Genomic DNA, 226,284 nt, shown 5'->3' on the forward strand with positions numbered 1-226,284 from the left:
ATCCCACTGTCCAGCACGGTGGCATCGGGATGAAACATCCCACCACCTGGCTCGGTGCTGGGGACATCCCGCCCACCACTGCTGACCACCGCGCCGGCCCTCGCCACGCACCGCCTTCCGAGTGACGGTTTTTCAGGAAGCCCAGCGGCCTTGGCGGGATGTATGTATCATTGGGTGGGGAGCTACAGGAAGCAGAGAATTTTTCTTTTCTTTTTTTTTTTTTTCTCCATTTGTGCCCGTTCAGACCCTTATTTAAAGACAGTTCCCATTTCCTAGCTTGGCTGATGATGAGGATGGAGGGAACCAACATATCGCCCAGCCTCAGCGCAGGCACAGCATGGGCCCTGGGCTGTGATGCTGACCTAAGGGCTTTGCTGAACGAGAAATATTTTGTTTATGAATTTAGGGCTTTTAAATGGGCAGCGTTAAATATATATATATATATATAAAACCCAACAAAAGAAACCAAACCCTGAAGGCAGCAGCAGGGCGGGCAAGGCTGCCACGGAAAGGCGCTCCAAGCACTCACGCGTGTTTGAGACACGGGGCTCCCACCGGCCACAGGGGCCGCTCCCCGGGCAGGCTCAGCGAACCGAGCCGAGCCGGGCCGGGCCGGGCCGCCCCCCGGAGAGTCCCGGATGTTGGAGCGGCCCCCGCTTGCTCCGTCCTTCGCTTCCATAAAAGGCCAAGGGGCCCGGCGGCGCGGGGCGCGTTTTTCCTTTAATTATTATCCCCCTCCTCCTCCTCCTCCTCCCCCTCCTCCCCCCCTCCCCCTCCTCCTCCCCTCCCCTCCCTCCTCTCCCCGCCCGCCCCTTCTCTCCCGCGGCGGCCCCGCAGGCAGCGGCTGGGGGCGGCGGGCAGCGCTGCACCCCCCGAGCCCGCCCCGCCGCGCCCCCAGCCCACCCCCCGGGCGCGGAGGCGGGCTGTGCCGCGCCGTGCCCAGCCGAGCCGAGCCGAGCCGTGCCGGCGGGCGGGCGCTGAGGCGCGGCTGGGGCGCAGGAGGCCGGGGCCATGGCGCTGGACGGGATCCGCATGCCGGACGGCTGCTACGCCGATGGGACGTGGGAGCTGAGCGTCCATGTCACCGACCTGGGCCGCGACGTCACCCTGCGGGTCACCGGGGAGATCCACATCGGCGGCGTCATGCTGCGCCTCGTCGAGAAGCTGGGTGAGTCCCCTGGCACCCCCCCATCCAGCCCAGCACCCTGCCCCAGCAGCCAGCACCCTGCCCCAGCACCCTGCCCCAGCACCCAGCACCCTGCCCCAGCACCCAGCCCCGGTGCTGTTCTCCAGCACCCTGCCCCAGCACCCAGCACCCTGCTCCAGCACCCCGGTACCCAGCACCCTGCCCCAGTGCGGTGCTCCAGCACCCAGCACCCTGCCCACCTTAGCACCCATCCCAGCACCCTTCCTGCCCCATGTCCCAGCACCATGCCGGTGCAGCCCCTGCCATAGCACCCCAGCCCAGCCCTAAGCTGCCCCTGTCCCCCGTGCGCCCTCCCAGCTGCCCCCAGAAGCCCCCAGTGCCATGGGTGGCAGGACCCCCACAGCCCCCACACTCCCAGCCAGCGCCCTGGGGCTGCGTTTCCCAACTGCCTCGGGCCAAACCAGCCAAACTTTCATACGCTGGGACCCTTTGCCAGCTGGTGGGGTTCAGCCCCCCCTCCGTCGGCCGCTTTGCCAGCAGGGTTTGATACAGAGCAGGGTTTGATACAGAGCTGTGAAACGTTTTCATTTACAGGGTGCTGGAGGGGGAGCGGGGCGGGTTTTTATGGGTATTCTCCAGTTTACAGAAAAAAAAATGAATTCTGAAGTTAAAGCTGGTTCAGCGCTGCTTTGGATGAGGAAAGCACCTCCAAGGGCCCTTCGCGAGCATGGGGTGATTAACGGGGTGGTGTGGGTCAGGATGGGGGGTTTGAGGCTGGGAACACCGTGGTGTCCGGTGGCTTTGGGTGCATACCTGGACAAAGAGCCCGTTTGTCTGGGACGCGTGGGAACGCACGGCCGAAGCCGCTGGGATGGCTTTGTGGCGGAGGAGCCAGCTTGGACGAGCTCCCTGCCAAAAGCGAGCGGCTGACCCGCCGGCCCTGGGGAGCTCAGCCCCGCCAACCCCCCCACCCCACCCCGGCTTTTTTTTATCAGCTCTTTTTATATCAGCTCGGGTGTGTTTACTCAACGGTATAGACTGGGCTGATGACTGTAACTGCTTAAATGAAATATTCATTGCAAGGGCCCCGCGCGTGCCTGCGGCTGTGGGAGTAGTGGACCTGTCAGCTGTGCCTGCAAGTCCCGGTTCAATGCAAAGCCCTCGTGTGGCTTTGAAAATACCATCTTCCACCATGCTTAGGTTTTGATTTATTAATTATCTGAAGTTACAGGAAGGAAGAGATGGATATAAATATGCTTGTTTCGAAAGGAAGCAAGTGCTCGCATCAAAGGGTCTCGTGCTGGAGATAGCCTTGACTCTCCAAAAATTTGTTTGGTTTGTGTTTGGTTTGGGTTTTTTTGTAATTTTTATGCTGGAGCTGCAGAAAGATCAGCTGAAGTTGAGGAGTCAGTGGCTAGGGGGAAAAAAAAAAAAGCTTTCTAGAAATTATAAAAAACCCAACCTGTTGATCACAAATGAATAAGCGACGCTCCCCTCAGTTCTGAGCTGAGCTGGGTGTTGGGGCCAGCAGATGCTGAAGCAGAGCTGGGGCCAGCTTGTGTGCAGAAAGCTGGGCGCATGCACAGGGACAGAGCCCAGCGAGGACCTAAATTAGCGCTTGATGTAATGCACAACACTCCCCCCCCGAAATGCGTTTGCCCGGATCCTCTCCACTTGTTAAATTAGGGATTGTATTAGAGGGAAGGAATGCAGTGGCTGCAGTGCTGGCCCCAGTGGAGGGAGTGGGATGCTGCTTCCCCGGGGGCTCAGCCCCTGTGCCCCCCTCCCTGGGATGGTTGAGACCTGCAGATATCTCCGGCTATTGCCTTCCCTTTCCCCTTGGCCTTTGTCACTGAGCCAAGCTATACGTATTTAGTTCCTTTTCATCTTCCTGCATGTCAGCTCTTCCAGCCTTCTCATTATTTTTATGGTTCTTCTTGGAGCTCCTGCCAGGCTATCGGGGTCAGGTTTAGCAGAGCAGGGTGGGCCAGGGCTTGCTTCTTACCCTTGTGTGCCTCCTCAATGCCCTCCTTCATCCAGCCTCTGCTGCTGCTTTGTCTCCAAATATATTAATTTTGCAATTTTTCCGTGTTGAAACCATTTCTCTGTGTTTTTAACCTGTCCCTCCCCATCGTTCCTCTGTCCCTGCTGGTGTTTTTTAACAACTCCCAGCATTACAAAAATTATTCATTTGCAAAGCGGATTTTTTGCTGACAGTTTTAAGGAAATTTCTTAAAAATCAAGTTTCCTTGCAGCTCTGAGATCTCCTATGGACTGCTCCACTTGCACATTGCAGGGGGAGGAAGGAAAGGGGGTTTGTGCCTTGGGCAGGGGGTTGCTGGCTCCATCATTTGGGACAAACCTCACATAGGCTTTGTGCTGCCAGAGGGCAGGGAAAGCAGATTTCTGTGGGCTGCCCAGAGTTTCACTGATATTTAAGGCATTGCTGTGAATTTGCAGCAAACTGGCCCTGCTCTGCTGGCAGGATGCTGGTAGAAGTTCTCCAACCATTAGTAAGCAGGGGGAAGAAATGCCTTCCCTTCTGCCAGCAGCAAGGAGAGCTTGGAAAAGGGAAAGTGTAGATTAACGTTAGTATTTTCTGATGCTCGTAGGAGAAAATGATCGCAGTAAATAGCCCTTTGCCTTGGAGAGGACTGGGGTGGCATGCTGAGAGCAAGAACACAAGAGAGTCTCTTACCTGCAGCCTTGCCATTAGGGATATCAGTAAATCTTGTCGATTCAGTTCTTGCCTGTGCAGAGTCGCTGCAATTGGCCTATTTGGGAATTGGCAATTAAAATCTGTCACTAATGCAGGCAGGGATTGGAAGAAACCCAAGGAGCAGATAGGGATTCTGGTTACTCAAGTGAATTGCAATGACCTGATCACTCCCCTGTTATTTATCACCCTGCTGGATTAAACCACTTGATTAATTAAACGTGCCCTGTGCTTGGCAGAGTCATCTCTGAAAAACAGGCAAAAAAACCTGCTGAGGTTTTAAGAGCAGTAGCATTTAGTTGGTCTGTGTGGGTTGGGGTCTGTACTGGAAACTCCTGGTGCTTACCCAGGGGTTTTTAGGAATTTTGCCACTATTGACTTACAAACAAAAAATGAGGCTTAAAATCACTGGGAGTAGAGGAAGGAAGGAAGTGAACGCAGGTTATTGTTGTTGTCAACTTTAGGCTGTTTTAAACACATGCAAGAAAAACCCCTGCTTTTTTGAAATGCACAAATGAAACGGAGCTTTGTAGGGTAAACATTAAATGCGGGATTGTGTTTGGGCAATGCTCTGTACGGTAGTCGGAATAAAATAATAGCTCACAGAATCAGGGAAGGGGGGGACAAATGTTGGTTGGCAGAGGAATGGCTTCAGACAGTTGACCTAAATGTGCACTGAGCAGACTCAAAAAGTCTGTGGATAGAAGTTTTGCAGTGGAAATGCAGATTTCTCCCTAGGTGTCTTCTACAGGCAGCATATGCGTGGCAGCCAGTTCCAGCAATGGCAGCTCGCTGGGAGCACTGGGTGGAGAAGTGAGCACCTTTAGGGGTTTGTACCTGAAGAAAACTGGGAAGTGAATGAAACCAACCCAGCTAGGTTTGCAATTACAGCAGTCCTTCTGGATCAGAAGGTGTTAGCACTTGCTGCATGGCCGAGCCAAGGCAGGAGGATGGCTCAGGTGCTGCCTGGTGGTGCGCTGGTGTCCCCATTTTATCAAGCCAGGACGGGCACACGAGCTGCACTGGGACTAAATGTCAAATCAAGCTCTCTGCCTTCAGAGAGAGCAGCTGATAATGCCAGGCACTGATGACATCTTCTGAGGCCTTGGGGTCTTCTGTGAATCACATCTTGGATAAGAGTTTGGGCAACGGGTTTGAACTCCATTGTTCCCCTTGGCAGCTCCTCCGCTATCTCCTTTCCATCATCTGGGAGAGGGCGGGATGTCTCCTGAGGACTGGCAGGGCAGTTGTCACATGCAAAGTGTTTTGATTTAGGTGACATAGCATATTGTAGCACATCAAGCTCTTTTCTTTTGCTGGTTTTAGCCTGCAAATGTGCCTGGGATTCACCTGAGGGGCTCTGTTCACCGTCGAATGGACTCTGCCTGTACTCTCTTGCCAATGACTGCAGCTGTACTAAGTGCAAGATCGATTGAAAATATTAGTGTTCTCCCTGTAAAATCTCTTTTTCTTAATGGACCCCTTAAAGGGTTATGAATAAAACACCAAGGAAGTGCAGCGTCATTGATTTCCCCGAGTTTGTGTTTGAGGTTTTGCAGTGCTTATAAATGCTCCAAGCCATCGTAAGACTAGCCGGGGAAATTCTTTGCCTTGAAACTGGAATGAACTCTTTGAAACAGCTTAAGGCTATGTAAGAGAAATGCAGCCCATTTCTATTGCAAACACAAGGCAGGATGAATCTGCAGTGCTGTCTTGCTGCTTTTGCTTTGGACTTCTGCAAGGAGACTTGCGTAGGGCCTCACTAGGTGACAATGTGTGCTTTGCTGTTAAGAGGAGGCAAGAGAAATGGTTGGAGGCTAAAGAGAAATAAAGGAAGGGTTTCATTGTAGGCACGCTTTCCAGAAATACTTATTTGAGCATCAGTGCTTGGTGCCTGGAGTATGGTTGAGGTATTTCTCCGGTCCATGCTGCCAGGATGACAGCTGAGCATCTTCATTTGCAAGATCTGCAGATGCTCATCTGGCTGTCAGTTGTCGGTTGAGATGAGAAGGATGTTTTGCATCAAAATCAGTGCTTGGTCCCTCTTTAGTATGGCTTTTCAAATACATGCCGTTCACAAGAGGACTCTGAGTGCCATTTAGTATGCTGGGATGCTTGCAAGAAGCTGTTTGTATTCCCTTCGAGGCTGGGTGGTGAGTGCTTGTCTCAAATAGTGTGATAAATGGTGGCTGTGGTTGCTGCTGAGGGCAGCTTGGGCTGCTGCAGTTTGGGCAGGCAAGAGTCCTCTGATGCTCTGCACTGACCCTGCTCCAGTTTTCCCTGGGAAACTCATCCCAGGTTTTTAAACAGCAAAACTTGCACAGCCGCCAGGAGGTGAGATGGTGAGCCCAGAGGCTGGAGAGGATCTGGCGTGGTGCTGAGCACAGAGTGCTCCTGCGCTAGAAACTGGCAGGTTTTTGGGCCGTTTTGAGGTGGAAGTGGTACCCAGGCAGCTGCTAGGCACTGCCTGTCAGGGATGCTCCCAGCAGAGATGCTCCCGTTTCAGCAGCATCTTCAAGGAGACCGATGGAACTGCTAACATGCCCTGCATTTACATATTGCCACTTGATTAATACCTTTGCTAGTGACCTGTGCAGAGTCTTTGTCCTCCGAATAACACATTTTGAATAATACTTAAGTAAGAATATGTAAGTGGCTGTTAATACAGATACTCTCTGGCTGTGCACATTGATCTGTGCAGGGCTGGCTCTTTACATCTAACAGGAAGCTTCTACGTAGGCTCACACCAAATTGCAGGATCGTGGCTCAGATAATGTCCTCTTTGTTAGCCTAAGTGGAATATTCAGCTGAACTGCCAATGACCAGAGGAATTTGGGGCGGCGGTAGGTAAAAGCCATACACAGGCAGCTCCAAGCTTCGATCACAGCAATTAGTACTTTTACCCACAGTGGTGATGACTCTTTGGAAAAAAAAAATATTTTTTTTTTATTCTTTCACTACAAACCATCTGCTTTGGCTCAAAAGAGTCCAGCTGATGACACAGGTCCCGGTCGGAGGGGGAAGAGAGTAGGGTGGGAGGCGGCGGTGCTGTTCCCGCGAATACCAGAGACTGGGTTTGTCATACCACAGACAGGAAATTGTTGGGTTTGCTGCTCCCACCCAGCCCAAATCAGTAGTTTCCTCTTCCAGCTCCCTCAGGTTTCGATTTGACATAAGGCGCGCGGGGAAGCCGGTGTGGGGAGCTGTGCTCATGTCACTCCGAGGGAGCTAAAATGAGAAATCACCATGTTCACACACTTCCCTTTTGTCTTTCTGTCTGTCTTTCTGTCTGTCTTTCTGTCTGTCTTTCTGTCTGTCTTTCTGTCTGTCTTTTTTCCCTGTAGCCATCCTTTCCTTTTCCCCACCCTTCACCATCAGGGCTTGCATTTTGCCCAGGTATCTGGCTGAGTATCTCTTAACCATATAAAGGCCCAAACAAATTGCAATCAAAATAAAATCATAGAATAGTTTAGGTTGGAAAAGGCCCTTATGATCATCAGGTCCAACCATTAACCTACCATGACCAAGCCCACCATTAAACCCTGTCCCCAGGTGCCCTATCTACACCTCTTTGAAACAGCTCTAAGATGGCACCTCCACTGCCTCCCTGGGCAGCCTGTGCCAGTGCTTGGCCACCCTTTCAGTGAAGATATTTTTCCTCATATCCAATCTAAACCTGCCCTAGCGCAACTTGAGGCCATTTCTTCATCTGTCGCTTGTCACCTGGGAGCAGAGACCAACCGCACCTCGCTACGCCCTCCTTTCAGGCAGCTGTAGGGAGCAATAAGGTCCCCCCTGAGCCCCTTCCCTCCAGGCTGACCCCCCCAGCTCCCTCAGCCGCCCCCATCAGCCTTGTGCCCCAGCCCCTGCCCGGCTCTGGACACGCTCCAGCCCCTCGGGGTCTGTCTGGTGCTGAGGGGCCCAACGCTGAGCCCAGGGCTCGAGGTGCAGCCCCCCCAGTGCCCAGGGCAGGGGGACGGTGGCTGCCCCGGCCCTGCTGGCCACACTGTTTGTGACACAAGCCAGGACGCTGTTGGCCTCCTTGGCCACCCGGGCACGGTGCTGGCTCATGCCCAGCCGGCCATCCCAGCCCCCCCAGGCCCTTTCCCCCCAGGCCTCTCCCAGCCCCCTGCCCCCAGCGCTGCCGGGGCTGGTGTGACCCACGGGCACGGGGCGGGTTGAGCCTCACACCACTGGCCTCAGCCCATGGATCCAGCCTGCCCCGACCCCTCTGCAGAGCCCCCTGCCCTCCGGCAGGTCAGCTGCGGGTGGTACCAGCCAGGCAGAGGCTGCGCTGCCATTCAGCGAGGCCTGGGCAGGCTGCGGAGCTGGGCAGGTTCAGTAAGGGCAGGTGTCAGGTCCTGTGCCTGGGGGGAACAGCCCTGCGCTGCCCTGCTGAGGCCGCACCTGGAGTGCGGTGTCCAGTGTGAGCTCCCCAGTTCCAGAGAGAGGGGGAACTGCTGGAGAGGGGCCAGCGGAGGCTACAAAGATGATGGGGGGACGGGAGCATCTCCCTGGTGAGGACAGGCGAGAGCTGGGGCTGTTGAGCCTGGAGAGAAGACTGAGAGGGGATCTCATCAATGCCTACAAATATCTTAGGGGCGAGCGCCAAGAGGACGGGGCCAGGCTCTTTCCAGCGGTGCCCAGCGCCAGGACAAGGGGCAACGGGCACACGCTGCAACACGGGGAGTTCCACCTGAATGTGAGGAAAAACGTCTTTACCGTGAGGGTGCCGGAGCGCTGGGCCGGGCCGCCCAGAGAGGCGGTGGGGTCTCCTTCTCTGGAGACATCCAAACCCGCCTGGGCTGTGCAGCCCGCTCTAGGAGACCCTGCTTGAGCAGGGGGTTGGGCTGGGTGAGCTCCAGAGGTCCCTTCCAGCCCCACCAGGCTGGGGTCCTGTAACACTCCTGGCAACTTGGTGTCCTCTGCAAACTTACTGAGGGTGCACTAGATCCCCTCATCCAGATCATTGATAAAGTCATTCAACAGGACTGGTCCCAGCACTGAGCCCTGGGGGACACCACTTGGGACCAGCCGCCAACTGAATTTAACTCCATTTACCACAACTCTCTGGGCTCAGCCATCAGCCAGGTTTTTGACTTTGCTTTACCAGAGGAGAGTGCATCCATCCAAGCCACGAGCAGCCAGTTTCTCCAGGAGAATGCTGTGGGAAACAGCTTCAAAGCCTTTACTGAAGTTCAGGTAGACAACATCCACAGCCTTTCCCTCACCCACTAAGAGGAACAGTTTAATACAGCTATACAGAAGCCAGACACTTCCCAGTGTTTCCTGGCAGGGATTTCTGAACCCTCTTTCTGTGCTGTTATGTGTGTGATGGTTGCATTTGTAGCAGGCACATTCCTCCTCTGGGTACCAGGGTAAAATCATGCCCCACCTCTGATTTTTTTTTTTAGTTTAGAAAAATGGCATTTAGTACTTGTCAATCTGCTGTGGGTTTATGAGCAGTTTCTTGCAACCCAGCTCTGGGACATTGTAAAGAGCAAACCAGGAGCCTAGATTTTAACCCTTGGTCTCTGATTATGGCAGGATTGTGGATAACCGCATGAAATTATGGATGTTGGGAGTGTTTACTGAGTTGGGAAAGAGAAGAGAGATTATTTGCACTGCAAACTTCAGTCATTTCAACATCACTGGTGATATCACCACTCCAAGGTCCTGGTTTGGGTGTTCAGGGGATTTTTTTTAATTTGTGTGTGTGTGTGGTGGTTTTTCTTACAGACAAGGAGAAGGAAGATGATATACAGTGCTTGAGGAGCTCTTGGCACAGACACACAGCCTAGCATCCAGCCCTGGGTGTGCTTGGGGGGGGAAAAGTCTTGTAGTGTTGAGGCATCTTAAAGGAGATGCATTTCTTTGTTCTCATTCTGAAATGTGAATTAACCATTAGCTTAAAAATGGGCAGAGAAACAAAACTGAGCAAAATTTCTTAGGCAGTGAGATTCAGTTGAGTGTTCTCAGTGGCTTTTATGGGTTTTCAGATGTTATAATTCGGAAAAATACTGAGAACCCCAAGTACTACAACTCTGCTCAAAGCCATTATTTCTCCATTCGGCAAGTAACTTAGTTGTCTTGCCCAGGTTTGCTTTTTGCATGTTGCTGTCGTTGTCCAGGCTGGAGCTTCCACCAGGTAGAACTGATGGGGCAGGGGAAGAAAAGTGCCCAGCAAACTAGAGGAAAGCTTTTTTCTTCTTCTTCTTTTTTTTTTTTTTTTTTTTTTTTGAGAGCTGTGCTTCTCTGCTTTTCTTGGGCTCAGCCATTTTCCAGTGAGGTTGCAGCAGCCCTGGGTGCAGCTCACACTCAGTGGCCATTGAAACATGAACCTTAATCTGGAGCTGTGTGCATGGCATGTCTGTGTGCCAGCATTCATCCCTCTCTTGCAGAGCAAGTGTGATCTTGGAGACCTCCAGTTTTTGGTAAAACGTGGCTGAATGTGGACAACAGGTTGAGAACAGCGTTGGGAGGGGATGCGCGCAGGCAAACAAGCACACCAGCAGTTGCATAAACCTTCCTCTTCATAATCTCAGCTGGTTTTTAGGTTGCAGAACAATTAGACAGCAACCAAAACCTCTTCTTGCCAATTAAACATTTAAAATCTCTTAACAGCTGATTATACATGTTTGTTTGGTGGTTGTTTTCTTTTTTATTTTTTTCTCCTCCTCCCTGCAGGCATATATACTTTTGGAAGGGTTAATTGCCAAAACTCCAAATTCAATTAGAAAGTCAGTGTTTTATGAAATTGCCTGGGAAGAGCTGTATTGCTGTCTTGCTGAGCTTCCCTTCCTTGCTGATAATACACAGAGCTTTGCTTGACATGATGTCTGGCTTGAGAGCTGTCTGCAGCAGAAATTGTCCTTGCCGCCATCCTTCATGTCCTGCCTGGTGGCTTTTGTGCCTGAGCTTGGTGTGTGATGGGTGAGGTGAACCCAAACTCAGGTTAAGAGGTGTGAAAGCCCTTCAAAAGCGTGTTGCGTGCATCAAGTGATTAAGAAAAATGGTGGGGTTTGTCCCATGGCATCTCCCCATGGCTCTGCAGAGGACCTATGGCAGAGAACAGCTGCTTCCCCCAAATCATGCTTTGCCCCAGGAGCTCACCCCAAAATGCATGCAAGGGAAGGCTGGTGGCATATGAAGTGCTTTTGGCTGCTGGTTGCTGCCACAGAGGGGTGAGACGCTTTTCGCTTATTCTCTGCCTGCGGGGATGCAATTTGGGCGAAACCGGGACGGTTTGGTGGATCCCACCGGGTCTGCAGGAGAGGGACCAGCACTGACTCACAGGTTTGGTGTGGGGTGCGGCTGCCCATGGTATCTTGACCCTGGCAGACCTTCCCAGGGGGCCGAGCTTTTATCAGAGTGATGATCATTAGGCTCCCTTGTGGAATTGCCTGGTGAGACTGAAGGTTCAGATGAGAGGTTGGGAATTCAAGTTGCCAGTCCTCCTTTATCTGCCTTATGTATCAATGTCCTCTGGCTCCGTTATTTGATATGATGTCTTTTTGGCATCCCCATCTTTTTGGACCAGCTCCCCTCTGTGTTGCAAGTTCAGTGGGGATGAGTCAGGATTGCAGGCTGCTGGTACCGTCACCCTGGGGCACTTTTCCTTTTTGGTGAGGGAAGTGTGATACATGGCGGGAGGGTGACGGAGCACCCAGGCTGGTAGTCAAGGCAGTTGAGTGCTCCCTGGAGAAGTGGTTTTCCTTCCTTCCTTCCTCTGCTGCTGTGTTTCTGTCTGATGCTTCCTATTTTGTGCTGGATGAATCATGGAAACCACAATCCTTAATTGAGTTTTCTCCGATTTCTCGTGATTCTATGGGAGGCAGGGAGCAGCCAGTGAAAGCCTCCTCTGGAGGGGTGCTTGATAAGTGAGGGGGAAACACTCAGCAGAATCAGGCTGTAAAGATCCTGTTTAAAAAAAAATAGAATTAAAAAAGCCCAATAATCCACCTTGCTCTCCTTTATTCCTTCCTATAGGAAAATGAGCAAGCCAAATTGCTCTGAGGTGCTGGTGCAAGGGTTTACATCAAGTCTGCACAGTCCTTGCAAAGACCTTCCTAAGCCAACTGATGCTTGTTAGTGTGGCCGTGTTGGGGAGCTAAGGTGGCCCCAGCTTTCAGCTCCTCTGGAGGGTTTTCTGATGTTTCAGCTGGGTTCAGCATCGCTGCAAAACAACTCTCCCTGCTCAGGGATTTAAACGGGGTTGGGTATGGCTGTGCTCACAAGTGAGCAGCTCAGAGAAACCCAGAGACCCCCTGCTGCAGTAGATGCTAAAAAGTAGAATAGGGTTTATCTTTTTTTTTTTTTAATTATGTATCTATATATAAGAAATTTATGCATAAAACTATAATAAAAGTATGCTAAGTACCACCAGGGCAAACACCATATGCTCAGTTCACAGCTTGTGGTACAGATTGCCAGTGCCTTTTGTATTTGTGGGATAGCATCAGAGCCGTAAAGCAAATTTAAAGGAGGTTTTGCTGTTCTTTCTGCAGGCGAGTGGCATCCATTCAGGGCAAAGGAGCTTGCTTGTGTGGCCAGCACGAGATAAATAATTTCAGCCCGGGGAGGAGGAGGTATTTATGTTTCAGTACTAGTAGTGCAAGTAGTAGATACTGCTCTGGCATCTTAATGAATTAAATTTCCAAGTGCTAGTTGAGTGATCCTATTAACACTGAAAAGAGCTTCCTTCCTAGAGTTGACTTTACAAAAAAAGTAACTTTCAGGCTTGTCGCGATTTGCTCTTCTCCCTGAAGCCGGCGTGCGGACCTGGCTCTGACAGAGGTGCTTGAAGGCTCAGTATCCCACGGGTGGATCAGCTCAAGTGCGGAGAAGCAAAGCCCGGTGGTGTCAGGAGCAGTATTTCGGGAGGGCATTTGGGTTTGAAGGACCAGCCTTATGCTTTTGATGCTCATTGATGCTGTGGGCTCATAAAATGTCCCTGCTCTGCACACGGGTTATAAAACAAACCAGTTGTAAAATTTCAGTGCCTCGTTGCTGGCCTGTGTAGGGGGTGAGCTCTTCAGGGCAGGGTGAGGGTTTTGAGCAACAAAAAGATTGACTGCTGCATTTTTTTGTCACTTTTTTGGTGCTTCAGTTACCATCCCTGCCCCATCGAGACATGGGCTTACCCTTGTAAACCTCACTTATAAATCAAATAAAAGGACACTTCATTTTCCAGCAGTGCAGTAGCATGTTCCCTCATTAACAGAAGACACTCCATAATTTTTCAGAGCTAGGACACATTGAACATCTGCATTCAGCATTGCGTCCTGATGTTCTCAGTGTCCTCCATAGGCTGCTTTGCTTTTTTTTCCTACCTCTTTTCGTTTTTTCATTGCTCTTGAATGACTCTCTGCAACTACATGGCATGCTTTGACGTCAGGATTTTGTGGCGGTGAACCATGAGCGTGTCCCTTGGCACGCCAGGACGAGAGGGAGGCCTCCTGCACTGGGTCACGCTCACAGGAATCACAGCATTGGGAACAAGGCTGCTTTTGTCCCTTTTTTTTAATTATTTTATTAATAAGTCAAACCTTTTCATGCAAGAAATGTTCTTAAATTTAAATTCCAGCACAGGTCCACCCTGTTTTGGACACCGCTGTGGGGGTGTGCAGATGTTTTCCTGAACGTGTTTTCTCCTGAAAACAAAGTAGGATAAAATAATGGTGATAGTTGCCATTGACAGATGTAAATAGAGGAGAATTTGAGGTACCACTTTATATTTACCCATGGATAAAAGCCCTTCTGCAGGTGGTTGCTGCAGATTGGCTGCTGTATACCATATTTTTCATAGCATGTGTCAAATATGTGTGGGGCATGCGATTAAAACCCCCTGTTAGGTATCATTAGTACCAAGAGCATCAGATTGTCGAAGCTACAGCTTTATTACAACAGTCGGATAATAATTTTATAGGATCTGTATCTCTGTGTTTCAAAGTATACTTTTTCAAGCATCATAACCAGAGGCTGGAATGATTTTTGTTCCATTTTGAACTTTGCTCTGTAATTAAATCCCTGTTGGGGGGTGGAGGGAAGGCTACTCTAGTACACACCATACCCCAAAAGACTTAAACCTGCACTAAAAAATAGATTCTGCCCCATGACAGCAGCTGTGTCACCCAGCAGAACACATCAGCATTTCTGTTGGGCTCAAGATAAATGAAAACAGCTCCGTTTTTAATGTTGGGGGTTTGTTTTTTTTTCCATAATTGTCCTGGAAGGAGTGGCCTTGGCATGTTTAAAGGAATCTGGGTTTAAAGAGGTCAGTATGAGGAGGCTATGTCCCATCCCTCCACGTAGAGAACACTGTGTTCAGCTGTATAGATACGTGTGTGTGTGTGTGTGTGTATACACACATAAAATATAAATATACAAACACACAGCTATGTGTATACATAAATATATATATTTTAAAATTTGGGTTTGGTTTTTTTGCCTTATTTTTGACCACAACGGTGTTAGCTCAAAATAAACTGGTCCACTCGCTGCATTGTAGGGTCGCAGGGCAGCTTGGGCACATCTCTCCCATCAAATCCCAATCCCGGCAGTGGCTGGGAGGGTGTTCCAAAAGCAAGCGGTGATCCTGCAGCCATCCCCAGGAAACCATGTGCGTCTGGATCCCTTCCACTGAGATGCAGAAGCTGATCCCTGCACCAGCATTTGTAGGTGGGGGAAGGAAACACAGCAGTATTTAATGGTTCTATCAGTAGTTTCTGAAAAGTAAATAATATTAATGACCATGAAAGCGGCTGCTGGCTGGAGCAGGACCTTAAGCAGTGCTTCTGGCTGTAAAATGCTTCTTTATTCTTGCCCTACCCTAGTGCCTCTGTCCTGCTCCATGCACTGGATTAGCCATTTTTGGGTACTTCTGAATGTTTCAGGAACATTTGCAATATTCTCTGATTTTTTTAGTGATGTGAAGATAATGCCTTCAGACCTTATTGACACATGCCACTTGATAATACGTGGAGAAGGAAAAAATGCCAAAGCAACCACATGGTTATGCGCAATTATTTTTTGTGGGGTTTTGTTTTGGGGGTTTTTTTCCCCTCTTTTTTTACTTGTAGTCTTAAATTGCTTTCCTTTTCAAGTTTTTAAATATTTCTGCCTTACTTTCAATGAACAGTGGCTGTGCAGTGCATCCTGAGGAGACAGGAGGGTGCAGCAGAGGGTGCATCCCCTCCCTTCGAGCTTGCCCAGGGCACACAAGGCACTCCCCAACTATTTATTGCTGGAGGTCTCTTTTCCTTTGAAGGAATTTTTCTTCCCCACCGATTCCCGATTCCCAAGAGGGGTGTGTAACCAGCCAACACCCAGCCTCTGGTTTGGAGAGCCCCTGGCCGCTCCTTGGGGCTTGCGAGTGCTGGATTAATGCGTTATCAGCAGGTATTTGAGCTTAAAGGTACTTTAAACACCCAGCTGCCTCTCGACCTGTCTGCTGCCTGCAGTCAGGGTTTTAAACAAGCTGTCCACATCTGTATTTTTTTCAATAAAACGTGTATTGCATATTCATTTAAAAAAATGCAACCCCCCTTTTTTTTTTCTTCCATCTTTTTTTTTTTTTTTCTTCCATCCTTATAAAAACTCTCGAGCCATTTCAGCCCATCTGCACCAAACTCACTAAAAAGCTGGAACATTGAGGTGTTTTTTGTTGGTAGGTTGCCAAGTACAAAAATCACTTTTTGCAAGAGGAAAGGCTTGGCTTCTGAGTTGCTTTCGGTCCTTGCACTGTATCTTACATATACAGCATTTATGTATATATGTCATACACACACACACACATACACACATAAATGCTGTATATGTAAGATACAGTGCAAGGACATATTTTTATATGCATATATTTTATGTGTGTATATAATTATGTATGTGTATATTTTATATGTGTATATACATTATGTAAGTGTGTATATATGTATATTTATATGCATAATGTATTTTTTACATATATGTATGTGTGGAGCAGTTTGAGGTATTGTGTGGCTGGCAAAAAGGCATTTTGCTACCTTGACTTCCCAAGCGTGACTAGACGAGAGCAGGACTAATCATCGTTAACGCCACCCCTGGTGCACAGTCACTGCTGGGGAAGAGCCAGGACTGGGGAGGGCTGCTGTGTAATTCTGCTCCTATAGAAAAACAACCAGTGGGATGGATGGGCTTTGGTTCTGCATGTTTTGTACCGGAGGAAGATGGTCCTTTCGGATTGCTCCCGTGGGAAGGCTGAAGATTTGAATCTATTGCTCTAAAAGCCATCACTTATGATTAAGAAATGAACTGAAACCTCTGCTGTGGCTGCATCCGCTGCCCCTCCTAAAGTGAAGAGAATTGTAGGGAAGCCAGCTTCAGCTGCAGATCTTTGTTTCTAAAACTCAAACAAAAATGCACATTGTAAACCAGACAGGCTTGCAGAAGTTCCCTATGTACCTACTGAAGCTTATGCAGGAGCTTTTTATAATCTGCCTTCAGTGTTAGGGTGGTGGAGGTATTCGTGGGCTCTTTGCTGTCCCGTGGATTTAATCAGGGATGTGTGTGTGAAAGGGCAACTGGTGCTACCCCAGGGTAGCCTTGCCCAGAGGTAGGGACCGCCAGTGCTGGAGTTTCCAGCTCTCCAAATATCAGCCTAGTGGAGTTTAACCGTGTGCTGGGGTGGGGAGGAAGAAGAGAGGTTTGTTTGGTCGTATCAGGGCTCTATTGTCCTGAGCGGTGCATGGAAGGAGAGCCCGTCTGCAATAGGGGATATCCCGAAATAACAAGGCAAATACAGTGTTTATGTAACGCTGGAGGCTTGTATACTACTGCTAGTGAGTCGTAAGCTTGCCCAGAGAGCCTGCCAAGTGACAGTAATGCTGCTGAAGAAAGGAGGTTCAATAGCTGCTGCAGAAAAGGAGCAGAAAAGGGACTTTAAAAAGCCACAGATCGGCAAAGGGAAAGTGTTTGGAGCAGCGGGCCTCTGGGATAAATGGGCCATCAGGCAGAGTGGGTGCGGCTGCCTCAAGGAAATTCAGCTTTCTTGCTGAAGTGGTAAGTGTGTGTGTGTGTATCTGTGCAAGAGCAGGCCCAGAATCAAAATACACTTTGTGTGCATCTCAATTAAGACTTACTTTCTGCTACTTTAATTCTAGATGTGAATTTAGTGGTAGCTGTGGGAATGAAAATCTGCAACTGTAATTAACGCTGGGCAAGCTGGTGTGATGTGACTGTGGCGAGGCACTGGCATGAATTCAAAGCTATGGATGTTTGAAGTTTAAAACACTTTATTGAGCAGCCCTTCACCTCGTCTCTCAATGTTCTGTCCTCGCAGAGGTCTCTGCAGCTGTCTGGATGATTTAAGATGCCTCTTGCATTTGCAGGACAGTCTGAACAGCTTTTCAAGGTGAACAGCGAGCTTGCTTCGTGGGTTTTGCTGTACAAAATGTCCTCGGCATCACCCGTCTGCCTGTCTGCCTCTTGGTGAGGTTTTGGGAGGCAAATGCAAAACCAAGTTCTTCCTCAGAAAAAAAAATAAAAATCACATCTGGGTTCCCCAGCCCTCCTGGGCTCCCAGCAGCTGAGGTTTCAGGTCAGGCTGTGTGTGGGGGTGGAGGAAGCGGGGAGCGAGGTTTATTTTTGATGCCGGGAAGGAAGCCCTGTGCTTCCCTTTCCCGTGGGTGCTGCTGTTGGGGTTGGGCTCCTGGAGCTCCCTGTCCCCAGCCCGTGCTCCAGCTGATGCTGACAGCTCCATCCTCCACGTCTCCTCAGCGTCACCTGGCAGGTTCCTTGCTTGGAAGCAGAACATCTGTGGCAATGCTTTGCTGTGACCCTAGCAGGTGTGTGCAGCTCGTTTCCAGGGATCCCTCTGTGCTTTCCTTTGCTCGAGATGACCATGGTGGGAAGATGCTTTTTTATTGTACTAAGGACATCTAAATCCTGGCGTTCCTCTTCCTGTGCTGTGCCATAGGCAGGAATCAGCCTGATTTAGACTAATATGGGTGGATGTTCCCATCCCACTGAACAAGCGTGTTTCTTTTGCTGTTTACTTTGATTGAGATGCTGATGAATGCTTGCCGGCTTTGACCATTTCTGCTTTGCCTAACAGCATCACTGTAAGGCTGGTGCACTTCATGGCTGGAAAGAGCAGCTCAGGGATGTGCAAGTTGCATTTCACAGCTCAGAGAAGCTTCTTGATCTGCAGACACCTCCACTGAGATTTGCAGCATGGCTTTGGACCTGTAGTAACCTTTTGAATTTGAGGTCTGGGATCTCTAAAATGAGCTTGCAGTGCTCGGTGACTTAACTGGGGTCTGATAAATAAGAAACAGCCAGTCCTGTGACTGACAGTAGTAAATCGGAAAAGACTGAGCTGAAATAATAAGCCTTGTCGTAAAGCTGTAACCCCGACAAATCAGTAACTTGTGAATTGGGACCCTGGTGAAGATTTAGAAACCTTTGATCAGATTTAACCAGGCAATTGGCATTCCCTGGCATGCAAGAATTGCTCTGAGCCCTGGGTTGCACCCACTGCCTTGCAAAGCACTGAAGGTTTCTTGTCAACATGTTAAACTCAACCCCACAAATCAGCTGCTAAACATTTGCCAAGTTCTTTTATATGTAACCACCCTGTGGGGCAGCCACGCCACAGACCTTTACCTTTCTGGCTATAGCCAGCATCTCACTTTTAATTCAAAGTGTTAATTGCTCTCTGGCCAGAAGACGATGCTGTGCATATTTGTGCCATGGCCTGAAAGGTTAATCTGCAGCGTAAACCCAAATCCCCTTCTGTTAGGCAAAAATGTTAGTGATTCAAAATGCCTTTTTCTTCCTCCCAAGACTTTCGGTGCCAATTTGTTCAGCTTTCAGTAGGGCAGAAGTTGGACTTCATTACTAGAGTCCATTGTAATGATTTCTCAGATTTTTTTGAGAGTAGCCAAGGCTTGTGCAAGTTTGCATGCTTTTCTATATTTGGTTTTGTTTAATTTGATTGTACAAAGCTGTTGAAAAGTCTAGCTGAACATTTCCACTTTCTGGCTGCGTGATTATGCCATTAGACCAGGAGTTCAAAGAAAAAAAAAAAGTTTCTGCTGGGTTTTCTCAGTAACCCGGAGCTTGAGATCCCATTTTCAGATAGGGACAGAAAAAAGTTCATTTGTCACACTGTTCTCATCTTTCTCATCTTGATTAAGTTCAGACGTGGCTCGTGGGGATAATCATGATGTTGGTTCTGGAGTACATTCCTCAATACCTTCAGCCTGTTTGATGGTGGGTCTCCTGGGGCTGTGCCCCCTGGACTCGGCTGTGTTTGCCCTTGGCTTTCTGGCTGGTGCCTTGGGATGCACGAGCATCGCTGCCGAGGGGTGGAGAAAGGAGCTGTTGTGATAAACGTCAGGTGGCAGTTTTAATTTGGGTGAAACTGATGTTTTATGGTAGGAATAGAGGATCACAAGAGGATCTGGAGCTGAAAACTGAATTATTGTATCACTGGTTTGCTTTCAAGCTTCTTTTTTATTATGAAAATTAAAATAATCTTCATACAAAGTCCATAAGCTCAAAACTTATTGGTAACTCTATCACTTGCAGTATCAAGTATAGAAATGTCCCTGCAGCTTGTCCTGCAGCCTCTTGAGGTCCTTGTGTGCTTGCCCAGATGACAATCTGCGGAAACTTTGGATTTTCATTTGAAATGAGAGCTTTGGCTGTCGGCATCGGTGCTGACACCCCCCCCCACAGACACCCCCTCCAGTCTGTATTTTTGGAGACAGAGGGTTTAGGCTAAACAGAGCTTTGCAAAATGTAGCTGCAACACCTGAACCATTCCCTTCCCCTGTCCTTTCCTTTCTCCTGTGTGGTAGGGGAACATTGCACAGTTAACACTGGCCAGTGGTTGTCAGAGTGGAAGATGCTCTGTGGGAATGCTAGGGGGCTGTGGGGAGAGCAGGGCAAGTATTAGCAAAAAATATTCCATGTATTGGGGAAAATACTGTGCGGTAGCTGTCTTTTGGAGTTACGACTGTGCTTTGGTTCCCCAAATGCTTCCCATTTTGGACATGACCTTCAAAGCCCCGATGGTTACACCCCTGCTGGAAGGAGACGTGGCTGTTGGGTTTTGCACTGGTTTTCCTTTGGGAAGTAACTTTCCATTTGATTTGGGAATCTTCCTGGGGTTTTTTCTAGATACTGAAAGACCTGGAGGAGACACAGTGTTTCTATTCTTCTTGCAAACCTCATTCTAGTTCTGCTTTCTGTGTGTGCTGAGGTGGCTGCACTTGTCTTTGTGTAGTGCAGGTGTCTGATATGGTGGGGAAGAGGAAACTCAAGAATTGAGAGTTAACCTGAAAATCTGTGCAAAATCCCTCCTGGTGAAGGTGTCAGGTCATTCATGACCCCCTTGGTTTCACACTCCAGCTTCATCACTGCCGGGCTGAGCGATCCATGTACACATTGTGTCTCATTCTTACTCCTCTTGGGTTCTTCCGTACTTTCCGAGGTGGCTTCTGGATGCTACTGAGTACAAGCAGTTATTTGTATCTGAAGAGGGCCGTCAGTGTTTTTGGATTGATAGTTGCTCTTCACTTAAATGCATTTCAACTTCAGCTTTTGTCTTTTGAAGGCTAATTCTGGTCCTAGTTTTAACTGGTAAAATGGTTTCTTTGTTCTAGATGTTAAGAAAGACTGGTCGGATCACGCGCTGTGGTGGGAAAAGAAGAAAACTTGGCTCCTTAAAACACACTGGACGTTGGACAAATACGGGATACAGGCTGATGCCAAGCTCCAGTTCACACCTCAGCACAAGCTGCTTCGCCTGCAGCTGCCCAACATGAAGTACGTCAAGGTGAAAGTCAACTTCTCAGACAGGGTCTTCAAGGCAGTTTCTGACATCTGCAAAACGTTCAGTAAGTAGCGAGTGCCGAAAGCCACCGGTGGGGAGGTTGTCGTTTGCTTTGGCTCCTGCCTCTGCTTCAGTGCACGTGCTGTCTCATAAACTTACTAAGTCGCGCGTATTTTCCAGCTTCAGACAGCCAACAGTCACTTGGGCACCAAGCAGCCTGGATGTCCGCTCTCTTTCCCTTGTGAACCTAACCTTTTATGTGCAGATACTTAAATAATGAGACCAATTGTACCGGAAACATAAGAAGAAATACATATTCTGTGCTGAATTCTGTTCTGCAGCAAGACTGTTCTCGGTTTTGTCTTAGGCGAGGCAGTAGCAGCCCTGCTTTATGTTAAAGCTGCTGGTGTTGGGTCGTAATTTTTTTCAGCAAATTTATGTGCTAGATGAAAAACAAACTCTGAAGTAGGAAAGCTGCCAGCTCCGTGGGTTCTTTCCAGTGGAAAATCATATTAGAGATTAAGTGATGATGCTTCACTGTAAAACTGTCTGGTGGAGGGAAGGAACCGAGTCTCCCTCTCTCCTCCTCAACTCCATGCTCCTTTCCCACATTGAGAAGAAGCCCCAGAAGAAAGAGTGGATCATTTTCTACCAGATACACAGGGCTTTTGTCAGGCTGCTGCTTTTGTGCATCACTTTTTACTCTCTTCACAAATTTCTCATTCCAAAACCCAGTGCTTCTTTCTCCACTCCCGAAAAAAAACCCACCCAGGAGATAACTCTGCTCCAAGGAACTCGGATAAGTGCTCAGCACAGGCTCCATACTGATATCCTTCCTGGTTGCTCACCTCCGAAAGGAGCCTGCAACCTGACCTCAGACATAGTAAATCTATTTCTGCTCTCAAAAAGCAGCAGCTAGGGTTACTCTTGGCTGACCCAGTTGTTTCGTGAGGCAGGAAGAGCTCAGCTGTACGTGCAGTGTTACGGTGTGGCCACCAGTGCATCTGTGGTTAGGTTGGTATATATAGCTGATTACGAATCTTTGCTATTTCTTTCCTGGGTCTTTTTAAAAATATAAATATTGGGCAATTTCTCCTTAAAATAGAAAAGGCTTAGCCAGCGTTATTTCTGAGTCGATTTTGCTTCCCTCCCCCCGGTCTCCCACTGCCATTTTTACTGTCATGCTAGACAAGAGAGGTCACAAGCATCTGCTTGGTTGCTGACGAATCTTTCTAGCAGTGAGTCATGTCAGGAAATTCTGATACAGTTAATCACATAACAAGAGATCTTTCACTGAGACCACTGAGCAATCAGAACCTTACATGGGCCTGAAGCAGCTATTTATTCAATTCCAGGTCCCTCAGTGTATTTATGAACAAACCAGCAGAATAATGCTAATATTTAAAGATGTGGAGGGGGAAAAAGCCGCTCGGATAGCTGCAGCCCAGCTGTGGTAGGGGCTCCCTGCAGCAGGCAGGCAGGACACATCTGTTGGAGATCGTTCTGACTTCCCTTCCATGGCATCCATACTGAAATAAATGTTCCCAGCTTTGGGGAAAGCAGGATTTTTGCTGGAAACTTCACTCTCCTGTTAGTGACTCTTACCAGCCCAAGCTGTTTGAGGACAGATGGAAAGTATGTGGCCGAATACAGCGATTAAATCTTGCTTAGCCCTTGTCTTTATGTTTACTGGGAGCCAGATGTTCAGCAGAGCTATGGGGAAGATGGCCACATCAGCTTTTTATTGGCTTGAGGGAAGGGGGGATCAGGATGCGGGGAGGCGGCAGTGCTGGAGCTGGAGGGGCTGGGATGCTCTTTCCTGGACCGCAGAGGTATTTGGACACCTATATTTTTATTTTTAATTTTTAGGTACATGTGAAAGATGTAATATCTAACATACCATATATATTAGATATAATATACAGATGTATATTTTCTATATCTTTAAATATGTGTTCAAATACTGCTTTTTTTTTTTTTTTTTTTTTTTAAATATATATAAAAAATATAGGTGTCCAAATGCCTCTGTGGTTCAGGGAGGAGCTTCACAGTGGAAAGAGATACATATGTGGTTTGGTGCTTGCCCCAGGAAGTTCTCAGTTCATGTGTATGTATGATCCAAAAGCTCCTCGGGGCAAACACCAACCCACTCCATGCACATGCCCATCACTGCCTGCCCTTTCTTCCTCTGCATGTGACCTTGGTGCTGTGCCATAGGTCAGACATGTCCTCAAGTGCGGGGTCCTGGTGCTGAGCATAGACGATGGAGGCAGGAGCTAATCTCGGCTGGGAGGTCACACGCTTGCTGGGCAAGAGGGGCTGCTGCTTTCTACCATGCAAAATCATCCCGAGGGTGTCATGCTGAATTTGCACAGGACATTTCATTCCTGGAAGGCATGGGAGATATCTGCCTGCACCTCGGTGCCTGTGGCAGCTTGCCAAAAATGAGAGCAGCTGTAGGATGGTGGGGTCATCCTGGCTTGGGGAGCTTGCATTTTCCTTTTTTTCCAACGTAACCCTTTCTCAGGGTCGTACAGACCGTGCTCTAATACTTTCCCAACCTACCTGTTTCCCTTTTCTGGTCCCATCCCCCCCCAGATTAGTGTTTAGGCTGCCCCATTTTTCTCCATTTATATTCCCCTGCCCTCTGCAGCATCTCTGCACAGGCTGGTGCAGAGAGCACTCGTAATGTGTATTAATCATGCTCATTGTCTCCCCAAGGAAAACTGAGTAGATATTTCAAGGCACAAGGGGAAAGAAGTAGTCCCTGCTCTAACAGCATAGTTTTGGTCTCTGCACATCCCCGGAGTTCTAAAGTTAGGGTCCAGTGTGGCCAACGTCCAGCCGACAAAACTGTGCTTGTGAGTTGCTCGTATTTTGGCTGTAAGTGTTTGCTGTCTTTGCCCCTGGAGCATTTAATTACACACTTCAGTAATTTTAGCGTATGGCATGATTAATGAGTAATTTAAGTAATTCCTCATGTTGCCGGGACTCTAGCTGGTTGCATTTATAAAATCCTCTATACACAGGCAGGAACACACTTGAGTGGATTATTTAGGGTTGTGCCTTATATTCCCTTTATATTGTACCCAGAGGTGTCACCATTGCAGCGTACAGTTGCTTTTTAAAGAAAAGTCTCTATTCTTGTGCAGAGTGAAGTTACTGCAAAGGGCAGCTCTCGACACCGGTCAGGCTGCGGCTCCCGGGGGGCAGCTCGGAGGTGGCTGTGGGAAGATGCTGGAGCCACTCGCACATCCCTCGCTTTCTTGGAGGTCGTGCGAAGCCGGAAAAAAACACAATCTCATTCCCAGTCCCTGGATTGCAGCCCCTCAGTTCCCACAGGCACATTCGGGAGGGTTAACAGCACGAGTTGACCCTGCCTGTGGTAGCACAGGCAGGAGTGGGCAGGAGGAGAAGAGCAGGGTGGTGGATGAGACGGGCAGCCCTCACCCGAAGGGTGGCCTGGAAGCCTGCCCGGGAGCAGCTGCTGGCAGGCAGTGAAGGCTTGAAGGGCCAGCTTTGATCTGCAACTAAAAACCAGAGAAAGAGAAAGTAAAACTTCACCTTTTTTTTTTTTTTTTTTTTTTTTGAGCAGCACGGGTTTGTGCTGCCTGCCTGCCTGACAGCAGGATGTGGAGGCTGGGATGGCGTGCCCCCCTCCTCTCGTCATCCCGCTGGGGAAATATTTCTGCCCAGCGGACAGTCCTGTCAAATACACAAATGCAGTTTGATGGGGCCGCAATCAACGCTTTACTGGTGTGGGTGGGAATATCTGCATTGCAAAGTGGGATTTGGGGAGACAGGAGATGTGGCTCCATTGCAGAGCTCCCACTAACCCATCATCCTACATGATAACAAACAGAAAAATCCTCTTTTCCTCCACGATGGCTTCGTTTGATTCCAGGACAGCAGACGCCTTGCTCATGCCCTTAAGCCGCTCCCTTAGAGCGATCACTTTTCTCCTGCTGCTGCCTGAATTTTTTTTCCATGTGTCCTGGGAGCAGTAGGGGACTCCAAGGAGGATCTGCTGCTGCTGTGTGGGCATGTGGGAGAGGAAAAGCAAACAACAAGATGTGAGTGTGATGGTTTTTTCCCATGCCTTGGCGTTTCCTGCTGCAGCGATGCTACTTCTCGTGTAGAAACAGTGTGTGTTGTGGAGCTGCAGGGAGAGGAGATGCTGTGATGGCATAAAAGGTTGCATCCTTCTCTTCTGGCTGTGAAGATTTGGGACCTGTGCTACCTTCCAGCCTGAGCAGAGGAGCAGGGTTTGTTCTGGATGATGCTGGTGGGAGCCGGGAGGGGGATGTGGTGCCAGAGCTGGGAGGAGGCAGCTCTGGGAGGAAGCACTCCAAAATTCATGACTACTCCCTCCCTTACCCACCCTGAGGCTGTGGAAGAGGAAGAAATTCCCTTCAGGTTTTTGCGGGTTTTATTTCCCCAGAGGCTGGTAGGGCATCACACCCAGCTCCTGCCTAGTAATCCTCAAAGAGCTTAATGTGAATTAATCACCTGTTTTGGAAAACAAAGGCTGCAGAGCATCCTGTGGTGAGCAGCAGCAGTTTCCATGCCCTATCCCCTCTTGCTCCAGTCCCCAGCTCTCCAGGAGGGAGGTGTGCCACGAAATGGGGACCCTTCTTGCATAAAGGCTGGTCCCATCCCAAGGAGCTTGTGGGGCCAGGGAAGGAGGTGTGGGGTGCGGAGAGTCCCACAAGGGTGATGGGCTGCTTCCCCTCACCTCTCCTGCCCCAAAATAATGAGGTGCCCATGACTGTGTGACTGATGGGAAGTGACAGTCAGTCTTCCTGCCTTCAGCCTTCAGCCACCCAACGCAACCCGAGATGAGATGATGGTGGCATTTGGGAGTGGCATGATGCAAGCCCAGCCCGAGGAAGGGGACACCATCCAGCAGTCTAGATGCCGAATATGACCCTACCTTTTTTTTTTCTTTATAAATGGTCTCTGCTCCAGTACAGAACGTCCTCTGACTTCTGAAGTATTTGTAATATTTCCACACCCAGTTGCCAAAAAAACTTCTATAAAAAGCCACTGGTGGTTTTTTTTCTTTCTTTTCTTTTATTTTTTTTCCCCCAAAACTGAAACCCTTTGGTAGTCTGAGATGTGCAGCATCCCCAGGGCTCTGCCAGTGCCTGTTAGCACACGGAGCCACAGCCCCGGCATGGTTGCTTTCCAGGAGGCAAAGCTGCCTGGAGTTACTCCTCACCATTGCAAACCTCTTCAAACCCTTCTTTCTTCCTTCACACCCCGCTGGTAAAGTAGCATTTTTCCTAAACTAATGGAGCTGAAATGGAGTCCTGGTAGATGCATGTGCGCATCTCAGACAGGTAGTTGGGAGTGACTCCAGCATCTCGTGGTACAGTTCAGTAACGTCGTGAAGATGCTTGGAGATGGCATTTACATACCGGTGTGGAGACAGATACAGTGAAATAGAGATGAAGGGTTTGCAGCCTTTTCCTGCCACAAGCAGAGAGGTTTGGCAGTAGCACAGCTATTTCTAAATATGTCTAGGGGATGGGTGTGGAAGGAAATCTTACCATTTAGAGTCGGCCAAATTGCAGTGTACTCAGCTTTTTAAATGGTGAGATCCAAGTGTACTGCTGCCAACTTCTTCATTTCGCTATTTTCCTCTTTTATTGCTTGCCTATATTCAGCCGCAGCTGTTGCGTAGGATCCAGATGAATACCAGAAACTGGTGTAAGGGAAATAATGAGATTTAATTGCAAAGTGTCTGAAATGGAAAAATACTCCCCTTATTCCCCCCTCCCCAACCCGGTCACTGTTCTGCCTGTCGAGTAGCGTCAGGTTGCATGTCACCGTGTGAGTCAGTGAATTTTTTCTTCCTTACTCTGCTGTTGACAGCGACCCTTTAAATAGACTTTCATCCTGAAGACATTAGGAGATGCTGACAAACCCAGTGCCACTGCCTGCCTTAAGATTATTCCGATTGCTCTTTATGGTCTGATGCAGAGGGTGTAAGTGTATTTTTTCTCTTGTTTGTGGTGCTTAATTTAATTGAGTTTAATTTGAGTTTAGCTGCAGTTCACATACTTCAGGGGCAAGGCTTGAAGTGCTGGCTATATTCTGAGAGGCATCCAGATAACTGGAGTCAGGATTTTGTCCTACTTGCAGAAAAAAAACATGCAAACATTCAGCATTTGCTGACTCTGTCTCTCCAATGGCCCTTTTTTTCATCCTTGCAATAATTCTCAGCTCCGTCACCACTGGCTGCTTCCTCCTATTCCTCCTCCTCTGGGTCCGTCCCAGACAGTGGTGCCTGGTTTCAGCTCTGGGTACCACTTGCACAGATGGGATTTGTCAGCTGATGCAAACCCCGCTGATTTCGGGTTTTGGGTGGTTTTGCACATCACTGCTCTGACAGCAAGTCAGCAAGTTAATAGGCACTTGGGTTTTCCACCCTGACGTAGGGAAGGCTCTGGCAAAACCCCTGCCAGGGTCAGCCCCAGTTTGGTCTGTGCTTGTGGCACGCGTTGGGCATCTCAGGAGGCTTTATGCGATGTCCTAGCTGTGTGGCCTGGGGCAGCAAGTGGGGAACTTAGCTTTTACCCAGATAAATACTTAAGCACCTGGGCAGCTGAAGAACCCATAATAAAATGTTCTGAATGTAGGCAGGTGTACAAACCTAGTAAACTGTGCGAAGGGGGTGAGGACCTGCTCCACCATCAGATACTGCCCAGTGTCCGGTACAAGCACAGTCTTATCTCCAGGCTCGTCTAAAGTTATGTAAGCCTTTTTTTTTTTTTTTTTTTTTTTTTGCCTCTGGTCTGTTTTGCGAAAATTTATCTCGAGTGAATTTATGTTGAAGATAAGTCACATATTCAGTTCTGTAAATTTACACTGTGAAACACGATCCATAGGATCACTTATTCCAAAGAAAAATACTTTTTTTTTTTTTTTTTTTTTTTAAAGTCTGAAATGGGAGGGAAATGGGACTTGAGGTCTCATTTTTCCAAGAATCATTGTAGTGGTGAGCAAAGGCTGTAAGTTTTATGAGTCATTGCTTCAAGACAGTGGTGATCCAGTGCAGAGGTATCCCACTTCAAAACACATTTCCTGATGGAGGGTAACTGGATCAGCATTAAAGAGAGGATTTCCCCTAAATGCTGTCGGCGTTACAAGTAAAATTACGGAGTTTTTATGGTTCAAGAGCTAACCAGGCAAACAAGCCCTCTAGCCTTTTAAGGGAGCCAGAAATTGGGTAGAAAATGGATGCTGAGAGAGCTTCTGTGGAGCATTAATTTCCTTGTCTACCAAAACTGTGAAACTAGTGTGATTTCCCATAATTTCAATTTTTGGGGAAGTCAGTACATGCTCAGAGAGCCCTTCCAGTCGATGTTGTATTGTGTATGTAGGTGATGCAAGAAAACTACAAATCTGATTTCTCATGGGAGTGAGTGCCCATCCCTTGGGGAACAAAAATCATCACTGTGCCCCCCTGACCCCTTGGTCTGCTGCTTGGCAGGATCTGGGGACTTTGCATCTTGGATTGGGACAAAGCAGCAAAATCACCCCTTCTTCCACACTGAGACACATGAATTTCAGTCCCATCTCTGACCGTGACTGCTTTCCCATCACAATACACCTTGGTGGTTAAAGGTGCAGCAGCTGCAAGATATACTTGGTGAATTTAGCGCAAAAGAGCGTAAATTGTGAATTTCACACCCTGTAAGGCAGGTGTGGTTTTTTTTAAAGCCAGTTTTCTGCATGTGGTTGGTGCAGTGCCCTGTGAAGAAAGGAGGGTTTCATCCCAGCTCTGCTGTTCTTCTCTGGATGGGAGATAAATGGGCACAGCTGGGCTGGGGGAGCTGGGCAGTGGCTGGATGAGAAATGAGGGATTACACGAGGGAAAAAAGGCCAAGGGTTTGCCTTCAGCAGGAGACAGCACAGGCACGAGTAGGCTCTTGCAGGCAAATGGAAAAGAAGATGGTGTAGAGAGTAAAATGGCTTCACCCAACAGTTGGAAAAATTTCTCTTGGAGGTTGAAAGCCACCTTCCTGGTCATGTTTTTAAAATGCCTCCCATGAAATGCATGTATGTGTGCTCCTCTCACCAAAGGGCATTTCCCTCACTTGATAAAATTATAGACTCACAGAACGGTTTGGGTGGGAAGGGACCTTTACAGGCCCTCTAGCCCAACCGCCCTGCAATGAGCAGGGACATCTGCAACTCCACCAGGTCACTCAGAGCCCTGTCCAACCTGGCCTGGAATGTTTCCAGGGATGGGGCATCTACCACCTCTCTGGGTTGCAAATCCCCTACATTTGATGAGGCCCTTCTGCTAGGACATGGACATGGAGCTCAGCAATGTTAGGGATCAGCTGCAGCTGGTTCAGCGTGGGCTAGAGGAGATGTCAAAATACAAATGGTTCCTGCTCAAATCCAGCTGAAAAATAGTTTTGGACCAGTTTTTGGTGGGCGCTCTCCCCTCTGTATGGAGGACGCCACATACTGTCACAGATGGTTTCTGCTGGTGGCTGTCACCAGCAATGCTGGAGATGCTCAGTAAGGGGCCAGATAGCTGGGTTTTCACACACTTGCATAATAAATAGAAATAAAATGCTAAAAGGATCATTTACAGTAAATTCTAGTAGACGTTGCCAGTGCCATCTGTCTTGTGTGTACAGACAAGGAGTCTCTTTTAAAGCAAACACAGCCCTGGCCAACGCCATCAGTTGAAGAGTCAACACATCAGCCTTGTTCAGATGGTCACTTCTCCTGGTCCACCCACATTTCACTGACCCTTTTTCCTTCAAAGTGACCTTTGGCAGGAGCAGCCTGGCTTCAGCTGGAAAATGTGGCTGGAATAATTTACAAAGGATTTTGAGTGGGAATTTGGGGCCCTGGGGAGATGTTTTACCCCAGGTGAACAACTCTAGCAAATGGGCTCCTCCAGGTACAGTGGGACTTTGTAAAAAGCCCAAACCTGTATAAAAGACTTTAGTTTTTTGCACCACTTGGATACTTTTGGATTCTTCTCTTCCTGTTATAGCCAGAAAACAGGGGCTGAGGCTCTGGAGCAGTTCCTTGTCCCGGTTTCCAATTAACTGGAGCCCTACCATCTGCAAGCCCTTCCATCCTGGGATAGGCTCTGCTTTAGTTACAGTAACTAAACACCATGTTTGCCAAGCCCAGCTCTATTCAAAACACTCTTTAAGACCCTTTGTATGCTTATTAAGCAGCAGCAAACATTTTTTTCATCAGTAGTTTACTGAAAGATTGAAATGTGCAAAGTTGCTTCTCACTTTTTCTCTAATTCTGGGGTGGGAGGTAAAAACCACTGTCGCTCTTCTGCTGCTTTTCTGCTCTCTGCTTTTTAGCATAGCCAGCTTTATTTTTAATTTCCCCTGCAGCCCTCAGTTGGCTTCAGTAGGTTTGCAAAGTCTCGGGAGACAAGGGTACATCCAGCAGACGGCTGTTTGGGAGAAATTTGCAGCTTAGCAATGGGAAACGTGCTCGGCTGCAGGGGAGTGGGGATGCTCTGGCATCGCAGGGATGCCACTGCCTTTGCCATGTCCCACAGCCATGCGCTGTTTTGAAGCAGCTGCCGAAAACTTGCCCGTATCCTTTGTAATCTGACGATAGCGTCATGAACGACTGAGAGACTATAAAAAGTCGCTTTGATATCAGATGGTCAAGCTTTGGGTAGTCTCCAACAGATTGCTTTCAGGAGCTGAGCTTGGCCCGGAGCCCTTCTCTTGGCCTCTCTGAATGATTTCAGCTGAGAGGCTGTATCAGTTGCTAATGCACCATAAATAAACATCAGAGTATAAACCTTGCTAGCAAAATACCAGGGGAACTCCTCATTTTAGGCTATGCTGCATGTTGTCCCTTGCGCATGCCCCTGGTTGGCCCAGCAGATTTTTTCTCCATGAGGTAAGCTGGCAGTGATAAATGGGAACGCGTAGAGCTGTCTGGATTCATACTGTAGGTATTTATTGCTAGAAATGGTCAAAACGTTGTGCAGTGAAACTAACTCTTGGTTAGTGGTGCAGAGGCGGGCTTTAAGTATGACGATGTGTATGTAGTAATGATAAATCAGTGTTAAATTCAAGTTTAAATTAAGTGAGGCTTATATATAAAAATAAGTAAAAAATACCAATATTAGATCAATAAATAGCTATAAATATATAAATAAAAATAAAGCTTAAATTAAAGCTGTGCCAGATGAAGGTTTGGAATGGGAGACCTGCGATATGGCAGATGGTTAAATCCATAAGTGCCCAACCTTTGGATTCGGGAATGCTGGGGCTGGCAGGATCTATCCCTGGCTGTCACCTAAAGTCAAATCCATCAAATGCGACGGGCACCGCAGGGGTGGTGCACAGGCTGTTATTTAAAATAGCAGAAAAAATAAAGGGAAAAGCACAGGTTATTTAAAATAGCATCACGGGGAGGCTGTCACTGTGTCCTCCCCGGGAGGGGACAGTCCGTGTGCCAACCCCATGATGCTCACTGTGTCTATAAACAGGGAGGTGAACCCGGGGATGTGACCTGTCAGGGAAGCCGTGCTTCAGCAATTTTTTTAAAAAAAAAACCCAAGTTTTGGAATGTACTGTTTGTAATGGCAGCCATCCCCTGACAAATGTGGGAAAGCACTTTGGGTTCATCGGCTCACAGTGTGTCCCTGGATGGGGCGAGTGGGGACCAGAGCCTGGCTGCCAGGGTGATGTTTCCCTGCTTGTTTACAGTAAGAAAAGGTGCTGGTGCGGGCAGGTGTGAGTTGGAGCGGTCACATCTGCCATGGGGATGTGTCCCCTTTGGTCACAAGTTGGGGACCAAATTCCAGCTTTAATTATAATCCCGCGCCTGGGAGCGTACAGCAAACTCCCACTGCTGCCAGTGTGGTGGTGAGATATGAGCCCTGTAACTTTTCCTTGTTAGAATAATGAGTTATTGTCTCGTTCAGCATTCCTCTCGGTGGGAAAAGTACAGCCTGGCTGCAGCGCAACCAGCTCCCTGTCCTCTGTCTCCTGACCTCCCTTGCAGCTACAGCTGCAGGCTTCGACGTGCAGCCGGGATGGGTCTGGGGGCTGCTTTCCTTAGGGCATCCCAGCAGCAAAGCTTTGCACATCTCCCTGCAGCTGAGCATTTTCAGGCAGTACATGCGAAAAACCAGAGCTGAACGTGGACGACCAGCTGCAGAGGAGAGCTCTGAAACTCTTCCTTCCAGGCTCAAGCATGACCCATAATCTCTTTTCCAACCCAAGCTGTACTTCAGAGCTGTCCGACCGCCTTCCGTCATTGCAATAGGATGGCTTTGTGCCCAGGTGAATGCTTTTCCAGGTCAGTTCCCACATATCGACGGAGGACAGTTTAGATGGAGAGGGTCTTTTGCTCCTCTCTTGGTTTTTGCAGGGCCGGCGAGGGACTCCTGACTCCCCTCCAGTTCCTCTGTGGTTTCAGTGGTATGACGGATGGTGGGCTCCACGTTCCCAGAAAGGTCCTTCCCGCTTAGAAGCGACTGCAGCAGGCAGGAGCAAACTCAGAGTACAGCCTTAGTGGGAAACGGCCCTAAAATTCTCTTTTTCATTAGCTCCCCATACTCCAGTGGCTTAAAACACAAACATGCTGTGATGCTCTTCATTTTAAGTAACATGGTTTTAAAGTTTTTCAGGCTGGTTCTGGGCAGGGAAATAGGAGAGATTTGCTGTGAAAAGGAAACACTTCGGCCAAGATCTCTTTAAAAAGTGGGTGCCTTAAATACAGGCTCTAAAATTTCCAGTCTTGGGCGTAAATAAATGGTTTAACTCTTGGATTGCTCCTATGGAAGTGAGAGTACCTGGCCTGTTGCCTAGGTGCCTAAATAGGGGGTTACATGCTGATTAATACATATAATTTTTTATATTAATATTTACGGTAATGGGTGGGAATGGTACTAGGCTCTGTCGCAGGTTCTGGCAGTGCTTATATTTGCATTTGAGTGGCTGTGCCTGGGCAGTTCTGCATTTTACCCAAATGCTGTGTTACCTCTCCAGCCAAGGACCATGTTTGTTTCTGACAGGCTTGCAGGGAAAATGTGCTCAACTTGATTTTTAACCACTGCAAAGCAGGAGTATCAGCCGAGGGAGATACTGCTCATTGCTGGATATTGTTTCTAATGGGAAGATATTCTTTTTTCCCCTTTTTTTCCATCCTGCCTTTATAAAAGTGGTCCATTTTCTCCCCAGACATCAGGCATCCAGAAGAGCTCTCCCTTTTGAGGAAACCCAGAGATCCATCAAAGAAAAAAAAGAAGAAGTTGGATGATCAATGTGAAGATGACGCCTTCGAGCTGGAGGGTCCGCTGATCACACCAGGGTCGGGTGAGCTGGGGCTTGCTTTGCGAGGATGAGCTTGCAAGAAAGGGGTTGGCAGGAGGCAAGCAGATAATAAAATGGGGGGGAAAATAACATAGCGGTGTTGGTCTGACCTAACTCCTTAAGGTCTGTGCAAGGAACGGACCCCAGATAAATCCCACGGATCATGCAGGGCTGCAGCACTCAGTCACGGTCACACAGATGCATGCCTGAAGCTGTCACGCATATGGGGGAGCAGAAGAATGCCAGACTTCATAAAATAAAACAGAAACCAAGTGTGACCACTTTAACACTCAGATTGTGTTACTGAAAGGTTTTCTTACCCTATTAAGAAAGGAGTTAAATGGAAAATCTTTCCTAATGTCAAATTCCAGGTTTGTTTTAGGCAGTACCACTGCTCTACTCCTTATAGCCCAGCAAAACCCATTGCATTAGTGTTTGCTTATGTTAAGGGTGTAGCTATAGATCCTAATGCTAAAAAAACCCTTTTATTGCTGGGAGGGTAGTTTACCAGTCTGGCTTACAGAACCAGAGCAGCATTGGTAAGAGAATTACTAACGGAGTAACATCACTAATGGAGTAACATTGCTGATGGAGTAACATCTCTTGCCCCAGGCAGCAAAGTGATACAGGGAGGTGTTTGCAAGCAGAGGGTTTTTTTGGCTCTGCTCCGTGGCTGCTGGAGGTCTGGTGTTTGAAGGCAAATGGCAGGAGTTTAAACCATAAAGTCGGCCAAGTGGGAGCACTTTAGCCCAAATGGACTTGTGGAGAAAGCCGCAGTGATGCACACTGCTGGGCAGGCAAGACGTGTCTGGCTGCCAGAGCTCTTGGGTTTAAATCCAGCGATAAGAAGGAAGCAGGGTAGATTTAATTAAAAAAAACCCAAACTTGGAATTTCATAAAGTTGTATTAATTGGTCTTAAATTAAATGAAGTACAAGTGAAGGTCATGCAGTGTGGTTAGTGCCACTTGTGACTCTGAGCTTGCAAGGTTTTGGCTGCGCAGGGCACGGGCGAGGGCGATGATGCCCTCGAGCTGCCGTGCCAGAGTGATGTGCACATGGGCTCTGCAGGGAGCCATCAGCACGGGTTCGTAGCAAGGGAAAAATAATTCTTCTTTTGCTCCGGTCTTGCTCTTTCTCCTCTTAGTTACTTGAAAATATTTCTGGACTAGTCCTCTCCCACTCCTGACTCAGGCAGTTTTCGCTGCATCAGGCAAGGCTCAATTTTCATTTTCATTTGGCATTTTCATCTTGAAAGTCCATAATTAACCTTCCCAAAAGTCAGCATTCACAGAGGGCATCTCCATTAGAGTAATAGGAAATACTTGGCCTGCTTCAAGGGAAATATATGCAAAAGATAGCTTTTTATTTTAATTAATTATTGGTCTTTCAGTGAGTAGCTTTGAACTATCTTGCTGGTTTTGCTTTCCTTGTGAATGAAAGTACTTTTGCTGCAGGTTTTAATTACTGCAGCTACCTGCCATGTTTAGGTGCCATTAGTTAAAGGTCATGGTTTTAATCTGAATAAGCTTTTTGTAGTGTTGTTCCAACATCAGTTTGTGTGCCGAATACTTCTGGAAAGTGAGTTAATATTTCAGGATCTGCTTATTTCAGTGCATGAAGATGTGATGGGCATGTTTTGTCACCGAGCTCCCTGTACCTGGCAATGAAACCATTTAAATCACTGTAGGCAGAGCTGTCAATACACCCACAGTACATGTTGCCCAACACTTTCCATTAGAAGACCTGTATTCACTTGTTTATAAGTTTGCCAAACTTACAGCTATTTCACCTGGAACTTTCCATGACATTGCCTGCCCTCAGGCATATTCTTTAAGGGAAGCTTCTTCTGAGATGTTTCAGATGTTTGGAGAAGGTCATGAGGAGAACATCCGAGGGGAAGCTTTGCTCCTCTGGAGTAGACACCTGAACGGAGGAATGTGGGGAGATGTCCATGGGAAAATCTGCCTGATTTGGGGCAAGAAGTGGGGTTTTCTTCTGATGGCCCAGTTAATGCTCAGCCCTGTCTGCTTGAGCCACATGAAGGTGGAGGCTGGCACACTGCAAGGGCAGATGGGGAGGAAGCAAGAGCATCTCTCGGGATGCAGGTTACGGATGGTGCTGGTGCTGTATTGCTGGTTCTTGTTAGACTGCTCTGTTCTAGCATTACAGTGGTCTGTGGGGAGAGCACGTTTCTGCCACCTTTATAATCATAGTATTGTAGAATATCTCAGGTTGGAAGGGACCATAAGGATCACCAAGTTCAACTCCCAAAGTATAAGTACCTGGTGTAAGTACCTGGCAAGTTGCCTCTGGCCTTCTCCTTGCAAGTGTGAAGCTTGAAGGTGGATATCTCCATCCCTTGACCATTTCTGCTGCTTTTTTGCTCATGCCTGGTTTGCTGGGTTTGTCCTGAAGGCAGGTACACACAGTGCTTACTGGTCCCCCAGGTCATTAATACAAACCGGGATGCTGGCAAAACTAGCATGAGCATTAAAAGCATCCTGGTGGTTTTCTTGTTCAATGGTGACGGATGGTTTTCAGTTGTATTTTCCATTCTGTCAGGCAGTTTAGAATCATGTTTCTGTATTAAGTTTCCTAACCCAGATGTTGGCTGTCATTGACATGCCACTGATTCAAACCATTCTTACTGCTCCTTGAGATACCCATTGCAAAAACTGACAGTTTGGAGAGGTTTTTCTGTTGGTTTGGTCTTAGACTTTTCCAGATGTCTTAGCTCAGCGTTCTATCATGTCTTGCTCACTCAGAGAGGAGGGATCATTTCGAGTGAGGAGGTGGAGGGTGGCCCGAGGTGGTTCAGGGCAGCAGCATGAGGTGGCACAGAAGACCTTGCTTGTGGCATCTCAACCCTGCCACATGCCGCCTTTGACACCCTCAGTAGTGTTTTTGGAGGTAGAGTGGAAGAGCATCGATTTGCACATCTGAGTAGGCTTGTGATTTTAAAAGGACACACATCTTTCCCAAAAAGCCAGTTCATTAGTGGTCCTTCTAGCTAGGTACTGGTGTGCAGATTTATGCCCAGCAAGTGATGCTGATATCCACATGCAGTGGAATTACTGACATTAGGATACAATCGTGGAACCTCCCTTATTTTGAAAATCTGGATTTTATATTCTTAACTTAAAAACCAATACTCCTGTGAGATGAATAGGGACTATTTAGCTCTCAGCTATTTTGGAGGATGAGGTACCAAGCTGGATCCGCTTTCTTCTCTTCAAATTTGTAATTTTAAGAAGGTTTTTTTTTGGTCTGCTTTGAGTCTGTATGAACTGTAAAGCTTTAAAAGGCCTGGGAGTAATGTGGGCTTTGGGATCAGTTTTGCACCAAATCGCACCACTTGCTCAGCATATTAATACCAAATTTGTTTGGCCGTCTCAGCAAGCTTTTCCATCCATGAAATGCCGTGTTTCCGTGCCCAGCTGTTTCTTGTAACGTGAATAAAATAACGTGGAGTCACTTTGGTTGCTTTGCCTGCCGAGTCCACCAGCGCTGCTGCACACACTCAGTTTGGGTGGTTAAACCTTACCTGTGCTATTCTGCCCTCTTCTGAAAATGCCCATTTTCGGCTTCTGTCCTTTCCTTCTCTCCAAGTGACTTTCTCTCGCCTTCTCACTTCCCTCCTTTCTTTCCCTCTCTATAGGCACCGATATTCTTTACATCGGCCCCGTCAAAGGTGAGCTCCACCTCAGTAGGACTTTTGCGCTCTGCCTCTGGTCTCTTTGGCTGCGCCCTTAGTTTATTTTCCTGCTCCTCTAAAACTTTTGACTTCCAAAATCTTTAAGCAACAGGTAATACCGGTAAGTTGGGGGCTGTTCATGTCCCAGGTGCCACAGAAACACAGGGGGAAGGAGTTTCCTGGCGTGGGAGAGCTGCGCCTTTTCCCATGAATTTGGGCTAGGATGAGTTTTCCATTAGTTTTGCTCTCGGAGAAGAGCCGAGAGAGAGGGACAGCTTTTCATGGGAAAACAAGCAGCACAGCGTTTTCCCATTGTGGAAAAAAAAATGGTAAAAAAAGGGAAGTTTTTTCATCTGCTGGCTTCAGGTTTGTGCCTCTGAGTTGGCTTGGTTGGGAGCAGGCAGGGCTTGGCCCTGAGCTAACTCCGAGCTTCTATTCCTCTTACCGGTAGGAAACATATATTCAAGCCCAGGACTGTATAGCAAAACGATGACACCGACCTATGACGCTCACGACGGCAGTCCCCTGTCACCCACTTCAGCCTGGTTTGGTGACAGTGCCTTGTCGGAGGGCAACCCGGGCATCCTGGCCGTGAGCCAGCCCGTCACCTCCCCAGAGTCCTTAGCAAAAATGTACAAGCCACAGGCACTGCTCGATAAAGCCAAAATCAACCAAGGGTGAGTTAAGGATTTTGTCTTCTGCTCTTTTCTTCCTTTTTTGTTTGGGGTTTTTTTTTTTTCCCCCAATATGTGGTTTTAAGTTGCATTCTTGAAAGCATCACAACTGCACCAGAGTTTTTTGTGTGTGTTATCCCATGTTGATAATTTACAGGTGGCTGGATTCGTCCCGATCTCTTATGGAGCAGGAGGTGAAAGAAAATGAGGCTTTGCTGCTCCGGTTCAAGTACTACAGCTTTTTTGACCTGAATCCAAAGGTACAGAGCTGTTGGTTTTTTACTTGCATCTTGCAGGCAAAGGCATTGAGCGAATGATGCCTTTATCTCTAATGTGCTTTTGTGTTGGTAAATCCTCCACTGCTTTGAAAATTGGTCATGCAGGCATCAAACCCAGGTTTACGTGCTCCCATGTACCAGTTCGCTAATGCTTAGGTATCACTAGAGGGTTGCTTAGAGCCACTCTGCTTCGGTGGCAGAGGCTTTTCAGTCTCAGATTGAAGTGTTGTGTTGAAATGAAACACGTAGTGGTGCGTCTTGAACTGAGCTCATACATTTTACAACCAGTCTGTGTTTTTGCACTGTGCTGTAGTATGACGCGATCAGGATCAACCAGCTGTACGAGCAGTCCAAATGGGCTATTCTGCTGGAGGAGATTGAGTGCACGGAGGAAGAAATGATGATGTTTGCGGCGCTGCAGGTAGGAGGCAGACCAAGACACTTACAGTTTTGGTTAAACTTGATTTTGTAGCTTTGCAGACCTCTCTGTTGATGAATGTTGATTAACACAATAAGGGAAAACTGCTGTAACTGGTCTTTGTCTTTGGTGGGAGCTTGGATTTCCCATGCTGGTAGAGGTCAGATCATTTCCCATCTCCTGATACTCACTTGAGCTTATTAGGTAATTTAAATATTTGCTGCTGATTACTTGTCATGAAAAGGAACTTGACCTTCTTTTACCAAACATGTTTATGTCTATCTTAACTTTTAGTTTTGCCCTTCTTAAAAATCCCCAGTAAGTACACTAGGTTACTGAACTATGTGTTTCTGGCACGCTGCCCCCCAGACAGCTGGTGGTAGTCTGTGGGTTTCCCAAAACTATTTATTTATCTGTTTTGTGAAATACTTGGTGTGATTTGGCATAAATACTACACCTGCTATTGACATCTGTAAGATGGATGGCAGGCCATTTGCTACGTGTGGTCTGGCATGCCTTGTTGCTGTAGGAGGCAGAAATATCCCCGTGAAGAGGAGGGCTGTCTGCTCCTAGAGCCCTTCCTAGGAAAAATAAGAGTGAAAACAGAAATATGAAGACTCTCCAAGTAGTCCAGAGTGGGTTGGATGTGGTCCTTTGTGTGAGATTTTATGGATGTTTTGGTTTTCTTGGGGTAAAAGATGCAATGGATCCTCCCAAATTGAGAGGAGTGGCTGATAACACCAGAGGGTCGTGCTGCCATCCAGAGGGACTTCGGCAGGCTGGAGAAATGGGCCAACACGAACCTCGTGGAGTTCAACAAGGGGAACTGCAAAGTCCTGGCCCTGGAGAGGAACAACCCCAGCACCAGTATATTCTGGGGGCCTCCCAGCTGGGAAGCAGCTTGGCAGAAAAGGACCTGGGGTTGCTGGTGAACACCAAGTTGAACATCAGCCAGCAAGGTGCCCCTGGAGGAAAGAAGGTTGAATGGTATCCTGGGCTGCACTGGGCAAAGCATTACCAGCAGGTCGAGGGAGGGGATCCTTCCCCTCTGCTCAGCACTGGTGGGGCCACACCTGGAGTGCTGCATCCAGTTCTGGGCTCCTCAGTGCAAGGGAGACAGGGACACACTGGAGAAAGGCCAGGGGAGGGCCACAAGGATGATGAAGGTCCTGAAGCACCTTGCCTATGTGGAAAGGCTGAGGGAGCTGGGACTGTTCAGCTTGGAGAAGACAGGGTTCAGGGGGATGTTACTAATGTATGTAAATGCCTGGTGGGAGGCTGGAAAGGAGCTGCAGCCAGGCTGTTCTCAGTGGTGCCCAGTGCCAGGACCAGAGGCAATGGGCACAAACTGAAACACAGGAGGTTCCCTCTGAACATCAGGAAACATTTTTTTACTGTGAGGGTGACCGAGCACTGGCATAGGTTGCCCAGAGAGGTTGTGGAGTCTCCATCCTTGGAGATACCCAAGGCAACTGGACGCTGTCCTGGACAACAGCTTTAGGTGACCCTGCTTGCACAGAGGGTAGGACCAGATGACTTGCAGAGGTCCCTTCCAACCTCAGCCAGTATGTGATGCTGTGAAAAGAGTTGCTCTGCCCCGTGAGGTCCAGAGCAGTCCTTCAGGGTTCGTACCACTGACTCCTTGGACTGAAAACAGCCAAGCTGGTCATTCCTGTCTCAACTGCGTGTAGGTCTCAGTGCTCGCTAACCTCTGCTCCCGCAGAGGATACGGCTCTGTTTTTCCACTCTCTGCTTCCCAAGCGTGGTGGCTGTGTTGTGATGAGCCCACAGCAGCCAGCAGATCACTGGAGCATCCTGGTGAAGTGCTGTGCTTTGCATTTCAGTACCACATCAATAAGCTGTCCATCATGTCCTCGGAAAACCACCTGAACAACAGCGACAAGGAGGTGGATGAGGTGGATGCTGCACTCTCGGATCTGGAAATTACTTTGGAAGGTGGCAAAACATCGACAATCCTGGTAAGGGCTGCAAGCGTGTAGTGGCAGGGCAGCTTGCACGTCCCCTCCCCACCTCACACAAGGCAGGAATAATCATCCCAAGCTGGGAGTTTTCCCAGGCATCCAACCTTTTTTATTTCCTTCCTCTCCCCTTGTTTCTGTTTCTGCTCTCACAGCATGAGGAAGTTCCACAACCCAGTGAAGCAACACAAAACATAGACCCCAATAATATTTTCTTTAAAATAGTATTTTTTAAAAATACCAAAAGGTAGTTTGGGTGGGAGGGAACCCCGGGCAGTGTCCAGCATGGGGCCAGCACCAAGCTGGAGCTCTGCTCTGAGCCCAGAACAGCATAAAACCTCTTTGAGCACATGGACGTATTGAACCGCAGGCTTCATTTAAGCTGTAAGACTGCCTTCTGTTTTTGGGGGGTTTGCAGTTAATTTAGCAGGGATTGCTCAGCCAGTCCTACATACCCAGCTCTGCGTTGTTGCAGAGGTCAAGTGCAATATTGCTTTTTTTCCTGCTGAGACCATAACACCAAATGGTGCTGGAGAAGTCCTGGAGGAGCCAGGATCTTACTGAACTCACCCTCCCCCCCGGCACCAAGCCACCTTCCTGGTGAGATAATGGGAACCTAAATTAAAATTAATTTTGACTCTGTTCTCGCTACTGACTTTCCAAAACATGGAGTTCTTCATGCTGAGGTTTCTCTTCCACTGTTTTTAATTCATGGCAAACTTTTACAGCACCTAAACAGCTGCTGTGATTTTCAGAAATAACTTATGCTTATGGAACCCTATTTTTATTAGACTGGATTTTAGCCTGGAGTGGGCTATGACTGAATTTCAGAGGATTTCAGGGGTTTTTTTCTGATATGCTGTTTTAACACTGGTTTTCCATCTTTAAAAATGTAAAGTCCAAGAACTAAGCTGCAGAAAAACCACAAGGTCCAGTCAGACTTGGCACAGCACAGCTTTTCCAGGCATTTTTCACATTTATACCATCTCTGAGTTTCATTTTAAGTTCTTTCAAACCCTAAAATCCCTGAAATTTTCCAGTCTTGCACTTCATGTAATTTTTTTAGGCGTTTATGAAGGGTCTTTTTGAAGTTAACATCCATACTTAGCCTGCTTTACTAGCATTAATAACGGCAGAAGTTTACAGTATTAACCAGGCGCCACAGGGAGAGCAGCACTGCTTTGGTGCGACAGAAACGATGACAAGCTTTTATCACCAAGGGATCTTTTATAATATCTTTGCAAAACCAGATTTGAAACACAGTACTAAGGAACAGTCCCTGCCAGATAGGAGTGAAGACAACAATGATTCATCAAAAAAACTCCATCCTTTTCCATAGGGGTTGCTAACACTAGCCATTTCCAGATGCATTCGAGTAATTGAATATGGATAATGGGCAATTACTGGATTGTTTGTTTAGATTCTGCATTTTTTTCCCCGTGGTATCTATAAACAGCATTGCTCATTGCAGACAGAAAGTAAACTGTCTTGCTACTGGAAGCTATTGAAGCAGTTTTTGCTTTTTCTGTCCTTCAAAAACCCTTCAATTCGAGCTCGCGGGTATTGCGAGTACCACCCTGTATATCTTCCTCATGCAGAGCATGAAGATAAACTCAATGTGAAAAACGCTGGGGGAGAAAAACCTTTCTAGACCGTCAGAAAGCCCTTCCCCAGTCCTGCAGGGAGGTGCAGAGCAGCATCTTTTCCTTTTGTTTGGAACATAACCTAATAACTAAGGGAGGAGAAAAATCCCTGTGTGAACACGAGCCGGTGTGACCGCCGGTGACCTCACGGGTGGGAATTGGCTCCGGCGGCAGCAGCAATTCCTGAAAGAAAAATAAAACCCTGTCCTCTGGTTTCCTAACAGCACTTCTGTGCCATAGATTTTTTTTCTTTGCTTGCTTCTCCCCTGAAGTGGATGAGGCTTTCTCAGAAGCATTTGCGTGACCCCTGAGCCCCAGTGTTGGCCGGTGAAGCTGCCACCAGCTTCCTGCCCCGTGCAGCATCGCTCCCCTCCTGGCCCCACCACCGGGCTCCGCTTGCTCGGGCTGGCGGGTCAACGGGATAATCTTTACTTTTCAGGGTGACATCACTTCCATCCCAGAGCTTGCCGACTACATTAAAGTCTTCAAGTAAGTGCTGATGAGAAGAGGTGCTTGTGAAACTGGTAATGTCTGTGAATAATTAATAGTCCTACCGCGTAATATCCTTTTTTTTTTTTTTTAATCCCCTGGCCTTAAGATCTTGCTGCGCACCTCTATGTTACCTTGTGTGAAAAGCCACCCAGCAGCAGCTGCGTAATACCACAGCTCAGCATCTGTGCTCTTTTACTATTAAAACATTTTCCTTCTTTATCCTGTAGCACAGTCACTAAGAATTTCACACTGTTCGAAATATTTGATACTGAAGTTGATTGGTTCTTAGATATAAAACCCAGGATGTTTTCCCACCATTGCTGCCCTAGCAGGTACGCATCCCTCCAGGAGAGCTTGCTGCATCCCGTAGCCAGCAGCATGTGCTGGGATATTTCTCTGACATGGTTAATGCTCAGGAGATAATCAAGCCATCCTAAAATTAGGACTGAAACTTAGAAACCTCGCTCAAATACTTCTGCTGGTTTGCAAGAGGCCAGATGAATTCTAAGCAGCCGGGATCCCAGTCTAACTGCCCTCTCCTTGCCAAAAGGAGCAGGTTAAGCTGACTCCGCTCCTCTTCCAGCTCACTCAGGATTTAGGTGTTTTTTTAATTTTGCTTGGACTTGGACAGTGTATGTGGAAACTGGGAACAGCAGCGTCTGGACTTTGAGTAACAGTTTGGCAGCCACAACGGTCTTTTGCAATTTATTGCCTGCTGCGGCAAGGGTTACGGTGAAAGTTCTGGAAACTGGAAATAATGAGATTTCACAGCATAGCTATAGGATATAGAAGAAAAGCTGTAGGCAGAGAAATAGCTCTGGAACAAGCCTTTATTTTATTGTTTGGTTCTGGAGCCAGAACCTAGCACTTCTGTTCTGAAAAACTCTCCCTCTCTGAAGGCTAATTAATAAGGTCTCCGTGTGGGTCTGGGCTTGCGGTCTGTCTTAACTGGGGCAGAGTTTCAGGGCTGCAGCTTGTGCCCTGCATCTGAGTGGGTATTTTTTCCCCCCTTGAACAAGCAAACAAACAAAAGACTTGCTCTTTCCTTTGATGTGCTTATTTGGCAGGACTTGGGGAGCTAATGGCTTGCAAATTGGAGCACCAGTTGGTGGGGCAGGAGATGGAGCAGCAAGAAGCTGCTGGTTCCTCACCTGGCGCAAGCCCCAAACCCTGGGGTTGGGATTTGAGGCCGTTCTGCCACGGCAGAGAAGCACAGAATTGCCATTTGTTCCTAAAATGGAGGGCCAGGAGGTATTTTAGTGCCAGAAGCCCAGTGTAAATGGCGCAGTTAGTATCTGGCTCAGCTTTGGACGTGCCTCTTGTCACACTTCGGTTGGGGAGGAGCTGCAATATATGTCCCAAGTATGCCGTATATGTAAGTCCTATATATATGTCCCTATAAGTGCTTGGTTTTGCTGTAGAGACTTGGGATGTTTCTCTCTCCCCTGCCAGCCAGGTTACCGCCTGTGCCAGCCAAAGTGCTGCACAGCACTTTGCAGTTTAAAGGAGCCCTCAAAAAAGCTCAGGACAGTAAAGATGTAGTAAAGCATCTTTAGTGAAGGATGGGGAAACCTGCATGTGTAGGATGACTTCGCTGTAGGTTGGTGACTTCTGTTGTGGGAGGCAGCTTTCAAAGGAGATTGTGGTTGTAAAGGTTGCACAGGGCACAACTGTGTGTGTCAGGGCTTTAGGAAGAGGAAAATCAGGAAAGGCAGGAGGAGGAGGCAGCAGATGTCCCAGCCTCAGATGCCCTTCAGGTGTGGGAACAGCGAGGTTCAGGCAGATGCTGTTTCTCCCCCACCTCCCGTTTCCTCCAGACCCATGCACCCAGAGCAGCCCCCAGCATGCTTTTGCTTGAAAGTGAAAGTGCAGAGTCTCCCAGACCAGCAACTGGGGCCATCACGTATTTGATTTCTATAGATGAGGGTTCAGCAGCTGTTTCTGGGATGGAGACGTGAGAAATGCATTGCAGTGAGAGGCTGCACAGCCTTCAAATAAGGTTTAGAAATTAGGGGGGATAAAGAAATTCGGAAACATGCAGCTCTACAAAGGTCCTGGGCTTGTGGTGGGCTAAGCGGGCTCAGGGTACCACCATGCCAGGTGGTCGCTTTGCTTTGCTGCGGGCTTGCAGGGCCGTCAGCTCTCCGCAGAGTCAAGCAAAATCCATGTTTTCCATAGAAAAGAACTGAACCTTTTCTGATGTGAAATGGAGTATTTAAGAAGAAAACAACAAGTGTATTCATGCATGTGCTTGACTGACAAGTCTTTTAGAAGTACCGCTTCCTTTCAGAGCTTGAGCAAAGTGGTTCCAGTTTAATGTGGCGAGCAAAGAGGCATATTTTGCAGCGGTTGATGGGCATGTGTATTTTTGTAATACAGTTCTCCAGCTCCTCCCACCTTGTCCCAAATTAGTGGGACCTCCATGGGACTGAAGAGTCCAGACTTGCAATTGTAGCTCAATTTCTTGACCCAACGTTGTAGCGAAGGGATGGTGAGTGGTGGCTGAGGTCCCAGGCAAGGACTATCCCAGGGGCAAGCAAAATCCAAGCTGCTGACACCAGATTTTCAAGGGTGAAACAAGTTTCCCGGTGCAGCAGCTTGGTTTAGGAGCTTAAACCAAATGTCATGTCCCTCAACCTGTCTGGCAGGCCCAAGAAGCTGACATTGAAAGGCTACAAGCCATATTGGTGCACCTTCAAAGATACCTCTATCTCCTGCTATAAAAGCAAAGAGGAATCCAACGGGACTCCTGCACACCAGATGAACCTGAGAGGTAAGTTAAGCGGAAGCCCTGTTGCATTTTATTCCAGTAGCAGGCTGCTTCTCTCGCATCTTGTTCTCCCACTACTTTTATCTTGGCGTGCTATCCTAGGGTTGGGTAAATAAGTTTAAAGGAGCAAGGATGAGGGGGTTTGATAGCATGGGATATACTTAGCCTTCTAGAAAGTGAGTATGGGATATGTGTGACCCCCAGGGGAAGTGCCACCAGCTCCCCAATAGTGTGGGGAGACAACTTGCCCTTCTGCTTTTTGTTGTGGCTGTCCAAAAGAACTGAACTAACTCCCTCAGCAGAGAATAAATTTGAGCTGGAGAGAACAGACCATTCTGTTCCTCCGCTGCTGTTAAATTTTTTTCCTCCTTTCCCCGGTGCTGGTTGTGAGCAGCCTCACTGAAGTGCTCCCTGTGAGCCTTGCACTGCTACGGTCGGTGGCTTTTCAGATGTCAAGTTAAACATTCCTGTTCCGGCAGCCACCAAACTGCAGAGAGCTCATTTTTTGCCCTGTGGAGGCAGGAGCAGATGTGATGCCAAGCGACCTCGAGCTGCAGTCAGAGCGAAGCCCGGCCCGCAGGACCTTTTTGGGAACTTTTGAAATATCTGCTGTGACAGCACGTTTAAAAATTCTTGGAGGCGGCATTGAAGCAGCGCCCCGGCTAACTTGGCTGTTCTGTTCATCACTCCCCAGTGTTTATACAACCACTTGTAGTTCTCTGCAGTTCTCTTAGTTCAACACCTAAAGTGGGATGCTCACACCTCGCCACTGATTGCAGCAGCTACGCACTCAGCCATAATAATGTGTAGGGGTTTCAGCACCTGTCTAGCCACCTTTTCCTACCCCTTCATGAAAATTTCAGGGACACAGGGTGTTTGCCAGCCATCAGGTCCATTCACGAGGCCACGCAGGAACTATGAGATGAATTCTGCGAGCACGTGTTAGCTTTGGCTTCATCGCTTTCAGATCAGGTCTTGCTTTTCCCCCCCTTTTTTCCTGTCTCTTGGAAAAAGAGACATCTGACACGGTTGTTCTCCCTGCTGTGTAGAGTGTTCATGCCATCAGAGATGTGGTGTGAAACTTTTGCAGCCCTGAGATGCCATCGGAGACCCTTTAGTTGGAGAGCGTTGCTTTTTCTTCTCTTCATTTTTTTTTTTTTTTTTTTGGTTTTTACCTCTTTTTTAAAGCATAGTTGTTCACAGCCTTGTTAAGCACTGGTTTTTACCTCTTTTTTAAAGCATAGTTGTTCACAGCCTTGTTAAGCACTGGCTCCCTCATTGCAGGCTGTGAAGTTACCCCTGATGTGAACATCTCTGGTCAGAAGTTTAACATCAAACTTCTGATTCCGGTGGCGGAGGGAATGAATGAAATCTGGCTTCGCTGCGATAACGTAAGTTTATTGGACTGGCCGTCTCTTTGCCCTTTGCCCACCATCAGCTCATGCTCGGATGTGCCGTGTAGCTGGTGTCGAGTAAAAAAAATGAGCAGATGCACTCACATGCGTCTCATCTCAACGTTCAGCATTGCATGTGAGCACATGTGCAAATTTGGAGGAGAAAACCAGCCCCTGCTTTTCCTTGGCTTTGTCCCATGGTCGTAGCCTACACGTTGGCTGGGATTCTGCCCATCTTTGTGTGTGCTCGAGTCTCCTGAGGATGGAAGGGAAATAAAGACTCCCTGGAGTTTTACTGGGGGGAGTAGATGGTAGTCCCACCGCTCTAATGGGCACGGGTCTGTGTTTTGGGGGGCAGGAGACGCAGTATGCCAGCTGGATGGCCGCCTGCCGCCTGGCCTCGAAGGGCAAGACGATGGCAGACAGCTCCTACGGCATGGAGGTGCAGAACATCCTCTCCTTCCTGAAAATGCAGCATTTGAACCCAGACCCGCAGGTGATCCCAGAACAAATCAACACTGACATTAATCCCGAGTGTCTGGTTTCTCCTCGCTACCTGAAGAAGTACAAGAACAAGCAGGTATGTGCTGGCCCACTCTCCCGGAGCGGTGTTGGTGTTGGTGTGGACCAGGCTGACCATACACCCCTTTCGGTGGTAGCCAGACTTTAACACTACATGTTTTGGATGTCGTCACTTAATTGAATGCACACGGTTACTAAAATGAGATGCCGACTGAAATACGTGGTTTCGATCCAGCACCTGGGGATGACACCCACGATCTTCATTATGCCACATGTTATGCGACGGTGCACGTACACAGCCTCGGCAGCGGGGAACCGTTTATTTTAAATGCATTTAAATTTTAGTTACGTTTATTTGAAATACATTTTGGGAATGTTTTTTCCCCCTGCTGATACCGAGTGATGGTGCAGCAAAGTATGGGTCAGCTGCCCCCATACCTCCCTGCACAGACGTAGCAGCAATGAGATGGAATCAGTCCCCGGTGCTGGGACTAAAACCCATTCCCTTGCACAGAGTCCGTGCAGAAATCCTCAGGATGAGCGGAGTTGCAGTTCCTTGCAGTGCTTTATCCAGACTTGGCTGTAATGCGGTTTGCATATTTCCCTCTTTGCTTTTCCACTACTTCCAAATGCCAGTCCTTGAAACATTGCTTCATTTTGAGTTGCTGTGACTTGTGCTTGAACTCCACACTACATTCGATCCGTGCATGACAGGGCTGAACTGTTCTGCGCTGGAAATGAATGCATGACTTTCTGAAAGACATTATATGTCAGGACAGCAGCAAAAATAAGTAAGGCATTGCTCTGTGGCCTTTTGGTGACTTAATCGTTCAGCTGTAGCTTCACAGCCTGGCTGGCTGTGGCTAGATACGATTTCTCCAAACCCAGAAGAAGGCTGCAAGTCAGAGAAGCAGGAAAAATATAACTTTTTATTGGCACAGCATGATGATTTCCTGGCAGTGGAGTTATATTTTATATAGCCCTTATTGTTCTTCTGAATAAGCCTTTATATCCACTTGGATGGAGGAAACGCTGCATAAATACACCATTTTAACATATATAATACCTTCTAGGCTTGAACTCAGTAAAATGGAGGCACCTGGAAAAATATTAGCTTGCAGAACTTGCTTATCGTGCAGGTATCCTCCTTATAAAAATAACCTCCGTCAAAGTGCAGGGACAGGCACGAGCCCGAGCCCCACTCCAAGCCATGATGCAAACGTCGTGTCCCCTGTAGACATCGGCTAAACAGCGGATTTAGGCTTTTCCTTTATGGCCAGAGCCAGAGCTTGCAGCAGCGGAGGATGTTTGCCGGCCGCACAAGTGCTGGCACAGCTGGGAGGGACGGAGGGATGGAGGCTGCGGGAATGTAAGGAATTCAGCCATGAGGGTCCCTTGGCGCCCCAGCACGGGGGAAGGAGGAGGAGGAGGAGGAAGAGGTCATGCAGCCTACAAATGGTGCCAAAATGGGCCTTGCCAGAGGATTTATAGAGGCGTTTGGTCCTATAGCAGCCCCCGATCTACCTGGGTGATGTTTGTCTCCACGTGCCCTTGCAGCAGCATAGGGTTGGCAGGTTGGGTTTGGGGAGCACCAAAAAAAACCTACCCAACACAAAGTAAGAATATTCACAGCTCTCCAGTGCATTGCTGGGGTTCAGCGGCAGAGCAGCATCCAGCCGGTTTGCAAGGACAGATGCGTCCCCAGGAAGCCCAGCTGATGCTGTGCTCCAGCCACTTGTAACCCCAAGCAGCATCCTCATCATTTCTCTGTATATCTCAGATAAAAGGAACTATTGAGCTAAACAGCCCATAGCGAGCTGCTGAGCTTCGCATTGAGCTTCCTCTGCAAGTAAGCGGGCTTGAGTTTGTGCAGAGGCATGGGGAGGAGCGTGAGGATGTGAATTCTCCCCTGAGCTGGCAGCTTCACCCTCCCCTTCATCCACCAGCAGGACTAAAACCATCTCAGGACCAAAACCATGTCTACACAGTGCCAGCCAGCCAGGACCGCGCCGGTGCTCAGGCAGGGCTGGCACGAGCGATGCATCTCTGCTCGCGTGTCCCCTCTCCATCCTGACATTCACTTTGGCTGCTTCTCCGCCTAAGAAATTGTGCATGTGGTTTTTTGCTTGAACTTTGGTTTGCAGTTAATTTACACTTTTTCTTTGCTTTATTGCCATATTTCTGATTGCTTTTTTTTCTTTCTGCCTCCTTTTCTTTTTTTTTTTTTTCGCCTTGCCATCTACAGCCAGGCTATGTAAGAGACTTGGTAAGTGACGGCAACAATAAAATTAAGATAAATTTAAGATAAAAATTAAAATAGTCTAGAACCCCTTTGGTTTGGAGAGCAGTAATGAAAAGACTAACAAAATCTATGCCCTTCCTGAGAAACTTGGGCCCTGTTTGGTTTTTATAATGGTCCCCCAGTGATTTATGCTGCAAAACTGGAAACCCTACACCAGAAATCTGCCCGGCCGTTCGCTCACAACCTGCATCTTAAACTAACCGAGCCTGAGCAGCTCTGCTTCCAGACAGCTCAGATCCATATATCTGGAGAGACGAACAAAAGCAGCACCACGTTTATCACCCGTGGTTGCAGGCTTTGAGCGGTCCTAGCTAAAATAAGATCTCAGGGTAGAAATTACCGATTATCTGTGCTGTTTGTAACCGTGCTGGCTCCCAAATGCCTCCCAAGTCATTACCCATTTGCGTGATAGTCGAGATGCCACTGATGAACCCCCTTGCCTAAAGCTGGTGTGTCTCGCCGCCCGCAGATCACAGCGCGCATCCTGGAAGCCCACCAGAACGTCGCTCAAATGAGTCTCATCGAGGCCAAGATGCGGTTTATTCAAGCCTGGCAGTCGCTGCCGGAGTTCGGCATCACGCATTTCATTGCAAGGTCTGTGGGTCTGCTGGGCAGAACAGGAGGAATGTCATGGATAAATACGTGGAGTACGTTAACTGTGCGGCGCATCCTTAGCTGTGGAACTTGAACTGAAATTAAAAGCATTAATTGCATTGACTTACAAAGCTGATTTTATGAGTTAACTCAGCTGCTGATTTTAACACATGTAGCTGTGTATTGCAGGTGTGCATTTATTAATCCCTCACCGTGTCACAGGTTCCAGGGGGGCAAGAAGGAGGAGCTGATCGGCATCGCCTACAACCGGCTGATACGGATGGACGCAAGCACAGGTGATGCCGTCAAAACCTGGCGGTTCAGCAACATGAAGCAGTGGAATGTGAACTGGGAGATTAAAATGGTGAGCCACTGGTTTACACCTCGGATGCTTCCCTCACTCCTGTGACATGAGACAGGCGCTCTCTCAGGGTTTTTTAAGTTGACTTTGAAAGTCGACCTTTAAAAAGTCAGGTTTTCACACCGCTGTTTTCTAAAGCGTGTCCCATTTGGCTGTGTTAATGTAATATATTTTCTCCGCCCTGCTCTTCCACCCTCCTTAGAGATCTAGTGGAGCTTGTCCTAACTGCTGGTGGAGCTGAGTATGACCCTTAAAAAGAAGAAAAAAAACCCTTGAATCTTTAAGCCAGTTACACACTTAATGCGTAACGATTTTCTCCGGTCTGTGAACACCCACTCAAAGGCAGCTAAATAAAATCAAACTTCAGAACTGATGCCCAAGCTTGATCCTAACCAGTGACATAAATGTACTGGGCCTTACCCATACTAAAATGCCTTTTATTTGCAGTACAGCTCAGACTTTCATGTCAGTAATGAAAAGCAACAGTAGACACTTCGCTAGGCTCCGAGATGGGCTTTTACCCGATCATTATATTTGGATGCACAAACTTTTTGTGCTCCTTTTCCGCAGAACACCTAATTAAAATTGCCAGGGATACATGGGGCTGTTCTCCTGCGGTTTGTGGCTCATTAAGAGTTGCTGGAGAAATTATTCAGCTTCCTCTCTGCCTCGGAGTCTTTGTTTCGACCCGGTTGTAAGCCCCGATATCCCAATTATTCAGCTCAGACGCGCTGCTGGGATTCCCCTTCCCTCCCACAGAGCTGTCAGTGATGGGGGCACAAAAAAATAGAGGGCATCAATAAAAGGTCAGTCTATCCAGTCACTCCAAAATGAGCTCTCCCAGCCCCCATAAAACATTTCTGTGGCCAAAATTCAACTTACAAGACCAGCATACACTCACAGGGAAAACTGGAAAGAAATCCCAGCCCTTGACAGGTCTGCACCCAGTCTCTGTTTCTCTTGAAGCAAAGGTGTCATCACATGCTCACTGCCAAGAGGTGCAAACACACTGGCTGATTATCTCTTGAGTCACAGGAGATTAAAAGGTATAATGATAATTTAAATAAATAAATAAAATAATAGAAAATTAAATAAAATTCATTTTAGGAGCCATAAAAGGTATTTCTGTATCTGAACACGTGAACAATAATCATTGCGTCATAGAATTACAGAATGTCTCAAGTTGGAAGGGAACCATGATGATCATCAAGGCCAAGTCATCATGGACATGGTGGATTTTGCTTAGGCAATGGAAGAGGCGTCTGGGTTAACAAAAGAAGCAGCAGGCAGAAGGGGAGCATGCGCGTCAGTGTAACTCCTTTGGGAAGGCACCGACAAGGCTGACCCCCATCTTTCTGCCTTCTAGGTGACGGTGGAGTTTGCAGACGATGTTCGGGTATCCTTCATTTGCACGGAGGTGGATTGCAAAGTGGTTCACGAGTTCATCGGCGGCTACATCTTCTTGTCGACACGAGCAAAAGATCAGAATGAAAGTTTAGATGAAGAGATGTTCTACAAACTGACCAGTGGTTGGGTCTGAGTCCCATGTACTGTCCACCAAGAGGAAACCCCATGGCCATATTAATATTTAACTTTAAAAAGCTGTTCTTTGAAATATGCTGCTTAATAAAGCTTGAAATGTATCTTTCTTTTTTTTTTTTTTATCATGAAAATTTTTGCATTACCAGACCAGTTAATCTGTGTGCACTAATGAGCACTTCTGTTAATTTGCTATAACAAGACCGTATCTGGGCCGGGTGATCGTGCTGCTGGCCTTTAGATACAGAATCTGATGGGCAGATCAGGATAAGATTTGACTGACTTAAAACCAGCCAATTTTCTAAGAGAACTCTAAGCCATCTTCTCGTAAAGCCATCCAGGGCTTAACCTATATGAAGTCTATTTATCATGTTTAATGCATGAGTGTTTTCTTTCTTTTTTTTGTGTTTTTTATCCTGTACATTTGACCTGTTTTGAAGTCGTCCTACCCGTAAGTAGATTTGCCATCTCTCCTTTCACACTACATGCACCAGGACTGCTAGAGGTGCCTGACATGACTTTGAAGATAGTTCCGTGTGGCCTTGAAGATGATCTTCTGTTAGTCTGTTACATCTTGGGTTTATTTGTTAACTTGCCTTTTGATAATCATTTATATTGCCTTTTTTTTAATTTTATTTTATTTTTACACCATATTGTATTATGACACTTTTAGTATTCACCAGCATAGTCACTGTTCTGCCTATGATATGCAAACTTTTTCATTACAATATGAAGTAAAGGTCTATGAAGTATAGGTTTTGTGTAACTAATGTAAAAAACACAAATTTTATAAAATTGTACAGTTTTTTTAACTAGCCTCACAAGCCAGCTGGAATATTGCATAGATCTGGTGTATCAGCATTAACTGTAGTATGCCTGTAAGGAGTATGGGGAATAACCAAGAAACAAAACAAAAAAAGCCCCAAACCCCCCAATTTCAGTCCATAAATTTTTATCTAAGTTAAATGGGATTTCAGAGCTGCGCCACAGCACCCTCGATAATGGATACCTGGGGCCAGGACCTCCCCGTTCGTTAAGACAGCACTGCGTTAACGCTGACGAGGAGGGATCTCCTGCCCTATCTAACACCAAGGAATAACCAGTGTTGTGTTCCTGTAGTCTGTGGTTTCAAGACTATGTACAAATACATTTTATTTTAAATAAAAGTCAAATCTTTTATTTAATATTCAGCTGCCGCTCCTGGTTTTTGTGGTTCAACTGTGATTCAGCAGGGCCATAAGCAAGTCCTATAGGATACAACCACCCCGTGTCAGCCCTGCGCTCCCTCCCACTGCCTTATCTCGAGCTTGCCGAAACAAAATGCCACCAAAAAGCAAAGCAAAGTACAAGGACTGAGGGGGGAGAGTCCAAGGCAGCAGCGCTGGCCCCACTCCCTGGCCAGGCAGGCAGTGGTGAGGCAGCCCAGGGATGCAGGGAAGGATGCTGCCTGGGGTACGTGCGGTCAGTACCCTGCATCACCTAATTTGAAGGCTGCTGATGGAGCGAGCACCGGGCTGTAAAACAGCCTCAGCACACTAGGCTCAATTACATTGGCAAGAGGAAAACGGATCTAATGGCAAGTCAGGCTTAAAACGCTGTATTTCCACCTCTTAGTTGGCAGTGAAAAGAAACTGGGTTGGCTGCCAGCCTGTCTGGAGGGCAGTGCTGCGGTGGGAGATGCTGACGGCGGCCCCACAGCTGCTACAGCACTGGTGAGGGCCCTCAACCCACGGAGCAGGGGCTTGGCAAGCGGCAGAGATGCTGCTGGGGGGGGAAGAGGGATGCTGCCCGGGCAGAGAAGCCAGTGAGGGATTCACCACCACGAGGGCTTGGTGCCTGAAAACACGCCGAGAGACAGGCCAGGGATGCTGCTTTGACCACATTTGGTCCAGTTCCCAGCTTCAGGTCATCCCATCCATCACAGCACAGCTGCAGCGGGGCTGGAGGGAGGTGAGGAAGGACAGGAAAGGGGTGCCAGCGCTGGGTGAGGATGGCTGCTCGCCTGCGCCTCTGGGTCTGGGGGAGACAGAGAGGGACAGGCAACAGCAATGCCTGCAGCATCTTCCCCAGGTGCAAGCTGAATTTGCTGCTCTGCAGATGGGTGCTTGGAGGAAATCATGCATTGCCCCATCGCTGCTGTATTTCTGTAGCAATCCTCTGATTTTTTGCGCCATGGGCTCTTGGATGGGTTGCACCCTTGCTCCATAAAAGCAATGGGAAGGGGTGGCCCAATGGTGCTGGGCCAGTCCTCCCACTCCTTGGTCCCATGGCAAGTGGGACTACAGCCAGGGCAGCGGTGTGCTCAGGATGTGCCAGGGATGCTCCCAACCCTGCCCCAAGCCCTCGGGCTTGTTCTTGTGGGTGCTGGCAGCTCCCAGCTGCCCGGCAAGCCCAGGCAGCCCCGAGAGGCACGCGAAGGGAGGAGTGGCATGCACGCTCCTGGCAGGCAGCACCGGGATTCTGGTTGGATGCAGGAGCGGGTGAGGCACAGCAATAAAAATGTGCCTGGCCTGGAACAGCACCGAAGCCGGGCGTGTGATGGGGATGGCTTGCTGAAAAATATTTACCTCCTGGTTTACAGCCTGAGGTTATGCAGGATGGGGAGGCGTAATGCGGAAAGGAACGGTGAAGGGAGAAGATGTGTGTGTCCCCTGGTCCATCCATCGCCAGCCACCTCCGCAGGGCTCCGCGATGCTGAAGTGGGCCCCAACTTTGCAGCTGGGGGAGGTGATAAGGCAGGAAACGCTGAGCAGAAAAGCAGAGGAGGTCAGGGAAGGGGCATGGGAAGGCAGAGGCTGCTTTCAACCGCAGACCTTCCCCACGCGGCTCCCCCGAGGATGGGAGCTGGGAGAAGCTGGGTGGGAAGCGGGCAGCAGTGCGGGTGCTTGCAGGAGGCTGGGGAGCAGCCAGGGGGTCACAGCGGGCTTTGAGGTGACCCAAAGGAGGCTATTGGGGTTACTAGGATGTCTTTTCTTTCTCTTTGGATGAAAAGATGCACGTGAAAATGAGCTGTGGGAGTGGAGGCGGGTGGGGGGGAAACTAAAAAACATATCTGTGGTTTACCTAAAGTCTGGAGAAACACCAGATAAAATACAGCACAGATGAGAACTGCTGCACGCTGAGGACAGACACGAGGGTGAGGAGGGAGCACGTCACAAGATGGCTTGGGGAGGGAGGCAGTGAGAGATGGAGCCCATGGGATGATCCACCCCAGGGACACACACCAGTGACAGCAAGCTGGCAAGAGGACAAGGAGGACCATAGCTGGTTGCTCTGCTGCTCCTCTGGTCATCAGACATGACCAGTGGGGTGATGCTGAGTCAGAATAGAAACCAGAACATGGTGGGTGCATAGGGCTTCCAGTAATGTGCTGGGGAGAGGTGTTGGAGACCCGGTGGGTTCAGGCTTGTTTGGGCGTTAAAGCCAACAACGGAGGATGAGGATGGTCTTGGCAAGCCAAGGCAATGCAAATCCAGTTCCCGCAGCAGCAGTGCTGAAGGGAGATGCGGAGGTTTATTCTGCTGATGCAGTGAAATATGGCTGTGGTTGACCCTTTTGAGTAAACAGAAAAGTAAACCAAATTTAAAACAAAAACAAAACCAAAGAGAAACCAGCCCGTGGGTGTCCACAGCCCCCTCGGGTGACTCAGTGTTGGAGAGGAAGAGCAGTAACTGTCTGGCATCCACAAACTGGTGGCTACCCTGGGGAAAAAAAAAAAATTATCACCAACTATTTCAATAAGCACATGATGGGGAGGGAGGTTCAGCGCCAACAGGACTGCTTAAACCCCAGTTTAACCAAAACAAGCGGCAGAAGTGCCTGAAGCCCTACAACAGCAAGCAGGTCCAGAGGGATGGATGCTCCTCCCTTGTTGACCCTTTCTAGGACCTGGGGGTGGGGCAGGGGGAGGAAAAAATAAATCATTTCAGTGAAAGGTACTGATGCAAACCAGCTGCCAGGGTGAAAAACCACTTCACTTAATGCACACGGGGGATTTGCATGCTGCCTGAGCAAGGTATCGGCTGGGGTGTCAGCTAGGATACGTGCAGCTTTTTAAACTCCAAGTAATTTAATACCACACAGATGGGCAAGTGACATAGTGGCTTCAAAGTAGGAATGGCAGAGTTTTGTATGGGGGAGAGATTTGCAGACCCGTGAAGATTTTTAAAACAAAGAAAAACAGAAGTATCTCCAAAACAGGGCTGCTGCCTGCTGCAAGGCGGGGGTGAGAGCTGCACATCCTGTATTCAGGGGCACATCCCACTGCCATGAATCAATGGAAAGAGGACATTTGGGGAAGCCATTGGGTTCTGGGGGCAGTAACACAAAAAGACCCCCAACCACTACAGAAGGATCTGGGTTATTGCCTACAACTGGGACACATGGGAGCACAGGGCTAGTTTCCCAAAGCCCCCCCATTCCTCCCACCATGGGATGGCCACCCCAGGCAGTGGGGCTTTGTTGCGGCGGGCAAGGGCTGAAGAAAGAGCCTCAAATTAATCTGTAGTAAAACCAAGCTGGATGAGTCATTTCAGTGTCTCAGCCCTGCAGGAAGCACATTGGGGACTTCCCAGCCTTCGGTCTGGGAAGGGGCTCCCGGATGGCCAGCACCAGCTCCCTGGGGCCAGCTGGGTGCAAAGGCATCTTCCCAAATTCCCAGTGTTCACACCACGGGGCGATGTGAGTGCCTTCCCTTGCCTCATCCAGCCCTTCCAAGCTCCTTGCTTGGTCGAGCATCAGAGGCTGGGAGCCCAGCAAGCCCAGCATCAGCAGCATCTGTCACCCTGAGCTGCCCTGTGTGTTGTGTGAGGCGGTGGAGAGGGGCCCTGGGCACCCTCGAATCTCAGGGGCCCTGGAGGTTCACCCAGCATTGAGCAGGGATGCAGAAAACCCAGACCAGGCGTCGCCACTGTCAGCAGGATCCAGCCCTGAGATGAAACCACATGCAGTTCTGAGCCGCCTGCTTCAGCCTGCCTGCCGAGAAACCCTCGCTTCCCGGGTGTATTAGCCCTTATCTCCGAGGCAGAAAAGGATGGTGAAGAGCCAAAGCCTTCAGCAACAGCACCAACTTGATAGCAGGAGAGGTTTCACCCTAATTAAATTCAGACTGATCAGTGACCACAGTTGCACGGATCAAAACCTTTCTGGAAACCAGTGGGGTTTTTATTTGTTTGTTTTAAGTATCATAAAAGCACTGTATGCTTTTATTTGTGGCACCAAGGCACTAAAGAGATAAAAGATCTATAAATATCTGCTGGATGTTATAGATTAAAAAAAAAAAAGTGCCTCCTCACTTACATCTTTTTCCCGTAATCACCAGTGCGATGAAGTCCAGGGAGCCCAGCCTCACACCTGCTCCTGTTTCGACTGGCATCCCAGCCTTTCCTTTGAAATCCCCTGCATCCCTCCAGCTGTCCGACATATTTCAGGCTTGAGTCTCCCCCTAGCAACTGCTCCTTTGGTTTTTCTTAATCTCTCCCGTCTGGTTTTCATAACTGCAGAACACAAATGGGGACTTTTCCCAGGGTGTTATCGAGGCTGTGGGTCTGCGACGCCCCAGGAATGCAAACCTGGAGCTTCCCCATGCAGGGAGCTGAAAACAGCCGTGCTGATGGGCAAGCGCAGGATGGGGAGGGAGAGGATGGGAAACACCAGGTTAAGAAGAATTTAAAAGCCCAACATGACAAATTCACCCTGAAAAAGCTGCCAGGGAGCTTACATCGGTTTGATCAGCATTTTATCTGATCTGTGTAAGAGGCTGCAGCATTTTCACTTCAGGGGGGTTTCTTTTTTTAGCTTGACAAGAAGCATCAAAATATTTTCCTAGAGCCCGAGTGACTTGGAAAGGCCAACCTCATATTTCACAATGACTTAAATATGCAAGAACCTGTCAGATAACGAAATCATTCAGAAAGTTTTCCCTTTGATCTGTGGTTAAGACAAAGACCTGGAAACAGAGCTCCCCTGTGCTGTCGGCTCCCGGTGAAGCCGCAGATCCCCGGCTGGTGGGAAGCCTCCGGCTGGAGAACTCCCATTACCACTCCTCTGAGAAAGCAGCAGTTTGAGCAAATAAAGCATTTGCTCTGGGGTTTTTGTTGGGGTTTTTTTTTAGCTTTTGGTCAGCAGCTGGTCAGCCCCTAATGAGCAAGCTGGGCTTTGATTTCCTGCCTAGGAAAGGGGGCATAAAAGGAATAAATGGGAGAGGATTTGGGTTAGAAATTTGACTCACACCAGCAATCCCACCTGGGAGCTGCTCCCCTTTGTCCCTTGCCTAGGGACATGTCCCAGAGGGAGGCACCAGATCGGCTCAGCGACAAGCGTAAGGGGAATTGCAGTGGTGCCCAGAGAAAGTGAAGCCCCCTGCCCCCAGCCTGCCCAGGGAAAGGCACCGCATGCCCAGGGCTGCCCTCCAAACCAGGCTCACACCGGCCGGGACTCGCGGGACCGTATGGCAGTGGCTCTGTTGTTCCCCTTGTGCAATTCCTTAATCCCGCGGCAGTGCCCCACTGCTGAGCTCAGGAGTTAGCTCTACCCCACTGCCATGTCCCTGCAGAATAAGCCCTTCTAAGTCCTACTCATGCCCTTCATTTCCAGCTGGCTCTATTGCCTGCTCGCCCAGGGCAGAAACCGGAGGGGCGAGCCCAGAAGCAGGGAGCCCGCAGCCAGCTCCCAGACACCCACATCAGCGCCCAGCCACCTCCCCACAGGGCTCCTCGCCTTGCACGCTCCTCTCAGGGCCTGGGCATCACAATGCCGAGCATCCCGAAGGCAATCCACAGCACCTTATCCCAACTAGGCAAGTATGGAGCTACCGGCAAGTCCCGGCTGAGCTCCCAACATCCAGCCCAGAAGCCAGAGGGGCGGCTCATCACAGCAGACAGAGAGGGGAGAGGATGAGGGGAGGGGAGGGGAGGAAGAGAAAGGAGTGGAAAAGGGAGGAGAGGAGTGGAGAGAGGAGGGGAGAGGAGAGGAAAGAGGGGAGAGGAGAGGAGAGGAGAGGAGAGGAGAGGAGAGGAGAGGAGAGGAGAGGAGAGGAGAGGAGAGGAGAGGAGAGGAGAGGAGAGGAGAGGAGAGGAGAGGAGAGGGGACAGGACAGGAATTAGGTGAGGAGTGGAGAGGTGAGGTGAGGAGATGAGAGGAGAGGGGAGGTGTTTTAGGATTTCAGCTCTCCTCAGTTAAGGCCTTCACCGAGTTTCAAGACTTCAGCGCTCCCCTGTTAGGGTGTTTGCGGGTTTCAGGAAGCGAGCTTACCTCAGTTAATGCCCTTGCCCACTTTTAGGGCTATCACGGAGTTTCAGGACTTAAACTTACCTCAGTTAGGGGCTGGGCTGCATTTAAGGGCCTTCACTGAATTTTAGGGGCTAAACTTACCTCAGTTAGAGCCTTACCCGGGTTTCAGAAAACTGAATTTCTCCTCCTAACCACCGTAATACTAAACACTGTAACTGCCCTAACCCTAAGTAACTTTAATGCCCTTACCCTAAGCATACTAACCGACCTAACCTTAATCAGCCTAACTTATAGAGGAAGCCTAACCCTAATCCTGACCCTAACCCTAGCCGGAGCCCTAGCCTTAAGCCTAGCCCTACCACTAACCTTACTGTGCATAACCGTCCTAATGCTAAACACTGCAAGCGCCCTAACCCAAGTAACTTCAATGCCCTTACCCTAAGTACACTACCCAACATAACCTTAATCAGCCTAACTTTAGGGGAAGCCTAACCCTGACCCTGACCCTGACCCTAGCCAAGCCCTACCACTAACCTTAGTCCCCCTAACCACCCCAACACTAAGCACTGTAAAGGCCCTAATCCTAAGTAACTTTAATGCCTTAGTATCCTAACTGCCCAAACCCCAAGTACCCTAACCCTAACCACCCTAACCATAAGTACCTTAATCGCCCTAACCACCCTAACTCTAAGCACTGTAACTACCTTAACCCTCTGTAACTTAAATGAACTAACCCTAAGTACCCTAACCACCCTAACCCTAACAACATTATTGTCTAGATGGTTCTCTCCTATCTTGCTTATTCTTGAGGCTCAGGACAAACCTCCCTGAGCCCACTGTCCATGTCAAGCAGCTCCTAATTAAAGACAAGGTCCTTTTCGTCAGGGGAAAAGTGCACACCCAATAAAGAATTGCTGAACAGACTGGTAGAATTCTCAGAAAAAAAGCAACCCCTACCTCTCAACATGAGAAGATGACTATCTTAATAAATAGATAATATTAATTAGGGCTCTTAATAAAAGCCCCTCCACTCTCCTACCTGTGTCATGCAATGCGTTCAAGGGGCTGTCTGGCTGTGTTTAGAGGTGGTGAAGGCCACCCTTGCCCCCACCCAAAGTAACTGTGTCTCTTGTCTCTCCCAGGTGGCAGGGATGGCCAGACCTCACCTGGGACACTTGGGAAAAATTGCGTTCCCCGTTTTCCTAATGGCTCTCAGCAGATTTAGGCAGGAGGGTAGAGTGCTGCTGTTTGCTGTTGGTGACCTTGGGAAAGTCATGTGTGTTTTGCTTTTACCCTGAGGAGGCAGCGAGGGTGAGGAGGGCTCTCAGGAATGGTAATCCTGGAAAGAAGCAGCCCAGAAAGTCTTGGAAAGCTGGGAGTTTGGGATGTGCCCAGGCTCAAGCAAAGCAGGATGAGGGGGGCCACTGCAACAGGTCTGAGACCAAACACCACCCAACAGATGTCCCTTCCTAGAGTTCAGGTCCTGGCCTGGCAATCAGACCAGCCTGTCCCCTCTGCCTGGCTCCCACCATGACGACAAACACCCCAAGATGCATACACACACACAGCCAAGCAAACACAGGGTAAAAACACCCTCAGCCAACTCAGATCCCAAGGTGTCCCCATTTCTGCCCATCCTGCCAGAGGGACTGAGCTGTCCCGAGGCCACCTCCAGCCCCTGTCTGTGCAGGTGGCTGTCTGGAGGGACCACATCTGAATCACATCATCTCACAGCTGAAAATCATGTGTCAGATGCTTTAAAGGACATGGCCTTATAGCCAAGGGGCTCCCCTTGCACTCAATGGCAAGCTGCTTGCTGCAGGGTGTGGGTGGCGGCCGGGGACGGCTGTTTTATCTCCTGAATGTTTTTTCCCCTTCCTATAAACAGGAGGAGCAGATGGGAACATGCCTGAGACCAACAGGGAAATGACAAGGGGGGGAGGGAAAGGGGTGCTAAAACTTCAAAAGCACTGAAGTGCTTCATCCTGGAAGAGACACTGAGAGCAGTGAATGTTGCTGGTGGGGGAACAAGCTGAGCACTGGGGAGAGCACTAGGCAAGCACTTCTAACATTTTTCCTTTATGCAAAGCTGCAAAAAAAAGAAAATACTTGCAATGACCTAAAAGATGAGCAGACTGATGCTCCCAGCCCTGCAGCAGCAGCACGTGGTGGAGACGAAGAGCCACACTGGCCCAAGAGTTGGCATGCCCCCGGGCACAGCACGGTGCAGAGTCCAGTTCCCCAACTGCTCCCCCAGTACCTGCAGCCAAACCCCACGCTGTTGCAGATGTCCACATGGCCTGGGAAGGAGTACATCTGGAATCCATGCCTTCCAAATTGTCCTTCAAGCCCTCTGTGGCCAAGTCAATCCCCGCCCCTTAATGGTGCTGTTAATTAATCCAGAGTTCAAAAATAGCCCTGCAGGATTTCCTGCCTCCCTTCCCTCCTCTCCCACCATGCCACAAGGTAAGGGGAAGGAGGAAAAGCTCATAAAGCAGAATTAAGGGGAGATGCTCCACGGAGCCCGTGGTATGACCCTGCATTATCACTTTCATTTCATTTGGACCGACCCTTGCCCTTTCCCTGCTCACACCCCCCCAAAGCACAACTCATCTTTCCCATCCCATGCATACGACATGCAGACACAAGCCCTCCAAGATACTCTGGGTTTCATTAAATTCAGGTCATTAAATTCCTGGGAAGCACCTGGGCAATGCAGATGCAGGCAGAGTGGCAGCAACCTCCTCGTCTGCCTGGCTGCAGGAGCAGGTCCAGACACAGAGCGAGCTGAAATCTGATGTGTAATAACTCCACCTAGAGGGAAAAGGAACGGCCGGGCAAGACAGACCACGGGCAACCGTGGCACAGCCTAGCTAGCCCATTCCCCACCCCCTGGGAGGGATCGCTGCTGGATATGGCTCTGCTGCATGTGGCCCTGTTGCACCAGAGCAGGTGCCACTCGCTGTGACGGTGGCACGATGCTCGGTCCCATGGGTGCATCAGCTACCATCAGTTCTCAGTGAGGCCGGCTTGGATCTGAAAGCCCAGATGTCTCTGTCCACCTCAACTGCCACTCACTGGTGTCACACATGAGATTTGTGGCCACATCATGGGTGACTCTCTGAGTCCTTCACTCAGGGCATTCCCCTCTCTTGGTATTTCATTGCTGACACCTGGAGTTTCACTGCTCTGTGGCACTTCCTAGGGCACGGAAATCTCTGTGGACAGGCCACACAGTTCAAAACCAGTGGGGAAATCAGCACAAACACATATCTTGTTACGATCCCCTTCCCAGTGTTCCAGTACACCCAGTGCTAAAATACCCCCCAAATCTGAGAGTTTGTTCTCCACAGCCATGTGCTCTGGCTTACTTTCATTTGCCTTTTTTTCAATAGCAGATCCATCTGCAGTTTGGTCAGAGATAAGAGCTGGGAAGTGCCTCCTGTCTCATCCAGACCTTCTGCCCTTCTCCAGCCAGGTCTGACTCCACCAAACCTGGGAGTCGGTTGGCCACAGAATCCCAGACTGGTGGAGGCTGAAAGGGACCACTGGAGCTCATCCAGTCCAACCCTCTGCTAAAGCAGGGTCTCCTGGAGCAGGTTGCACAGAATCATGTCCAGGCGGGTTTTGAATATCTCCAGAGGTCTCCCCCACCAGGTGCAATGGGAGGGGGTTCCTTCAGAGGGAAATTTGGGGCTGCTCTCCCCACTTGTGGCTGTATCTGGCTGAACCTCAGGGTTGTTCAGGGATGGAGGATGCAAATACACCCAAGTGTGGATGGATGGATGGACGCATAGACGGATGCATGGAAGGAAGGAAGGATGAAGTCAGGGTGAAGCCACTGGCACAAGCTGTGGTACCTTTTCCCAGCACTCATGAGCTGCCACCAGGTCTGGTTGGTGTCCAGCCAACCCAGAGTCCAGGAAGACCTGGGGGAATACCATCATCCTGGGCAGGGCAGGTGGGAGCACAGTGCAGGAGCAGCTGCTCTCAGCGTAGCCCATGCAGAGACCTTAGCAAACTACTAAAGTTTTCACTGCCTTGCTCATCCTCTCCAGGCATGAGCAGCCAGCAGTCACCACCCTGCAATTCTGAGAACCCCCCCCATGTTTTCTCCTCCCACCCTTCCCGGGCCCCCCTTTGCTGACCAGCTGCTCAGTCTCTTTCAGGCCTCGCTCACTTCAGCCCTGTTGCCCTTCCCACGGGACTCCTGCCCACACCATTCCGGCTCTGGGCAATGGAAGCAGCCACCGTTTTTTTTTCTTCTCCATAACCCTGGAAATTGGAGACCAAGGGAGCATCAGCTTCAGCATCTGTTTAACAACTGCCTCTTATCACTGCTCACACAGTGCAGCCCAAGCGGAAGATAAAGCATTTCCACCACAATGGATAAACAAAGATCAAGCCTGTCAAGCAGTTCACACAGCAATATTGTCCTGGGCCTGCTCAGCTGCCCAGATTCAGGATGTGCTTCTTCCCAAGAGCCATGCTCAGTTCCCCAGGCAGCCGGCTGCCGAGGGACATGCCAAGGCTCTTCTGGGACACTGCTGAGCCTTCGGCCGGGCTGGCCACATTGCTGCCATGCTCGGACTCATGTACAACCAGGGTGCGAGAGCTCCCTCCTGCCTATAGCTCCTCTCCAAAGCCCTTCCCACTGCTCATCCCACCAGGGTGGCAATTTCGTCTTCAGGTTTCAGATGATCTGACGGCGCAGGAGGGACACCCACCAATGCCCAAACCCTGGCTGCCCCACGGCTGCACTGGGGCCAGTTTTGTCCCTTAAATGTATTCCCCCAGCATCCATGGAAGCAGAGGACAAACAATCAGGGCTGCGGTTCCTTTGAGGAAGCTTCAGTCCTCAATTTAATTGAGCTTATAGAAATATAACCTTTGGGAAATAGACGACAGTCCTCCTTAACTGGCACACTGATGGGAGGTCAGGTGAGACAGAGCGTTTGCAGAGACAGTTGCTAGACAAATGCCATCTTGGCACCACCAGCTCGTATTTGGTGGAAGGGAGAAAAGTAAAAGCTGTTATTTACTCACTAATCCGTCCAGTGAAAATGGCTTATCAAATCCACAGTGCACTCATTTTTTACAGGAAGGCTAGGGAGATCCATCATCCAGAGTACTCTGGTTGCGCCTGATGAGAAAATGTCCTTTTACCTGCAGGGACTGTAAATCTCTGGAGTTACCTGCAATTCATGCACCCTCGTACCCGCTGCATGCAGACTCGGGACACTCTGGGATCAGAAGTACCATTTGGGTTGCATTCCCCATTTCTCAGCTCAAGGCCAGACCTGTGCTTAATCTGATCCCAACTCCAGGGGGGGAGCTGATTCTATTTTACTTCTCATAAAATAGCCACATCCAAAGGAGGGTGAGAGCAATAAGTAAGTTTCTTACTGAAGCTACTTTTTTGCACTTTTTTAAAGCCCCATCTTGGACTCTGAGCTGGGATATTTGAGTATTAATGAGGCGTAATGTTGTTAGCCTTAGGCGGGGATTTTCTCCATTTAAAAAAAAAAAAAAAGGTGTTTCTGGGCCATAGGGAGGAGAGACAAGAAAACCTGAAGACACTAAATATGTACTTTTTCCAGCCTCTGCAGACAGCAGGCTGGGGCTGCCTCTGCAAGGGGCAGCCTCTGCTTCCCTCTGGAAGCAATGGCTGGGGCAGAGGGCTGCAACACACCACAGGTGTCCTAACACTTCCCCTGCCCCTGCAGTTAGATTGTATCTGGCTTTGTGGCTAAAGATGGGATATTTATTTCCAGTGAGGAAGACATGGTCCAGATGCTCTTCTCCTTTCATAACTGCACTAACACTACAATAAACCCCAAAGAAATATCATTTCCCAGGTCCCAGGCAGCCATCTGGATGGTGGCAGAGCTTTGCCAAAGACTGCCAGGCTTCCTCTGTGACTTTATTAAGTTCAAGCAGGTATTTAGTTTCTCATTATCCACCCGTGGGCAACATTCGGGGAGACATGGCAGCATCTTTATTGCCTCTGGCAGAGAGATGGGGGTTAAGCGGCTGCCGAGCCCTCTGCAAAATCCAGGTGCCCAGAGCTGGTTTATGCAGCTCTTCCGCAGATATTTCCGCTGCTCGGGATTTACTGGTGGCTGGATACAGCCCAATCTACAAGAGGCAAAAAGAATCAGAGGCTGGTCCCAGGGTATACTGAGCCCCAAACATCTGTTTCCAAAACAGAATGTAAACAATTTTATTGTGGCAAGGATTTATTCATTCTTACTGCCTTGTGTCATACAGCCACAGGAGAGCCTTTTTCTCTCCTCATAAAGCAGGGTGTGTTTCAGACTCAAACATTTACATCAAGCAAGTGCTTCCTTTCCCATCTTTCTGACTGTCCCGCGGTCATGAATTTGCAATTTCCCTGCCTTGTGACTGTCTTGTTCCAGTGCTGGCAAATACAGAACAGCCAGAGGATATCACTTTGCTGGTTTGTTTGTTTTTTTTTTTTCCTCTGCAACAAAATACACCGCAGTGGAACCAGCAGAGGAGATGAACGCATCCATGACACAAATGGAAATGAGTTATTTCAACTTTCCCCTTGCTCTTCAGCAGCGAAATCCTGGCCTCGGAGGTACTGGGGAGATTTATCTGTTTGCTGCTGTGAATCCTCACCGGCCCTAATCGCTTGACCTGTACAAAGCCACCAGGTGGGACTTGGAGATGTCTCATGGATATGTGAGAGCTCAGCAGCAGCCACATGCCTTTTGCCAAGCTTTTGGCAAGAAGCAAAGCCTGTTTCATGCGCGGACTCTCAGGAGCCTTTGCAAAGTGGCTGAGCCCCGACCCAGTTTCCTCTTGCTGGGTACGCTAATCTAATCCTTCCTGGCTGGCCACCTCTTCTTTAAAAGCCCTTAAGAGCACCGCCACCTCCTTCCAATGTGGTTAAAATTAGAGAAAAAGCTTAAAACTTACCACATGGGAAGCGGGGTGGCTGAAAAACAGCTGGCCCCATTCTGCCCTGCCTGTGTGGTTGGCTCAGGTTTTGCCAGAGGGTTTTGAATGGGCCCTTGGGAGGGTGTAAAGAGCAAATCTTTGTGAGGGGTTAATCCTCTCATGACAGCAGCTCTTCTTCAAAGTATCTCTGGGTTCCTGAAATGGAAGAGGGTTTTGGAAGCACTGACAAGAGGCACTGTTCAGTTTAAGCCCCTCCATCAGGGCAGGTTTCTTAGCTCTCAGTTTGCAAATCCAGTTGCAGGCAGTATGTTCCCACCTCTGCTCACAGACTGGCAAATTCACCTTTCCTTGGGAAGGTTTTTCCATCCAGATCATTTCCCTGCTCTGGTTTAGACTCATGCTGCTACAAAATCCATGTGCAAAAAGGTTTCTGTCCTCAACCCAAGCCACAGTCAGTACCTGCAGTGGTTAATAGGACAGGACTAGTCTAAAGGGCTAAAAAACAGCCCTGCTGGGGCAAGGCAAGAGGTTTTACCAAACCAAAGGATTTTTTCCTCATTCTGCAATGTTATGCTGCAGCACAGTAGGGGCTCTGGCGGTCAGAAGTTGAGATACATGCACAGAGGATAGCGCCATTCAGCTATTAAATACCACGGGCCTGATGCATCTTCTGGGTCATTCCATTGTTGGATGGGAGGATGTATATGGATAAGTCTCGTCCAGAAAGACGTATTCCCCACACTGGTCCAGGACCTCGTCTCCGAGCCTCACTGGGGAGAGCTGGGCTGACACCATGTGGCCATGGCCTTGTTATGGCACGGGTTTTGTTTTTAAAAAGTCTTGACTTTTCAGTGATTTAGGTGAAACACAAAATCTATCTCACATCCATAAAATCTTTCAATCAGGAAAAGGCACTGCGGAGGGGAGTTAAGCTAAACTGCCACCTGCCATTTTTCACACAGTGGAAATGTGTCCACACTCCCAGTTTGTGGGTTGTTTGGGGTTTTTTTCTGCACAGAAGTGAGACATGATGTTCGTTTTTTGTAGCATGAATAGGACCTTCCCAGTCCTCTCAACCCTTCAAAATGAAGGAAACAGAGAAGGAATAGGAGGGAAAAGCTCACATCCAGTTTGTAGCTCTCCCTTGTAATAAAAGGTTAATAGTCACAGTGATTCACCCATGCAGCCCCCAGCCCTGTTTCTGCTGGACAAGCATCGCCCCCAGATTTTGGGTGTGCCTGAGCCCAGGGAGGTTGGTGTGTGTCATCTGGTCACTCTGGGCCTGAAGAAGTAAAAACTAAGTAATGTTGATTGTTTCCATGGCAACAGTGATTCATTCTGAGGGTAGAGTAACACGGGGAAGAAACATGGAAAATGAAAATCATGTCTCAGAAGCACATTGTAGATTTATCTTGTTCAGCAAGGCTTCCTGCTCCATGCTGCATGCACGCCTTGACCTCAGCTATTTATAAAACAGCCTCTTAAGATGATCTCAGAGTTGGTTGGGTTTTTTCATTGGAAAGGAAGAAAAACCCTCACTCATGCCCTCTGCCAGCCTTGGAGGCTGATCAAGGTCTTGCCCAAAGGGAGTGACGGAGCCTCCAAAAGCAATCCCCCAGAGATGAAAATTATCAAAGTGAGGGATGCTTTCGTTACTAAAGCTGCTCCCACCTGCAATTCCTCAGGAGAAAGGAACCTGTGTATAGTCCTTTCATCTGAGCCATCCCTCCACAGCTACCCATGGGCCCATCCGGAGCTGTGTCCAGCTCGGGGTTGGAGAGCAGCCCTCCAAAGGCACCGGGCAGCTTCCCAGAGGACCTCCGGAGGCCAAACCCCAGTGAAAACACCGGGAAAAGTATGCAGAGCAGCCAGCAAGGACAGCCTCCGAGCTGCCTGGCGTGTTGCTTCTGAAAACCATCACACAGACCCTCACTGACCTCACGTGGTCTGAGCATCAGTTTTACCTTTCCCCCAGAAGCAAATGCAGCAGTCAGTCAAAATAAACACCAGTTATCTCTACAGGGAAGGCAGCCAGCTGAAAAAAAAAAGGCCTGCCAAGCCCAGCAGACACACACCCCCTCCCCACACCACGCTGAGGAGCGGGACTCCCACCACCCACGGAAGGGAGGAATCCTGCCTGCACTGAGGGGCACTGCCTGTTCCCCTGCCACCCGCCTGGCTCCTGGGAGGGATGCCAGTGCAGGGAGCCGGAGGGATTTTCCTTCAGGCGTCAAAACGCTGTCAGCCGGGGCAAATCCCTCTGCCTGCGCGCTCCCCAGGTGGAGCGAGGCAGCCGGGCCTGGCGCCCGGTTGCTCTCGCTGCCCTCACCCTTCACCCCGCCGAGCCCATCGGGGCAGCCGCCACGGTGAAACGGCCGTTCAGGCAGAGGAGCAGCGGGAGGGGCGGCGGGCTCAGCGGGGCTGCCCGGGCCGCGCACAACCACACCCGCCATCTTGTCCCGCCTCCGCCGGCACGGCGCTACGCGCGCGCAGGGGCAGGGCCTCTCCCAGGGAGGGGGCGTGGCCGCACCCCCGCCGCCCAATCCGTGCGCGAGGGGGGGCTGTTCCCGAAGGTCGGAAGGCCGCGAAGCGGGGGCGGGGCCGGCGGTCGGTGATTGGCCGCGCGCTGGCGTGCGTGCGTGCCGGGCCACGCTCCCTTGCCACGTCCGTGCGGCGCCTGCGGTGGAGCCGGTGCGGGCGGCATTCGGCGCCGCGGCCTCGTGCACGGGTGAGTGCGAGCGGGACGGGGGCTGCGGAGGTGGCCCGGCTCCTCGGCGTCCCCCTCAGGAGTTGGGTGAGGGGCGGGCTAGCGGGGATGCCTCCGAGGGACTGGGAGGGACGTGCGCCTCCCCCCACGAGGGGCTGCGTGAAGGATGGGCCTGCGGGGCCCCTGCTGAGGGGGTGAGGGGACCCCCCTCCGCCCCCCCCCTAAGGAGAGGCTGGGTGTGAGGTCAGGGACGCTCTGCTCCCCGAGCGGCTGGGTGTGAGGTGAGGGACACCCACCCCACCCCCCCCGCCATCCCCCCGAGCGGCTGGGTGTGAGGTGAGAGGACAGCACCCCGGGGGTGAGCTAAGGGGACCCTCGAAGGGCTGTGTGTGGGTTCCCACACCTGAGGGGCTGCTGCAGCTGAGAGCTGTGGGGCCCTCCCTCGGGGCCCTGTGGAAACCCCCTCGGGGCGGGGACAGCTTCAGGTGGGGACCCCGCCGGGGGCAGTGCGGGGCTGGCTCTGTCGCCCCATTCCCCTACGGCTGGGGAGCCGGGTGAGGTCTGACCGAGCAGCCCCCGGGGAGGGTCTTCCTCAGGCAGGCAGCAGATTCCGGGAGGAGCAGGCATACCGTGCTCCTTCACCGCCGACTTCCCGGAGCGGGGGAGGGTGTCCCGTGCGCGCAGGCACGGCCCCGTCCCGATGCTGACACGGGTGGGGAGCCCGGGATGCTCCGGCGGGGAGCCTTGGGGTGTGCACCAGGGCCAGCACCCGGGCTTGGAGTAAGCTCAGCAGGCCAGGAGGGGGAACCGGCTACCTATCGAAATAGGCCGGAGCTACCCTTCCTGGCCATGCCTTCATCCCTTTTTCTTTAACTGACCAGTGCATTTCTGTGGAGTAAGTCATATTCCGAACTCTAGAAAATGTGTGAAGCTTCGAACTTCATCCTGCTCCAGCTGTGCTGGCTGTAGTTTGGAAAATAACTGTTTAGTTTGTCACTAACTGCTTGGAGAGCATCAAAAAACTTTTATTTCCTTCAACAGGGCTTTTCTAGTATTGTGTGTGCTCGGTATTCTGTAATTCTAAGGTGAAATTAAATTTATTTTATTCTGTACAGGACACTATTTGAATGTTATGAATGCTCATGAATTCTAGGAAGGCTTTGTAATGGGACAGGGTAACAGCAATATGACAATAATTGAGATCTAGGAACAGAGATACCAGATGTATTGCTGGAACCAGGGAGACATCAGTTTTGCTTAGCAGTGACATAATTAATATGCTCGTGATGGGCTTGCAGTCCTCTGCACATATCAGTGTGACCTGATCGCTAAAGCTCCAGACTGGGGCTCAGAAGAAACGGATTTTCACTTCTGACTCTGTTGTCTGTGGAAATGTTTTTCTTTGCACTTTTCCCACTGTTTTATTTTACAAATTCTCATCCCATATGAATTTTCATTGTTGTTTAATTGCTCTGACAGCAAATTCTTTTAGTTTTATATGCAAGATTGAGATAAGAATGGGGGTTTAAAGGCCAGTGGATAACAGCAGGTGGCATAACAAAAATTTTGTGGGCTTTTTTTGATTTTTTTTTAATAGTTTCGAAGCTATTATGCTGCAGTTATGCTGAGATGCTTCATAGCTAACATCCTCTGTACTTTCTCAGGACAGCTTAACAGGGCTGCAAGATGCCTTATTTTGAAAAGCATCCCGAATACATTTTTCTTGTTGATGTTCATTTGGCCTGTCCAATAGTGTGATTACCATATCTTTTCTGGTACAGCTAAACTTCTAAATAATACACAATTCCCAGCATCTCTTTAATCATTAACTGTCATCTTGGCAGTTCTGTTTTACCTGTTAATGGACAATGAGGTGCTGCACTATACAGCTGAGATGGTATTAGATTTTGTAAATACGTAGAGCAAATGTGACCTCATGAGAAACACAGCACGAGCTTTAAGCATGTGTGCAGGCTGTTGTATCATCTGTGTTTTCATCTGTGTGATGTAGTGCCTCTTGGCTGAGCCACCCAATATTTATGTGATGGGACCAGTTGAAAAAAGTGTACTATTCTGCCAGTTTTAAATGAAACATCAATGCAAATGATCTCCTCTGTGCTCAGTAAACAGTATGTAGGGAGGTTTCTAGAGAATGTGAGATGCTTTCCTTTTCTGAGGGCTATAGGGGTTAAGTATCCTGGTGAATGCCTTATCTGCTTGGTTTTTTCCAAGAGAAAAAAAACTTCCTTGATGAACCCAAGTGCCATAAGTGCTCCGTGTTGACTTTTAGATAACATGGGGGTGACCTTTGTTTAACCCCACAGCTTAGTCTGGAGAAGGTTGAGGAGCTTCAATTGCAGATAAAGTGAACAGCAGCGCATTCACCTGTCCCAGGAACGTCATGTGGCACGGCATAACCAGGGGACAGCATATTTAGAGATTAAAACAAGAGCAAACCAAAATGTTCCTTACACATGTGCTTTCTGTTCCAGAACACTTGTTGCAGCCATGATGCCTGTTGCAACAGTGATGCCTGATGACACACCGATGTTTGACCCAAATATTCTGCATGAACTTGACTGGAGTGAGAACACAGTGACGTTTTCTCCTGCTATTTCTCCTTTAGATCCAGGAGATGGCCTAGTTTTAAGACCGCTTTGCACAGCTGATTTAAATCGAGGTAGAATCAATCCTGTTTAATGATTGCCACAAGTGAAAGCTGGGTGCTGAACTAGATAATATGTATTTCTGTGTGATCTCTCAACAGATTAGGATTGCTGATTTTATCTGATTTGGGTTATTTTTATCAGTAAGGAATTTGAGTGCTTGGCACCATGGATTGGTGCTGTGTTTGGGGGACCCTCGAAACTGGTTTTACTGTTATGTCATATCTTCCAAGTGATCCACAGCTTCCTATTCACCACACCTTTAGAGAGGGAGTACAGTTGTTCATACTGTTCCCTTTTACATAAAAATAATGTGAACCAGCATATTATTCTTAGTGCATGAAGACTTCAGTTCTTTAATGTGGACAAAAAGATTGTTCTGAACATACAGTTTAATACCACATCATTTCAGGCTTATACTTTTCTTGCTTGAATGTATGCATCTTCTGTGCTTGAGCTGCAGTTTGCTGCTGAGGCAGTAGCTGATTCTTAAGCATTGCTCAAGGCAGGAGTTTGATTTTAAGATTACAGTCTAGTTCTAGAATATGCAGAGTGTAGGCTTTTATGTACCACTGAGCTGGATGGTGCTGTGGGGATGTTAACTCTCCCAACAGCCCTGTCGGGTTCTTCTGTGCTATTTGGAGCTAATTGTGTCTCTGTCCCTCACTGAGGGTTGTTTGGTGTCTCCCCCCCACACTTCTTTTATAACAGGCTTTTTTAAGGTTCTGGGTCAGCTGACTGAAACTGGAGTTGCAAGCCCAGAGCAGTTTATCAGTGAGTATATCATTATTTGTGGCATTTCCATAGAGGTTGCTGGGAGCCAGAGGACACTGAAACTGACAGCAAATCTACTTGGGTGCAAGGCTCCCAACTGCCTGATGCCAAAGGGGTTTATTAGCTCAGTTCCCCTGAGGCAGCCTTTGGCACTCAGCATTGTCGCAGCTATCCCAAAGGGTTTCTTGGCAGGGACAGGCCTAAATTGTAATACCTGCTTTGGAGACTGAGCTTTAGACACCTGGCAGAAGGGACTACTGGGTGATGGCTTGTTTGGGCTGACTTACTGCAGCACCAGTAGCGAGGCAGAGGCTTGCCTTTGATCGCAGCTCAGTGGTGTCCTGAGGTTGCTTCACTGGTTTGACTGAGACATAAGAAAACTTAAAGGAGATACTGACAACTTTGTCACAATGCCTATCTGCAGAGATGCTGGGGAAAGAGGGCTCTCTTGGCAGCTAAGGAAAAGGAATGTGTTTAATTTCTGCTTTTTGCTGGTTGTGACTCTGGGGCTTTCAGGCGCTGGGGTCTTGGGTGCATCTTCCTTGTGATCCTGAACCCTGCAGTGATCTGCAGTCAGAATCTGTTGCAAGTGTTAGACTTCATAGCAATTTAATCTGAGATTAACAGTGGCTGTTCCACTGTCTGTCTGCTCCCACAGAAACCTTTGAGCACATGAAGAGATCTGGAGATTACTACGTTACTGTTGTAGAAGACACAAATCTTGGGCAGATTGTTGCTACAGCAACACTGGTTATAGAACATAAGTTCACTCACTCCTGTGCAAAGGTATATTCTCTTGCTGCAGCTGTAAAGTGAGGAGAAAGACCCTGTCCCCTGACTCCATGTATGATATTTTTATGGTGTTACTGTGTGATGAAGTACCTTTGACATTTTAAAGGCTCTCCCATCCTTGCGTGCTCAGCTAAATAGTAAAAGGAAGCTTTGGCTTTTCTTAAAAAAGAGCAATTTTATGTCTGTTCCATTCTCCCTCACAGTGAGCTTTTGAACTAGTCAGACTTGGTTCTGACAGAGCAGATGGCTGAGGGTCTCGCTGCTGTGGAGTCCCAGCTAGATGTGTGAAAACGGGGAGCTAGAGACAAATCCCTTGGCAGGGAAAGTCTGTGGTGGGACTGCAGCTCCCACTTGCAAGGGGCATTACAAGCGTGTCAACTGCCAGAGGAGTTGTATCTGATTAGAAAGCAGAAAATCCAAGCGTGAAACGTGAAGCAGTAGGGAGACTAACACAACAGCTTTCTATTCGACTCACAGTTGCCTGTATTTTCACAGAGAGGAAGGATAGAAGATGTAGTAGTAAGCGGGGAGTGCAGAGGAAAGCAGCTTGGTAAACTGTAAGTATTTCACCACCTTTGCCATTCAACAGCAGGCAGGAAGCCCTTACTTACCTGGTCACTTCCTGTCCCCCCACCCTCCTGCGCTGATGGGTGCCAAAACACGCTGGCAAAGATCGCTCACCAGACCTATGGGACCAGGATTTTAGCTCTGCAGGGCGGATCTTCCCCAGCCAGACACATGAGAAGAATTTAGCCAGAAGGGATCACTAGCTGGCAGAGCACAAGCTGAGGTTGTTGTAACAGTGACCTAAAATTGTCTGCAAGACACTGGTGCTTACTTGCTATCGCAAGAAATAAGAACAGTCCTGTGTAGTAAGGGAAAAAAATGCAGAGTGCTGTAGAACTTCAGTATTGTAGGTCTGATAACTTAAGCTAGTTAAATGTTAATTGATGCAGCGTTCAGGGCTGTTTAACTGTTGGTTTTGTCTTTTGCAGATTAACGTCCACCCTTACGCTGCTAAGTAAGAGACTGAACTGTTACAAAATTACACTCGAGTGTCTGCCAAAAAATGTGGATTTCTATAAGAAGTTTGGCTATTCAGTATCTGAAGAAAACTACATGTTTCAACGGTTCTTTAATTAAGAACTTCCAGTTTTTTGTTTTGTTTTTTTTTTTAAAGACTCTTGGTGGAGGAGCTTGTGCTACAAACATTCTCTTCGTGGAAAATTTCTATAGTTTATTGCTACAAATATAATGATCCCTATAAATAATTAACATCAAATGTGTAAATCATTAAAAAAAATTACTGACATTTTAGAAGGGTCCTCTGGGTTAGCAAATAAGCGCTTAGAACTAATTTTTACTACTGTTCAGTCTAAGTGAAGCTTTTTTTTGGTCTGAGTTACAAAGGACTCTTGTTAAAGGCATGGTTTTTAACCAAAGGTATATATTTTTATCTCAGATTTTTTCTTGCATTGTATTTTTCTAAAGATTTGCGCTTCTTTTTCTTGATAGCCAAAGTACAGCTCATGGGATTGTTCTGCCATCCGTACTTTGTGGAAGGATGATGTAGCTTGGGTGGGGATGATGCTTCTCTTATGCAGAATTAGCGATACAGAATGGGCATTTGTTCTGTTCTTTCCATGGAACCTCACTGAAGTGCTGTTGCTGTTATTAGTGTGTCTAAAGTTTTATAGGCACTATTTTCCAAAACTGAATTTGTTACTGTTTGTGCAAGTAGGGGAGAACCCTAATGGTGTATGCTGAAGCTGATGTTCCAAATCTAAAAATGGATGTGTACTTCTCACAGCAGGGGTCCTGCACTTTAGCTGATAACTTAGTTTTCAGGATAATGACTTTTTTTTTTTTTCTGACAAAAAACCCAACAAACAAACTCAAACATGGTTTGCAACAGGGCAAAGATAACTGGGAAATGGGAATGTCTGGCAGAGGGTGCCCTGTCTCTAGTAGGGCTGGGGCTCTGGCTAGTACGTGATGGGAGTGTGGTTTGGGATTGGCAGTAGCCTGTTCAGCTTCACCCAGCGCACCTGGCCAGCAGGCTGTGGTTTTGCTGGTAATGGCTTATGCCTATGCCATAGCGAACCAGCAGGGAAATCCCCCGTCCTGTACTGAGGGATTGCTGCTTCTTTGGAGCATCCCTTTTGCTATAAGGTTGGATAAATAATTGTTAGCACTTTTGCCAGCAATGGCAAGCAAATAACATACAAAGCCCTAGTTTCAACAGTAGTGTTTTGTGCGAAGAGAGTGACAAATCCTACATCTATGAATAGGGCATTATAAATACATGGTTTGTACAGAACAGCCAGTCTTGTTTGTGAACAGTTGGGCCTTACAAAATGTTCGTTCATTGTGGTGTGGAGAGCTACTTTAAGCTGTGGTGGGGGTTCTATTTAATGTTCCTGATGGTACTCCACTCGATATAGTGTTTCTTTGGTGATGTCTGTTTTATTTATTGATTATTTTTAATAATAATAAAAAAAATCTTTAAGCTGAATAAATGAAGACTGCCAAATGTATCTAGTCTAGTTTTCACATTGCTGTGTTGTGCCTAGTGGCAGGTATCTACAGTGTGTACCTGTTGTCTTTCAGAACAGTACTGTCTGGCTACAAATACCTTCATTTTCCTTTCCCTAGACAAAAAAACCCAAACCACTTTTGGAGACTTGGTGTTGATTGTGGGCATCTTTGCCAGCATGACTTCACTGAAACAAGTGTTTTAAAGGACAGTCTTGGCTTGTGCTGGTGGCAGAGCCTTTGCCTGCAGGCATGAATGCCAGCCCAAGTACCTCTTCTCCAGCCAGAGGTGTGCATCTGAACAGCTGGATTGCTTACAGACACGGATGAGAACGCAGGGCCACAGAGAAGGCCAGAGCAGGGCACATGTCCTGGTGCTGGGTAAGAGGTTTCTAACCCATTTTATGCTCAGCAGGCCTGCAGGTAGGCCTGGCACCCTGTTTTCTCTTGAGGGAAAGCAGATGTCCTGGTTTTGGCTGAGATAGTTAATTTTCATCCTGGTAGCTGATACAGTGCTGGTTTGGATTTAGGCTGAGAATAATGTTGGTAATACACTGATGGTTTAGTTGTTGCTAACTGTATATGAAGTCAAAGCCTTCTCAGGCCCTGCCAGCTAGCAGGCTGGGAGGCACAAGGAGGAGGGGACACTGCTAGGACAGCTGACCCCAACTGGCCACAGGGCTGTCCCCTACCACAAGATGTCATACTCAGCATACAAACTGGGGGAAAGCTGGCTGGGCATCGGTTGGTGAGTGGTGAGCAGCTGCTTTGTATTTTCCGTATCTTTTAATTATTATTTTCTTCCTTTTCTGTCCCATTAAACTGTCTTTACCTCAACCCATGAGTTTTCTCACTTTTACCCTTCTGCTTGTCCTCCTCTGGCCAGCTGGGGTGGGGGAAGTGAGTGGCTGGGGTTAAACCCTGACAGCAGGGCTTCCCCCTGGCATGCTCTGTTGACAGAGCATCTACCTCAGAACTAATTTTATAAAATCAGCTACAGCTTTCTGCTGGCCCAAGTTTTCTTGCCTTTGATAGTTTTAGTGAACTCTGAATTTCCACTGATTTCAAGTGTATTATTTAAATACTATGGTATCTACACCATCTAAATAGCTCCAGGCCTTCATTGTTAGGAGTTAATGAAAAAATTAGTACAAGTGAGGAGCAGGTGCTTGTACCCAGCTTAGATCATTGTAAAACAAATGAACTGGGTTGAAAGCTTGGTTCTGTGGCTGGATGACAATGCCTCATCAGCAGCCTTTAGCTCTGAAGAGCTCTTTGTTCCATAGCTGAGGTGACATGTGCAACCTCAGCAGGCCACCACCCCTATGCAAACAGCCATTCCAGCAGCTGTGTTGTGAGAAGAAAGGCACTGTCACCTGCTGCATCACGCTGCCAGGCTGGCTGATGGGTACACCCTTCTACTGGCAGGGTCATGGGTGAGCTGCAGAGCAGGGACCAGCCTCAGGAACAGAGGCAGGGGAAGAAGCATTGGCTGGCAAACACACTACACCAAGACAGGAACGTCTCAAACACCACAGTGGTTCCAGGCAGCTGGAAGAACACTTGCTAGTATGCAAGGAAATGTTCTTCTAAACTGTCACCGCTCCCAGGAACGTGGCACAAGTAACAGCATTCAACAGCAACAGGGGGTATTAAAAATTCTAAGCTGAAGAAGCCCTGTTAATTTTTCTATACTACAATCAGGTCAAGAAAAAAGAGCAAGATCTCCCACTCCCAGGGAACAAAGGAATGAAGGATCTTGTCAGAAATCCCCGAGGATCGGAGAAGCTGTTATGTGCAATGCAATAGACCAAAATGACTGTAGAAGGCAGCAGTATGGGATCATGGCAAACATTTAAAAAAAAAAAAATGCTGGAAAAGCCTTAGTCATGAAGCCTGTAAGTTCGGGAGAGTTTCCCCAAGGAAGCACCAGGACCCCAGTGAGGTAACAGAACCAGATTACACATGAACAAGCTTCTCTGACAGAGGATATTTAGATGAATCAAGCATTCTCCCATCTGTGTTTTGTCTCTACTCCTTCCCAAGGGAGCTGAAATAGAAAGCAGTTTTATGCAGAAATTCTGATTCCCATCCTTGTTTCGTCAGAAGCTTGTAGCTGCCAGTATTTGGTGAGCTGTGCAGAGATGGACACGCACAAACCCTGCCACAGCCATGTGGCAGCCTCATGGGGCAAGGGGGGAGACATCACCAAAGCATTTCCCAACAGCCCCAGAAACATTCTTTTAAAGAGATCAGTTACCAGCACATAATAAACCCTACAACTGCAAAACCAGCACCACATGCTCAACTTGTCAGTGTTGAGCTGACTGGCTGTAGTTCTTAAGGAGCTAAGTGTCACACTTTCTTTTTCAAGCTGAAAGTTTCCTGACTAAAGCATCATGGTTTTTAAAGATTTTTTTTCCTTCCCCTGGAGGATTTGCACTGTTCCCTCACTGATGTAGGCAGCAGTAAAAGGAAAGTGCTGCTCAACACTGGTTCATCCTCACTGAAGCTGTAAGTCCTCCCCACACACAGCACTGCAGGGCCTTCACCTTCCACATGAGAAGAGGTTACTGGGCTATAAAGCCTCACCCTGGTGTCCTGGCTCAGCTCAAAGCCCTGACTCGCTGCAGCAGGATTTCCTCCTCAGATGCCGCCACCTAGCAGCAGGCTTCAACCCAGGCAGTGGTTTTCAAACCAGAACCTGCTAGCTACTTTAAGAGCCTTGACACAGGCCAAGAGCTCAGGCTTGTTCCAGAGGGATAGCTCCTCCACAAGCCTTCCAAGGAGCTGCAAGACAAGGCAGAGGATCCCCAGCTAAGCAAAGATCAGCAAGTCACAGATGCAGGTCAACCTGCCTCGATTACACAAAGTGAGACAGAACTCCTACAGAGTAAACAAGATGCTGGGCAATCCTTCAGCAAAAGGCACCATCAGAAGAAATCCCCAGTACAAAACAGCTTCACTGTTCAGCTTCCTGCCTTCAAATTCAAAGGTACCTGCCCTCACAGTCCCCCCCAGCACTGGTTTCTCCCACACACACACCCAAGTCTGCCCTGGTGAAGCCGCACCTGGAGTGCTGTGTCCAGTGTGAGCTCCCCAGTTCCAGAGAGAGGGGGAACTGCTGGAGAGGGGCCAGCAGAGGCTACAAAGATGATGAGGGGACAGGAGCATCTCCCTGGTGATGACAGGCGAGAGCTGGGGCTGTTGAGCCTGGAGAGAAGACTGAGAGGGGATCTCATCAATGCCTACAAATATCTTAGGGGCAAGCGCCAAGAGGACGGGGCCAGGCTCTTTCCAGCGGTGCCCAGCGCCAGGACAAGGGGCAACGGGCACACGCTGCAACACGGGGAGTTCCACCTGAATGTGAGGAAAAACGTCTTTACCGTGAGGGTGCCGGAGCGCTGGGCCGGGCCGCCCAGAGAGGCGGTGGGGTCTCCTTCTCTGGAGACATCCAAACCCGCCTGGGCTGTGCAGCCCGCTCTAGGAGACCCTGCTTGAGCAGGGGGTGGGCTGGGTGAGCTCCAGAGGTCCCTTCCAGCCCCACCAGGCCAGGATACCAAGGCTGACAGAGGACATTAGCCATTGGCACACAGCCATAGTGCTGTACAGGGAGACAGCTGGGTGCTCGGATCCTCAAATGTCTTTTATATTCATTCAACTCCTTTGAGCCTACCTGTTCCCTGTTAAAACAGAGTCTAATTACAAGCTCAGATTCCCCCAAAACACAAAGTTCTTCTAACAGCTTCGTAATTTGCTCAGTCACCACAGCGCTCTAAAGCGGCCACCATTTCATTCAGATCTTCTACACCACAGACCAACTGGCCAATGAAGCGGAGATCCAGAACTGGGCCTGTACTGGCACAACTAGTGGCTATCAATCATAGTGCTTCTGAGAAGGGAGAAGAGTTAAGTTGCACAAACCACCTTGAAAATTTTAAAGCACCGATAACTGTGTGGCCTTAATTGACTCTAATGCTTTAGAAGAGCCAAGGTGAATCCCTTAGGTCTTTATACTATTACAGCCAGTGCTTCAGGCCTCAGTTTTCAAACATCAACCCAATTTTTTACCTCAAAGGATGCAACTATTGTCTGACAAAAGGAACTACTTCAACACCAGTTTGAAGATGCATTGTTCTAATTGACAGTTGGACCATACTGGCTTGTTCAAATTAGTTAGAAGTGGATTTAAGTTAACAAGCAGCTTTTTAATACTATAGCTAAAAGAATTCAGTCTTGATATGTGTGAAATCGGTAGCTGCCCTCTGTATTAATTCAGCACATGACTATTTTATTAGTTAATCAGTCCTCTGTTAAACTTGCATAAAACAAGGTGAGATTTTTAGAACAGTATTTTGTCTTAAACTGGTCTCAGAGTGTCAAACTAATTCAGTATATAGTAAGGTTTTATAAAAAAGTAAAGAATTATATAGTGATAAGATCACTGCTGTTGCTCAATTGCCAGTAGCAGCGCATCCTGCAGTTCATAAAGCACATTTCTACATGCATGACCATAATATATACCGAGAACAAGGTAAGTTTTAGCAAACTTTTTCTTTACTAAAGTCTCTTGTTATAAATTACACAAATAACTTTATAAACAAATCCCCCCAGCTTGCATTTTGTTTAAAGTAATAACTTTATATCATACAAATAAAGAAATTTCAAGTATGAAAAGTGCATTATTGCAATAATACCTCTTTGCAAGTCCAAAAATCTTGGTTTAGAGTAAAACTGTAAAGTGTAAAAAAGGAGTAAAACAATCAGTGCCATTATTCATTCAAGAAGTCCAACATCTTAAAAATGATGCTTAGTGTGTTGCAGAGGCAGATTTACATCTGAAAGCAACATGTAATTGAAAAGAAGCTATGTGTGTGTTCATCATTTTGCATTACTAATTCTTTTTCCCTAGTTTTCTTCACCTTTCTTGGCAGGAATTCACAATACAAACAGTGCTTGTCCTCAGACATCATCCATTCTGTGCTGCTGCCACTTGCATGGTTCCAAGTTCTTCATCCTCTTCATGCATTCGCTTTAAACTTCCTGCAAAAGGCAAGAGGAAGGAGGACATGCCTGAAAAGATCAGTTCTAACAATATACAGCTGCAAACAGGACTGCATGGCAGTGGTTACTGTCTTCCTGCAGGGACTCTACCCTTTGAAGACATTCAGCTTTTGGACAGCCAGTTGCTGACAGCACTCTTCCCTTGCACTTCTCCACAGGGAAGAAATTTCCTAGAATCCACCAGGTTTTGTGCTCCCTTTACATCTCCCCCCAAACTCCATTTCCACTGCCTTTTAGCAGGGGTGGCTGCTGGCAGGCCTCTATATGATTACAGTAACATTTTTTACATGCCCTAATCCCCTATTGTCTGTTTAAAAGCACAGCAAAACTCTTTTTTCAGAGCAACTGCCTTAATTTTAAGGGCAGGTCACTCTTGAATCCTCTAAAGAGCTCTGGGGTTTTGAAGCACAGGGCCCTTCTCCAGTACAGTATGGAAGTGCAGACACCACTGCTAAAGTTCAAATCCGAACAGGAAAGTTCAAACATAGGAGAACAGAATATTTAAATAGTGCATAGTGAGGTCTGAACATCACTTGCATATCAGCTGCAGGCATCCCCTTCCCAAAAGTTTGAGATTCACTGCTGCTGGAGGTTTACTTAGGGAGTGCAAATGTCACCTCACAACACCAGGCAAAACAGGTGGTGTGACACACAGCAGGAGAGGCTGCTGACCTGTAGAACCAGGTGGAACCGAGAGGGATCTCTCCAACTGCAGTGGTGACATCATCTGGATGGTTAATTTTGCTAGATAGATGGCTTCATATTCCTGAAATTTTAATAATATATATTGCTATTAGTTTGGCATAATGCATTATAAGGATGAGGACTAATTCAGGGAGCTCGCTAGGATGGACTAGACAGTATCTTAGAGCAAGGCAGAGAGTTTAGAGGAGGAAAGTTCTTTGTTGCTTTGACATGAACAACAAAGAACTGTCAGGAAGAAAGAGCAAAGCCAAACAAAGGATGATAATAAAAGTTTACTCTCTTCCTTAAAGCTGTTTCTTAAAAAAAGTTCTGTGAGGATGTTCAGAGAACTCATTGTTGCTCCCAGAAGGCAATCCAGACAGTAGAAACAAACCAGACTTAGAATACAGTAGCTTCAGAGTTCTGTTACAACGACAAGCCATTCATGGCCTTAAGTTGTGTTCTAGTGACCCTGTCACACTTTCAGTGCTACACAACAACTCCCCACAGGAACTACCTTTTTTTAAAAAAAAAAAAAACCACAAAAAAACCACACACACCACAAACTCAGGAGATATTCGTTTTGCTACCAGCCACCTAAGTAATAGCAGAGATGCAACAAATCTGTTTCAACACACTGTCCTGGTGTTTGCCCACCATTCACCCAACAGACTCATGGAATATAATAAAACAACCTCACAATACTGCTGTTTGCCATTCCAGACCTGTGAATTTCCTATGAATGCAAGTGTCAAGAAGCATCACTGGCGAGTGCTACAACACTTGACTTTGTAGCTTCCTCAGCCACCAATTAAGCTGTTTCACAGTCTCTTAACCATGCACAAAACAGGATTTTTATTTCTCCTCCATTCCTGGATTTGCTTTGTTCAAAGCTTAAGTCTAATGACTTAGGATACCCACTCATTTTCCTCCCAAGCTCTACTATAGCTTCTGACATTTACTTTAAGCATACTTCTACAGTAAATGTTAAGCTGCCTAAGTAGAAACAGCTGTTTTGCAGGAAGATGATTCATCAAATGGCTTTTGAGTTGTGACCAAAAAAAAAAAGTCACCTGAAGTTGATGGACAAATCCAGCATTAGGATTAATACAGAATCTTCTTTCTTGAACATAAGTAAATGCGTCCCTTTAAAAAGAGAAGGAGAGAGAAAATACTTCAGTGGAAAACAGACATTGACAAAAGCCTCTGTGGTTTCAGGAGTCTTCCTTCCAATTATCAGTTCTTAGGAAACACACCACCTCTAAATGTTCCTCAGAACTCATTTGTGTAACTGAAATTGTTTGGGCAAAATAGGAAGCAGTAGTTGTAAAATACTATTTGCCCAACCCCACCTCCAGTTTTTAGCTTGCTGGCCTGTTTTCAACACACTTAGAACAGCCTCTTGCGGCCTCTCCTATAGTTTTACAGGAAGGCACCAATCTATGGAGGCTGGTATCCTGTTTCCATTAGCAGCAGGTACCTACTTCTTAAAGAAAGGACATAAACAAACCTGCAGCGAAGTGAAATGGAATAATCTGCCCCATGTAAAGTCTTCACTCAATCTCAGTAGGTATTAACTGGTTTATGCACCAATACACAACTGTTTAAGATTCCCTCCAAAGTTATTATTCACTTACACCACTTGAATTCAAAGATGAATACCTACAGACATATCAGACTTCTTCTCTGTACTAAAGTACTCTCTCACTTCAGCCTCTTCAGACAGATGATTAGCTACATGACCACATTCTGTTCTTACCTGTACTTCACCCCAAATGTTTCCATTATGTATGCAATAACTAAGGCAGCACTGAAAAGAAACAAAGAAAGAATTAGTAGAATGTATTTCAGTTATTTAAAAAAAAATTAATAACCAGGATGGATAGTTTCCTACCTTCTAGAAATCCCTGCATTTCCATGGACAAGAACTTTTCCTGAGAAGAAAACAAACAAAAAACACCCAACCAACCATACTTTTATAAACTGAAGAAAATTCTTTGAAATGTAGTTTTTCCTTGTTATGGAGAACTACTCAGTAGCAAGGCACATCCCTAGACTAATAGGTGTGTTACCTCACTCTTCGTTACTAACTACACTCCATTCATTACTGCCACAGGACAGAAGAGCATGGATTCCTGCTCCTCTGAGGATTTTGAGTAACAAAAGCTGCATTCCAGACCACAATGCAGATTTAAAGCCTTACATTGGAAAGGACAAAAAAAAACCCAAACCCAACAAAACTCATGCACAGAGCACAGTTGCATTTAAAGTGGGGAAAAAAAAACCAACCCCAGATATACAAAGAGGTTTGCTTTCCAGTTGGAGGCAAAAAGAAAATAACACTACTTTACTCTGAACTTGTATTATACAGTTCAAGTCAAGCACAATAAAACCCCAAATTTAAAAAAGCCTCATACTTAAGGAGTCCCTAATACATACCACTAAGTTACCTTTAAAGCTCTAACAACAATGTACTAGTAAATGAAGGAAAAAAGTTAAGACTTTACCTCCGCTTTGTAAACTTCCATCAATAAATTCTTTAGTCTACAAAAAAAAAAAAATTACAAGACTCAGTTTCAGATAATTTTAGATGTTACTGCTACTTGCATTTAAATTTGCTAGAATTTTTGTATCAATCTTTATATACAGTGACAATAATGCACTCCGTTTATACAGTCTTAGACATCACTTCAACTGGACATTTATACTTCTATTGTACTTTTAGCTATCCATAAAATCGTCAGTGAAAAACTAGTGCAAAGCCAGAAACAAAAATGTTTACATATCTATTACTACTATAATAAAAATTAACTTCTAAAAATCTTTACTTAGCGGGGGGCAGGGGGGGGAATGCCAAAAAACCCAAAATCACTATCAAAAACCCACACATGTCAACAACAGCAATATGGCCTGGACCACTCTACTGACACCTGTGTCCTCCTAGAAGTCCTTAAATGCTATTTTCAGTTCTAAAATTAGGTCTAATCAAACTATAACGTGAGACAACATGCAGTGAGGTCTGTGGAATATTGCCAGGCTGAAACATTTGATTAGATGAAAAGCAAAAGCTAAATAATTTATTGTGGGGAAAACCTCAAACTAGACTCTTAAAAATACACCAACACAAAGCTACTAAGACATCAGTAACTGCAAGATTTGCAACAGATGCTGTTTGATCAAACAGCATTATACTTCAGAAAAGCTGTAAGCCATAAAGTGATTTGCCACTTTTGCAAAAACATGACCACCTCTGCCATGAACAGGGAAGCCAGAAGAGCTTTTTGGTATTTTGGGATGGTTTTTTTGAGTGGGGGAAGGAACAAAAAAATGCTTTTGCTCTGTTGCAAACTAACCTAAAATAAAGATACAAAACCATAGCTCAAAACTAAGGATTTATTCTATTTCCAAAGGTCAGTATGTAATGGATACTGCTTAACTTAAGCTTACTTTTTAATTCCTCTACAGTAAACATGTTTAAGATGCTGTAAAACTTAGTTACACGAACTAATTACTATTTCCTGTTCAATTTTAATATTTCATACAAGAGATGTATCTGGTCTTCAAAACATGTTTCCTACAGGCCAAGTTCCCCAGCATTCTCCAATGATCCGATTTCTTTGTTTTGAGAACAGTCTTCCCCCCGCCTTTCTTTTTCTCATTTTTTTTGAGACTATAATAAGATACAGCTCTTACAACTCTGCCTCAGTTTCTATACTTGTAAAAAGGAATTAATTACACTTACTAAGGTGGTAATAACAAGGTCATTTAAGAGTTCACAGCCCTTCCAGGTGCCTCAGGCTGGGTATCCCAAATTTGAAACTGCTATCTGTTAGTTCAGAAAACTACTGGGCAACTCCATTCCCAATCCATTCACATTATCACAAATACTTACCATAGGGAAAAAACGTATTATATTCTCAACTGGATTATCTGCAATATCCAAGACTAAATACCTACAATGAAGACAGTTGCTGTAAGTACACAGTAAACACCAGTACACAAACAGCTGATTCAACCCCACCACAACACTCAAACCTGCAGAATGATCCTAGCACTACCCTCCTGGCTTTACTGTCTGGTCTGAGCTCCAGAACTTCTACAATCAGTAACCTGTGGAGTTGTCCTTATCAGGAAGGAAGCAAGGAACTTTCTCCAGCATCCCCTAACAAAATCACCTCTTGGAGTGGAAGAAATTCACACATGCTATGCTACAGGTGATTCAACTTTGTTTGGAAGCAACATACTACATACTCACATGCTCCCCATCTGTTTGTAAATACGGACCAGTGTTCTTTTCTGGGGCTCTACACAACTCTTCCAGAGGTACATGTATTCTGATTAAGTTACCTCAAATGTTTTAGTAGCAAGACAAACCACACTTGGAACTAATAACTTTAAAACTGAAGACAGTTACTGCAAACTAATGGATACTCCTCATTTGCAGACCTGCCTATGTCTAGTTTACTGGGATGAATAAACTTCATAGATTGGATTTAAGAGTCTTTCTGTACCTCATCACACTTTTCCAATAGTTTTGACAATGTGAAAATATTTGGAAAGAAACCAAGACAAAAAAAATCTTGATAATTTCTCACCTAAATAACTGTTGGAAGTTTGGTTTAATAAAATTTGCTTCAATGTTTTGTCGTATGCATATTACATGGGTTATTCCATGTTTCTGAAGTATAGGTAGCTGTGGGAAAAGGAAAACACATTTTTTTTTTAATTACATAATCCATCTATTACACAGTAATAAAAAGCTATACATAAATACACAATAGGGCTCTACTGTGTCCTGAAGGAATATCAAGAGCTAGTTTTCTAACAGTCAAAGCAGTGTGAAAAATGTTGTCTTTCAAAAGAGACAAAAATGTAACCATTAGGAGCTGCAAGAAAAAGCATTCCTAAAAACGATAAAAAGAACAGGCAGTAAAGAAGGTATTCAATGACCTTGTTTGTCTCTGCTCACCTTTCACTTAGCCTGAAATTGCAAGTCCCTACATGACGTAGTAATTGTCAGCTAGCATTGGATTCTTACTGGAATCAGACCATTGAAAGTAAGATCATTTAAACTATGAGGTAAGTTTACATATATAAGCTTTGTCTTAGCAGCACTTGACTTTATTGTAGATGCAATTTACCTTATTTTACTGCATATATACAAGTTCCCAGTTCTTATTATTCTTGTGTTGCAACACTTTAGCAAAGGAAACAGACTGCCTGACTGGCAACGTGCATGTCTTCAATGGTTTACCTTTTTCTAAGAAAAATTCTCTTCAAGCTTAACTACAAGACTCAATTTTAATACAAAAAGCTGACATATGAATGCTCACTGCAATTAGCATGCAAGTCACTTTAAACTTGCACTTTTCTCTTGTTTGAGAGGAGTAGGTAAAGCAGACTAGCTGAATTGAGACAGCATGCACATATGTGTGTACCAACACACGCAGAACTTCAAGCCATAAGGGAAAAAAAACTTAACCAGAGTTCTTTTTTTCATTTATCTGCCGAAGTAACCCTTTAGCTCATAAGACTGATGACACAAGGCTGCATTTTTCTTAACTGCCCCAGCATGTGCCTGTTCAGATTCATTCTGGAAGGGGGAGACATCGACACCAGCCCCAGTCAGATAAACTAAAAGCATCATCGCATAAATGCCCCATGTATTACTTCTGCTCTGGCATCTTTCACGTTCCAGGTCAGGATTGCAACCAAATTCACACCTATATAGATAACACTTGAACACATCACCACAGTAACAAATCAAATCACCACAGCAAAGTTTCCTTATGAGACACTCTGAAAATCATACCTTGCTTTTCATAGCTGAAGAATATGGGCCTAAAAATAACCCAGGTAAAATTTCCTAGGAGGCAGAAGAACAGACATTTAATATCACCTCAAAATTATTTGAAATAATACATTGCACTCAACTCAGACTATGGCCGTGGAAACAAGTAATTTACATATTAGTGAGAGATGTGTTACCAAGCGTCATTTAAAATAACAGGACAAGGGGTGGAAAAAAATACTAGTTTGGCAAAATAAAAGAAACACAATCTTTGTGCAGGAGACCTTGTTTTGGGACAAATCAAGTCCTTTATCTGGGTAAAGTTCCAGTTTGATTACTGCATCTTATCCAGGCCCAGATCAAATGAAGGGAACCAACTCTGCATATAATAGTGTCTTGTAATTAATTCCAAATTGCTTTCATGGAAAAAGATATACACATGGCAAGCCTTCTAGCTTTGTACTAGTAGTAGGAAAATATCAACTTTTAACCATTTATCTCCCCACCAATAAAGACACACAGGTCTGTAGATCTTATCTTGTGCAAAGATTTGGCTGCCACCATGGTAGGAGAATTTTAATTGTCCATCCTACTTGATAACACCTACTTTCAACCAAATTTAAGTTAAAAAAGCAAAGCTCCAATAAATTTTTAGCAAACATCTAAAAACATTCACAAAGGCAAAAATGTCTTATTTGGGGGATTCTGAAGAAAACTACCAAATTACTTTTTTATGTACCTGCACAACAGTGATCCAAGCACACCTGCACACTAAGCTGGCAGTCCTCCTACATCTCTCCCACGGTGCTGCCTGACACTTTACTTCTAAAGGCTGATTCTGATACCAGCTCTTTTGCAGGGCACTTTTTTTGTTACTGAACACACTATGGGTTTTGACTTAAATGATAGATGTGTGTCATACCTGCATCTCTCTCCTCATGGGATAGGTCCAATCCTTAAAAATAGAATAAAAAACAATTACATATGCATACAAAGGGAAAAAACCACATTCAGGCAGAGATCTGTATGTGCACGTTATATAAAAGAATCAAAACCTATTTTCTGCAGATTGCACAAGCTACCTGCTACGCAACAGGCACGTTGCTTACGCTTACTGCTAACTCTCCAGACAGGTACCAGTAACACTCAAGCGCAAGGAATGCTATTTTGAAAGCTAATGTGAAGAAACCTCAAGTATGCTACATCGGTGACGAAGCCTGGGCTGAACAGCCAGTGTGTTGTACATCCACACCTCAGCTTTCTGCTGAGAAACTTCCCTCTAGAACAGGGAGGAAAAAAAGAGAAAGAGGAAAAAAAGCTTTAGAACATTCTGTACTAGCCACAAAAAAAAAAATAATCCTTTGACTGATACATTCCTACAGCTACTGAAAAAGCAAGGTAGGTATAGCAGGTAACTCCCTTACAATCTAACACTGCCTCACCTAACCCATTCAAACCAACTTCATACCGAATATTCAGGATTTAGCTTTAACAATTCTGTAAACAAATGTTCCCCCATGAACACAGCAAGCCATTGCAGTGAATCTCCACTGTTCTCCATCCTAGACAGTTACACTGGGAAGGATTCTTACACAGTAAACACATAAGCCATGTTCAGCCCCAAGGACACGATTCTCCCTGCCTGTTAATTTGCAGCTAGCACATCGCACCCTTCGACAGAAACTCAGACCCTCAGGTTTGTGAAGGTTCACCACTCAGGAACCACCCCTTCCCAGCTGACTATTTACTATCATCCAACAGAACTGCCCAGAGCAAATGCCAACATCAACATTTTCATCCTTTGCTCCATTTTACAGAACTGCCAAAGCTGAACAGAAAAATGCTCTGGCAGACTCTATTCCTGTCTTTCCTTCTTTACAACTCCCACTGTCCTCTATTAACAGGCTCTTACTCATTCTTTGACCCTCACACATGACGGAGCTGTATCTGAGATCACAGTTACCAGCTGGAGAAAAAAGGAAATAGTCAAACATATCAAATCAAATAGACTGCATACATTTATTTACATAACTTTGCTGTTTGCTCTACACACAACAGCAGCTAAGGAAAAGCTTTGCCATATGTCATTATGCTCCAATCTCCTCAAAACGATCAGAAAAATAAACTCCAAATATTCCACCTCTGAAGTGAGGTCAGCATTACACCGAGAAAGATCCAGCTCCTTTAAACTGCAGCATTGCCCACCTTAGCACCTGCAGTTGTACTGGCAGCAGCAATTTTACATTAACCCTCTTTTTACTAGGACACATGAGAAAAATGCAGTGTTTCCCCTAGACACACACAGTTACACAGTGAGCTTTTGCTACCTCTTGGTAGTGGAATTAGAAAGGATTTTAATATCAATAAAGTTATTCTGGAAACCACTTGAACAGAATCTGGGACAGTGTTTCTGAGAAAGCAAACAAATATTAAGCCACTCAAAACAATTCTTTGAATACTACTTAAACAGTAGTATAAACAGAGAAACAAAATGCACTGAAATAGTCTTTGCTAAAGACATCAAGATAGCTAAATTATTTCGGCATGTTCCAGCTGTAATAATAAAAGCTCCTGGTAGCAGAAAGTAGAAATCCTGTGACAAAACAATTATATTTACCGAACCGTATCCTTTGAAGTCTGACCCGAGTGTTTTAGCATATCCCTGTTGTCTCACTGCATATACAAAAGCTTAAATCACTCAAGAAACAAGAAAACCCCAGTTTTATAAAGTATAAAACCAACAGTAAGAGCAATAAACTCTGAAAAGCTTATGCTACACTCCAGGAGTATACAAGCACTTCAGTGGGGTTTATTACTCTATTTCTAGAATTTAAGAGTCTTAACCTGGAGCATAATGAAAACACAAATTCACCCCTACTTTGGTCAAGAGGACTTCACAGTACATTAAAATATTCCTTTCAAATGCATTAGAAGCAGGAAATGGTGTTATTCCCAGCAGCTGTAAGCAGTGCAAAGTAAGTAGGCAAGAATTTAGCATTATACAGTCCAAAGGAAACCAAAACCAGTAAAACAACAGATGCCACAGATGTTCTGAACAAGAAAAAAAAGTCAGTATTGGCTCCAGACATTAGTCTTCAGTGTTCTTCAAGAAACCAAAAAGATACAGTTTCCAATGGGATTTAGTCTGCAAAATTAGTATCTGAAAGATTATGTACACAGAAAACATTTAATCTGAGACAAATACACAAACTACTGAAAGAGTGATTCTGGTGATTTCCTGACAGCCCTTCAAGGCTTTTAAAACTAACAATGCCAGATTATTCAAGTGTTATGCAAAATTATGTAAACAAAAAATAATCTATTACTGTAGACTGAACCAAGCAGAGTTCTCATTTTGAGGAATTCATTCATCAGCCATGTTTTCCACGCTGTCTGAAGCACCCAGACAAATAATAACTGACGGTTTCTCTTTTAACAGACCACATGCAAAAATTTTGCTAAGAAAATCATGCTTGTTGATGATGCCTGAGCTGGATAAAGTAACAGCATTCCTTGCTGCTCTTTGGTAGGTTCTATAATAAGTGACAACTCCCTGGAAGACATATCTTCAATACTCACAAGCCACAAAAAGTAAAAAGAAGGAATGCAAAATATAACCCGCACAACACCAAAGTTTTAAAGAGCAGCCACTCACCTCTGCCAGGTCTTCCCAAACTAGACAGATTCATTGATGGACAAGTTTAAAAGATACTGCAGCTGTTTTGCTGAGGGCATTCACAGCACATAGCTGGTGTATTTTGTATTCGCACAAGTGAAATGGCAGGGACTATCTAAAGCACTTCAACTAGTGTCCCAGAACAGAGCAACTAGCAAGAGAAAGGGGAATAAAGCATGTTTCAAAGCCCTCCCTTCCTCATCTGCAGCCAATCTCTAGCTGAAATAAATTGAAGCTATGAATGAATAGGCAAAACTTGCCTGCATTACAAAGCTTTTTGGTAACCAATATCCACACTACACCAAGAGTTACTCTGCCAACAGTTAAGGTTAATTTATCAGTATTTTACCATAGCTATACCTGTTATTCTTTAGAAGAACAATTTAATGGCAAAAACCCCAACACCTTACATCACCATGTGCAAATGCATGCATGTTTGGACTTTTTCCTGAAAGAGTGACCTTGGTTAGGCCTTAACATAAAATTCTTATTATGAATTTTTTATTTAACAGCCCTGACAGAGACTTGTCTGCACTCAAGACCTGCACAAAATCAAGGACTGTGTTTTTAAACACAGCATCACAACATACCTCATGCAATCTGTGTATGCCTCACAAGAAGGAATGTAGTAAAATGGATATACGTGACATCACTTAACTGGTCCCTCATCGACAGTCCAAGTCTGAAGACCCATCTAATTTTCACACATAAAAGGTAAATCCTAGTTGGTCTTTGCCAAAGCTCAGCTTTGGTTGCAAGACAACCTGCAGTACTGCGCTTTCATTATTATGGTTAAACTCCTGCTGCGTTATAATTAGTAGAGCCTACAAACCACAGACTGCCCTAGATGAAGGAAGCAGCTCTCAAAGGTGCTGAAAAAACCACCAGTAAAATAAATCAGTGGATTAAAGGAGAATCCAACATCAAGAAGCATCTTTTCTAGATTTTAGCTGCTGCCCCTTATCTGCTCAACATCACTGGGCACCAGCCACCATCTGCTATGGTTTTCCCTGCTTTCAAGACCATTACTCAAGTCCTTTTGAAAAGCTGCAAGCAACTCCCAGTAAAGCCTTCCTGACCACTCCAGGTTTCTGACCCTTCTCCAACACTCAGACAGCTCTTTTGTTGTTGATTAATAGCATCACTTACCTCTCTGTACAGATTTGTCTTCCCATCGCAATTCATCACAGCAAGACTTCTGCATGATTGATAGTTCCTCATGTACCTCAAAAATCTAGGGCTGTCAAAATTCTCTCGCCTAAATTTGTTTCCCTGTCTAGTGGAATATCCACATAAGCTGTAACACTCAAAATCTCTCCTCCAAACCCGGTACAACATTCTTCCACAAGTTGTGAAATCAAAGCTGAAGACAACTGTTACGCAATGACAGCCACACATTCTGCTGACCTCCTTCAATTCCTTCATCTGCTCTGGCCTGCATCTGATCTCTTGGCTGTAATTTTGTACCACTCAGTATAGGAAATCAAAATTACAGCTAAACAGTGTTAAAGCAGTCAGAAGCCATGATTATATTGACTGCCAACACTACTGTCACCCCTCCTTCGGAGGTTACAGCTTGAACTGTGGATGGATCCTGATCCTTTAACGATTACCTTGACACAAAAGCTTTATGCTTAATTCTGAGGCAGTTTTAAATCTAATTTACACATTGAAATGAGGCTACACCTTGGTTTTGAAAGTATTTTAGACAATATTTTGAAAAAGAGACCTCCCAGCTGATACAGTCCAACAAAAGGAGGGGGGAGGGTCTTCATTAAAGACCTGCACAAAAATAAAGCTAGTTACACCAATGGCCTTTGTAAAAGAGAACAAACAATTGCCAAATGAAATCATGACATACTAAAATAGTAATAGAGCATACTTATTTGCCACCTTTTTATAAGACACAAGTTAAATGAAGTACTGAAAACTTACTCAAGAAATAGAATACTTGAATACTACCAAAACCTGACACATTATCGCTGGAAAGCACACTGCTTTAAGGGCCTCAAAATTAGCTACAAATCAGAATTAAATGAAAGGCTGTGTCTTCAGTTTCAGTCACACTTCATGTTCTTGGACAGTTATTCCAGTTGGAAACAATTTTTTTTTATTATCTGTATTTTTAATATATATATTAGAATCCAATTACTTCAGTTAAGAGGGGACCTACAACAACCATTTAGTCTAACTGCCTGACCACTTCAGGGCTAAATATATACACTTTTTTTTTTTCCAGGTGGAAGCCCTAGTGCAAGTATATAAAATATAAAAAATTGAACCCAGTCTTTTTGTTCACTCAAGATGTGGGCGTGACACTAACAAGAACAGAGCTATGCTAACAAGGTTAAGGAAGGCTTTGACAGTACCGTTAACCCAACCAGTGACTGGTTCAAGGGTGAGCTTACGCTCCCACCCTTGCACAGTTGTTTAATCTGATGCTCACCATGCTCAAAAAACTATGATGGCCCCAAATTAACAGCTTTTTTAGCAAAGCTGGTTGTCTACCAAGTAATCTCCCTGCTCCAGGTCACCACAGGTCAGATAAGCACTGGGACAAAAACAGTGACAACACTGAGCGGTTGGCAGGGCGGGTAAAGCCACTTTTTGGCAAAGCCAGCTATGAGATGTGCTTTGCTGTAACAGCAAGGCCCCCCTTGGTCACAGATCCCACTTCAGTCAGTCCCAATGATGGCAAACGTGAGCTGGGGAGCCGTGTTTAACAGTACTTTCTGTGTATTTGTAAAGAGTACTTGGATAATGGGAAGTCCTCACCATACTGATATTTTTGCTTTTGAAAATACAAAAGGAATACAAAAGGAGGAAGGTGGAGAGGAAAAAACAATAGCAGGTGGGAATGACAGAGCACACAGAGGAAGGAAGACACATACAACAGGGGAAAAAAGGTTATTGTAGCGAAGAGAAACAGAAGCTACGGAAAAGGATAAAAGGCAACTAAATGGAAAGTAGAGACATAAACATAGAAAGGAAACAAACAGTTCTTCTGTCCCATTCTGCAACATTGGTCCAGAAGATACCTCTACTAACTTGTTAAATACCAGTTAGTACACTGGGTCATCAGCACTGCTTTTATCAAAGCACAATAAAGCAGTGAAGGCAGAATTCTAATTCTTCAGCTTATTTGAAGCACATAGCCAACTGGCAGGACTACCACACATTTTGTATTATTTTCTTTTTAGATGAACCTGCACAGAAGCTGAGACTCATCTGAATTCTTTCTAGTATAAAGTCTCCCGCATTCACCCCACAGCATTTCTACCCACTACAATAAAAGGCTTGACAATTCACTTTTTATGAAGAATCTGTAGAATGACAACTAATGAACAAGTTTTACTGACAAAGGAAAAATTGTATTCAGATTATTATAATTGTTTTTAATGGTACAAGTATGTCCTTTTTCATGCCTGATTTTTTGGGGCCCTCCCTCTTTTTTAACTACAGCCTAAAGAGCTGGGCTATACCAAGACAGCCAAGGAACGTACAGGCCTCTTTACAATCCTCATTTAGATTAAAAAACCCCCATGCTTTAAGTCTTCAGTTCTACAAACTGCTCCAGTTGTGAGCCACCTTCGTGTCTATGTGGATGCCTATGCACTTCAACAGGCTTCCCACGGATGCAAGGCATAAGTTGATCGCAACTGACAGGACTGCTCAACTTCAGCTGCCACAGTGCACTTCTCTTGATGTATGCAAAGTAGTCTGATAGTAGCCCACAGAGTTACGATCAAAATCTGTCACCTGATTTACATTTCCCAGCATAACGTAGCATTTGTTTCAAGTTTCTTTTGCCCTATTACGTGGGCAGGTAAAAAAAAAATAATCTTACAATACAGGCTTCCTACTTACTTTAAAGAGTCTGTAGAGGAGGGGAATCTCTATGTTTAAGAGGGTTATTTGTCTTTCCTATCAAAGATAAGAGTAAAAGAAGTTTAAAGAAATTTGTTCCACCTTTAGATGGACTGTGCTACCGCATAGTTAAAAAAAGCAGTAAAAAATACATTAGCATTTCAGCTTAATATAACTGTCAAGAAATGTAAGCTTTTTTAAAAAATCATACACTAAAGAAAGCTTGGGTTTTACGCATAATAAAAAGACAAATATGACTGCTTAGTCAATAAGCTGGTAATTCCATTACAAAAACCACAGAAAGTCCTAAAAAAAGTTCTAAATACATCACAAATACTAGCTTACTCTGCCTGCTTGCAAGTAATCATACTAATGTTTTAACAAAGAAGTGAACTGGTAATTATTGCTGTGTTCCCATTACATATATCCTAGCCCTAATTTTTTTTAATTTAATAGGAAAATTATTTCCATTAAATTCCTTGAATTATTCCAGTCCCTATTTACCATCTTATCAAAAGTGCTAAGATGTCTCAGTACAATTATGCCAGCATGCACTGTTATTAACCTGACGCTCTTTTACCTGGTCTTTAGCCACAAGGACGTGGTTTAGTGGTGGGCCTGGCAGTGCTAGGTTAAAGGCTGGACTCTATCTTAAAGATATTTTCCAACCTAAATGATTCTATGTTTATACTGGGGGGGGGGGGGAATCCCCAGCACTTCTCAAATTTAAGAAAGTTTAAGATTTCCATGCCATGTAGAATTACTATTACTTTGACATACTCACTATCACAAATCTGTAAGAGAACACATACAGTTTACAGATATTCATGGCATATACCAGAAAAGCCTTGCAAGAATGATGAGTTACATGTTTAATATTCAAAAATCAAAAGTAGAAAACACTCAAATGGCATAAGGACCTCTAAAAAGGAGTTCAGCTTTTAACTGCGAGAGACTCGCCAGTGAGAGACGGAAGCTGGTTTATCCCAGGCTTCATTAGCTCATCTTGCAGAACTGGACAACTCACCTAGACGGCAGCCAGCACGCCAGAGCGGACTAGAGGAAACACCACAAGCCAGCACTGACATGCGGTTGTATCTAAGCGTGTCAAGACACTTGCCAATACCTGTCTGTGCTTGACCTACAACAAATACAGTTTCATCACCTGAATGAACTCTTAAGTACACACAAACTGCGGAAGGGGGGAGTTACACACGTCAGAGTACTCAGAAGCACAAACTTCTGGTCCATCGATTGCTAAGACGGTATCAGATGCAGAATGGAAAGAAGGCACAACTCTCTCCAGTAGAGAAGTATCACCAGCACTTCTTAACGCGGCATTTCACAAGCTCCGAAAAGTACCAACAGTCAAATAGCCTAAAAATCCAGTAATTCATAGTACTACGTATGGATTAGGGACATTGCAAACAATCTACAGGCCAGAAAACTGACCTGTTTATCTGGAGTACACTTCTGCAGAATGCCTAAGGCAATCCATCTGCAGGCTGCCATCACCCCCCCAACAGATAGCCTCGCCCACTCTCTGATTTTAACTTGTGCCAACACTAGAGTGTGAAGCTGTGCAGTCAACCAGATCACCTCACTGATTTGACTTTTTAAAAATTATTAGTATTATTATTATCATTATTAAAGCTGTCACATGGTTATTCATGTTCAGACAGGAGAAGAGAGCTGCGGGGTGGCAGTTAGATTGCCTTAAAGTGACCACAAGGTTACACTTACTCTTGAGCAGCCTACATTAGGAAGTAAACCAGCAATTCCCCAAATTCTATCACCTCCCCTGCCCCCTCCGCTGTCTTGAAATCAAACCTACCAAGACAGCATTAAACCATACATAACCAACTTCCAGCAATAACATTGTAGAGTACTCCTCATGGATGAACCTCCTCACTGCAATACACAAGAGATTATCTTCAGCTTTCCACAAGTAACTACATTTTTCAGGCAGAATGATTTCAGTTTCCTTAGTTTGCTTTTCCAAAGCATCTTCTTCAGGATTGGGCTGAAGCCCCAAGGCTGACATCTCTTATGCTTTGCTTAACAAGCTAATGCCACAAGAACTTTGTCATTCTCTACTGGCTTTAACTTTTCTGTTTCCCCCAAATACTCCAGCTATGGTGTATTTAGATCAAGTCAGACACAAATGCAAGGTGTTGAAATAAAATTAACTTAGACATTTTTAAAAATAATCCTTGAAATTCTCTGCTATCGTCTTGTCGCAAGTAAAGTCCTAACATTCTATATATTATACTATTGAGAGATAAAGCATAACAAAAAGCAAAACATAAAATACACTCTGAAGGATACTGTATTATAATTTCAATTTTCATCAGGTGAGAGTTGTTACAGGCAGCAACCTCTGTTTTTAAAGCTATTTTAACTGCACACTTCTTTTTAGCCATTCCAGTTATAAACAGGTTTGAAAAAGCTATCCAGGCTAATTTAATTAACTATTTTCAGAAGTAACTAGGTAATATGATTGGTTTCTCGACAAAGAAGTTAAACCAAAGTAATTATAAACCTCACAGGGTGGTACATAATTTGTGTTCAGATATAAACTGATTACAAGTTTCTGAAAACCATCAAGATGACTGGTAAATACCTCCATAGCTCTGAAGTGAACAGGGTATTAAATCTTGACAACAGAACCAAAAAAAAAACCAAACACCCCTACCAAAAAAATCCACAGTAACTTCCATACTTCAGGTAACTTAAAACAATAACAGTATTCAACACTAACTCTGTTAAAACAGAAATAAATGCTGACGTTTATGAAATACACAACGATACAGACCTCTGAAGAGCTCAGATACTATCAGCTTCCCGCATGAACGCTGTGACATTTTGCCTGAAATACCTGGCACATTCAAAGCGGGACACTCCGGGCTGTTTGCGACACATGAAAACACACCACCAGTATCCAGGGTCAGAACCGAGAAGCTAAGCCAAGCTCAGAAATCAGACACCACACCGACCCGATTCCTCTGACACCGCACAGGGTGCGGCGTAGTCTTCGCCACCTGTCTTCCTTTGCAACGGAGTCCTGGCTCTTGAGCACCGTAAAAATGCCTGACCGACAGACTCACCAGCGCGCTAAAACGTTTCTTGGGCACCTACGAGTTGGTAGGCAACTGTGTGGAAGGGGACACGCAGGTACTCACTGCTGGCTGCTCCTTTCTGCACGCAGGCAGCAGATGGAGGACAGGGCTGGTGGCCATACAAAGGGAGAGGGAACTGGCAGTGGGAAGCAAAAGGGCGGCTAGCAGGCAGGCCGTGACACGCTGGGGCACGGTGGAGGGGACACCAGAGGCGCCAAGCAGAGGGGGTCGCTACCAGAGGGCACAAGCCACGAGCCGGGGCAGGGGTCTCTGACAGCAGGCACCCTCCTCAGCGCGGCCCGCGAACCCCCGGGCGCAGGCAGGCGGGGGAAGGCCGGAGGCAGCCGAAAGGCGAGATGCAGGAGGGAAGGGGGTCCGGGAGGGCAACGGAGGCGGCAGGGGCCAGCAAAGCAGGCCCGGAGGATGAGGTCGGTGGTCGCAGAGGGGTGGCACAGCGCCCCGGCAGCGGGGCTTACGGTGTCACCAGCACAAGGGGGAGACGACGGACCTGGCCCCGCTGGAGACCCGCGAGAGCGCGCACCCCCCCGGCCAGGGGGAGCGGGGCGCACGGGAAGGGGGCCGGGGAGGCACCCCACGGCGGGGGGGGGGCTACCAGCGGGGTCCCACCGCTGGGGGACAGTGCCCACAGCCCGGGGGGGGGGGGGGGGTCCGGGACCAGCCGCGCCACATGGGGCCGGACGCACACGAGGCCGGCGGCTCTCGGCTCCCCTCAGGCGGGGCCGGGCGGCGACCCCCGGCCGCTCCCCTCCGCCGCTCACCTCAGAGTCCTCTTTGGCCTGCGGCAGCGCGGGGAAGGCCGGCTTGGCGAGCTCCATGGCCGGGCGCTCTCCGGGCGGGGCAGGACCGGGCAGGGCGGCTATTTGGGCAGCGGGCCCGCGGGCTCCGGCTCGGGAGCGGCGGCAAGAGGAGGCGGAGGAGGCGGCGGCGCGCTCAGCCGCTCGCGCCCGGCCGCCATGCTGCTGCTGCTGCTGCTGCTGCTACTGCCGCCTCTTCCCTCCTCCTCCTCCTGCTGCTGCTGCTGCCGCCGCCGTCGCCGCTCCCCCTCCCTTCCGCCCGCCCCCGGGCTCCGCTCCAGCGGCGGCGGCGCCCCCACCCCCGCCCCGCCCCCAACCAGCCGCCGCGCGCGAGGGCGGGGCCGCCAACGGCCCGAGGGGCGGGGGCCCGGCGCGCGCGGCGGCCGCGGCCCCGCCGCTGTGAGGCGGCAACGGGCGCGCGCGGCGTCGCCCTCCCCCTGTCGGCCCGTCCTGAGGCGAAGCCGGGCAGCGGCGGGGGTGCCCCCACCCCGCACCCCTTCGTTAACTCCTCGCCACCCCAATTAAGAACTTCTACAACGGGCCCTCTGCCCGCCGCGGCTTCCAGGCGATCACGGTCCAGTCGACGCGCAGGCCCAAAGCGCCTCACGCCTGGGCCGCCACGGCACTTGGGCATGCTCCCCGCCATGGCACCATGGCGCAGCCGTAACGCTTCCAAAGCTGTTCTTCTTGCTGCTCCACCCTGCTGTTGCTTGTAGCCTTTTCCTCCCCGTGCACAGATCAAACTGCTTCCATTTCGGCCAGCAGACACTTGTTTTATCTGCCATCAGATAGACACTGCTTGCCTCCCAATTTGAGCTGGCACTGTAATGGGGGCTATTTTCAAACAGGGCCTCTTTGTACATGGGAGAGGCCCTCTGACACACCAGTCTTGGGGCAGGAACCTATTTCTCTGCTTTGTTTGAGGTTACCTGGTCCCATGTTCTGCTGGACTCTGAGGGTACCACCCCAAACTATTAAAACGTTTTGCTTATTTGCTCATTTCCCGCCTTGAGAAACCTTTGACGATCACGTTTCAGCAACTGTTCCTTCAGCACTGCAACTTCCTTTCAGTGAACGATGGAAAATGAGTCGGCAAAGGAGAAAGCGACAGCAAAACTGCAGCTCCCACCTAAAGCTGGCATCAAGAATAGGAACAGGGATGTGTGTCAGTAGCCTTACTTATGCCTGATCTTCAAAAACGAGCTATAAACATTCACAGGGCTTCCAGAAACAGTTTGCCACCTTTTACCCTCCTCCAAGGTAATGCCAGAAGCTCAGCTCACTGTTTATATCACTGCAGTGCTCAGAAACTTCTAATTGTTCCAAGCACACTGGCTGTAGTGCTCAGACCTAGCAGCTCTGTACAAGCTGCACTCAAAAGAGCCTTACGGTAAACTAAAAGTGAGATTTGCATTTTTACTCTCCTGACAGAGTCTTTAGAGGAAGTTTTCACACTAACCAGGAAAAAAAAAAAAGTCCGTAATAATCATTAGCCATATGAACATGAAAATATTGTTACCTGTCCTGTTGTAACTGTTCCACACCCTACGCTGTTTTGTCTCACGCTGATGGGGGAAGAAATAGAACATGGCTATTAAAACTGCCAGGGAGATGCTGTTAAGCAGCATGTTTCCTGGGAAGTCTAGAGTTAATCTAATTTATTTGTCTGTCAGCTGAGCATGCCCAGAGTAATCCAATTAGGATAATTAAAAGTAGTCAGAAGTACAGTCTAGTAGACTACTGTTCCAGCCCAACATTTAGGTAAGTTGCACAGTGCAGTCAATCTGCATGCACACCCCTCAGGTGGAACTGATTGGGAAACAAAAAGGCATAGTGACAGATGCCCTTAAGAACACCAACATCTTAGCCTCTACACTTTTGTTTCAGTGATTACTCAGCTGCAGCAGTCAACTTTCAGGGAGCACAAAGGCAACCAGCATATGGCCAGTTTCCAGCCTCGGAAGGTAAGTTGCATGGCAAAGCCCCGTTCAGCGCTCCAGAAGTATTAGGTACCCCACTTGGTGCATCTAAAGCACTGCAGGTTCCAATTATATTGGACAGTTCCTGTCTATACAGAGCAGCTGAAATGGGAACTTGGAAAGGAAATCCCATCTCGCCTATCTCCCCCCCCCCCCCAAAAGCTGTAACCAAAACTTTTACCTATCAAACTGCTGTCAGTTTCTCCACCTCCACTTAGATGCCTTTGTCTATAGCTGGCATTCAGGACAGGAGTTATCCCAGCATAAGGAAAGACAGCAAACTTATTTAAGACTCACTGACTTCCCGCAATAATTACGCTAGCTCAGCTAAATTATCTTCCCAGACTTCAGCAGTGGAGTAAACACCGCTTGTCTCTCCTCTGTCTGAGAGAGGGTGGCCTCCATTTGGTATGTAAGGCATAGGACTCCAATACAATCCCTACACCAGGGAAAAGTTCCTCTTCAAATTCTGAAGACACATAATTCAACACTCTTCAACAGTTACAGAGAAGGTACACCAGGATAAGCAGATTTAAACAAGTTTTATTCATAAATTGTTTGGGGAAAGGAAATTTACCGATATAAAAAAGTCACAAAACAAAATTACTTTCTGAAAGTCTGCTAACCCTTTCAGGCACATTTATAAATTCCAACCGTAACTGCTAACAGAACACGTCTCCACACATTTTACTTAACCTGGGCTGTAATGAATATTGCATTTCAGAATTGTACAGAAAACACACTTGTGCAGCCAACTTGCAACTAGTGTTACCAAATTACTAGCTACGTTACACAAACACCTTAAAATAATGAAGAGGAACATTATTTCTCTCTTTTTATACATTAATCCAGCATGACATGTGCAGTCAATCACAAGTTATATGGTTAAACAGGTTTGTAGTCAAGCTTGGACTCCAGCTTCTTAGAATCAGCCACTTTTCTCACAGCTTTCATGAAGTCTTCCTGAACTACAAAGTCATGATCAGCACGGATCGCAAACATACCTGTGAAGAGTAATTTAACAGGAATAAGTTGGTGCTTCTTGCAGCAACAGTAGAGAAGACAGTACATAAAGAATCACTCAAATTGAAGTGAAAACAGATCCAAGTTACACTGTTAGCATGTAAACTTTTACATGCAGGTACTGGATGTGAGGAAGAGAAGTAAACTACAGTGAGGTCACCTTTCTGAACTAGGTGATTGCTAAGATGAAATTTACGACTTGTGTGAACTATGAGTGCATACGTACTGTGTTACTCAGCCTTCTCATGCAGGCAAACCCTACAATGAATTTACAATGTGGAAAAAGCATGTAATAGTATTAACTCTCCAGTCACCCAGGTGCTGAGAAACTTGGATTCTTTACAAAAAGGAGAAAAAGGGGTACCGTGGCTGCTTCTGGAATCTTTTTAGTTCTCATGGGACAGTATGACATATGTCACAATACTCGGCCAACAAGTGGTTAGAGGCCAGCTCCAGTTCAGAAATGACATGGCTTGGTTTTTCCTCCCATTGTGCTGAATCTGAACTACAGATAACCTTTTGTATCACACATGCCACAGGACAGTGCCCAAATCCACGTAACTCTGTGTGATCCAGCTTGCCTACGGCACGGGATATTAGCAGATGTCATGTCACACGAACGCAATGCTGCTGCTCTGAACTGGCAGCAGATCTGCATGTATCAGCTGGACTGCTGCTGTGCCCAGCTGGTTTATCTGCACACCTGCTAAAAGACTTGTTACTCATCGGTAACCTTAGAGGAAGGATGTAAAGAATCAAGTTCTGGGTGACCGTACAGATCATAAGGAAACTTCGAAGAAAGCAAAAATATTTTCTTCCAAGTTGTTCCATTGAAGCTTCAGGGCGTATCACCAGGCTGCTGCTAATGCTTAACAGTCCAGATGTGCGTGCCATGCTGTGAAACGTGCAACTCTTTCGGCATTTTGGTAGTGTCCAGACACTAACATTTCCATTAAGTAAATGCTATCTAGCCCTTAAGAAAGGAATACAAAAAGTGAGCATCAGTGAACAAGTGCTGTGTTCCAGCAGAACATTTTTGACTTCCCGATTTTAATCCATTGACAGAAGTATCAGAGAACCAGCTTGAATGTTCAGCGTTAACCAAGACTTAGCACACTAAAATTAAGAGTTAAGAAAATACCTGCTTCAGTACAGACATTTCTCAAGTCTGCTCCATTAAAGCCATCTGAAAGCTTCACAATTGCTTCATAATCTATTCACAAAACATTAATGCCAATTAGAAATAAATTCACACTTCTAATTACAGATGCCAACAAAATACATATCCAACTAAGACTTTACTTCGATTTTACTGCAAATAGATAGCTGTCCACTAGACTGATACATTAATTTAACTGAAATCATCAGCTGTCTTACCCCTTCCATTAAATATACTGCAGAAATGTACTGCAGCCAAAAGCTTGTATTATATAATTAAATCCCAAAGACACTAACTTGTGGTTACAAGCATCAACATGAAATGCAAGAAAAGCTACATCAAGGCAATGTTCTTATCATTTAAATGATGTAACCAACCAGAAAACTTATCTCCAAGTGATCATAACTCAGTCTCTTCCTACTTAAAACAACTGCATCTATTAAAGGCATTTGATGTCTTGATACATTAAAACTGGTATTTTATGCACATATACTTACTAAAATAGTGGCTACAGTTATAGTTATTAGAATCAATTTCTAAAACACTGCACCTGCTAAGCCTCCAGCAAGTTCTGGCTTTTGCAAGGCTGCTGATTTAAAAAAAAACAAACAAACAAAGAAAAAAACCCCCAAAAAACCCCACCATCAACTTTCTACAAAACTTTTCAAAACAGTTCACCTTCTGTATGAAATTCAGAACATTTGAACTGAACATTTTTGTCTTAAGAATCAAAAAAACCTTAAGAGATTAGGGTTTGTATTTTAATTCCATGTATTAATTCCACTGTATTTTAATTCCATGTAGCACAATGTCCAACAAACAAGTTTTCCCATAACTGGAAAGTAAAAAAAAAAAAAAAAAAAAAAAAGCAAAGCAGCGCAAAGGGACTAAGCAATATCAAACATTGCAAGGTTTATGAGTTTAGGTTCTTCCCACAGCAGGAGAATCCAATGCTGGAAACTGGAACAGGTCGTTACCTTTGAATTTTAATGCAATTCATACCCCGCCTTGCCGCTAAGTTCTGGCCTTCCTTTCAGGATAAAGCTGAGCATTGCAGTCTTCCCACATCACCTTCTGAAATTTAGCTAGTACCCATCTGACATCTCAAGTTGTTAAATGGTGTAAACAAATGATCCTACCCTGCTCCTACTCCAGTGCCCAAAGATAAAGGAAACAGGATGAAGTACTTTACATCAGGTTCATTATTTGCTTTGGAGTGCCTTCTCTACCTTAGACTACGGTGGCATGCATGCATGCATGTTTAAGCCAACAGTGATACTAAGAAAGGCAATCCTCATCCCTCTCACCCTCCCCCAGCTCACTCCCACTCCCGAGCCATCCCCTCTGTTGAGCTGCAGCTGTTTATGCAGCCAGATGGTGAACGAGATCAGTTCCACTATCCAGATCCTGCTGCCTGTCTGCATGAATAGCTCATGTCAGCAAAGAGCCAGGGGCTGGGAATAAGCAGGCAGGGTCTGTGGGGCCTTACTGAAATAAAAGGCAGCCAAATGTCATTTTAAAGGCAAATCACAATTACTTTTTTTTTTTTAAGAAAGCTCCTAAGTGTCACTGTGAAACTAAGACTCTGGTTAGCTTAGAGTAACACAGTGATTAAATAAACCTTCCCCGTTTCACCCAATAGATACTTCTCCCCCTTAACCTCTGGGGAGAGCAATCTACACCACTAACCAAAGACAAGCCTTGCTCCAAACAACAAGGTTTTCATTACACCATCTCCAAAGTAAGTTGCTCTGTGACTTTTAAAGATTCTTTTATGTTTTCAGATTTCTGCAGTAACAATTCTTCTTTCTTTGCAGAGAAGGCGGGGGGGGGGGAGGGGAGCTAATAAGAATGCTGTTACTTGCATTAAGCTATTCCTTTAGAAACAGGAAACTATCTGATGAGAATCATGTTGATTTTCCAGTTTACAACTGTGCTCCAAGGGTTTATGTTTGGTTTTCCTTTGCAAAGGAAGACTTAGCAACAGTTCAATCAGGATGCATTAAAAGAAAAAAAAAGTAGAATCCCAAGAGAAGGAAAGTTGGGTGGCCAGTGTAAAGGTAAGAATTAGAAGGGCTGAGTCATCCTAACAACTCACGCCCTTCCTATTTTCACAAACAGAAGTAGGAAGGATATCCAGGTAGCTTCCTACTTACCTATTTCACCATGTTTAGTGATAGGACCTGCATGAATCTTCAAAATATCTAATCTGGCTTGTTCATTTGGTAGATCAATATCTAGGAAGAAATACAGCTTTAATAAAAGCAGAAAAGCACAATTCATATGGATATCTTCCTTCCAGCCACTGAGAAGTAGTAACTCACGGATTTTTCTATCCAGTCTTCCAGGCCGCAGAAGTGCAGGATCCAGAGTGTCTGGTCTGTTCGTAGCCATAATCATTTTAACTCTGTGCAGAGTATCGAATCCATCCATCTGATTCAATAACTAATAGAAAACAGACGTTTGTTTTTAAACAACCCAAAACCTTCCTAGTGAGATCTATTTACTTATTTTCTGTGTGTTTTCAGCGAGGTGTAAAAGCAGTAAAGGTAAGTCAGAAAAAAATGCTACAAGCCTTTTAATGAAAGGCTGCAAGCTCCCTGAGTATTCTATAAGAAATAAAGAGCTGAAAAGAGACACTGAAAATGTTTTGCCCAGAGAAAAAGATACTGAGCAAAGCAGAGCTCAAACGTGAAAGATGTGGCTAAAACAATAAAGCAATGAAAACAGTGCAAGGACTAAAGGAGCCAATGGCTGGCTGACACATTTTAATTGTATTGCACTAAGTACAGGACATTCAAATTAGACTTGGAGAACAGCCTCTAGAATACTAATACACACATACGAAGACATTTCATTGTGAAGATTCAAAGTACTTGCTCTTTGGTCACAGTAATTTAATTCTTTATGTAAGGCAGACACATTCTTTTGAATCAGGCACACTGCTTGCAAACATAGGCCAATGAAGTTTCCCATTAGCTTCAGAGTTCTTAATTGTCACCAATGGTTTTAAAATTCTCTTCACACAACCCAGTTTACCAGACCAATTAGCAGAGAAACAAAGAAATACAACTACTTCTCCTAGTTTTGAAAATTGAATTGCAACAGTTCTAAAATTGTTAAGTGTCTGGGACTAAAAGAGGGGCCCTACAAAACTTCAAAGACTATGCAGTAAGCAGCAAAGTCAAGTCACAGTAAGAAGAGGAAATATCCCAAATAATTTTCACAATTTTAAAGATTCTTTCAATTTGTCTCCAAGTTGAATTCATGGCTGAGTTATCAGGATGTGCAGCTGTCTTTTGTAAAAGTATCACCTAGTTCCCTTTTAGCTTAAGATTATTAACTCGGAAAAAGTTCTACCGAGCCAGACCATAGTGTAACAATTCCCATCTGTGTTATTATTTAGAACACAACATGTAGTCAGGGATCAGACACTCACCTCCATCAGAGTCCTCTGAATTTCTCTGTCAGCTGAGGTGCCTTCAGAAAAACGGCGACCACCTGCAGCATACCAAACTCTTAAGTTATAATGTATTATTTTTGCCTCCATATAATACTAAGTCTGAAGACAATTAGGTATCACTTTTAGACTGGGGGGAAGGAGGGGTGGTATTTAAAGAGTTAAACACACACATTTTTAAAATGCTTTTTCATATAGTAAGAAATATCCAAGCCAGATATGAACAGGTATGGTTCTAAGCTAGCTGCAATAGCTACAGGAAGAAGCTGAACCACTTGTCTCATTATGTTTCTTCTGAACAAACATGCACACGCTCTCTAAGACAACAGATCATGGCTTCATAGCTTATTTCAGCATTAAAAGGAGACTCTAGCCATCCTCCAGGCCATTAGCCTTACCAATAGCATCTATCTCATCCATGAAAATGATACACGGCTGATGGTCTCTGGCATAATTGAACATCTCTCTGATCAGTCGTGCACTTTCACCAATGTACTTGTCCACTATCGAACTTGACACAACCTTTTGAAAGACAAAAGACATGTGGATGAAGAGACTGGAGAGCAAACGGACCAAGCATGTGTATGACCAGAGGAGTAAGTGTACAATACCTTCAGGAAGTTGCAGTCAAGCTGGCTAGCAACAGCTCTGGCCAGAAGTGTTTTCCCTGTACCTGGACAGACAAGAGATTGAAACTGTTTAACTAGTAATAGAACACTGCATGCTACTGACTTCCAAAAAAAGAGAAGGAATGAAAAAAGAAGAAGAAAGGAATAAAAAAAAAAAAGAAAACACAAGAAGAAAAGAAAAACAAACAAGGCTATTGCCACAATTTGAGAGTGACAGCTAAGCATTCGCTATCCTTTCATGAGACTCACCAGGGGGGCCATAGAGCAAGCAGCCTTTTGGAGGTATAATTCCCACACGCTGGAATAATTCTGGGTTTGTAAGTGGCAATTCTATTACCTATGAAAAGACAGATAAACAAACAAAGACTGTGAGTTTTAAAATGGATCAGCAATCCCAGGAAGCTAATGGTACACTCGTCAGCCTGTTTTCCAGACACCTGTATTCTTATGTATCTGGGCAGCATATTTTGTATGAGAAACAGTCCAGTAAGAAAACGTCAGATTGATCTAATGGATTGATCCACAGTCCTGCCCTCGTTGCTCAGACTTTAATTCTGCAACGGCTTGTTTCCCTCAACACCGCTCAAACCATGTTTTGCTGCTGTCTTAATACCACTACCCAGAGTGATTCCAGTAGCTTTTGTGCAAAATTCAAGTTTGCTTTGCTGGTTGTCAATCCTAACTATGCCCTCCCACTTGACTTCATGGCACTCCCTTAGCCTAAAGGGTCTTGGATTCTTCAAACCCTCTTCTTTGGAGGATTTTCTTCATTTTAATCTCAATCCAAGCTTCTGTAACAGCAGAGATAAGATATCGCCAGTTTGAGAACTGGGCTTGGTAAGAATAATCTTTCCCTGCTACTGCTAAGTAAGAGCACAGCACACAAACAATCTCTGCTACAGTCAGTTAGCTCACAGCAGCACGAGTTCTTCAAACACCCGCATTCCTGGGCAGGCTTGCACAGCCGGCAGCACTGATGCCCCAACGAACAGGATTACTTCAGTATGAGCGCACCAGCACCCCACCATCATGCTGCTGTTTGCCACAAAGAATTACAAAGCTGAAAAACATTTAAACAATGCTTCAGAAGTTATCTTCCAATATAGGAAAATGCGGTCTAAGTTAATGAAACATGGGAAGCACTAATGTAGTAGGATCCTTTAACAGTCTGTCTCACGATAGTTTAGGATAAACATCAGTAACACATTTTTGCCCTGAAAAACTTCATTCGGAACATACACCACTATCTGATATGTGGGTTTGAGATATTGGATACCTCTCGCAGTTCTCTGATTTGTTCTGACAACCCTCCAATCTCCGAATATGAAACATCCCCTGGATCTTCATGAGACATATTATAAACCAATGGATCCACTTCCCTTGGCAAATATCTGCAAAAGAAGAGTTAAGAGTAGACATTTTTCATGGTGCAGACACATTTATAAAGTTATTGCAATAAATTTTACAGCAGCTATGAAAATTATTTCTTTTTCTCTAACCTTGGTAACAAGACAAGTATGTTTGTTGAAAAAACAAAATAAACCCCAAACCTAGCAAACTTGTTCAAGTTTTAAACCAAAGCCTGAAACACCGCTGAAAATGCTGAGTTGTAACTGAATTTTTTTGTTTTAAAAGAACAACCAATTTCTTTTTAAACTATATAATAGATGCATAAGCATTCTCTCAGAGTAATTGTCCTTACATAAGCACTGCTTTGCAGAAAACATTTACAAAATATTACAGAACTGATTACATAAAGGTTTGAATAACCTACTCGGATCACTACTTCTCCCCCTTTATATGATGAGCAGAAGAGCAGCTGTAGAGCAGCAACCTACCTCATAATAGTCAGGGTGGTCATATCCAGAGCAACTCTTGTCCCCGGCTTCAGCTTACTTTTGTCAAGCTAGATCACAAAGAAGGTATTTCTATTAGAACCACGCTCCAAAACAACGTATGGTTTTAGCCAAGATGCTTACTGTAGCTTGCACTCTTTGCTCAATCACACACAAGAAGAAAACAAGGCTACTGAGCTACATGCCAAGCAGCTTATTTAGTAGACTGTGTCCTGTTACCACCATATTCAGGAATGCTTAAACTGGGAAAAAGCTGGCCTGATGTTTCATGGGAATACAATCTTCAAAAGCAGCAATCCAGGAGCTGGCCTACATCAATGAACCAGCTGTCACAACTGGACACCAGCTAAGCTAAACCAGACCAGAAGAATTTTTGTTAACATTGAAATGGGTCATTGAACAGCAAGTCATTAACTTACCTCTACCACTTTTGAAAACAAATACTATTTTCTAGACTGTAATTATTTTTATCTTTCTTTTACTGCTGTCAATCTGACTGGATTAGTAAGAAATCTAATCCTCCCCTTTGCTCGACACAAGACAGAACCAGCTGTTTCAAAACAAGTAAGCAATCCTTCCAGAACACAGAAAACAGCCTGCCTATTTAAGTCTGAACTTGTCACCCTTCTACTCAACAGCCTTCTCATTTCTGGACTGACAGAAAGGGTGAACAGATGTTCCTAACCTATTTTCTCCAAGCCTTCCATCATTTGCATATTTTCACATATCCACTTATATCCCATCTGCAAAGTCAGCCGTTCCAGTTATTCTCTTGGTAACATTTACCTCAGATGCCCGACTCGTCTGCCTCAGCAGTTTCTGTCTGCTTACTCTTTTTTTATGAGATTTTTAAACACATTAGCAGTCCTATTCCAGTACACCCTGCTAAATTCTGCTGGGATTAAAATAACTAACTTGTGTTTCTCACCTTGTTTTTAGGAAACCTGGTCCAGGAGAACAATCTCGCTACTCACACAACCCAACCTTGAACAACTTTCATAGAGATTACCTCACCACTTTATAATTTTTAAGAGGCGCTCAATCCACATTTGAAGAATATGAAGCCTATTTATTCGATGGCATCTGAACAAGGATTTTGACAGCTGTCTACAAGCACTGCCTGAAGCTTCCCATCACCCCTGCTGTAGGGATTTGTAAGGTCCCTTGCTCACGTGGGTCCTCGAGTCTCTAGTAGTGTTTAGGATCAAACTGTCACTCTATTACTGGGGGCATTAGTAAGACCTCTTTCCAGCTGCCTAATCTTAAGAAATCTGTAAAGGCTTGAAATTCTATCAGATTCAACATTGACCAATAGATCTAAGTTATGCTGCAGTGAGAAGAAAACAAAGAGAAACCTTGAATTCCTTAGGAAATGCACTTTACATAGGGAAGTAATTTTGTTTCAATTTAAACAGGGTCACTCTCCTTCCTCAGTGGCACAACCACAAGGACTTTAATTAGAAACTAGTTCTTCTAGTCTGTGAAACACTCCATGGGGAATTATTTGCCTTGATATTTTGACATTTTGAAAACAATCATGGATATGTTTTTCTAGTCTCTGGTATCAAATAAAGGATCTTTTAAGATCAAAAGAGTGTTTTTACTGAAGAATAAACTCGAAAGTACATGCTGCAACGCCAGGTTTGTCCAAGCACAACCTAGTCCTTAGCATTTATCTCTGTTTCAACACAGAACCTCACAAGACTACTTCACATGCCCCTAGGTGGAATTAAATACACTTATGTTCTAGAAAAAATTTTTGTTCACTCTAGCAAAAGAAAATAGTGAGTCTGCACCAGAACACCTTGAAGGGTATGAAGCTTAACATTATGTATTTGAAGAGCATTTCAATAGTAGCAATTCTTGCAGTTCTTTTATGCAAGCAAAAATATATCACATCAGCATGCTCAAGGAAAGTCAAGGATATTTGTATATATACTACAGGAACCAACACACTTATTGGTACCCACACTTCTCAAATAGTTTGTCTCTAAAAGGAGGAGAAAAGGTCCATCCTTACTGAAAAACACACACCATAGGAAAATATTTGCTGCACAACTTTTGTTCAGTGCTTACTGCTTAAGTATTGTTAATTGTGGGCCTTCACCTGGAATTCCTCTGACAGCTGGAAACCCCTCTCTGCCCCTCTTTTTAAATTCTTCAGAGTACAACAGGCTCCCCACTCTGCCACTTGCTTGTTGCCTGTGGGCTCCTACAGCCATCACCATACCATTACAGATGAATCATTAAAACAGAGTTGGTTAACTTTTGGATATTGGAGTTCTATCACACCGTGCTTCAATTTAACTTCCACGTACAAATCTTAAGCTAATCCAGAGATTTGTGGCACTGCAAAACCATTTACATGTTAGTCTTGTGAACAGATTTTTCTGTCTTTACATAGCATCAGTAAGAGTTCAAAATTCTGTAATGAACATCAGATTCTCTTCAGAAAGAGAAAGAAAAGCCACCTCTAACATCAATACTACCCAGTGCTCCTTTTACTGAAGGAATTCCTATTTTTCACCACTTCAATAATACAGGACAACGTGCCACAATCATGATGTGTTAAAAGCTCAGCTGAGGTTACCTTTCTCCACCACAAAGGAATTAGTTCAAGATGCACTGAGAGGTCAGAGCTGTTAAAAGATTTTGCACTTACTTGTGCATTAAAATAAGTAAGTAAAATGCTGCTGCCTTCTCAGCATGCATAACCTTCCCTGGGGTCACTATTTCTGTTTAGAGATACCTTACAGCTTCACATTTCATACATATTCTTCTCTGCTTCCACTTCTCAAAGTCAGGAATGTAACAAAATAAAATTTAAAATGTAGTAAAATTTAACTAGAGATTCACTTTGCTCCCCCAAGAGTTCTGCAATTGTAGAACACTTTCACCAACTATTGTGGTTCCTGCTTAATAGGCAGCTTTGGTAAGGAATAGCAAATCTATGGGGTTTAATTACTCTAAGTGGGTCACACTCAGTGCTCAGTTAACCAACAAGCATTTACATCACATCTGCAACAGATTGCTTTACGTTTTTAATAAAAATAAAAAGCAAATAATACCTCTAAGCAGTTGTTGCTGATTGTAGCAGATGGATTATGCTGTAAGCAAGGTTCTGCATTAAAGTGTCTAATTTCTATAGGCTATGATGTAGGTAAGAAAGCTGTTGTCCTGTGAACTAGAAGTGCCAGGGCTTTTTCTAACCATCATTAAGGACGAATAAAAATCCCTCAAAGTGTTTATAACAGAGGCCTTACCTACCATAATTACTGACTGGAGTGCAAAAGCATTAGAAAAAAACCAACATATACAGTTACACAACATTAAATCTAAAGCTCAGCACTGTGACAGCAATGGTCACATGCTGCATTCACAACACAGTAATGGAGACCTTACACAGCTGATCAATTTTCATCGTGATGATTAACTTTCAGAGAGTTCAAAATCAGACAGAAAGACATAGCTTCAACTCAAGGAAAAGAATAAAACACACGTGAAGTTCCAGGAATGTTGTGAACTGCTTTGTCTTTACTAAGAAGTTACACTACTACCAGCTACAAAAGGAGAGGGCAAGCAGACAGTGGTATAAAACAAGGTGCTATACATATTAAAGAAGAAAATACTTAATCCCAGTACGGACATTAAGGACCCAGCTTATGAAAAACAATGTTAATATTCAACCAAAACAAAACTCCGAACCAATATTCACATAGACCAGTTACCTGACGGCGACAGCCAACCACATATCTTGGTCCATTTGTAGCCTTCACAATGACTGGAGAGAGAAGAAAACAAATCAAATGTACTTGATTCACTGCTCTGAATTCTGCTTTTGAACTATCCAGTATGTTATATTTTTCTGCCAATACTTAGATTACCAATACTCTTAATTCTTTACTCCTCAGAATCATTAGCCAGATTTTAACTACAAAAGTTTATTTTCAAGATCTCAAAGAATCTAACACTCCAGTCTACTTACATTTCTCTTCTGTTAGCTGTTTAAGAACTTCGCCAACAATCTGCAAAAGAATAAACACAGCATTAACCTACAGATAAATTACCGTTGCAAAACAACATTAAATTTGTGTTTCAGGACATGGAAGATGATCATCAGCTTTGAAATTCTTTCTCTTGCTTCACGCTGCTTGCCAGTACTTTTATTTCTTTAACACATTTCTGTAACCAGGACACAGAAAACTTCTCTACCCCACGTGCTCAGTATGCCCATTACTGATGGTAAGGCCCCCATTTCTGTTAGCCAGACTGTTCCCACTTAGTCTTTCTTGATGCCAAAAATGGACTTAAATGCTATTTCCAGCCAAGTTCACTGTCAACCACCACCACAGGATGCTACAATCTCATTTTTCTTACATACCTGCCCGACACTCTGCAAGGCCTTGAGATCGTTTTCTGATTTTTCATATTGCTTGGTGAGCTCTTTCAGCTGTTCCCTTACTAGAAAAAGGAAACAAACACAGGATTTAATCCAACAAGAAGGCACGATCACGTCCTTTTCGCAGCAGAAAAGCGGCGGGTAGAGCTAGGCTGTGGGAGATAGCAGCACACCAAGCCCCCCTCCTGCAAGCACTGCTGCTCAGCAGCTCCAGAGCCTGCACACCCTCCGCACAGCGGTGCCTCTCACTCGTGACAGCGCTGCAGAAAGACATCTAAAAGACCAAGCCAGCCTTTAAAAAGCTCCAATTCAAAGGCGTCCGCGCCTCTGCACAGCGCTGACAGGGGTACGGGAGGCCACGCTGCTGCCACAACGCTGTACGGACGGCACCGCAACAGGACAGCGAAAGGCTGACAGAAAAACATTACGGAGGGGGGAAGCTGCGAAAGAGATCTGCCCGGCTTCATCCCAAAGCGAGGGGGTTCCCAGGGCCCGGCTCCCAGGAAGGAGCGGGGGGCCGCGGCACCAGACCTTGCCCGCCCGCTCGCCCCTCGGCCGGGCGGCCGCCGCTGCCCCGCGGGGCCCGGCCAGGCCCATGACGAAGCGCGGGCACCGGCACAGCGGCCACCGGGTTCCCTCTGGGTTCCCCGGGCGCTCAGCGAGGGTGAGGGCGCGGGGCGGCGGCCCCAGGTGGGCGCTCACACTCCTTGAGACGGCCGTCGATCTCCTTATGCTCCAGCAGCTTCTTGCGGTAGTCCTGCAGCGCCTTGTCTCTCGGGTCCGCCATGATGAGCAACCGCCGCTCATAGGGAATGCCGGGAAGGGCCATGGCCGCCGGGGGCAGGGCCGCGCGCCCGCCCCGCCCCCCGGAGCGCGCCCCCGCGCCCGCCCGCCCTGACACAGCGCCCCCCACCGCCGCGGAGGGGGCGTGCGCGCCCAGCGACGCGCATGCGCATTGCAGCAGGCGCCAACACGCAGCCGGGCTGTGGGCAGGGGCAGGGGCCGGGGCCGGGCCCCGCGCACACGGTGCGGGCCTGTGCGTCTCTGCGGGTGTGTATCCGTGGGCCTGTGCGCACACGCGTGGCCAGCGGTGTCTGGCGCGGGTGCCAGCCAGGCCGAGCCTCCTCAGCAGCCCCCCGCGGCTCCTCTCCTCGGCTGCCGTGTGAGGGTTCCCTCTCGCAGCCGCTGCCCCGGGCCTAGGCCGAATGGGAGTTTTGAGACCATCAACAGAAAAGCCGGGTCACTAGGTTACGGCCTGGTTAAAAACGCTATTAGCGGAATCCGCGAGGATTTGTTTTCAGTGCTGGCTCTTAGTAGTTTATGGCTTAAGGAGCAGCGGCTGCCTGCAGGTGCAGAAGCTGGACGTGTCCCTTGCGCAGCCAGGGCCAGTACGAAAGGCCCGTGGGCCTGTGAGAAAGCGGGGCACGATGGGCCGCGGCAGGCCGGGGGCTGTTCCCTCTGGCGCTGCGCTGCCCGCCCGCTCTCGGAGACCGGCAGCGTGCCCTCACGGGCACCGCCCCACCGCGGGGCCAGCTGCCGCCCCTCGCCCCGCGCGGGCCGGGGAGTTCCCAGGCACTGCCCGGAGCCGGTGGTCCTGGGCCACAGGTCTCCCCCGGGACGCCGGGCCGATTGCTGGGCTGGCACGGCAGGCAGACCCGGGACAGCGCCCACACCGCAGTGCCCGGCCGCTGCCGAGGGCCCCGGGTCAGCAGCACCTTTGCGGGCGTGGGCTCTGACCGCGGGCTGGCTTTCGCCCACCTCCCGGCAGGGCCACCCTGTCCCGGCACAAGTGAGTCACCGCGGGCGAGAAGTTGGGCAGCCTTCCCGGGCCGCCTCCCCGCTGCCCGGTGAGGGCCCGGACGCCCTTCCGCTGCCGGCAGCCCCGCGGGCCGGGCCTGGCCGGGCCGGGCCCTGCTGCGTGCGGCGCTGCGCGTAGCCGGCGGCGGCCGCGCCCCCGGCGAGGGGCGGTGCGGTGCGGTGCGCGGCTTCTTCAGCCGGCAGCGGCGGCGCTGGCGTGGCGAGATGGCGGCGGGCAGCGGGGTGCTGCGGGTGCTGGGGCTCGCTGCTCTGCTACTGCCGGTGGTGCCTTGCGGGCCGCCTGGAGCGGCGGAGCGACGCTGCTTCTGCCAGGTGGGCTCTGCAGGGGAACGGGGCAGGCGGCGGCGCTCTGCGTGGGGCTGGGGCTCCTGCCCTCGGGGCGGGCGGCCCTTCCGTGGGCACCGCTGGGCGCAGGTGCCTCGGCTCCTCTTCGAGCATCGGGAAACCTGCTGGGAGGTGTCTAGAGCAAAGGGACGCGGGGGGTGACTTCTGCCGACTGAGCAGCCCCGTGCCCTCTTCCTTGCCTTCTTAACTGTATTCTCTCCCTGCCCCTAGCAGGAAAGGTGAGTGTTTCAGCTGGGGATGCAGGTCTTCCCAAACCACCCAGGTGCCTCTTGTCAGCTGTGTCAGGAATGTGTGTTACTCCAATGCCTGGGAGCTACCTCATCCCTCCTCCTGCAGGTCTGCCTTTACTGTTCTTCCCAACTGCTCTCCAGGAGAGTGTGATTGCAGCAGGTGCCTGCTACCCTACCCTACCATGCCCAGGGGTGAGCTGGGCTGCCCTGCTTGTTAAAGCTCTTCCAGGATTAATTCCCCTTGTGCCAGGCATGATACTGTCTGGCCTGGTGCACTTGGTGCACTTTCTGTTGATGTACAGCGATGAAGGGAACTTGGTACAGTCAACCAAGAGGTGAGACCAAGGAGCTGGATTTTGGGGGAACAGTCGCTATGCAGATTCCTTTTGACTTAACTTTGAATATCTGAGATCAAGGAGCAGTGATGATACAATGCACATAGTGAACTTCTTGAAAGGAAGCTACTGTAAAGCCTATTCTTGCTGTATTAACATTATAGTGCTTAAATGTGAGTGAGAAATTGAGAGTGGAGAAAGAAAACAAATGCAGTTCTGTGCTTGGCGTTGACTTTATGCTCTGGATGAGTCTTGACACTTCAGTATTGTGTGGAAATGGTAAATACAAGGTATGCTGGTAAAGAATTGCAAAATGTGTGTCAGTTCTGCATCTCTATAGGGGTTTTGCACGTACGCTTCCTCTGTAGTTGAAGTTTGTCTCCTAAGGATTGAAATCTGAGTCAAGAGTGTGGTATGGGGTAAGAAGCCCAAACCACTAAATGAGTTGGTATAGTAGTGGCTCGCAGGCTTTTTTCCTTGGGTAGGAGGAACTGGCGTACTTTTTACACTGTTTGTTGCAATGCACTTCTTGTTTATGGAGTAGCATATGCTTTGGTTTAGTTTTCAATATAAGTGTTCAGGTTCAAGATTTTTTTTCCAGACTTTATTGCCTTTGGGAAAGTGTGTTATGTAGGGTGGCATTTCTCAGCCTTACTAACCACTTAACCTTATAAAAACCACCTCCGGTAATGAGGGCTGCCTCATCTTTTTGTAAAAAAAAAATAATCTGATCATCTTGTGCAGAACTGGTCTAGTGGTTTTTATTTACCACCAAATAAAGTATAGGGCAAGCCTTAAATGATATGTTTTACCTCCCCTTACATACTTGAAGGCCTGGGTATAGCTTTTGGGTTCCTCCTGTGAACCATCTCTTGCTGTCTTATGAGCTTGTCAGATTAAGAAACCTTGTTGTAGGGTGAATGGAAGAGCTTTGACTTGTGTATCAGCCTGCACTGGGACAGCTGACAAGGGCTGCTTTTGAGACTGCTTGCTCTAGCAATATTTCAAATGCTGACTTAAGTGAGCCGTAATTCTGGAATGGGTGTTGCAGTCTTATCTGTTTGTACTGCTAAGAGCAATGCCTCACCTGCTTTTTTTTACTGTTATTTTAGCTCCTCAATTGCTTGGAGAGGTTGCTAACCAGTCCTGAAACTTTCATTAGAAACATCCATCTGTTACTAAAAATGCTGAAGTTTCACATACTCTTTCTGCTTTCCAATCTGTCTCATTAGTGCTGAATAACATTTCGATATCGGAGTTCCCTCGAACTTTACAGAGAGCTCATCCCCCACCCAGATACTCCTGTTTGTATTAATGCTTTAGTCAGCCATGAATCAGTTCTATGTGTTCCTATTAATTATTGCTCATTTGTTGTTTACAGACTGATGTAGTTGCATTAAGGATGTGCTGCAGGTGTTTGGCAGACTGGGATTTTGATGAAGTTTCCGGCCTGGCAGAGGGCTGGTTTCCTTCGGGGGTGTTTCTGTGGCCAGTATGCCATCATTAGGGGTGAGTCTGGGCACTGAGAGGTACCTTGTTGTTACCTGAACACACTTTCAAGCCACTCTTGCGTTCTTGTTAAATTGATGTTCACCCAACAGCCTCCAGGGCAGGAATTCATACCTAGCACAGTTCCTAATCTCTCTGGGGTGGCTCGAAAGGTACTTTCTAAGTGCAGAGCAGCTGCAGATCCTTCTTTGCTAGCAGATGCTTGGACGTGCCATCTGACAGCACTTCCCCTCTGTGGTTTAACCCCATCCTGAGGCTCTCACGCAAGATTTGCTTCTTGGTGAGCTCCAGCAGCCACAGTCCTTGTTTTCTGGTTGAAGGATGGGGGAGAAAGCACCTGGGCTGGCATATACTGCTTCAGGTCAGGTGCTGCGCGTGACTGTCCTCTCCTGGCTGCCAGCTCCTTGCTTAAAGTGTGCTGACAAGGATGGGAGAACTAGCTGGAGCAAGTGCTACAAGCAGAGCCACAAGTCACTTGTGTGGGGCGACTGCAAGGAAGTTTCTTCTGGGCTAGTAGGGAAAGCATCTGCTTGTCATCAGCCTGGGACTGGTGTGGCCTGTCTAGAAAAGCAGGCAGCTGCCAGTGAAGTTGGTACAGGCTAAAAGCAACTCCTTGGCCACTGTAGCATTTCACCTTGAGCTTGAGTTGGAACTACCAAAGAAATACAGAAGGGTGCAAGGTCCCACATTACCACAAGAGAGGGGATCCTTCTGCTCTATGTGGCAGTGGTGAGGCTGCACCTGAGGTGCTGGGTTCAGTTCTGGGCTCCTTGGTACAAGAGAGACATAGACATGCTGGAGCCAGTCACGTGAAGGGACACAAGGGTGATGAAGGGACTGGAACATCTCTCCTATGAGGAAAGGCTGAGAGAGCAGGGACTGTTTAGCCTAGAAGAAAGATGGCTCAGGGGGATCTTATGAATGTATGTAAATACCTAAAGGAGGGGGCAAAAAAGGAGCCAGGTTCTGAAAAAAGCCTGATGCCTAGTGACAGGACAAAGGACAACGGGCACAAACTGAAACACAGGAGGGTCCATCTGAACATCAGATAATACTAGTTTACTGTGAGGGTGACCAAGTACTGGCAGAGGTCACACAGGGCGGTTGTGGAGTTTCCCTCCTTGAGGTTATTCAGAAACCATCTAAACATGATCCTGGGCAACCAGCTCTAGGTGGCCCTGCTTGAGCAGGGGGATTGGACAAGATCACTTCTAGAGGTTCCCTCCAGCCTCAGCCGTCCTGTATTCCCTTCCCTGTGCCCTATTTTAGCTGCAAGTGGGAAATGCAGAAAAGTTTGCTGCCTTTCTTGCCCAGCCGCACAGTAGACGGTGGTGTATGGGTCTGGGATGGAACATGTAGCAAGAGAAGAAAGCCCTAAATCCACTGCCCAGGGGACATTTCAGTGACACTGAGGAAAGCAGAAAGAGTTGGGGAGAGACAGACCAGCAGTGCAGGGAAGAGCAGACTACGGGAGCCTGGGAGGGTGGTAAAGGAAGATGAAGCAAAGGCCAGTCCCAAGGATTACGCAGTCCACGTGTGGTGGTGTTTCAACCTGTGTTATGCATATGAGGTGGGTACGTCGTCAGTGTGTCAGTGTTAAGGGATTGAGAGCGGCTGTTGTGGAGGGCCAGCCAAATGCCTTCCTCAGTGCTTACTCAGCAGCCAGTGTCACTTGTGTCATTCCTGTCCCACCAGCAGCTCCATTGCATCTCTATCTGCTGGGCAAACCCAGCCCTGCCTGTCAGTCTCATGCTGGGTGGAGTGAAACCCATTGCTGCCGCTGCTCAGCTCGGTGATTCACAGATGCCAGCAAGCACATGGCACATGTTTGGGGCTGGATCAATTTCTGTTTAATCTTAAACAACTGTTCTAATTATTACAGGCTGAGGATGTAGATAAATACTTTAGGGAGGTGGAGGGAAAGTGTTTTAAGGCACCACCCATTGCAGGGCATGTTTGACACATGCTGTGGCTCAACTGCTCTGACAGCAGGAATTGAAATACAAAAAAAGTGAGTCTGGCTGCATACAGGGCTGAAATAAACTGGTTCTGGGGTAGCAGGCTGTCACAGAGCAAGAGGGAAATTGGGATGAAGACCATGGCCTGCTAAGTGGTCTGATACTGCCTGCTGCCCTATGTCTTAAAGCGGGTCAGTGCTGTTTGGTGGTAGCATCACTGGGGCTTTCATCTTGGTCTCTGAGGAGACTTGGCTCTTGATGCTATCTTCTGTACCCCTTCAGCTGTGAACTTTGGTAGGCTGGGCACATACAGGCAGTATCACCATGCCTGGCTGAGCTTTTTTCTCGGCAGCCTGGTGGCTTAGGAGGCAGAGCAAGAAGGTAAGCAGGCCAGTGATACCTGATTAGCTGTGTGCAGGCTAGGGAAATTGCCTGTTTCTGCACAGCCTGACTGAAATCCTTGGAGGAAGAAGTTTTCTCTCTGATTTGGGCAGAGCTCATGTTTTCCCCAGCATTTCCCCTCTGTGCTGCCCTCGTAGGCATGTTCTTGGTGGCATTGTGGCTAATCTTCCTACCAGTGCTTTTCTAAACTGAGCAGTGGATGTTAGGAGATCTCCAAAGTATGACCCCCATCTACTCCTGAGTTGTGGGAGCATCTGCAGTGCTTCACTCTGGGTTATTTTCAGGATGATGTTTTGTCAGGTTGGTTCTGGCTTGAATTGGTCTCTAGATATAGCAAAGACAGGCCTGGTGCAAATGGTGTGACCTGTTTCAGTTGAGGGCTTACTGTGTGCTCCAGTGTTACCTCTTACAGGGGTGTCATTCCCTTGGTGTGACATGTTTGTCTAGTGTGGATACAGAGAGCAGCTGAAGATTATTCACAGATCTTTTTGTAGGCCACTTATAGAATGGGTCTAAAAGCTGCCTGCCTCAAATGATGGCAAGTTTCCAGGAAATAAAAAATGTGGTTAGTGGAGGTTTTTTTTGTTGTTGTGATCTGTTTGGGTTTTTTTCCCCCTTCCTAATTTTGAAACAGCTTTAAATTGGGTAACTGGATTAGCAAATTGTTGCTGTTTTTTTTACAGGGGTGATTCAGGCTAGTGGAAAGCTTAATTACTATGCTGTTAACCTTCATTGCCATGCAATATGCATGACAGAATGCAGTACATGTGTGAGGGTGATGCGGTGGGCTTCAATGTGAACACTAGAAATAGAAGTGAGCCTCCAAATCATGGTGCCTTAACAAGAATGATTTGCTCAAGTGGAGTAGGGCATTCTGGCATGCTCTGATTGATTTCCCTTCACTCCCTCTCAAATCAGTGTGGCTAAGCCCAAAATATCAAAGCCCTTTTGAAAAAAAGCTGTTTCCAAAGTGCTGATTTGGGCTGTAGAGTAGTCTGGGGGCTAGCACCAGGATTCCTTTCACCTCTGTCCAGGGTGGCAGGAAGAAACTTGCCCTTGCCTTTAAGGTGCTCTGTGCTTAATCCAGGCTATTTCCCCACCACCACCCCCTCCCCATTTCAGACTATGTGCTCTGAGGGCAAGTGCTCCATTTCTGCCCTCCTTGCAAGAAGGAGGGTAGGGAGCTTCATTTCCACAGTAGTAATTATAATGCTTTTATGTAAGTCGATGTGTAGCTCTTGTTGAATTATCTGAGGGCTCTCCGGAAATGTGTCAAGGCAGGTGGCTCATGTTTCTCACGTGGTGCTGTTTTTCTCTCTGTACACAATATATTTTGCTCTAATTGTGAAGGCTGGAGTAGCACCTCTGCTTTGGATTCAGCGAAGCTTTTTCTTGAGGCTTGCAGTATTTTACTCCCTTTCCTGGGTCTGATTGTAGAGATGCCTGTGGCTTTGGTCATCTGCTGCTTTTTCTGCAAGGAGGGTGATACCTGCTTCTGTTTGCTGTCCCACAGCATTCAGCAACCCTTAGGCTGGTTGAGTGCTTTAAAAGTAGGAAAAGGGGGAGCCCCTTAAATACAATTCAGCACCTTCTTAGGTCTTGTACATCCCCTACCTGCTTGTTTGTTCCTGGCCTCCCCTGGGGAGTTGCCACTCAGCAGTGTGCTCTGTTACACTTCACAGGATCTGCCTGTGCCGGTCTTTCCAGGCTTATTCTGCTTGTCTCTGCTTCCAGCTTTCCTGTGCACAGAGAGAAGGCAGAGATTGCACGTAACCCCCTAGAACAGTGTAGTGGGGAGGACATCGCTTCTGTGCTGTCTGCTACCAGGGCTTTGTAGGCTTTCTGGGACAGAAGTGGCAAGAGACTTTCTTATCAAAAGCTGTGGCAAACATCCCATTCTTTGCTTTATAAATCAGCAATATCAACTTAGAACAACCCTCTCATCTTAAACCCCTGAATTTATACCGGGGAATGACAGCTTGCCATGTGTTGCTATATCAACATCCAGAAAAAATCCTTGGTGTGGTGTTGAGAGTGAATGAGTATTAAGACTTGATTTTTGTCGGCGTGATGGGATGAGATCCACCCCAAGGTACTGAGGAAGCTGGTGGGAGTGTTCGCCAAGCTGGTCTCCATCATTTATACAGTTCCTGCCTAACCAGGGAGCTCCCAGTTGACTGGAGGTTAGCCAATGTGATGCCCATCTACAGGAAGGGGCAGAAGGAGGATCCAGGGAACTACAGGCCTGTCAGCCAGACCTCAGTGCTGAGGAAGGTTATGGAGCTGACCATCCTGAGTGCCATCACGTGGGATGTACAGGACAGCCAGAGGCGATCAGGTGCCATCAGCATGAGTTTGTGAAAGACCCATCCTGCTTGACTGCCCTGATCTCCTTCTATGGCAGGGTGACCCTCTTAGTGGGTGAGGGAAAGGCTGTGGATATTGTCTACCTGGATTTTAGTAAAGCCTTTAACACCATTTCCCACAGCGTTCTGGAGAAACTGGCTGCTCATGGCTTGGACAGGTGTACTGTTCCCTGGGTAAAAAACTGGCTTAACTTATTGTGCTCTACAGCTTCCTGAAAGGAGGTTGTAGTGAAGGTGGGGGGCAGTCTCTTCTCCCAGGTAACAAGTGATAGAACAAGAAGAAATTACCTCAACTTGCACATGGGGAGGTTTAGACTGGATATTGGGGAAAAGTAGTCTTCACCAAAAGGGTTGTCAATCACTGGCACAGGCTGCCCAGGGAAGTGGTGGAGTCACCATCCCTGGAAATATTCAAAAGCTGTGTAGACATGGCGCTTGGGGACAGGGTTTAGTGGTGGGCTTGGCAGTGCTGGGTTAACAGTTGGATCTGATGATCTTAAGGGTCTCTTCCAACCTAAACAATTCTATCATTCTATAATGTCCCTGAGCACTCATCAGACATGCAGGGGAAGCAAAACTACTTCTGTGTTGGCAACTCTGTCATCCAGACAGTAATCTATGTGTCAGAAAGCCATGGCTGCATTTGTACTACTTTTTTTTTTTTTTTTAATAAAAACCTTTTTTCTCCAGGGTTTGCACAGTTTGAGTTGTTCAGGATGATGCAAGAAGCATTGGCTTTCTACATCAGATTTAGAACAAATTGCTAAATGGCTCTGAGGCAAGGAGAGAGACTGTTGCAGTTGTGATTCTGATTGTATCAAAAAAATGGCTTCAGCGAAGTTGATTAACTACAAGGACTTTCTTTGAGTGCTGTAATCTTTGGTGGCATTGTTGTTGCCGAACTGGTCCCTTATGCAAATGCCAGCTTTCACCTGTATGCCATCCTGCAGCCCTGACATCCTGAGGCTAGTCTCAAACAGGAACCTGAGCTGGGCGTAGAGGTGGCTCACAGCTGTTACAGCAGCCCATATCCACCTTCTTGCTGGATGTGGCCCTGGAAACATCTGTGATCTCTACAACGGTGTCTGGTATGTGGACAAGGGCTGTGTGACTTTTGTGTATGTGTGTGACAGTCTAGTTGAATGTGCCTGTCATATCTGCTTTTTAGAGATGGAAGTGTCCATCTGATGCCTATTACTCTGACATCGGTGAATTCTGATATATCAATGTGTGTTAAAGTGTTCCCAAACAAAACTGCCTGTCCCCAAGCAACAAGTAGAAGACCCATCCTAAAGGGTGCATCAAAAGTTCTCTGACAATTTAGCAGTCTGGTTTGATGTTGCTTAATTCAGGTTACACTTACCTAGTTGACTCACTGGTAAAAGGAAAGAAAATTGGGTTTTTTGGGTTTTTTTTTCATTGTCTGCAGTGTTAAAAAGTACTGGTGAAGTTGTTAGTGTTCAGTATGTTTTGTTTTTTTTTTTTTTAATCCAACAGGTTACTGGTCATTTAGATGACTGCACCTGTGATGTGGAAACCATTGATGCCTTCAACAACTACAAGCTTTTTCCTAGACTGAATGAACTTCTGGAAAGTGACTATTTTAGATACTATAAGGTAATTTTCTCATGCAAGAATTGTATTTCTTTTGTGTGCTGCTTTTTTTTTTTTTTTTTAGATCTCCCTTGAAATTATTGCTGATCTCTTTAAAATTAGTTACCTGCATTTTAATCCTGATCTGTTAAGAATGCAGTCAGTAAGTGGGACTCTTCTATTATCAGGAGAATCTTGATTATAAGATGCATACAGTTTTAAAGATACTTTTTTTTAATGCATTTTTCCCTCTTAAGCAGTAGAAAAATGAAGTAACTTCTTTTGTTGAGCTGTGGCTCAAAACTGCTGATGACCAGAGAGCTGCATTGCATAATGAGGGTATTCATAGTGTGTCCCCATTGATGTGGAAAACCTGGTTTAGTCACCAGACCTGCAGGTGAATGGGGGGTTGTTACTGCCAGACCTTCATCACTGGATGGATTCTGCTCCCATTCGGTGAGACTGCATGTATATGACTACTGTGGGACTTGTCTGAGTGTGCTTGGGTCGTGGAGCAGTATTTTACCTGTTGCATACAGATACTTAACAGTGATTGTTGCCTGATTGTTTCCACAGACCCCCAAAAAAAAAAAGAGTATTTACTCTTCTGTAAGAACAGTTCTAAAAGTTCCCAACTTCACTGCACTGCAAACCAGAACAGGTGCATAGATAAAATCACTGCTTTTTCCCTGCTCCCCCTCTTTATCAAACCAACATCATCTTGTTAACTGTTAATTGTTTGGAAGAACAATACTTGATGCCAGCTCACAGAAAAGAAAGAGTAGGATTTGTCAAAGAAGTTAATGTCCTTTCCCCTCCCAGTGTTGGGATTTGTAACGCAAATACTAAGGTTGGTCTGAATGAAGCATGAATGGAGATGTCCATGTGTGAAAGCACCGGAAGAAACAGCAAAGCAAGGATTAAAAGAATCACCTGTACTGATAACAAGGGCATGAGCAATAGCAATCAATCTAGTAAACACAAAGGAATTAATTGTTCCCGTCAAGCCCAGAAGTCTTGCATGCTAACAAGTCCATAACACAGGTGACTTGACAGCAGAAGGCCTGCACCCTGGCTGCAGGGGGGTGGCAGCAAGGCTTCAGCACATCCTTCTGTTCCTCTAACAGAGAGGCAGGCTGTAGTCCTAAGCTGCCCCAAACAAGGAAACAAAATCAATGGGGAGCAAACTTCCACCGAAGATTCATGGAGAATGAAGTGAGCAGTATTCCAAGGCCAAAGGTTGTCCCATAGTAGCTGTTGGCTCCTGAAGGGTACAAACCACCTGGCCAAAACCCAGTTTGTCACTGCTCAACGGGAGTCTTGGGATGTGATTAAGAATTGGTGGCTTGTGTCCTGTCTTCTGTGTTACCACAAGCAGTCCTGGCCAGGCCGTCCGGGTGCCCACATCTCATATGAGACAGAGTTGATCATACTCATTCACTTAAGATAAATAACACCATCTGTTTCCACTCTGACTGCACTTGACCTTGCACTAAGGTCTGTTGTCTGAAACCTTGTGCTAAGGCGCTGAAGATGTGTGTCAGTAAACTGGGGTGTGGAAGATTGGCTTAGTTGCATGGAGGAAATGTCTAACAGGCTAATATGTTACCTGTAGGTAAACCTAAAGAAACCTTGTCCTTTTTGGAATGAGAACAGTCACTGTGGAATACGAGACTGTGCTGTAAAGCCCTGCCCATCTGTAAGTACCAAACCTATTCCGTTACAGCTCTTCTGTATTTGGCTTTTGCAGACCAAGAGGAAGAAGCCAGCAAATGACGTACTCTTAGCATTATTGTAGCTATAGCAGAACTGTAGCTGTGATGGAGCTTTCATAGGTGCAGTAATACTGGTATCCATGAGAAAGGCCAAAATACTAAATTATGGAAGTTTAAAGAAAGGCTAGGCTTTTAATAGCTGACCCTCTGTGAATGGCCAAAAACTTGTCTGATCCCTCTTTTATTTTTGATGTTAGTGAGATGTTTTTTGGGTAAATCCACTGTTGTTACAAGAAGTGCCTCTTGTGTTAATTGCCAGGATATTTGCCCTGTTGATGCATGAGCTACACTGTAATTTGCGGCTTTGGCCGACGAATATGACTAGGCCCTTTCCATCCCTCTCTCTCTCTTGATGTGAAATGGCTCTTTGAGTCCTCTGTTTCCCGGTACAAAAGCAAATGCTCTTGTCCCTGTATCCTGGACAAAAAAGTTTTGTTATCTGAGCTAAAAGAAACCATCTTGACTGCAGGTGTCAGCCTGAAAAGAAGGGAATGAGAAAGTGAATCAGAACTTGGTTACTGGGTTGATAGAGGTGGAGAAAGTGCCACCCAGCGTGGCTTTGTGGGTTGTCAGCCAGCAACAAACAGCCTGTCTTACCCTCTCACTTCTCTCTCAAGCAGTTTGTGTGCTAATGGCACGCAGGGGTACGCCATGCCGGCAGTGCCGTGAGTGCTCTCAAGGGAAGAGGCCTCCTCACCCTACTTGCATGTGTGTTTCTAACTCACTGGTTTATATTTCTGTCTGATTGAAAGTATGGTGCAGTGAAGCAGATGTCTGCCCCCGTCACCTGGCAGCTCTGTGGTAACCTGGTACAAGGTAGCTGTTGGCTGAAAAGAACCTGTCTAAGTTGACGTGACACCCTGAAGGAATCTGGTACAGGTGTGTGTGCGAGCATCACCTGTCACAGAAATTTGGATATGTACGTTAAGTTCATCTGTCTTCTCAGCAGCTACCCTACCCCTCAAATGAGTGTTCTTTGCTTCCCTAGTCTTCAAAAAGCACCTATTATGGACCCAAAATGGAATGATGATTTTTTTTCTTAATAATCCTACATTTTGTTTAAATACTTCTTTTTTTCCTTAAAAAGGATGGTTTTGCTAATGATTATGACCAGTGTGACAGAGTAATATTACAGTTATGTTAGTTTTAGCTAGACGTTGTTCTTATTTTAAGAACTGACTGTCACTGCTGGTTTTAGGTATTTTTATTTGGGTCCGTTTCACTCCGAAAGTGACAAAAATTACTCTTATTCATTGCTTATTTTTTCACTTCCTGTGCTATTTGGCATCATAGTATTTGCTCCTGCAGTGCCAAAGTGGTTTTATTGCCTTCCTATTGATGGAGGAAATGGAAGTTGAGGAGAATTTAGGGCCTGATTCTTGTGCATACTGCTCAGGTTGTGTGGGGCTGGCAGGCCTGACATTGTGATGGAATGTTAAAAGGGAGGTTTTTGGATGACGTGTAAAAGGGGTGGTCGATGCAATATCTGAGGAGGCGCCTGGGCTCTGGCCAGGAACGCCAACATCACCAGGAGACAGGATGTCAGACATCAGCTGGTCAGAGGCAACTCCAGCTCCTCTGAAGTTTATGTTGGCTTCCTCAACCTGGTGCTTGGGTAAGCAAAATATAACCTGACGTAGCATCTGTGGAAGGCTGCTGACCTTTTGAGGAGTCTTGCGAAAAATCAAAATAAAATGCCAAGACTATTGCTTAACCTTAGTCTGTGGAGGAGCCAGAACGTGGGATCTGTTGTAAGCTGAGCTGAGTGCTTTGATTACCTTCTAACTTCTAGAAACTGTGGTAACCTTCCTAATCTTTCTCAAAGATTAGGCTGAAAGCCTCATCAGCCCTACATGTAGCACATGCTCAATTTTGTCTTTCAGGACGAAGTCCCTGATGGCATCAGGTCTGGAAGTTACAAGGTAGGTGTGTCTGTGTGCGCAAAATGATGCAGCCTATAGGACCGGCTTTGTGTCACGGCAGCTGATAAAAGCTGCCTTGATCAGATGGGCAGGATTTGTGTCAGGATGTACTTTGTGGCTAAATTTTTACCCTCTTCAAGTGTTTGGCATGCTATAGAGCCTTTGAGGTGGCTGTCCTGAAGTCAGGTATTCCCCTCCACTAACACAGAGCAGTTCAGCAGACTTCTCCGAGAGCAGGTATTGTCAGGCACAAAACGCTACTACGGCAGTACCAGAGGCCGCTGTGTGTCCCAGCAACAGCTACTGCAATTGCATGAACCTCTGGATATCTGCAGACATCCTGTGGAAATACAGGGTGGGATGAATCATAAAAGTGTTTCTGATGCTTAACCTGGTTAGTGCATTAAAGGCAGAACTATAACAGCAGAAAAACTGTTTTTTAATGCTCCTCTCTCCCCACCCCTTTGCTTTTCAACCCAGTATTCTGAAGGAGCCAATAACCTTGAAGAATGTGAGGAAGCCAAGAGACTTGGAGCTGTTGATGGCTCTTTGAGGTTTGACTTCTTTTTCCACAATCCTTACTTGTCTTGAAGGAAACCTAGCCATCAGCGCTCTTTCTGATAGTCTCTTTCCACTTTCTTTGCAGTGAGGAAACCCAGCAAGCTGTGCTCCAGTGGACACTGCACGATGACTCTTCAGACAGCTTCTGTGAAGCTGATGGTATGGGGACCTGTTAGATCTGACAAGTCTTGTAATGGGATTTTTAAGCACCTCTGCAGAACTTTCAGGCCAATGTGTAATATTTCAGCAAACCTGGAGCATATATAGCATTTTGTCTCTTTTTTTTTTCTGCCCTGCTCTCAGTAATCTGAAAATAATATGATGCAAATGTTTCTGACAGCTTTGTTGCTCGTCAGGGTCTTGCTGTGTTCAGCAAGTTAGCAGCTTGGGTGGAGCATGCTCAGAGCTTGCTTTGCCATCAGTGGCCTTGCACTCCGATAGCTCTGAAGGCTGGGGAGCTTTGCTCTGCCACAATGGGTTGATGTGTAGCAAATATTACACACCTGCCTCTCTGGAGAGGGATGAACTGGTCTCTGCTGGCAAGACTGTTCAGTATGCAAAGGGGTGGCTGGGTCAGCCTTGGAGAAGATGTCATTTTCCTTCAGCATTTCTTTTGTCACTGACCCAGTGCTCTGCTTCACAGACATCTATTCTCCTGATGCGGAGTATGTGGATTTACTCCTGAATCCTGAACGCTATACTGGCTACAAAGGACCGGATGCCTGGAAAATTTGGAACAGTATTTATGAAGAAAACTGCTTCAAGTAGGTGTTTTGGGAGACAGGTTCCACAAGCCTGCAGGCCCTGATTTTTTGTAGAGGGGCTGCGTGAGCTTTAGCTGATCCACTAATCCCCATTGTCCTGCTTTTGCTGCAACACTCCTGCAGTGTGGGCTGTCAGAGGAGGGGACAAGCCGTGTGGCTGCCCCGTGAGCCTGCTTGGCTGTTCTTTGTACCGTGGCTCACCGATGCAAGCCCTGCAGTGTGGTGAGACAGCAGAGGCTGCACATATCTTGTGTGATGCTGTCCTGGACACACAGTCCCGTCCTCCCTGGCCGTTGCACGGGTGAGGTGAGCTCTCTTCCCCGGCTGCATGCTGTGGGTACTTCTGGGGCTGGTGCAGCGGTGGGCATTGGTCTGTAGTCCTGCCTGCTGTGGTCTCTCTAGGGACTTCCTCCCCGTTTGTACTAACGTATCACGTTGCACCAAGGCCACGGAATGATGTCCACTAGCACCTCCGTAGACACTTGAGTTTTCCTAGCTGTTTTTTTCTAAAGAAAGAAAAAGAACCCCCTCCTAAAACCAGAGAAAGCCACGTTTTGCTCTGTCCTTTTCCTGTCTGAGCAAAGCCAAAGCACAGAAGGTGTTCTTAGATCTCCTTAGGCTATTTCATTGCAGAGAAGTAACTACTTGTGTGGCACTGGTTTTGCACAGCAAGGAGACAGTAACTTATTTACATATGTTATTTAAATTATTGTTTTATTTCCTTTTAGGCCTCAGAATGTAAAAAGACCTTTGGCACCTGGTAGAGGTGAGTCATTTATTTATCTCACTAAGTCATGTAGTAGTGTACTGATCCTAGGTTCAGGAACAGTAAATGCTCTCTGAGCTACTTCTACTGAATAAGTAGTACATTATAGCTCTTGATCAAGTGTAGAATTTTATGGCTAATGCAAGGGCACCTGGAAGGGTGGCTTTCTAGCATCCATCAGAGAAAGAAAGTCTGATTCTCCGCTCCTAGAAGAAATGCGAGCTTTGGAGGGACTGGGAGCAGGACTGAGCCCTGAGTTCCTCCTGGGTCCCTGGTTTCTGTACTTGGCAGTGCCAACCTGACTGTGATGGTCTGAAATGAGAAACCAGCTGGGATCCTCTCTGGAAACCATCCCGTAAGAGCAACTCTGTCCCAGAGGCTAAGGCTAGATGGTGTACATGAAAGCAGGGAAGGGTTTTGGAAGCGTAAGAGCTTCTTGCCCAAGGCTGCTAAGAGCCCCCACGTCTCCTGGTGCCCCATCCTGCCCAGTATCTAGAACATCATCAGCCTCACTCCCCATCTGTTTGGCCTGAACACTGCTCCAGCAGTACCCTCTGGGGTGATCTTTTTTCCCCAAAACTGTGTAGGTGCTTTCCCCCCTCCCTTGACCCTTGTGCAAAGGAGTGGCACTTCAGCAGCAGCACTGAAGGAAATGTACAATGTCCTTTAAAATATCAGTGCTTCCCTTGACCACCTCGATTGTTTAGGGCGAGAGCTGAATGAAATGGCACAGGTACATTGAGGGGAGAGGGAAGGACTGCTGTTTTGCAGATGAGGAAGCAGGAGGACATGAAATTGAAGGATCTGACCTGATACCTGCCAGAGTTGTTGCAAGTGACTAATAAACCGCAGGAAGCAGGGATGGGGTCTTTGAGTATCTTACAGGAGATCTCTGGTAGAGGTAGATATTTATGTCCCTTGTTTTCTGGTCTTTTGCTTCTGTTGCAAATATTGATCTTTCCTGTGTTGGTCAGGTTATTCAGTAGCATTGCTCATCTGATATGTTCGCTGCTACAGTTTGAGATGATGTATTCAGAACACTTCTAAACCTCCCTGGAGAGGCTCATTCTCTTGTCAGAGCAGATTAACAGAGCAATCTTAATGCTTGTGCTTTGGAGTTTAATTTTGGTCATGTGTAACTTTTGTCTCCTCTTTTCTCTCCCTCCACCATTTGTGCTTTTTTTCATCAGATGATGGAGGTGAGTGGCACTCTGGTTTTACTGATAACTGAAACAAAGTGGTGTCTTTATCATGCTGTCATGAGCTGTACTGTTAGATAATGCACCTGGTTAGCAAAATCATTATATGGACAAATCGGAAGTTGTCTGAAAGTTCTGCTGTGTTCAGGACCCTGTGGGGAGAGCCCTTTGAGCTCCCAGTACCTGAGGCCAGCCCATCCTTGTGTGGAGGCCCAGCAGTTTTTTGAGAGTACAAGTCCTGTTTGAAGGTAGTCACTGAACTTCAGGAACAGGACTTGCATTGTGGTTTTCTTTTTTTTAGTGCTTGTTATTGCTGAGAAAGCAGCACTCGGGTTGGAGCTTTGAAAAGACTCATAGTCCCAACAGCCTCTGACAGCTGGTAGGAGCTGGATGCCCAACTCCCTTAGGCCCTGCAGGGCTCATTTCTGGGAAGGGCTATGCCATGGAGCTTCTCACCCTCTGCAGCACTGGGCTTGTGTATATGCCATGTCATTTTGTCTCCAAATTATCTTCAAGTCATTTTATGTTCTCCAGATTCCTTTCAAGCATGTAGCAGGGGTAGTGTGAAACACCATCTTGTGTGATTGCACACACTTGGTTGCACTGTGTGGGTTGTTTGGTTTATAAAAATACCCCTTTCCCCACCCTGGCCAGAAGAGAAATGCAATCAGTGATCCTTGTTTCCCCCGCGCTTCTTGTCAGCCCTCACCGAGATGGGTGGGAAAGACCATGTGCTATGTTTAGCTACTGCCACGCTGTGTTATAGAAGAATCAGGCAGAAGGGTGGGGAGGAAAACTATGGTCACACTCTTCTGATGTTCCTTTCCCCCCTCCTGCAAACTGGAGTGGGCAGAGGCCTTCTGGAGGCTGGCATCAGAGGTGGTTTCAGGGCATCAGGCTTGGGCAGTACTCTCGAACTGATGTGTTTGTTTTCCTTTTGTTTCCAGGGCATATGTTTTACAAGTGGCTGAAAGGTAAGCCTTCTTCCAAACTTGGTTCCTCTTCCTTGGAGGAACCCAAAATGGCCAGGGAGCGGGTGGGAGTTACTAGCCACACTCAAGTGGGATTAGATTTCTGTCTGACAGCCAGGAGGAGAAAATTCAGCGTATGCTTTTAGTATCTTAAAATGCCCATTTCTTTTCAGGTGTCTGTGTAGAGAAACGAGCTTTCTACAAACTCATTTCTGGTCTCCATGCAAGTATCAACATCCATTTGAGTGCCAGGTACCTTTTACAAGGTAAATGCTACTTCCTGCCTTAGCTCTCCTGTGTCAGTCCTAAATGGACGCTTCTGTGGCTCTGCTAAATGCTAGCTGGAGCCTGTTCCAGCAGGGCTCAGCCTTCTTCTGCGCTCTTCCCTTCCCTCCCTCAGCACACAGGTTGTGTAACAGAATTAGAAATGCAGTTACCATATGCCTTCAGGTCTGACAATGGCTGGACTGTGCTCTGTACCAAGACTTCCAGCATGTATTCCTTCTGCTCTTCCTCCAAGGTTATTTTGGAGTGGGTTTCTGACTGCATATCAAGGCTGTTCCTTCCTAGCCTGTCTTTATGGCAGTCAGTTTAGCAGTAATCTCACCTAGACTGTGAAAGGAAATGCGTGACTGGGCTTTCCAAAGACCCTCAATCCATTTCCATGTGCTGTTTCCGTTTCCTTTGCTTGCCTTTGTCCATAAGTAGCTATCTGAAGAATCCAAATTTCAGCCCTGGGGCTGAAAATTGAGGGCAACGTCTGTCTCACGTGGCCAGAGGCTGTGGCATGCCACTCTGGCAGCGTGGGGTGCATATTCTCACTGACTTCCTGAAGGATTTAGCCATGGTAGTTTAGAGTGGCACCTGCAGACCAAGCCTACCACCTTTATTATGCTAAAGCTTACAAAACTCAAGTACAGATTTAGAGATAGCTGTTGGAATTTGGATAAATAATGCAGATTTACCTAAGTAATTATACTTAAGTCTCTACAGCCCACATAGGCCTCTCCTTGATGTGAGTGAGACTGTTAGAGTCGGGGGATAGAATAACAAGAGAAAAATTAAAGGCAAGAGGTGAGTTGGGACTACAGAGAGGATTAGGAAAATAAGGTGGGCTACAGAGAGCCAAGTAAGTGTCTTTGGCGTGCATAGAAAGGGATAGCTTCTGTTATGAAAGGCTACAGAAGGTGATCTCTGTGCTGAGAAGGTGTTCCTTGGCTCAGCTTGATCCATGCAGGGATTTCTATCTGCAGGTGCCGTGGTTCTCTTGTAGAGAGCCGACCTCAGATCAGAGTTGAGAAGGAGTCCTTTCCTGCTGGGCTGGTGATCCACTGGTGAATTAGAAGATAAATCTTCTCCCTTTTTTTAATTTTTTATTTTTGTATGTCAGCTTGCTGTATTATATCTTCCACTACCTACTTTCTATAGTCATAAAATACTACGTGATAGGATGAGCAAACAGAAATATTCTTTGTGAAACCTGCAGGCTTGATAATGGAAAATAGGGGCCAGTCTCCTCTGGTCCTTGGCTGCTTTTGTTCTTGCCTTTCCATAACGGAAGGAATTCTATGAAGATGTCCCTGTTCAGTAGGAAGCCTCCCAACCCCTGACCCCACGCTGCTTCCCAGTGCAGTGGGATCAGGAGGCCTGCACTGTCTGCCTCTGCAGATGCTCAGACCAAAGCAGAGACCCTCTTCCAAGTTCTGCAGTTAAGCCAGTGGCTTTTGTGGGTAGGAGTGAAGGGACTCCTCACTTGCAGACAAATGCTGAGCTATCACCAGCTTACGTAGAACTGCTGGTCAGAAACAATCACTTTGCCTGCTGAGAAACTCTTCAACTGAGTCTCAACTCTTCAACTCAAACTATGTTTAAAATGGGCAGCCTCAATTTTTAGCTCTTGCCTCTAAGCCTGGGTCATGTTTTAAACCAACTGACAAAGGTCTGCAGGAGTTCTGCATTCCTTGGAATTTGAGTTTGGTTAAAAGCGTTGCCCCTTGACTCTTGAACAATTTGTGGTCGGTGAAAGGGCTGGGACTGTTGTAAAGCTTGGCTCTGCCTGATCAGAGTTACATTTCACTGTTCAGCTTGCGACGGTGGGAGGAGTTGAACCACAACTATACCTACCTGCCTCACTCTTGGGTTTCTTTTGCTCTCTCAGAAACGTGGTCAGAGAAGAAATGGGGCCCCAATGTTACAGAGTTCCAGCAGAGATTTGATGAAGTCATCACCAGAGGGGAAGGTCCCAGAAGACTCAAGAACCTGTATTTTCTCTACCTGATAGAGCTGCGGGCCCTATCTAAAGTGCTGCCGTTCTTTGAGCGCCCAGGTTTCCAGCTGTACACAGGGAACAGAAGTCATGATGCAGAAGTGAAAAACTTACTGCTGGAAATTCTCCATCTGGCCAAGTAATTACATTCGGTACCTGGGGAGGATGGCTCTTTCAACCCTGGCATCTCTCAGTGTGCTTAACCTTTCGCTTAAAGCGCCTAGAAAGGCAGGTTCTGGGTTCTTTCTTGTGGTGGGATAGCATGATGTGTGCAGTAGCATAGTATTGCTGGGAGTATGTTGGTATCTGTGTTCAAATTGCAAAATAGAGTAATTAGGCCCACAGTTTAATAGTCTAGGCTGCCTCTTTGATTTAGCAGAATTGAAGTTAATAACTGCTTACGTGTCAGCCCTGAAATGGGCTACTTGTTTGACTCATCTGTGGAATACCAGCCCTGGCTTTGTGTTTTTGACTAGAGAAAAAATTCTAAACATGTTGGTAACAGAAGTTTGGGCTATTGGACAGAATTTGGACTAAGAAGAATCAAAGATAGCGGAACCAGAAGGAAACGGGTATCTCCTAATGTGATCAATGCTTGAACTGATCTTGTCGCACTCCTGTGCCTTCAGTGCTTACATCTGTTAGAAAACAGACTACGATTGCTTATAAACCATAGAGTGATTGCTGAAAATGTCTCCAAGGTGAGATGCAAGCTAAAACTGAGAGCCTTCAAGAGATGTAAGAAACAAGCAGCTTGCACTTAAAATGCATCTAGAGATGCCCAGTGTCTAACACCTATCAGTTTCATTTGCACACCTGACCAGGTACTTCTGCGGAGCTGGACTTCAGCCATACAAACAAACAGTGGAGAGCTAAAACTCTTCGTTTTATTTCAGGTCTTTCCCACTGCATTTCGATGAAAACTCATTCTTTGCGGGGAATAAAAGGGAAGCTGCTAAACTAAAGGTAATTTGCCACCCTGCCCTTTGGGACTCTTGCTATCTAAAGCATGTTTTCTGGTGTGTCTGGGGTACTACTAGATCTGAAAGGGACCCCAGTACGCTCAAGGCACTGGGTCAGGTATTTCCGATACAAAAGAAAGCAAAAAAGTGAAAGTGAAAAAAGAAAGCAAAGCTTTCTGAATGGTTTGGGCAGGTGTGGGTAACTACACACAGTTGAGTGTGCCTTAAGGCAAGTGATGAATTGCTGCTGAGGACCCCACTTCAGGAGGCATCTCCCTCACTCAGTCCTGCTGAATTTAGCTTGAAGTCCAGGATTAATGCATTGTTGGGTTTGGATTAATACATGGAAGAACTCCTAATTAGTGTGTAACCACGATCAACTTGAATGTCTCTTCCCCTAGGAGGAATTCAGGCTACACTTTAAGAATATTTCTAAGATAATGGACTGTGTTGGCTGTTTCAAATGTCGCCTGTGGGGGAAGTTGCAGGTAAGCTTTGTCAGCAGCTGGAGACATGTCTGGATGCACCTCATCTGATGGGTCTCTGGCACTTAGATGTGGTTCTTAGATACCAGTCAGCTCCTAGGTACAGATCAGGGCTCTCGAGCTGGTACCTAGCTCAGGCAGGAGGAAGCCTGCATCCCTTTCCAGTGGAAAAATGGATTAAGCTGCTCCCTGAGAGAGGGGAGGGGGTGCAGAGCCTCTGGCAAGTGAGGCAGAGGGTGCTGTAAATCTGGGAGTTCAGGGAGATGGGGAGATGGGCACTGGTGTTTACACATGGCCAAACCTAGCCAGAAAGCATCTGTGTGACAGCAGAGCTACCCAAGGAATACTAAATAAACAAATAAAACATCTTGGCTGTGTTCTGCTCCCTTCCCTGAGCTGTGTTAAGTCAAGTCCAGGTCCTGCTCTGTTAAGATGATGTTAACAGGGATCCTTGCAAAGATGGAGGGAAGTAAAGTTAAACTTGTGAGTCAGGCCCTGGATGTCTCCCCAGCTGTTAAATGATCTTGTTTGTTGCGCACAGACGCAGGGCTTGGGAACAGCGCTGAAGATCCTCTTTTCTGAAAACCTCATAGAAAAGATACCTGAAAGCGGCTCTTCCTATGGGTTCCAGCTGACCAGACAAGAAATCGTTGCCTTATTCAATGCCTTTGGAAGGTGAGTTTGAGACTTTTCTTTTTTTTTTTTTTCCTTCTCCCTCCCTCACCTCTTGCTTCTACATACTGCTGTATTACATCCTGTTTAAGTTTCAACAGATCTTACTGGCAATATTGGTGTTCACTCCCATTCTGGTCATATTATCTCACAAAGAAGCTCGCAAATATCAAATGATGATAATATGGCATGCAACAGTTGAAATAATTTAAAACAACTTCTTTATGTTTCTGTAAAGAATTCAAGGAAGCATTTGCATTTGGTGATTTTTAAGAAACTGTGAGTCTGTCCTTGGAGCACATGTTCCCCAGACAAAGGTTGCTGTTCTTGTTCTGTGCTCGCTTTAGAGCTCTCCTTCAAGCTGCTTGCTTCCACCAGTTCATTCCCAGATCTGTTTGTGGTGATTGCATTTAACAGGAATCCATCAGTCCAGCCCTTGCAGAGAGCTGGATGAGAAGGCTTTGGCAGAAGAGGGGGGCAATGAGGCCTTTAGAGGAGGGAACAGCAATAGCAAGACACTCTGGTTACGTGTTACCACTTCATGGTGGTGACGGATCAGAGTTTCTGGCAAACGGTTTTTACAAAGGATTCTCCCAGTGATGTTGCTGCTATGCTGAAGCTCAGGGGACCTGCTACGTCTCACTTCGGACCTACTGGTGTTGCCTTCTGCAGTGTGAATTGCCAGCAACAGGGAGACCCTTAATGTGCGTCAAATCTGCAACAGCCCAAAGCACCCTTCCCTGGGACTGTTGTGGTGCTCCCCTCCTGAGCGTGGCTGCTGCATTCCCCTCACGCCAGAGGAGCTGGGCTTCCTTCTGCCTTTCTCTTGCTGTGTCAACACAGCCTTTGGAAGCAGCATGGAGACTTATGGACCCTCTGAAGGTCTGCTTTCAGAGGAAGCTGAGGGCTGGCAGGCAAAAAGCCTTTTTCTGTCTTCCCTTCCCACCTCTGCTGCCCAGCTGAAACTCTAACCTGGAAGCCCTCTGCTGTGTGAAAAGACAGGGGCCAGGCAGCTCTCTTTCAGGCTTCCGCCTCATGTCCCGCCTACCTGGATTAAAAGAGCATTTTAAAGCAGACCTCCATCTTTTGCTCCTTCAAAAGCGATTTGGGTTATTCAAAACCTTCTTAAACCAGTAGCTTGTCCCAGCTGGGAAGAGCAGAGCTCTCTTTGTGGGAGAGGTACTCACAGGCCACATCCTCGGAGCCAAAGCTGGCATCCTTGCCGATGCTCTGGGGGTAAAATGCATTCAGCAAGAAAAACTAGGTAGGTGATTCAAAGGAGCCTTCAGCAGAAACCAGCTTATATCACAAGGAGACTGTGACCTGCCTGCGCAGCTCATAATATTAGTCTGTTTCTTGACCTCTAGTTAATGGGTTTGTCTGATCACTGCTGTGCTCACTGTAACATCCAGTTCCACTGTGTTTCTCCAGTGTTTGCTTTAAAAAATCTGTGAAATTAGCGAAGGGCCAGGTTATCGCCAGAACCTGATTTAGCTGATGTCTCTCTCCCCAGGAGCTGTTTGAAGCTTTACTCAATAGCACTTCTTTTCCCTTGAATTTTAAATAAAGCGTGATGTGTGTGTTACTCTAATGTTTCCCTTTTGCTTTGCTTGCACACAGGATTTCAACAAGCGTCAGAGAACTGGAAAACTTCAGGAACATCTTGCACAATATGCGGTGAATTCATTGCAGAAAGAGAGACTGAATGTTTTCTGGCTTGGCTGTTCTGGGTTCTCTAAAAATGGACAAACGCCACCTTCCATCTCTCTCCCAACCACTACACCCTGAACACCACTTGCTGGACCTCCTCTTCCTGGTTGTCTGCAAACTGCTGGTGACAAATATCTTTTACAAGGAAAGAAAAAGTTACTCTAAATACAGTCTCCACTTTTAAAAAAAAAAAAAAAAAAAAATTTATATGGGGGAAGGTCATTCTGAGTAACTTTGGATATTGCTGTACTCTTCTGAGGGCTTAGACCCATCTCTTTGCCTTCAGGTGCTGGAGGTAGGGCAAGAACTATGACACACAATAAATTTGGGGAAAATTCCTTGTCTGCTCCATAATTCCAACTAGCCTCTTGCTTACAGTGTCTCTACACTAAGAAAAGAAGGAGAAAAAAAAAAAAACCCCAGCTGCCTGAGCTCTAGGGCTGTGGCTGTACCTGGGTGCCTTCCTCATCCTGGTGAACCACCCTTACGGCACCTGGCTGCTCCTGATGGTCTCTGCGGCCGCAGCCCCGCAGCACTGTGCTGCCTGCGGTTTGTAGGCTTCAGTCGTTGCTTCCCAGTTGAAGGCAGGGGGAGATGCCCCCTGCAGCAGGCCATGAGAGGAGCCCTGCTGGTTGCCATTTGGCCAGCCTTGTGCCTCTGCCTGGGCTAGAACCTTGGCGAAGCAATGGGGCTGGCATCCTGCACGCGGTGAGGCTGCTGAAAGGTGGTGCCGGGCTTTGGTCCCTTGTTGGAAGGAGAGGGGGGGTGTGCGATGAGGGGAAGGTGGACACAGGGGGAATGCAGCCATCTTCTGCCGGCTCTGCCACAGAGAGCCAGCCCTGCCCAGCGCCAGGACAAGGGGCAACGGGCACACGCTGCAACATGGGGAGTTCCACCTGAATGTGAGGAAAAACGTCTTTACCGTGAGGGTGCCGGAGCGCTGGGCTGGGCCACCCAGAGAGGCGGTGGGGTCTCCTTCTCTGGAGACATCCAAACCCGCCTGGGCTGTGCAGCCCGCTCTAGGAGACCCTGCTTGAGCAGGGGGTTGGGCTGGGTGAGCTCCAGAGGTCTCTTCCAGCCCCACCAGGCTGGGGTCCCGTGTGGCACCAAACAGGGCTGAGTTATGAGCCCCACAAAGCTGCTCAGCTTCCAGCCGGCACCCAAAGGCACCTGCTCTCCTCAGAGGGTGAGAAGAGCCAGCGGCTGGCCGTGCCTCCGCACCCCACACCTGCCTGTGGGGCAGCATCCGCATTGCTCACAGCCTCTCCTGCAGCAAGCGCCGGGAGCCGTCATCCTGCCTGTCCCCCCCAGCCTGGGACAGCATGTTTGCCCTCTTTTGGGACCCGGCTGCCTGCTGCTGCTAGACGGCAGGGCTAAAAAAGGGAAAGGACGTAGCCGCTGTGGGGCTGCTGCTCCTCAGAGGCGGCGCGGAGCTGCTCGGTGGCTGAAGGGAAGTTGAATTTTGCCACTCCAAGGACAAGCAGCTGGGGAAGTAGGGCAGAGAGCTGCTGTGGCCGAGCCAAGGCCCCCCCCGCCAGCTGCCCATCCTGCACAGCCAAGGGGCCGGAGCCCCCAGCCCTGCTGCCAGCTGGTCCCACCAGCCCCGATTACACCATCCACCTTTGCAAGAGGGGCAGAGGGCCGGCTCAGGCACAGTCAGTGCCGCTGGAGGACAGGCACCCCCAGCAGCCACGCTGCTCTTCACCCCGAGCCCTCAAAAATGTGCTGTGGGGGCAGGTAGCAGCTGTGCAGGAAGGTGCAGTGTGCTCCAGCTAAGCCGCTGCAATTCGTGGTGAGCTCAAGGCCACAGAGATAAACCTGCGCAAGGAGATACGGGAAGCACAGAGTTACTGAGCTGGGGGTTCAGCTCCTCTGCTGCTCTGCGCCACAGAGGCGGCTGGAGGGGGCAGAGGCCCTGAAGCAGAGGCCATGGCTCCAGCACGCTGTACCTCATGAGCTGGAGACACAGGGAATATCATGTCCCTCCAGCCCTGAGAAACATCAAAGAACAAAGCGCACCACGAGGGCAGGGGGAAGAAAAGCTGCTCTGCCCACCCCAGAAAACCACTGCTGCAACGGGGAGCTGCAGGACCCCGTGCAAAGAAACCCTCCCCGTGCACTGCACCCAGCCACCTTTAAGGCCAGCGGGACACACAGGCCGCTGCAGTCACGCCGGAGCAGAGCTGGCTGGCCAGCCCCGAGCTGTGCCAGCTGTGCCAGCTCAGCCCTCCAGCCCACCAAGAAGCAGCTTTACCATGTTGCCAGCCACACCTTGGCAGAGCCGGCCAGGGCCCCGCACGGGCCAGGGCTGCAGGACCAACATCTGGAGCTGGTGGGGCTGGGTCACATCGAGAGCAAAACACAGCCAGGCCTCTGGCAGCCTAGCACAGAAAGTAGGCTTTTTTTATTTATTTCAACATAGTAGTGCTTGGTTACAGTTTAGTGAAGAACAAATAGGTACATTCATTGGCCACAGCTTCCTGTCACAGCCAGCTGCTGCCTGACTGCAAAGCCAAAACACTGTTAAACCATACCAACAAAAAAAGTTTAATGAAAGGCAACTATGCATTAAAAAAGTCATTGTATTTCTCAGCTATAAATTACTTCAGTAAAACATGGGACCAGCCCCAGCAGGAGCAAGTCAGAGTTTTGAAATTAACGGCCATCCGTACAAATGAGTAAAACCAAAACACTTTGCCAGTCACTCACAAGTACATTAGCAACAAGACTCACTGCCCCGACCCCCGACCTGCCATCCTAATGCCAGGAAGATCGTATTATTGTTGTGTGCTTCAGTGCAATATGAACAATGAGCCTGTAGCCCTTTAATTCTTTATTTTAAAATTATTATTTTTTTTGCACTACACTCCTTCCCCTCCAAAGAAAAACTTAAAGTGCTCCTAGTGCTTTGGAATTTAAGCAAGAACAGGGGCCACTAGCATCACTTACTATCTTTGGTGACTTACAGCAGAAGAAAGAAGGGCAACACACTGAGTCCAGGTCCTCCCTTAGCTTTGCCGTAAGTCAAGCAGTGATTGAGATGGAGCAACCTGTTTCTGTGCCCCGGCCGAGGCGAGGAGACAGGCAGAGCAGCCAGGAGAGCCACGGCAGTGGGGGCAGGGCTCTGGTTCAAGTACTAGAGCAAGAGGGATGTGCTGAAAGTTGTCATCTCCAAGCCTTCTCCAAAAAGCAGCTGGGATTGCTCCTTTTTGGGGGCCAGCAAGAGTGAAGCGGGTTAGCAGGGAGGCCCACAAGCTGGCACAGACCACACAGAGGGACAGGGCATTCTCGGTGTGACAAGTGACATCTAGCTCAGTAAAAGTGAGGTGGGTGACAGGGTGAGCAGGCCATACTAGTGAGCACATGGCAAGTGAGGAAAGGCCGGGGCTGCCCCAGTGCTTGGGGGTTCTCTCACAGAGCTATGGGGGCTCCAGCACCAGAGCCAGCCCAGTGTCACATGGCTGGAGCCAGGCAGTGCCAGACCGCTCCACGCACAGGCAAGTCCTTCACGCCCACCGGGTCCTTCAGTGTCAGACCTGGCTTTGACCCGCAGGAGCAGCCCTGGGTGGGCTAAAAGCAGTTCCAGTTCAGGCTGTCATGATAGGGCAGAGCAGCTGCCCTCCCTGGGCCAGGGCCTCCATCCAAGGCCACATCCAAAGCTGCTTCACTCATCCCCACATCAAGCTCAGGGCAAGCCAGGAATAACACCAAGCCTCCACCTCCAGGAGCCCAGTGGAGCTACCAGCCAGGTCAAACATGGCTGTTTTGGTTAAAGAGACAGAAACCTCCTCCCAGACCAACCCAGCACACTCAAAATGCTGTGTACACTGCTAAGCCCTGCTGATGCAGCTTCTGTGGCAGTGGGAGGACTCCAGGCCCATGGTCCTGCTCCATGGCCAGGTCTCCACAGTGTCTGCCACCTCCTTCTGCAAGAGCAGGCCTTGCCTCCCCAAGCAGAGAGACAGCCCCTGCACCTCAGCAGTGACCCCACCGGTTCACATTCACTTGAAGTTAAAACCCTTGGTTATCTGCTAAATGCAATTTAATACTGCGGGGGAAAGGGGAGCCAGACTGCTCTTACCACCCCCCAGTTAAAGCAGCCCTGGTTCCACATGTGCTTTGGGCCACACACATTCCTGCATACACACTCTCCCTGGGCCAGCTCCAGCTCCAAGCTTTCCCTGAAGGCAGCAGCCCATGGAGCCTTGCCCACCACCCAACAGCAGCTACCATCCGAGCCAGCCCTCTTCCTTTGCCAGAAACTAGCAGGTTGGTTACAACATAGTTATCTCAACGCCGGTAGGAACACTGGGTCTCACCCTCATAGGCCTCTGCTCTAGGGTATGCTTCGAGCCAAGCTTTGAACCCACAGTCCTAGGTAGGACAGTTCAGCAACCAGGTGAAACGAGGGCCAGCAGTCAGGGCAAGACCACAGTCAGCCCAGAGGCATCAGCCCTGCCAGGTGTGAATATGGCACAGTATGCTTTAACATTCACCACAGGAGGCCCTGCCCGTAACACTCTGTTAAAAGAGCTTCACACTCCCAAGTGAGTCAGGATGCAGAGTACTTCACGGAACACGTCTTTGCAGGAAGATAGTGCCTCTCCCAGCTATGGATGTGCAATTAAAAAGAGTAACTAGAACAGTCTCAGACCAAGCACAGTCTGAGCAAGATTCGTTCCTTCCAAGTGTGCAGATAAAAGTGCAAATATGCATTTGATGTTTCTTTTCTAGTGAGGAAGCTCTGGTGCATTTAGCTGCCAACATCTTGAAGACCAGACCAAGAAAAAGCTTCCAGAGAGTTCCGCTTCACTTTGCTACATGGTACCTTAAAGTCACAGTTCTCTTGCTTACTGCCTGCAGCCATAGGCTCAGTCCCGCTTACAGCTGCAGCAGGTAGTGGAATGTTTGTGTCGATGAGTTAGATGCTTTGGGGAAGAATGAAAGAAAACCAGGTTACAATCCTATACATGAATGCCACTTCTGGGAAGAAAGGGACCTCGCAGCCTCTTCAGTTCTGTGGTGCAGGGTATGAGCTATGGTGATTATTCATCTCCGAGCCGCCTGCGGCAAAGAGCAAGGGGGCACTGTCTGTAGCTGTTCCGCTGAGGTGGGGACCCACCACGTAGCTGTCATTTCCAGCCAGGGACCCATAGCAGCCAGAGCACTGAGGGGTAGCCAAGCTGGGAGAAGAGACAGAAAAACCAGACGTGGACTCTTAGAGATGGATAATTTGGCTGCAGCTAGTCTCCACTGCTAGTAAAGACTTGTGCTGGCAGCACCGACAGGGTTATCCAAGCCTGCAGAAGCAGGCTATAACATGCAGGCACAGTACCTCCAAGGAACTTGGCTTCAACAAGACAGGTACAAGGAGAAAAGCACCAGGCCCTAAACACACTGGTCAAGAAGAGCCAGAAGCTCTGAATCCCTCACTACGCCCCCAAGCAGCGGGCAAAGGACAGGGCTGTCAGGCTTCCCCCCAGTTTTGCTGGGGATATTGGACCATTCTCCTGGACACCAGGAGCTTCCTGCAGACCACATCCTTCCCAGTGGAGAAACTCCTCTGGAGGCCACTTCAGAGCCCTCTGCCCCCACAGCTGAGGAGGGTTCCCAGCAAGATCAGCCCCCCTGGATGAGGCCTTCCCATCTGTAGCCACCATGTATTTTCTACCTGCGAGCACCCAGTGCGATATCCACCTCTCAGAGCTGGTCACTTCTGTCTAATAAAAATAGCTCCTTGTGAGCTGCAGGAGGGAACCAAAGCAAGCTCAGTCAGAAGGCTCCTTGCCCCACCCACCCTGCCCAAGCTGCCTCTTAACACTAAATTTTTCTCCTAGGAGCAGAAGCCAACAGCTCTGTTGCTTCTACTCAGGGCAACAGAATGGCAGCTGTGCTTTTACTTGTCCCGCAGGACACTTACCCTCCATCTCTGGCCCCAAGCCGTGACAAGTCATCATCGCTGTCATAGCGCCTCGGATTGTCAAAGAAGTAGGCTCTGGAGCTGTAACTGTGACTATTCACCATCCCCGCTGGAGTCTGTTAAAGAGAAAGGAGTTAGGCCAGAGGTGGGATATTTCTGACAACCTTTCTGAAGGCCTGCCCCCACACCCCAGGCATCTCCTCGAGCTACAGCAGCTTGCTCAGGCTTACCAAGTTCTGACTCAGTCTCTGAGCCCGGAAGAACAGCACCACAAAAGTTGTCGGCACCAGCTCCCAGAGGAAGAGGACCACTCCGAACACCACATACTCTTCACTGCTCACTTCCACATGCACCTGCGGACAGAAGTTAGAAGTCTCTGTATAAACCTAGCCATCAGCAGAGCCACACAGCTCCCAAAGCTGGACACACAACACAGCTTAGAACCAGGAATGCAGAGAAACCCTTACAATTGCAGGAATCCCCAAACCAGAATGGTGACCGTCACCTGACTGCTGCTACTGGTTTTAGTGAGCTCAGTGTGCTACCAGGGTACTCTTAGCTCCCTCCCCACACCAATGACTCCCTTGCATGCAGCCACGCCTGATTAAGCATTGCTTTTCTGCTCTAGTTGACATGTTCCTCCTCTTCCCCAAAAGAAGAGTTGGCAGGCTAGAACTGAAGAGCACAACAGGGAATCCCTCCTGGAGAAGCAGCCAGATAAAAGATCAAGGTTTGCTGTGGTGGAGAGTGCAAGCAGGGCTTCTGAAGGCAGAAAGCCAGCTCATCTGGGGATTCAGCTGAAGAGACGCCCCCATGTAGCAACCTTTTCACCTACGCACACCCTCACGGGAAGGTAGAGTAACTGCCGTTCACTTCACTAGCTCTGGATTGGGGGTCCCAGACACTCACCTTGTCTGAAAGGTTGTCCCAGCCATAGTTAAAAGGACCAGGAACATTGTCTGGAGATATGGCCACAGCTACCAGGTTATAGCAAGCCCTTGAGGAATACAGAAGAGCAACTACAGATCCCACAAGAATAGCCTGGCAGACAGATGTTCCCTACAAAAGGAAGAAAAAAACCACCCAGTTTTAATACAGACCTTCCAACAGAGCTGCAATTCCACACACACCACCACCAACACCACCCTCTCCTTAAACACATGAGAAGCTATGCAGGCAAGAATGACCTAGAACATTTGTATGTTGCTGCTAAAATATTCAGAGCTGGTTAAGAGCTTTCTTGTGTGATGAGTTCATTGCAGTAGCAGAGCTACACAGCCAGTGTCACCTGGGAGCAAGCAAAGCTTGAGGCACAGGAAAATTATCCTCAGAATCTTATCAGTCAGCTTCAAAATGATGGTCCAGAGAGATGCCATCCCCCCCACTGCCATACCGTGGTACTCTCCAGGAGAGCAGCCAAAAACCATTAAGAGAATCAACTTTCTGCTTTACACCCTGATCAGACTCCAGAGCAGGAGCATCCACCCAGCTTGCTCACCCCGCAGCAGTTCAGTGCCCCTGACACCAAACACATTTGTCTAGGCAATAAACTCAAATATTTGGAGTGGGGAACTGTGAGAACAGGCAGAAAGACCCAGGACCTGAACCCCAGCACTGCTGTGGGACAAGCCAGGCTTTGCTTACAGAGCAGTGTGCTGAAGGGTGGCTAGATATTGCGGGATCTCCAACTCCTGCTAGCTGTCCTGTGCTGGTGAGGAGCTTCCTCCACTATTGTTTCAGATGCAGTGCTGTCAGAGGTACATGAGGTACCTGAAGGTCATGGTACCTACCTTTCCTGGACAGCTAGTCATGGGAGAGGAAGCCACTTGAAGATCTGCAAGCATCTCCCCTTCTTTGCTAAATATACCCGTGAAGCCTTTTAATAGCTGCTGGGAGCCACCAAGTCAGTGAGCAGGCAGACAAACACATCTCAGCAGCTGACTTGCCTTTGTGTTTAAGCAGATAGTCTACTCACTCATTGGCCTGCTCCCCATCCAAGCTAGGGGCATGCTAGCTCTGCTTTCCTAGCTTTAGAGCACTTGCTCAAGAGAGTATCTTTGAAGAGTAATCATGAAAGTGCTGCTAACAGACAAGTCCCCGTGACACCACTGGAGCACAGGAACACAGCCTGTTCTAGCACAGTTAGCTGAGCCCTTGGTGTCCAGTCCAGCAGAGCAGGAGGTAGTGAAACAAACCTCCAGCTAACAAGGACCACAGTACAGGATCTGGCTGCAGTCCAACAGCACAGCCTCCTCAAGTATCAGATGGCTCAAAGCCTTCCTACCTTCAGGAGTGGAGGCAGCTGCCTCACTGGGCCCCTCCAGCCTTGCTGTATTGCTTTGAGTCAGCAGGTTCACAGCTGGAGCTCAGGAGGCAGGACAACCTTTTCAGGTATTTGTGTAACACTTCTGTTCATCCCCCATCCTATTCTTGCAGCTCCTCCACAACAAAGTCAGGGAATGCCTCCAAGGTAGGGAAGGGAGACAGCATTTGAATGCAAGAGACATTTACCAGACAGCCAGGCTGAGTATTCAACCTGAGATTGGACTTCTCTATGGCATTTCTGCAAGAACAGGGCCCCACAGGCAGCCTCAGGCATGTAAGTAGAGGAAGTTACTGCATTCATAAACTACTGCTGGGTGAACTTGGTAAGTTAATTAGTGTCCAGAGCCAGTCAGAGCTGGATACCTGGCCCATGCAAGAGGGATGCGAGCAGGTTCTCAGCTTAGTCATGGCTCCTCTGTATCATTTCAGATCACCTGGCTGCAATCAGCAGCCTCTGTGGAGAGCAGTCACCAGAGCCAGCTGGATGTCAGTCCTAGCCACCCAAGGCCCACACATCCTGGATTCTGGGCAACCACCACCACTCTCTGCTGCTTAAGAAGCCCAGACTTCTACAGACAGCCTCAGCTTGAACTTGACAGCAGAGGCCACCCTCACATCTTGCTTCCCTAGGAGAAGGGGCAATGGACTGCAGCCACTTTGAGTGGTCATGCAGATGGCCTGCTAAGCAGCAAGGAGATGCCTCCAGCCAATGCAAGGCAGCTGCCTGGATCCAGAGTATCTCTGTAGCAGTGTCTGCTGCAAGGCAGCTTGTTACCCTCTTCATCCTCATCCTGAGGGGGGATGGAGCCATCTAACCACCTCCAGAAGCTCTATGCTGTGGGCAGCCTCCCAGCTGAGCCACATACAGTAGTGCTTCGAGCTTATGTAGATTCACCTGAGGGCACATTGGAAACAGGGTCTCTGCAGGAGGCCAGAGCCCCACCTTCTGACACTGGAGAGTCACAGCATACAGGGTGAGGGGCTGTACTGCAAAGTACTAGAGCCAGGCAGCTGGCTTCCCTGAGCCTGACTATGCTCAGGTGTGCAAGTTTTTCCTACGGACATTTCCAGGCTCATCAAAAGACTACTGCCTGCCCTTCTCAAGAGGCCAGGTCCCCCTGGAATCACTACCCTTGACAGGAGTGATATGGCTTTCCAGAGGAAGGGGTGGCAGCTCAGGGGCACTCTTAATGCCAGCCTACTGCCACACCAAGATGAGACTGGTGGTATCTTGTCTAGTTTCCTACCTGCTTAAGAAGAGTATGTTCAGACCCTCCCCTTTCCTTCTGCCTTGGGGCAGGACCTACAGCAATTTCTCCTCCCCTTTTAAGATGCTCACCTCATCCAGGACAGGCAAGCACTGCCTCTGGCTCAAGGAGGCAGGCAACTAAAGCTGGACTGCTGGGAGGGATGCCCTTTGCAGAGAGCTGTTCTGCATCTGCCAGAGATATGACAGAGACTTAACTGTCCTTAGTGACAATATACTGCAGAAACTGCATCTGCTATTCTTAGAAAGCCCTCTCTTCCAGTCAAACCCTAAATTATACTTCTAAACCTGAAAAGCGTAAGCAGGTCATGAGTCTCCTATCGTGCCAGCAAAGCTGCAGACAACATATTCCCCTAAAACATCCAGGGCACTTCATTCCTACAGCAAAAACATTCACTTTCTGGAGGGAAGAGTCCAAGAGCTGCCACCTCCATGCTGGAAGTAGTGTTGGAGCAAGAGTAGCTCAGGTGCCACCAGGCCAGCATTGCTCTGACTAAGCACGCATAAATCCAGTTGAGAATCCAGCCGACTACTGCAGTTCCAGTGTAGTTTGAGGTATTTACCTACCTTGGACTCGAGGTAGACATTTGCTGAAGACATCTTTCCTAGTTTGCACATGCAGCAAGCCAGCGAGATGGCACAGAGGATGAAGAGGCTGTCATTGACTAGGGCACGGGCAAGGACTGTCCACCTCAGCTGGTTCTCTGGGACCTCACCGTGGATTAACATTGCACAAGTTAAGTTCACAACTAAGAAGAGAAGGCTGGTAAAGATGGAGCCCAGATACAACAGGACCCTGAAGAAATAGTGAGGGAAAAAAAAAATACAAGTGGAGTTAAAAATTAGACAGTTCTGGGCTCATTCTGCACCACCCTCTTGCCTCATCAGACAAGAGAGCCTCCTAACATGCCCAGTGCTCTGCTTGCTATGAAGATCAGACATTCCAGCAAGTTTCAGCAGTTGTATTGACAGCCCAAATCCACAGAGTATTCGTCTGAGCTGCTCTCATAATGCATAAGCAGTGTAAGTAGTCATGAGTTACAAGACTCATCTTCTGACAGTCAGGTTCTTATCTTGCAGATTTTAAGTGTTGCTCTAGCTCTGCATTAACTTCAGTCAATAAGCTATGAGTCATCACAGCCACTGCAACTTCTTTATTGAAAGCCACTGGAGCTCACATTTTCCATTGTGGGTTTCCCTAGAAATGGCCAAGAAGTGCCTGGGCTGCACTAACAGTGGTCTCGCCTATCGCTCAAGCCTTATCCTGCAGATCTTTTTTAGCTCAGAATGACCTTGAGAACTCATCTAGTTTGCTAGCAGCACTGGTATTGGGATGCTAACAACATGGATGGAAGCATGCAGTATATGCTTTTAGCTTCCTTGGTACCCTTGAAGCTCCCAGTCCTGCTCCAAGGCACAACACTGATTCTTGTCAGAGTATAAAATTAGCCCTGTTGAGCCTTTGGGGTCTGAAGCTCCCGTTCCTAGCACTGGAGCATGAGTTTACCTTAAGCCAGCTTTGAAGGTAATGTTAGAAAAGTACCACTTACTTGTACTTGTTGAATTCAGCTGCACATTTCACTTTGAATATGACCTGGGGAAAGATTTGCACAGCATTACTTAACATGACCTATAGCTCTCCTTTAAACTTAACAACACTGGAGCCATCATCCAGCTGGACATCTTGAAGGACTCCAAATTACCTATCAACACCAAGCCTTGCACTGGACCCACTTGCAAGAAAGAGTACCAGTCTTTCTTGCAAAAGCCAAAAGCAAATGTAGGTGTCCAACAGGCATAAATGTGTTTAACACCCCATATGTGGCAAGGGCTTTAACACCACACCTAAGGACTCTGAGAAGATCAGGAAGTTTAGCACTCAGTTGCTAAGGTCATTCAAAAATACATCTACTTTCCCCAGTGTTCTCTGCTGCATATTTTAGGACCTCAATCATCCTTGATTCCCACGTTAGAGAAGGCTGCCTCAGCAAGACAAATAGCTGATCTAAAATAGCCTTCTGGTATTGGATGATGGACCTGCAGGCTATAACAAGCATTTGGAGCTCACAGCTCCTCCACCTTTGAGATGTTTGTAGGCCAAATACACCTGAAATGTAACCCTGAGATGGTAGGAAGTCCTCCAGAGGTGGAAGGCCCAGCCTACCAAGTTGCATGGCACACTTGTCAGACACGTGTATTAAATAACAGTTATTTGCAGACTGTTTCACTCTTCAAAGCGACACATGCTGTGTCCAGGAGTGGATCTGGGTTCTGCAAATCTCCTCACTACACAAGGAGTTAGGAGACTCAAGATGAAAGCTGCACAGGAGAGACCAGTGCTTCAAAGCAAAGGCTTACAAGCCATTCCTCAGACTGCAGGGGACTGAACCCATTTGGGTTGGGAAGGCTGGAGGAGAACCATCAGCTCATACTCAGGCAGCCCTGCAGCCCTACAGCACTCTTCCCAAGCGCCAGACACCCTTCTATACCCCTTTGGGCTGCAGACTGGCTCCTGCTGAAGCATGCAGGGGCAGGACTTCTTGCCTAAGGAAGTACGGACAGTTTAGAGAGGTGCAGAGACACTCCCAAGTCACAGATGTGACCACAGCAGTCCCACTGCAAAGGGATAGGTAACCAGTGCTCACATATTGTCAGGACAAGCAGCATGCTGACAGAGCTACATGGAGCTTGTTTGTCACATACTGATTTAGCACAGCTATGGCAGGAACTGGTTTTTGTCCTGTGAAAAATGCAGATCCTGGTACAGACTCCACCAGGAAGAGTCCCAGAGCTGAGGTCACATTCAGTCTCAGCCAAAGCTCATTAGAGACTCTGAAGAAACTTGGAAGAAGCAGAGAGCCATCTAGCCAGATCCAGCAACCATGTACTTGTGGTCAGCACAAGACCACTATGGGATCACTGCACAGGTGCAGAGGTTTAGTTTCACTGCTTCTGCAGGGAGTCCTTCCTGTCAGCATCCAGACTCTGGCTGCAGTGAAGGATCAGTCATCTCTTACAAGGCACTCTTAGTCAGCTTTTTTTTTTCCCCCCCGATGGGATTTCTTGGCTCCTGCCTTCCAGTCAGCACCGAGGCAGAAATGGCACTCTGAAGCTTCAAAAATAAGGCTCCTGCCAACAGGATTTCCAGGGACATTTCAGGATTTGAGGGTTGTCTGATCCATTGTAGTAATGTCAAGCATTTGAAACCCCCCCTACAGGGCATGGGACAGCTTCAGCAACCCTGATACGAGAGCCAGATTCACTGTCTGGCTCCTCTTCCCCAGTCTGAGGGAGGATGAACTTGAGTTCACTTGAGAAGCACTTAATGGGGAACAAGACACAGTACTTCAGCAGAGGGAGGTATCCAGCCCCCATGGCTGAGGGGCACAGTAGTACATGCAGTCTCTGAAACCCTCTACCCTGTTGTCTTGGCCTACACCAGCCCAGGGAAGTACAGAAGTGTGGCATAACACACTGAGCCCCAAAGCTCATCTGAGTTACAGGAAACCTGGGCCTCAGAAGGACCACGTGGTGGCTTCAAAACAGAAAAATCCCCAAATCCTCCTCTGTCCTTCGCTTGCCTGTAGGTTACATTCAAGCCCTTTGGCAGTGTCAAAACAGACATCAAGGATGTCAGGCTGGGAAACCTCTTTGTTCAGCACCCATTTGCACAGCATGGAAATTCATTTAAGGTATTTGTACATCTGCTCTGTCTCCCAGAAGAGTCATTTGTAACCACAGCCTCTGAGTAGTGGTGCAGACAGAGTCCCTGGCTTGTATCTCAGCTGCTCACCCTGGCTGAGAACAGCCCTTTGGCTAAGCAGGGGAACGCCACTGGCCAACAGAAAGATGCTGGCTTCTGCAGTAGCCCCGTGCAAGATAGTCCACCAAGACCCTCCTCTACAAACCTGAGGATTAAGGCACACAAAGCTGTCTCAGGGTTAAGAGCACAATAGCAACCTGAGACTTGCACTTGGACTGCTGCCATGAAAAGCAGAAGGGGACCAGGTCCCAGCCTTATACTCCTATTAGCCCCCAGATACTTAGTCCTATAACTTCAGGAAGGGAGCAGGCACCACTCTTTACAGTGGGTTTCATTATTAAGACATGACAACTCATCTGAAGCTTGTTTTTAATTCATAGTGCTGGGTCAGTAGGTGACATCAGCAGTGTTCACACTGCATCTTTGGGTTCTTGCCCTCAAGATAATCTTGCTAGCCTTTCAGCACTGGACTAGCTCTGCTGCTTTCCAAGCCCAAGGACAGCTTATGTAGAGGGTTCTGCTGTGAAGAAATCAGTGCAGAGCGCTCCGGAGTAACCCTATTCTTCATAAAAACAGGCAACACCGACCCATGCCCTCAGACAAGTGCGTTATGCCAAGTTGCTAGTGGCAACCCTTGCAAGATGAACAGTTCCTTCAGTTCCTAGCTGAGATCAGCCCCAGAAGCCACGCAGTTGCCTGCTGAAAATAGGGAACAGAGGTCCCTGCTAGCCCAGCCTCAGCAGGGCTGAGAAACTTACTCTTAAGCAAGCCTTTTTAAGTTAGGCAATACTCTGTTGTCTTTATGGAGCCACAAATCCTTTGAGCATTTTACATCAGCCAGAGACATGGAAAGAAGGCAAGTGAGAAGAGCTACAGACCTCAAAGTCCCTTGTGATGCTGGAGGCTTTCGGTTTTTTTATGAAGAGTTGCTGTATTTCACAGAAGTGCATACCTTGCTCACATCACTGAACCCAGAAAGTGAACTTGCTAAGAGTATGTTCTCAGAGCATTGTTTAGGGAACACAGTCATCCTTAGAAGGTGTATTGGAGATGTCACAGCTCCTAAGAGAAGTGACAGACACCATATCCCACAGATAGCTCTAAGGACCACTTTCGGTACCTGTACAAACCAAGATCTCAACCCCAACACTGAGCCTCAGATAGCATTTCAGCTTGGTTTTGTTACAACCATTCATAATTGATCTGAAAGATCCAGGAGAGCCAGAAGCTTGTCATTGTTTGATGGAGTCAAAGTCTCTTTTGCTCCTAAAGAAATCATGTGATTGGGCTCTCCAGATACAAGATATAACCATGTCCTGCCTTGACATGAACACAGACCTCAGTTGCAAGAGTTGCATCCACCAACAGATTCCTTCTCTCACCACAGAGATTCAGCAGCAAGCACTAGAGCACAGCACAGACTATTTTGGGACTATGCCCCATAACAAGTGTTCAAGCCCCCACTTGTCCCTCAAACAGTTGGGACTATCCGTGAGGATCTCTCACCATTCCTACTAATACTGGGATCATCCTATGCCATCAAGAACACAGGGTACAACTTGCTTGGACCCTGATTTCCTAGAATAACTGGTTGCTGGCATAGCCACCTGTTCATTCAGGAACAGTGGAGCCCATGGGAATCATCAGCTATGGGATGGAGCAGTTTTGAGCTTAAGTGACCCCTTACCAGTCCCTGAGGCAGAGGGCACATGCTAGGTGTCTGCCAGACAACGAGAATGGAAGGGTGCAAGAATGATTGAGGCTTTTCCAGTTTTCCATCTGAAAAGGCAGGAAGATACAGGACAACAAGGACAAATGGCTCCCAGGCTGGATGCTCTTCCCATGCATGTCTGCTTCAGTGCAATTAGAGCAGCAAGGGATGAAAGAGGTTGATGTCATCACAGATGGAGCACTTAAAGAAACCCAGACAGGTTAAGGGTTATGGCCACACCAGTCTGGCAGAGCCTGATCACTCTAGCAGAAGACCTTACTCATTGTTGCACATTGCTGCTGACTCCCAAGTGAGACAACGATGCCAAGTGCTCAAGAAGGTCTTTGAAAGGGTCAAGATGGAGGTTGGGTTGTTGTGGCTACATTTCTATGTACTGGGCTCCTGACAATGACCTGGGGGAAAGCAGGAATTAGCACAGACTCTTGGGAAAGGTAGAATTACTCAAGCAGATGTCTAGCTGGCAGCAGAGGAGCTATTCCAAAAGCAAGGCAGAGAAGGACCCTGGGTTGGTTATCAGAGCCACTGTTCTGCCAGTTTGAGGCAAGACTGGGAACGAATCCGAGGAATCCAGACCTGATATACTGCAAACTCTGGATTTCCTGGAAAGGAACTAATTCTGTTACAAGCTGAAGCAGAAAGGAAGAGATCTTCCCAAGCAGAACCCATTACACTTTTTGATGTTCCAGGTGGAAATAAGGCAGTGACAAAAAGAAACTGTTTCCACCAAGTAAGTGTTCTGGAAGTGTTCAAAGCTGCATCCAATTGCTGGCCTTGAGCAATCTGGTCTAGTGGAAAGTGTCCCTCCCGTAGCAGGGGGTTGGAACTAGATGATCTTTAAGGTCCCTTTTGACCCAAACCATTCAGTGAATCTATGAAATAAGTTTTTTGTCAGGTCTCCACATCCTCTCAGGAGCTACGAGGGGACAGGAAGAAGATAGCCTCTCCCCACAGAAAGGTGGAAACACCAGGTAGTTTCACAAGTTTGAATTTCCCAGCCTGGAGTGCAAAATAATGCTAGCTCTTCATGGGTATTTATTGTTCCCTGGAGCTTTTCCCCCACCCAGCACCATTTCACCCTCAGCTTGTACATAGCCTGAGGAGCTCTGTAAATCAAGCAAGATTAGCTCAAATAACATAGCACAGGCCACACTTTCTTTCTCTGCTTAGACAGATGCCATTTCTCCAGTATCTCCACAAAGGAGGCACTGTATACAAAAACAATTACCCAGGCCTTCAGCACAGAAACAGCCTATGCTTTTATCTGAGGACATCTAAGACCAGGACACCACCCCCAGCATAGCAGAAGCCCAATGCCCTTCTACAGGTTGCTACCAGCTGTCCTTTAAGAACTAGGAAGGGATGGGCCCTCCACAGCAGGTTCTGCTTGAAGTCACACTAGTAAATGTACCAGTCATCTCCAGATCTTGAGCCACTTCAGGTAAACTGCTGTGGTTCTACCACAGCTTCTCTCCTTCCTCCAGATAGGGACAATTCTTGTTTAATTACTCCCTAAGCCCCCTTAAACACAACTGCTCCTGTGCCTTAAGGCAAGGACCAAACACAACCAAGCCAGGCACATCTCAAGTTAGCTACCAGTACACAGCACCCTCCCACCTAGAGAAGGATGGGCTAGTTTTATCAGCCTGTAGCCCAAGCAGAGACAGCCAAGTATCACTGCTCAGCATCATTTCTTTTGTTAAAATGGAAGCCAGAAAAGCACCAAAGACTTTCAGTCCATCTAGCTGCACTCTTTCTCCAAACCTCTGGAGCTGCAAGCTTCACTACGTACCACCACTGTGAGATCACCCACAAATACCATGAAGCGCTGGACACCCATTCTGCTTGCGACAGCCAAGCATCAGACCCTCTTTGTAGCAAGCATGCATACCCATTTTCTTAAGTCATTTTATCCTTCCCTACTCTAGATTCTGAGCTCTTATTTCCTCAGACAGGATTCCCCTTGCCTCTGGGTCTTCAAGGAGAAAGAAACAGGGTATATTCCACCAGAGTCCACTCAAAAACAGATGACTAGGGATGAAGGGAAGCCCGAGAACCTATTTGAATTTATCTTGCCCTTCTTTAAAGATGCCTTTTAACGAGCCCACAGAGGCAAATCTGCTGTCATTCAAGTCCAGTGACTTAGAGGAAAGCAGAAATCCAGCCACTTTGTGGTACCAGAACATAGGATCCCTTCCTCAGCTTGCCTTTCACAGGACACACAAACACCTATTGGTTGGAGCATTTGGTAGGTCAGGCTCCCTTTAACAGACAAGATGGATTATGCACACTATGCACCATTTGTTATTTTGCTGCCACTCGATCAGCAGCATATCTAACACTGATGGCTTTTGCAACAGGCAGTTTACCTTAGCTTCCAGGTGTTTATTTCAGGGCTGGGGGGGGGAACAGAACACAGGTAGGGGGGGGGGAAGAACCAAAAGAGCTGAACAACCTAATTGCTCCAAGTCTCACGTTATCATGTGAATGTTGATGTCCTCGGGAAAATGAAATCATAACTCCCATCGGTGACACATCGGAGCGATTTCGCTGTGTGTTAGCGATTCCTTTGTGAGGCTGGCGAACAGCTGAGAGCTGCAAAGAATCTGAACAACAACAAAGCTGGAAGGAAAGTACTGCCTATTTATGAAACAAGTCACCAAACTGGAAGGCAGGCAAGCAAAGGGCTGCTCACGAGAAACTGGAGCAGAAACAAAATATTCAGAGGAAGAAGGGGAGGGGAGAGACAAGGCTTTAAAAGATAAAGACAAGTGAAAGGACTAGAGAGAGGGGGATTAAAAAAACACCACAAAACAAGTGATGGGAAGCCCAGAAAAGAAGGAATACAGCTCAGCAACAATAACAAGCAGCCCTGCACTGTCCCAGTCCCGATCTTTGTGCTAGGAAGGGGCCCACCTCTCCAGCCCCAGGCTGTTGTCTGGGGGAGGCAGAGGGATCTCAGGGTTTTTGTCTGACAACAAGCTGCAGAACAACAAGCCCAGTTCACAGCGGAGCAGAGAGATGGAGAGAAGGAGGGAGCGCAGCAACAATAGCAGAAGAGGCTCTAGCTGGTGACGTAATGGTTGGCATCACTCCAGGCCAGAGCAGCCCCTGCTGCTGCCACTTTCTGGTCCCCTTTAGAGACGGGGAATCAATTTAAAAAAGATGCAAAACAGTCCCCCAGGAGAGCCCCACGGCGCTGCAACCCCTCTTGCAAAGAGGAAAGCCCCACCCGGGAGCAGGGCACATCTCTGCACCCCCCCCAACCCCAGATTCAGGGCATGTGCCCCCCTTCCCCCCCCCCCCGGCACCCCCGTACCACCCCGCGGGGTCTGCATTCCGGGCGCACCCCTGCACTCCGCCAGCCCGGCACTAGGATCCAGGGCACACTTTTTGCTCACACAACCCCCTCCATCCCACCCCACCCCCAAGCCTAGATTCAGGGCATTAATCTACGTGCCTTCGCCCCCCCACCCCCCCAGCCTGGATTCAGGGCACAACCTTGTACCTCCCCAACCTGCCCCAGAGCCTACACTGAGGGCACCCCTCTTCGCACCCTCTCCCACCGAGCCTGGTCAGGGCACACATACACCCCCCCCCATCCCACCCCAAAGCCTTGGCTCCAGGGCACACCTCTGTGCACCTCCAAGTTTGGGGAGGGCGGCTGAAAAGGAAGATTTAGCCCCGGCGTCCTGCAGGGTGAGGGCTTGGAGCGTCCCTGCCCCCCAAAGGAAAAAACTTACCTCAGCGAAATAGAGGTTGAGGAGGCAGAGGCTGGAGAAGAGCAGGCAGCCGGGCAGGCAGTAGAGCAGCCAGTGGGCGAAGGGCTGCTGGAGGCGAAGGGCCTGCAGGGAGTTCTGCAGGTAGAAGGAGAAGAGGGTGGTCCTGAGGGCTGCCCAGAGCAGGCAGAGGAAGAGGCAGAGCGTGTGGTAGCTCAGCCGCCGCTCCCGGTAGTAGAGGAGCAGCCAGAGCTGCAGGTAGGCGAAGAGGAACAGGGCGGCGTAAAGCGCCGTGTGGAGCACGGTCAGCCCCAGCTCCACCGCGTAGGGCACGGCGGCCCCCTCCGCCAGGGCCGCCCCCTCAGCGAGGGCCGCCGCCGCCGTAGCGCTCATGGGGCAGCGGGAGGCAACGGCCCGCCAACGGTCGCCGCGCGCGCCCGCCCCGCCCCTCCCCTCAGCCCCGGCTGGACACCCCCATGCAACAAAGGGGAGCCCCCCGCCTCTCGCGCTCCCTCGCGCGCGCCCGCCCTCCTGGCTGCGCCGCCCGCCCGCCCGCCGCCAAACAACTCTCTGCCGAGGACAATCAGCTGAGCCCGATTATTTGAGGCGCTCGCTCCTGACAGCGCGCTCTCCCCATTGGCTCCCCGCCGGCCCGCCCCCACCGCGCCCATCCGACGCGCCGAGTGGTCGCCGCTGCCTGTCACTCACGGCCGCCCCCGCCGTTCGCTTCTTGCTTCTTGGGTTGCCGCCGCCGCCCGCCTCCTCCCTCTCCCGCACCGCCTACCTGGAGCGGCGGAAGGAGGCCACGCCCCTCGCGGAGCTGGCCCCGCCCCTCGCGTCCTCCCCCCGGGGGCGGGGTCTCGGCCGGCCGTGGCGGGGCGCGGCGGGGCCCGGCGGCTGCGGGGAACCACAAAAGGGGGAGTGTGTGTGGGGGGGGAGCAGCTCTGGGGGTCTCCGTTACTGCGAGCAGGGGGTCCCCGCCTTGGGGGGTCGGCGCTAGCAGCACCCTGCTCCGGGGCCGGGCAGGGGCCTCCGGGAGGAAACAGGCAGCGTTCCTAGAGGGGTTCCTGGAGCTGGTTGCGGGGGCACCGGCGCACCCCCGACAGGCTGCGGGGAGGTGCGGGGGAGGTCCCACGGTGGTGGGTGCAGGTTGGGTCTCTGCTGGTGTGGGGATGTCCCAAATGTAGCTGAAAGACCGCCTGTTCCGTACGAGCAGCCGCACCTATGGCGGTGGGGAATGCTCAGAGGCCACAGCAGCCAGGGAAACCTTCAGAGACCCCCCAGTACTGAGAGCCCAGCTCAGGTCTCAGCGATCCCGCCGCTGGGGGGGCACAGACCCAGCAGCTTCGTTTTGGGCATCCCACATTCTCCAGCTGTGCAGCCAGGCCGGGGCTGCTGGGGCCAAGGGGAGACCTGGATGCAGGATGCTCTCCCAGCAGCTGCGGCGGTGGGATGAGGACTTCAGCCCGAATGCTCGGGACACCCAGGTAGGTGACATCCCTACTTGGAGGGAGCTCAGCCATGTTGTCCCTCCAGTGCCAGCTCTTTCCCAGCACCTTAGTCCCCAAGGCCAGACTAAGTGGGTGCAGCAGCTGTCTGTGGGTGCCGGGGCATCGGAGCACTCCTCTCGCTGCGTGGGCAGAGGGAAAGGCTGTGGCATGTCCCTGCCGCAGCCTCGGCCAGCAAGCGAGGCCCAGCGGGGCTACTGGGTGCTGGGAAATGGGACCTGGGATCGAAAATGAAAGTGAAACTCTCTGGACAGGGCAGCGGTGGCAGCATCGCTGCAAAAAAAAAAAAATCATCGAGGCAAAGCATGCCAGGCAACAGGCTGGGATGCACTTTGATGTCCCACCTCTGCTGCTGACCCTTGAGAAGGGTCCCTGCACTGCCAGGTGCCCCTCACCGCAGCTGTCCCTGCGGGCCCCCTCCTGCCCTGCCTGCTGGCCCCTATCTTGCATTTGCACGGACAATCGGGCATGTCTGGTGCAAGGGGTCAGAGGCCGGGGAGCGGCAATGACGTGGGAGAAAAGCTCCGTTATCATCCGACGCAGTGTGCCAGATGTGCCTCCGGTCTCACGAGCTGCCCCAGCATGGATTTACGCCGCAGGCTGGTTATGCAGCAATCTGCACCATCCTTACAACGCTGCTGGTCGAAAAGCGCGTCTGCCTCTGCACACAAAAGGCCGAGCAGCTTGCTGGCTCAAAACGGTGCTTGTGGATAACTGCGAGATAAAGAAACACCTCTGAGGTGACGGCGCTGTTTTCTGGCTGGAAACCAGCAGTGCATGGGGGCTACTGTGGGTCCTGGCATCACAGCCTGGCTGGGAGGCTTGTGGGGGCATCCAGCACGGGTGGAAACATCTCCCCATAGCTGTAGGGTCACGGTCATGGCAGCGGCAGCGCAGGATGGGGGGGCACAGCTGTAGGGGCCCCGCAGTTGCAGGTGGCAACTCCTGCCTCCTCCACAGGCTGCTGGGGAGAAGGGGGTGGGTGGGAAAAGCCAGCAGGTATTTCAATGCCATGATTGCAAGCCCATCCTGAAGCAGCTGGAGAACGCTCTCAGTGCTGTTCCAGCTCCAGATGCTGGGGAGCTGCAGCTTTTTGACCTTATTGAAGTCAGCTGGGTCAAAGAAGTTACCTTTGGAAAATTTGAAGGGAGCTGGGCTGAGCTCTGTTCCAGCAAAACTGGGTAGTGATAATTAGCCTGACTTACCTGCTGATTAGGAAAAGGCTGGTGATGGCTGCTTTTTCAAAGATGAAAAATGTGCAAAATAATGCAATATCTGATAAGGAAGTAAGGTTATTTCCAGGCAGCTGTAGGATTCCGTAAAACTAACGCATAACCTCACCCAGAAAAAAAAAAAGCATAAGCAATATTTCAACAGTTGTCAGCAGTACGTGTCAGCAATCGTCAGGCGTGTGATGTGGGGCACTGTATTCTCCTAGTGAAATAAAATCCTGCAGGACAAACCTCGTCCCCCACCCCCAGGCAGTGAAGTGGCCGCAGGGTGACAGTTTCCCATAGTGGGTTGCCACCGGAGGGTCACCGTCATCCAGATAAGCTTCAGTGGGATCCCAAGGATGCTTTCTTTAGCCCTGAAGGGCCAATTTATCATCTTTTCAGGAGAAAAGAAATTTGCAAACTATACAGCTGTTGGGACAGCTTCCATCTCCAGCCAAGCTGGATGCAAGCTGGATGTGTTTGGGAAGGGCTCGCTGGTCGGGCAGTGATGTGCAGCAGATCCGCAGAGCAGCAGGCTGGAACAGAGAGCTTTTCAGGGAGTTTTTCTGGACCCCTTTAAGGAAACCTGCGTGCATGGTCCAAAGAGCAAGAAGAGCCATCAGCGTTACACTCGTCTTTGCGTTTTTCAGCTGCAGCGGCAGGAGGTGTATTTGTGCTGGGACATCCAGCCATGCCAGGGAGAGTGCTTCAGCGTTGTTTAGCCTGCTGTAGCTAAGGGGTTGAGTCAGCCCCACGTGGATTTGGGGTCTGTCTTGTGCCAGCAAATTTGGGAGGGCAGCACACTGGTTGACTGCTGCCAGAAGGGCAGGAAAGGCAGGCAAGCAGGCTGCCAAAGCATTGTGCCAGCTGGGAGAGGGGTGAAGGTCCTGCTGCAACAAAAGTCTTGATCTGCATTGATCATGACAGGAGAGGCTGAAGTGACTGCATTTAGGAGCATTCTCAGTGCTCCTGGTTTCAGAGCATCTACCTAGGGCGTTACAACCTGCCAACTGAGGGCTCTGCGGGCTGGAAGATTACTGATAGACTGAAATAAAACAAGGGGGAAGCAGCAGTGTAACATATTTGGACCAGACATAAAGTGTAGGGGTTTTGTAAGAAGGTGATTGATCACCGGGAGGAAAATATTCTGCTGAGGGATGGGGGAGATTTTACATCACTGGCATTTAAGTCCGGGTTGGTGGTGTTTCTCCTGAGTTCGGGGAGGCCCATAGGTGACGGAGATGGTACCTGGCTGTCTGTGCAGTCCACGATTCCAGTAGGACAGTGGTTCTTCCTCATCTTGTGAGTCATAAAAACCACCCCCCATCACCCCTTGTTGAATGAAATGTGCTGCAGCTTCCTCAGTAATAAATATTGGCAGCCGGGGGCTCTGTGGGGCAAGGTGTCAGGGAAAGCAGCTGGGATCCCGGCAGTGTGGCAGGGCTCCCAGCCCGTGGTTGCTGCTGCAGGACTTCCAAGCAAAACTGATGTGGCACAAGCAATTTATACCAACACAAGCATTTGTGCTGGGTGTCTCAGGTGTATTTGGTTTCATTTTAGTTCATCTACAGTAGCCTTAACCACTTTGCCTGGCTCTGGCTTGGAGGTATGACACTGAAGACATCAATCGGGCCTTTCTACCACCTATGCTGTGCTCAGCTGCCCTGTGGTCCATGGGCTTGAGGGTTTCCCAGCAGTGACAGAGCTGGCTCACACATCCCTGGTATTTTCACACATCTCTGGTAATCCCACATGTGGCTGCGGTACCGGGTTCTGGCTGTTTCCAGCCCTATGGCGTTAATTTTCTGTTGATGGAAAAGAGATGACTGAGGAAACGGGCTAAAAGCTGAATACTCAGGTGTGGACTGGTGGAGCACAGAGGGAAGCTGCTGGGCAGGACTGAGTAGGTGAGGATGTGGGTAGGGAAGGGAGGAACACGCTTTTTTGTGTGAAAAAAAGCATGGGGAGGAGCAAGGTCGAGGGTGGTGGGACAGAGTGAGGGGTCGCAGTGAGGCAGGCAGGGCTGATTTTGGGGGAGCTGCAAGGAGAAGAGCAGCAGTCACAGAGGGATGTGGAGAGGGCAGAAGGTGGATGCTAGAAAGGCTACGAGAGCCAGAGGAGACATGAAGCTGGGTAGAGGCTGGAGTTGTGTGTTAAGCTGCTGGCACCCTCCTCCAGGTATAATTCCATGAAGTCTTGGAACTCCGTGGAGTCATTGGAGGCTGCTCCTCTTTCCTCCTTGACAGTAAACTCTCCCATTTGACCTGGGCTGGTTCCCACATGCCAGGATTTATTTTTCCATCTCGCCGTAGCCAAGTTTGTCATTTAATAAACATCCCCCTGCCCTCATCCCCCTCCCCTCTGTAAATCAGAGGAACAGATGGGAGGGCAAAGGACCAGAAATGCCTGGCACTTCCCAAAGCTGGAAAGAACTGAAGACTTTGAGATGAAAAGAAAAAAAATTTCATGCCTTTCTCAGCTTTGTCTTTGTTCCTTTGTGCCATTCAGGCCTGATCTGCACACCCCACCTGCATGCGAGGGAGCCTGTGAAGGCTGAGCATCCCTGGCTGTCACTGACTGGGAGCAAGGCAGGGGGACTTTGCTTGGTTTTGAGCCTTTGAATTTGGGTTCCTTGCAGAGCAGCAGCAGTAAGCTGACAGCATCTGACAGGGTGTTGGAGGGAATGACAGTCAGTGGACACAGGGGTGTTTGTTAGTGGAAACAGCTGCAGCTCGTGATGCAAAGCAAACAGCTTCTGCATGGCTTCAGTTCCAGCTCTGTCTCTCTGTTGGCCAGGGACCAGCCGTGCTGCAGCACGCGCAGCAGCAGGGAGCGATGCCTGAAGAGCAGGCTGCAAAGGAACCTGGTATTACACAAAGGAATAAAGTGGGAAGAAGGTGTTTTCTCATCCTGAGCCCCTTAATCTGAGCAAGAAGAATTAAACAGCCGTGGCAGGGCAGCCACTTGCATGCTTGGTCTTTGCTCCATTCTCTGAAGCCTTTCACAAATTTCCTTGGCTCCACTCCTAACCAGCTCCATGTGGAGACCCGGCACGGAAGGGAGTAGCTCAGGGGTTTTGCTCCCCTGCCACTGATATCAGAATAATGTGAGGCTGGACAGAGCCAAGAGTGACAAACCCGAGGAGCCTGTGCAAACCCCTCTCCCATTTGGTGGAGGTGAAACCTTGAACGGTGGTGAGATGGGGCAGGCACTAGGGGAGGGCTCTTGAACCTGCCCACATCATCTGGCATGGTCTGAAGTGAGCAATATGGCCCGTCCCTTTGTGAACACCCCTGTCAGTGGCACATGTAATGCTAGTGGCATCCTCAGAGCTTTTTAAAAAGAATTGAGGCATCTTAGGTGGTTGGAGTTTGTTCTTGTATAATACTGTCGCAGAATTCTGCCTGTACACGTAATTTCTGTTTGAGTCTTAAAAAAAAAAAAAAAAAAAAAAGGAAGAAAACCAGCCCTAAACTGAAAGCACCGAGGGTCTGTGCAGTTGCACATGCTGCTCAGAGGAAAGAGAATGGCCTTTGCTGTCACCTTTGCAGTTGTCTGAATCATCTGCTGTTCTAGCAACTAATTTGTGATGTCCTTAAGATGTTTGTGTCACATCTGGAAATTACAGTCATGCTGTGCCTGCCCAAACAGACAGACACTCTTATATATGTTTGTGTGTATATATATATACACAATATATATATTTTTTTTTTTTACTTTTTTCCCAGCTGTGACTCTCCCGTGCCTGTATCTGATAACAGCCATGTCAGCTCAGAAGGACAGATGGGTGTCTTCCTTCTCTTTCCTGCTCTTCTGCGTTTTCTCCGTCCCAAGGTGGGGAAGTGCAAGGCTGCTGCAGGAGCTGAGCCCCCAGCGGTATTTCAGCAGCTTGCAAGCCGGCAGAGCATCCCTGGCTTATTTCAGCCATAATGGTGTGTATTTAACAGTATGGATTTACATCAGCCTGGGTTTTCAGCAAAGGCTTGGTGAGGGTGTGTGTGAGAGTGGGACAATGAAGAGACAATTCTCGAGACTTTTACACCCAGAGTTATTTTGAAGAGCTGGTTGAGCTCAGCTGGCAAATCTGTGTTTACACAGTTCCAAGTGCTCCTCACAGGCAGAGATGTCTTGGGGTGGGATCTTTCCTGGCTGTGTCCCCAGGGACGCTCCTTCAAATCTCTTTGATAATTTTCTGGATTATTTTCTGGAGGTACCGTGGAAGAGAAACCCAGCATCCTAAGGACTTGGCCAGTCAAAGGGGCTGGGTTTCTCTGCCATGGTACCTCCCAGGGAAAGGGGGATCCCTTGCATGCAGGGGAACTAAGGGCTGTCAAGAATTAGAAGATCCTTGGCCTTGCCCTTCTTGTTCTGCTCCTTCGTGACCCCCAGGTGTGGTTTCCCAGAGACACCAGTGTGGGCTGAGGTACCAGCACAGCTCCCATGTCAGCGCTGAGGAGCTGGGTGTGTTAGAAAGGAAGGAGGGGAGTCTGAGGCCATTCATGTTGTTGCCTGTAATTAGTTTTGTTTCGGTAAGTACCTTACTCTGAGTAACAGCAAGACCATATCACATCAAGCACTGTCTCAGTGCGCAGCAGGAGGATGCTCTTGACTTCTGAGGACTTGTAGCCCAGCACAGCAGCACTTGTTTGACAAAACCTATCCCAGTCCCTCTGCCCCCCTCAGCCACATCCCTGCAGGCACCTCCGCCAGCAGCGTGCCACAGCTCCATTTGCCCTGCTCAGACGTCCCAGGGTTGTTTTCCTGGAGACCTTAATGTGCTGTTAGAGTGCCAGAGCACGGTGCTTGCCCTGAAGGTCCTCCCATCTGCCTCATCTGTAAAGGGAAGGGATGAAAACCAGGGGTTTTTGTGTTTCAGTTTCTCCTGGTGCCCAGCCCTTCTTGGAGCAGATTGAGAACGCAGCCGAGGCCCTCCAGGACTATGGCATTTCGGTGGTGAAGGTAAATGGGGACAAGGAGTGGGACAGGCTGTTTCTGCAGATTATTTCTGCAGGGCTTCCTGCAGGGTGGGCAGAACCACCCCGGGGACTGACCCCAGAAGAAAGCAGATGTTGGCAGGCCAGGGCACACAGTTTTATCCCTTGCCCTGGCCTTACATCTGCTGCTTGGGTGTTGCATCACACCTTCAGCCTGTGGGATGTGGGCAGGTTCCTGTGTCCCAGAGAGGCTCGATGTTGTGCCTGTGGCTCCAAACACCATGAAGCGGAGCACTGGCAGTGCTGTGGCTCAGACAGGGGCAGCCCTGAGCTGCCCCCAGCCTCCAGTTCAGTCTCAGTAGATGAACCTGTGTGCTTTGTTGGGCGTTCGTGGGTTTAGGGGGCACTGAGCGACTCACATATTTCCCACTGTTTGGTCTTCTTCATGGGCAACGCCACGTGCCTGGCTTAGCTGGCTGATCTAATCTGGCCTCCCAGCAGCTGCATGGGGGCGTGGAGTTGCCTGCTCACTGCTGGGTACCCACAGGCATGGCACAAGGAAGAGTACGGTCCCAGTGTGCTGCACAGGAGGGCATCAGCCTGCTCATCTCACCTGGGTGGGACCTGCCCAGCTCCCTCTGTAGCTCCCTCCTGCCAGCTCAAACTGCCGGGAATGGTGGATGGGGAGAGTTCACTTTGTTTCAATTCAGTGCAATAAGTATTTCTTATAAAGGAGTTTTTAGCTGCAACTTCATGCAGGTTGAGGTGAGGGAACTACAAATTCAGTGTAATTAGATTATAGAAAGTGCTTATATGTTTGTGTGTATGTCTTAAATTTCCTCCAGAGACAGGCTAAATTTAATAAGCAAACAGTGATCTGTCACTTTGAATATGCTGGGCAGATCATAAGATCTCTTGATCCCATTAGACCCAAATCAAGGCAGGCTGAGCTGGAGAACTGAAGTACAAGCTCCAAACCCCATCTCTGGACCCTATTTTCTTGTATTTTCTCTCCCAGCAGGTCTGCAAAGGCTGTATTTAGACTCTTGAATGGAAGAAAACCGTAGTGCTGTATGTTTGTAGTTATTTGTGGAGCTGAGTGTCTAATTACATGCTTTCAATGTCTAGGTTCATTGTCCCAAAGAAGATGTCTCAAGATATTGTGGAAAGGAAAATACACTAAGGAAAGCCTACCTGTTCAGGTGAGGAGCGCTTTCTGGGCACCATGATGCCACCCAGCCACAACTGTCATTGCTTGCCAGTGCAGATGTTTGAAGGCAGTGCTGTCAGTGATCAGAGAAGTCTGTGGAGGAAGAGAGGAGCCATGAGGACAGCAGTGACATACAGACTTTAGTGAAAACTACCCCTGAAAGGTCCAACACAGGCAAAGTAGATGCTTTGTCCTCAGTGTCAAACCTCCCGTCCTGCCCCATGCTCCTTTGAGCAGCAGAGGGTTGTGCTGCTACGTGAAACCACGAGAGAAATCCTCCATCAGTGTTCTTCTGTCCTTGTGGCCTCCTACCCCAGGTCCTCCAGAGTTATGCTCAGATCACTAGGTTTTGGGTCTAGCCCTAGAAAGAAGTTTTCTTTGCATTTGTTCTTCCTGTGGGTGTGGTTAGCTCATCTGCCCTGGATGTGAAGGTTGAGCTCTTGGTCTCTCCATGGGTTGTCATCTGGAAGCTTCTCCATGAATTGGCTCAGTTCTCATTGACTGTTGTACAGGACCCACAGAAATATTTCCTCTGGTGTGAGAATCTACAGGGTGATGCTTAGTGTGTAGAGAGCTTCTGTCAGCCTGTGCTAGGCTTCTTACCAGCATCAGAAGCTGAGTGAAACAGTAGTGGCGGAGGTGGCTTCACTAAAACGGTGTTGCTGGGACACCTCGTTCTAGGAGATCCCCAAATTCAATTCTAACATTTTCTTGCCAGCCATACCTGCCAGCAGATGTCTGGAAGTATTCAGCAGAGTAAAAATTAAATGAGTACGTGTAGCTAATCTTTCATAGTTTCTTTGGTGATACTGTTTCCTTCCCTCCCTAGAGGTAATATGCTGATCCGAGAGTTCCCCACCGATGCCTTGTTTGACGTGAACTCCATTGTTGCTAACGTTTTGTTGTAAGTACAGACCAGATGCATCTCGGTGAAATCCTTTAATTTCCATTTGCAATTGTTGATATAAAATTTTGCATAAATACAACCCCCACATATTCTGGAGGCTGCTCTCAGCCAAGCAGAAGGCTGCTTCTCTCTTTGGGATGGTTTAACCCTGTTAAATCTATGCCCTTGAGATAACTCACCAGCACACATCTGGGCAGCTGCATTTGGCTGTGAATCTTCAATCTGCCAGCAAGAAACTGGAATTTGACCTTGCTTTTCCCATCACGGTTATGTAGCTGCAAATTTGCTCTTAAAACAGTTGCTGATGCATTTTTTTCTGACTCCTCAGTGCCCTGCTCTTTAATGAAGTTAAATACGTTGAAACACTGGCTGAACTTCAGAACATTGAAAACGCATTGAAAGGGAAGTTGAACATGGTCTTTGCCTATGTACCAGCTACTGGCACAGCAGGTATTAATACTCAAATTTTCTTCTTTGCTCTCCTCCAGAGCCTTTTTTAGTGAGGGGCAAGGGAGCTGGGTTTCTGACCCAAAATCCTGCAAATGGAGGATCAGGGAAACCTGAAAGGGCCACCCAGCCACAAGTTCTCCACCTCTATATGTCTCACTGTGTTTCCAAAGGGATGAGTTGCACCAGCAAAGTTTTGCTGGGAGCATTAACTTTCAGAGGTGGACTTGAGAAGGAAAGCAAGCCAGAGGTTACTGTCTTTAAAAATAACTTCATAGGCAGATCTCTGGTTATGCAGTGGAATGGATTCACATCCATCACCTGTGTGTTTACAGGCAATCAGCAACTGGGTCCAGCTCCAGTTACACTGTCACCTTCAGCGTGTGTCTTCAGACAGCTGTGGCATTTTACCGAGAGTTTCTGAAAGCCTGGGCGCTGGTGTTTACAGTTGGGAAGGATGAAGAGGGAGATCTGGAGGGAGCTGAGATTAGTTCATCTTGCTTTTCTCTTTCCAGAGCACAGAGCCGTGATGGAGGCAGCGTTTGTCTACGGGACTGTGCACCAGTTTGTTCTGACAACTGAGGCAACACTGTTGAAAGACGCTGGGTATGTCCAATGCACCCCCACCAGGGAGAGCTGCTCCCCTGCCCTGTTTGCTCTGCTCTGGGTTTCTCAGATTCCCAGGTCAGATACTGGGGTGGTATTAGGGTGTTATGCCAAGGGTGGGCAGTCAGATCTGGTTTCTTTTCCAAAACCAGCTGCTGCTTCTGTTCCTGGACTTGGACTAGCCATGCTATTTGTGACTGTTCATGGAATGGGATTTTACGGGAGAAGAGCCCACTGTCTCCTTTCCGTAGCTGACTGATCAAACCCCAGCCATGGGTTTTCGGGAGGGCTGATAGAGCTGATGTTACAGTCTTAAAACACTCAGCTTTGTGCTTTGATGACCAAGTCTGGCCAGCTGAGAAGGGTAAGAACTGCTGTAGCGGGTCAGAGCAAAGACCACCCAGCTCCATATCTTACCCCTGCAGTGGCCACAGGTGCTTCACAAAGGACCTGAGGAAATGGATGTGCGTTGCCTGCAGCCTCCCATCTTCTGGCAGTCGGAGGTTTCAGGACTCATGGTGTTAACAGCCACCAGAAGTTTTTAAACACATTTTTAGTTTTCATCTCAGCAACTTCTGGCAGCAGCGAGTTCTCCAGTTCAGCTGCCTGAGACACTGCTCATGTATTTGGGACTTCCCACCCAACAGGAGCTGCCCAGCTCAGGCCATCCTCTTCCCACGCAGGAGGAGCTGCAGTAGAGGGGCAGATCCTTCAACGTGACTTGCTGCTGCTGTGACCTGCTGCAGGCAGGAGGCTGAGAAGGAGGAAGGTGGGAATATCACATAGCACGTTGCATCCTCGGCAAAGCATTTGTACAACGATTTGCCTACCACAGTGGTCCTTCCCAAGGTGCCATCCCATCGTCATCAAGGACAGCACGTCGTGGCCGCCACTAGGTGGCACGGTTGTCATTTGGACAGGAATCGGCTTCGTTCTGCTTAAAGCAGAGGAGACCCCAGCAGGCCATCGCCTTAGCTGGTGAAATGGTGGTAGCTTCGCCAACATGACAGCCTTCAGCCAACCGGGACACTGCAGGCTTTGAGGTCTTACTACTATACTCTACTCTTCCACAGAGAGATCTTAAAACCCTTTACGAAGAAGGTCATCCCTGGTTTAGATGTAGGGAATGGGTGCATAGGGAAAGGAACGTGACTTCCCAGAGTTAACACACAGGCCAACACTAGTGATGGTACCAGAGCAGGAATGACTAACCAGAGACCCATCCCAGCAACTCAACCTCACTGCTTCCTGTGGCGCCGCCAAAACAAATGCTGTCCAGAAGGTGGAATATTCCTTATACAGTCTGTAAGATGTCATCAGTGAGGTAAAAGGCATGAGCAAAGCTGTAGATTTTATCTCTCCATCTCCTCTCAGGGTCTTCACTGCAATGGCATGACTGGTTCCACTGAGAAAAGCTGGACTTGATGATCTTCTGGAGAAGAGAAGGCTCTGGGCAGACCTTATAGTGGCCTTTCAATAATTAAAGGGGGCTTGCAAAAACGTTGAGGACAGACTTCTTAGTAGGTCCTGCTGTGATAAGGCAAGGGGATGTGGTTTTAAACTGAAGGAGGACAGATACAGATATGGGGAAGAAGTTCTTCACTACGATGGTGGCGAGGCGCTGGCACAGGCTGCCCAGAGCAGCTGTGGGTGCCCCATCCCTGGGAGTGCTCAGGGCCAGGCTGGATGGGGCTGGGAGCAACCTGGGCTGGTGGGAGGTGCCCCTGCCCGTGGCAGGGGGTTAGGAACTAAATGGTCTTTAAGCTTTCTTCCAACCAAACCAGTCTATGATTCTTTGATTCTGTGATCTTAAAGGTCTTTTCTGACCTAAGTGATTCTGTGATTCTCAGGCTGGGCCAACTTTTCTGTGGTTGGGCTCATTTACATCTGGTGAGCCAGGGTCTTTATTAGTTGTTCAGCACAATTCTGAAAGGTACCTGAACCCGATTATACCTGTCAGTAGTAGGGCTATTGAAGAGGTCCTACAAGCCTACCAATCCCTGAACTTGAGGATCATCTGCTCTGTAAAACATCAGCAAACATGGTGATTCTTTTGGGGCATTTTAAAAACCCTGTGGTGGATGATCAGCATGGGTTGTTTTTTTTTTTCTCTCACAGCAATGATGAGCCTGATGTGCCGTCTGCGTGGCTGCTGTTCTGCCACTGCCAGCAGGCCACGGACCTGGCACAACCCTGCAGGAGGACAGCTATGGGGCAGGCTCTGACAATGCTCAACATCCACAGACACCTCAAGCTTATGGGAGCTCCTCTGGTGGTATGACTGGGAAAGAGGAACCACTTGCCCTGTGGGGAAGAGGGCAGCTGGGGTGGATGTGAGGATGAGGGAGGTGTGAGCAGAAGGCAAGGCTGAGTATGAGAATCTGTCCCTTCCCCATGAAGTTAATGACAAAGCTCCCAGGTCAGGTCCAAGGAAGACACAGGCACAGGGCTGGATGGGAGCGACACTGCATTGCACTGCTCAGCTTGCTTAGACCTTTCCAGGGAGCCCTGGCACCAATGTCTGGTCCTCTAGTTGTCTGTAAGCACCATGAGTGGGAAAGGGGTGGAGGTGTTTCTTGGACTTTGCTGGAACATTAGGATAGGGTAGGGTAGGATAGGAAAGAATAGAATAACATAGAATAGGACTAGACTATTTCAGTTGGAAGGGACCTACAACGACCATCTAGTCCAACTGCGTGACCAATTCGGGGCCAACCAAAAGTTAAAGCATGATATTAAGGGCATCATCCAAATGCCTCTTAAACACCAACAGGCTCAGGTCATCAACCACCTCTCTAGGGAGCCTGTTCCAGTGTTTGACTATCTTCTTGGTAAATAAATGCTTCCTAATGTCCAGTCTAAACCACCCTTGGTGCAGTGTTGAACCATTCCCATACATCCCATCTCTGGATACCAGAGAGAAGAGATCAGCACCTCCTTCTCCATGGCACCTCCTGAGGAAGCTGTAGGGAGCAGTGCGGTCAGCCCCCAGCCTCCTTTTCTCCGAACTAAACAAACCCAAAGTCCTTAGGTGTTCCTAGGCTCCCCACAGGAGGCTCAGCACCCTGGGGAGTTTGTATCAGTCATCCTCTGAGGCCCCCAGCATCAAGGGGACATGGACCTGCTGGAGCGAGTCCAGAGGAGGCCACGGAGATGCTCAGAGGTCTGGAGCCCCTCTGCTGTGGAGACAGGCTGAGGGAGTTGGGGCTGTTCAGCCTGGAGAAGAGAAGGCTGCGGAGAGACCTGACAGCACCTGCCAGTACCCAAAGGGGCCGACAGGGAAGCTGGGGAGGGGCTTTTTACAGGGGCCTGGAGTGCAGGACAAGGGGGAATGGCTTTACATTGAAAAAGGGCAGATTTAGGTTAGACAGTAGGAAGAAGTTCTTTACTGAGGGTGGTGAGACACCAGACCAGGTTGCCCAGAGCAGCTGTGGATGCCCCATCCCTGGGAGTGCTCGGGGCCAGGCTGGATGGGGCTGGGAGCAACCTGGGCTGGTGGAAGGTGTCCCTGCCTGTGGCAGGGGATTGGAACTGGATGGTCTTTAAGGTCCCTTCCAACCCAAACTTTTCTATGATTCATGCCTTGGTGAACACAAGGGGCTGGAGGTTCCCTCCTATCTCCTCGTCCCATGGGGCAGTGAACTTCAGCAGGCCTCCAGTTCCCACTGGTGACATCTCTGCCCAGCCAAAAGGACAGGTAGATGAGCTGGGAAGTGCCTCCTTCAGCCAGCATGGGTTAGGCCCATGGAGGGAAGGCACTTTGTTAAGCAGCTCCGTGCTGTCGTGAAGTAGCACGTCCAAGGCAGGAAGGGAGAGGATGCCAGCTCTTGCATGTTGTGGCTGGGACTCTCAAAGTGCCCCAGGGAATGGATGGCAGGTAAATAAAAATTAATGGAGTTCTGACATCTGGAGTTGCTAAGTCACAAAGAACGTGCATAATAGTGCCTGGGTTTTTAACAGGGAGAGTCATGACAGGTTAGAACAATTTAACTGGGATTGTGTGGGTTCTGCTTCAATTGATGTTTTAGAATCAGAGTTGGAGGCTTTTTTCTCGAGGGCCTCATTATTTTTGTGTCTGGGGAACACACAGTGGCTTGGGCTGTACAGGAGAAGACCTGAGGTATCTTCAAGTGGTGTGGAGATGTGCTGCAGTATAACCATTTCTCTTCTCCAGACAGAGGTTGCTGAGGACCCAGAGAAGGTTTCCACCGTTCACTTACAGCTTGGGCTACCACTTGTGTTCATCCTTAGCCAGAAAGAGACCTACGAGGCTGACAGGAGGACAGCAGAGTTTGTGGCCTGGCGGCTCTTAGGGAAAGCAGGAGTTGCCCTTTTGTCCAGGTATTTGCTCTCGGGTGTTTTGGGGTTCTCCTGGCTTTTTGTGGTGTTTCCAAGCTCAGTTACCCCACCGCCAGGATGAGAGTCAATGGGCTTACTCACATTTGGGTGAGAGGCAGTAAAACTAGGCTATGTCCTGCAAGAGGGTGTCACGTTTAAGGACTTGCCCAGAATCAGATTAGTTTGGTTTCAGACTGGCTGGAAGCATAGAAACGTTTGAGTTTCTTGCTGACTTAGAAGTGGAAAAACAGACTAAGAGAGATTTTGGAAAGGAAATTTAGCACAGATGGAAGGTTTGTATTTTGCCCTCAAATTAAGGGCAGAAGGAGATCCAGTAAAGGAGGTGGACTGTGGGTGCTAGGATGCGATCAAGGTCTCTGCTCAGTGAGTGATGCCTCCTGAGTCAACAAGGGCTCTTGGAGTTAAAGCAACACGCTTGCTCCCCAGGAGCGCAGGAGACACGCTTGTGGCTGGCCATAGGGCAGCTGTGCTGAGCATACCTGCCTTCCTCCATGGCTGACCTTCAGTTACTTCTCTCTGCTCCATGGGCTCAGGAGCAGCCTGCATACTCCAGTCTGGCTTGTGTTTGAAAACGCTTCCATGCTATCTTGCCAAAGGAGGTGTGCAGCCCCTGTAGGCATGGTTGCACAGCCTCTGGGGATGTCTGCTGGCAGCTGTGCAAATGGGAGGAGGTGGAGGAAGGATGGGTGTGGGTTCTTTCATTCCAGCTTTCTGCCACCATGGTACCTCCCTGTATGGAGGCACTTCTTGGTTCCATGTAGTCATGAGCTGAAGTCCACCAGCAGAGCAGCTGCGCTGGGATGTGGCTACCAGTGTGTGAGCAAAGACTTGAATCACAGAAAGGGAATCCAAGCCCCTTGTGAAATAGGCATGTTGTGCAGTGCAGTGCCACCAGAAGGTCATTTAGAGCCTATTTCTCCGCCACTGACATTGATTCTGGGTTCCTGCAAGTTCTCGGGAGCCTTGAAGCACAACTCTGTGAGGACGTGGTGCTGCTGAGAGGTGGGCTTGCCAGCCAGGCAGGCTAAATGGAGGGGGTGACCTTGCGTGTCACACCATCTAATGTTCACTTTGTATTTTGGAAGGGACCACGTAGATTTGAACATTCTGCTCCAGTCAAACGTCGCTCTCAAGACACCAGATGAGGTTAGATGCTGGATTTCTTTCTTGTACAACTCTCATTTCCCTATCTGGGCATGGTGCTCTTGAGAGGTGTTGGGATGTTGCTTGGCTCCGTTGTTATTTGACAGCCTTCCCAGAAGCTCAAGGGGAAGTGTCTTTCCCTAGATGCATGCATGTATTTGGAACTGCCCGAGTCTGGTGCTGCAGAGCAGTTGTACGTGCTGGCAAAGATAACATACGGAGTTTATTTTGGATTCAAAACGTAGGGTGACATCTCTGTTACACCTTAAGGCAACACAAGGTTGTGAACTAGCTAAGGTAGTAGTCCAACTGCAAAATCCCCAAAGATCTGGACTTCTGAAGGCCCTTGCCCCCTTAGGAAAAGCGTTCAAAAGACGGGAGAGGAAATGAGTGTGAAACAAAGAGCAGACAACCAAAGGTCTGTGCTGAACTGGTGTAGCCGAATGCCTCTGGCAGAGATCTGGGAAAAGGGCAGGGTGTAAGTTAAATGAGGTTGATCAAGATGAGCTAAACTCTGGAGGGACCTGACCCAGCTTGTGAGGCAAGATGGAATTCAGTGCCGACAAATGCCAGGGAGCACACGTTGCCCCAGATTACCTGAACTGTCACACTTGTGATTGCAAAGACACAGGATCAGACCTGAACCTGAGCATCCCCTGAGGGCTTCCCATGCCCTGGTGAGAGATGTGCATGTGGTGTTTCTCCTCTTAGAGCCAATGGGAGGTGCCAGCAGTTTGTCATTTCTCTCAGTTCATTATCAAATCAATTTTTTCTGAAGTGCCTTTCGCTGAGACAGTGCCAGAACATTTTTTTTTAAGCTGACAAGGTCTCCTTTCTGAGAAATGCATTTTGCTCTTTTCTTTCCAAATACATTTTGCTCCTTTGTTTACATGGATTGGCAGCCTGTGTACACTGGGGAGCACTCTTTTTGCTTGAGCTTCATGAGATAAAGGATTTTTTGTGCCAGTTTCCTAGGCTGTGGTGGGCTGCTCTGACCAAGCCTGACCCCTCCTAGTCTGGGGGCAGCCATACAGACCCCGTACCTCCCCACTCTCCTTCATTGTTTGGCCACTAGGCTTTTTCTTGCAGTGGTAGATCTATGTTGAGACGCTGGGAGGTGCAGTGGGTGTTCACTTTCACAACTCCAGGCACAGGATCCCACATAGACACAGTTACTTCCTTGCAAGGAGATGTCAGTCTGCAGTGAGAAAAACTCATGCACGGGTGGAAGTGGGCAAAACATCAGTCTGGAGTGAAAAAAACTCACGCACAGGTGAAACTGGGCCAAAAAAACACATCCCAGAAGCTTCCTTGCTTGGCAGCTTTAAGAATCTGTTGACATACACCCAAAAGTAAGAAGTTGGGTGATGGTGCCCCATCAGCCTTGAGTTTGATTTGCAGGCAGAAGAGGCAGAGAGTGATGTTTTGCTCTCACTGATTTATTCTGTTTTCTTTAGGGAGTGCCAATCAAATACCTGGTCTTGGAAGACACTGATGAAGTTATAACCCTGGTGGAAGATAAGAACAAGGTTGAACAAATCCAGAAGGAGGAGGAGGAAGAAGAGGAAGAGGAGGAGGAAGAAGAGGATGAAAAAGAGAATAACAATCAAGGTGTGCAAATAACAGTGAAAAGCTGATTGTCATCAGATAGGACATGCAGTCAGCACCTGCTAGGGACATGCAGGCATGTGTAAAAGCATTAGAGAACACTTTTGCAAATCCAAGGCAAGCTATCACAGTCACATCACGGCTGTACAAAGTGGCTCTTTCATTCTTCGCAGATCACTGGAGTTTTGTGACAGACAGGAATAATTTTTAGGGGAAACACCAGGGAGAAAAATCAGCAGCCGTTAGAGAAAGTGTTGCAGAAGTGCTGCATGTGAAGTGCATGCAGAAGTGGAAATGGGGGTGCTTCTGCTTGAGCACATCCAGCTTCAGAGGCATGAGGAGTTTAAAGTACACCCAACACTGTCTCCTTTTCAAGCATCAGAAGAAAAGCCTCAGAATTATCAGTCCCTTTGGAAAGCTTTGAGACATGTTTTTGTAAGAGCTGTTCCAGACTTGCTTTCTGCAGGGAGAAAACACTAGGCCCTGCAATGTGTCCTTGAAAATGCACTTGCTTTCCATACAAAATTGGTTTCGTTTTCCAAAAAAAGTGGCACAGGATCCTAGAGGAGCCAACGTGCTTGAAGAATAGTGTTCAAATCAGGGGGCACAACTGGTGTGAGATGGTATAAGTGCATTTTGATGAGTTGGTGTGTGTGTCTGTGCCTCCACTCCCCTATACGAGGCAGTTGCCCCTGCTGCCAGTCACCGTGTCTCTGCTGAGCGGTGCTGGCTAACATAGGGGGACCTTATTGCTCTCTGCAGCTACCTGAAAGGAGGGTGTAGCGAGGTGCGGTCAGTCTCTTCTCCCAGGTAACTAGCGACAGGACAAGAGAAAATGGCCTCAAGTTGCACTAGGGGAGGTTTAGATTGGATATGAGGAAAAATGTCTTCACCAAAAGGATTGTCAAGCACTGGCACAGGCTGCCCAGGGACATGGTGGAGTCACCATCCCTGGAGGTGTTTAAAAGATGCACAGATGTGGTGCTTAGGGACAGGGTTTAGTGGTAGGCTTGGCAGTGCTGGGTTAACGGTTGGACCTGATGATCTGAAAGGTCTTTTCCAACCTAAATGGTCCTGAGATTCTATAAGAAGATGCCACTGGGGTGGCACAGGGGGCTGCACTTCCCTCTGCCCTGTGTGTGTGTGCGCTCATGCAGGGCTGTGGGTCCCTTGCAGACATTCAGGATGATCAGGTGGTGGAAGCTGTTTCCAGGGACAAGAAGCGAGAGCTGCCCCTGGAGCAGATCGTTGTGCTGACGGAAGAGACCTTCCACTCTGCCCTCTTGGAGACTGCCCGGACTGTGGTGCTGTTCTATGCCAGCTGTGAGTATGACATGTAGCCTGGCTGTCCCTTCTCTAAGCTTGCACTGCTCGCCATGCTCTCTATAATGTGGTGATCCTGTAGACAAGTTTAAACGATAAATAAATGCCGCATCCTGCCCTGTGGGCCTCCACCCACTGTTAGCAATCAGATTAAATTCTGGTGATGTGTGCAGACAGTAGCTCCTAGTACAGAAGACGTTCATAGGTTTTTAACCTTCATTTTACAGGGACTGAATGTAGGATAAGAGGGGAAATTGTGATAGCATGGACTCAAGGGATAGCCTAGACAGCCTGGTTGCTGCCAAAGTCCAATTATCCTTATTTCTTTCAAGTCTTCTGGAGCTTGAAGCACCTTAGGATGCAGAGAATCATAATGTGACATTATTAGTGGGCGAGGTGGGGCTGGTCTGTCACCTGTATGTCCCTCAGGGCTGTGTCTCTCCTGTGTTTCAGGGGAGGCAGTGTCCCTGGCAGTGCTGCGGTCTTACACCGAGGTAGCCGTTCACCTGAAAGGTAAGGTGCCACAGGGCTGGGTGCTTTACAGCTGGCATCCACCTGCCCTGGCAGGAGGAACCAGAAGCCTGGGAGGGTGTTGGTAGTACTTCCTTACCCAGAATATACGCATTTTTTTCCCCTCAGACTCTTAAGAAAGGTATACCCACATCAGGTTGCTTAAGAAGAGTCCTTTGTTTCTTATTTAGGGATCTTTGCAGTCCATTTATGCCTCTATAAAGTCATGGGACCGGGCATGCAGCCTTGGCATGCAGCCTTCTGCAGTCACCTTATGTTGTTGGTGTAAATTGGCACACAGCAGCTGCTCCAACTGCCTTACAGCTGAGGTGGTGATGTTGGTGGGCACAGTGGCAGCATGATGGATGGTGGTGATGACGATGGTGATGTTGGTGGGCACAGTGACAGTGTGATGGATGATGGTGGTGATGTTGGTGGGCACAGTGACTGTGTGATGAATGCCCAAGAGTGTGGGGAGGACCAGGGCAGAGCATCAGCAGCAGTGGGTGACATGGGGAGGGTGGGCTTTGGGGCGAGGAAGAACAAAGAGCAGGCACTGTAGCCTGCATCATGGAAACAGGATCCTCTCTGTGCCCCTCAGTGCTAGGTCCTGCACAGACCCAGGAGATGCACAGAAAATCAGTGTGCTGGGTGGCACATCAGATCTCCTGTCCTTGGAAGTACTTCATCTCGAAAGGGGCAGTAATTTGCCCTGGTTTTGGTGGAAAGCATGGCAGACAGGTGTGGGCAGGCACCGCCTGGGCAGGACAGTGTCAGAGGAAGAATTTACAATGATGATGCCTTCAGGGCCTGGAGACTGTCTTAATTACATAGGAAGTCTTGCAGGCAGCCACAGAAATCCATAAATAACACGTGACAGTAAAGAATCAGCTACACTTAAAGACAGCACAAATTGGGTAGTCTGGTAGTAAAGGCAGAAGGGAGTGATCTTTCAAGAGGGTCTCAGCAGTTCTTGAGCAGTGTAAGCCCCAGTTCAGCTTCGTTCAGGTCTTCAGCCCCATCCCTCTGCGATTAGTGGAAAGAGGTGGGTTCTTCTGCACATCCATCATTCTTACATGAGCTGAATCTCTTCCAGAAAGGCCTCTTTCTCCCTCTGGCTCCAGGGAACTCAGAGGTGGCTTCATCCCCAAGTCATTGCAGCACAGTGGGGAAATCGGATGGATCTGGGCAAGAGCTGTTCTGGCACCCCTGGAGGTGGCTGGTGCCTTCTCTTGGTTTTCTTCTTCATCAAGGTGGCACTTCCCTGGGAGTGGGCACCACATTCTGCAGAGTGCAAGCAGGATTCGGGCTGAGCTGTCAGCAGTGGGGACACGTGTAGAGCCTGCAGAGGACCCGGCCAACTTTCTGGGAAGCAGATTCAGTGGGAATTGCTTACAGGAAACCCTCCTGGGAACGCTGTGGACAGTGCTGTGGTTTGGATGCAAGTGATTCTGCATTCATAGATTGCATGGAGGGAAAGTCATCAGCAGCTTTGATCTGGACCGAAATCCCAGGAATAAACAGGAAAGCTCAGAGGGAGTGGTTGTTGTTAGAGATGTTATGGTTGTTGATGGTTTGGGGTTTCTTTTAGACTGCCCAGCAGTCAGACCAGCTAGGGGAGCAGCTTGGGAAAGGCAGTAGATGAAACCCTGCCTCTTCCTCAGCCAGTGGCCAAGCCTTGGCTGATTCCATGCGGCCAGGCTTTCACCATGTGTTTTTTGAATGATTTGATAACAATCTCGGTTCATGGAAGCAGACACCGGCAGATTCTCAACAGAGATTAGGAACCAATTGGGGTTAGGGCCTTTCCTCTGTGATCAGTGAGATCCCACCAAAGGCTCCCAGGCCAGATGTGACCTGTGGAATGTCTCCAGTCTGCTTTCCCTACTGCAGCCTTCAAGAGGATGGAGAGCGGCTGCATTAGTGGATCTGGAGTTCTTTGTCCCTGCTGCTGAGGGAGCCTCAGGCACAGGTGGGCTACCAGGGGAGCTGGAAGACCTAAAAGGATGGGGGTCCCTGGGCTTTCAGTTATGGCCAGGGCGAGGGGAGATCCAGCCGTGCAAGGGACAGAAGTCTGGATCAAGAAGAAGATCTTGAGCTGTGCAGGACTGAGAATAAAACCTGGGGCATGGCTTTGGGGCAATCTCACAGCTCCCCCAGAAGTGCTGGTGTTCCTGCCTGCTCTCTGGGGTGGAGCTCTCCCCCAAGGGCTGAGAAGACACGACCAGCTGTCTGAGGCATGAATCACCCGCTCTGGAGCCACATTTTGAATTGCAGAACCAGGTCCCACTTCTGATGCCAATTCTTTGTGCAAAATGGCACTAAGAACGGGCCCTATGAGATCAAGTGCCAAGGGAGTGGGGGAGGCTGGAGACTGGAATGACCCTGTGAATCATCCAATAACAGATGTTCAGCATATCGTCACAAAATTAATTTTATAGCCTCCCAAGTGTTTTTCCTTTGTTGAGAGATCCAATCTAGCAAGAGAAAAAGACAAGCACGTCTGTCTTGCTGAAGCAAGCACGTTTTCTGCTCTGGCAGCAAGAGCGTGCCATTCTCACTGCCACTGGGGCTAACTGCTGCAGCTCTTGGTCTCTTCTGCAGGATGGGAATTTATGGAAGCAGCACCCATGAAGGGGATGTGAAGGTGAGGCAGTGCTGAGCATTTCTTAGGTGTGTCATTGGCCTTTTTTGCAAAGAAGAGAGGAAAAAAATGTCTAAGAAGAACGATAGGCTGTGATGAAACACAGTTCTGCTTCCTTCTTCTGTGCTTCTGTGGTCTTCTTGGCCAATGACTTCAGAGACAGGGGTCTGAAGTTGTAGTTCAAAGGCATGAAAATCACTGGTGTGATTTAGCAATGTATATTCATGGAACCTAAATCTGGAGTAAGGATTCCATATTGAATTCGTCCTCTTGAAGTGCAGCACCGCGTACATAATTTACCTGTCTTTCATGTTGTAGCCTTTGGAACAGCTCTTCAAGTGAGCTGTTTCTAATGCCAGTTCTGCCCTCCAAAGGATTAGAAGTTTAAGAGATTCTTGATTTTTCTTGTTCCCTGTAACACTGATGATTTGTCTTGTCCTGGTTTTATAAGACCCCCAGGACAGAGGTTCTTGCTGTTTGCTGGTTTTAGTAGCACCTGAAATCACAGAACAGTAGGATCTTGTGTTCCTCTTTCAGCTTTCTTCCCATCCAGCAGCCCAACAGTGACCACAGGGCTGAGCAGTCTGTTGCTGTTACTCAACTCCTGAAACTGCTGCTTGTTTTGTAATTAATAATATTGTGCAGATTGGGATGGGAGAATGGTCATCCTGTACAAGGTGTTCCTCAGGCCAGATGGGGCTCCTTTGGAGGTAGTATCCAAATACTAAAACTCATATACGAGGGACCTTAGAGCAGCCTTGCAACTCAGTTTTAATGAGACATCAAAGCCCCGTTTCCATGTCATTATTTTTCACAGTTGGGCAAGACACAAGATTATGTGGTAACAGATGATGAAAAACAGCTATACTGGATCAAAGGTGTGAAAAAAATCCAAGGGCAGGCTTTTAATTTCAGATGTTATTTCAGAGCCTGGAGAATGACACAAACCATTTCTGCTCTCGTGGAGTGTTTTGACAACTCCCGGCTGTCTGAGTGGAATAGACCCTTAGGCCCATGCTGCTGCTTGCTTTTTCTGTACATGAGTTTGACACAAGGCAGAACAGCAGCGAACTCCTCATGTGAGCTGTGAAAGCAGAACATAAAATGAGGGTGGCAGAAAGTGGTCCAGTGGGATGCCAAGGACATAGGGATAGGAGATAGGAACACATGCTAAGATCACATCTGCCATCACCCTGGTCTGTGGAGATGCCTTGCCCATCCCTGGCAGACACGTTTCTGACCTGTGATTAAAACCCTTCACAGCTTCTCTGCCAGAAAGGCTTCAGCTGTGCTTGGTTCTCAGTTGCTTGTTTTAATATTTGGGCAAAGCTCCCTACCTGGGAATGGGTTGTTGCTTGTCCTTGAGCAACACTTGAGAGCGTTCTCACTGTTGCCTCCAAAGCTGACTTTACATATTATTAGTAGATTTTATTGTTTCTTTCTTCCAGGCAATTTCCAATCAAAAGAAACACTCTTCTTTGGGTTTTTCCTCAGGAGGCACGTCTTCCAAAATTCTCCAGATTCTTTCTCATCTGCTTCAGCCTTTCTAAAAACATGTTTCACTTCTGGGCTCTGCAGAGGTCTCACTGGGACAGCAGAGCATCGTTTTCCTCTCGTGTCTTGCAGACACTGTTGAGAGCTCATCCCAGAATGAGCTTTGCCCGTTTCTGCAATATTGATGATATCTGCACATCCTGCTTCTCATCCCAGAATGCTGCTGCTGTTAGACTTTGCCCTTCAAATTCCTTTCTGCCCCTCTGGGCTTGGGGTCATTTGCAGATTGCATGTGTGTGTTATTCCATCAGCCAGGCCATGAAAATAATGATCAGAATCAAACCCAGGCCACACAGAGAAGAAAGTTCAGCTGGTTTTGATGTGCTATACTCTTGAGAAATTGTCATCACCTGCCCTGACCCTGGTTTCTGAAGGACACTTTGCGATGGTCTGCCTCCGTGTGTGTGCTAGTCTCTAGGTTTCATCCCAACTTTCCCATGTAACTGTTGGACCCTGTTCAAACAAATTTAGGGAAGGTATGAAGATTGCAGAGATACGACATTCCTGCAGTGGGCATGGACAATGTATGGCCTGAGGACTGTATGCAGCCCTGCCATCCTTGGTCAAGCCTGATGTAGGTAGGAGGCAGCTTAGGCGAGGCTGGCAACCAAGGGGTGGTAGCCAGGTTCACCTGCCACCTGGTTAGCAGGGACTCAGCTGTGAACCAGCAGCAGCATGTGCTGGTCTGCGCCCAGCCTGCAGATGAAAGAAAGGACATGGTGGAGTTGCAGGCACTGTGTCTTGGGCTGATGGAGAACGTGAGGGGAACAGAGCCTTCATTTGTTTTGCTGCTTACAAATCCCTTGAGTGTATTGCTTTGGTGAGACCCATAAAAAGCTTTTTTAAGACTTTTCCCAGGAACCAAAGTTGGACTGACTGCTCTGTAATTCCCAGGTGCTCTTCCTTTGCCTTAAGACCCCTGTCTTAAGGTCCTAAAGGAACCTGCTAGTGGCTTGGGCATGAACAGCTGGCATAGGTAGGATAGGGGGAATGCCATCAGACTGCCGGCCTGTATTACATGTGTCTTACATCACCTTTAACTGCTCCTTATGTATTTTCCTTCATACTTTAGTTAGAACAGACACTTTTCAATACCAGGCACCTTAGTAAATGAAAAAGCTTTGAATCATAGAGGCACAGAATGGCTTGGGTTGGAAGGGACCTTAAAGACCATCCAGTTCCAGCCCCCTGCCACGGGCAGGGACACCTCCCACCAGCCCAGGTTGCTCCCAGCCCCATCCAGCCTGGCCCTGAGCACTCCCAGGGATGGGGCACCCACAACTGCTCTGGGCAGCCTGTGCCAGCGCCTCGCCGCCCTCACAGTAAAGAATTTCTTCCTACTGTCTAACCTAAATCTGCTCTCTTTCAGTTTGAAACCACTCCCCCTTGTCCTATTGCAACAGGACCTACTAAGAAGTCTGTCCCCATCTTTTTTGCAAGCCCCCTTTAAGTATTGAAAGGCCACTATGAAGGCTCTCTGGAGCCTTCTCTTCAGCCTTCTCCATGCCAAGCTTTATCTTCCCTTTTTCCTGTGAGGGCCTGTTTCTTTGTCTTGGCCTTAATCCTAAATTATTTTCAGTACATTTCCTTACTGCCTTTTATGCCCCTGGACAGTTGCCTCAGGGTTTCATGGTGTCCCTTTGAGTAACCAGCCAGATGTGAACATCTCTGGGAATTTCTTTCTGCGCAGTGCAACCTGCCAGTTCCCTGAGTTTATTTTCCCCATGGTCTGTTGTTTGGATCAATCCCCACCTGCTGGGGTGTTTAATACATTCACAGGCTGGAAACAGTTACTGTTATGCTCAAAAGTGTAAGGCACATCCATGAATGATTTCAAGAGGGAGGTAGCCTGTACTCAAAAGGATTGTATATTTAGGGCTGGATTTTGACATCCTGCCCACACAAAGCAGCGGTTGACTCCAGGAATGGTCCAGCAGCTTCTCAGCGGTAGCCCACCTGGGCTCACTTCGAGTGCTAGGATCCAGCCCTGTAGGATGCGTGCCAAAGCCAATAGGAGTTCTGGCAGCGTTAATACAAGTAGATGTGATAATACCCAAAGAAGCTAATAAAAAGGTCTCTTTTTCAACCATTTCATTTTTCCTTTTTCTGCCCCACCCTCCCAGATTATTTATATGTGTTTGTATTCCATTCTAGGAACTCAGGGGGTTTTGCTGTCTCGGGTGAACTGCTGGGACTGGCCTGGCATTTGCACAAAGGAGAATGTCACTCAGTTTCCTGCCATCAAGATTTATGAGAGGGGAGAGCGATCAGTGAGGTACAACGGCATGTGGGGAACTGAAGAACTGACCAGCTTCATCATGCTGTAAGTGTCTGTAAATGAGTCCCCACACAGTAAGGCTGGCACATCTGCTAGGTGATGTTCTGGATGCTTCACGGCCTGTGTAATGGAATCCTTTTTGGAAAAATAATGTCAGGTCTGGTTGTAGACCTGGTTTGGAAATGAGCTGAGGAACTTTTTGTGCTTTTCAATATCAGGGAACATCTGTTCTTGGGCAGTGCATCCACCTGTTGTCACTGTCCCTCTCTCTTTGCTGGAATTCCTTCTCTGTTATTTTTAACAGGCATCTCAAAGATCTCAGACCAGCCAGTTTAGCTCAGGGCTCTTCTCTCTTCCCCATAACCAGCTCCAGTGCCTTTCTGTGACTAGGCATTGTCCTTCCTTCCCAGGTGACTGTTTTTTGTGCCTAATGAGGCATAACAGTTGTCATATTGGGTTGGGGCATTGCTGGATTGAGGTTGCCCTTTTGTCTCTTCATCCGGAAAGTGAACAAGGTGGCAGCCAATGTTGTTTCTCTGCCTTCCCATAGGAGCCGAGTTCCCTGCCCTCTGAAGCTGGCCACCATTGAGGAAGCAGAAGGATATTTAAGAGGAGAGTTTCCATCTGAGCTGTCATCCTATCACCACACTGTGCTTCTAGGAGTATTTAGTCCAGCCACCAGTGAAGGTTAGTGTTGTATTTGTGGGTTAAGCACTCAGCTTCATTCCTAATGGGAGAGGGATGATTCCAGGTGCTTGGAAGTTCCTCCATGTTTCATCTTCTCTAAACGTGTTTACTCACATCACAGCCTTGCCTGGCACCACCCTTTTTATTTTTGCAAGAAGATAGCAGGTGATTCCAGATGTGGGACCTAGGATCCATATCCTGGCTCAGGGGACATTCGGCTGCCAGGCACCTGTACAACACTCAGTGTGGTGGCATCTGGCAATCCTGACAGGATCAGGACATGGTGCTTGGGTAGCAGCACAAAACACCAGTGCCCTGGGTGACCTGTCTCTGCAAAGAAAGTTTGCATATGCCCAATCTGAATTTACCAAGCCATGATTTGTGCCTGTTGTCCCTGTTGTATCTCCTCCCCCTTACTGCTCGAAGTTTGGCTCTGTCCTCGTTATGAGTCCCCTTCAAACAGTTGTAGGCTGCCATTAAATCCCATCTTGGCCTCTGACTGAACAAGCCTAGATCCATCAGCCTCTTGTTGCAGTCCATGTACCACATATCACAGCATACTGTTTCTTAAAGCAAGCCCTTTCTGCTATTGGATTGATAGTCATCTTGCTGACACCTCCTGCAAATGTGGTAGTCCCAGTCCTTGCAACCAACACACAATCCAAAACATATTTTTTTTAAAAAAAGGCAAAGCAACAATGAGGTAACGTGCAAATTTATTGCATCAAATGAATGAAATATAAATAACTCAATGAAATCTACTTCTGGACTTTGAAATAGGTAGGCACAGCCCCCAGAGCGGTGGACATCAGCTAGAAATGCTAAGCAAAGTTGCTGGAAGGAGTGTTCTGAACTTGTTTGAATTTGTCTGGCTTTGTAGTCTTGGTCAGTGTAGTCCTGGCCAGTGGCTGAACTGTGGAGCAGTTCTGCTCTCCCTCCCTTGCCTGTACATGGGGTACTCTTAGCCACGCAGGTATCATTCGCTGCATGCCATTGCTGTGGTCCAGGATCCATCAGGTTTTTCCACAGCCTTGCAGAAAGACAGGGAAATGGACCCGAGAGCTGCAGTGATTTTTCTTGTGACAATTCTTTATGGTAACAAGGGAAAGGGAAAAAAGTCAGTCTGGAAAGGGGACATGATGTCATGCTTCAGTCAAATGCACAGTGGAAGGCTAGGGCCTTCCAACCCCACAGTCTCTCTGTTACCAGCTGCACCTGGGAATTACTGCGTTAAAAAAAGGAGAACTTTCTGATCTTTCTTAAGATGAAAATTTTAGACTATTTTTCATTTTGAAGTTCCGTTGTGCCTGTAAACGTTGGTTAAATGCAAAACAAGCTACTTTCTCACATGAAGAGGTCCAGAGGAAATCCACTGTACTCAGAGGTAAGAACAAAATAAAATGTCTGGAACCAACCAGGAAACACTTGGGCTGTGTTCACCGAGCCAGCTGACAGCTAATACACCTGCTTTCTTCTGGAGAGTCTAGGTCTGTTAAATATAGCAGAAAATCTTACTGAGCTTAAAAAAACTGTAGTCCATTTCTCCCTGATTTTCATCAGTTCAGCTGCAGAATCTTCCTTCTATTCAACATACTCCACTCTGCGGTGGGTCCTGGATTAGCCCCATGGTAGGACCTTGGACAACACGGGAATGGTGAGAGGGGTTCATGGAAGGAACCTGCCTGAATCTGGCTGGACGTGTGAGCTCAGATTCTTTCCTATATAGAAGCTGTTAATTTCCTTCCGTGCAAAAATGAGTCTTGGAGCTTTCAGATGGCTCTGTTGCAGAGCCACAAGATTGTCTCTTCCCTCGGGGCACGCTCAGGCTGCAATCTGGAGCGGCAGTCTGGGGTAGCTCAGCCGCAGATGCCAAGGGAGATGAAATTTGTGATGCTTTCACTGCCTGGAACCTGCGGGGCGTTCGGGCGTCATGCAGAACGACCTGAGGGAGCAGAAAACTGGAGCCAGCTGTTCTGGCACCAAACCCAGGCCAGAGTCAGGGAAACCACATTGCTGCTCTTATCAGCCTGCAGGCTTACCTGGAATTTCCAATGATTTTCTCACGGCGAGAATTCTTGCTGTAACCTGAACCAGCGACAAACCATGCCATTGCCATTTCTAGTTAACTGAAACAGAGCAGCAAGATGTCCAGTTAAATAAAGCCCTGGATTTTTTCCAACACTTGGCGTCACAACTATGTTAAGAAGCCCTTCAGTGGGTCTGAGCTAAAAGAGGCTTGTTGGAAAAAATTTAATTAAAATGTGTTACAAAGAGGTGAATGGTATTACTAGGGCAATGAACGAGCATTTTCCTGGAAACTTGGAGAACTTACAGGAGAGAAATTTGTTTGCTGTGCAGAAACTGGAAGCATGCTTGGAAGTAAGTCTCTGTCCTAAACCATGAAGCAAATGTTTAAAAATATATCTGTATTCTGCAAAGCTCTAGTGCCATTGTAGGGCTTCCCAGCATTGGTATAAACCAAGTGCAGGTGGCATGCAAAGATGCTGCAGGTGCTGCTGGAGGGCATAGTTTCATGAGATGCCTTCTGCTAGAGGGATAAGGGGTGATACTCAGATCCTGTCTCCAGAAATCTCTGCAGGAGCTGTAGACCCTTCGCCATCTGGCAGTTTTATTCCTTCTTATTCTCAAATCCTGCAGTGAAGCTGGGCTTGTGCAATTCGTGGCAGCTGTCGTGGAAGGCAGCTGGGATTCCAGCTCAAGGCATGTACCGCAGTTCACGATCAGGCCCTGCAGAGAATTAAAACAGTGCTCTTGGGGAGGAGTAATTTTCTAGGAAACAGCTTCTTTTGAAGTGCTTCATGTCTGTAGTGGAGCTGTGTGAATTTGGGGGAGTTCTTGCACCATCACTGTGAGTTGTTGAGAAACACAGTCTGGTGAACAGCTCTGGGTCTGGAACAGCCCCCAAAATAAGGAAAAATTTGGAAGTGTGATAGGGAGGGAAGATGGCATCGGGAATGACACTGATGAAAGGAGTAAGCCTGGACTCTGCTGAAGGTTGTCCTAATTTAGGAGAGAATTCCTGCAGCTAGGGCTGTTCCAGGGCAGCACTTCAACACAAGCTTAAGTCTCAAGTGAGGGTTTAAAGTTAAATGCCTGTAGAAGTGCTCCCCTGAGGGAGTTTGGATGTGAGCCTGCTCTTTCCATGTCAGGCTGTGTCCTTCAGTGCCTTATGGCACAGGGTGAGCTGGTGGTCTGCTCTGTGACCTTTTCTCCTGTAGCTGGGACACCAATAACTTCACAAGGGGGTTGTTGGTGAAGTTCCCAGCGATCCTTATCAGCTAGTCCTATGAGTTGCTTCTCTTTCAATGCTGATAAAATCAAGTAGCCGAAGAGCTGGAAACCAGCATCAAACTTCTGCAATGGTGATTTCTCTATATCACAAGATGAACCAGCCAAGCTGTGTCACCAGCTTTGTTGTATGTGTGTTGTTTCCTGCATGTCTGAACCCTCATTCAGCCACGCCCTTAAGGATCTAAGCTTCCACTTGGAAAGGAAAATCGTGTAAATGAAAGTGTGTGGTTCCTGCACTTTCATGTGTGTTCCAACACAATGGAAAAGACAGCTTTGAGTGGAGCTGGAAAGCAGGAGGCAAAGAACCAAAAAGTGACCAGTTGTGACCCAGCCTCAGTCTGTTGAGGTCTGAGTCACCGGTCCCAAGAGCTTGGGCTGGCCAGTTGGGATATGACGGTGAATATTGTGAGGAACACTAAATAGTATCTGAATGAGATCTTATTTCAGTTATAAAGCAACATCTATCATGGCTGTATCTGAGATGTAACTTTAATTCTTGGGATTTTTTTGAAGAGTGTGGTTTCTCACTCTCCTTAAGTCGGAAGAGCCTTCTTATTGCTTCCAGTTGCTCAATACAAAGTGGGAGGAGGGATGGTGTTGTAATACGCCCCGGTTTCACCCCACCTTTGGCAGCAGCAGTTTTGATCTCTGTTCTATAACGGTATTTTACAAGCTCACGTGCTACGGCCCTCATGTTCTTATAAAGCTTGTACCTCCCATGGATTCAGCTGCTTAAAACAGGCTGGTTTATAAAGGCATCTGTTTCCAGCCTCTCAGCACAGATAGATTCAGCTGTGATGGATGAAGAAAGGCCCAGCCCTGTCCTTTCTTCTTCATCCTCTACCTGACCTCTACCTGAAGATGAGCAGTGGACCCTCACAGCCACTGCAAGTGGGTTTATGCTGAGCTGTGACAGCAGAGGTGCTGTCCTCTCTTTGCATAAAGCGGCAGAGATGCTGTGTCTGCAAAGCATGTAGCTTTGCAGTAGACACACTCCCTGTCCCAGCTGGGTGCTTGAAACCCTGACCTGCTCTGAGGAACTGGATAAAACCAAAAGACTCTTGGGGGAGAGGCTGGTTTATCTGCTGGGCTCTTAAAACTAGTCCAGTTAAGTCATCATCAGTCATTTCTGAAAGGTCACTGTGGTTTGTAAGATTTCTATTTAGACTTATAATTGGTCTCCTGTTTCTAAGAACACTTACGGACTTTAAGTCCTTAAAGCCATTTCATTTTCCATCAGTGCCTCTGTCACGCAGATCCTGGAAGCTCAGTGCTGGTGGCTGAAGAGCAAATACTGTTCTCATAATAGGAACTTTCCTTCTGGTCCTTTCAGTCTCTGCCAAGTCCTCCTCCTGTAGCCTGCAGCCATGAGACACATCCATTTCTCATGAGCCTCTAATCGTAGTTTTGTTCCCAACTGACAGTTTGCTGTGGGAGGGTGTTATGTATGCAGACAGCGAGCTAGCTTCCAGGAGGAAGCTGATGCTTCTCTTTCAGTTGTTTGTTTTTGTATCTTTGTCTTTTTTACAGCCAGGGAAGCTTTCGAAGAGGCAGGAAACATCTTAAGTGGCCATGTGACAATGGGGATGTATTTTGAAGATGATGCCTTGGCTTTGTAAGTAGATTCTTTTTTTCTTTGGGGAGAATTGAGGCTGTTCTGCATTTAGTGAAAGCCAGTACCTAGAGCAAGCGTCAGTGGCCACGCTGGGTGTTTAGCAGCAGCTCCAAACAGCTACAAGTGACTCAGTCCTGTAGGGAGATTGCTCAGGACTCAGCCAAAGGAAGATGTAGCCCTGGCTCTGCCACTGATTTGCAGCCCGTCCATGGTCAACTCATTCTGTCCTGTTGAAATGAACTGTCATCTCCCTTCCCACTGTTCAGGTTCACGCTGGGTACGTTCAGTCCTCCAGCCCTGCCAGCCCCCATGCACCTGTTGCATTCCTGATACAAACAGGACCAAGCTTTTATGGAGGAAAAAACAGGCTAGAAAAATTATACCCTGTAGCTAGGATCAGTGTGTGAGGAAGAAAAAACCATCAGGAAGAGGTGATGAATTGTTACTGGTCTTCCTCCTTCTACAGTCCCTCCACCTTCTCATCTCCCCTTCCCTGTCCTGATGTAGAGGAATGAAGCTGGGTTAATTAGCATTGATAATATACAGCTGTGGGCTGGCTTCAGGGGCGGTGGGTTGGCTGATGTAGATAAGTTGCAGCTGTGGCTGGTGCTGTTAAGTGGTTGAGAGCCAATGAAGAGGGAGCAGCCGAGGAAGAAGCAAGAGAAGAGACACCACATGTCCTGGATGAGGCAAGAGGAGGAGAAGGAAGCAGAGGGACTGTATGAAGAGTGTGCTGGTATGAGGTGGTAAAAGACTTTGTTGCAGCTTGATAGTCTGGAGAGTGCTGCAACACCCTGATGCTGTGAAGGTGCCTGCCTGTGGTGGGGAAGGGGAGGGCAAGGGGATTGCTGCAAAGCCTGGTGTGTAAATGTGAGCCTTGCTCTGATGGTTGCCCCCCAGTTGCCAAGAGCAGCCAAAAGAAAGGCTGCTTGTGACCACTTGCAGGCTTTCTCAGGTAGCAATGGAGTGGGAATTGTGTCTGGGAAATGATTTGAAAGCCCTGAAATAAATGCTCTCTGTCCCTGGAGCAGGTGGCCTTTCTACAGCGCTGTGAAAGGTGTTACACCACTTCGGTCTCATCCAGCTTCCCGGTGGGCACTCACATCTGGCTGTGAGGTGTTTGTGGCTGCTGAGGACAGGGAAGAGCCTACCTCTATATTTTCAACAGTTAATCTTACCGTGGATGTTTTTTTTTCTTGAAAGATGTGCCCACACATTTCCCTCCCCTTGGCAAGACATTGCCACCATTTCCAGACAGAGCTTTGGGGAGGTGCATCCTCTTTCTGATGGAGTGCTGGAAGAATATAGCAGCCGCCTTCCCCTACATAGGGTAAAGGTGAAGTCAGGGCTTTCTTGGTCAGTTTTTGATTGAATAAGGGTGTCAGCTGCAGCCCTAACTTCAAGCCAAATTGGAGCTAATGGGATCTGAGCACGTATCAGCCCATGCACTTAACTGTCATTGACTCACTCCAGTAAGGGGCAAAGTGCTTTGGATTAGACTGCGAGAGATGCTTCAGTGGCTATAAATGCAGCTAGAGCCGGGAGGAATCTTCAGCTTGCCCTGGCATCTCATTTCCATCAGGAATTAGCTATCAAGGCAGAGTTAAAAATCCCAGAAGGTCCTTGGCCTGTTTTCCATGTGTGGGTTTAAAAGCCAGAAATGCAACAGATGCAAGCGCATCTCTAGCATGTCTGATGAGTTGTGGGCATTTTTGTGTTACGCATGGAGAATGAAAATGCAAATACCGTGGTAGTACATCTCTATTAACCAAACTGTGCTCGAAGCACTGGTTGTGGCTGGGTCTTAGAAATGAGGCAACACCAGGCTCGTTCAGCGATGGGGTGGGAGACCACTGGGAAACAGAGCTACAGGAGCTGCAACCAGGTGAAAAACCTGACCCCCCCCAAACTAAAAGGCTTTTCTCCCCTAAGGATCTCGGTCCAGCTGGTAGAAGAAAAAAAAAAAAAAAAAGCTAAGGAAGGTAGGGTGATCTTACAAAACAAGGTACCAGCAGAAAAAGCCTGTGTTCTCTTAGCAATGACACATGCAAGAATACCCCTCCATCCTGCTGTTCCACTCTGCAGCTGTGCTCCTGTGTAGCTGGAATAATTAATACAGTTTATATTGATACTCGTTCTGCCAAGTTTGGATTTTGGCTGTGATTTGTGGGTGAAGCTACTGTAGCTGGTCATCTTCTCAACTGTAAGCAGAAAGTAAACACTTACAGGAATTCCTTATGCAAGAGCCAGGCTCACTTCCCTTCTTAAGAAAAGAAAAGCTATTCTGCTAAACACTCAAGGAGGAAATATTTGTGGCTCCAGGTCACGGAAAGCTGAGTCCCCTCTTCCCAGAGAAAAAGGTACACAAAATAAACAAAGAATGTTGTTAGCAGTAAGCACCTGTTTGGTTGGTAACTACTGAAAAAATAAGAAACTGTTAAGGAAGAAATGCTTTGAATGAAGTCATTATTTATTTCTCAAATACTGAGATGTCATAGATTCCTGCCAAGTATTTGTTTGCAGATGTTTTTGATTTAAATGCAAGTCTCATATTACCCATAGAACACCCCTGCTATATAAATAGAGAGCTGTTGAAAGCAACAATACAACCACTCAGTACCAGTAAGATGAGAAGTGATTTCAGGGTAGACTCTAGCTACTAGATGGGGAATTTGTTGGCTTTTCTGGTGGTATATAAGAATCTTCCTTATCAAAGGCTGCTGAACAAGTTGATGTAGTTAGACATAGGGAGCAAGAGTCCTCACTGCCTCTGAGACATGATCAAGCCACAGAGTCTCTTTAAAGCCTGTGGAAGTTTGGGAAGTTCAAAATCCCAGCTTTAAAGAATTTTCTAGGGTTTTACCATTTTTATTCAATGGCAAATACAAGTTAATTTGAAAAACAAGAGAGGAATGTTCGGGATCTTCCTGGTAGCTCAAAGGATTTCCAGCCATGACCAGAGGGGTGAGAATCAGCTGCTTTGAGTAGCAGAGCTTGGAGCTTAGCTCAGGGCTGGATTTATGCAAATAAATTAAAAAAGCTAAAATGGCTTGGATAAGTGCAAGAACAGTTTAGCAATGGATTCACAATGTTTGAAGGCCTGGAGAAAGTCCATGGTCGTTCATTACTGCTGCTCTTTACCAAGACATCTGTGCAGATCTGGGGTGCCCCCTTAGAAATTTGCAGTGGGTGTATTATTTCCAGGCAGATAAGTGCTGTGATGGAGGAAGTGATAGGCCTGCACATGAGCTGAACACCATAGAAATTTATCTTCAGTTTCATCCACGTGCTTTGTCATTGATGACCTAAACCACCAAACACTGACATTTTTAAAGGAAATTTGAACAAATCTCCATCCCATTCAGAACTGCTAAAATAGGTGTCCAAACTGAATTTGCCCGGGCAAACCACAGAGGAAAGTGCGATTGGTTGTAATATGACTTTTGTATGAGCTGCCTTTGCGGTAGGCTGGGTCTTTGTTGAATCTTTCTCATATAGAGGGAAAAAAAAAAAAAAGACGGACCAGATAACTTCTGAAAAGGAAAATCAAAGGCTTTCCACCTTCCCAACTCCACAACCCAAAATGTCCTTACACCTCGCTCACTTCCCCAGCATTTCTGGTGTCATGGCCTTTGAAAAATTACCAGTAGCCTTTGAAAAATGAACTACAGATGCCCTCCATAAAAAGTGTTGAGGCAGCTGACTTCCCCTGTCCTGCCCTTCCTCTGGGCACTGACATCTGGAGCCTCCAGGACTGAAGTTCCTCAAACTTCCAGAAAATTACTCTCCCATCTTGGTGGACCCCCTGCCCTTTCATTGCGCAGACTTCTCCTATTTTTGCCCTTTCCACTTTCTCAGCTTTTATTTAAATACCCTTGAACCCTCTTACCAGAAGAATCTTGGGAAATAAAGGATGAGCTGGCTTCTCCACCAGGAGTATATGTGTGCAGGCTGAGCGTGTCGCTCTAACGCAGGGCTGGCCTTCAGCAAAGTTGCTTGTGTTCACCAAGGCAAAAATCAGATCTCCTGGAGCTCATGTGGTGTAGGTTGGTGTCCCTCAGATGGAGTCTATGACCTTCTGTTTGCCTTGGCTGGTGAGGCAGAGTAAGGCGCTGGGTGTGTATTTGCAGCACCTAACCTTAGGTGCGAAAATGAAAGAGAAGTGGCAGCAAACAGTTCAGACGGTGGTGTTTTGAATTTTCCCTGTTATTTAGCTGCTGGTGCCTTTTTGCAGAAGAAAGTGCTGGTTTAGTGTGTGTGTGTATTTAGCGGCTGGTGTGAGCTGGGTAAGTGCTTGTTTCAGAAGGGTAAGAGGGGACGTGTCAGCCCCATTTCTCCCATCAAATGAGGGCTGTGCAGGGGCTGGAGTGGGTGATGGGGCAGGTGACCCTTTCCTCCTGAAGTCGCCTGGGCCTCTGACAGCAGCCTTTCCCTCCCCTGCACAGAATCCGTATCACAGAATGGTTTGGGTTGGAAGAGACCTTAAAGACCATCTAGTTCCGACCCCCTGCCATGGGCAGGGACACCTCCCACCAGCCCAAGTTGCTCCCAGCCCCATCCAGCCTGGCCCTGAGCACTCCCAGGGATGGGGCATCCACAGCTGCTCTGGGCAGCCTGTGCCAGCGCCTCGCTGCCCTCACAGTAAAGAATTTCTTCCTAATATCTCATCTAAATCTAGGCATCCCCAGTTTTCACCATGAGGATGCCAGCTCTGCATGCAGCAGATTTGGAGTGCATCAAATCCCCCAACCAGTCCTTTTTTCCATACTTCTTTTTCAGATCCCGTAAATATGCGGTGTCTCCCCCAGCTCTCCTCCTTGCCAGGAGCGGAGGTCAGAGAGTCGAGGGCATGGCTTTGCCCAAACAGAGCATACAGGAGATGGTGCAGATGATCAGATACAAATTGCTGGACGCTTTTGTAAGTTTAAAAAAAAAAACAAAACATCCTTTTTCCATTGTGGTCATTTGCAGAAGCACTGATTATAGCATGGAGCTCTGCAAGATAAATATGTTTACTCATTATTTTTATCATGCTGTGTTATGTTTGTTTTTAAATTTTATGGCTTGGATCAGACAGTCTGGACAGGAATCTGCTGTTTGCTGTGTGGTCTCGTGGGAGGAGACCCTGGGGGGGTGATTGACTGGCTTGTGCCCATAGTCACAGACCCGCTGCTGTGGTGGGTTGCCCTCTCGCAGGGTCTGCTCCCTGCCTCTCGCACGTGCCTTTCAGAGACTGGTCATAGCCATAACATGTGGAGCTCTGAGCTGGCCCTGCTTCTGCCTTCTCTGCTCGTATCCCTTCATCTCAGAGTGCACAGCTGCTCCTACAGACTTGGCTTGCAATGGGCAGGGTTGGGCAGAGGCATCTCTAATGTGCACCACCATCCCAGCACCCACACTCATTTTCAAGCTGCTTGCGTTATACGCAGACACTACGGCGTTGCTTTGCCCCCGCACCTCTTGCATCAGGACAAAAAGTCTAATTTTGTCCTGTTCTCCCCATAAACCCCAACTTCTTGTTTTGGTATCTTGCAGCCAGAAATCACTGTGCAAAATCTGCCCTGCTACCTGCAACTCGGAAAGCCCTTCCTCATCTTGTTCAGCGATGGTGACATCGGTCAAATGGAAGGCAATGAAATGCTGAAGCTGGCAAAAGGAAGACCCCAGCAAGAGTTTGTGGCTTGCTGGTTGAACTTGTGAGTGTGTAAAAACCTCTTTTCTTCTTTCCGTTAGCTCGCTCTTAGCATTTCAGGGCAAGAAAAAACTGAGTCTGCAACTACTGAAAACACTATCTAGCGGGTAACGTGTCTCTTTGGTCTAAAATCGTCATGAGTTGGGAGGTCAAATCATTTGGCAATGAGTCAGTACGTGTTCTGGGCAGCTGCAAAATTGCACGACAAAGTAAAATTAGTAAACATTTAATTGATAGCAGATATAATTTTCAATAGAATAAAATGTTCTCAAGGATATCGTATAGTAGCTTGACCCTGGCTCTGGTGTCATTTGTATTTGTGTCACATGTGGGAGAAAAAAGTAGACTGGCCCTCCTGGTGTGTCTTCTGGTGATTTTCCACTGGCAATTAGAGGGAAGCACAACAAAGCAATTGCAGATTGCTGACTCTGGGGTAAAGGAAGTTTTCAGAAGGGGCAGCCAGAAGCCCTGTAAGGCAAACTTAAAAAATATTCAAGAATCAAAATGAATCCAGGAACTAAGAAGCAGAAGGTTGTAGGAGAGGGGATTTTTTTTTTTAATCCTCTCCTCCCTAGTTGCATTTTCAATTTTTCGCCTTGGTTTGTTTTGCCCAAGCCCAGAGACACCTCACTGTCTTAATCATAACGTCCTTTGAAGTCTGGGCAGTGCCTCGCAGCGTGGGCTGAAGTTTAACTAACGGGGAATGCACGTTTTTGAAGAGAAGACGATTTGTTTGCCAGTAATGCAGAATAGACGAGAGCCCCTGGAACTTCCCCACCTACACATCTGCCTTTGCACTCCTTTCCTGAGAAAGAGCTGTCCTTTGTCAGAGCAAAAGGGCATTGCCACAAAAAAGGGCAGAATACAACCACTGGCTTGGAAAAAGAGTAAGATAGTCCTAGAAAGAGGACCTCATTCCCATGGTGAGAGCCAGCTCAGACTTGGAGCATCACTCCTCAGCCTGAAGATAGTGTCAGAAGGACTCGGCATCTTCGTGGGCTTGCTGTCCCCCATCTCGATGTCCTCTTTTGCCTCTTTCTGTGTCACCTGGGGAAGTTGCCATCCCAGCTCCTCGGGCTGTGGGGAAACACCCAGCAGCTGTCCAGGGGCTGGACCACCTGAGCACAGCCCTCCGCATCAGCTCCTGCCTTTCCACCTGCTGCGGGCTGGCTGCAGCTGTGGGACAGTGGCAGCAGCTGGGCTGGAGGGAGCTAGTAGCTCTCCCTGCAAACAGGGGCTAACCACAGCGGGCTGCAGGACCTGCCCCCCTCCTGTCTCACCTGTCCTTAAAAACCTAGGATAGAGAATGTTCCACACCCTCAGAGTTTACCCCAGCTTGTCCTGCTCAAGGATTTCTTTACACACCAAATGTGCTATCCGCTTCCCCTCCATGGGACTCTAATGGCTTGCTTAAGGTGTTGATCTTATAAATAATGTGGTGAGCTTCTACAGGTGTCTCGTAGGCAAAACCGTGTGCTTTGCTGGATGTGGCTCAAGGGCTTTGGTGCTTGCTTGGCGCTCGGTCCTGTTGTGCTGCCAAACAGCTGGTGAGCAAGTTGAATCTCCTCTTCCCATCAGGAAGAAGACTCCAGTGGGACGCGGGGTCCTGAAGGCATACTTTGCCACCACGCCGTCGCTGCCTGTTCTTGTCTGGGTGAACCTTCATGCTGGGGGTGAGGTATTCAAGTTCCCATCAGAGCAGTCCATCACTGAAATGAACATCTTGTCTTGGCTGGAGAAGCTAAAAGCAGGACTGGAGATTCCCAGCAGTAAGTGGACACACGTTTGTAACGTTCCTAAGCACACACTGTTAGCTCCGGTCTGTTTATGAGAAGATGCTACGTGCAATAAATTGTCTGCCCTGGAATTCAATGATGGAAAAACTAGCTATGCTAGTTTAAGAAGTACAAATAGTCCGGACAGAAGAGAATACCCGCACTCACAAGTTTGCATCGGGACTGTTTAATGTTCAGAGCCAAGCGTGAATAGTTCTGAATCAAATCTCTTCCCTGCAATAATCCCCAAACCTGACTGTGCTCTCTGGTTGCTGTGAACAGACCTTCTGAAACACAGCTTGCTAATAAAACATCTCCTGACTCCCAGTTGCAGGCATAAGAAATAACTGCTCTTTAGGCACCTTCCAGCATTTTTTTGAATGGGAGAGGATAATGAAGCTGGTTTCTTGCTGTGGTCTTTGAGACATAAAGGGTTGGCTTGTACCATGAAGCTTTTCACTGCATCCCTTCTGCCTTGATCAGTCTGCTGAAGCTTTGGAGAAAGGCAGCACAGATATGCCTTCCTCATGTGTTACTTGTAGCCATGGGATGCTACAGGGATCTTGGGAATTGTTGGCTGCCAGCCGGCTCCAGGCTCTGGAATGGTGATGGGGTGGCTCCATTTGATCTTTCAAATGACCCTTTCAAAGCAAGTGTTCCCAAAAGCTGGTATCAGCCTGGTGGGGTAGGATGTGTAGGCTTCTACCAGAGCTTAAGACACCATTTCTGATCCAGGAATCGCTGGGAGAACCCTGTGAGCCAGCTGTCCTCCCACACCTCTTTCCATTGCTACAGCTAAAGGCACCTGGCTGTCATGTAGATCTCTAGGTAGGGGCTTAGTTTTCAGGGGTGTCGGGGGAGGGGGTGTATGCACACAGCTCACTGCATGGCCAAGGGCTGTGCCAGCCATCACAGCCTCCCTCCTCCGGCTTTTCAGTGCTACAAACTGTGTGATCAGTGTTAAAAGCGTAAATTAAAGAGCATCCTCTTATGAGACTGCTTCTTCCTCGTGTAGATGGTGGTCTCCCCTCACTCCTAATGGCATCTCAGTAACGCACGGTCATTATCTGGGGCCTGAATGAAACATCCCCCCAGTGGTGGGCAGGCATCCAGTGTGGCCTTTGCAGTGGGGGTGACTGAGGACAGAGGGACCCTGCTCAGCCTTTGGGGAGCAAAGCCTTGGCCAGCTCCAGTAAACATTAACACACCCCTGGCTGCTTTAATTTGGGTGGTGATATTAGTTCTGGAGGAAAGAGGGTGATCGTTAAGAAATTATCTTTAATTTCACATTCACTGGCAGAGCAGAAAAAACCCCAGTGGGGCTGTGTAACTCTTGCTAACCTGGGACTGTATTTGTTTCTCAGGTACCTTGTCTGAGGAAGACTGGAAACCACCTCTCCCTGCTTACGACTTCCTTCAGATGATGGAGACCGCCATGCCTGAGCTCCCCCTCCACACCTCCCAACGCCGCGGGGACAAGCCGGCACGGCACCTGCCCGAAAGCCTGGGAGGGGACACTGCTGTCCAGGAGGAGCAGTCCCAGGAGACCAAGGCAGAGAAAGTCGGGTCCCCTGGGAGGGACCTGCGGGGGACAGCCCCGAGGCTGGCAGCAAGGGAGAAGCAGGGCAAGAGGCACACTGAGCTCTGAGAGCTGGGCATCTCCCTGCCTGGGGCAGTGAAAGATATGGGACAGCGCCCAGAAAACCTTGTCACTTCCCCAGCCCTCCGTGAGCCTTTACACCAGGGAGAGAAGTGCTTTTAGCTGTAAATTAATAGTGAAGGGGTAAAACAGCCCCTAAGCCCGAGTGTGAGCGCCTGGCTGCAGGGTGCTGGCTGTTCTGCGGTGGCTGTGGTTTCTGATGCCAGAAACGTGTCTGCACGGCGCATGTCGGCCCCCCAGTGCTGTTGGGGTTGCGTTTTTCAGAAAGCGGTGTGAGCAGATCTGCAGGGAGGTTGCTGTGAAGGAGCTCAGCCCACTCTATCACTGGGGAGAGATGGGGTGAGCTCACCACGTGCTAGAGGCTCACCCACACAACAAACTACGCTGGAAAAGTCAAATCAATGCAGCCCTGCTCTACAGTTTCTGTATGTCTCACCTAGACGCTTTGGTTGCCTCTAATCAGGAAGGGATGAGTGACTCCAGGTTAAAAGGCACATTTCCCTGGGTTACAGTAGCTGCTCTGCTGATGTGTGTTGGCGAGCCCTGCTCTCAAAAAGTGGTTATGCCTGCGCTGTAGCCACGTGGAGCTGGGAGGGCAAGTGTGCCGCCCTCTCCAGGGCTGCTTCAGCTGGCACCCACTTGTGTTCACACCTGACTTGTGAACCGAATTTGTGAGCAATATCATCCTCAGGGGTAAGAGCAGTATCTGGTTAAAGCAGTTTTGTTACAAAGGCCAGAGCTCAGGTCATCACAACAGCCGTGAATAGCTGGGGCAAAAATCTGCCAGCAAATCCCAAGGGCAGGCAGGGTGGAAGATGGCTTTGCTCAGTGCTGGCATTTTCTTGGTTACAAGCCCGGGGGTTATTTGCAGCCTCCATTTTTCTTTGCTCTCGGTGACAGCAGCAAGGTTGGTGCCTCCTGAGCTGGAGACAGTGCAGGGAGTGAGGTCTGCAGAAAGCCCAGTGCTCTGGAAATGAGGGGAGAGAGATGAAGGGCAGGGCTGGTGCTGCTGGGGACAGGTCCTTCCAAGGTGGGATGGAGCTGCTTCACATCCATATCTAGATGGGGAGATCCAAGACCTGGCGAAGTGGCTTTCCACCCTCTGCCCATCTCCTGGGGACAGCAGAAGGTCTGTCATTCCTTGCTGGAGGACCTGAGCCTGCAGGCCGATGTGGGCTGGGGCGAGCCATGCGTTTGGAGGGAAGCTTTGTGTAATCCCACCCATGCCATGACGATCTCCCCACCCCGTTCAATAGACATCTGTTCCCTTTGACAGCACCGCTGGGAGGGTCAGATCCTCCTCCTTATGGCTCTGAAGTTACTGGGAAGGGGACAAATAGATGGTAAGGAACTGCTGAGAGCATTGTGAAGGCTGTATTTCTCGTCCTGCAAGCAGCCCACATGGTTGGGAGTATTTTGAAATGCTCAGAAATAGACCGTTAGTCCAAGGGCTCTCCTTGAAGCCCTTAATTGAAACAGACTGATTTTGGACTTAATGACAGGCTTAGAGCCAAAATGTGTGTATTTAAATAAGAAACTATAGCATGCAGATCGGAGCCTGCCATGCAGCTGAGTATTCCCAAGGGAAGGAGTAGGTCAGGGCGTGAACAGATCCTCTGTGAGTTCCCGTCATTCCTCTGCTGTATAATGTCGTTACACTGCTGGGCTCTACAAGCTGTACGTCGGTCATTTCCCATCCTGTCCCTACCGATGCCACTGCTGACGTTACAGCATCGCTTTCCCACTTGATGCAGGTGAAGTGCGATATTTGGGCTTGCCATTGATGTCTTCAATAAACTCCGTCTCAAATATAGTCAATCTGCATCTGCTTTGGGTGCAGCGTGTTGAGTGGAGGGGCTGGTGTCCTGGGCTGGGGTGGATGCACCCCTGCAGGAAGGCTCCCCCAGCCTGCCAAGCCCTGCAGCCGAAGGACCCCTTCCTTCAGCAGGGTTTGTGCAAGACAAGAAGCGTTCCTGCATCCTTGCTCTTTGCCGTGCATCCTTTTTCAATGGCATCCTTGCTCTTCTTTGCCGTGCATCCTTTTCAATCGCAGCCCTTCTTGCGCGGCATCGGGGCGGGAGCTTGTCACTAGGGGTCAGTGCCACATCTTGGTTATGGCTGTGAAAACTGCTGCCTCTCCCAGTGCTGCTTAATTCATGCTGGAGCATTGCCACCAAAGTGCTGGGGGGTCAGAAACAGCGATCCGGTGGGGTCCCGTGGGCATGCTGGTAGCTAAGGGGTTGTTTGCTCCCAGGGGCAACAGCGAGCCTGAAGGGTTGGCAAGTCTCAGCTCTGCAGGCTTCAGCCCTGACATCAACAGCAGGATCCATCAGCTCGAGCCTCCCAGCTGGGGTCTGGGGTGCCAGGAGCCCCCGGCCAAGCACAGGCAGTGGGTCCCTGCAGCTGCCAGTGCTATAAGTACCTGTGTTGTCTTGGGGAAGGGACATGCTTGTGTATGTCCCACTGCTGCCAGCATTGAACTGGGTCGGCAGCTGTTTGCTGGAGCTGCTGACTGTGAGCATGGGTGTGGGTCAGGGTCCTGGACCACATCAGGGCACATGGGCCTCGCTTTGAGTTCAGGCTTTCTTTAATACAAAACGTCTTTTCCATTGTGTAGCACAAGCAGGCACTTAAGGAAATCTATTGAGGCTATATGTGACAGGATATGTATGGGCAGGGAGAAAATGTTAGGGACATTGGGGACAGTTTGACTGTGGTCTACATCCTACAGCACACTCATTCGCTGGAGGAAACATTCCTGCACAAGGTTGTTCTTGATAGCTGCGGCTCAGGGGACAGACCAGTGTGGAAAGAGATTTTCAGGGGACAGTGTTTATGGAGGAAGAAGAGCTCTGGGCCTGGGGGCAGCGGCGAGGGATGGAGTACATCCCAGCAGGCTTGAGGAGCAGGATGCTGTCCTGTACACACTGCTTGGCAAAGAAGTGGAAGGCAGCCAGTGACTGCTGGGTGACTGTGCGCACATCTACCACTTCTCTGTGTCTCAGCATGTACTGATGCTGAACTGAGGCGAGGTTACAATGAACACTGATGCTATCAGCTCATTTTTCAACCATTTAACACTAAAAAACACATCTATCTGGGTAAACCACAGACCTGGCTCCCTAGATGATGCTAGCAAGATGCAGGCTGAGCTGAAGAACTGATAAACTTTCTGACAGATACGGTATCAACTATTTATAGCTTCAGACCAAACTCTTCTCTTGATGGCGCTTTATTCCAGCACTATGCCAAAGGTGGGCATTTGCATCTGCTTTGTGCGCTTTGGAGCCTTTCAGGGGATGTTTACATGTCAGTGGTTGACCAGAAGATAAAATGATAATACACACCCCGAAAAATAGATTAAGTGCTTGTCCTGGAGAGCAAAACAATTTAAATTATTGTCCAAAACAATAGGAAGTTCTCCATGTGCTGTGGTCTGAGTGATGTTTCGCCATCTTTGATGAGTCCTGCAGAGCCATCATCATCAGTTCAGAGGGAGGAAGGCTTGCAGCAGCAGTGCTCACTGCAGGGCAGAGGGAACATTAAGGGTGCACGTTGTTTTGTCCTTGTTTAAAAAGCTTTTAGAGGAAGAGTTACAGAGGTGCTCACTGCATGGCTGGGCCAAGGGGCATTGGATTGAATAGCATGAAAGCCTGGAGCCGGCTGCAGGACGAGGGTTCCCATGCCGTCTGCCACCCTCGGTGTTTGGTGCCAACTGACTCAGGAGCCAGCAAGCTCCCACCTGCTCCCACTGATGTCTTTGCTGGGTGCTCTCCAAACCATGGGACATCGGGAAGCAATTATGGCATTTCTCTCAGATTTTTCTCCCTTTGAGCAAAACGAGGATGGTGAAAGACAAATCCTTGCGGTGGAAGGTGAATTTTCCAAATCAGCTGTTCTCAGCTCATCCTGGAGCACTGATGGCCACAGTCCCTCCCAGTAAGCCTCACTCCATGGCCAGGCTCTCATCTGGCTCTGCCATAGGGATACAGCTTCAGGGTGGTGTGAGAGAAGGCTGTGGGGAGGAGGTGGGAGAGGGCATTGCCTCCAGGAGGGAGATGCTGCAAGGCAGGAGCGGGGGCACGGGGAGGACACGTCTGCCTGTGTGCAGGCAGTGGCCGTGTCAGCGATTCCTGGCAGCGCTGCCAGGATGTGAATCAGGACAAGACCTGGTGGGCTGGCTTGTGTCTCTTGGGCTCATCGGTGCCTGGTGCTACGCAGGGACAGGGTGTCTGGCAGGGCTGGGGGATGGTGGGAACCAGTCACTCCATCCCATCTGGTGGTTCAGCCTGGCAGAGATGCTTTCCCTGCTGCTACCTGACAGGGCAGGTTTGTTTCCAGCACAGCTTGGCCGTGGTGCCTGCCACGGGGCACTGTCCCCTGCTGCAGAGCCCTGCTGGCACAGACGGAGCCGTGGCTGGGGCTGTTTGCCCAGAGTTGCTGGGTGACACTGGTCTCCTGCTGAGGCTTTCTCAAATCACCTTGGGCAGGCAGCCAGCCAGCCCTCAGCCCGCTCTTGGGGGCATCCAGTTTTACAAGGCTGATGCAAACCACCCTGGTACACTGGGGCTGGGGTCCCCATGCCCTGGCATTGCCTGAGGGGATGAGAGAAGGGTCCTGTGGCTCAGCAGTGCCCAGGGTGGTCTGTCATTGTCAGCAGGCCCCCCTGCCCAGACCCAAACCAGCTCCCCGAGCCCAGGCAATGCCCTTGCTGCCTGCTGATTTGGGGCAGGAGTGGTGGCTGAAGCACAGTGGTGGGGAGCAAGCTGGGGGGAATCTGGAAGTGGACAGATGTTGGTCCAGAGGTGGGATGGGAAGTGGTCGGTGCCATATTGGCACGGCTGGAGGTGGCAGAGGAGCTGCACTGGGGAAGGGAGGGTGCAGGGGCAGGATGGAGCTGGGATGTGAGATAAGGAGTGGTGACTGGGTGGGATGGGTTTCCTCATTGCGTAGGGTGGCTTTTCCGCCTGACACTTCCATTGCTAAAAATACAGCTGTGCTTCTACTGCAGACCCAGGGCAGGTACCCACAGCACCCAAACCCACACCGCCCACAGCAGCTTGCAGGGTGGCCGTGATGGGGTCTCCATCCCTTCTTCCCCATGCTCAGCATGGGCAGAGGTTGGGTCTCAAGGGTACCACTGACTCCATCCTCCTGAAGCCAGGGATCAGGATGGAGCTGCAACAAGCAGCCTGAACCGGCTCCTCATAGAATGCTTTCTCCGTATTTTCCCTTCCCAACAGAGAGTTGCTCCACCGCCAGCATCTTCTGGGACTACGCCCACAGCTACAGCATCCTGCTCTGTCTCCAGGCTGAGTGACGTGGATGTCCATGCAGGGACCTCGCTGTTCATGCTGCTGGCCTCTCAGAGTGACTCTCACACCCCATGGGTGAAGTCAAAGACCAGGCTGGAAGAACAGCCACCTCCATGGACCACCCCATGGCAATCCCTTCACAGTGCCTTTCCCTGCTTCTCAGAAAGCAGGAGCCCATGGGGTTCCACAGGGTTGGGAAGGGACCGGAGGTGGCACGTCCCCTGACACCACGTCGCTGGCTCCATTGTTCATTGTTCCCTCTTGGCTCAGCAGATCTGGCATGGGGACGGGAAGTGATAAGGGGGGAGAAGGCACCACTCCAGTTCCTGCTCTCCAGCAGGTTATTTCCCAACTCCCCAACCTCTCCTTAGGTAAACGCAGCACTTCACCTCCCTTAGAGTTTGCTTTGCTCTCCTGCACTCACCATCCAGCACAGCATGGGGCCCAGGGAAAACAGCACAGCTCTATTAATAGCCCATGGGGTTGCCAAATCCCTTCTGTATGTTGAAAGAGTGGCTGAAATACCATGATTCAGTCCTTGGTGGTAACACACCACGGGCCAGTTCCACGCTGGGAAGGCTCCCAGTTTCGTTCCAGCCCTGGAGGGCGATGCTCAGCTCTCCAGCAGGGGAAGGGCCTTTGCTCCATCGGCTGGGGATTTCTTGGCTTGCTTGCAACACAAATAGTGGTATCGTTAAACTTGGTGGTGTTCCTCTCCATTGGCAGGTGCCCAAGCTCATGGGCTGGACTCACTCTGCACATGGATCTGTAAAGAGTAAAACCCAAGACTTCTGGTGAGGTCAAAGCCATGCACCCGTTGTTGCAGCTACTTGTGCCCAGGGCTGAAGTGGGGTCTCAGGGATGAAAGCCACGGTGTCTCTGGCCCAGCCCTGCTCCATGTGCAGTCCTGCCTGGAGGAAAGTGGACAGCAGAGCCCCTCAGTGCAATGCTTGGAGCATTTCCTCAGCCCCCTTTTGAGTTTTAAGTCTTGGAGTCTTCTCTCCCACAGCTGGGCTTCTGGGAGACCCATGTTGGGGAGTGGGAGCTTTGGAGAGCTGGGTTAGCCTGGAGAGATGCTCTGGGTGACTCCCTGTGGACCCTGGACCTGCTGTGGGGAGGTGGGTGGGAAAAGTGGCCCATGGTGAAAGGTGGGATCCTGGACAGTGAGGGCAGCAAGGAGGGCACGCAGCAAGCTCACTACTCTGGGCTTCAGGAGAGCAGGCTTTGGCCTCTTCAGGGATCTGCTTGGTAGGGTACCATGGGATAAAGTCCTGGAGGGAAGAGAGGCCTGGGAAAGCTGGTTAATATTCAAGGATCACCTCCTCCAAGCCCAGCAGCACAGAGGAAGTCGGGCAAAAGTGCCAGGAGGCTGCATGGATGTGAACAAGGAGCTCCTGGACAAACTCAAACACCAAAAGGAAGCCTACAGAGGGTGGAAGCAAGGACAAGTAGCCTGGGAGGAATACTGAGACATTGTCCCAGCAGCCAGGGATCAGGTTAGCAAAGCTAAAGCCCTGATGGAATTAAATCTGGCCAGGGACATCAAGGGCAACAAGAAAAACTTAGGTATGTTGGTGATAGAAGGAAGACTAGGGAAAATGTGGGCCCTCTCCAGAAGGAAATAGGAGACCTGTTACCTGGAACATAGACGGGGACAAGGCCAAGGTAGTCAATGGCTATTTTGCCTCAGTCTCAAAGGCAAGTGTTCTGGCTGCACTGCCCAAGGTGCAGAAGGCAAAGGCAGAGATAGGGACAATGAAGAACAGCCCACTGTAGGAGTAGATCAGGTCTGAGACCATCTAAGGAACCTGAAGGTGCACAAGTCCATGGGACCTGATGAGATGCATCCATGGGTCCCGAGGGAACGGGCAGATGAGGTGGCTAAGCCACTGCCCATCATTTCTGAGAAGTCCCAGTATGAGGGGGACGTGAACCTGTTGGAGCGAGTCCAGAGGAGACCACGGAGATGCTCAGAGGGCTGGAGCCCCTCTGCTGTGGAGACAGGCTGAGGGAGTTGGGGCTGCTCAGCCTGGAGAAGAGAAGGCTGCGGGGAGACCTGACAGCACCTGCCAGTGCCCAAAGGGGCCGACAGGGAAGCTGGGGAGGGGCTTTTTACAGGGGCCTGAAGTGTAGGACAAGGGGGAATGGCTTTAAACTGAAAGAGGACAGATATAGATGAGATATTAAGAAGAAATTCTTTACTGTGAGGGCGGCGAGGCGCTGGCACAGGCTGCCCAGAGCAGCTGTGGATGCCCCATCCCTGGGAGTGCTCAGGGCCAGGCTGGATGGGGCTGGGAGCAACTTGGGCTGGTGGGAGGTGTCCCTGCCCATGGCAGGGGGCTGGAACTGGATGGTCTTTAAGGTCCCTTCCAACCCAAACCATTCCATGATTCTATGACGTGGAGGCACCATGGGGCTGTGTGAAGGGTGCTACAGCGTTGCACAGCAGTGAGCAGAGGAGGGAGCTCCAGCTGTGGGCCGGGCCAGGCACTAACACCAAGGCAAATATTTGGAAAGGCAGTTACTGCCCAAAAATAACTGCAAATGCTTTCAGGAGCAAAGCTGGAACAGTGTCCATGGGCAGCTCCCAGCATGGGGGACGGAGGTAGAGCAGGGACACGGCCAGCACTTGACCATCTACCACCCTTTCTGTGGCAGTGTGTGGGGTCTATGGGGCTTCTTTTGGCTGAGCTTTTTGGAGACACCACCCCACCGCGGACCTGGCAGCTGAGACGGTAAAAAGTAGCTCTCCTCCCTTGTCAGTACATGGATGCTGAAATATGGGTACCAGCATCCAGACAGTTAAACTCAATTCAAATTCAGACAGTTCAAATTCAACCTCTCTGTTTAACTCCAGCCAGAAGAGGATATTTGAGAGCCTAAAGAGATTAACACCAGCCTGGGGGCCTTAGGTAGGGGTCCCTGTCCCCACAGACCTGCCCAAACCCAAGCGCAGCAGGGCTGGAGCCCTGGCAGTAGCACAGCCTCATTGCAGGGGAGCCAGATGTGCTGCTGGCAGCTGTCTTTGGGCAAACCCGGGACCACAAGCACAGGCTGTGACTCACCGGCCTCCCACCAGGCAGCATATCGCATCTCTGCAGTGCAGGGCAGCCTGCTCGCTCCCCCTGGGTTTTCCCTTGGGGAAAAGTGGGGTGTGGGAGTCACCCAGCCAGTTGCAGAGATTTCAACCCCATCAAGAGACGTCAACCTCGTGTCCGGGTCACATGGGAACTCTCCAAGCTCGGAGGTGGCAGGGAGGGGACTGTCCCCTCCCAGTGCTTGAGCATCCTGATTCCCTGGGGACTGAGCTACCTGGGGAATCAGCCCAGCATCGGAGACAGGAGTGTGCTGGTGGGGCTCACAGGGACATGGAGATCCTGGCAGAGTTGCTCTGATGGAGTATTTCCGTTGGATAGCCAGAGTGAAGCCAGCAGGCTTCAACTGAGCTTCAGCTCCATCCTTGCCAAGGACCCACGTGGCCCCAAATCTTGTCCCCAAGCCTCCAATCCACTCACCATCCCCAGCAGCAGTCTAGCCAGGCAACCTTGGGGTGGGACATATGAGAAATGCTGACTGTGACTGTCACATGTCCCCTGCCACCAGCTGCTCTGGCAGAGACCCCTCTGGGGTGGGACCCCCTGGCAAGGTGCCAGGCCCCCCAGGTGGGGAGTCCGGCCACAGCCTGCTCAGGGTCTTCTCACTGATAGCATCCTTCAGTGCCTGTAGGTGGGTCTGAGCTCCCCGGGGGCTGTGTGGTTTCGCGGGGCATAAGGCGGTAGAGGGATGGAGCAGACCCCCAGTCCAGACACTCAGCTTGGAGCTCCCACCAGCTCAGAAACCTCAGGCAAAGCCCCTGCTCGCTCCTGCTGAGCCGCAGCTGGGTGTAAACCCCAGCAGGCAGCAGCAGCAGGCACCGGGGACATCTAGGTGGGATTCCTCACCAGGGTGACGTGCCCAGAGCCCTAATCCTGCCTCTTCCTGAACCATCCCCAGGCTTCTGCGTTTCCCTCCTGCCAACCCCCCCACATCTCTTCCCACACCGCCACCTGCTCCCCGGGAAGAGCACAGATCCCGAAAGGCTACGCGGTGTTGAAACTCATCTTTCAGGTGTGGGAATGGGTCGATATGACAATCAGGGTGTGAACAACTGTGCTTTGACCCACCGGCAACCGTCTCCTCAGGTGGTCCCTGCCCTGGTGGCACTCGTCCTTACTCCTCCTGCTGCAGGCAGCTGTGCCCATGGGCAGACACTGCTGCCTGCTGCTGGCCCTTTGCACAGAGCTGGGTTTCTCCAGGATTAATCGACCATGCTCTGAGCTGTCCCCATGTGCAGACCTCAGGGTCCAGCCTCTTGTCCCCCTTCAGCATGGTGCCACCTCCCCTGTCTACTCTTAATGAAGAGCATGAAGATTATGAGTTTGCAACCCTCTAACACAGCAGCTCAGGGGCTCTGGCTCCCAGGGGACATGAAGGCCAGGTGAGGACCTCAGAGGGAAAAATCCCCAAAGCTGCAGGTCCCTCTGCCTCTCCTGCAGCCTCTTGCCCTTCCCCTCGGGGCGGGGAGGAGGCAGCAGTGAGGCACCACAGGCTCCGGGTGCAGGCAGGGACCTGCTTCATTTCTTCTCCTTCACTGCAGAGGACTCCTCACCAGAGCCTTCCTCACCAGGGATGCACCCAAACTGCTTTTGAAGCCTTTACATGCGGGTGAAAGCTCTGACTCCATATCAGGGCTGGCTGTGACATTCATGTGTCCCTGGGTCCCACCTAGCTCTTGGGCAGTGCTGCTCTGTGTTCCCACGGATCCCTTTCCCTGGCGGATCAGCAAAACCCAGGATCCATGAAGAAAAAGCCACCAGAAGCCTAACCTGATTGTTTATCCTCACCCCACGATTCGTAGTGAGGTTTGAGTCAGGAGCTGGGGATGTCTGCAGCTGCCAGCTTGGCACTGCCGCAGCCTCGGGCAGTCAGACAGTGGAGCAGGGCTCAGAGACTGGTCCCAGGGGGCTCGGAGGTCCCAACACCCATACTGGGGATGGGTCATCTCCTGTGTGACACCCTCACAGGCCCCCAGGACACCAGGACAGCCATCCTGGGTGGGACCAAGACTGTATCTGCAGCAGAGACCGAGGGCAAGATGGGGTTGGCATCCAATCTTGCCTCTCCCCCTGTCCATCCAGAGGGACACCCAGTCCTTTCTCCCAGTTTGCAACTGGTGGGCACAGGCTTTCTGTGTCAGAGGCAGATGGGTCCCTCACTCCCAGCGCCTGATTGTAGCAGGGACAGGATGCCCAGCAGGGACTGTCCCAGTGCTGGGACTGGGCAAATGGGGATCTCCCTGGGAGCAAAGGAGGTCAGGACAAAGCCAGGCCAAGCCATGAAGAGTGAAACTGGAGGGTGGGAGCATGATTCAGGCTGTCACCCCAAGGCAGTGCAGCGCCAGCCAGAGGAAATCCATCTTGATTCATGGCTTGGGAAGTCCTGTGGCTTACTGGGACTGTGATGACCATGCCACCCCACAGTGAAGAGGGCTCTCGGCGATGGGGCACAGCCAGATGCCAGCATCTCTCCCAGGCTCACCTGCAGCCCAGCCGTGGGGGATGCAGCAAAGCAGTGAGATGCCAAGGGTGAAACACAGGTTGCCAAAACAATGCATGGGTTGAATAAGAATGAAAATGGGGATTTTTCACCAGAATGGATTTCTCTCTTCCTTTATTGCAGCCAGGAGCACAGCACGGTCTGTTTTAGGGACTCAGCTCCAGCCGGGATAAGGTCTGAGATATTTTACTTTATCTCTAGATTCCAATTCCCAGGGAACGGGAAGGGCTTCACAACACAGCCCAGCTGTCCCCAGCTTCCCGTGGCAAAGCTTCAACTATTCCCCTGGCAAGCCGTGTTCTGCGGTACCGGAGGAGCAGAGCCAGCTGGCTGCTCTTCCCAGCCTTTCCCTGGTGCTGACAGCCCCAGTGACCCTGCAACACTGGTGGGGGGTGGCAGGGGGAACTGTGAGGACACCCCACCGCATCCCCTGTCCCCACAAGGTGGGTACATCCCTGGCTAGACCCCAAGCTCCTTGCTGCAGGGTGGTGGTCCCTTCAGGAAGAGTGCAGGTGGATTCAGAGGGGCTGCGTTGGCTCTTGGTGACTGCTGACCATTGCCAGCCAAGGCTGTTCTGACTTGCCCTGTCCTTGGACTCATTCCTTGAATCCCAGCTAGTGTCTGCTGATGGAGACAAGCTACAGAGAGACCTTCAGCATGAGCCAGCAGGGCCAGCCTTGCATTCCTCTTCCCAAACAGCTCCCAAAGCAGATCGATGTTTTTAAGGATATGAGTTAAAGCCATTTAATCACAACCTTCCTGCTGTCCATTTCCTTTGGACCTCCTTGACTTTCCATGATTTTTCTCTTAAGCAACATCCCTCCAAGATCACGAAAAACAGTTGAAAATTGAGTCATCAGCCGTGAGGAATATTTAGCCCTGCTGTCTTCTCTTCTGCACCACGGGTCTTCCCTGATTCACCATGAGATCAAACTCCTCTGTGCATTCACCGTCACGTGGTGTGTCAGGGTTTTCCAGGGAAAACAAGTGCTCCAGCTGTACGGGGAAGCATCCTGCAGTCTCCCAGGAAAAAGGGGCTGGGCTTTTAGCCTGGAGGGTCTTGCTTATCCTCTGCCTACAGCCAGCCAACCCCGGTGACAGTCCCAGCTCTACCATGGATGGAGTCCCTGCCACCCAGCCTCAGCAGTGAGCAGGACCAGTCTTCACACAGGTAATTGTCTTATTTTACCCAGCCCAGTCCTCCAGTCTGGGCTCACTGGTGGTGTCCCAATGCCACGGGCACATTAACGTCCCCGTTCCCTGCATCAGCATCAGGTTGTTGACACCCATTTGTCCCAGCTCTTCACCCAAGCCCTTCCATCAATATTGAGGATGGGAAGTATTTTTCTTGGACTTATCAGATAGGCCCCCTCCATTTTCTTGCCCAAATAGAGAAAGGTATTTTTTTGTTCCTCCCAGTGTGCAAAATCCAGCTGGCAGCAGGCTGACAGCGCTGCTGTCGTTGTTTTATTCTCCGCAAATCTCAGCTCTTGCTAATTGCTCTTTCCTCTGCTGGCCATTGCCTTCTGGTGGTGACCTCCACCTGCCATGTGCCCTTTGCATTGTGTTTTCCAAACCACAGCAGGTGTTGGTCTGCACTGGCGCCAGCTGGGAGTCCCACAGACCAGGGTGGGACATAAGGCAGAGCTGTGGGCTGATGGGGAGTTTTCAGCCAGCTTCTTGTCCCCCTCCACCCTGGCTGTCCCCCGGTTATGCCATGCCCTGGGATGTGGCTCCCTGTGTATGGGAGGCAGCCCTGCTCCCCTCGGCTGCTGCAGTCCCCTGTGGACCACCTGAGAGGACAGGGATGCCCCACCTGCAAGGACAAGGACCCCCTATGAGGACAAGGGCACTCTACAAGGGGCTTAGACCCTCTGCAAAGATGAGGACCCTGCAATGACCCCCTACAATGATAGGGACCCCCCTATGAGAACAGAGACCCTGATGCCTGGACAAGGAGCCCACAGTGACCCCCTAAAAGGACAAAGACTCCACAAGAGCTTCCTCCAAGGGCAGGGAACTCTTGGGAGGACAGAGTCTGCTCTGCAAGGATGGGGACCCCAAAGGTGTCTGCTGCTCCAGCAGCCATATAGCCCTGCAGGCTGTCATCACCCTTCCACTCCCAGAAAGGCGCCAGCAAATTCAAGCAGTGGGAAAGGGCAATTAAATATGACTTTAAAAATGCACCGGGTGCTGCTGTGCAAAGGCAAGTCTCAAAGCAAACACTCTCCAGAAGAAATCCTTCCCAGCTTAGCGCGTCCTTCTAAAAATGCAGAATCACTTCAGAAATATGTGAGAAAACATAAGCTGCTCCCCCTGAGAGGGAAAAAATAGAGCAAAGCAGCAACGTGATGGTGTTTGCTGACTGGACCTGTGTCCTTGTGCTGGCAGGGGACAGGGACTGCACTCCCGGGGCCTTTGGGTAGGCTGGATGGAGGCATGAGTGTATCAGCAGCAGATACCCCTGAAAGCATTGCTGCAATGCCCAGGCAGAGCTGATCTCCCTTAAAAAGCTGTCAGATGCTGAATATTTGTTTGAGTGCTCCCAAACACCCTCCAGAAGGGATGTGCCACACCAGGGCCCTTCAGCTCCCTCTCAAAGAGAGACTGATTATAAACTTGGAAAATCTTCATCATTTATTCTAATAATTGCAGCACATTGATAATAATAAGAAATAAGAAAATCAAGATCCTTTTGCGTAGCTATTTGAGAAGCATTTGGTATTGCAGGAGCGCCAGCTATTTGAAGGTGGATCCAGCTGCTCTGTGGTGCAGCGGTAACTGGTGCTGGTGGGATGCACCGGCAGGAAAATGCTGTGCCCAGGGAAGAAAAGCTGGCCCCAGTGCCCTGGCTTGCACAAGCAGCCCCACCAAGGAGGAAAAAGTTGAGCAAGCTGCCCTGGGAAGTATGCTCAGAGAGAAGGACCTCTCTGAGGGTGCCTGAACCAGCGGATGTCCTGCCCTGGATTTCCTGGTATTGGTTTTTGATCCCTGAACTTCTCTCAGGCAGGTCAGAGGTTCTGTGTTTTACTGTCCTGGGATGCCCCCAAACCCCCCGGCAGCAGCCAGCCTCCAGCTCTCAGAGTATCTTGCAGGGAGCACTCGGGTTTCTAGGCTGATCTAACTGCCAAAGCTTGGGAAGGCAAAAGGCAATGAAACGGGGGCTAAAAGTATTATCTGCAGAGAAATCCACCAGGCACAGCGGTTTCTAATGGCCAAACACACCAAGACAGAGCCTGGAAGCCTTTGCCCTGTCCCCTTTCTCCTTTCCCCTTTCCTTTTTCTCTTGCCCCCTTTCCCTGGTCCCCATTCCCGTTTGCAGAGCTGCAGGGGGTTTGCAGAGGCTCCATGCTCCTTATCCACGTCATGGAGGTGGTCCTGCAGCAGAAACGAGAGATGGTGATGGTCTTGCAGGGAACAGAGAGATGGTGATGGTCTTTCAGGGAACAGACCTGGCAGACCAGGGGATGTCGGGGACAGCAATGACCCAGAGTACTGGAGGAAGCAGGAGCACTCTCACAGGGTGCAAGAAGTTTCCAGAACTGATGGGTGATGTAATCACTCCAAGACCCCAAGCAGCTTCCTCCAGCAGCCCCATGGACCAGTCGGCAGAGCCTCTCTGCCAGGGCACAGGCTGCCCTTGCCTTCCCCAGGCGCTGGCTACACACCGGTCTGCTGAGAGCGAGTGCTAGGGACTTGTCCTCATGGAGCTACGGGTCGGTCCAGCCTCCACAGGGCTCTCAGAGAGTTCTCACAGCTCTAAATGAGCATTTCCCAGACCTGATTGGATGAAAAATGTCTTTAGCGGAGGAAACAGCAGCTGCTCATGACAAATAAATGTTCTCTCATGTATACATCCACTCAGCATGACAAACTCCATCAGTCTCAATTAGCTGTATGGCCAAAACTCAAGTAGCACGAATGTCCAGGGATAAACACAGGCAAACCAAACAGCCCTGGAATGACTTCTTGTAAACACAGTTACTTCTCTTTTTAAGTCTGTGCAGAACACTGCTTTGATGTTTCACATCTGTCCTGACCAACACCATCTCCTCCTGCCCTCCCACACACAAAAGAGATAAAACCTTGTTCCAGTGTGCCGTGGCAGTGGTACTGGGGACATTTGGCTCCCAGTAAACAGCATCTTTAGTGGTTTTGATCCATCCCAGTTCCACTAACCATTGCTATGCTGCTTATTCAGGAACTTCCGGGTGCTTTCTAGGGTTCAAATTACAGTACAGGTGAGAGCAAAGGAAGGAGTTCAGTGAGGACACTGGTGCTGGAGCAGGTTCGGGGAGGGTGATGGGCTTAATGAGCTCTGGGAGTTTCTCCCAGCACCATTTTGGTGCCTCTAGGCAGAGGGTGAGGAGGCAGTGGGGAGCAGAGCCCTCTTCTTGCAAGTCCTTGCAGTGCTGTCCTTGCAGTGCTGTGCATTGATCGTGCCTGCTCCTCGGCATCCTAGCTAAGCAAAGAGCCATGCAAAAAAAAAAAAACCAAAAAATCAGTAGCCTGCTGGGAAAAGCCTGGCTAGAGACGTTTGCATCTGGTGGGTGCTCTTTAGAGCTGCCAGTGGAAGGGATAAATCTGTGGGTGCTCAGCGTGAGGTAGGGCTCTGCCAGCCCTGTGAGAACCTCGCTCATCTGGGGCACGGCAGCTCATCCAGGCTCCTCTCGGCACAGCACGGTGCCAGCAGCATGGGGCTGGCTGTGCGAAGGGAAATCTGAGCCAAAGCAGGGACCATTTGTCACTACAAAAGCTGCCAACGCTAACAGGAGCAAAGCTGGTCACAGCCAGGAGCCGGAGGAAGCTGGAGGGACCCAGCAGCTTCAGGCTGGCAGAGCCCTGTGCCCTGAAGCAGAGGCCATACCCAGCCCCGGTGCCCAGGCAATTTCCCTGTTATTATTTCCCCTTTTTATTGCCTTTATTAATTTTATGGAGTTTCCCCAGTCAGTGCGGGGAGCTGGGGGAATAGCCATGGGAAGGATGCAGCTCCCACCTTGGGAAGAGATGCTCCCAGGACACAGAGGGGACACTGAGGCAGACTGTAGGACTGTGTGGCTGGGGTTTTGACTGTGACAGGACATTGCTCACAAACTGGCTGCTCAGAGAAACACACTTTTTCGGGTTTTGTTTGTTTGGTTTTGGGGGTTTTTTTTAGAGGGTTTTTATTTCAGCCACGAACTGGCACCTTCTGCAACTGGGTCAGCTCAGCAGGAACCACAGCAAAACCAGAGCAGGGGGTGGCTGCTCTCGGCTGTGGTGCTGGGACCCAAAACCCTCCACAGATTTATAGTCTGTCTTGCTTGGAAGCCCCAGGACCTTTACTCTCCTCGTTGCGTGAGCTCAGCTCACGAGGCTGCTAACAGGGTCTTGTTTTTACCTAATAAACAGGGTTTGCAGGCGAGGTCACAGTGTTTAGCACGTGGGGCAGGGTGGCAAGTGATCCATCATGCTCAGCGATGCCTCATAACTTTTATGGCCTTTTAAAAAGCCAGATGCTTGACATGAGTTCGACACTGTTTAGTCTCCTGTTTTTGAAGATTTAGAATGCTTTGGGAACTGCACCAGTGCTGGCAGATCAGCAGCATTTCCCTGCGGATTTGATGGGCGCGGATGTTTCCACGTTTCAGGGAAATCCGGTTAAAAAAAGCAGCTCAGCATGGGAAACCCTTGCGATTTCCAGGAGCCTCTCCAAACACACATTGCCCACCTCGGGGTTTTGAGTAGATGTGCTCCTTCCAAACCTCTCCCACTGCCTTTGCCCTCAAGGCAAAGCCCATGAGCACTGGAGAAGCATGATCCAGCCCTCGCCGCCAGCTTTTCCCACTTGGAGAAAGGCGATGTGTCCCCCTTCAGCATGAATCAACTGTATAAAGAGCAGCAAGTGAGAACATATACTATCGCATGCCTCATCTAGATGCTCTTCAGGGAGAGGACTTTCTCCAGGGGCAAGCACCGAGCTCACCACGCGTGCACATCACTGCAGCAAACAAACAAGTGGTGGCTTTGGATGGCTTCACTCCCTCGCCGAGCCACCACAGTTGTATTTTTAGCTCCGCATCCCAGTTGGATGTGTAAAACTTTCCCTCCTTGTGTTTTCAATCAGTTGTAGATCATCTCTGAGCTCTGACTGGAGATTTCCCAGCACGTTGCTTGTCCCCCTTGGTTGCTTTTCCTGCAGCAGCACGTCCTCCGGTTGGCGGGGGGAGGGGGGGAGGCAGGGGACCCTTGGGGGGCTCTATTCCCTCCAGTCCTTCCCCTGCCCCTTTTGGCTCAAGAATGGCTCAGGAGCTGGAGGGGATGCGTGGCTGGCCTCACCATCCCAGGGCCCAGTGCCATGCCCAGCATCCTCCAGCTTACCCTCCCAGCACACTCGCCTCCGGCTGCGTGGAGATACATTCCTCCCTTACACATCAACCCCTAAAGCCACAGCCAGGTACCGGGGAGGGACAGAGACCAGGGAATATACCGGGAACCAGAAAGACCCCTGAATGGCCAAAATACCAGCAACTCAGCCAATGTGGGGGAAAATTCAGAGGAGACCTTCACCTCCCTGCAACACTGGACCAAAAAGCCAGGATAAAAAAAATAAATCATTTTTATTCATTCTTTGTAAAAAAAGCTTGAAAATATGGCTGCAGAGATGTAATTCTGCCACAGCCCTGCTGCTTCCAAGGTCTCTCAGCCCCTCATAATGACAGGGGACAGGCCACAGGTTACTCTTTCTAGGTCTCAGCACTGGACGGCAGGCTCTGATTTTAAGCCTATGATGTTTGGTGTACCCCAACAGCCCTCCTGGGAAGGGCTGATACCTTTGCTTACCAGGCTGTAAGGTAAAATATAGCCTGATTTACACTGCAGGCTCTCCCTGCTGGGAATGCTGTAGGACAATGCTCAGTGTTAGTGCCCAGTGACCAAAAAGGGACCTGGTTAATCCAGGAAAATGGGAGATGTAGGGTGACTCAAGGGACCCAGAGGAGCTGGAAAGGTTTCACATTAATATGTGGGGATGCAGAGATCTGAAACCAGCTGCAAAAGCAGAACGTGGCTACGGTAAAGCCAAACATTTCTCTTTTCCCTGCAGTCGAGCCATGGGGAATTGCCATCAGCTCTGACACCCGATGCTGAGGTAAGCCCTGGCACTGCTGCAAAGCTGGTTTGGGAGCCCAGCTGTGCCATCTTCCCTTAAGTCACTTCCTTGCCTAATTCATTTAATGCAGTTTAATAGCTATCACGCCACACACCCTCCTGGAGCCCAGGAAGATGGGCTCACTGCCCATCCTCTGCCCAGAAACACAGCTCTTCCCTTATTCTCAGGGCTCTGCTTTCCTCCCAGCCTCCCAAAAGACCAGACCAGCAATCCCAGAGATATTCTGCAGGGATGCTGGGCTCAGACACAACACTGCACACAGCACGTCAGCACATCACCCACCTTTGCAGGCTGTCCCCAAATGTTGCCCACATTTGCTGACCCCCATAAATGGGCTCATGGGGCTTTTGTGGTCCCCAGCAGAGCCACAGCTGAAGCACTCGGGCTGGGCCAGGAGGTCAAAACAGCCAAAAAATGAGGGCTCGCTCCTTGCTGACAGCACACAGATGATGTTCCAAACAAACCAGAAGAGGAGCGAACAAGAGGGAAGCTCCGCTCCTTTCTTCCCTACTCTCCAAAAATGTCCCTCTTCCCAGAAACACTGCATTGCATTGCCATCATTTCCCATCCAAACCATGACCCTCTGCCTGGACCCTTCAGGTTTGTCTTTTTAAGGCAGACAGCCCAGAAGGAAAGGCAGATGCTGGCATGCTCGCTGCCATGGAGCACAACTCGGAGCCACCCCCAGGCTCTCCAGACAGCTGGGTAGGGTCCCAATACCTCAGGTCCCACAACTCCCCGCTCCCTCTGCCAGCTGTGGGAAGTCCCTCTCCATTTTTAAGAAGGCTGGTGGGTAGCTGATGCCATCCCTTGTTCCCAAGGTGTGTCTTCTCCCCCACTCATCTTCAGCAGCTTGATTTTTCAGAATGAAATGCAGACATAAAGACCTGCCTGGTGCTTTCTTGCACCAGCAGGTTTTCAGCAGGGAAATAAAAAATCATTAAGGGGCAGCGCAGAGAACAAAATGACACTTCAGCATCTTGCATTTAAGTCGGGCAAACGTCAATTGAGCTGAAGAGAGTCAAATTAATTTGGCTTTTGTAATAGCTCCTGCATGAGGCTAATAAAAGCAGTGTTCTGTGCAGACTCATGGCTCAGGATACAGAGTGATTCATGGCCCTCCTTGTTCTCGCAGAGCTCTAATTAGGGCCCTTTCCAGGGGGCTCAGATCGCATCCCTCCCCAAAGAGTGGCATGCAGGGCAGTCTTCAAGCAGAACAGCACCACACAGCATCTCTGGGTGAAGGACCCATCTCTGCAGGATGCATCATGGCAAAGGGACTTGGATCTCAGGGAGTTCCGTGCACCAAGCCTCCCCCTGGCTTTTTTTCCTTTTTAATTTTTGCATCAAATTTCAGCCAAATCACTTCCCTGAGCCCACTTGCCAGGATTGCTGTCCCTTGTTGGGGACAGAGTGACTCCACTGTAGCATTACCCTGCGAAAAGCAGATCCCAGCAGGATGGATGCTGAGAGGTTTTCTCCCAGTCCCGCATTTCCTGATGAGGAGCCATAAACCTCCCAAAGAAACAAGCAGTCGGCAATTAGTGGTCAGCAGCCAAGCTGGCAGCTGGCAGGAGCGGATCCTTGGAGCTAGAGCCGTTGGGGCATCCTGCCTTCAGGTTGTCCCCTATGCTGCCATGGATGGCTCTGGGTCCCCTTCCCACCATTGTCACACACCATGGCAGGCTGGTCTCTGCAGCATGTGACCCCCCTACTGCCATTTCCAACGTGGTGGCTTTTTTTTCTTGTTTAGAAGAGGATTAAGCAACCGATCCTGAAATTCCAGTGTGAGCAAGCAGGTCATAGCCATCCAGACAAATAAAGCGCATAGACCCATGGCTCTTCCCAAAGCTTTTGGCTCCTTTTCAAGCCAAGCACCCACTGAGACACAATGGGGTGTGCCGAGCCCTGAATCCAGAAAGTGCCTTTGCTGCTGCTACATGCTTGGGGAGGGAAATAATTGGGGAGGGGGTAACTGACCTCTGAGCGCTGGCTGGGAGTCTGCCACAGCTGGACACCCAGGGCTCAGTGACAAGGTTAATGGCTTAATTACATGAGTGATGTGACAGTGTGGGGAGCACTCCAGCTGCAGCCCCATGCGCAGAGCACATCTTGTAACCCTCTCCTCAAAATTCTTCCCCCCCCGCCTCCCTGAAACCCCACAGCCACAGGGCGCTGCCAGAAACCCGCCGGCAGGGTTTGAGCAATAGCAGCCCATGCCTGACATCTGCCCACACACATTTTGGAGACCAGTAAACTTCCTGTGGATATTGGCTGCCTGACAAAAGTGACATAAATTCTGCCTTTTTTTAGGGTGGGTATTTTTTTTTAAATTATTTTGTTAACAGGTAGGAACTTTGCCTGCCTCTCCCTGGCTTCAGGATATACAAGTTTTAGGGAAGAGCTCAGAGGCTGGGTTATTTCTGTAGCTCAGGGGCCAGGTTGTAGAGATAAAGCAAAAATGCCATCACACATCTATATAGCACAGTTTATTTTCACTTTTTAGGAAATTGGAGGCACATGTTTCCCTTCCCAGCCCCCCCTCCTGCCCTTTCCCCCCATTCTCAAGGCGTCATCCCACCAATGCTCCAGGCAGATGACATGTTTCCTCCAGGAGCCAGATTTACCCTGAGGTGCATCTTAAGTACAAACCCACACATGATTCAGCAGGCTGCTTTGAGAGACATTTATTATTTAAATAATAATTATTTATTTAATTTTTTACATCACCTCAACTAATAAACCGCAGAAAAGCTCCAAATCTCAGCACCTTTGGGCTTTGTGAGCAGAGCTGCAGCTCTCAAACGGAAAACGAGACGACCCGCTTGCAACAGCCCAATGACACTGTGTGTGTTGGATGCTGCGCAAAGGGGAGCCACAACCCCCCCAGCAAGCCCTAGCAGCAGTGACAGCCTCAGGACAAACTCAGCTCACCTACAGGCTCGGATGCTCCTTACCCCCATGAGGACCAGCCCAGAGCCCCAAAGAGCAACAGGCATCCCACAAAACAATATAGCAGTGCTGAAGGATGCTGTCTAATGGGGCAGGATTGATGATCTGGATGTTTCTGCACTTGGGTCTTTTGGTTTTCTTGGGGGTGTTTGCCTTTTTTAAAAAAGCAAAACAAAAACAAAAACCTCTCCAGAAGTGATGCCCCTGAGCAGGCTTGTCTCAAGCCAGCAGGAGGGCAATCAAGGGCACTTCGCCAGGCAGCCCAGGAGGATGAGCCCTCTCCACACCAACCCAAAACCCATCAGCAGCATAACCCTGGACTATAACCATACCTGGTTATGGGTAAGGCCACAGCTGCGACCAAAACCTCTCCCCCTCATTGGGCTCATTATTCCCCTTGTCAGCTCCTGCACAAACTACAGGGCAAAGAAAACTGCAAAATGTGGCTCAGGAGGGGCCACACAGCTCTGCTGCCATCACAGCCCAAGGGAAGTGCCACACTGGCTTTTTTTCTGCCCCAGTGCCCCTCAGACATGCTGGGCTGGCACCCACTGGAGCCTACAAACGGGTGGGGGACAGACAGACAGACACATGCACACAGACCGACACCTGATAAACTGCATTTCTTTCGGCAACCTGCCTAACAAATGAAGGGGAGTATTTGGGGACACACTGCTCCCTTCCTCTCCTACCCAGTCCCTAGGGACCTGGGGGCAGAGACGGGTGCTTGCAGCAATGGCAGCCACCCAGCCCCATCTCCAGGACCTGTACCCCTCCTGCACGCTGCCTTCAGCCTGAAACAATTGCAGGGACCTTGCTGGGGAGCACACCAGTGGGAAGCTCTCCTCCCTGACACCCCCCACAGCAGCAGTGTTATAACAAAGCCCCCCCATTCTTCACCCCCTGACCAACCTGCAGCGTGGCTGAACGCAGCCTGCATCCTTTGCCAGGCAGGAGCAGCCCTATTTAAGGGAGACAGAGCTATCCAGGTACTCATCAGCCCTCCTGATCTTGTCCTGCTGTATTTTTTGCCCTGTGAGAGACTGCATCAGCTTTCCAGGGGCTTCCCAGACATGCGGTGACACCTAGCCCGAGCCATTCGTACCTGGCGCACCCTGCAGCAGATACGTCTCTTTATAGGCCATAAGGCAGGGATCCATTAACATCTGTCAGGGCTGTGCTTCACCTGGCAGATGTCTCCTGGAATGGCCGATGGATCTACTGCCCACAAGGGTCCAGCCGTGCTGCCAGTTTTGTCTTTGCGGGGGATGGAGTCTGTCTGTCTTGGCTCGCAGGGGTCACCTGGCAGCACAGCGCCGAGCGCATGAACCGCAGGACCGGTGGCCTCAGGATGGCAAAGACCCAAGGGTCAACGATGGAATTAATAGAGAGAAATCTCAGGGCTAGGAGGTCCCAGTCGTGGTTGTCTTCTTCCTCGCTGAACTTGTTCACATAGGCACGGATCTGCAAAACACAATGGGGAGAAATAATGCCAGGTCTGGGCTTCCAGGATCCAGCCCCCAGGCAGCTTCTTGGAGAAATCTGGGCTGTCACAGCACACTTGCCGCCTCCACCAGTTTAAATGAACTTCTTGCTAATGAAAGCCAGGTCTGCCTCTGCTCTCAGCATGCAGCAAGGCTTTGTGTAGCCGTAATGCAATTAAGCCAGCGACTAGTTATGGAAGTGGTGGGTCTCACCTTGAAAATCACACAGGACAAATAAATGTGCAAGATGGACAGGATGCAGAGTGCTGGACCACTCCGGTCCTTCCTGCAACATGCCGACTCATAGTAGTTCATGGGGCTTCCTGGAAGGGTGACTCAGCAATCCTTACTCATACAGGTCAAATCGTCACCCCCTCACTTCGGGGGAGAGGGGATGGGAGCTGGGGGCACAGGAGGCATGAGCATCCCCCCTCTGGCTGGGATCCATTGGGTACCAGCCAGGGATGGTGCATTCTGGTGCACGAGGGGCCACAGTGCAGACGATGCCAGGGGATGCTGACAGTGCAGCACTTCCAAGGGCTGCTCCAGGCTTTTTGGGGAAGGATTTTGTGGTGCTGTTGCCTGATGCTCACTGGGTTCATGTGCCTGGGCTCATTCTCAGAGGGTGGCTGCCATTGGCAGCCCTGGCCAGAAGAGAAACTGTCACACCAAGGAGGCACCAGCAGCGTTGGGCAGCTCGGTTTGAGACACTGCCAAAATGCAGCCCAAACACAACCCCACACGGGAGCTGGGTGATGGGAAAAGAAAAGCCACTGTGTTTCTGGATAAGACTATATCTGCTACCACAGGGCCCACAGGATCGCCACCAGTGGCACCTTCCCATCCCATCTGCCCCAACCAGACCCGCAGAGCCCTGCCCACATGTCTCCACCAAGGGGTCCCACCACAGCACCCAAACCTGGGCTTTTTTGGAACACAGGGAGAGCTGCCCATCATGTGTGGGCCCACTGACAGCAGCTGAAGCATCTCTCAAAATATTGACTCTAGCTCTTGGGATGCTCACGAGCATTGGGACATTACTGCTTTGTCTTTTCTCTGTCTTAAAACCCAGGCAGCCTGGCTCTGCTACAGCCTGTGGTTATTTTCTTTTCCCTTGGGAGAAGAAAGGGAGCACGAAGGGAAGGTAGCATCTATTTAACTCCATGAGCACAAAATTAGCACTGGCTGTGCTCCCAACCTTGGTGGGGCTTGCTTCTAATGGGAACAAAATGACCCTCCACAGCAGCAGGCTTGCACACACCAGCAAGGCACACGAGTGGCTTGAGGTGCTCCGGAGTCCACGATGCTGCTGGTTTAATAGGGCTTGGGTGGATGGATGAAGAGCAGCCCTTCAATGAGGAGAGCCCAGGGCAGAATCAAGGGACTCACTCTCTCCCCTTCCTCACTTGGCTGCAGTGTTTCAACCCCGTATTTCTGCTGGAAGCCTCGTGCATGGACGGGGCACAGGATGTGGGTACAACTCCTGGGAAGAGGCTCGCTGTGGCCCAAGTGCCGGATCTCTGTTCCCAGCAATAGCCATGCCTAATTTATTGTTCTGCCACCCCTCACACCTCCAGCATGAGTTCCCAGCTCCCAGGAACCACAGGGATGCTGCGTGGTCCTGCGGACCCCTACCCCAGACCCTGCCTGAGCCACACTGCCTGGCCTCGGAGCCTCTGTGCGATGGGAGGGCACCTCTGCTCCTGCCACCCCATCTTCCTGCCACCCTGTCATCCTGCCACCCCACCCTCCTGCCACCCTGTCCACCTTCTGGCACTGGGGATATGGGGAGCGGTTTTCCCAGTTCCCCAAGGGATGTGCAGATCGCCTCGAGTTTATGGCAGAGCTGGGGTCTCTCAAGCTTCAGGAAGAGCTAAGCTTTGACCTCAACCCTTGAGGTCTGAGCACTGGAGTCAGAGGGAGCTTTATAAAGAGAGGGAGAGAAATGGGAGTGCTGGGGAGAGGGACCCCAGCCCAGCTGAGAGGTAGTTGCACTCACCGTGAATGGCAGGGAGCAGATGACAAAGGTGATGGTCATGATGGAGAGGAGAAGGAGGTGGTCAATCTCCTCAGCCATGGAGAACATGCGCCGGACGCAGCTGCCAGATGGCCGGGGCTGCTCAAGTGTGGCCAACCGGCGGGTCTTCTGCCCGCGGCGGTGCATGCGGGCCAGGTTGGCAATGACGCTGAGGTTGCAGAGCAGCACGGAGAGGATGAGGAAGAGGAGCAGGGTGGCGTAGAGAAGCGAGAAGGTGACGTCCAAGCCAGACACCTCCCTGCTGCCGTTGTGCTGGAGGTAGTCCAGGTGCATTTGGATGAAGCACCAGGTGCCAGGGCAATACTGCACATAGCGCCCGAAGCCCACCAGCGGCAAGGAGCAGAAGGCGGCGGAGAAGGTGTAGATGGCGGGCAGGGCAACCAAGCCCGTGCGGGGGCTGAGAAAGCGCTCATAGAAGTAAGGCTGCCCCAGGGCCAGGCATCGCTCCAGCGCCATGGCGAAGAGGATTAGCATGGTGGCGAGGCCAAAGAAGCTCATGGCAAAGCCGAAGTAGAGGCAGATGTGTCCTCCTTGGGCCAGGGCGGTCAGGGTGCAGTTGCGGTGGTAGGAGGCCAGGACGAAGGGGCTGACAGAGCAGGTGCCCAGCAGGTCGGTGACCACCAGGGCCAGCACCAGGACGTGGAAGAGGGAGGGCGGGCGGGCGCGGGGGCCCCGGCGGCAGAGCAGCAGCCCCAGGGCCAGCAGGTTGCCCAAGAGCCCGGCCGAGAACATGAGGGCACTGACCAGCGGGCGGGCCCCGGCCGGTAGCGCTCCGCTGCGCTCGCAAAGCCCCCGGCCCGTCCCGTTCATCCCGCCGCCGCCGCCCGACTGCGCCGCCGCCCGCCCCGCCGGCACCGCCTCCGCGCTGCCCCCCCGCCCCGCGCCCGCCCCGCGCCGGGCCCCGGGCCGCCCCCCGGCCCCTCCTGGGGCGGCTCCGGGAGCCCCGAGGCACGGCCAGCCCCGGTACGGGGCCGGGAGCCCCTCTCACGGCCAGCCTCCGTGCCGGTCGGGAAGTCCCGGTACCGGGCCGGGAGTCCCGGTGCTGCTGCGAGAGCCCCTCACACGACCAGCCCTCGTCCTGTCGGGGAGCCCCGGTGCCGCTCCGGGAGCCCCCAGGCACGGCCAGCCCCGGTACCGGACGGGGAGCCCCTCTCACGGCCAGCCTCCGTGCCGGTCGGGAAGTCCCGGTGCGGCTCGGAGAGCCCCGAGGCACGGCCAGCCCCCATCTGGGCCTAGAGTCCCGGTACCGGGTCGGGAGCTCTGCACACGGACAGTCCTGGTGCCGGTCCGAGAGCCCCGGTGCTGCTGCGGAAACCCCTCATACGGCCAGCCCCCGTCTGGTCCGGGAGCCCCGGTGCCTTTCCGGGAGCCCTGGGGCACGGCCAGCCCCTGTCCGGTCAGGGACCCCTGGTACGGCTCCGGGAGCCCCGGGGCACGGCCAGCCGCGGTACGAGGCCGGGAGCCCCTCTAACGGCCAGCCCCCGGCCAGTCCTGCGGTCTCCGTACTGGACCGAGAGCCCCGTGCATGGGCGGCCGCGATGCTGGGCCGGGAGCCCCGGGCTCACAGCAAGACCCGGTACTGGTCCGGGAGCCCCGGTGCTGCTGCGGGGGCCTGGACACCAGGCCAGCCCCGATGCTGATCTGGGAGCCCAGTGGCATGGCCAGCCCCGGTGCTGCTCTGGGAGCCACACACACAGCCAGCCCCAATCAAGCCTGAGAGTCCCGGTACCGGACCGGGAGCCTTAGAAAGCTCCAGGAGCCCCAAGGCACAGCGAGGCACCATGCTCATCTGGGATCCCCGAGGGGTACGGCAAGACCCGGTGCCCATCTGGGATCCTTGACTCCCAGCGATACCTGGTACCGCTTAGGGAGCACCAAGTTTACTTTAAGCCTTGGTGCCGGTACAGCTCCAGGAGCCCCAGGTGGGCAGCGAGCGCCGGTGCTGGCCCAAGGACCCCAAGGCACGATGAGCTCTGGTGCCATCTCCACCATCCTGCTCACCGTGGGCTACCAGGGAGCCACAGCAGAGCCTGGGCTGTGTGGATGGCTTCCCCACAGCCCCAGAAGCACCCGGAGCCCACCCAGAACCCCCCGCCCCGTGGCCAGCCCCACAACACGTCCCCATTGACTCCTCTCCCATGTATCATCAGAGGTCCCCATGGGGGTGCAGCCTTCAGCTGGTGTCTGGTCGTGAGTGTGGTGGGGGGACATCGGTGGGAGCCCCTCTTCCTGCTGCCAGCCTGGCTGAGCGCGGCTCATCTGCCCCTCATACCAGTTCCAGGAAAGCTCCTTCTGCCTGTGCTGAAGGTAGTCCAGGTGTATCTGGATAAAGCACCAGGTGCCAGGGCAATACTGCACGTAGTGCCCAAAGCCCACCAGCAGCAAGGAGCAGAAGGTGGCGGAGAAGGTGTAGATGGCAGGCAGGGCACCCAAGCCCATGCGGGGGCTGAGAAAGAGCTTGTAGAAGGGGCTCGGCAGATGGCGCAGGAAACTCTTGCTGTTGCGTAGTATTTCCTCAGCCATGACCCCAGTCCTCTTCCCTCCATGCTGAGAGCAAAGCCTTTGCCCTTGACCTCCAAGCTGGGATCCGGCTCAGGTGCACCCCTTCATCCATGTCCTAATGGGAAATTCTCCTTGCAAAGTCCCCCCAAACCCCAGGGAAACGGCGTGGCATTGACTGACTCCAGCATGGATGTGGCAGGTTGCTGCCTCAAGTGCATTTTGGCTGTTCTCTTTAAAATCTTGCTTTTCTAACAGGAACTTCGTAAAGGAAATACGTTACTCAACAAACTCCAGAGCTGGGTGAGCTGTGGTTTGTGACAGTACCTCCATTTCCGAGGTACTGCTCCTCTTCCTCCCTTTGGTTTCTTCTGTCAGGCAGATCGAAGGCTTCTCAGCGCATTGGGGAGGACACGCACTCACTGTGCCAGCGGCAGGGCACCCACAGCCCCAGCCCTCCCCATTCCCATGGCAAAAACGAGGGGTGTGACGGAGGGGAAGGTGTTTTAGCCAATTCCCAGACTAACCCTGCATGCAGGTGGCCCAGAAAAACGCACATCCCAGCACCTCTTTTAACCTCGCTCCCAGCCCTGCAGACCTGATCCAGCAGAGCACCAAAGCATGTGGACACATCTGATGGTGGGAACAATCCTGTTGGTTTCCTGAGGGCTGGATGAGACCCACAACCCAAAACAAATCCAATTAACCACAAAAATCAGGATAAAAAATGGAGCTGAGACCAAATCCTGGCCTGGCCCATCCGAGCAGCTTGTGGAGGCTGCAGTCTGCTTCTCTGGAGACCTTTTCCAAGCAGAAGGCACCCTGTCGGGTGGTTGCTCCAAGGCTTTTCCCAGCCTCCTACTCCTTTCTGGTGTTCCATGTCACAGCTCGGGAAGGGGTTTTGGCATCTTCTGGAGCTCATTTTCCTGGCAGCTAATGGAGTCTTAAATACCCATTTGGGGCTTCAGGCTTCTCAGCCAGCAGGCACCTCTGATGGGATGTTTTTGCAATAATAGGAAAATTGCTGGGCTTTTTTCCCCCCCCTCCCCCTTCTGAGCTCAAAACCAGGAACAGGCCACTTGGTACAATCTGTCTGTTTCTTGGGAAGTATTTATTTTCTTCCTTTTGTTTATCTCGGGTGTCTTGCCTCTAACAAGGACCAAATAGAATTGCGTTGGAAAAGACTCTTAAGATCATAGAGACCAGCTGTTAACCCAGCACTGCCAAGCCCACCACTAAACCCTGTCCCCAAGGGCCACATCTACACCTCTTTGAAATACCTCCAGGGACGGTGCCTCGACCACTCCCCTGGGCAGCCTGTGCCAGTGCTTGACAACCTTTTAGGTGAAGAAGTTTTTCCTCATATCCAATCTAAACCTTCCCTGGCACAACTTGGGGCTGTTTCCTTTTGTCCTATTGCTTGTTACTGGAGAGAAGAGACTGACCCCCACCTCGCTACACCCTCCTTTCAGGCAGCTGTAGGGAGCAATAAGGTCCCCCCTGAGCCCCTTCCCTCCAGGCTGACCCCCCCAGCTCCCTCAGCCGCCCCCCATCAGCCTTGTGCCCCAGCCCCTGCCCGGCTCTGGACGCGCCCCTCATATATCCTCCCAAGGGTTGGCATTGTTTTCTCTAAAGAACTTCCAGGGTTGGCCCACTTGAACAAAAAACTCTGGGCTTGTAGGAAAGCTGCATGAATTTTGTATAAACCCTGTAGCCAAGAGGACTCCGCAGCTGGAGTCTGCTGCCTGTGGTTGGGGGGGTGGGGGCAGGGGGGATCCTGCTCTATCCCTGGTAGGTTTTAAAGGACGGTTTTGGCACCAGGGGCAGGGAGGAGAACAGCCCTCCTGTCTGTGCAAGGATGGACTGCAGAGGTGGATTTCAACCCTTCTAAACCAAAACCCCATATGGCTTGCTTTTAGCAAAGCCAGACATAATTTTTCTTCCCAATCCTTCCCAGCCCCGTCCCTTATCTCACGCGTCGGGGCTGCCAGCAGCCGCATGCACCTCCCTGGAAAAGCAGGGCTGAGCACCGGCTTTGGCTTTGCCGTCCTGTGCAAGCACCTGGGTACATGGGTTAAAAAAAAAATCAAGCCGCTTTTGGACTGG

The 226,284-nt window shown here is 48.8% G+C and overlaps 8 protein-coding genes across 16 annotated transcripts; 4 read left to right on the forward strand and 4 right to left on the reverse strand.

Annotated features, from left to right (window-relative positions):
* Positions 1 to 843: 843 nt before the first annotated feature.
* On the forward strand, positions 844 to 52,861 carry FERMT2 (fermitin family member 2). Of its 4 annotated transcripts, XM_037394389.1 has the most exons (16): positions 844 to 1,168; positions 20,510 to 20,743; positions 32,883 to 33,017; positions 36,674 to 36,706; positions 37,161 to 37,386; positions 37,541 to 37,643; positions 37,975 to 38,082; positions 39,924 to 40,058; positions 42,141 to 42,190; positions 44,842 to 44,966; positions 46,248 to 46,354; positions 46,716 to 46,937; positions 49,125 to 49,145; positions 49,651 to 49,775; positions 49,998 to 50,139; positions 51,503 to 52,861. In XM_037394389.1, exons 1-16 carry the CDS (start codon positions 1,012 to 1,014, stop codon positions 51,674 to 51,676), a joined length of 2,097 nt encoding a protein of 698 aa, XP_037250286.1. In that variant the 5' UTR covers positions 844 to 1,011; the 3' UTR covers positions 51,677 to 52,861. The 4 variants fall into 4 exon arrangements, with proteins under 4 accessions (XP_037250286.1, XP_037250287.1, XP_037250288.1 ...); XM_037394390.1 differs by lacking the exon at positions 49,125 to 49,145 and having other exon boundaries at positions 845 to 1,168; XM_037394391.1 differs by lacking the exon at positions 36,674 to 36,706 and having other exon boundaries at positions 845 to 1,168.
* Positions 52,862 to 68,437: 15,576 nt separating this feature from the next.
* Positions 68,438 to 75,308, forward strand: GNPNAT1 (glucosamine-phosphate N-acetyltransferase 1). Of its 2 annotated transcripts, none has more exons than XM_037393859.1 (6): positions 68,438 to 68,560; positions 71,032 to 71,219; positions 71,917 to 71,979; positions 72,638 to 72,765; positions 73,267 to 73,328; positions 73,767 to 75,308. In XM_037393859.1, exons 2-6 carry the CDS (start codon positions 71,048 to 71,050, stop codon positions 73,912 to 73,914), a joined length of 573 nt encoding a protein of 190 aa, XP_037249756.1. In that variant the 5' UTR covers positions 68,438 to 68,560; positions 71,032 to 71,047; the 3' UTR covers positions 73,915 to 75,308. The 2 variants fall into 2 exon arrangements, with proteins under 2 accessions (XP_037249756.1, XP_037249757.1); XM_037393860.1 differs by having other exon boundaries at positions 71,032 to 71,123.
* Positions 75,309 to 79,843: 4,535 nt separating this feature from the next.
* On the reverse strand, positions 79,844 to 98,559 carry STYX (serine/threonine/tyrosine interacting protein). Its single transcript, XM_037393858.1, has 11 exons — positions 98,287 to 98,559; positions 87,768 to 87,800; positions 86,867 to 86,920; positions 85,650 to 85,747; positions 84,947 to 85,007; positions 83,562 to 83,598; positions 82,949 to 82,988; positions 82,814 to 82,864; positions 82,128 to 82,200; positions 81,043 to 81,136; positions 79,844 to 80,349 (listed from the first exon to the last, which is right to left on the reverse strand). Exons 1-11 carry the CDS (start codon positions 98,341 to 98,343, stop codon positions 80,276 to 80,278), a joined length of 672 nt encoding a protein of 223 aa, XP_037249755.1. The 5' UTR covers positions 98,344 to 98,559; the 3' UTR covers positions 79,844 to 80,275.
* Positions 98,560 to 100,824: 2,265 nt separating this feature from the next.
* On the reverse strand, positions 100,825 to 113,688 carry PSMC6 (proteasome 26S subunit, ATPase 6). Its single transcript, XM_037394826.1, has 14 exons — positions 113,530 to 113,688; positions 112,810 to 112,889; positions 112,414 to 112,453; positions 112,157 to 112,209; positions 108,411 to 108,478; positions 107,849 to 107,963; positions 106,822 to 106,909; positions 106,555 to 106,616; positions 106,342 to 106,465; positions 105,923 to 105,984; positions 104,808 to 104,928; positions 104,640 to 104,720; positions 102,466 to 102,537; positions 100,825 to 101,305 (listed from the first exon to the last, which is right to left on the reverse strand). The coding sequence occupies exons 1-14, from the start codon at positions 113,654 to 113,656 to the stop codon at positions 101,187 to 101,189; spliced, it is 1,212 nt and encodes a 403-aa protein (XP_037250723.1). The 5' UTR covers positions 113,657 to 113,688; the 3' UTR covers positions 100,825 to 101,186.
* Positions 113,689 to 114,814: 1,126 nt separating this feature from the next.
* Positions 114,815 to 137,774, forward strand: ERO1A (endoplasmic reticulum oxidoreductase 1 alpha). Of its 2 annotated transcripts, none has more exons than XM_037395083.1 (16): positions 114,815 to 114,957; positions 123,288 to 123,407; positions 124,999 to 125,082; positions 127,042 to 127,080; positions 127,561 to 127,634; positions 127,727 to 127,800; positions 128,285 to 128,405; positions 129,134 to 129,171; positions 130,362 to 130,370; positions 131,318 to 131,344; positions 131,515 to 131,607; positions 133,500 to 133,746; positions 134,504 to 134,573; positions 134,971 to 135,057; positions 135,596 to 135,729; positions 137,347 to 137,774. In XM_037395083.1, the coding sequence occupies exons 1-16, from the start codon at positions 114,850 to 114,852 to the stop codon at positions 137,405 to 137,407; spliced, it is 1,386 nt and encodes a 461-aa protein (XP_037250980.1). In that variant the 5' UTR covers positions 114,815 to 114,849; the 3' UTR covers positions 137,408 to 137,774. The 2 variants fall into 2 exon arrangements, with proteins under 2 accessions (XP_037250980.1, XP_037250981.1); XM_037395084.1 differs by lacking the exon at positions 114,815 to 114,957 and adding an exon at positions 116,928 to 117,064.
* Positions 137,775 to 139,807: 2,033 nt separating this feature from the next.
* Positions 139,808 to 156,620, reverse strand: GPR137C (G protein-coupled receptor 137C). Of its 2 annotated transcripts, XM_037395552.1 has the most exons (7): positions 156,184 to 156,616; positions 148,499 to 148,542; positions 147,516 to 147,744; positions 144,266 to 144,415; positions 143,587 to 143,709; positions 143,357 to 143,472; positions 139,808 to 142,619 (listed from the first exon to the last, which is right to left on the reverse strand). In XM_037395552.1, the coding sequence occupies exons 1-7, from the start codon at positions 156,550 to 156,552 to the stop codon at positions 142,448 to 142,450; spliced, it is 1,203 nt and encodes a 400-aa protein (XP_037251449.1). In that variant the 5' UTR covers positions 156,553 to 156,616; the 3' UTR covers positions 139,808 to 142,447. The 2 variants fall into 2 exon arrangements, with proteins under 2 accessions (XP_037251449.1, XP_037251450.1); XM_037395553.1 differs by lacking the exon at positions 144,266 to 144,415 and having other exon boundaries at positions 156,184 to 156,620.
* Positions 156,621 to 157,087: 467 nt separating this feature from the next.
* On the forward strand, positions 157,088 to 198,963 carry TXNDC16 (thioredoxin domain containing 16). 3 transcript variants are annotated; one of them, XM_037395199.1, is made up of 21 exons: positions 157,088 to 157,646; positions 160,442 to 160,487; positions 162,610 to 162,813; positions 163,758 to 163,840; positions 164,944 to 165,017; positions 165,855 to 165,929; positions 166,261 to 166,382; positions 166,895 to 166,985; positions 169,104 to 169,260; positions 171,160 to 171,326; positions 172,430 to 172,490; positions 173,945 to 174,098; positions 175,272 to 175,418; positions 175,872 to 175,931; positions 182,281 to 182,449; positions 182,955 to 183,091; positions 187,934 to 188,018; positions 192,798 to 192,936; positions 193,554 to 193,714; positions 195,289 to 195,479; positions 196,850 to 198,963. In XM_037395199.1, exons 1-21 carry the CDS (start codon positions 157,584 to 157,586, stop codon positions 197,131 to 197,133), a joined length of 2,670 nt encoding a protein of 889 aa, XP_037251096.1. In that variant the 5' UTR covers positions 157,088 to 157,583; the 3' UTR covers positions 197,134 to 198,963. The 3 variants fall into 3 exon arrangements, with proteins under 3 accessions (XP_037251096.1, XP_037251097.1, XP_037251098.1); XM_037395200.1 differs by lacking the exon at positions 160,442 to 160,487 and having other exon boundaries at positions 157,089 to 157,646; XM_037395201.1 differs by lacking the exons at positions 157,088 to 157,646; positions 160,442 to 160,487 and adding an exon at positions 160,516 to 160,604.
* A 19,355-nt stretch (positions 198,964 to 218,318) lies between these two features.
* Positions 218,319 to 222,499, reverse strand: PTGER2 (prostaglandin E receptor 2). The gene is made up of 2 exons (XM_037396067.1): positions 221,641 to 222,499; positions 218,319 to 219,621 (listed from the first exon to the last, which is right to left on the reverse strand). Exons 1-2 carry the CDS (start codon positions 222,487 to 222,489, stop codon positions 219,376 to 219,378), a joined length of 1,095 nt encoding a protein of 364 aa, XP_037251964.1. The 5' UTR covers positions 222,490 to 222,499; the 3' UTR covers positions 218,319 to 219,375.
* Positions 222,500 to 226,284: the final 3,785 nt, after the last annotated feature.

The sequence above is a fragment of the Falco rusticolus genome, chromosome 7 (genome assembly GCF_015220075.1).
Source record: "Falco rusticolus isolate bFalRus1 chromosome 7, bFalRus1.pri, whole genome shotgun sequence".
In the NCBI taxonomy this organism is placed as follows: domain Eukaryota; kingdom Metazoa; phylum Chordata; class Aves; order Falconiformes; family Falconidae; genus Falco; species Falco rusticolus.

What these genes read in the sequence shown, in the direction of transcription:
- TXNDC16 (XM_037395199.1), top strand. Translation starts at nt 157,584, where the DNA reads ATGCTCTCCCAGCAGCTGCGGCGGTGGGATGAGGACTTCAGCCCGAAT. An exon ending in GGAGTTGCCCTTTTGTCCAG is followed by an intron (nt 171,327 to 172,429) that starts GTATTTGCTCTC and finishes GTATTTTGGAAG; the next exon opens with GGACCACGTAGATTTGAACA. An exon ending in TAGTCCAGCCACCAGTGAAG is followed by an intron (nt 183,092 to 187,933) that starts GTTAGTGTTGTA and finishes TCTTTTTTACAG; the next exon opens with CCAGGGAAGCTTTCGAAGAG.
- ERO1A (XM_037395083.1), top strand. Translation starts at nt 114,850, where the DNA reads ATGGCGGCGGGCAGCGGGGTGCTGCGGGTGCTGGGGCTCGCTGCTCTG. An exon ending in CTGTAAAGCCCTGCCCATCT is followed by an intron (nt 125,083 to 127,041) that starts GTAAGTACCAAA and finishes TTTGTCTTTCAG; the next exon opens with GACGAAGTCCCTGATGGCAT. An exon ending in TGCCAGGTACCTTTTACAAG is followed by an intron (nt 131,608 to 133,499) that starts GTAAATGCTACT and finishes TTGCTCTCTCAG; the next exon opens with AAACGTGGTCAGAGAAGAAA.
- FERMT2 (XM_037394389.1), top strand. Translation starts at nt 1,012, where the DNA reads ATGGCGCTGGACGGGATCCGCATGCCGGACGGCTGCTACGCCGATGGG. An exon ending in AAAGCCAAAATCAACCAAGG is followed by an intron (nt 37,387 to 37,540) that starts GTGAGTTAAGGA and finishes GATAATTTACAG; the next exon opens with GTGGCTGGATTCGTCCCGAT. An exon ending in CAGGCTATGTAAGAGACTTG is followed by an intron (nt 49,146 to 49,650) that starts GTAAGTGACGGC and finishes CGCCGCCCGCAG; the next exon opens with ATCACAGCGCGCATCCTGGA.
- PTGER2 (XM_037396067.1), bottom strand. Translation starts at nt 222,489, where the DNA reads ATGAACGGGACGGGCCGGGGGCTTTGCGAGCGCAGCGGAGCGCTACCG. An exon ending in TCTGCTCCCTGCCATTCACG is followed by an intron (nt 219,622 to 221,640) that starts GTGAGTGCAACT and finishes TGTGTTTTGCAG; the next exon opens with ATCCGTGCCTATGTGAACAA.
- GPR137C (XM_037395552.1), bottom strand. Translation starts at nt 156,552, where the DNA reads ATGAGCGCTACGGCGGCGGCGGCCCTCGCTGAGGGGGCGGCCCTGGCG. An exon ending in TCAACCTCTATTTCGCTGAG is followed by an intron (nt 148,543 to 156,183) that starts GTAAGTTTTTTC and finishes ATCTTTCCCCAG; the next exon opens with GTCATATTCAAAGTGAAATG. An exon ending in AGAGACTGAGTCAGAACTTG is followed by an intron (nt 143,473 to 143,586) that starts GTAAGCCTGAGC and finishes TCTCTTTAACAG; the next exon opens with ACTCCAGCGGGGATGGTGAA.
- GNPNAT1 (XM_037393859.1), top strand. Translation starts at nt 71,048, where the DNA reads ATGATGCCTGTTGCAACAGTGATGCCTGATGACACACCGATGTTTGAC. An exon ending in CACAGCTGATTTAAATCGAG is followed by an intron (nt 71,220 to 71,916) that starts GTAGAATCAATC and finishes CTTTTATAACAG; the next exon opens with GCTTTTTTAAGGTTCTGGGT. An exon ending in AAGCCCAGAGCAGTTTATCA is followed by an intron (nt 71,980 to 72,637) that starts GTGAGTATATCA and finishes CTGCTCCCACAG; the next exon opens with AAACCTTTGAGCACATGAAG.
- PSMC6 (XM_037394826.1), bottom strand. Translation starts at nt 113,656, where the DNA reads ATGGCCCTTCCCGGCATTCCCTATGAGCGGCGGTTGCTCATCATGGCG. An exon ending in CGACGGCCGTCTCAAGGAGT is followed by an intron (nt 112,890 to 113,529) that starts GTGAGCGCCCAC and finishes TCCTTTTTCTAG; the next exon opens with TAAGGGAACAGCTGAAAGAG. An exon ending in AAATGTCTGTACTGAAGCAG is followed by an intron (nt 101,306 to 102,465) that starts GTATTTTCTTAA and finishes TACTCTTCACAG; the next exon opens with GTATGTTTGCGATCCGTGCT.
- STYX (XM_037393858.1), bottom strand. Translation starts at nt 98,343, where the DNA reads ATGGAGCTCGCCAAGCCGGCCTTCCCCGCGCTGCCGCAGGCCAAAGAG. An exon ending in AATGCAGGGATTTCTAGAAG is followed by an intron (nt 82,865 to 82,948) that starts GTAGGAAACTAT and finishes GTTTCTTTTCAG; the next exon opens with TGCTGCCTTAGTTATTGCAT. An exon ending in ACATTTGGGGTGAAGTACAG is followed by an intron (nt 82,201 to 82,813) that starts GTAAGAACAGAA and finishes CTCTTTTTAAAG; the next exon opens with GGACGCATTTACTTATGTTC.